Below are 205366 nucleotides of genomic sequence, written 5' to 3'. Positions count from 1 at the left end.
GGATAGATTTCTCTCACTAAAAGTCCAGGTGCCCTCAGTGGCTAGGAGTGATTTGGCTTATATGACAGCTATGGCCATTTCTTGGACTGGGATAGCCTGACCACTGCTATCCACACGCTGGTAACCTTCAGATTGGCTTACTGCAATCCATTCTATGTAGGGCTGCCTTTGAAGTTGACCCAGAAGCTAGAACTAATGCACCCAAATCCCATTCCTCCATCATCTGTTTTCACTGCATATTTTCAAATGCCTCTGAAAGGGACTCTTATATCGCTTTCTTTTAAGTTCAGCTATCTGGTCAACCCTCATCCACATCCTCATTTGAGTTTAATTCTGGGCATCATCAAACTTTTATTGGCCTGCTTTGAAAATCCTGCATAGCTGATAATTACCCCCTAGCCACCATTTTGTGTTGTGCACCTGCCTCTGCTCATGCTGGAAAAGAGGCTATCAGAAATGGCAATTACAACCCTCTAACTTTGTAATGTTAAGGGAGGTTTTTCTTTGTTTTGTTTTGTTTTTTTGCAAGTTGAAAAGAGCCTCTCACTTTTGTTTTTAAGGCCTCCAGGAATTGATGTGACCCATGGCTTTTCCCAATTTAGTTGTGGTGTGACCGGCTAGTTAAGCTGCATATGAAAAGGTCACTTATTCTCCTCAAGAGAGGAGATGTCAGCTTGAGTGATGGAGAGCCTTTGCATTGGGAGCCATAATATTCACTTCATACAACTGCTAACCCCATGTGGAAATGCAGGAAATGAATGGTGTAAAAATAAATACATTCTTCTGTCTCTAAGATGGGTAAAAACAACAACCCATCATTAGTGTGTCATTGGTACCAAGGAACAAACCTAGAATGAATATAACAGGATGCTTTGCTGACAGCAGAAATTAATCTTCTGGTGTTTCTTTAGTTATATTGTGGATTGTTAATCAGGTGTACTTCTGTTTTCCCCAACCAATGGTCCATATAGATGGCTAGGGATATAAGAGGAGAGGCAGCTGCCACGGTACATTCAGCTTGCCTGCCCTTCTTAAGCAAATAGTGGCAATGGTCCCCTATGATCACTTGCAAATATCACAGATATCCTGAGGAAATATTCCTGCAATCACTTTCTCTGATATTAATATAAACCTTTAATTTGCTGTTTGCCCATCTCTGCTCACATGAGTAAGGTGAAAATTTAGGTTTCACCATTGGTTTAACCTTGAAGAGTAATGTAACCTAAACTATATTCTATGATAATTATCCATCTGTTGGTCTTTAAAATTACTTTGGGATAATAACCGCCAGAGGAAACGCAGTTGCATAACACACACATATTCCCAGTCAAACCCAGGAGAGAAGTTGTAATGCTGGGGCTATTCCTGTTCCCACAGTGGCCCTCCTGTCTCCACTTGAATAATGTGGTTACAGGCTCAGGTTGTATCCCTCTCACAATATAGTTCAATTACGACATGCAGCCATTTGGAAGTAAGCAGCATACTTTTTATCATACAGTCTCTGAAGCTTGAAGCATTAGCCATGTCAACATCTGTAACCCTTAGCGTGTACCAAGGGTGATGGTTGATGGAAATGACAACAGAATGCTGAACTCAGCTTTCAGAAAAGAAGAAGAGCCTGCTGGATCAGGCCAAAGGCCCATCTTGTCCAGCATCAGGCACCCATTAGTTATTATCCTTTGGAGCCATGTGGTCAGAACTACTTTAAAATACCTGGCATCCCAAGGGGGAAAGTAGGAATTGAGAACTAGCCAAGTTAGCTGTTCTTTGACATAGGTCATCTATCAAATATCTAACATGGCAAATGGCTAACTTTGTGGGGGGAAATAGCCCCTTGAGGCACCAAAATAATCAGCTGAATCCAGGAAGAGATCTGGAATACACATTTAATCAAGAAGCCAATTTGGCTGAAGCCAGTGTCTCCTCTTGCCCTCCCAGGCATGCATGTCTTCAGGTTGTTTATAGGAGCAAACAGCAGGGAGCCCACAGATACATTCACAACTGCCTAAAAGGTTTCACTTATACTCTCCAGTTCAAAGGGTTAATCTTGTTCCTTAGAATAAAGAATTTTGCAACAAGCCCTGATATTTACCACATCAAACACAATTGGAGCCGGCATTGTTTGAAGAACATTAGACAATAGACAAATTAAAGTGACAAGGGAAATTTACTTTTACTGGGCCAATGTTTGCAATCTAGTATTCTGCCCAATTTATATCCTAAAGAAAAAGGGACTGTTGAGAGTCACTGTCTGGCTTAATTTTGTGGGCTGCTATCCAAGCCATAGCAACCCTCTTCACCCCCGCTTCTTCTTTTTAAGGTAGCATTATTGTGTGTGCATAGGTATATAGCTATCTCCACATGGTACACACAGAGACTTTAAAAGTAAGCTTTAAGCAGCTTTTTTAAAAAAATCAAAAAGAAAACATTCGGTTTATTTAAAAAAGGGTTTATTGCAAAATAATATGCAAAATAAGCCTCAGCTTCACTTGCCTTATAACAATCACTTCAAAACAGGACATGTTGATCAGCTACCAAAGAGCACCAAATTGATAGCTGCTGAATTTGTGATTTTAGGTGGCAAAGGACACCAAAGCACACCATTTCGTCTAGAAATAGAGATTAAAAAGTTCCTTGGTTATCCACTGCAATGACTTTGTGAAAAGTATACTTAAAATGCATAGAAGGTAAAGCATAATATTGTCCACAAAGCTACCCTTGTGGTGGTTGGGGAAAGTAGGTGTATTCTAACTGGGGGGTGGGGTGGGTAATATGGCTTATTTTCAAGTGAGGTGGTAAAACTGGATCTTTGCCATACCACTTCAGACCCTGGGTAAGAGCTCCTCTGACTGAACACTTCTCCATACAGAAACACAGCTTGCATACAGAAAACTAGTATTTTGAACAAAGTCTGCATGTGAACCTTTTTCTATGAGATAGTTTTCTGTATGAAATTAATGTTTTTGGTATGAAGAGATATTCTGCAATGTGAGCCTCAGCACCACATGCAGTGTGAAGTCTTTAGCCCAGACATGTATTCCCCCCACCTCCAGCTCAGGGAGAACTAGGGACTCCAAATTCCTCACATCAAAAAGTGCATATGTTTCACATTCTAAAAATATATATATATTTACATTCGATGCACACGCAGCATTACAAAGAAGCTGCTTCTTTACACTTTCCTGTGAATTCCATTAGATACATTCAAGAATAAACATAGTGTATGTTGTAAGGATTCAGACAACCCATATTTCTCCATCAAGTGTTATTTTGGTGGAATTTGCATGCAACTGGGTTGCCTGAAGGGGTGAGATACATACATCGTATACATGCAATAACTTGCACACGCAAAAACCTACCTTGTTGAAAACACAATGGCCATTAAGTCCCTATTGCTTTAGATCCCACATAACTTAATTCCGTCATGATCTCGTCACATGGTGGGTGTGAAAATCACTGTGCAACAGTTCACACGTTCAGATTTCCATACACACAAGCAGCTGTGCTACTGCAACCACATGAGAAAATATTAATGGGAACCAAGCTGCACACAAGAGAACCATCAGGCATTTCAATAATAATGGCAAATGATTTTCCCTGACTTTGTAAACCGGACCTGGGAAAATTTGTTCTACAAATTTAGCTTTGACAATATTGAAATCTGAACTTCATACCTTTGCATTTGGTACATCTAAAAAGGAAGGCTTTTCAACCAGAAACAGACAATAAAGTGACTACAAGTGCACTTACAGCTAACTATGAAGCTTTAGAAGTAAACTGGAAAACCTTGGAAGTATGCAATCTAAGCTTAAGGAGCATACAGGTAACTTGCATCTTACGCTTATTTAACTTACGCGATCGCAGCTTTGTTTGGGGAGGGAGGGAGATAAATAAATAAATAAATAAATGGAGAGCAGCAGAAACCCACTCTCCATTTGTATATTCCCCTCACCCCACCTACACAAAGCTGTGATCCCCAGCTTTCGGAAGGCAGCGTGAGGGCTCTCGGGCTTTAGCTCCCACTGGGCTTTGGGAAGTGGGGGAAGGGCTCTAGGTCCCTGCCAGAGCCCTTGCGCCACTTTCCTCCTTGGGGGGCCTGGTTCTGGGGGTTCCTAGTTTTATTATTTTTTGCGTATGTGCGTGGATTCCTGGAAGGTATGGGATATGTGGCTATCTTATTCCAACAGCCTGTCCCCCTTACAGACCAGAGAAAAGTTAAAACACTCAAAAATCCCAGTTTCCAGCCTGGACCATAGATCCTTATAATATTGGGATGCCTTATAGGGCAGAATATTGCTCTAAATTGTGTGAGAGTAGGAAAATAGGTACCTGAAGCAGAAGTGGCGTGGAGTATATTATTGTGGGGGATGGGGAGCGGCACAAATACGTTAAATGAGTACCAGTTTTGTTCCAAATATTGGTCAAATTGAAGATGTGTCCAGAATAAAGGGGGGGGGGAGAGACTTGGGTAAGCATGGTCCAAATATATAAAGCTTTTCTGGATACTCCAAGTAAAAAAATACTGTATGCCTGAAATGTGATCATTTAACAGTTCGCTGGAAGGCTGTCATAGGTAGTAGTTAGACAACTGCTGGTTTGCGTCCTTTGTTTCGCCTCCGAGTGTTATTGGAGGAAGAGCTGTCTTGTCTGGAGCAGTAATGTTTGGTGACTACTTCCTTGCACTGTTCACATTTCACGGTGCAACACCAGATGAACTTGCAGTTGCAGTTGGTGACTGTTTCTGTCTGCCTAGCCTCCGTTTTCAACCCACACTCTGAACAGAGCCTTTTACAGCTCCGCTTCTCCCACTGGGACAGGTTTGTACCGCCTTGCAGGCATTCTCGTCCTTCGGTGCCGCGGAGGCCCAAGGTCATGTTTTTGACGCAGTAGTCAGAAGAGTCCTCCAAGTAGACAAGTTCACCGGATAGCAGGGTGCTGAAGGTCTCGAGTGTGATTCCACGACTGTCTGCACTGTTTGCCGCTCTCATTCTCTTCTTGTCTGTCTCCAGCTTCTGAGCCTGGCGGTATTTGATCTTCAGGTAATTTCCTGTCTCTCGAAAATCTGAAAGCTGGAGCCAACAGGTTTGGATGCTGCAGCTCCCTGAGACCCCGTGACATTTGCAAACCTTCTTCATGGTTGCTTTTACAGCCTTGGGTGAGAGACAAGAGAACAATTAAGAACACCAAGTCTGGAATGAGCCTGAGAAATGTGCCCTCTGTGTCCACCCCCCAGTTCCACACTGATGTAAATTGCAAGGGGCAGAGAGAGGATGTGTGCCATAACATTCAGTGAGACACAGAGAAGAGAAACACCAGGCAAGGCAGTTGTAATAGTGGCCATCTTCATTTGCCCTTAGTAGGAGAAGCCAACAGGTGCCCTTCGGATGTTGCTGGACTCTAGCTCCCATCATTCCTGGCTGTGGCTGATGGGGAGTAAAAAAGCATCTGGAGGACACCTTATTGCAAGCAAAAGAGGACCCAGTGCAGGTTTTTTCCCCGGGGGTACTCAAGGGTAAAGGTAAAGGGACCCCTGACCATTAGGTCCAGTTGCGGACGACTCTGGGGTTGCGGCGCTCATCTCGCTTTATTGGCCGAGGGAGCTGGCGTACAGCTTCCGGGTAATGTGGCCAGCATGACTAAGCTGCTTCTGGCAAACCAGAGCAGCGCACAGAAACGCCGTTTACCTTCCTGCCGGAGCAGTACCTATTTATCTACTTGCACTCTGACGTGCTTTTGAACTGCTAGGTTGGCAGGAGCAGGGACCAAACAACGGGAGCTCACCCCGTGGCGGGGATTCGAACCACCAGCCTTCTGATCGGCAAGCTCTAAGCTCCACAGCGCCACACGCAGTATCAAAACATCTTTTTTGTTATTAAAAAGTGTAGCACTTACTTTAAGAACTTCATAGTGAGTACCAGTACCTATTTTTCTAGAAAAAAAAGCACTGCTCACACTTTAAAAAATTGTGTAGGAGAGGGAATTTAGGCAGGTATAAAGTGCATGATAAACAGCAACTGTCTTCCTTCCCATCAGGGCTTAATTTACCCAGAATGCCCCTAGACCCCAATATAGTAGTAATTCTGGGGAAATTATGTTAATAGCACCTGCAGCCTGAGCAAAATGTGCTTCCATTTATAGCCCTGGGTTTAGCACCATGCCATTAAAAGCTTTTTAATATTTATTTCTTAATAAAGGAAGCTGGTGACCGGTGATAACCATGTTGGGCTCACCATGATGCATGCCAACACCGGTCCTTGGTGATCGATATTTGGAATAATGCTATCAGAAGCTTCCCTGCATCTTAAAAGTTATCAACTCTCATTCAGTATTTATTTTCCAGAACCTAAATTTCCTAATTATGTGGAGTTGTTTTAGATGGAAGCAGCATGCCATCCAATCCAATGCATGTTTCTCAAAAATCATTCCTCTGTGTTCAGTGGGGCTTGCTCCCCAGTAGACATAGAATTGCAGCTTGAATTTTCAGTCCAGAAGATACTCAAGACTGGCATGTTTCTATCAGGAATGTATAGGATGCTAGTCCTTTGCCTAAGAGGTTAATCTTCATTGCACCCAAAAATGTGCTTAACAGAACAAACTGTTTAAAGTCATGTTATATATAAACAGATTAAACCAGAAATTTACTTCTTTCAAATTTCAGTTGCATCACACTAATCAAACAGAACTGATCACCCTTGTGTAAAAACATTCCCTTGTTTTGAAACAGAGTGAGGAGGAGTCATGATGAGACTTGTTCAAGCCACTAGGTTGAACCACGACCAGAGAGCCTAGAACAGAAAACTGATCCACCTAACAGAGAACAGGCAACAATTTTGCTCAGCTGATTACGGGTCTGGTAGCCATATGAATAGAAGCAAAGTGTATATTTTTGTTTTTTGTGTCTGAGAACACAACACTAGGTGGGGTTGCTTGTCTCCTGAAGGAGCAGTTTCAGGGTGCTTCTGTATCCAGCTCTGTCGCTGGAGGCTCAGGTAGCCTCTGTGGCTACAAGTGCCTTTTACCAACTGCAGCTGGTTCGACAGCTATGGCCATTCTTGGACCAGGAAAGCCTTGCCACAATAGTTCATGCATTGGTTACTTCAATGCACTCTACTGCATTACTGCAATGCACTCTATGTGGGGCTCCCCTTGTGCTTAATCTGGAATCCGCTGTTAGTGCAGAATGAGAGTACCCCTAAACATTTTTTTAGGGAAAAGAAACCCACTGCTCTTGGTATATAAAACTCTTAACAACTTGGAACTAGTTTACCTATGAGATCACTTTACCATACCTATGCCATACCTCGACCGCTTCAGCCAAATTGGTACTACTACAGGCGCCACATAATACCCGTTCCACATTTGTAAGAACTTGACTGCTCGGTGTGGCAGCACCTACAGTGTGGAACTCCCTGCCTATTGAGACCTGTACTCTTTTCGGTGCTTACTAAAAAACATTCCTATTTAGACAAACAAATCGAGATGCTTAGAAAACGAGGTGATTTTAATCTGTTTTAGCATTTTAACTTTGGTATATTTTAAAGTAGGGTTGTACATTTTTCCTGATTTTACTCTCTCTAGTTTTTGTCAACTGCTCTAAGGGTGTGTGTTTTTTTTACAATCAAGCGGTCTATAAATTTTATAAAATAAATAAATACATTTTAACTGCTATTTGCTTGTTTTGTTGCAACCAAATAAAAATGAATACAATTGTAAGGGTTTTTTTGTTTTGTTTTTAAAGTAACCCACTGAAGTGGTAGTTTCTCCATCCTGCTTAAAACAATTAGGTATGCCCCATCTCTATTTCAGAGAATAAGAAGCAGGTAAAATTAATCAGGAATTCACCCTGAGGGCCTGATAAGGTGACTCTGCCCACATTCAATGTTGAGCAACCCTTATTTCCAGTCAGTCCATGAAATCAGTGAGTCAGTCAGCTTATTCAGAAAAGGACAGCCTGAAGGGGCGACTCTCAGGTCACTCTTCTCTTTGGCCATTTACACATTCTAAAAGAAGTATTTTTCAAATGAAGACTACATATTTTCTCACTTACCAGTCTCCCTGCCTCATTATTGTGCAAATTCATTGAAGCTCTGGTATCATGCGCTGTCTCCAAAGCATCCACAAATTTTTTGGCGATTCTTTCACCAAATTCTACATTGTCACTGCAGCCTCCCCAAACCCATCCTTTTCCACCTGGGGGGACAAAAATAACATAATTTGCAAACTGTTCTGGTATGAATCTTCCAACAGAAATGGGTTTGAGCACATGGAGGTATCACAGAAGAAACAGGGAAAGGGGTAGTAGCCAGGTTTGGACCGGAATGAAAGTAGGGGCTAAGAAATATAATTTAATTATAATTTAGTTTGAATTGTATCTTTCATGCTAGTGGGAAGCCAGACTTAGCAACCCAAAACAGCTGGCACAAAGCGTGGAGATGGAGATTCTGCCACCTAGAAGTGTGAAAAGCAAAGCAATACGTAATGAACTCATACCAGAATTATGCCCACCAAGATGAGGTCTCACCTGCATGTCCCTTTCTTGAGTTATCGCAGCCACAGTTTTCAAATTCTCCCATGCTGCAGTTCCTGGTAAGAGTGTACATTACGCCAGCTGAGCTAATGGCATGAACAAAAGACGTCTCCCTGGTAGCTGAAAGAAGGACCAGTCAGCATCAGGAGAAAAGAAAAGAAAAGAAAAGAAAAGAAAAGAAAAGGTCAAAATTGTCCCCTACATTTCTTCTTTCCTGGTCTCTAGATCCCTTTTATAAATCCACTATAACATGAGCATTGATATATAATAATGTACTTGGAACTAAGCATTAGGTCAGGTTTTATTTTTCTGCACTAAACATGGTCTGTGTATCACTAGCATCAGAGCATTATGGAATATATATATAATCATTTAACACAGAAACAAAAAAGTCTATGATCACAACTTTTATATCCCAGCTATTGGGCTGGTAAACTATCTTGCTTTAGAGTCATATCATACAAAGTTGGCATGCCTGTTTGGTGAAAGTACAGAGAAGGCACTGTTCTAAAAGCTCTTGGGAAATAAAGCTGCTGCTGCTAATATTTATTTATTTTGCAGGTTTATATACCGCTTTATAGTTAAAAGCTACAGAAGCAGTGTGCAATACGATAAAATACCAAAGATACAGACTCAAACTAAAAACAATAAAACCATTCTTAAACAAAAATGTAGCCACCTAAATATGAAGATACAGTACTAGGCACTTCAGCTGGTAATTATTTTCAGAAAGCTGGAGCTGAAACACCATATACTCTATTTCTTATAAAAACTAAGGGTACCTCTGGAGCATTTGGTACTCGCAGCAGTTCACTTATTCTTGTATTACTGTTGAAGCTTCAATCCTATACCTTCTTATCTTGAATTCAATGGGATGTACTTCTGAGTAGACTGGCACAGAATTACACCCATCCATTTAATGTATTATTGAATTTCTATCCCTCCCACCCCCCTAAAGAAGTCCAGGACGGCAAACACATGGGCCTTAAAACAGTATTATAAAATGAAATAACAATAAATAATAAAATATCAGAAATTCTCTAAAAACACAGCAGTTTTTGTTTTGTTTGTTTAGCTCTTCTTATTCTGGAGATGGATTCCTTCCATTTGCATTTTGTAAGATAGTTTGATATATTTTTTTCAAACAAGATAAATAGGAAGAGAGATTGTAGCTTTAAAATAAATAGATATGTTCTTGGGTAAATCCAATGTTATTTTTTGAGGGGGAGAGGTCTCTCAGGGAAAAAGTACCCCCTGATCTGGAAGCACTTTCCCTGTTCTTCAGTGGTGATGGAAATGAGAGCCAGGTTGGTGGACTGTGAGGCAAGAGCTGAAGAAACTTTGCTTCCAGTTTCCACTCAGCCACGAATCTCACTAGGTGACCTTTGGCCAGTTGCTCACTTTCAGCCTTACCTACCTCACAAGGTTGTTGTTGTTGTGAAAGGTAAAAGGAGTGCAAAAGAACTTTGTGTCCCAGCCTTAGCTCCTTAGAAGAAGGGTGGGACGAGACGCAATAAATGATAACTTATTCATTTAAAAAAAAAACCTCTGAATGTGTTCCAAAAGCATTTTCGTTTGTTCATTTCTTCACACATTCCAGGATCAAAGCCTGACATTGCCAAGAAGCCCACATTTCCTCATTAGAAGTTGCCCACCACAGAACCCAGACAGACCTGTCTGTAGGAAAGGACATGCAGAAATCCACTTACCACTTCTCAGCTTATTGTGAGTGGAGAGTTGCAGGGTGCTCTCAGGACAATTCCAACGCTCCCAGGCAAACTGGTACTTACATTCTTCAATTCCACGTAGGGCACCAGCAGCCACACTGGACGAATATGTCAAATATGCCTTTAACAGATCAAAAAAGGGGTGACGTGAGGTGTTTATTTTTTCTCTCTCAACCCCCCCCAAACATCCTTGAAACAGTCAGTTTCTATCCAGTTCCCCTCCATTCTGCACCAGGAATTGTAGCTTTGTATCAGCAGATGTGGGTACTTCATTCAAGCAGACTAGGTTGAAAGCTATTTAAACTCACAATACTGAAAAGGGGTGGGTGGAAATTACAATACCTGGGTTCCTGACATCAAAAAGTTGTTCACGGACCTGAAGGAGGGAAAGAGAAAAACAACAATAAAACACCTCATTGAACAGAATTTTAAGGCCATCCTTTTTGAAGTGGGTGGCAACCACGGAGTAGCAGTGAGGCTTGAACTCCTACCATGCTGATATCCTGAAGATTTCTCCGTAAATTCCAATAACAGTAAGGATGGCAAAGGTGCCCCTCTTCATGGTGACTCTGTATTCCACTAGCAGATCCAAAAGCTTTCCCCCCCAGACAACATAGGCTTTTTCTAGATAGGAGCGGGGAGGAGGACACACAGCTAAGATCCTTTTTTTCTATGCCAAATGAGAGATAATCCAGAATAAAGAAAGTTACAGCAACCAAAATCCTAAGTTATTTATAAGCTGAGCTCCTGAAGGGCGTCTATTTGCTGCCCAATGATAAAAGAGCTTCTGATCCAATGGTTGAAAAGATAGCAAAGGAACCGCCTGATGGTGCACTTCAAAAGGCCAGGAGGCAGTTGCCATCTGAATCTCTGTAGTGATTCTGAAGAAGGGCAAACTTGCCTAACAATAGAGAACTTTTAATTCAATTAAGGGGGCTTTTGACTTTAGCTGAAGTGCACTTGCTTTCTCTTTTAAAACAAACAAACACCTCCCCTTCCTTAGCCAAGGTCTCTCACCACCATCTCTTCTGCCATTCCCCCAAAATCAGGATCTATTATTTTATTTTTATTTTTTCTCTCTCTGGGGGAAAAATTGCTACAATGCTTGATGATTCCAATGAAGTCCCAATAGCCATTGCAGGAGCCATCCCACAGTTAATGTGCTGTGGATTTGGCCATAGACTTGAGGTTTCAGCTAGGATTTTTTTTAAAAAAACCCAAAAAACAAGCAGCAGCAGATTCTAAGGCTTAGAACATTCAAAAGTATCAGTACCAGCTTTGGCCAGGCACTTTGGCAATCCTGCTTTTACCCAATTAGTTTCTCCTCAGCATGCAGTAGCTTAAGGCAACAGGTTCCTTCCAGAAAATAAAAGCTGGTGATTGTACTTTTTTGCACAAAAGCCCATCCATTCTTTATAACTTGACTTTGGACAAGCAGAATAGAGACCCTGGCAATTTCAGGGAATCTTCCTTTGCATACAAACATCTAAAGCAGAAGTGACTAGGAATTGTCAATGGACTTTTCTCTAGCATATGCAAAAGGAAAGTATTTATTAAGCTCATCATGCAATAGATTAGCTTTCCAGCTGCCACAGAACACTGCCTTCTGGGCCTATGGAAAGCTGTGAGTGGGAGCATCATTTGGCATTGGGGGGGAAATTCATTTTAGAGTGGAAGCCTATGCATGTTTGCTCAGAAGCAAGTGTTACTTTGTTCAGTGGATCTAACTCCTGAAAGACTATTTAGTGAAAAGCTTAGCGACAATCTGCTTTTCTGAGGATTTTGCAGGATAAATCCCGTTTTTGGCTCCCTATGCCAGTATAACTATGATAAAGTTCACCTCTGTTCTTAAGTTTCCATCAGACATGATTTGTATGAGACGCAATGCCCATCCTATAGTTAGGGCAATATTCATTTGATTTCGAAAAACAATTAATATTTCACTCACCTGTTTATTTTCTTAATCACTCTGTGAGGCAAATGACTTTAATTCCCACTTTATGGATGAAAAATGATACCAGTAATTATTTTTCCAAGATCACTAACTGAGCTAATGACAGCTGGGATATGAACCCAGGACTAGTACCACTTGGCTGAACTCCTAAAACAATTTACTCTGGAATAACATAACCAAACTCCATTAAATAACTCCAGAAAAAGTGGTTTAAGTATCTGCAATTAAACTTGTTCTCAAGGAATTTCTCTGCAAAAAAAAAAAAAAGTACAACTTTTGTGAAACAGAAGACACCACTTCTTATAATATGAAACCAGCCATGAAGTTCACTGGGTGACCTTGGGCCAGTCAGTATCTCTCAGTTTAACCTACCTCACAGGATTGTTGTGAGGTAAAATGGGAAGGAGGGGAACTATGTATACCACCTTGACCTTCTTGGAGGAAAGGTGGGATATAAATATGAAAACATACATATACACATACACAGAGTGTAAAATTCCTTGCCTATGAAACAAGGCATCACTGAAACATTTCACCAGATGTTTTGGTAGCCAGTTCCATATTGCAGCATAAGCCACATGGCCAGGGCAGGCCCAGGGCTCCTTCCCTCTGAAAGACAATTTCCCCTTGACTCCAAGTTTATTAGCAAGCAATAGAAGGAACTTATCATCACCCAAGATCATGTGAAAGGGAAACCTGGAGCCAGTCTGGCAAAGCTGCAAACAAACATTTGCAACCAGAGGATTAAAACAGTGGGCTAGTGAGAATGTAATGAATGCAAAATACCTCTTAATGAGCCCAGAGCTTTCACAGAGTGAATGTATTCCTGCAGGGAAGACAAAACTCTGGCTGGAGTCACTCTCTTAATCATTAACATCCTGGGAAGATAGCTCTCCTTCCAGAGAGCCCGGGAAAGGGCCTGTTTATAATAAAGAGCTTGATGGGAACATGGCTGGCAAACCTGAAGAGGGTTTTCGCATAAAAGTCATTATTTAGCACCTTCCCAAAAAAATAAAATCGTTTTAAAAGTCTGAAATCCTTATCCATCTAATCTTTATACTCTGTTTGTGTTCGTCCATTGCATTTTGCCAAAAACAATTACCTAATCACTAAGTACTTGAATAGTAAATTGTGTCAGAATTTCATAGCTGCAGGCACATTCTGATAATATATCTTTATGAAGACTTAAGACTTCTAAATTAGGTGTCTAGGAAGTTTCTGTAGATAAATCCAGACCCATTGGATCATCTATCTTAGTACTCAGTCTCAGTCTACATCAAGGGTTGAGAACTTATGACCCTCAATATGTTGCTGGACTCCATTTCCCATCAGGCACATCCACTGAGGCCATTGTGGTACCCAGCATCAGAAGGGCCACATGTTCAACTGAATATTCCTGCATTGCAGGGGGTTGGACTAGATGATCCTTAGGGTCCCTTCCAACTCTACAATTCTAGGATTCTCCAGTGCTGTGTAAGAATCTGAACCCAGGAATTCAAGGAAGCTCAGCATGTTCGGGTCTCATCAGTACCTGGATGGTTGACCACCAGGAAACACCATGTATGCTGCCTAGATTTCCATTGCAGAAGAAAGGCGATATATAAACAGTAATAAACTGAGAAGACTAGCAATAATGCCGACATTCTTCATAGCCTGAAGCAAGGTAAGTTTTGCAGAGTGTCAGATTTCATTGGAAACCCATCAGTCCTGGTTGCATTTCATAGACAGTTCAACATCAGTCAGACACTTTCAGTGGAATGTAGCTGACTCCTCTGATAAAAATGTTAACTGTTTTTGGTAAATTAATCTAGTTGCAATCTGGGCTTTTCACAGCCCTGCGGTGATGAAGTGATTAGCAGCAATTGGAAGCTCTTGGAGGGAAAGGATAGTTTGTTTTTGGTAGTGAAGAGGGAGCCCACCTCTCATTCTCACAATGTTGTTGGGCAATGCAATGAGTTGCTTTTCCTACCATGGAGGGAAATAGTGGAGGCTTCAACTGTTGAATTTCTTCCTGTGGTGCAGCACTGAAAAAGCAGAAGTTCTCTGCCAGGGAAAAGGTGGCAAGAGGATTATGAAATTGTCTTCTTAACAGGGCAAACCTAACCCTATTTCTACTGATCTACTGAAAAGCAGCCTACTGACTAGGACAGGGGTAGAGAACCTGAGGCCCTCCTGATGTAGCTGAACTACAGCTCCCATAATCCCATAATCCCTGACTATTGGCCATGCTGGATAGGGTTGATTGAAAGTGGAGTCCAACAACATCTGGAGGACCACAGGTTCCTCATCCTTTGACTAGGATGATAATGGTATTGTTCTAAGTCAAATGAAACCTCCACATTTGGCGGGCCACATGTTCCTCACTCCCGCTTTAGAGTCCCCAACAATACAATAAAAATCAATAAAAGTCAATAAAAAGTGGTGAAAGTATAACAGCAGTCAGGAGTTGGGACATAATAAGTTTTACAGGGTAGTCCCCTGTACTGTATTGCCTAAATGCAAAAATATAACAGAGATCTTTCTCCTTACCTGCACCTTGGATTTGATGTTATAAGGAATTGTTATATGCAGTATACTGTTTAGTTGTGTTCATGTTGTACTGTATATGCTATTTTGGAATATTAATTGTTTCCTATAATCAAACGATTTTAAAAACTATATAAAAAAAGAAAAAAATGATGAAACTACATGCAGCCATGAGAAACCTCATTCTATCCAAGTTTACTCATAAAATCAAAATAATTCCAATAGGAGCTACTCTCAGATAAGTGTGTCCAAGGTGGCAGTCTCACTGTGTCAGGGATATACGGTTGGGATAGTTGGCAGAAACTGAATATAATGATAGTTACAACTATTCCGCTATGGCACAAATGTGTGAAAAGTGGAGAGGAACATTTGAAAATTATATATAGAGGGAGGGAACGCCTCCCAAAAATCCAACTTTTGCTCCCTTGCCCAGGCATCAGATCGTACATTGCAAAGCTCCGCAATAACAACAACACCTGGGTAATTAGAAAGACTCTCCCCTTCCGTGAAGACATATAACAAGGCCTTTTTTTTATTGTGTTCATCTGCATTGCTCTCCATGGGAGGCCAGAATACATCCCCTATGTGTGATGCCATATACTTTATTTGTACTGTATACAGAAACTCACAACCGGGTGGGGGAAGTTTCTTGGATGACTCATTTCCCTGCACTGTTTTGTTTTCAACTTAACCACTTGTAGTCACATATAATTGGAGATGGCTATCTGAAGACATTCAAGAGCAATGTGCTATCTTCCCATTTAAAGGCACTAAATATGTGTTCCCATATCCACTTACCTGAGAGGAGTCCCTGCTGAACTCAGTGGGGCTTCCTTCTTGGTAGATATTATAGAATTGCACTGTAATCAACCCTACATTCAGTACTATCATTTTAACATTATCCATTGTTTGTTTTTTTGTGTTTCTCTCTCTCTCTCTCTCTATATATATATATAGTTTGTTCACAAAATATAGTGGTGAGGTGTAATTAATTTTATTAATGATGTGTAATTATATGGACCCTGAAGACCACCAGCTTGAAACACATGTTGGAAACCTAATTTTACATAAATAGTGAGCATTATACCTGCTCTCCTCCCCGCCCCCCTTCCTGTAGACTTTTGCCACAGTGAACATTTCCTTCTCAATTAGTATGATGCTTCTTTGGACTGAGAGACTCCCGCTGGATGTTTATAGATGAAACTGCTTTGTTGAATAGGGCATTTAAACACAACTTGCTAGTAGACAATCTCATGAATGGAATCCCTCCACACCCAAGCCTCAGAGGATGCAAGACAGGGGCAAGGTGGTCCTCCAGATATTCTTAGATTCTATCACACTTGCCAGCATGACCAATTACTGGGGATGATAGGAACTGTAGTTCAATATTGAAGGAGGGCCACAGGCCCTCACCCCGATCTAGAAGTAAGGTGTGCAGATATGTGGCATGAAATATTTCACCCATCTCCTATCAGAATATATATCTAGTTCAAAACATTATGTCAAAACAGAGTTCAAAACAATCATTGGAACTTTCAAATATCTTTCCAAAGGCTGGACTTCTGATCTGAGAAATTTGCATCCACTCCCAATGTATTTTCCTGTGATTAATTTATTGGCACCAGGACATCCAGATTCCAGGTGTTTACAGATGCTGTGGATTTAGAATGACTGCTGACTCCTATGTTACTGCTCTCTTGCAGTCCAAATAGCAGACCTGGTACTAGTAGGGTTGTTGCAGATGGCACATACAGCAACTGCAGCTCAAGGCTATAATACCAGTTGAGGTACTTGAGATATCTTTATCTCTCCTATCCCAGTTTATAATACTACAGTGTTAAATCAATTGGAAGGGAAGTTACTTCTTAGATGCAGAGTTTGGGAGAGCTGGCAAGGCTAATAGGGCAGGTGGAAGTCTTGCTGTCTCCTTTCTAACAAGTATCCTTCAAATCTCCCATACATCATATGCAAAAAATGGAAACTGAATGTGTCTTTCTCCACAATTATACCTGCTGTACAATGAAATGCCTTTAGTTCTGTGACCATGAGTAACACATGACTTATCTTTGTTTGTCCCAGCAGTCTCAGGTCCCCAAAGAAGCTTTCTATAGAAATGTTATCAGCAGGAATTTGCAGCTTTGGGCTGAACCTTTGGGGATGGACTGAAGCTTTATGATAAGACGTATCTAGTGTGCAAATTGAATTATGTTAAACATTCATCATAGTAGGGCGTCTGATAGGTGGCAGTCTATAGCCTAGGGTCAGATAGCCATCAACCTAGGTAATGTTAGCAGGACACTACTAACATTAAACCCAAGAATGTTATTGTTTTAGACAATGTGAAGGACACCCCCTTTATTACAAAAAAATTTAAAAAAATCTGACCAACTGACTGGCAGATATCCCCTTTATGCTTTTCCAAAATGGACATCCTCTCTTTTCTTGAGAAGGTTGCAATAAGCAGATAAGTGGCCTAACTGATAAAATCTGGGCACATTCCTCTGCAATGCTGCTACCCCAGTGACTTCTGTGTGAAATTCCTTGTAAAAATCATATGCACCATATTTACCAAATTCCTTCAGCAGCAGTGATGGCTAACCAGAAGCCCAGCTGCTAATCAGCCCCATCACTCACTTCTTTTTTTAAAGATCCCCCTAAACCCCACCAATTTTGTTAGTGACAGACGCAAAAAAGTAGGCACAGTCCAAGACCCTGATGATGTAAATTGCCCCCCTCCTCCCTCATCAATCAATCTGATGAGTGAGGAGAAGGCGATTTGTATTACAATTACCATAGTGGAGATGGACTCAGCCTAGAGATTTAAACCTCTCCGTGGAGTTCAGCCCTCTGAAGGCAAGGGAACAGATTGCCCCTCCCATGTCATCAGATGGATTATTTGATAAGTAGGGAAGGGGCAATACTGATCTGCACAGGTCATCTGAGGAAGAGTGGTTGTGTGCCTAAGACTGAAATTTATATTCTCCTAACTTGAGAACAGCCTTAATTTATAGATGATTTTCAGGAAAGGGTGCAGAAGGGTGTTGATAACCATCCTAGTGGTGTAGTAATAAAACTACTAGAGCATTTGCAAAAATCTTAAGCAGGTATGGTTTCAAATTGGATGGGGAACCATATGTTGAGCTTCCTGCATTGGAGCGGGTTGGACCATGGGCATAGGCAGGATTTTTGTTAGGGGGGCAGGACTTTTGGGGGGCAAAACTGATGTGATTGGTCAGTTAGTTAAGTATGTCTATTGTTTTACTTGATCCGGGGAGGGGCAGCTGCCCCCCTGCCCCCCTGACTACGCCCACAGGTTGGACCAGATGACCCTCAGGATCCTTCCAACGCTACAATTCTATGATTCTAATATTATCTCCTTGAAATTAATCAATAAGGTTTATAGTTTAATTTTTTTAAAAAAACTTGACCTTCTAAAAAGTATTCCCCTCCCCAAAGGAGAAATTCAAAAGTGAAGTGTGACATTACTCTTACTTCCTGCCATCAACTTACCTTCATCTTTTATAATACGCAGAAAGCCCTGGTTAGAGAACCAAATGAAAAAAGCCGTCCCAGTTATTTTGTATGCCTTCATGACATGACTCTGTTTGACCATCACTACATCTTGGAAGTGGAAGTAACCTATGAATCAGTATAATAACAGGTAGAATCCATTACGTACTCCCATTTCTTGTAGCAGAGCAGAGGTGGAACACATTTTCCTTGCCTCCACACGATTGCATCCTGAATTTGCATCCCACCCCCGCTGCCCCTGCCTAGATGTGTGGAGGTCCTTCCATAGTCTAGTCAAGAGCTACCTGTTCTCCCAAGCTTTTGGAAGAATTCTCTAGCCTCTCTTTTGATTAACCCTATTTTGCACTGCTTATACTGCATGATCTGATTTTAAACTGTTCTTGGTTTCAATTCATATTTTTCTTATTACTGGAAACTGCTTTTGGGGACTCCTAGTGAAAAGCAGTCTAAAAGTCTTATACTTAAACTAAAATAAACAAATGTTTGAACCCACCCTCTTGGCACTGGAGTAAAACTAAACACAAAGCAGCACGATCCTGTGATTGTCTGTTCCGAAGCAAGTCCCCTTGTGTTTCATAACTCCTGTGTAAAAGTGCACGTGACTGCAGCAGTATAAGAACACACATATTCTAGAGTGGTTTTCCACTTTCACAGAGCACCACACTTAATTTTTGTGCATAGAAGCCTTGTTTGTGACAGTTTATGGGGTGGGGGGAGGGATGCTACTGTTGCTATGAGCTTGTGTGAGTATTGGAAGTTGGGTGGGCTTTTCAGCATGGCAGTAGCTTTATATTTAATAATGCTTGCTTTAAAAAGTGAACGTAATGACAATGGCACGCTCAATACTTCGCCAAAAATGTACAGTGGTACCTCGGGTTACATACGCTTCAGATTACATATGCTTCAGGTTACAGACTCCGCTAACCCAGAAATAGTGCTTCAGGTTAAGAACTTTGCTTCAGGATGAGAACGGAAATCGTGCTCTGTCGGTGTGGCGGCAGCAGGAGGCCCCATTAGCTAAAGTGGTGCTTCAGGTTAAGAACAGTTTCAGGTTAAGTACGGACCTCCGGAACGAATTAAGTACTTAACCCGAGGTACCACTGTACTGCCTAAATCCAGTCCTAGGACTCAGCTATACAGCTGCAAATAAGTGTGTTTTAAGTGCAATATACAATGTGACACTAGATAGTGATTGTGAGCCTTATGGAAAACTCAATTCATTTTTTAAAATGCTGTTTAAAAAAAAATTTCAGTTTTTATATGTGTGTAGATTCCACCCTAGATGAAGTGTATCTTTGGAACATAGGAAGCTAAGTTAGACCACTTATTTATCTAGCTCAGTAGTGTCTATACAACTGGGCATTTATTTACTAAATTTCCATAAAGCCCTTCATCTAAGGATCACAGAGTGGTTTACAACATAAACACACACACACAAAAATCAGGTAGCAGCCTGATCCAAGGTGGCTTGAAATAGCAGCACTGCCACTATGCAAATATATGGTAAAAGGTTTAACTTAAAAAACTCTGCAAACTCGTGTTTAGGTTAAAAGTTGGTACTGTATCTGAAAAAGTTAAAGATACCCGGTCTACACTGCCTGGCAGTGGCTTCCTAAAGTTTTAAACTTGGATCTTTCCCAGCCATGCTTCTAGATGCCAGAGATTAATCCTGGGGCATTCTGCAAGCAAAGCAGTTGCTCTTGAGCTATGTGCAGATGAATCATTGCTGTTGCATTTTAAACAGAATGTGTAAGAACCCTGGAATTCCACATCCACATGGCACAAGTTAGGCCAAGGAATGTATGTGGCTTATTTTAACTGTTTTACAGATAATAATACAGTATTTGCTTTTTAAGTGGCTTGTGCTTTCTAGATTCTATGCATGCATGCTCTCTCTTTCTCTCTCTCTCTCCTTAGTAAATAAAGGTCACAATCTGCCATCCAGAAGTTCTTGGCCACCAGGCCTTATTCTCCACCCCGTAGAAGAATCCAATCTCCACTCCAGGTTTGGAAACAGTATATATTTTCTCTTCCATTCCTAAAACGTGGTTTGGAAAACACCTTGGACGATTATGATGATGGCTAACTACCCTCTTGTGGAGCAATTTAGTACTGCAAGCTCTACCCCTCCCTCTTGTGGCTAAAGCTGTTAAAATGTTGGCACTGAATTCTGTAAGTTTTAATGATGTGTCCTGTGAAGAAATACAGTACGTCCTTTTGTCTGTTCTCAATCTCTCACCGTTCAGTTTCATTGAATGGCCTTTGATTCTAGGGTTTCTAAGTAGAGGTTTGTCAAAAAAGGTATCAGAAAATAAGTTTTTCATGTACCATGTAACAAAGAATAATAAAATATGAATTAAGCTTCTATTATTATTTATCGGAAGGCAAAGCCATCTGGTTCATATTTAAGTAGGAATCTGACCATGTGGGACACACCAAAGTTTCACTTTGGTAAAAAAAAGAAAAGGCAATGGATGTCATAATGCAGTGACTATACTTTCTGATAAATGATTATATAAACAAACCTTAATTCGTTTTATCTTTTGTGATCCATTCCCACAAGAGATATTTCCCTGTAAATGTGATATTTAACTGTGGCCCAATAGTTACATCTTATTTCTGAGAGCATTCACAGATAGGCTTTTCTGGATGTGGAACTCTTTTGTGCCAGCGTATTTCAATACTTGATAAGGATAACACATAAAAGTGGTTTATTGTGAGGTTCTACAGAGGATACTATATGAAAATAATATTTTCTATTGACAGACAGCGAAAGTGTACATCTTTGACAAATTGTCATATGTACATTGGACACAGGATTGCAGTCCCTTTGGGGAATTATAAAAATCAGATTTGATTGATCTCAGAGCATTTGCTTGAAAAAATCTCTGCTGCACCAATAAAGGGGAAAAAGTGCTTTGAAAATGGAGAAGAAAAGCTGAGCCAAGTCAATGAATAGCAAAGTTAAAAAACTTAGAACTTAAAACCCCACAGCAGGATATATTGGCCATATCTTCTGGTCCAACTTCAGGGTGTGTTTTTGCTTTTCTTTTCTTGTTCAATGGCTGCCAAGAAAACAAGAGAAATCTCGTTTGCCAACATTAGACACTTGTAAAGCACCTTGTGTTTTTTTTAAGCACTTATCAAAGAATAACCTCTTATTCATCACCAATTTGTCAAAACAAATGTAATTCAAGCCCTTTCTGTCCGCAGACTGCTGTCATTAATAACTGTACAATCTCTACTGAATCAAATATTACTGGATGGTGGGTGGCTGGGAATCTCGGTGAGTTTTGCAGAATAGAAGCCTATGCATTTAGAGAATGATGGTTGATGTTAGCCTATTTGAAATGTGGCGAGCCCTCCAGCTTGCTGTATTAACTGGGCTGCTGGCCTTGAGCCCCAAGTCCCTGCTCTGATGGTCTTACTTATAGGTGGGCAATGCAGTGAGGATTTATGTTACGCTGGGCTATGCTAGTGGTAGTTTCCAAGCATTGCAAAAATCTGGCGTGTCAGACCTCTTGTTATTTGCCTCTGTTATAAATAACCAGGGCCAAATATTCTCCATTGTGAAGTACATAAATATGCATCATATATAATATCAAGTGTGTATGTCGACCACAGCCAGGATGGCTAACCATCAGGGCTGATGGGAGCTGTAGTCCAACAATGTCTAGAAAGCACCATGTTGTCACAGGTTTCCCTACCCTGCTGTAAAGGGTAGATCCAGTGCAGGTCTGTCCTTAAGAATTATAGCAACTTCCCCCAAAATAGTATTGGGCACAAGGGTCTATGCCTGTATCCAGTGATTTCCCCCCCCCTAAAAAAAAAGTATGTTTAGGGGCACTCTCATTTTCCTACTCATATTGAAATACTGCCCCTCAATCAGGCCAAAGTTAGATTCACAAAATGTTTAAGGGTATGCGTACCCCCAGAAAAAAAGCACTGGCTGTCTCACAAACTGAATGGCTAGAGAGACATTCTTACCAACAGATGAGCCAGCAATCTATATCAAATATCCTTTTTAAAAAGCCTCATATACTAAGGAGAGATTACGGTAGATCAGCTTTCTCCTAAATGTCATGCAAGCAGCAAGGCCTGGGGTTTAATCCTTTTGCTGACTACTGCTACAGAACAAAATTAAAACTCTGATTTTTACACTAGTGAAACAGGGATAATATATAACCTGATTAATTCTACATTTGTTAAATTCTCAAAGAGCAGCAGCAACAACAACAAACAGTCTTGCACCACCTAAAAAACTGATTGCGGCATAAATGTCGGCAGGAGTTTACTTCAAGTACTATACAGTAGATGTAGATACAATCCGGAAGAGGGCAGCACTAAGCAACCTTGGAGTGTAATTGTCTCATATAGTAATAAGATGTACTTTTTATTAAATGGTGTACTGTTTATTAAATACAAAAATAAAAGAGTTTTGTATCACTTGAAAAACTGGCAGATTTATTGTAGTGGAATACTGGTGTAAGTTTTATCGACACAATAAAGCTGTCAGGCTATATAATTTCACAGCATCCTTTGTGTGGGCATGCTGTAATTGTACAACATGTCTGCCTCTATGGTGATTTATTAAAGGAAACTTTAGATTTGAAATCTATATAATTATCATGCTTCTGGACATACCGGTAAAATAACTTGCACAAAGTCCATGTTATATTATCTCCTTTAGCAAACAGTGCACACAGTTTAAAAGCCACAATAACTAATTTAATTGGCCAATATAAATAATAGCTAAGTGCATGCAGATAACAAATCCAAATTAATAATTACTTAAAAGTGTTATTCCTGAGGAACTAGGCCTATTGGCTCTCTGAGTATTTATTTATTATGCACATTGAGCAAATTATTAATTGTACATCCAGGCTGAATTAGATTTACTTACTTTCCTTGGTGGGCAGTGGATTTTTTTCTCTGGTTTCAGTTTTTTTCAGTTTGGTTTTGTCAAATGTTTCGATTTCTGCAAAATCTGGTTTGTCAGACATGATGGATCCTGACAAAGAAAGGAGAAACACACCCTCAGCTTCGTTAGTGAAGTGCACATTACAAACCACACATAACACATTTAAAAAAAAAATCTGGATCAGTTTTTCTTTGTTAAATCCAGCATGCATCACAGGTTTTGCATCACAAGATGCCAGAAATTATTTATGCATTTAAGCACCAACAGAAAACAATAAATAAGGGCAGAAAGCTATTGTATTTCATCTTGGAGCAAACAAATAAAAAAATGAAAATGAAAAAGCACAGTGCTAATGCACAGCAATCAGATTTCTGACATCCTTAATTATTTTCTATAATATCCTTTAGCAATCAACAACAATTTTACAAACCTATTCAAGGGATATCATTTGTAATGAGATCAGAACACCCCAGTTCCTTTCTAACAGAATACGACGACAAAGCAAACGTCTGAATTAGCTACTGTGAACAATTGTGCTCAACAATAGAATGACAGATGTGGATGGCTTTGTTCCCTCTCACCCTCTTCACTGCTCACCGCACTTCATGCAGAATGATTTTGATTAAATAAACATTCTGCCATTAAACACTTCACCTATTTCAGCTTCCTTTGTGCTGGTTGCCGGTGGTTTTCTCTTACAGAAACAGAGGACACACACAACACACCCCGAGGGTGAGGGTGTTTCAGCCAGGGATTAATCCAGCCCAAAGATTACCAACACAATATGCTCTTTCATACTGACTGTGAAAAGTGATATGATTTTATTGCTGTTTTGGATTAGGATGGCAGAAAAGATACTAAAGCCACATGCCATTACCTGCCCTGCTTCTCTCTCCTCAGCTGCTTTTTGACCGTCTGAGCCAGCATGGGCTTGGAAAGGTCATACTAAAATCCCTCCTCCTCCCCATCTCAGCCCAACTGAATTAATATTGATAAGCTTGCTGCTAGTGTAGCTCTGCAAACGACAACTGATTAATTCACAGAGCAGGCTGGGTATAGCCAGGAGTGGGGACAGGATTGGCGGGGGGTGGGGGGTGGGATATCACCCTGCATAACAAAAAAGCATAAAGCTGTGTTTTATCTTCACTTTCGCCATGTATTGAACCTGCATCTTAATAACTAATTATATGGGGGTGGGGAGAATCAGGCATCTCCATCTTGCTCATTAGTGAAAGTGAATGGCTCCACAGTAAGAACTGTCCAACAAAGGGGCTATAGATATATAGATATACGGTGGTACCTCGGGTTAAGTACTTAATTCGTTCTGGAGGTCCATTCTTAACCTGAAACTGTTCTTAACCTGAAGACCACTTTAGCTAATGGGGGCCTCCTGGTGCCGCGTAGCCCGATTTCTGTTCTCATCCTGAAGCAAAGTTCTTAACCTGAGGTACTATTTCTGGGTTAGCAGAGTCTGTAGCCTGAGGCGTATGTAACCTGAAGCGTATATATGGGTATAAAGGGGGCAGACCCGCCCTAGCAGTTGAGGAGTACTGGAGAGCAGACACAGATTAGTAAATGGGGGAAACCCTTCTTTACATAGGGTGACAACCAGGTAAGTCATACTCAGGGATGATGCACTCAAATCAATGGATCTGCTCTACATCTCAATCCACAATGTGGCAGTGGGCTAAAATGCAGTACCCCCCACCCCCACAACTTGAAATTAGAGGCAGGGGCCTTTCAATTCTTCTTGAGGCTGTGGGTGGGAGCAGCGGCGGAGGAAACCGCTTGGGCGTCTGGGGTGGTGCACCCAGGGAAGGGGAAGCTGCCCATAGGGGTGGGGTGCACCGCAGGGCCTCCAGAGTCTGCATGCCTCCTCCTCCCACTTAACCACCCTACAGCTGTGGGGGGGAGGCAGCGGACGGACCTTTTGGGCAGCATGGAGCCTGCACACGCCCAAGCCACTGAGGTGTGGCTCGGGCACGCTGCAGGCCCCGCGGTGAGTGCCGACCGGCATTTTGTCACCCCCCTCAGTGGTGACACCGAGGGTGGACCGCACCCACCACACCCCCTTCCTCCGCCCCTGGGTGGGAGGTCAAGATGGTCGGAATGTGATGAAATAAGCAAGAAAGAAGAACACTTACAGCTCGCTTTTATTACAACAACAACAACACCCACCTGGGGTGTGTCAATGATTGCAGGAGGGGGTTTTCATATTCCCTGACCCTAGAGCTGGATCCTTGTGCCACCGGCACTACCTGTTACAGTAGGCATTGGAGAGCTAGTGTAGCGTACTGGTTAGAGTCTTAGACTTTGGAGTCTGGAGTCAAATCTTCACTCAGACAATGAAGCTTACTAGGCAATCCTGGACCAATGGAAGAGTCTCAGACTAACCTTCCTTATAGAATTGTTGTGAGAATAAAATGCAAGGGGGGCATATCTACTACCTTGAGCCCACTGGAGAAAATGTGAGGTACATATGAAATAAATAGCCCATGTTGGGGTCCTGTTTCCTATGTACAGAAGATTCCTGCTCCCTTATGGAGACCTTGTCTCCATTCCTGGAGCTGGTTCCTGCATACATTTCCTAAGCAAGTATTTAATGGACATTTGTTGTTGAGAGACCATGGAGTGTGCCTCTGGGGCTGAAGTCAAACTGCTGCTGGGTATGTTTAGCCTGGTAAAGAGGAGACTGAGAGGAGATATGATAGCAATCTTCAACCATCTCAAGGGCTGTCACATGAAGAAAGCTTGTTTTCTCCTGCTCTGGAGGCTAGGACCTGAACCAATTGATTCAAGTTAAAAGAAAGAAGATTCCAACTAAACACCAGGAAGAATTTTCTGACAGTAGTTGTTCTACAGTGGAACGCACTTTCTTGGGAGGTGGTGGGCTCTGCTTCACTGGAGGTTTTTAAGCAGAGTTTGGATGGCCATCTGCCATGGATGCTTTAGTTGAGATTCCTGCATTGCAGGGGGTTGGACAAGATGACCCTTGGGGGGTATCTTCCAACTCTACAATTCTATGAATGGACACTGTTCTCTTGGAACAATATGCTTTCTGTGCGATGTACCTTATGCATTTGTACGATCACACCACAATGTACTCCCTCCTCACCTTTCAGTGTTGACCTTATAAAAGCTAGACCTGAACTAGGTGGATCTGAAAATGGGGAACTTGATTTAAATAAGTGGTTTAAACATGATTTCCCCCTGGTTATTTAACTCAATGATGTAAGATGCTTTTATTTAAGATAGCCCGCCCTGGTCAAAGGGCAGCCACCAACACTTTCCCCTCTTGCTTTCTGTTTATAATATGGAAATGAGGAAGCTGGCCTTAGTCAAAGGAGGGCTGGGTCACAGGAACCAAAATTCTCGTGACTAGCAATCATCCACAAACCCACTCTCCCTTTGGCCTTCTGCTATAGGTTGTAGGAGTACATAAGTAATAGGAACCTCTGAGGCACAATATTCGTTTTAAAGCTCTGCATTTTCAGATCCATGTATTTCCTTGCCTAGCTGTTACAACTACTAGGGAATAAGAGGGAACCATTAACATCACAGCATCTGCTAGCAAAAAGGTGTTACTGCAATGCATTGCCATGCTGTAGTGTTTCTATTATGTGTGGCGTGGAAGGACCAAGTATGGCAAGTTACTGCAGTAGGAAAGTTAATAGTTGCTTGTAACAATTTTACAAGTGAACAGTCTTGTACAGAAATCCAGTAAATCCTGGCTTGCTGTTGTTAGCATCTGAAAGGAACATATGACTGTATCTGCATTCTGATGGCCCACCTGTGAGACCAAATATTCTTGTTTTTGACTGCAGTTATTAGGTTTAAATTTAACCAAATAAATGTATTTCATTTATAGCATGAAAGACAAAGGCTTGGTTCACATGTAATGCCATACTAGAGTTTGATATTTAACGTGGTCTCAGGCTCTCTCCTTCCTTCTCTTGTTCACTCCAGTTTTCTTCCTTTCACGACAAAGCACGTCAGAAAATAAACTATCATTTGCACTTGCCCTCCAAATCAGACAGATGAAGCAGGTGGGTGAGTGAAGAGAGTGTTATTACAAAATGAGCCAGAAGGCCCAGCAATGCAGGTGTGTATCATTACTATAAAAAGCACAGATGCAAATAAAGTTAATTCAAAGGATTAAAAGGTGCAGACAAAATGGGTGTGACCCATTCCCAGTAAGTTATGAACTGGCAACAGCAAAATGAAAAGCAGAACAGTATAAACACCTAAAGACAGTTGCCTTATCTGTTCAGCTAGCTGCTCCCTGTCTTGAATGAGTCCAAGTCTGATAGTGTAAAAGATGTATTACAACTCTGCAGCTTCACACAGTCCCCCCCCATTCTCAGGGCTGGATTAAGACTGTTAGAGGTCCTAAACACTGACAAGATTATGGTGCCCACTAGATGTAATTCAAAATAAAAGCAATTCTAAACCATAAAATCAAAATGTACTTGCATGTATGTCATGTGTGACACACGACAGGATGATTTCCTCACATTATTTCAATCTGTGTTAGCAGGATGCCCCCTTACTTAGGTGGGAACAAAGAGAAGACAGAAAAATGGTGGGAAATGTGTAGTGTAGTATAGGGAAGTCTGACAAAGTTCTGATTTTTCCCATGATTACTATATTGATGCCTCAGTGTTTTGTTTTGTTTTTGAATAACACATGTTGAATTCTTTCAAAAATTTCTTTTTTGCGGGGTGTGCATGTACTGACCCTGACACTTTGGTGAAACTGCTTTGTTGGCATACAAAACTTTTAAATTCGCTAAAGAATGGCTAGGAAGATTGAAATGGTATCTCATTGGTTCTGGATATTCCCATCATTTCTGTCTGATCTGTGTTCATTAATTTCCTTGCGTAGATAGTCTGGTTTGTCCTTAATAAAATGCAGAAGGCAGTCAGATATCCCATTAGAAAATGTACAGATGAATGAGCTTCCAATGTTGTTTGGTCCTGTGACAGTGTCATTTCAGTAGATATGGAGGCAAAGTCGTCACTGGGATTTGTAATCCACTTAAAATCCATACACAAATGAATTACTAAACCATTAATAATCACTTACATATAATGAACAGGAGGGAGATACATGGATTTTTCCTCTGTATGACATGAAGAGTTACCAATAAAGTTTGTGATGATGGAAACTGTAGGTTTTCTGTTGACACATTAGGGAAATAGAAAAGCGTGTTGCAAAGTTATACAAGTTAACGTAGGTAGTATTTGAACTAAGTAGATATATTTCATCTTAAGGAACTGAGATTTGTTTGGATGCAATCAACATTTTTCCTTTTCCTAACACAGCCTAAACACTCACAGAGAGCTAAAATTTCCAGAAGCTTTGATAGTGTTTCTGTGAGCAAAATTGTACCCTGTGTGCAGGCCTATGAACACTATGTTGATTTCCACTCTTAGAGCCACATTACTTTTCATTTGCATGAGAAACTGGAAACTTCTCACTAGCATATACCGTATTTCCATGATTGGCTTCTCACAAGCTCCTGCTATCTTTTAAGCTGTTTGGTTCATGTGCTCAAATTAAGTTTTAACAAATGGGAACAGGCAGTTTCACATCCTCCTCTTCTTTTGAGGTCTGCATAGAAGGCACATGGTTTGGCCAGAGTCACACTGTAGTAGCTTGGGTGACTCAAGTCATGTAAATGCTTAAAAATACTTTATGTAATAAATCAATAGGCTTGATATAGCATTTTACAAATACTTGATATATTAATGTGTCTGTGGGTTTGATGCTGCACACTTTGATGCTACTGGTAAATTTTGCTTTAATAGGAGGAACTGAAGTGCCCCCAACCCCAATGCTTAGCAGACGGCAAGAAAAGTATTATTGAGTGTTAAGGCTTATTTGCTGTGGTGGCAGTTGACAACTAATGCTTATGCAAGTTTACAAAAACACTTTAAACAAGCTGACTTTGGATACAAGATTAGGGAGCAGGAAAACCTCTCTTTTTGGCCACAAGACCTGCAGTCAGATCTGACACTCTAGCATTGACTCTATAGTTCCTAAGAAACAAAGTAAAGTTTAATGAAGTGGTACGTAATTTTTCTGCTCCTCCTCTATTGTCTCCCAAGACAGACAGATGCCAACCAATTTTTCTGCTAGTTACACTGAGATATGAATCTAGTTTACATTGTCAGCTGGCATCTAGTACCTGCAGCCAACGCATTGGGGATCTAGGCAAAAGGCTCCTTATCTAGAGATACCCGAAGTCGCTGCTGAGTTAAAATGAAGTATGTCCTTGAGCACCAGCTTTTATGATCACATGGTTAGGCTTTATACAATCAATATCAATCATGTGATTGTGCTGATAATCATGAGGAAATGCTTTGACTGAAACAAAGAGGAAAACTGTTTACAAATACAAGGGGAAGGTTTTGAAGGGCATCAAATGAAGAAACTGGTCAACAGGCAGCTAAGGAGAGGTCTCAGAAATAGGGCATACAGTATTTCAGCACTCAGCCAAGTGCCTCTTCACCTTCATAGGGGACTTTGCTACTTTATTTTCAGTAGCAAAAAGAAAAAAGAACAAAGGGGAAAAAACCACTACAGCAATTTTCCTAATCAGTATACCAGTCAGTAGTCCTACACAATATTGTGTACAGCTCTCCTTTTTAGGTTTCTTTGTTATTGTGATGTTTAAAAATATTTTAAATAAAAATAGTGAGAAGATCGGCAGTATGATAGATAATGGATGCAAAAGCAGGAAAAGACATATGGAACTACATAGATCAGGTAAAAGCCTTCTAATGGGGTTTTTAGCCGAACAGACACTCTGGTAGATCAAAGCACCTGAGCCAATAAGCTGATACAAGTGATTTTATAATCACATTAGTGCTGCCTTGGAATAACAATCCCACTTGATAGGAGGGGAAAGCATTTTATATTCACAACTATTGTGTGTGGGGGGGTGTATTCCTGAAGACTGAAACCCTTAGAGGAAATGTGTAACTTCAAAAAACAATAAAATTGGGACTAGTCCATCAAGAGTCTATATTAACTCACATAGAAAACAAAAAGGTCTCTGTACCTCCTGGATACAAAATGAATTCCTGTCATGCCTGCATTTATTGTTAGCTTGCTTCGCAAGATTTCAGCATGGAGACAAGGAAAACAGAACAAGAACATCTTCCAAGAAAGGATCTTATTCCTTCTTGTGTCTTTTGTTCTCTTTTGTTGCCAGCAAAAATATCTCATCTTGAGAACAGAAACAGGTTCCCAGACAAGAAGACAATGAATCGTGGGCGTGTAGAAGGGGCAGTGTGTGGGTCATGTTGCTCCACGTTGCTGACCTTTGTCCTCCAGTTCCTGTTCTTGCCACTACCAATCTGGATTTGCTTGAGTTAAAACTGTAGACCCTTTGTCTTGAGGCGGAAGCTCTAGTGCAGATGGCTGCTTGTCTCTGGCAGTCATCCTTAAGTCAAATCAAAGTCCACTCCACCCTCAGCCCATCCAGTTTGGTAGAACTGAGGTGTGCCAGGGTTTTCTTTTTTTCCCTTACAGTAAACAAAGGAAGGATGTGGTCAGCACCACTGTATTTTTCTTACTTTAGTAACCCCAATGGCTGAGAAACCCGTTTGTGATTTAAAGGAATCAAAGCAATCAGAAATTTAAAACAAAAGAAAACTAGGATGTGCTACATTCAAAGTAAAAGGGCACTATGGAACCTGTTTCAAACACCTAGTGAGAAATAGGTCTTTAACAGCAATGTACAGACCTTGCATATCAAGGTTGCAAGTTATGTGCCTTCGCTACTTGGCTCTTTCTAATGTTTACCCAGCTCTTCAACAGAGAAAGCTCCCACAGCAAGAAAAACCACAACCAACAATACATTCATAGAATCAGAGAACTGTAGAGTTGGAAGGGACCCTGAGGGTCATCTTGTCCAACCCCCTGCAACGCAGGAATCTTTTGCCCAGTGTGGGGCTTGAACCCATGACCTGCAATTAAGTGTCTCATGCTCTACCAGATGAACTATCTCCGGCATTCTTCTTCTACAGTTAGACTTCCTTTACCAAACTGTGCCATGTAAGAGAAGTCTCCTATACCTTATACAGATGACAAAGTTGGACCACTTTGAACGTTAACATGTGTACTATGTGGCTGCAGCAAATGAACTGAGTTTACCTTACAGGGACGTGTGCTGCATGTCACGTGTAGCCCTTTGTAGTTTGTTGGCATCCCATCTGCCTCAGGAGACAATGGAAGAGTAAGCCTTCAGGAGTAAAGTCAAACCATTGTAGAGTTATAGCACCTGCTGCAGCTGTAGAGACTAAGGCAGGAGAAACATGTTTTATTGCAGGTGTGGCTGATGAAAGTGTCTGGTTTTGCTGCTACAGGTGCATCATGCCGTTGCTTCTCTCTGCACTCCTCCCACCGGTCATTCCTCCTCTGATCACTGCTATGGATGAACAACCTGTCTGTCTCCAGGCATTGCAGACATATGCAAGGGATTCCCATATGGCGGGGTTAATGCTGCCAGCTTTCATGTCACAATTGCAGATGTTTGTGGCCCTTACAGACCTGAATAACCCAGCAGAACTCTGACATTATCAGTGAACCTCCCAACAGTTATCATAATGTTACAAGACTTGTATGACCTGAGTGGAAGTAAGACAGGAGCTCAGGCTCTCATAAAAGAGGCCACCGATGACATGAGACAATCCTGTAGTTTTATGTTTTGTATCTTTCTTTTTTTCTTGGTATGTTAAATTGTAAACAGTATTGAGTGCCTTGGCAGAAGGGACCTGTATATAAATGCAGCAAGCAGATTCATAATGAAGTTGTGTTGGCTTCCTAGAAGTGTTTGATCATTGAAATGCTCTTAACAGTTGCCTATAGCAACAAGATAGCCCTTCCTATAAACACACACAAGAATCTGAAATCACAACATATGGTTCAGTGCAGACATGCAGTTTAGGAGCAATTACATAAAATTAATGAAACATTAACTTCCAACATGCCAAAACTGCTACTTGAAAGTAAACTCCATGGATGTCAATGGTATTTACTTTTAAGTGGCTTTAGGATAGTGGTGTAAATTACCTGCCATTTTCTTCTTCCTCCTTTCTTTCTCAGATCTACTACTGTTTTCCATCAGTGATGTGGGGTGGAAATTTTTTGGGTACTATAATTTTATTTACACACACACTCACACACACCAATTTCTAAAAATTGTTTCATTAAATAAATTAGTAACATAATGAATGGATACCAAATCAATCAAATTTTGATTCATTAGTTTCCAGAAAACCTTAGTCACTGCTCTCTGTTTCCTCTCTAGGATTACTGGATCAAAATTTGAAAAATAAGGATAATGCTAAGCTTTCAAGAGTTAGAAAGTCCTCAGCTAAGGTTACAGACTCAGGGTGATACGACCAAAGAAAAGATTCAACTTACTGTTGCAAAGAAAACTCACAGATTAAAAAACAAAAACCATGGTGTGGTAAAATACATTAGAGTTAGAATTCTTGGTTTTAATACTTTTATCAGATAAGGGTTTGCTCATCATCCCCCCAAACTTTTCTCCTTATAACGGCTGTTTTAAAGGCAAAACAGCCACCTTTTTTTAGAGATGTATGGGGACCTGGGATAAAGGAGGTGCAGATGGGATCTATACTTTATTACTCATATGTTATTATGGGTAAGAAAGCATAGATCCCATCTGCAGTGTGGTTTGCTAAGGTGTGAACATGAGGAGAGAGTGCTGGTGTCCTGACAAAAATGTGCACCTTTTTGCTCTCCTTGTAATTCCTGGGAGACCCAAAATCTTTTCCAGCTGAGAGAAGGTAAAGGAGTGTGCTAAAGACAATGATTGTACCTTGGCCAGCATGAGATTCCTGTCCACCTAAACTACTTCACAAGCAAATCTGTGACTTCTTGCCAGATAGAAAGATCCCATGGAGGCTCAGGAATAAATATGCCCTTCCAGTTTAGCTCAGCAGATCTATGGGTTTTGCTCATTTCCACCTAAAAATCTGAGGGCTACCCACAGCCTGATACTTCTGGAAAATGTGACAGCACTACCCTCACAGGGGTAGCCACTTGGTAGATGTTAGTTACTGTAGAGTGTAATTCATCACCTGACAGCTCCTGGGTCTCCTTTTTGCTTTCCTCCAATTGCCGGTGAATAGCAACCACTCCACAGGCTGCAGTAGAGTGAAACAAGGGCAGTCAGGCCACTCCATTGTCTCTGACAGCTGAGAGACCTTCTCTTCCTGAACTGTTTCCATCCCAGCAGGCTGCTTTTACAAGTTTTGTAACTTTAAAAATGGGTGTGTGCTTGTTTTCCTCTTCCCTCCCCATCCCTTTCCCCTCTTGTGCCATGTCTTTCATACAGCAGAGCTGAAGACAGGGGCCATTTTGCTTTTTGAACTGATGTGTAAGCCACACTGGGAGCCATTTACCTGAAAACAGTAGAGCACAAACGGCTTTAAATACATGGATTTAGTTCATACTTGCAATCACAGTGGCCAGAAGTTGGATTTTATGATATCTCCTATTTCCCTTCTTCTTCTTTTTGTGTGTGTGGAATCTAAGCCCTGTTGACAGCTGTGAATATCTAACTAGGGAAGTGCAGGCTTCTGCATTTAATTACTGCAGAGAATAAGGGCACGATCCAGTAGGACTTCTGTTAATTCAACAGGTGACACTTTCCCCCTCGCGGAAAGCTACAGTGGTTGGATTTCCGCCTTCCAGGCCGAAAGGAAACATTTGACAGGGGGTCGGGTGAGGGAAAGCCAACCACAGGGCTTATACGCCCCTCTCTCACCTCCCTCCCTCTCCGCGGCTTCCATCTACCCCCCTCTGCCTCTGCCTGCGAGCTCCTTTATGAGCGCCTCCCTCGTTATATTACGTCACTTCCTGCCGATGGGTTGTGGGGTGGGGGGGAGCAGTGGTAGGAAATAAGCGGAGGGGCGATGCCCGCGCGCCGCTCCCTGTCAATCAGGCGCGCGTCACTTCCTTTCCTGGTCTGCCGCTTTCTGCTCATTACAGTTGAAGAGTCCGTCAGTGGAGAAGCTTCAGCTACGGGGACTGAGGCTGCCTCTGCCGCGCGCCAGATCTTCTGTATTTGTGTGGCCTCGAGGGGCGGGGCCGGGACCGGGACGGCAGCTTCACGCTCGTTACCCTCGGCTGCCGCCGCCGCCGCCGGAGAGCCAGCTCTGTGGAGCCGAGCCAGGCCCAGCCAAGCCGGGCCCTCGAACGGAAAGAGTCGGAGGAACCTGCTGCTGCTGAAACTGAGGGCCGAGGGGAGAGTCACCCGGCAACGGTGAGGGAGCCGCCATCGCGCATGCGCGTCAGGGCAGTGGCTGGCGGTGGTGAAGGGGGGGGGAGACGGGAAGATTTTTTTGGGGGGGATGGGAACTGCATTTGTTGCTGGGGGGGGGAGGACTGCAGGCGAAGAAGGAGGTCTCGTTTGGATTGGAAGGGGTGGGGTGGGGGGGGACCTCGATGCTGGAAAAAGGCGATGGGTTTGGGAGGGCAAATTTGCAGGTAGGTTGTCTTGTGGGTCTGAACGTGACCGGCCTTGGCGAGGGCAGGAAATGGTTCGGGGTCAGAAGAGCAGGAGTTGGGGGTTATGCACCTCCTTTTTTGGATGGGGTGAGGCGATCGTCCTTGAGGGTTAGACTGTTGAGGAAGCGGGAGTTATGATTCTTCACACACACCTCCCGCAATGAAATCGTGATAACTTGGTCAAAGCGTAACTGCATGTACGGATGGCGGTGCATCTCTTTAAAAAAGGGCGATTGGCTATTTGGTTACAGTGGACTCGGGTAACGGTGTGTCTCTGCACACCCAATGGGTACAGAAAGCAATTTGGAGACGTCAGTAACGTGAATAAATTAGCCACCAGCTTTTGGAATGTGATGTTCCTAATCCTAAGCATCGTTTGAATGTGTTCTCCGAGATCTCCAACCCCAGAAATAGGACAGAGGCTACTTCTCTCCTGGAAGTAAAATGCTAGGATTCAAAGGATCAAAGCTTCCATTTCGTCAAGCCCCCATGTGCTGCTTATCAGGCTGTGTAGATGAAGCTGTGTGATTCAGATCAGGTGTCATAAACAGAGAGCAGGTGCAGCACAGAAAGGTTCACTAGAACAAAATAGCCCTGTGTGATTCAGTGGAAGAAATGTGCTACAAGTTGAAGGTGTCCCAGCCCCTGAGTCACTTGTCAATCTGACCTTCTGGAAAACTTCCCAATGCACAAATCCAAAGATAACTTAGTTAAGCTCTCATGGAACCTCAAACTTCACAAGGGCATATCTGGAGTGTCCTAATGAGACCAATAAGGGTATATTAGTTTTTCCACCTTTACTTACCTTTTTATCTGCAAAGAACTATTGGGTATGTTCTAGAGTGCATTGACAGGTTGAATGAAAGGATAGTGAGACTCAGCAGGCTGGCTAGCACAGTGCTTAAACTTTATCCCCTAGGATGCAGCCCGATGCAGAATTATTTCTTTGGCAGACAAATTGTTGTTACCTTAGGTTGGGAAGCTTAAAAGTACTTTAATCCCTTCTGTGGGCAAAATATGTCCATCTGATATATCGGGTGTAAATATTCCACCTGTTTGTGCTTTTCTCTACCACCAAGGAAAGCATATTTGGAGTTTTCAGTTTATCCTTCATACCCAGTTAAAATAGACTGCAAATGCGTAAAGTTTGGATACCCATAGCAAGCTTGGTTCAGAGAGATGGATGGGTGGTCAGTAGTGGGAACGGATGCAGTGCAATGCCTTGATAGGCCCTTAGTCCACCTTTGAGTAGAGAAGTGCTAGGTAACTTGGCTGAAGCAGTTGCCACCACCTTCATTTCCACAAAATGCATCTGAACCCTGATGTAGTGTACTTTAGGGATAGGGTGGTTGTATTCAATTTTTTTAGATGGGACACATTTTAAATTTAAATTGTTCTAACCCAGCCTGGGACCTGCTGCTGAAGGATGGGTAATACATTTAATAAAGCTAACAATAATTAAACCCAAACACGCATGTGGGAACCCATTTCTTAATTTATTTAACCGTATATTTGTATAGTGCTGCTGCTGCTGCTGCTGCTGTGACTCACCTTAGAGAAGCTATGACCTGGTAGTGGGTCCCGACCCACCAGTTGAAGATCAGTAAGGTAGGGCATTTGGGGGTAGTGTAGAAGATGGTGGTGGCAGCAGCTTCAGACACCTCACCCAACTTTTCTTTTATTAGTTCTAGACCTAAAAATAGATTAAGAAAAAAAAGGCTGCTGACATCAACTGTAGTAGATTCTCTGGAACCCTTGCATTTGGTCTGACTTTGTCATGTAGTTACATCAAGCATGTTCCCAGATGCATATTTAAAGATGTATGAGTGAATGAATCCGCACTTGAAATGTTTCCTACATGAACCACCAGCATAAAACCATAAACCTGCAGCAGTTGTGTCTGCTATAATTATGTACCCAAAATTCTACCCAGAGTGCTTAGATGCACAGGAAATTGATTCTGAGATTGACATTTTTATTTTTTGCATTTATACCCCGCCTTTCATGCAGGGAGCTCAAGGTGTCTTACAAGGTTCTCCTCATTTAAGCTAAACTCTAACCATCACATCACAGTATTTTATTAAAAGTTAATGAGAAAATACTTGTTTCTGGGTGGGGTGAATAATAATTTTTGTTTATAAAAAGTGGTGTTTCAATATTGTCTCATTAAAAATAATCTAGGATTGAATCCAGTAACTTTCTCTCTCTCTCCTTTACCCACATGCTTCTGTACCCCGACCCACAAATATGCTCTAGTGAGATGGGGGAGCTCCCAGGGTGGGCTTACAGGTGGTGGTGGGGCACATGGGAAAGTTCAGTTGCATGAACAAAATTTATTTCCTTTGTGCAGTGACTTTGTTGATTATAGCCCCTTATTTAAAAATGAAATCAGAATTTAATACAAGCATACTTCTTTCAAGTAATATAGAAGCTACTGGGAACAATAACAGCATGAAATTGTAATTTGAGGTGCAAGAAAGGCAGTAAAGGCCAAAAGATTTAATATTTTCTCTACATTACCCATGGCTTGCTGTTACATGGATGCTTGTGTTAATGGCCTCTAATTTGAAGCATGTGCTTCAGACTGGGCATGTCTTCAGCAAAACATTATTGAAAAGCAGAAAAGTTTCCATCTTGTTTATTTCATATGCACTTTGATTTAAACCTGCATAATGGTGAGAATTCATCTCAGTACCGTATTTTTCAAAACCCTGAATAAATTCAACAGTAATGATAAACCTTAATAAGCTAGTAAGCTTTATCATACATAGTGCAATACAGTATTATTTGATACATATATGTTTGATATCCAGTTATCTATGGTAAAGGTAAAGAACCCCTGAATGCTTAAGTCCAGTCACAGGCAATTATGGAGTGTGGCGGTCATCTCGCTTGAGACTGACTTCGTCCACAGTCAGCTTTCCAGGTCATATGGCCAGCATGAAAAAAACCGCTTCTGGCACAATGGAACACCGTGACGGAAGCCGGAGTGCATAGGAAACACTATTTACCTTCCAGCCGCAGCAGTATTTATCTACTTGCACTGGTGTGCTTTCAAACTGCTAGGTTGGCAGAAGCTGGAACAGAGCAACAGGAGCTCACCCTGTTATGCGGATTTGAATTGCTGACCTTCCGATCGGCAAGCCCAAAAAGCTCAGTGGTTTAGACCACAGCACCAACCACATTGTCTGTACTTAATATTGAAATATACTTTGAAGTCCTGTGGTATCTAAAGTACAGTCATACCTTGGGTTACAAATGCTTCGGGTTGCGCACCACGCCGAATCCGGAAGTACTGGAACGGGTTACTTCTGGGTTTTGGCGCATGTGCAGAAGCGTCGAATCGCAACCCACGTGTGCACAGACGTGCCGCTGTGGGTTGCGAACGCTGTGGGTTGCGAACGTGCTTCCCGCACGGATCACGTTCGCAACCCGAGCATCCACTGTAATATATTTTATGACCATCATACACTGGTAGAACAATGATGACCCTCTGCATCACTTCCAGTTTACAATTCTATGATTCTATAATGATGGCCTAAAGACTTAATAATTCTATAAATATAAATGTTAGACTTTCATAATATTATTTTACACATTAGTGACATTCCAGTGTACTTAATGTGCTGTTTTCTCAAACCATCTTAAACCAGAGATGATGCAAGTCTGGTTAGGAATTTCAGCTTTGTAATAACGTCTATTTTCCCTTTGAATTACCGGTACTTAATTTTTTGCTTGTTCTAGTAGTTCATTGCAATTGTGCTAGGCTGCCCAGGTGGAAGAGTAGATAAGCCCTGTTGTACCTTGAATAGTTGTGTGGAAGAGGGAATTTCAACCGGCATAGTTTGCATATGAGCTACACTGACTGAACTTTCCTCTTCTACACAACTGTTCAACGTGCAGTCCTCTTTTCCACCGGGTTATCCACACTATTCTTCAACTGTCCATCAATATTGGCTCTTTATTTTCTTTCTTTTAAACCAACAAATGAAATCCAAGACATTCATCTGCTTCCTTTTCTGATCTTAAGTAATGTAGCATGAATGTATTCTTTGTCATCTTCACTTTTAGAAGGGATCGTTTTCAGTTATGATCTCCTCTAGTCTGGTTTTTGTGACATTGTTGCATTTGGGTTGCTTGAAATTTCATTTGGCCTCTCATTTCTTTGGAGACTCTACCATTATTAATTTTTTACATGCATGTTGGTTTTATAACGGCTTGGTCCTGTTCCTCTTTCCTCCTAACTTTCTGTTTTTGGTTAGTTCACTCTTTCGTTTGAGCTCCCAAGACTGCAAATCCTTATCATATAGTGATAAGTACTAGTATTTAGGAGGAGGAAATGTCTGTCTGTGTATCCTGGAGAATTCCTAATTTATCTATATGTTCATTGATAAGAAATCACAGTGGATATGTATTACATAGCACACTACTAAAGTGATATGATGGTAATACATATGATGTGACTTTAAAGCTTCGTATTTATTGCTACAGCTCTGCAGTAATTTGATGAAGTGATTCTGAGGTATTATGACACACATCTGAATACTTTCAGCATCACCCTTTGGGTAGAGAATAAGAGAAATGCACAGTTCATAATGAGAAAATGCAGCCAATTTGGGGGTTGCTTTTCCCTGCCACTCTTGTACAGTGACGTCTGTAATGATCTTGAAGCTGGATAGGAAGTTTCTAATGTTTTTGTTGCCTTTTGGAAACAGAAGGGAAGCAGCAATCATGGGCATCTGGTGCAAGAAGAGATATATTTATGAGTGGTGGAGCCTAATAATAATTTAACTTGTAGCTCCACTAGAGATTGGGTCTGACAAATAACCTTAGCTACTGTCATTCACGAACAATTCTACATAGGGAATATAGGAAGCAGCCTTATACTTAGACCATTGCTCCATCTAGCCTCAGTATGGTTGGTGTACACCAGGGGTAGTCAACCTTTTTGTACCTACCACCCACTAATGCATCTTTCTTGATGGTAAAATTTCTTTACTGCCCACCAGTGCTTGATGGAAGGGGGATTCAACTTGTCCTGTAGAACCCCCAACCGCCCACCTAGAATCCTGAAATGCCCACTAGTGGGCGGTAGGGACCAGGTTGACAACCCCTGGTGTACACTGTAACTGGCTCTCTAGGGTTCTCTTCCACTTCTATAGGGAAGCGTACCTTCTAAGTTACAAGGTAGAAAATCTTGTTCTATTTTTATGGGAAGTACGAAAAACTAAAGCTTTTAACAATTTTTTCTCATTCAATTTTTTTTACATATATACCAGGACTCTGAACGGTTTCTCTCCTTTCCAGCTGAATTTCTGTGCTCCCTAGAAATAAGTTTTACTTTGTAGGATTCAACTAAGTTGCTGTGCGTGGGGAACTAGGTTTGCTCTCACAGTAAGACCTCAGCCCCCACCCCGTGCGTGTCCCCTGCATTCCCTAAATCTGCTTTGGAGGATTGGAGGAACCCCTAGAACAGGTTTAGGGGCTGTTTTTTTTTTAAAAAAAAATTAATATTTATTCAAATTTTAAAGATTACAAAGAGAAAAAATAAAAAATAAAAATAAAAAAGACAGAAAAAATACAAACAATTGAAAAAAACAACAGATCAAACCTTTACATCACTTGCTTTCATTCACTTACTTCCTTGACCTCCTCACACCTCCCTTTTTTGTATTCTAATTCAGTTAGATATTTCAGCAAATCCTTTCCAGCTTTGTTTTTATCTTAATAATTTATCTTAATATGTTGTGATTTTGCATTCTCTTCTTTCACCAATTCATTTTTACTTAATCCTTTATATCTTTTCTGCTAAAACCACATAATTCTATTCCAACATCTTTCTAACATTCCTTAATTTTACAATATTTCTGAAGATAAACTTTAAATTTTTTCCAATCTTCTGCCACTGACTCTTCTCCTTGGTCTCGGATTCTGCCAGTCATCGCAGCCAGTTCCATATAGTCCATCACCTTCGTCTGCCATTCTTCCCGGGTGGGTAGATCTTGTGTTTTCCAATAGTTTGCGATAAGTATTCTTGCTGCTGTTGTGGCGTACATAAAGAAAGTTCTATCCTCCTTTAGCACCAATTGGCCTACCATGCCCAAGAGAAAGGCCTCTGGTTTCTTCTGGAAGGTATATTTAAATACCTTTTTCATTTCATCATAGATCATCTCCCAAAAGGTCTTAATCTTTGGGCACGTCCACCAAAGGTGAAAGAATGTACCTTCAATCTCTTTACATTTCCAACATTTATTATCGGGCAGATGATAAATTTTTGCAAGCTTGACTGGTGTCATGTACCACCTGTAAATCATTTTCATTATATTCTCTCTTAAGGCATTACATGCCGTAAACTTCATGCCTGTGGTCCATAACTGTTCCCAGTCAGCCATCATAATGTTATGTCCAACATCTTGTGCCCATTTAATCATAACAGATTTAACCGTTTCATCCTGTGTATTCCATTTCAACAGCAAGTTATACATTCTTGACAAATTCTTAGTTTTAGGATCTAACAATTCTGTTCCAATTTTGATTTTTCCACCTGAAAACCAATTTTCTTATCCAGATTAAAAACCTCCCTTATTTGATAATAATGAAGCCAGTCTCGTACTTTGTTCAGGTTTAGGGGCTGTTCCGGGTGGGGGAGGTCTCATTGTGAATGAATCTAGTTCCATACTCATGTATGCCTCTTTGTGATATATTTGGTGGCATTCTGCGTACTAGTTCAGTGAACCCTGGGCAAAACAGAATCATAGTTCCCAACTGTAGTACATGTTGTTGAGCTATTTGTAATAAAGTTGATGAACTTTGGGATTATCCCTATTCTTTGATATGTTGTTAAATAAGCTTGTTTGAAAGCAAAATTAACTCATTTATTGCTTGCTTGTTCATTAGCTAGTGCATAAGTCTTTGGTCTTGTCAGAAATCAAGATCCCAAAATGTACATTCTGTGAAATAAAACCATCTGGAATACTTCAATGTTAAAATGTTCAGCAATTAATTACGAATTCAAGTAGAATTACAAACTCGTTTGCCCAATTTAGGTTACGCTGTGCTCCTATTTATTTATTTATTTATTTGTTGTATTTCACTTAAAAGCCCTTATTTTTTTCCATCAAGCACTCCTTACTTATTTTGCAAAATAAAAGGTAAAAAGGTAAAGGTACCCCTGCCCGTACGGGCCAGTCTTGACAGACTCTGGGGTTGTGCGCCCATCTCACTTAAGAGGCCAGGGGCCAGCGCTGTCCGGAGACACTTCCGGGTCACGTGGCCAGCGTGACATCGCTGCTCTGGCGAGCCAGAGCCGTACACGGAAACGCCGTTTACCTTCCCGCTGGTAAGCGGTCCCTATTTATCTACTTGCACCTGGAGGTGCTTTCGAACTGCTAGGTTGGCAGGCGCTGGGACCGAGCAGCAGGAGCGCACCCCGCCGCAGGGATTCGAACCGCCGACCTTTCGATCGGCAAGTCCTAGGCGCTGAGGCTTTAACCCACAGCGCCACCTGCGTCCCATTTTGCAAAATACTGTTCTGTTAATGCTGCTTTTTGGTATAATGTAAGTTTGAGTGGGAAATAAGGCTTTTAATAGATTTCTTTTTTAACAGTTTACTCGACTTTAGCAGTTTCTTCAGTAATCTGTTGATTACTCCTTTCAATGAATGTGTGTGACTAGAATTCTGAACAAGTGCTTTTACATTTTTCTGGAAGTGCAACAGGCTTACAAAGAATGACAAAGCATTGCAACCTTACCTTTCTGTTACAAAGTGCTTCTACAGAAGTGATGCAGGCATAGGCTGATGCTGCAAGGTTCCATATATGGGCCATGTTGCCTGTAGGGGGAGCTCTTTAATATAAGAAATATCTTGGCTATTATTTTGAAAACATGATTAAACATTGAGGAATTACTAATGTATGTATATTTAGAAATAAGGCTTTGGAAGGAATGAGAGTTGAAATACTTTGGTTATGATCTTATAATCTATTCCTTTTGACATACTCTTTAGCCTTTCAAATATAAATACTACACAGTCCACATTTTTAAAACTGTATTGGACTCTGGATAATTAATAAAATGACGATATAAGTAAGGCAGATTAAATATTGAAGCTGTAGATTATTGTTTCTAGGTTTTCACTGTCTTTTCCCAGTTTTGTATAGCATCTTCCTCGTGCAGGTAGATCTTCTAAATGTAAGTAGGAAACATGTTTGCTGGCTACAATGATTATCAGTTTGCTTAATTGCTGGCTTCTTTGAATCTTGTACTGGCATTTTCATTGACACGTATCTGAACTGACTTCCAGTAGTTTGGCTGCTCTTAAATGCACTTGCTAAAGAGCACATCTCATTGAACACAGTGTGATCTCTTCCAAGTAAACTTGCACAGAAGAGTGCTGTAAAGTTTCCTACTTAGAATAAGTATACAGATTTTTTGAATACACCCCCCCCACTCCGAATCATGATGGAATATGCATTCATGACATGTGATGGCGAAGTTTTATGTGATGAATTGTGATTATGGAGCTAATGAGAATGAGCGACTTGAATTAACTTAAAATTTGCTTTTTCTGTAGTGGCAGAACAATGAAAGATCCCTCTAAAAACTAGCACTCTTTAATAATTGTTAAATGTTAAACTGTTCTGTTTTCAGGATATAATGTTGCATAAGTTTACTGACTTTATTTTGAAACATTATGCACGTTTTATTAAATTCGTGACTCCTGCAACTGTGTTTGTGCATACAATTAACTGTCACACAAAATTACCAATCACCTATTAGCTGTTATGATTGAGGTACAATGTAGTAACTGGGCCTTTTTTTGTTAATATGATAATGTTAGGTTTTGTTTCTAGATGGAATTATTTGCTCTTAATTTGCCCCTAATGACCCAAATATCGTGTTTGGGGAAAGATAAATTTTAAAAGTAGATTAATGATTCTTCTAAGTTGCGTCAGAAGGTTTGTATCCTGAAAGGTAGAATATAAATAACTGAAATAACTTTTGTTTGTCCCTGATTCCATTCAAGCTATGATGGGCTGTATCCAAAGCTGCAGTTCAACTTGTGTAATAAACTTAAGTTTGTGCAATGTAACTTTCTCTTCTTAGCCTGTGCCCACCAGCTCCCTTTGTGTGCTCTCAATATAGACTCCAAAGGATTGGGCGCTCTGCAGTGCAGATTTTGGTGGCATATGGGGAAAGCCGAGGAAATGGAAGTTCTGTTGTGTGAGTGGAAGTCTGCTTGTACTACGTTGAATGGATTACAAAAAATATGGATTTCTGTTTTTCCTACTATGTGCTTGCAGGAGCCCTAAATTCCATGTTTGTTTTGGTGACTGTGTGCCAGAACTTTCCTGCAACAGTGATCAGGAGCAGAGCAATATTTTTCATGCAGTGGGAAAAAGAATATCCACATTACTTAGTTGGTAGATAGCTCAATATATTCCTTGTGAAGGCTCCGTGGTTATGCCATGTCCCTTTTCCTATGAATGTTTTGAAGCCCAAGCCATCCCAATTAAGGAAGGAGGGAGGGAACCCTGAAAAGGAACATAGAAAGCTTCCTTATACCAGGTCAGCCCATATAGTTCACTATTGACTACACCAGGGGTTGGGAAGCCACTCCCCACTTGGCCTGCCAGGCAATTTTGGTCAAGCTATGCCCACTTGACCTACACATGGCAATTTAAGTAGGACCTTACAAATTCCTGTGCCTTACAATTTGTGACACTGTAGTACTAATTATTGCCCACTTACCCTGCACCTGACTTCATATATAACACCAGGTATAGGACAGATAAAATTAGTTGATTGTCAGGGCTTCTAAGCAAAGTGCAGGACTCTCTGCAAGCACTTATGATAAGGTGATTGTTGTGGTTTGGGGAGAGCCCTGTACAACTGTCAATCAGCTAAGATCAACTGTAACTGCCAAGAGCGTTGGAGGAAGCACTTTGAATCCAAACCACTTTCTCTGCAGAGGGGGAAATGTTCTGTTTATATGAGCATTCTGCCCTCTGCAGAAGCATCAAATGAGCTCTTTGTATCCACCAGTTAACTGATCAGAAGTTACAGCAAGCTTTTCTAAAGGTGCATTCCCAGTCCCAGTCAGATGATTGGCACTGAAAGCATGTCTTCAAAGAAAGTTGCTTTAATTGCTGATCAGCTGATTAATTATAATGGCCTCTTTTGAACTTCGACAGGTGTCAATTACTAGCCATAATTACGACATGTAATTGGTGGTGGTTCTTGCTCACCTGTCAAGGTTGGACCATGGGGGTATGTGTGGCAAAATTAAGGATCTGATCTGCTTTTAAAACCCAGTTTTGGTTTTGGTGTAAACTCATGGTTTACACTGTAAGTCACTGTAAGTGGCTTTCCAGTGCTTCAGGCAGGGGTCTTCTCCTGCCCTACCTGAAGATGCTGAGGCTTGAATTTTCTGCACACAAAGCAGATGCTCTACCACTGGACTATGGCATTTCCCTCGTTGTGTCTTGACATGTTCACTTAATGGCCAGCTACCCACCAGACCAATATGTTAGTTTGGTAAATAGTAGAAGGTTTGAGGTAGGTGACAGAAGTAGGGTTAGAGGAGGAATAGCATAGCTGATTAATGTGCGATTGTCAGCTTTTGGGTGAACTGATTTTCCAATACTTGGTTTTGCCCCTCTGAACTATTGATTCTAGCAGATGGTACTTTGTTAAGCTGCACTCACAACATACACACTCATTCTACTTGAAGGTCTGATAGCTGTGACAGGAAGCATTTTCTACATGTGTGTACCCCCCAACTGTTTTGAAGATTTCAGTGTAGCTATTTGGTTTGAGATAATTTAGCTAGTGCCACTTGAAAATGAGCCAGTTGCTATTTGCATAGCCCAGCCCTTTTACTCCTAAGAGGCCACATGAAGAACAGTCTGTTGCACTATTCAAAAATCTTACAAAAGTTTTAGCATCTCTAAAACTGCATGTATACCCCTCTGAGGGCCAATAACATGTCTGATAAAAATACTGATGAAATTGTTAGTTTATAGAGATCCTTTGTCTTGCATTATACCAAAACTGATTGTTAACAGTTTTGAATTATATATCGAATCTGATTGGTAATGTGGATATAACACGTTAGATAGGGGTGTGTCCATGGAGAGGAGTTCAGTGACTGGAAATGAGGTGGGAATGCGAGAAACAATTTTTGCAGATTTCTCCAGATGCAGTACCCCTGAAAATCTCCTCTGGCGAGTTAGAAGTCCCTTTGGAACAGCATGGCAGGTGGTCTGCAAGTGAGAGGGAGATTAGGTGAAAATTGCCTTCTGCCTGTAAGAACATCCAGTTTGTGGAGCAGAAACCTCTGATCGATCTGCCTTGCTTTTGCAAATGGGAGGATCCTTGTGTTTGCAGAACCACAGGTCTCGATCCAACACATCATAAGGTCTGTATTATATTTTTTACTGTACATAATTATTTAGAGCATAGTTATAGAACTATGTGAAAATGTTCTTTGAGGGATGGGGTTTGAGTTGGAATTCATATCACAGCAATAGTATTTTTTTTATACTCCTGTTTGATTTACCAAAATGCTGATGGAGATTAATTCCCCCTGATAATGGGGGTAATTTATGGTACAATCCTATACATGACTACTCAGAAGTGAGTCTCATTGAGTTCAGTATGGTATAGGATTGCAGCCTATTTACCTTGTTCTATATAAGTCAGTGGGACACGGGTGGCACTGTGGGTTAATCACACGGGTGGCACTGTGGGCTGATCAGAAGGTCGGTGGTTCGAATCCCCGTGACGGGGTGAGCTCCCGTTGCTCGGTCCCTGCTCCTGCCAGCCTAGCAATTCAAAAGCATGTCAAAGTGCAAGTAGATAAATAGGTACCGCTCCGATGGGAAGGTAAACGGCGTTTCCATGCGTTGCTCTGGTTTGGCAGAAGCGGCTTAGTCATGCTGGCCACATGACCTGGAAGCTGTAAGCCGGCTCCCTCGGCCAATAAAACGAGATGAGCGCTGCAACCCAAGAGTCAGTCACGACTGGACCTAATGGTCAGGGGTCCTTTTACCCTTTACCTTTATATAAGTCAGTAGGGATAATTAACAAATATTAGAACAAGTTAAGTGAGTTCCATCATGGACAGCTGGAGCAGGTGGGAACTGTCTCCTCACAAGTACTAGAGATCTTGCTGTCTGTATCAAAGAACATGTTCTCCATTCCACGACTGTTTCCGAGATTACAGCTAATTTATTTTTTCCCTTACGTAACCTTAGCAGGAACCATTGTGGTATAATGAGCACAGTTTTGCTCTTTGATATGTTTTCAACCCTGAGTGGCCTTGGCAAATCATTATCTCTTAAGTAACCTCAGTCCACCTCAGGGTGGGTAGTCATTGCCCTGATCTCCTAGCAGGTCCTTCCATTACAAGAGGGATATATAGTTCCACTTTGGATTAATTTTTGGCGTATACTAGACTCAAAGAAGAAACTCAGTAAGTGGCTTTTTAAAAAGGATTTTGTATATATGATAACTGTACATTGTTTAATGTAAGACATATAAAAGTCTAGTAATTCTAGGAACCTTGATAACCTAAGAAGTGGTTTCATGCTTGTAAATGTTACTATCAGATTAAAGATAGTTGTTAGTAACAAACATTGTACTTAAAACTTTGTAACTACATTATCTGTAGGCTATTAAGTAGGTCTCATGACCAGTGTCATTTAATTGTAAATCCCCATGAAAAAGGTGACGTTAAAATAGCTTTCCATTTGACTCATTTCTAGTCAGATCATAGGAATATTGGTCTGTCCTGCTCAGTGTTGCTTACACCAACTGGCAAAGGTTCACCATGGTTTAAAACGGGACATTCCCAGCCTTAACTGGAAATGCCAGGGATTGATCTTGGCACCTTCTACATGCAATGAAGATGCTCTTTCACTGAACTATGGCCCTTCCCCATTTGTCTTGATGACGCACAGCTCAGCTACATTGAAATTGTATTTCTGCAGCACTCTCTACATAGGGCTGCTTTTGAAGAAACTCTCTAAGCCTCAGGTGGTCCAGCTAGGTTGCTTATGGGAATACATATGTATGAGTATATGGTGTCTTCTTTAGAATATTTCGAAGCACAATTTGAGGTTCTGGTTATTATCTATGAAGCCCTAAATGGCATGGTGTTTATGGATGTATGTATATTGATGTCTGTGGTTTTTGTGTGGCCCAGTTGTGGAGTGAACTTGCATGGGAGGTTGTGTGGCTTCTTCTTTTGACTTTGCACCATCTTGCCAATACTGTTTTATTTGAGCAAGATTAATATTAACAGGTTTTTATGCTGACTCCAATTTTTAAAAATAATTTAAAAAATATTCATGGATGCATTTCTGATTTTATCTTGTGGTGCAATTTGACTTGTTTTTTCTGAAAATCTTAGCTGCTTTTAATGTAGATTAAGTTGGAGTTTAAAATAACATAAGGGTTTAACATGTAGGGTTTTAAATAATTATAGCATTTAAAATGTATATTTTGTTTTACAATAGTTGCATACTTCCTATAGTTGAAATTTAAACAAAATTTAAGACATCATTTTTAAAGATTATTTTTAACCATCTTCATGAGGACAGTTTCCATATCTTAGATGGGTTATTTATGGATTTGATATCCCAATTTGTTAACTAAATGTATTAAGAACAAACTACAGTTGCATGAACTTGAAATACTAGAACTGGAGTTAGTTCTAAAACAGACTTTCAGTTTCCTCCTTGCATGCTCAAAGGACAGGAGAGTATGTGAGCCTCAGACTTGTGCAAGCTTGTCCATCGCTAAACCATGGTTTAGTACTGCATTTGAAACAGGTCATTGTCTGCATGAGTACAAGAACTTATGCATTTGTTACAATGCCACAGCAGTAGCATGTCTACATTATTTACCTTGGAGTGAAATTGGGGTGGACTGAATGGAAATTTTGTGAGAATTGTGCTTGCAGATCAGTCTGTCTGGAGGTTTGATCAGACTACAGTATTAAATCACCTAATTTCTGATAGTCAAAAACATAATATGATCGAGTATTCACATTTTTTTAAACTTTGTTCTGAGGCATTTAAAAATAAAATATTGAAGCAACCTGTATGCTCTCTAGGAGGGTGTCTTGGGGCCATTGGATGCAGCTGAATTGTTACTCTGTCAGCGGTGAGGAAGGCCTGTTGTGTGATCCCTGTTTGGTGGAAAGCACTTGTGCTCTGTCGGGGGTGGGGAGACTGGACCTGTCAGACACAGACTGTGGATCCACAGAACCTCCGCCTCCCTTGTTCCTCTGATACACCCTAAAAATATCCGAATCCTGAAGGTGGTGTAGTTAAGTCTTTCAATTGTTTATGTATGAAATTGTTATAATTGTTTTTGTTGGTATTTTTATTTTTAAATTGCTTCAAATTATATCTCAGGAGGTGATTCATGATGGAATGAAATAATTAAATTTGTGGTCAATGGGAGGGGAGAAAGAAATTACGGAATGAGACACCTTCTCTCCACCTTTTGCCGTTGTTGCATTGAGTGACGCAGGCCATGGGAAATGGCGGTAGCTCTGCCATGGACTCTTCTTCTCCCCCTGCCCCAGCCTCTATACATTGCTCTTTAAATAATCACAAAATTTAGAGTACTTAAATGCTTCTTTTTGTTTTCCAGATTAACAGCTGAGGTACTGATCGAGTTCTGCTCTTCTTCAATGAGGAACTACAGGCTGATCTTCTGCCATAACCTCAAGCAACCATAAATGACAAAAGAATGCTTGGTCAGTAAGGGTAGCTGGCGTAGAAAATATTTTGTAAACGTAGGTGTGTAAGTGCTCTGAGGTAGGTTTTCTCAACTTTCTTTTTCTTTTAAGAAATTATTAGAACCATAGTTTAAAGTTTGGTTTATTTTGGCCAAGCCAAATTTTCCGCAATCTCTTCAGCTGCTCTTGTTTAGGAGTAATATGCATTTCTAATGCCTGGTATAAACTAGTCTGGTAGTAACCAATGGATACAGTATAGTACAATTGGCACATAATTAAGTTGACAAAAAGTTGATCCATTGAAGTGACACTTTTTTTAATAAAAAAAATGTCAGTTTCTATTGTATTTGAGCATTTTGGGGCTTTTAGCAGGCTCACTACATGTGATTAAATCTGCTTATTATTTGCAATAATTCTAGCAGCTATTGTTGCCAGTTTTATATACAGTGGTGCCCCGCAAGACGAACGCCTCGCAAGACGGAAAACCCGCTAAACGAAAGGGTTTTCCGTTTTGGAGGCGCTTTGCAAAACGAATTTCCCTATGGGCTTGCTTCGCAAGACGAAAATGTCTTGCGAGTTCCTGCGGGTTTCCCCCCCCTTTTTCTAAGCAGCTAAGCCGCTTATCAGCTGATCCGCTAAGCTGATAAGCCGCTAAAAGCAGCTAATCCGCTAAGCTGTCAATGGGCTTGCTTCGCAAGACGAAAAAACCGCTATACGAAGAGACTCACGGAACGGATTAATTTCGTCTTGCGAGGCACCACTGTATCTTTGTTTTGCAGGAACTAAAATCATTGTGTGGTTATTCTGTTTCAGTTTTATCACATTCTGGGCTTAGAGTAAAAAAATTTTTTAAGGAAGATAGTTTGTGTGGGATTCATAGCTGGGGTTCTAGTTTCTGATTAAAGTTTATTCATTAACTGATGTATTTTTATGTGTGAATCGGTATGTAATGTTGGAGTTCAATGCAAGGCAACTGTATTTTACAGAAAGACAGCTTTGATATTGGGCTGCATAAAGATATGAGGAAGAGCTCCTCCCCTTCTTTGAGTAACTGCAACTCTGTTCTCACTAACAAAATATTTGGAATTCCACTCGATGAACTCCAGCAGGAAGGACAGCCAGGCAGTGAAGTTCCATTCATAGTCCGCCATGTTGTGGACTATATTGAGGAACATGGTATGTATCATCATGCTGTGCCTTAACTACAGACTTAAAGTCTGGAACTATCAATATTTTTCATTTGTAAACTTGCTTTGAGTTTATGGACTTAGATTTCCATCATTATACTTTATGAAAGTGAACGGTATCATACCCTGTCCTGCAGCCCTGTTTGATCCATTTAAAAACACATTTTCACTGACATCAAAGTGCATCTTGAGGTGGTGGCTGGTGCCATCTCTTTTTATCAGTTTTTGTTTGGAGGGACTCTAGGAACCTATGAAGCTTCCTCATATTGGATTGGTCCATCTAGCCCAGGGGATCCCAATTGGTGTTTCTCAGATCCCAGGGAGTCCAGGTAACCCACCCAAAAGTAGGGGGGGCATTGCTTGGCTTTTGAAAAACAGGGAGTCTGCAGTACTTAGCTAATTTGGAATTGCTGATCTAGCCCAATATTGCCTGCACTGACAGGTAGTGGTTGTCCAGGGTTTCAGATAGGGAAGATTTCCTAGCCCTTCCTAGAGCTGCCAGGGATTGAACCAAGTATCTTTTGTATGTGAAGTATGTACTGCACTGAGCTACAGCCCTTCCCCCCATTCATAGGTCACACAAGAAATGAGGTAATAATAAAGCACTGCAAATATTATTATAGACGCTAATCTAGTTTTCCCAAGTGGTATCTGAAAACTGGCCAATCCATAGGAAGCTGCTCACATCTGTAAATAAGACTTGAAGTACAGTCAGCAGAGTGAAGACAGACATTGGTCTTCCCACTTTGTTTCTCTAAACCATCCTGTTACATATTTCCTGTCAGTTCTATGCAGATGCTTATCTACCTGGGAGAGATGACCCACTTGACTAATTATCTGTCATTCCCTCCAAAGGGAGGGATAGAGTCTTTAACAGCTGAGCTGCTCTTGCAGCTTGTGTCCCTCCTACCATCAGGGTCTAGACTGGGTCCCCCATACTACCAGGAAGCAGACCATCCCCCTTACTTGTGAGTAGACCAGAATGACTATGTTGTAGTGAATACGCTGGGATTAGTCAGTTTTAGAGCCAAAGTGCTCTGATTTATTTTGTATTCTGCTTTGACGTTCTTCCTGCCTTTTATTTCTAATAATGTTTGCCACCTTCAGGATTCTAGAATCCCTATGTGTCTAAACACTTGGAATTTATGCTACTGAAAGTTTAGGATCAGAGTCCTAAGAGACAAGCATGTTTTTCCATCTGTGGGAGAGACTTTGGGAGAATGAGCTGCCTTTACACTCTGAGGGAACTGCCTGTGAAATACAAGGTGCATTGGTTTCAGAGTTCCTGGGCCTTAGGAAGATGAGGGTGTCTGACGGGGAAATGAGCAAGCTGCTTTCATCTCCAGAGTAAGATAACACAGCTCAAAGTTAGCTCTGCTTGCCCCATCAGGTTGTGAACAGGTCAGATCAAGGAGTGCAGGGTGCACTGGCTCAGAGCCTCTGTAAAAGTAATTGCTTTGGCGCAGCCCGGATCCCCTCCCATCTGGGCTGCAAGAATGAATGGTTGAGTGGTGATATCAACTACCAGATAGTAAGACCCAACTGGCAGCACCACAGTTGTGCAGCTGTTGAGCTAGGAAAGGGCTTGAAAGGCTCTCCTGAGCATTCCCCTTTCTCTGCACCGTATGTGGAACTTCATGATATTATGGAAGTGATTAATAAATTAATATGGGGGTTATAGCTATATCAGATATCATACATCAATAGTGTAACTGACTGGGGAGCATTACAGTAAGTTTTATTTTTAAAAATATTTTCTCTCTTTCACACAGGATCACACTTAATGCTGTAAGATATGCACCTTTTGAAATAAGCAGTTGTACTGAATTTTGTATTTTCATTCTAACTTAAGGAGGTCTAGAGCAAGAAGGACTTTTTCAAGTCAATGGAAATGCAGAAACAGTGGAGTGGCTTCGGCAAAGATACGACAATGGAGAAGATGTGGATCTGGTTAAAGAAGCGGATGTACCTTCAGCTATTAGTCTTCTTAGATTTTTTCTTCAAGCACTTCCAGAACCAGTTATTCCTAGCACTCTACATATGCATTTGATACAACTTTCTCAAGGTATTGGAATTCTTTTAAGGACTGAATAGCTTCAAGAAATAATCATATCAAAACTTTAGGGTGGCTGTGGGTTTCTTCTGTATGAAACCCCACATTTATATGAAGATAATTGGGAAATTTGATCTGGTTTGGATGAACGTAGAAGCTACATGTGGTCAGGGAGCAGAACCAGATTACCAGCATGCATTTGTTCCGCCTCTGGCTTACCAGTTAATCAGTGTGCAAACAGAATATTTGCTATAGCATGACGTATAATCCATCATCCATAACTCTGAGTCATGTAGTTGATTTCTGGGCTTTATGTAGGTTAACAGCCATGTAGTTCGGTTCTGTGTGTGTTGATTTTAAATTCACTCAGTACACAAAAATGTCATGGCAGGCCTGGAGGCAAGATGGAGATGTTCAGCGAGTATGATTGGTACATCCCTCTCCCTTGGTGCATAGCTTCTGTGTTCATTCAAACTGGATCGTTGACATTTACAAAAATCCACCAAATTTATTAGATAAAATTAAAGAAATGTTTAAGACATTAAGAAAAAGACTAGATATCCAGGTTTGTCATTCTAGATTCTATTTTGCCCAGGACCTAGAGTGGTTATTGGAACACTCCATCAGAACTACAGTTCAGCAAACGCAGTTCATTCATAATGCTAACCTAAACTATGACTTACCACAAATGCACAAATGAACTATCTGGGCTCCCAGAGAGATGTTTGTGACTGCTTTGCTGCTCCTCTGGTCCTGCTGTTACGATCTAAGCCATGGTTTGTCTTAGTGTTATCCCTGAACCCATGTTTGTGGTTTATTCTCCCCCAGCCCTGATAAATCACAAGCAGTAAGCCATAGAGCAAACCTTGACTACAGTTTGTGGCTTATCTGGATTGAGCTTGGTTTTGGACGTAGTGCTAAGCAAAACCATGGCTTGGCATACAGCATGAAGTGGTCTTGAGAAGCAGAAAATCCTCGTTGATCTGTTCAAGAACCTGCTCATTTGCACTATGCCATAGGTTTGTCTTACTGTGAACTGCGTCAAAGAATAATGCTGGAATTTCACAAGGAATAGGTGGCTAGCAGTGCAGGAATGCCTAGGGGCTTACTAAAATATCACATCGATTGGGAAAGGAAAAAGTACAAAACGAGGGGAAATGTGCTCTTAATATGAAACTTGTAAGTGCTGAATACTGCTCAAGTTTTGAACCTTTTAAAAAAACAAAAACCTGAGCATTTCCAATGAATCAAGTGGAACTTTTTATCACATTGGTTACACATTTGTACTATTGAAGTTAAATTTGTCTTGTTAAACGTTGAAAGTCATATTAGCATTTATTAACAATACTTCTGTCACATTTTACAGATTTTAATGAAGATGAATTTGGAAGAAAGTTGAGGTTTCTCTTGCAGCAGCTTCCGCCTCTTAATTACAGTTTGTTAAAGTTTCTGTGTAGATTTTTAGCTAATGTAGCAACGCATCATGAAGAGATTTGGTCTGCAAGTTCTCTAGCTGCAGTTTTTGGTCCTGATATCTTTCAGTAAGTTAGATAATGTGAACATGTTGGCTACTTTGAATGTGACTTTGCAGTAAACATGCATTTTTGTTCTAACTTTAGCTGCTATCACTCTTCAGTAAGCTTGTTTTCCTTGAATGCAGTATTTTTTTTATTCCTTGCTGCTGTAACAACATAAAATACCATTGAAAATGATTAAACAAGTTGAATGTTTCCAATATCTTCCTGAATTCTAGTATTTAAAATAAAAAAAATGTTTATCCTAATTTAACAGCTGTTTGCTTGATTTTTAGTCCATTTAATATTTATAGTATTAATCCTGCCTGCATGTGTTGTGAAGTGGATAATTATATAAAGCTATAAGAAGCTGATTTTTCTCCTGTACGATCAAATCAAATCAAATTCCCAAAAACTTAATTTTATTTGTGGTTGCCATCCCAAGATTATGATGTTTGCTTCCACTTATTGGACCTACCACCATTTGTGCTTCTATGCGTAGTTCCTCATGTTGCATTGGATGCTCAACATATTTACTCAGTGTGCCACAGCAACTGTGATGCCACCCTCTGGTAAGCATGACATGTGGCCAGCCTTCCAACTTTGAAGCTGAAGAGTTGGGCAGGTATTATTTAAGCACTGCCAAGTTGGGAGGAAGGTAGGGATTGTGCAGCAGCTGTGTGTCAAAGGTATTAAAGGCTCTGTCAAACAGGAGCTGTTAAACCATCAGACAGTGTTGCCAAAAAGCTTCCCTGCCCGGCATTTTCTTTGAGGAGGGCTAACATGGTGGTGGATGTGGGTGTCTTTAGGCAGGATGTACAGTTTCAGTATGTGCACAGACAGTTCCTTTATGTCTTTGAGGATCTCCACCCCAAAGCCCTTTGTAGGAACATATTAATAACCTTTGAGGAATTAGTTTCAGAAATCATAAATTTAGTTTTGGCCTTTCTTGTCAGCATTTACACAGATGTGGAGGATCTGAAGGAGCAAGAACTTGTTAGCAGAATAATGGCGGGACTGTTAGAGAATTATGATGAACTCTTTGAAAATGAAGAGGAAGATTTTTCATCTAATGATTTAAGTTCAGTAACCGAGCAGGTAAGAATTGTGTACAGCTTCATTTTAATAAAAGACTTTGCTATTAAAAAAGCCTAGAGAAACTTCATAATAGATTATAGGTAAGAGTCTACTTACAGTACACTGATTTGGTTTACCAGTTAGCAGTTTATATGAGGTTGCAGCTAAAACCTTCCCCTCCCCCAGATCCTCTGACATTTGTAGAGAACTTGGAAGAAATTGTTGGTTGGCTGCTGCTTGGTAAAGAGTCCTATTTCTAATCTTTTCCAGACTGTGACACAAATTAAAGTTCTGGGGAGGGGATATGTGTTCTGCTAGGTATTGTATTCACTAGAGTCGCTTGACCCTGTGAAGCAAATTTTTGGTGCTCTTCAGATATTGTTGGACTCCCATCAGCTCCCGCTAGCATAGCTAATGGTTAGGTATGCCAAGGACAGTAGTACAAAATCTGGAGGGCACCATGTTGACTACCTCTGTGTATTGTTAAGGAATTGTAATCATGTTTATTATGGCTTAGACTTGAGAAAACAAAATTATTTCTTTGGGAAAGTTAAAATATTAGTGCAGTGATCTAGATTCTGAAGACGGGGTATTCAGAGCTAAAACTATGCTTGTGCTTTGATGTTAGGGCCTCTTCTTAGAACTTCTACAGCATGTTCATCAATGTAAACTCCACCTATCTGCAGTTTTTTCTTGCCCTTTATTATTGCCCATGCACCCTGGAGGATGGAGTTGAACAAACAAAATTATTTGGTGGTTCAGTCTAACTAAGGACTAGAGTTATTTTGTAATAAATGAGGAATTGAATTTGTCTCCTACAGTGATGTGGCAACAAGTAAATCTTAGGTGAGTTTTTATATAGGGTAGCTTTAGCCAGCTAAGCAAAGCACTGCTCGGTTGTCTGCACAAGTGTAGTTTTGGCTCTGAAACCACTTTTCATTAAATCATTGGCATTGCCAGTTAAAAATGGGGTAGGTAGAAAGACTACTGCCTGAGAACATGGCTATCCAATGAGTTACATGTCCCAGTGGGCTTAATCCCATAATGAGGAGTTAGTGCTTTTTCTCTAGCAGTAAGGTAAAGGTAAAGGTACCCCTGCCCGTATGGGCCAGTCTTGACAGACTCTGGGGTTGTGCGCCCATCTCACTTAAGAGGCCAGGGGCCAGCGCTGTCCGGAGACACTTCCGGGTCACGTGGCCAGCGTGACATCGCTGCTCTGGCGAGCCAGAGCCACACACGGAAACGCCGTTTACCTTCCCGCTGGTAAGCGGTCCCTATTTATCTACTTGCACCCGGAGGTGCTTTCGAACTGCTAGGTTGGCAGGCGCTGGGACCGAGCAGCGGGAGCGCACCCCGCCGCAGGGATTCGAACCGCCGACCTTTCGATCGGCAAGTCCTAGGAGCTGAGGCTTTAACCCACAGCGCCACCTGCGTCCCTTTCTCTAGCAGTACAATAGTTTAAAATTGAATATCTTAGCTGATTGAAACTACCTCATATCTGGGCTTTGACAGTAGGTGATATGGCTATAGTGGAAAATGTTTGTTTAGAAAATATATCTAGTGGCTGGCCTTGTTTTTCTATGTTGGTGCTGAGATCTGAATCACAAAATGCCTGCTAAAAAAAGCTTAAGCAACTTTATTTTTAGAGCACACTTCTCACACTTTTGGAATTTAATAATCTGTCTTTCTAAGAAATCATGGTCTCACTTGGTGTGTGTTTTTAAAGATAAATGATCTGTTGGATGAAGAAGATATAAAGCTTGAACAGTCTGAAGAGCTGCCAGAAGAAGAAGAAAACATGGAGGACCCAGAATACAGGCAGGAGATGGAGCCCCAAGAAATGATGGAGAGCATCTTGGAGTCATGTAGCGTTTCAGCATCAACAAGGTATGAAGGTTCCTAGTATGGACACCATCCCGAGATTATGTGCTGCTTCCTGACTACTTCAATATAGCTGCTTATGTTTCACGTTTTGTTGTGCTTTTGATTCAATCAGTACCGAAGAATTCATCAATCCCAGTTCATTTAGCCATTCTATATTATATTGATTTAAGTTAGGAGTAGACATGTGCCTAGACCTCCCTCCTGTCTGTATTATGTTCTATATATTTTTAAAAACTATTTGAGTGGAAATGGACATTATATATTCTGGAAGAAAAAGAATATTATAATGTACATGGATTTTACTGACTGAGTGAACACAAGTACAAGATGTAGAAACTCCATCTGAATGAAAATAGAATTTTGTGAAGTTTCAGTTTGCATGTAGTGGGGCTTCATGGTAAAAGAGAAGTTTTTTTGTTTTATTTTAAGGAAATAAAATACTGGAAGTAATGCATAAATTTAAGATGAGGTCAAAATAATGCCAAACCTACTGGATTTCATCATATGACTGTTATGTAGTATCCCACACAACTAATCCTCTCTAGCTTTATACCATTTCCATAATACTTGCTTCCCCCCCCCCCCCACATCTTCCTTCTGTATTGTTACAACCCATATTCTTGTTTCATATCTAGTCCTTGCTTCTTTTCCAATATTGGAGCCATTGTATGGGCCTTGTGTCCTTACAAAATCAAGCAGTTGTTGCAGTGGCAAGTGTGTATTGAGTGTCTAGCCTGCTAAACGGGGCAGGAGGTGGGGCCTGCTTCCTCCAGAGAGTAACTATGTCACAAACCTTTTTCAGAAAATTTTCTGAACACAAGGTTTTTACAACTGTGTAATGACTAAAAAAAAAAATCAAAATTAAAATGGACAAATTCAGGTTTAAAAATCACTTCAAACTGTTTTTCAATAGAGGCTTGTGGGCCAAGTTTGGCTTGCACATACATATATTTAAGCCAGGAAAGCTATGGTAACAGCAGGAGTGTTGTCTCGAACCAAGTCAGGGAATCTGAGCAAGGAGAAGAGGGAGCATACAAAACTGGGACCTAGTCCTGATGCCAGTTGTAGTCTGGTCATTACTTTTTGTAGTGCATTGCTGTAGCAGTTTTTTTAGTGATGATGTCAGTAAGGTATGATAAAAAACTGCAAAACTGCAGAACTATCCACTTTCTATAATAATTATGCTGTAACTGATTTCAGAATAAGCATTCCATTGTGAAGTTGAAGGTGGAGGCTTTTTGTGGTCTTTATTTTGACATTTGTATTGCTGCTTTTGGCTGTGGCTCATGGTCTCCCTTTCTCTGAAAGCTTAGTTTTCCAGCCTCAATAATTTTGCGTAATGTAAAAATTATGATTGAATTAGATAATCACTTTCTCGTTGATACTGTTAAATGCTTTAACAAAAGGAGAATCTGAATTCTCGTGTTCCGGAAGAATTCTGTTTACCTTAATATTATATAAATCCTGCAAGGACAGCATTTCCTGTACCTAAATAATTCTGAACAGGTGCTCATCCTCCTCTAATACAGCTGGAGTATTTGTTGTGATAAACATGTTCATAGCCCACTGCTGCTTACTTTTAAGAACTTTTCTCCTGTTAACTGCTTAAGCTAGCTCTCTTGCAATTTGAGCATATTGTTAGTTCTCCCATTATTCTTTGCAGCTATATCATCAAGGATTCTTTAATAAACATGGTGGAGAAAAGCTGAAATTATGATAACTCCACTCAGGGTTTTTCTTTTTATCTATTGGTTCATATATATATCCTATATCATATTATTTCCTCTGAATATTCTCTGGTTTCTTTTCAATGTGTCGATCATACTGAGGAAGTGGGTGCTAATCTGGTCAGAAGTCCTTATGATCCACCATCTTGCACCAAGAAGTAATAGAAGGAAAAGCATACTAGAGCTAAAATGTTGATTGGGCAGCTTATTGTCAGTAGTGACCTCATGTTGCAGTCTATTTCTATGTAGACTGCAGGGCTTAGTGCAGCACTCCAATAGTGCCATCTTACAGGCAGCTATTGAGATCAAGCAAGCAGAATGGATAGTCAACAGAGATTGCCATACTGTATAGTTTTTCAAATGAAGTGTTTTTACATGAAATGCTCATTTGGAATAGCAAAAATAATCAGAATGGCTTACAAAGTTCTACTGCACAGGTAAATCAACTTAAAATGATAGTTTGATAAGACTGAATTAACTTTTTAGAAGCTAAACATAAATATTTTTGAAGGCATACACTGCACTATAAAACAATTTGCATGTAATAATAAGCTATATAAAGTAAGCTTGTGAATATTTTCTTAATTGCTTATTTTTGTTACTAAAATGACAGTGCTTAAGAAAATCCAAAGTGCTTTGCCATTAAAATGTTTATGCTGGTATCTTGCTGCGTCATTCTTCATCAGCAGTCAACCCAAATGATGCTGCTGTTTGAAATACAAATGTTTGGAGGGGCACTGATAGGATACATAATACATTTATGTGCTGCGTAGCATCTTATCAAATCCTGCTACTGATTAGAGGGACTTTGAACTAGTAATAGGATTCCTTAGTCTTTGAAATAGTGCTGTTTCAATACACTTGTTTTTCTGAGAATCTTCACTGCGTTGCATAAGTAGAGGTGTTGGGTGAGAGAAAAGAAAATGTAATAGGAAGAGGAAAATTGTAGAATATTTTGGTTCTGGTGTTGATTAGTCTAGCAGCATGCCTATTGTGATTTGATGTTTCAGAACCCAAATTTGAATTCCTACTAATAAGGATTGTTCTTCATTATAATTCCCTTTTTGTTTTCTCTGTGCTTCTTGGAATTTTTGGCTTAAACAAAAGTTGTAATATATATAGCATTTGAAATATGCTATATAGTAATCTACTTAATAAATGGCATACTGTTTAATGTTGGCTGGAGCATATTTTTAATTGTTTTTCATTTATAATTTCTTACTTTTAATTTCCCTCACATTTTGCCATCAGGAATTACTGTCCTGTAGCTCATCAGTTACTAATACCATTGGTGGTAACTAAGCATACAGTGTAATCAGCTGAGAGAAAAAAATGGCATTAAACTAAAGCATTTTGTGGTTAAGGGTTTGTTCATATTAAATGTACAAAAAAATGAAATGTTATATTAGCTACTCTAAATGCACCAGTTCTGAAATAAACAGCTGGTTAGCAAAAACAGAATAGGTTAGCTTAGTAACAAGATAAGTAGTATAGAGTAGTATTGTGATGTGAAACAAAAACACTGAGTTTGATGGCTTTAGTCACAATAACAATAACTTGTAAAACTCCAGGAAATAGAATGCAAATAATTTACTTTAAAAATAGTTTTAAAGCAAATATCAAGCTCAGAATCAACTATTTTCTCCCTCCCCTTGACCCACCCCCACCCCAAATATGGAGAAATTGTAAGTATCTTACCATGTGTAAGAAGTACTTTATACATAACACACTCATACGTTATAAATTGGGAAGAAGGAGCAGCCACTGATATTTCCAGCCACTTTGTTGGGAATGGAGTAGAAAATGATCCATATTATTTGTTCCAATATAAATACTGCAAAGAGCTGATTAGGTAGTTGCTGTTAAGTTACTGACTTGATAATGCTTTCATATAGTAATCCCTGGGTGAGCCCCATTGTGCACTGTCATATGCTTAGGGCTGACCACAGCTTTCCCCAAAAGAACTGTATACTTTCCTGCTAAGACTTTAAGCCTCCCTTTGCCACCCATCTCAAACTCTTGAAGGTAATCGCCAATTCTTTTTGTCCTATCAGCATTCTAAAGACTCCAGCTTGGAGAGATTGGAAGAGAACATTCAGAATTGCTGCCTTTTACAAGCCCTTGTGAAAATCTGGTTTCTAGTGGCTTAGAGAGAGAGCAGTACACTGAGGTTTCAGCCTTCTGCCCTTTTATTAAAAGTTTAAATATTTATTTAACTTTCACCTTTTCTAGTTGAAAACAAAAAATGTTGTGAAAGTGTGGGTTTTAGTGCATAATATACGTAAAGGGACCCCTGATTGTTAGGTCCAGTCGCAGACGACTTTGGGGTCTCGCTTTACAGGCCGAGGGAGCCAGCGTTTGTCTGCAGACAGTTTCCGGGTCATGTGGCCAGCATGACAAAGCCACTTCTGGCGAACCAGAGCAGTGCACGGAAATGCTGTTTACCTTCCCGCCGGAATTTGATGTGCGTTTGAACTGCTAGGTTGGCAGGAGCAGGGACCGAACAATGGGAGCTCACCCCGTCGCGGGGATTCTAACTGCCGACCTTCCGATCGGCAAGCCCTAGGCTCAGTGGTTTAACCCACAGCGCCACCTGCGTCCATCTAGTGCATAATATACATACTTTTAATTTACCTGTCTAATAAATTTTTATTACAAAAGTGAAGGACTTTTGCCATCTTAACTATTCCGGTATGTGTCAGCATTTCAGATTTGGGTTTTCAAGTTCAGTGAAGCTTTCTGCCCACAAAGTTTGGAAAAGCTATATATGTGTGTACCCCCCCCCCCTTTATATATCCTATATTCAGGATTCAGGATAAAACCAGATTTTTTACATTCTGGATCCATCCTTTATAGATCCCATAATGTCCCAAAGAGTTGCATTTTTAAGAGTATTAATATCTTTGTTAACAGCATATTTTCCACCTTCCTTTTCATTTAAGTTATAATGCTTATTAAGTTGCAGCTATTCCACAAACTAAGGCAGCAGTTTTTTGTATACCTACATGAAAGTAAGCTCTATTCAATTCAGTGGGACTGACTTCTGCATAAGAAAACATTCATAGGATTTATAGTTAGGAGGTGCAGGGAGAGATGGAACCTAAGCTATAAACATTTATGTATTACACTCCTGAATTTTACTAATTATCTTATTTATTAAAGACACAACAGCTAAGACATGCTCTTCAAGTCCTCTGGTAACATACCCCCTCCACCAATTGTTGAGGGCTGTATCTAGCAAAATTGTCCCATGTCCAAGCTCCCTCTGGACTTAAATCGTAAATATGGCAAAATGCCATTTTTTAAGATTCTGCCTCCTGTTACTGCTAGGTAGCACAACCTAACAAGTGTGACCTGCGACAAAATATTGCACCATAGAGTGCCCTTCACCCATGCCATGCCCCCCACTTCCGACAGCAATCAATTACCATTCCATTCTCACTAGATTTTCATTCTTGTTGGGCTGTTTTTGATACCCCCCTCTTAAGTTCTTTTTTTAAGATCTTTTATTTTTCTGCACGTCTTTGGGGTTGCTCTGAGCCTACCTCCCTCTCATGTGGATGATACTGTTGTGGTTACATAAGAACGCACCCTCAGAAAAGAATTCATTCTTTGTATAGTGAATGAAGACAATAAGTGTGGATAACACACCGACTCTTCTTTTTTTAAAAAAATTAATTTTAAAAGAAAGGTTATACAAAATTCTGCAAAATAGTGTTATCAAACAATATCTGATGATAATATGTGTAGTCCACATACAATTACTGATCACTGTGACACAAAACCAGCCTTAAAATAAAACCAAAGTAAAACCACAGGTAGGTGAATGTGTGGAAGGTAGTGACTTGAACTATTTATTATAGTATGGACACAATGGTTAAATATGAGACAGGGTTACAAAACATGGGCCCTATTATTCCAAGGGAATTAAAGTGACTCAACATTGGAATGCTTTTTTTACAGTATTTGTTTGTAAGCTGGGGGTAGGGTGCTCGGTCACTGAACCTTCTGACCAGTAGTAGCTCATCTCTTTTGAAAGACGAGATGATGCCTTATTGCAGGCACCCCCAAACTCTGCCCTCCAGCTGTTTTGGGACTACAACTCCCATTGTCCCTAGCTAACAGGATCAGTGGTCAGGGATGATGGGAATTGTAGTCCCAAAACTCCCCCCCCCAGCTCTTCATACTTCTCAGTGGCACATGGCCAGTATTAAGATAGTTGTGAGACCAATGATCTGAATGTGACCTGGCTGGGATTGCTGCCATATGGACAGTCTTAATGACTCTGATCTGGTATTCTGCTACCATTTAATTAGTTGCATCAATTCACCTCACCATATATTAGGCCACATTTTTAGGGCCTGTTTTAGGGGATTGAGTTGCATGTTTGTTGTGGAACTCCCAAGTCACCAAAGGCTGAGACTGCCTCTATATCTCTCCCCCCCCCCCCATGTAGGCATGAGGTATAAAAGATTGTGGTGGTGATGATGATGATGATGATGATGTATATTTCTACCATGCAGTAAATGGATTGGGCCCTTCATGCCATTTTATATTCCCATCACAATCTAAGATTTTGCCAAGAAAACTCTCACTGAGTCCCGTCAGGGGAAAAGGCATGGTATAAATACCCCAGGAATAATTATGTTCTGATTCCTATCTTAGTCTAGGAGGTCTACTTAAAAATCAAGAACAAAACTCTACATTCTTAATTAAGCCTCTTAATTTTTACGAGAAAACCCCTTAAAGACCATCAAATCATAGATCAGCTCTCTGTCTATAGATTTGTTCTGTGAGGTTTTGATAGCACTGTTGTCAACCTATGTTAAACCCATGAAGATCCATGAGGATCTGTATCTTCAGTAAATGTTTTTGTGGTGCTGGCAAGCTCTGGACCTGTAGACCCTGTGTAAAATCAGACAAATTCAGAAGGGATGCATTCTAATTCTGACCTTTACCCAAACCCTATGGCAAAGTGTGCACTTTCTTTCTGGCTGGGAGAGGGAGGCAGACAAGCAGCCAGAGGGGGTGGTGACCTTAGTGCACTCCAAATGTGACCATAGGCCCAAAAAGGTTGGTGACACCTGATTTATATTTTTTAAAGATAGAATATGTACAATTCTGAAAAATGCCATTAGGTTTAATCCAGAACTCTTTCATTTCAGTGCTCATCTCTCTCCCTTAAGCATCTTGCCAGCCTCTGCAGAGTAAGTATAAATTCCCAAAAGGAATCGAAAATACTCTTAATTGGACTGTGTTCTGTTATGGAAGTGTTGCACTGTTTGTGCATTAGTTTATTCAGTATAAAGAGACACCTATAGCTAAGAACTGAATGGCTACTTAAAGTCCGTATATTAAATCCCCCCTCCATATTTCTTGATTCTCCAGATAACCCTACTTATTCACTACCTTTTCTAACATTCCATAACCTTTTAGTTATTCCCCCCTCCACCCTCCTTTTTTATTACTCTATTGCACCTTTTTCTTTTAAGCCTCTATATGCCACAATACTTCATGTGCTTATTTCTCAGCCTAGGTTTCCAGCTTCAGCTGTGCCATCATGCGTCTCCTCCTTACTTCACTTCTGAGCACTCTTGCCTCTGTTTTCTCTTATTTTGCCAGTGTTGACTCTCTATGTACCATTTCGAAACATTTCTTCCTACCTAATTGACCATTCAGTTCCACACTAACTGCACTGTTATGTTGCTGATACCTTTACTCTGAGCCCTCAAGAGATTTCACGACATAACACCACCTGAGCCCAACGACCAAGGTGGTTTGTGGCAACAGGCATATTTTGAGTGAACTTGAGTCCATGTTGCTAATTTTACAAGTAGCATTATTGGGTTAGATGTAGCTGACAGTTTTAGAATAAAAAACATATAAGTAGGCAGATGTCCATATTAAAATTGACACCCACCTCTCATCTGCGTTAGGAAACCTAACCAGTGTTAATCAGGAAAGTCCTAAAACAATAGAACCTTAAGCTGGAGTGTATGCATTATAGAAAGCCCAGCTGGCCAGAAATCTAGAAACCAACCTATTGGATATCTAATGCATAAGAGACTTAGTTATGTGAGTTATACTACCTTTTTAATGTCTAGTAGAGTAGGTTTTCATATGACTTAAAATACCCAAATGACACCACAATGTGGTGGTAAATATCCTCTTGACAATCTAATGAATAATCTGTTGAGAATATATTTTGGATTTACTATTTGATAGCTGTGTTTGTTACTTGCCCGAGCTCTTTAGATGAGTAGTCTTGCAAAAAGTTAATACAATGCAGTTGTAAGTAAATGGATTATAGTGAATTAAAAGATGTGACTGTGTGCGTGCGTGCACGCACATGAGTGCTGCACACTCCTTTTTCAAGTCTGCTTTATTTTTTTGTGCTCTGCCTGCTTGGTACAGAATTGGGAAATGAGAATATACTATGTGGATAAATTAGATTGCTACTAAAACATAACTTCTTTTTTAAAAGCATCTTGGAAAGAACAATTAGAGCAGCTGTGGAACAACATCTATTTGATCTGCAGAGCAGCATAGATCAAGATCTCAAGAATTTACACCACCACCAAATGGTGTGCCAAGAAGCAAATATTAAGGGGGATGAAGGATCTAACAACCAGTAAGCTGACATTTTACTACTGGATTATATTTTACTGTTTATGTTACTATTTTTTTATTATTTTTTTTAATATTCTTTTTATTAAATTTCATTTATCACACACACACAAAGGAAAAACAGAACCATTTTTTTATAGCAACATCATGTTATATAAACTGGCGGTAAGTGAGTAAATAAAAATACAACTGTTACGTGGCAGAGCAATATTTTGGCCTTTTGTGTAACTAAGCTCTGTGTTATAAGTATTGCCACTGCTCATCCGAACAACTTAGTAGTTGAATTTCCTTGATTACTGTGTGAAGGCAGCCCTGGAAGCCTATTTCATTATCTGCTGTCTGTGCGTGTACTTGACAGGAGCAATACAGGTTTCCCCCAAGAGCGATACCTGTAACCGGTGCTTTTTTGTGGGGGGATGCAGGGGTACACATACCCCTTAATATTTTGTTAATGTTTGTACTTTTGCCCATTTACTGTATTTATTTTTCTCAATTTGAACTATAAAATGGTGATTTTCTTGAGTCAAAATGAGAGTAGGCATAAACATTTTTAAAGGAAAAAAGCACTACCTGTAACTAATAGTAAATTAAGAATTGTGCCAGAGGAGACAATTTAGATATATCAATGATCCTTTAAATAACCCCTTCCCCCCCCCCAAAAGTAGTTTGACTTGTGAACGTCTTCTAACCTAATTGTACCCCAGGATTTTCCCAGCATTATTATTTTTTCACTTCTAATAATTGCAGCATTTTTTAAAATATATATATATTTGTTTTGATATTAGGGATGATACTGAAAAGAATATTACTAAAGATGGTGAGAATCTTGGTGACTGCTCTGAAGCTGTGGATTGCACTAATTTAGACAATGAAGTTATGCAGCCTGTGTCTGAAGAAAAGGAAAATTATCAGGTAATGTAGCACAGAAGTATTCTGTGGAATTTGCTTCTTAGTAAATGTGCATAGAACTATACTGCACATGTTTTTTAGCAACATTGGAAAAAGTAGGTGTCCTGAACCTATATTTTGTTCAACTCCATCCCAATAAGCTATTTTATTTGTTTTTGTTTGTAATTTGCAGTTTTGATATCCCATCTACTAACCAAACTTCTTGCAGCGGCAGTACAGTAGAAGTACTCGATTTTATTTCCCTAGGTTCTCTAGTTTATTTCTTGGAAATTTTACTTAAAGTTTCATGCTTTGCCAAGTGCAAGGGGGTTCTTTTTCAGGGTTTTCAGAGGTAAACACGGGTTGTGAGGAAGTCTAAGATTTATGGCAATTTATTCATAAGAGTTAATGGCAAAACAAGCAAGCAGATAACACCCCCATTCATCTGCTTAGAGCTCCAAAGATACAGCAGCGGAAAGACCCCAAGCTAGCCAAGGGGTCATGCAGTACCCATGCTGGCTTTCAGGCTTGCGCCAAAGCTCACTTCTTGGGTCAGACTTCAGGGTTTTTATCCTATCTGTCCTGAGTCACGTGGCATGAGGTGCGATTGTTTAACTTTCCAGACCTAGCACCATGGGTCTTATGGTCTGGGTATGTGCCATCAGACAAACCAACAGCTAAGCCATGAAATTAACTCTGAGGTCCTTTTGATGTACCACAGCTGTATTATCTCTAATCAGGGGATGTTCCCCACATTAGCACTTCAGTCTGGGAAAGAAGACAAGTCAGCATGATTCAGCAATAACGTTACCTGCTACCAGCCTAGAGGCTAAGAGAAACAGAGAGTGCCTGTTCTCTGGTAGCCTCTATGATGACATGAAGGACTAATTGTGCCAGGCCAACCATGTCTCCTCAAAATACCACGGATCTTCCGGTGTATGTCCACTACACTTCATGAACTTCAAAAAATGGAAGCTTGGCATGAAACAAGCTTCTCAGCCCCTTCCATTTGCTCATTTGTAGTGTATATTCACAAATATTTTTCACCTTTTCACTTGTTGCAGAAAATGGTGGAAACTGAGGCAAGTGAAAAGCAATAGGAAGTGGAAGCTTTGTTCTGTAGTGTTGTTTCGCTGTGGTTGGCAAAATGATTACACTCTTGTACCAAATAGTTGCAAATGTACTGTATTTTGAAATATTTGAAAGTTAATTTTCCACATCAAGGTTATACAGTATTTGGACAATCATAATTATTGTGACAGGAACAAATGTAGCCTTCCCTTGGGATCTCACAACCCCACTCCCTCTCTTTCAACATGACCATGAAGAGGAGAAGCTTTGGCTTCTGTTTTTTTATTTAACCACAGCTTGTTGTGTCATCCAAATTCAGCAAATTTGTAAATTATAACAATGGTTTGTTTGAAACAATAAAGCCCAAATATGGCTCTGCATAACAGAATGTTTCTCTCCAGATTCTTTAAGCTCTCTCTCTCGATCCCCCATATATTTTTAAATTGAGCTCATCATATTGCACAGTTAGCACCTTCACAAGGAATACTCACAAACTGAATCAATGTAGGATCTTGGCACTGGGCATAAGTTCCACATAGATAGTCCAGAACCCACAAAAATAGGGGGAAACAAATTATATCGAGTTGTTGTTTTTGTGTCATCAATGTATGTGAAACCTCACAAAGGAGAAGATAGGTTCTTGCCAAAAGGGGCTTGAAGTTTAGATACTGACACAAGAGACATAGCAGAGGAAAAGGAGAGAAATAGAATCAAGAGTCAAAAGAGGAAGATCATTTAGATGTAAACAGCCTGAAGCCTGCTCAGTCCCTTTGGAGGGATTTGAGGGGTGCAGTTGGGAGACGGCATTAGCAATCTGGACAGCTGCTTGGCGCTGAATTTGGTAGGATGTATGAAATCCTTAATCACTTTTCAAAATGTCAACAGGGACTGAACAAGCTGTGATAAGTTTAGTTTAGGCTACTGGCAGTTCTAGCTACACCTCTGAAAAAGAAATACTTCATGATTCTCAGCAGTTTCCAACTTGTTATATGTAGTTGGGATTAGGGAGCTTAGAAAATGCATTATAGCAGAAATAAGTGTTGTCAGTAAAATTCACATCTATAAATCTGATATTGTTACTAATGAGTAAAAGTATGTGTTCCTCTGTTGTTGCTTTACATAGTATGAGTGCTTGCTGCCAGCAGCAAGCATCTCATTTTATCTTTGTCGCTGCTTTATTTAGTAACAAGGATTAATTGTACCTTTTAGTGTGTCCAACTGATGAGTCATTTTACATAAGCTGAGGACAAGTCCTCATCATGTTTGTCATTATTGTTTTGTTCAGATCTCTGGGCCTCAAATCTGCAATTAATATGTGTCAGTAGCCCCTTATGAAAAAATCTGTTTTCTAGATATAAGAAGAGGGCTAAAAATGAACAGTCTATTTGTGTTATATTAATGTTTTCTAATAAATTGTGGTTTGGCCACATTTGTACAAAGTTAAGGAACTGAATGTATATTCAGGTCGACCACACATAAAACCTTAAGTTTGGTTTATTTTATTTTTTTTAAATAAGATGTGGGTGTTTCAGTCTGAAGTATCATGCTGAAGTCTGTGTTTTTTCCTAAATAGGAAGCAGGCATATTATTGCGGCCATGTGATGGAACAGAAGACGCTAAAGAGTCTGTTGGAGATAAGTATGTATTTTAGTATAAATGAGAGCATGGGGGGGGAATGTAACAGTTTGCATTTCTAGCATCAGCTTTGTGAATGCTGAATAATTTTTGTTCAGATAAAATCTTTTAAAAATTGAGTTATCATCCAGAAGTGATTTGACTGGCATGAGTACTTCTATTTGTTGTTAGAACAATGGAGAAAAATTGGCAGTTATTTTATCCAAGTTTAGACTTTAAAGTCATTTGCTTTTAAAAACAGTGTTGATACTACCAGCACCCTTATTTTCTATTTTATGTGGACTGCTTAGGTGTCCAGGTTTTTGTGATTATTGTTTTATTAGAGTAGGGAAATGGGAAAGCCAGTCAAGTTAATAATAATTTAATTTAAGCCTATTATCTGGCCTAGCAACCTTTCACCTTTCTGTTAACTCAGTTCTTGTACTTGCAGTTATTAATGTATCAGAAGGTCTTGTGGCTCTGACCCCAAATGTCTCCTCTAGCCAATTTCCTGCTATACATTCTGGCTCAATTCAGATAAATCATGGTTAAGGAAGTTTAACTATGGTTTCGCATGATGTCTGAATTGACAAACCATGGTTTGCAATCAGTTGACAAACTAGAACTGAAAGCCATTTTTAGTGGGTTTCCAAACCATGGTTCTTGCTAATTATGATTTCACATGACCTCTGAATTGACGAACAATAGCTGTGGCTACTGCTATTGATCCACCTTCCAAGGCTACTACATCTAGAGATGAGAGTGTTGGGCAGATGAAAAATGAAAGCAGACAAGTATCTCTAATTGATCGTTTGCTTGATTGTTTGGAAGCTTAAACTGTTCACTGGGGTTCTGAATCATGATTGGCACAAACCATGGTTTAGTGTGATGTCTGAATTGAGCCTATATGTGTGGTATAAAAGACTAAATTGTCTTCACAGATGCTTTGAAGTAATAATCTGCTCAAACAATAATAAGACTCTGTTTATAGGCAAGATTGTACATCATTTGATGATGGCGACAAAATGACTTCACACGTGATTCTGGTAAGAAATTGCTTCTTTATTTTTTCTTGTAAAGCTAGGCCTTAATGTTAAACATGCTTGCTTACTTAAATGTGCACTCTCCCTAAGAGTCTCGTGTTTCCTTTGTGCCAGAGTGGTTGCTTATGGGGGGGAGGGAGAGAGTGTTTGCTTATGTGTGTGGAGTTCATTGGCATAATGTTTAGTTATATTCACATTCATAGATCTTCTAGACAGAAAAACACTGTGAAATTAATTCAGTGGGTTTTTTATTTTGGGTTTGTTTGTTTTTTGTTGGAGACTGAAACTTGTTAACTCCATTGTGGAGTGATTAGAATAACTGTGATGTTTATTTACAGGGTTTTATTAGCAAAGTTTGTGATCCAAGTGTCAAAAATGAGTTGGAAGAACTGAAAAACAGAAATAACAATGCTCCCGAAGCAACATTGTGTGTCCCTGTACCACATCTTGATTTGAAGAATGTGAATGGTGGTGACAGATGGGAAGGTAATTCTGAATCCTTTGATACTTTTGAAGAACAGAGTAATTCTGAAACTTTTCAGAAGCTTGCATTTGTTTTCCATTAACTTTTGGATGATTTCATAGCATTTTAAGAAATGAACTAGTAGCTGTTTGGAATAAGTGTGAAGAGAAAATAGATGGCAAGAATGATAGTTACATTTTGGAGGTTAAGGCCGCCACTCAGTTTATCCTAAACATAACCAAAAGCAAAGCAACCTAATGCTTATTCAAGCCCTTAAAAAAGTATTCATATGCTTTTAACATTCCTGTACAACATATGTGTGCTTCCAGTGAGTCACCTTTTTAGAGTATCTGTCTTGTATAGAACTCCGTATATAGCTGGCATGGCAAGTATACTGTAACCCTCTGGCGAATCCACTACTAAATCTTTAAGCTACAAGGTAGGCGGGGATCATCCTAGAAATTATGCAGTGAATCCTTCATGCCTCTCCAGGTCAAGGATTGGAGCAAAGACTGAAGGTTGTCTGTGCCAAGCTCACAGGGTCAAATCAGCAATCACCCCACCACCTTCCCACCATCATTTATTGCCATGGAGCCTAAGAACTTAAGAAAAGTCCTGCTGGATCAGAGCAGAAGCCCTTCTAGTTCAGCATCCTGTAATCACAGTAGCCATCCAGGTGCCTATGTGCAGCCCACAAGCAGGACCTGAGCACAACCCTGAGCTCTCCTGAACACAGCAGCAGAAATGGGAGCAGTTTCCCAGGTCACTGTGCATATGAGGTGCCTAGAACACCTGAGCCCAAGCAGCAACCAGAGCGGCCATACTCCTTGCCCTCCTATACTGTGGGAAATGAGTGGAAGCTTCCTTGAATGCTGTGCTCCTGAGGTGCCTTGAGTGCCTTGGCCAAGCAGTATTCACACCTCTCTTCTTTCCTTTCCTACAAGAAAGGAGCATGTAGGCCATATAATGGTCAAACCAGCAGGGACTTCGTAGCCACAGTTTTTAACTTTGGTACAAAGTGCAGCCCTAAATGATATACAGTGGCATGTAGTGTTAGTGCTTACTTATGAAGCAAGTACTGCCCTGTTGTATAACAAATTTGAATACGCGTAATTCAACTAACCTCAATATTAATATCAATTTGAGGTATAGATATTAATTGTTTTGTGTATAATTTAAAAATCAACCTGGTGTTCTTATGTGGTATCAGGCATTTAGGGCTATTCTTTTTACACTAATGAGCAAATAAAAATTGTTGGGAGTTTCTTATAGAACAGGAAAGGTGAATACCTGGACACCAGGAACACAGACATGAAACTTTCAGTCTTCGGTTATTTTTTTTGTATTATAAAAAGTATGAATGCTTTGCATCAGATGTAACACCAAGCCATAATTTGGCACTATGAGAATGACCCTGGAAGGAGTCTGGCTTTTGCACTCCCTTTTCTACCTTCTCCAAATACATTTAGAGTAATTAAGGACTTCATTGTTTTCAGCAAACCATATGAAAAACTATGATTTGCACTTGTCCAATAAATTGGTGTTTGATCCTAATTTGCAGAACAAACACAAATGGTTGTTTGCTAGTCTGGATGTAAGGGGAAACTTTATGCTGAAAGCCAGGAATATTGGAAGGAAGGCACACATACCAAACTATGTAGCTGAGCCAGTGTGTGGATGTGTACCAATATTAATCCCAACATGGAATTGCTTCCTACATAGGTGATAGCTTCCATCCCTATTTTTTTCCTGAATCTAAGCATAAGAAGTATACTTTGCGCCCAAATATTTGCTTTAAAAGCAACAACAGTCCTTTGTTATGGTAGGAATGTCAGCTTCTCAGGTTGCTTTTAGAAGAAAACATGTGGCAAATAGGACTTCTTATTCTGTTTGCTGCTGTACTCTGTAACTTCTTTGTGCTCTTGGAAGGTCTTGCATGGTCCTTTGGACCCTGGACTCAATCTGGTCATTCTCTGTTCTCTTGAAATCAATTAGAATTCTAGTATGCTAAACTTTTTATGTTAGACTAGTTGGATTTCCTGTGTAAGCCTGTGGGATCCTGGTCTACTTCATTGCTTTGCAGAGTGAGGCCTGTTTACAATGTTGTGATTAAAAAAATCTGCTTCAACCAGTATTAACATTTATCATTCTAATTAAACAAATGCATGTGTTGAGTGCACAAATAATTTAATTATTCTCCTGCATTTTGAATTGCTCTTACTGTCTTTAAAAATATGAGCAAAAACTGTCTTGTGTGGAAATCCTCTTCCGTTAAAAACGTGTTTTGCTAAAACATGGGAAAGCATGTGGCTTTTTGTTTGTCAGCTCTGATCCAACCCTTCTGGAAAGGCTTTTAATTAATAAAGGGCCTAATCTTGGGTGGTGCTGGGCACCTTCAACTGTCCCACATCATTGGGAATGGGGTGCTCACACCTGGCCCGCTCAGTTGGAAGACTTTCCTTGTGCTGTACTTCCTACATGTTATGTATGGTTTGTTCTAACTGTGCGATGTGTTCACTTCAGTATTTTTTGCCATTTTTTCATTTATTAGCACCATGCCCTATCACTTTTCCCCTCATTGATTTCAAAACAATGCATCTGCAGACAGAAGGGGAGGGTAAGTATGGCTCGCCATACATTCAGTTATCTACAGTTTTTCATGGTTATGGTTGCTTTCAAATTACCCCTTTACCTGCTGCCTTCTGAAGAGCCATAACTTACTTACAGAGGCACATGCCTTGCATGCATCAGGTTCCAGGTTCAGTTAAAGCATTCCAACCAGCAGGGCTGGGAAATACCTCTGCTTGAGACCTTGGAGAGCTGCTACCAGTCAGAGTGATTATTAATCTGCTGGATGGACAACCAATGGTCTGACTCTGCATAGGGCAGCTTAATATGCTCACAGCAGGAGGACATGCTTGGTTTGTGTTTTTTAAACCCGGCATCTTTTATGTCAAGACGGTGATTCCTTAAAGGCATTTTTGTACTCGGTGGGAAGCAGGTACAAGTGGGTCAATCAGCATTTTGTTGTGTTACCATTCCATATTCTTTGAACTTAGCATTCAAGTAGAAGAATTGCACTGGAAATTATGGTGACTATACTTATCCTGATAGCAGCTAAGCAGACAGCTAAAAAGCCCTTAAGAGAGTAGATACAAATTTTTAAAGGGACATTAGCAAGGATTTTATTTCCTGGGATCCCTTACTTAATCTTTCAGTTCCTTTAAAGCAGAATTTTTTTTATGAAACATATCAACAAATCATTTTCCCCCTCAAATTTGGAATTTTATTCTGTTCTTTTTTTCATGTTTGAAAACAATTTATGCTCCTTCAGCATCGCTCTAAGACTAGTGAACTAATCCTATATATCAACACATGAAGGAAGTCAGAACTTTTTATATACTGAAGCATAGTTGATTTTGTTTTGTTTTCTAACAGTACAGTCCTATACATGTCTACTTAGAGGTAAGCCCTGTTGAGTTTAATGGGACTTTCTCTTAGTCAAGCATATATAGGATTGCAACCTAAGAGTTGTAAAAGATTGCATTCATTATCTTTATGTAGATGGATCCATGCACTTAATGTTGCACTTGAACTATTTCAGTGTGCCTTTTATTGCTTTTACAGAAAATATCTGCTGTCAGTGGATTAAACATCCCACTGGCTTTGTTGTGCTATCTAAAATGCACACTGTATATAATTTGTTGTGCAGAATTGTACAACTTTTTAAAGTAATGCATGCTGACTATTTAGAAAAATGCGTAAGTTGTATACACTCATGAATATTGTTGTATATGTATTTTGGGTGTATTGGGCTATTTCTTTTTTGTTTGCTTTATGACATGTAGCTTTCCAGTGCATTTCACTATTCATTTTGTGTATAAGCATACTATTTAATGCACACTTGGTTTTCTTGTGACCCTATAATACCTAAGTGCCATTTGCTTTTTATTTCATTGTCTTTTGTAGAGCCGTTTCCTGCTTTTAAATCTTGGCAGGAAGAGAGTGAATCTGGAGAAGCTCAGCTTTCTCCACAAGCTGGAAGAATGAATCATCCTCTGGAAGAAGACAGTCATCCCATATTGTCACATCGGAGTTTGGATTTTGGACAAAGCCAGCGTTTTCTGCATGATCCAGAAAAAGCAGATTCTTCATCTAAAGCACTTTCTTTTGTTAGGTAGGTAGTTAATGCTCACAACTAAGCTACACAAGATCAAATTCTGATGTTTGGAGTCAGTTCTCTTTAGAAAAGAGGTGTTTTGGTGTAAAAGCTGAGATAGAATTGTAGCGTTAGAAGGGACCTCAAGTGTCATCTAGTCCATCTTCCGGCATTGCAGACTTGGGAGACTTCTGTACCTTGTATGTAGAAATCTCAAACCTGATTTTAATTTGGATCCATTGAATATGCTCATTGCTCATTGAAATCTAGTCAGGACTAATTTAAGCCCTACTGGATCCAGTGGGTCTAGTCAAAGTTGTAACTACAAGGAAAGGTTAGAGCATTTTGGTCTTTTTCATTGAGAAGTAAGGTGGGACACAGTAGAGGTGTATAAGATAACATGGGGTGGTCTTCACCTAATCTGTCATTGCAAAGCCTGTACAAGGGATTTTGCTTGTGCAGTGGAGTTTCCCCCCTCCCACCTCTGGAATTGGCCTGGGGGGTGTCAGGAGAACTCCTGGAACAGCACATTGAGGAAAGGAGAGGGGCTGATCGATCATTCCATCAGGCAGGCAGCAGTTCACCATAGAGCAACATTGAATTCCACCCGAAGTGTACAGAAAGTGGATATTGAAGATGTTTTTCATCTTCTCTCATAATACTAATATGCAGGTCCATCCTGTACCTCTTTATACGGTGCATAAACTATGAATTTTGCTGCCAACTTGGATGGCTTTAAAAGGGATTAGACAAATTTATAAATAATAAGGCTATCAGTGGCTACTAACTATGATGGCTTTATTCCCCCCCGGGAAGGCATCATGCCTCTGAGTACTTGCAGCTGAGAATCGCAAGTGGGGAGAGTGCTGCTGCAGGCAGGTCCTCCTTTTCAGCTTCCCATAGGCATTTGGTTGGCCACTGTGAGAACAGGATGCTGGACTTGATGGGCTTTGGCCTGATCCAGCAGAGCTGGTCTTCTGTTCATAACTAAGTCTGGATCCAATCCATTTATGCTTAAACTACGTGGTCATTGTTGTGATGCTATCTAGTCTGACTTTTAGTGTGTATGGATTTCCCACCTGTTTCCAGTTAACGTAAAGCAAATTTAACACTGTGGTTGGAGAGAGAGGCATTCTAGAGTATACTGAACCCGCCCATAATAGGCAAAATGTTATATCTTTTTAATGATGGAGACTTGCCTTGCCCTGAGTTCTGATTCATGTTAGTTATTGAGCATTGTTATACAAGAATACTTTTCTGGTTATGAAAATTATACATAAACCAACCATTGTCACTACAAAGTTTTTTTCAATTTTTTCTGAAGTGGAAGAACAATGAGTGGAAAGCATACTCAGTCAAGGCTTTAAGCCTCATGTGGGCCTGAACCATCTTCTTGCCACAAGCTTTCTTTGTTCTACAATGCTACAACTGACTTCAGTACTCCTAAACATGTTTATAGCTGCAAAAAGTGTTAAGGGTTGTGGCTAGCACTGCTGTTGCATGAATGGAACAGACTTACACTCACACATTGGGATTTGCCCTTTTCCTCCCCGTTGTCATCTTCAAAACCATCTCCAGACAGGGGGACCCCTGCAGCAAATTTTGGTGATGAATTCGGGTGGCGGAGAGAAATTTAGATACAGTCCATAGTGTTGAACTTACAGAGCACTGGTTGTTTCCTAACATGTCAGCTTTTCCTTTTCCTTTTCCTTTTCCTTTTCCTTTTCCTTTTCCTTTTCCTTTTCCTTTTCCTTTTCCTTTTCCTTTTCCTTTTCCTTTCTTTTCTTTTCCAGTGTTAGCTAAACTGTTTGTCATTCTCAAGATCTCATTTCCCTGTGTACTTGTATATTTCACTACCATTCTTCACTGCTTCTTAAACACATTTGTTGGAGCCAGGCAGACCTTAGACCTATAACACTATAACCTATAATCTGTAGAGCCTTCACCTTGGTGTTTACAGCAATAAGGTCCCTTGACCTTAAAATGGAAATTGGTTGGTTTTGTCTCAGAGCAGTAGAGCTCTGGGAAAATCTATGGAGAAATGGTGATGTCCATTTGTTTTTCTTTTTTAAATGCATAGTTACTCATTTTGCTAAGCAGGTGCTAGGGAATTCAGGCTTCGGAGATCTTGCATGATGATACACTTGTTCTATATCTTTTTCTCTACCGCCTTTTACTTTTGACCCCATGCCAATATGTCTTCTGAGACTATGTTTAACAATGTACTTTGCATAAGCATGGACCACCTGACATCTGTCTCCCATTTTCTACACAACCTTTGACTCAAACCGTGTCAGGTCCCCCTCCCCCCGTATTAACAAAATACTTGGAACTTATGTCTCATATGGTACCATGGTGCATGGAGCGGTATTTGTGTTGTTCAGTAAGAAATAACTTCTTGAATCTGCCTGGATCACAGCATGTCGTCAGTTGTCCAAATTTGTGACTTCTTTTCCAAAACATCAATTTAAAATAGTACTACTTTCACTTCCCTGGACTTAACTGCCCCTGGCTGCAGAAAATCTTGTTTCATCCTATGTTGTAGGCACCAGATGAGTCTTTGGTACATTTAGAGTTGTTACCATCTTGATCCTGAGATCATCACAAATCATGGTATGATTAGCAGTGACATTTTTCTTCAAGTGCCTATTCATTAGATTCATAGGTATCCTATTGCTGGTTATTTGATGATTATTTCTGTACTGCTTAATATATTTAAAATATCTCTAAACGGTTTACAGACAACTGAAGCAACAACAGACAACTTAAACAAATTGTTAGAAAAATAGTTACGTATAAAAACATTACATTAACACAGTTACTAATGCATATAAATCAGTATCAGTTCATTTTCCTTCTGACACACCCTCCCTCTCACCCTCTGGGTTTTCACCCAGGGTCCAAACAAACACTCAGCTCACCCACAAAAGTTTCATAGCGAGAAGAGTTCCTAGAAACAGCAGTCGTGACTGTAGTCTCTCACTCTAGCCTTGCTTTTTATGGGTAATCCCAAGGTGAATGGTACTTCAGCAGGCTGCCACCAGCTGTGTCCCATTCAGCTGCACTCTCCGCACCCAGTTCTAGGTACCACAGGTTTGCTGAGTTTCCCAAGGGGTCTGAAGGATCGGTAGAGGGGCACCTCTACTCGCAGCTCTTTCTTTATTCTCTGTTTCAACCTGTGGCTTATCCATTTTGTTTCAGTGTGGCTTTTCTGGCAGCCATAATACCATCTTTGAAGCTAATGATCTGTTCTGATGTTCCATTTCTACAGGTGCATTGGGACAAAATAGTCTTAAGATAGTCATAAGCCTTGGCTTCTCCTTCCTCCTAAAACTGAACTTTGTAACATTCATAATGCTTCGGCATACCTCATAATGAGTAAATAGATACCAGGTGGGCAGACTTGTGCAATAAAGAATTAGTAGCTAAGGTGCATTAGAGAATTTTTTCTTAAGTCTGGAAGGGGAAAAGCTGTACCAAAGGTACAAACACACGTTTTAGGGAGAAAAACTTCAATTTTCAGGTTACCCAGTGACAAAAATTTGTATATTTATATGCATATCTTCATGGTTCTGAGACGAGTGATACTTACTTCTTTCTTTTTTGCTCGCTTCCTATTTTTATGAGCTTCCAATGTTTTCACTTTTCAAGTGCACCATTTGAATTTGAGACTGTAAAGAGAGATTAACTTTTTCTGGCAGAATATTGATCAGAATATTAAGAGGGCAAAATAGGAATAGTGAATTGTTGACAACACTGAGGTGAAATTTGTGCTACTCAAGGGGTTCCAACACACACAAGGAGGGTGTGTGGCAAAGGGAGGAAAGCCCCATTGCTCTAGTGGAAGTCCTTGTGCAGGTTTCTGCTGCGGGATGCATTAGTTGAATCCAGCCCTTAGTGTTTGCTTTTAGCTAGCATAAGCTCCAAATCTTAGTGTCTTTTTGTTGTCTGGCTGTAGAGAGAATATCTAATACACCCTTTAAAATGGGGTAGCTGTTGCAGGTCACATCACTACAAGGAGGGAAGAAATAGAATACATTACGAAAAAGGCATGGAAAAGTGATGAAACTTTGTCAGGAGTATTCTGCCAGTTTGATTTCCAGTTCTTCATCTGATGCTTTGAAACCAAGAATCCTAAAATCATGCATAGAATTCAGCACTTGTAGGAGTTGTTGGCTCTGAATCTGAATTGTTAGCTTTTATTCAACTGAGCTAAGTAACAATGCTATTGTGAATATAATAGTTGAAATGAGCTTTTAAGATCATGTTCCATTCATCCCTGCATTCTAAACAATTTGATAATGGTGTCAGAGAGAATACATCATTTTCTGTTACTGCTTTTACCAGATACCTTTTAAGTTGTGGTGTGAAAGAGCTGTACTTTTCCCATAGAGGAGGGTTTGCAACGGTTCGATAGTTTTTTAGATGTTATGGTTTACAGCTTTTGGAAGATATCAATCACCTTGAGACAAGAAGAAGGGGTGGCCCTTATGAGTGACTCAAGCACTTGACTGACAGCTTTTTCACCTGCCATGTTCTTATCTGAGCAAAATGCAGCTTTAGTGAGGATTAGTGACAATGTTGTGTGAGAGAAGTTAACAGGTGAGACTATTTTTGTTCTGGCCTTTGTGATAGAAATATAAATGTACACCTGCTTGCTGTTTTCCAGTGTTGTGCATTTTACAATATATGTATTTGGTATCTAAAACCTTGCCCTTTAAATCCAGAACCCGAAGAGCATCATTTAATAGTTCTAAGGATGACAGAAGGGAAGACAAGACTCCTTATCAGCTAGTCAAAAAGCTGCAGAAAAAAATAAGGCAGTTTGAGGAGCAGTTTGAAAAAGACAAAAATTTCAAGGTAAGCTGCTGTTACACATTGGTAGCTAGCTAGCATTCCCAAAATTTAAAGTTTTGTCACATGGCTCTATGTATTCCTGTACAGTGGTACCTTGGGTTACATACGCTTCAGGTTACAGACCCAGAAATAGTACCTCGGGTTAAGCACTTTGCTTCAGGATGAGAACAGAAATCATGCTCCAGCAGCGCGGCAGCAGCAGGAGGCCCCATTAGCTAAAGTGGTGCTTCAGGTTAAGAACGGACCTCCAGAATGAATTAAGTACTTAACCTGAGGTACCACTGTATTGTAGTCAATGAAAAGGTTTCAATTGTATCCCAAAAAATCTATTGGGGGTTGGGCAGAACTAGATGGTTTGATCCAGCATGGTAATTCTTAGGTTCTTAATTCTCTGACCAAAGAAGTTGCATGCTGGGGTGTATGAAAAACACAAGCCCAGATTTTGCTGCTATTACTTACTTTGTCCAGTGAGGGGCATGGAGAGCTCTTCCAATGAAGAAGTCAACCCTGTTAAATTCAGTGTGTGTTTGATTTCTGAGAATCCTAATGCTATACGTGTCTCTTTTCAGCCGTCGTATTCTGATATTGCAGCAAATCCAAAGGTTTTAAAGTGGATGACAGAGCTTACCAAATTGAAAAAGCAAATAAAAGGTAAGAATTTTGTGTTTTATCTTCTTGGGCTTTCACACCTTTCATTGGACCTTACTGGAGAGAAGGGTGACTCATTTTTCACTCATTATACAGTGGTACCTCGGGTTACATACGCTTCAGGTTACACACTCCGCTAACCCAGAAATAGTGCTTCAGATTAAGAACTTTGCTTCAGGATAAGAACAGAAATTGTGCTCCGGCGGTGCGGCAGCAGCAGGAGGCCCCATTTGCTAAAGTGGTGCTTCAGGTTAAGAACAGTTTCAGGTTAAGAACAGACCTCCAGAACGAATTAAGTACTTAACCTGAGGTACCACTGTATATGAATGAATAAGTTTCTTGTTTCTGTGTTGCCTCAAGTAATTGAACAGTAATAATTGCAAAGTGACTTTGACTTTGGTATTCTTTCTTAAATACAGATGCAAAGCACAAAAGCTCAGATGGAGAATTCATACCTCAGACACGGCCACGAAGTAACACTCTTCCAAAAAGCTTCGGCTCATCTTTGGATCATGAAGATGAAGAAAATGAAGATGACCACCGGGTTGCACAGAAAGAAAGGAAGCCTACCAAGGAGGCCACAGTTGAACTCATTTTTAAAAGGCTGAAGGAAAAACGAATTGAAAGCTGCCTTCCAGAAGATATAAAGGTATATATGCCTGTTTTGTACTGGTATTGTTGCACTTGAAGAGATGAAAATCATACAGTTCAGCTTATTTTACAGCACTTGCAAATTTCCTAAGGCAGTCGACTTGCAACTTATGCACATTTAAGTTGTGCGATCGTAGCTTAACATGCTTGTCCCAAAAGGGGGGGGGCAGGGGGGATGGCGGCAATCCCACCCACCATAGCACACACTCTGGGAGAGTATTTGGAGGTGCATGGAGAGGCTGTAGTGGCCTTGGGAGAGCACATACGGCTTTTGGAGAGATTACGGAGGTGGTCAGAGTCTTCAGTGGCCTTGGGAGAGTTTTTTAAAGGGTTGTTTTGACTACAGTGGTGCCCCGCAAGACGAACGCCTCGCAAGACGGAAAACCCGCTAGACGAAAGGGTTTTCCGTTTTGGAGGCACTTCGCAAAACAAATTTCCCTATGGGCTTGCTTCGCAAGACGAAAATGTCTTGCGAGTTCTTGCGGGGTTTTTCCCCCTTTCCCCCCCCCTTTCCTAAGGCGCTAAGCCGCTTATCAGCTGATCTGCTGATAAGCCGCTTAACAGCTAATCGCTAAAAGCCGCTAATAGCGCTAATCCGCTAAGCTGTCAATGGGCTTGCTTCGCAAGACGAAAAAACCGCTATACGAAGAGCCTCACGGAACGGATTAATTTCATCTTGCGAGGCACCACTGTATTAATGATTTTGGCTTTGCATGCAAAACCCAAGGCCACGTAACCCCCACACAAGATGAGAGTCAACTGTATAACATGCATCACTAGATTACAGTAATCATTCACTGTATTTTAATTTTATAAGCAGACACTTGCACAAACTATTTCAAAGTCTCAAATGCACATATGGAGTAAGAGTTGTCATTTGGTATTAGGGTACAGTTTCCTGACAGTAGGAGAAGCCTCATGCAGCAGGTGCCATTATCTGAGTTTTGAACTCTTTGGAGCTTTTGGGCTGTATATGTATAAAATATATTCAGTATAGCTGTCTTATCTTTTATAATTTTAGCTTCAGAAGGAAGCTTACACTAAAGAGCAGATTTAGAGTAAGACACTTGTCTCTCTTGTTACAGAAAATGACGAAGGATGATCTGGTAGAAGAAAAAACGTCTCTCCAAAAAAGTCTCTTGTACTATGAAAGTCAGCATGGACGACCGGTAATATTCATTATTTCATTCTCTGCAATTATTTAATACACAGTTAATGTGGTTATGAAATATCACTGAACACCTGCCTCAAATAAATCTCATATTTTATGATTACCAAATGATTCTTAAAAAAGCATATAGATTGAATGTGTGCCATGTAGAGGCTCAAAGGATGAGCTGCAAAATAAGACTCAAAGGGCAGCTCTTTAAACACTGTTAACACTGAGGAGGGAAGAAATATTCTGAGCTGATGTTCTATTGTATTTTTGTTTTCAGTTCACTGCTTTGGTATTTTTTCTGCTGTGTATACATAAATAACAGATAAATAACCCTTCTTCTGGTGCTGTAGGGAGGTTAGTCAGGCCTCTGTACATTCCTGTATAAAACATTGCAAAGTACACACTTTCTACAGAATTCGCATTCAGTAGCAAGATGCAAAATTACCAGTATTGGAAAGCTTTATTTTTCTGTAATTACTTATTGTCCACACCTAAATTGTGAACTTGCACAGTTTTGGTATTCTCCAGCTATTTGAAGTGTCACCAGATAATGCTCATGTTTACTTGTTATGATAAACTATGGGGGAAGCACTATGAGGACGAAACTCCATTAGCCTGAGTGAAGTGTTGGGTTCCCATGTGCCTGGGAGGAAAGCTTTTGCTGAGTTAAATTTTGCTGCCAAATAACCACTGCTTAGCATCGTGTATGAACCACAAACCCTGATTTAAACAATACTGTTAAACAAGCCAGCTCTATAACCAACCCATGGATCAAAGTTGGCTTGTTTAACAACTCATAATTGGCCACATTTGTTCATAATGATAAGCTAGACTTCCTGGCTTATTGTGGTTTGTGTGTATGAGCACTGGGCTTATGGACCTCACAGCTCCAAATTAAAATCACAGATTTAAAAACTGACTAGGCCAGGGAGTGGACTGCACTTGTTTTATGTGTGAACACAGTCATTGTTTTAAAACAGGATCATATCTAATGACAGGCCCAAATGGTTTAAAGTAAAACAAAAGTTGGCAGAAGCCCTACTCGCACCATGTGGGAAGAGGAAAGTGCCGCAAGCCCGGTATTTTGCTCAGGCTGCTGGAAACATGTCCACATAGTGCTAAATCATGGCTTAGCATTGCATATCAACTGGACCACTTCAGGACAACTAATGAGCAAGGAGACTCTGACATCATGTGATCCTTAATGGTGAAGATACCCTGTTTTGTTTTGAGTGTTAGATAACCCATTTCTGCTTTCACTCAGGTCTCCAAAGAAGAAAGGCATATTGTTAAACCTCTCTATGACAGATACAGGCTTGTGAAACAAATGTTAACTCGAGCGAGCATTACTCCCATCCTTGTAAGTAGTTAATCAGTGTTTCATACATTTTCCAACTGATTGGTGTGTACTTGCCTCAACAATGAGTGTTCATCTTGCTAGATGTCTCCCTTCTGGACTAGGCCTTATGCTCAAAACAGGTGTTCCCAAGCTAGGTAGTGAAACACTAGATAGTGAATTTTTTAAATCCTTAATCTTGTTTTCATATGGTCTCCTAGTTTTGGATTTGCAAATTATTAATGCCTTTAAATTTTTTAGAGCTTTTCATTTTCATTAATGCCTTTAAATTTTTCATTAATGCCTTGGAATTTTTTAGAGCTTTTCATTTCATTTTTAAATGTTTTGAATATGCATTCAGTTTATTTTTAAAAATGTTTTTATTACTTTGGTGGTTACTACCCATGGCTACTTTGGAAGGGTAGGATAACAATAACAATAATCGGGTAATGAAACTAGTTCCAACTCTCAGCAGTTTTTAAGATGTTATTTAGTTTCTCAGCTGTAGCAAATGTTAAATGTGTCTATTTGTCTACATTCATCAAATCAATATTTGTCTGAAATGACTACCATTTTTTAACATGGTGATCTTTCTTTAGACACACTGTAAAGCTTCCTGTGCAGTAGTTGAGAATTGGGCATTGGTTTGCATGTAAGATTTACTGTTCTCACTTTATGCTGGGAACAAATGCCTGAAGATAAATGTTGACTAGGGTTGAATGTGCTGTTTAGCCAACATAGTCCAAAATATAAAATGATGCTGTACTCAACCAAAACGTAAGTTGAACAAAATAACAGATTTCTTGTATATTGCGTAACATATTGTGACGTATATTTTAGGGCTCACCATCAACCAAAAGACGAGGTCAGATGTTACAACCTATCATTGAAGGAGAAACAGCCCACTTCTTTGAAGAAATCAAGGTATTTTATCTATCCAAAGACAACAGAGGTCCCATAAGGGCCTATAGTGTACACTTAACTGCAGCATTTCACATTAATACACACATCTCTCAACAATTTTATTATTTTTCAGGAAGAGGAGGAAGATGGTGATGTGTCATCAGAGTTAACTGATCTCTTAAAAACTAACACCCAAACGCAGTCTATTACTACTAGTCCAGTTGAAAACTCAGAATCTGATGTTGAAGAAAGTCAAGAGAAATTGACTCGAGAGCTTCGTCTGTCGAGTACACGTGCAGCTTCCATGTACGTAAATGTGACCATGTGAGCACCACACAATTGTAGCTTTGTAATCAAAACAGCTGATTGTTATTTTTTTAAAACACTTGTGGATCATGATGGGGTGTGAGGTGGAACAGTGAAGGGTTTTCATTTGCAATGTCCTCCTGTAACAGGTCAGCCAAATCATTTTACTTAGTTGTTTAAATCAAAGGATTCCATGGGCCAGATTTGGCCCAGCTCTGATCCCAGTTTGACCTGAGAGGCTGTTCTCCCAAAACCACATCAGGCGTGGGGCAAGCAGAGGTGCAGCTGGATCAGCTGTGTGACCGAGTTCCCCATGGGAAACATCATCACACAGCCAATCCATTCCCCTATGGTGAACTTGATTGCATAGCTGATGACTGCAGAAAGCAGCTATGTTATACTCAGTGCTGCAGCCGGCTGTCAGGCACCTGGAAAATGTTGCACAAGGGGCATTGATATTATTGCTTTGTTGATGGGTGGAATATCCATGATGGTTTTGATTACTCTATGCATTTTTTTATAATTTTATAGGCCTGAATTATTGGAGCAACTTTGGAAAGCCAGAGCTGAAAAAAAGAAATTGCGCAAAACTCTACGGGAATTTGAAGAAGGGTTTTATCAGCAGAATGGAAGGTTAGTTGAATATACAGTGATTGTAGGCCCAGAAGTTTACTCATACTGAAGATGAGACAAATATGCAATTGTGTTTGTTGGTGAAGGCATTAGTTATGTTAGTAATGTACAGTGTTGAAAATGACAACGTAACACTGACTCCGTTCACATGACTCTTACTAAGCCAGGATACACTTGCTTTATGCAATTGCATGCAGCCCTTTGCCTTCTCTCTTTGTACAAGTGGGAAAACAAGGAATCCACAGTTAACTATAGCCCTACATTAGCTATAGTGTAAACTGGAACTCTGGTTTAAGACTTTCAAACAAACCAGGATTCATAAACCAACTTTAAACCATAGATTTATAGCCTGGCTTGTTTGGAAGCCATAGCTTCTAGGTTTGGAAACACATAGCTTCTATGTTTACTTGTAACAGGAAACATTGGTTAACAGTGGGTCCCTTGATTAGATTTTGCAAATGTGGCCTCTAATGTTCATCTATTTTAGTAGGATCATCAGTCACACTATTTGGTTTCAATGAATCTTTGTACAAATATAGCCAATTAAAATAAATTACAAAATTTAGTACATGTTTCCCATGGGATTCTAGCCATTTTTACCTCAGTTCAGCAAGAAATAAGTTCTGTGAAAGAAGCTGGAGGTGGCTTCAAATTCATTACACACAATGCTTGCCAATCAAATAAGTCATTACATTCCATAAAGATACTGAGAAATGTAGCATAATAGAACTTCAATATTACTGTCAACTGCATCTCTCAACTTTGCTATAACGACAGTGCAGCCTTGTCATTATGTACTGGATTCAACTAAATACCTATACTAGTAGGAGACAGCACAATATATTTTTCTCCCCTTTCTCCCCCCCCCCCCGCCAATCTCTGGGGAGATTGAAAGAAACCCCAGAACCGCATGCAAACAGAGGAGACAGTTCGATTAGGCAAGCAGAAATGTTTGTGCTTACAATGCAATTTCATTAGCACTAGTTTGAATTCCACCCTGTGACATTTTTGCACTGATTTGGGTGGAATGTGAACATGTAGGCTTGGCTACTCTTACCCATTTAAATGGGTTTTTAACCTTAAAAAAAAACAACAACCCACAAAGTTAACTTTTTATAGACAATTTGTAAAACCTTATGAGAACAACAGATAAAATGAAGTACTCACTCTTATGAGTAGAGTGCTACAGATGTATTTCCTTTTCTTGTTACTACTTTAAATTGTTAACACATGCTATTATTTGATAGAAATGTAACCTCCATGTTCAGAAGCAATATATCTCTGATTACTAGGTTCCTTCCATGAATTGATGTTTGTACTTACTTCAGAAAATACAAGCTTTTGCCTAAAAATGCTTAGAATGAAGCACAGGGTCAAGGATGACAGATGCATCACCTCCAGTTCACCAGTATAACATGAAACACCTCTAGCCTGCATGCATCCCCAATCTATTTCAAACCAACAAAATTGGTCAGAATTGTTAAATGTTGCATTGGCTTTATTTTTCCAGAAATGTTCAGAAAGAAGATCGTGCTCCCATGCTTGATGAGTACAGAGAGTACAAGAAAGTTAAAGCCAAACTGCGGCTTCTTGAAGTCCTTATCAGCAAACAAGATTCTTCAAAATAAATTAAGTTTCTTCATAATAGTGAAAGGTTGTTTTCTTATGATGTCCATAGTACTGTTAGGTGTTCACTTTTGTCTTGCGCTGTTGAAAGAATGCAGTTTTTGTACATTTTATGGTGCCACATTTGAAAGGCAAGTAGGTCCTATCTAGAAAGCTAACAAAAAACTTTAAAAGTAAGACTGCTCTGTCCAACTTTAGAAAACATTTTCCTTGTTTCTTTTAATTAAAAATGCATCTTCCTCCCAAAAGACTGTAGAACTAGAACCATTCAGAAACTCTGGACCTTCTAACTTCGTTTCATCTGCATTTGTTAGTGTTGTACTGAACTCTCTCTGTTGCCTTTTTATGCTGGGGAACAATGGCAGCAAATTTAAGAACACAACTGTGTTTTTCAACACCAAACTGAACTGAAATGCCTTTCAGAGGACCGCTGCGGAATAACTCTGTTTGATTTTAAATGACATTTTTCATACGATAGAATGGTTTATGGTCTGTAGATACTTGCAACTTAAAGCTCCTTGGTCTTCAGTTTCAGATTACAATGGACAAACCAGAAAGTGACCTTGCTTGTTGTATTTTTAAAACTTGGAAAAACCTGAACATTTATATCACATATTGCCTACAAGACTTGCATTACTGTTAATTTATCAATTTATCAGCTGATGGTGATTTAGTGTGTGATCTCAAATGGATATTGCATCATACCTTTGTATGGGAGAGTGTCTGTGCTCAGCTCTGTTGTATCTGAAATAAGCATATCTTACCAAGGGCTAAAATAAAATCATTAGTGTGATGGATTCAAGGTAGACACACAGTTTGAGAAAAGCCTCTCTGCTATGTCACTGTTGTAAAAATGGAAGGAAAAGTGATTTGTTTGTGGCAATAAGCAGATATCATATGGTTATTGCATGATGAAGCTTCAGAATTGAAACATTTTTGTGATGTTTATTTTGCCTAGTATAGATGACAGTAGCCTTTAATGGTTCTTCTCAATCCCTTCCCCGCCCCACTTAAATCTGCAGTCTGAAAGGCTCTATCCAAGCCTACTGTGGACATACAGTCTGCACATAGAGAGATTATCAAAGGTCAGAGACACCGTTTTACCACCTGTCTTTATGGCATGTGTGCAGACACTGTACCTCAGGCCCTTAAAAATGGTTTGATGAATTGAGTGCCAGGGTGTGCACACTGAACGGGGAGGAACAGGGCAGTGTCATGGGATTTCTTTGCATGTGGGTGCTGCATCTGTGGCACAACTGGACTGAGCCCTAAATGTTGAAATTGGCACATTTTTGATATCTTTTGTACTGTGGCCATGTTTTTGTACGTGCCTATTTGCTGCATGTGTTATGAACAGCTAATGTCAACACAGATATTGATTCTCATTGCTTTTTGAAAGACCAAAAAATGAATGTCTGTGAAATAAGTGGCTAGCATGTAATTCATCAGGTCAGTGTGTTAACATGGAATAGATAGAAAGTAGATTTTCAATACTCCATACTTGCCTGTTTGCTATGTCTCTCTCTTTTTACTGTGATTATAGGCATGTAATTTTGGAACCCAAGAGCACTGAAATGAGATTATATTCAAATGCTTTGCCTTTTTATACAACTAGAAGGGTTTTTTTAGTAGTGAATTACAAGTTTGGAAATTAATCTGGAGATCATCTGTGGCTTTTATTCAGCTCCATTGTGCAATGTACACTTCACTTTGTTTTCTATCAATCTTGCAGACACAGGTGCACCCAAACATTGAAACTTATGTGTACTGTACAGTGTTGTACATGAATGTTTTATATACCACATGCAAAATGTCAATATGCACTATTTAAATGTTTTAAATAATATATTCCTCCTTTATAATGCTTAAATCTATATGATTCCAATATTTTTATAAAGTGAGTGATCAGACTGGTTCCACTTCAGAATTAACAGCTGCTTTTGTGTGTTATGCAGTGTTTGGCTGTTTGTTCAGTATCGTAGCTAGCATGGCATCAGTTATGCTAAGAGTGTGTGTTGTGCCATCTTATTGAGCAATAAATGGTAGTGTTAGGCATTTTGTGATATAACATAGTTTTACTTTCGTATAAGTAAAAACTATATGTGGATATATAGATATATAAATATATATATAAATAAACCAGATATAAATGATTGCTATGTCTGGCATTTCATTGTATAGATTTTTATAATAAAAGGATCTTTTATTGTCATACTCCATTGTGTGTTTGTGGTGTGTATGTGTGTGTGTGTGGAACATGTGTTGTTTCTCCTAATTGACTCTAGGGCGTTTAAACAAGGTTTTAACAATTGTTTGTTTTAATCCTGTGTGCTGTTGCCTATAATTCTACTGTTTGGCTTTAACATGTAGTCCTGGCTTAGAGTCTCAGAACTGGTGGTAGTTGCAGTTTCACCAGAAACAAGCATGTACTTGTGTTTTTTATCTTGTTACATTGTAAGCTGCTTTAAAGGCCTTCAGGTTGAAAGGTGACCCATAAATAAATAAATATATTCATTGTGCACACTCTTCTAATTTTTACAGTGCTGCCGACTGGAAGCAGTTTATTATATTCTAGAACGTTCAGCAGGGTTATTCTTATGTTCTACAGACCTGATTTTTTCCACATCTGAATTTGTTAACCTAATTTCTTTGTGGATATATAGAGCGTTCCAAGGTCCACCCTGTTTTGGCGAGCTGTGCCGTTTTTCTTCTCTGTCTCAAGGGTATGGGGCAGTATCTGGGGGTACTCCTGCCAACAGGTCCTTCCTTCCCACCTGATATTTTGGTCTTGTTTTTCCCATTAACCTTCATGTTAGACTGTTCCTTAACAAGTTATTGTTATTACTATCATGCACCTTTTGCTATATGTTCTAATACTTGACAGAGATCCATTCTCTGCTGTTCAAGAAAATAGCATTGAAGTGCAGTTTTGTGTTTCTGAGCTGCAAGGCAGGCAACACATCCTCCTTGGAGCCCTCTGTTGATCCACAAAGAAATATCGCTTGCAGTAAAAACAACTGATCCATCTAAAATGATGGTGCAGTTGCAAGAGCTTTGGGAAACATAGGATTAAAAACAAGATGCTGATTGGGTGTAGAATTTAGCAGTACCTTTTAAGGGAGGGTCTCAGCCATGTATGCATACTAGCCTTCCAGGGTTCCTTTATTGTTAACCATGGTTTTCAGCTGCTCACACTTTTAAAAATGGGACCTGGCTGTTGCCAGAAGAAAGTCCTTTTCCATGAACAAATGTAAGCTTGGGAGATGGCTGCAGGAAGTAAGTTTCTAATGCAATATGGCCTTGATGCTAATGCACTAAAAAAACCTCTACTCCCCCCCCCCCAGCTCTGAGCATCCTCGTCTATAGAATTAATTGCAAGGAGTAAATGTTTGTAAATTTCCTTAATTCATACGTCACAGGAAATAAGCGGTATTGACACAGGCTTTTTTTAGTGCAAAACGCACTGTTTCATACTTAACACCTCCCTGCTACCGTTACAAGTACCTGAGAGCATCCTCTTTGCACTACCAGCAATGGCACAGAGAAGGGTATTCTCAGTGACTGTATTACGGCTGTGTGCCTTCTTTCCCTGGGGATAAAATTTCAAGCTTGAATGATATCTTGAGGCATTATTTTTCAGGTGACATTTGGTTACTGAGGTAAATAGGATATTCTAAATGATGAAAATTGCCTTACATTATTTATTCACTTTTAAATTACTTGAGCTTTCAGAACAATGTAAGCAAACGCAAAACAAAATAAATATCACCATTATCTTTAGCAGCTGACTTCTCCAGTCTTACCCTGGTCCAGAAAACACTAGCTGGGAGTGTAAATCAGATCACTTCACCATTGGGGACACACACACACACACACACACACACACACACACACACACACACACAGTACTCCATTACTTTCAGTGGGAAGTAGACACAAACCTGGAGCTGCACTGACGTGGGGGTGATGAACTTTGCAATGAATGTGTCCTGTTGAAAGCAACATTTTTATTTGAAGGTACATTCAGATGTGTATCTATGGCAGGCTTAACCTTTTTTTGTGCTGAAGGCCAGCCACCATAGTCAACCCTCTGGGGGGCAACATATAAACATGGGTGTGGTGGGAACAGCAATTCTAAATACTGCCTTCCAAAAGACTTTTCCATTAGCAATTCTACACTTTTAAAAATTGTTTATTACATTCAGAAGTAAAACCAATTAAAGGATGAATTTGGGTAGTGGGATCTTGGGGATTCCAAGTATGCGACAAGTGGCTGAATTGCCTTTTCTGGATTGGGATATATCATTTTTTTCAAAATGGCTTTGGAATATAGAATATTTAGTTTCCTATAATATTTGACAGCCTTAATGTGTTGTCTACATTTTTCTTTAGTATTCATGGAGGGATGCCTGCTCCCAGCAGTTCCAAAATGAGATTTATTCTTTGCCCCTCCAATGCTGCTCTAAAGAATGAAGGAAAACACTTTTGCCTTATCTTTTAAAACATTTCTATTCTTAGGTGTTTTCCCACAGCTGCAACCTGATTGCCTGGGTTTAAGTACAGTGCCCCCAAACAGCCACATAATAAAACAGTAGGTGGAGGTGTTCAGTGCATATGTTCATGGCTATGTAACATGCCTACAGTTCTCACTTCCTGTTAAGCTACTGTTGGCAAAATAAGTTATGCGAAAAGCAGCTCTTCAGTCTTACATTTAGTAGGAGGAGGCAAGCAATCATAGCTCCTTGGCAACCCCATCTTTAGACTTTGGTTGGTTGGAACTTTCCTTTTTTTAACTTTATGAAGTAGCTTTTTCTCAGAATCTATGTGGTGTTCAGCCAAGCAACTGGCACACCACTTGAATGGAGGGGGTAATGAATAAGCTGGGCAAGAATTCCTTTAAACATCTACATTCTAGAGTCTAGAACGTTTTCCCAGTGCTGCAGCTATACTGAGACAAGTTGGGCAACCTTGTTTCTGAAAGGCATAGGAAGTTGCATCTAAGGTTTCAGTCAGACTGGGTCCCAATTGTAAAATCTGCTCTCTTCTCTTACCTTTCCCTACTATAGCTTTCATGGTGAGACTGTGGTTTTAGGAGCAGCGTTCATAAGCATGTCAAGCTTATAGGTCACTTCTTTCAGTTGTTTCTCCATTTCTGCTGTATATCTGGAAAGTCTAGAACAAGGAAAAAATCAAAATCCAACAAAACGTACAAACAGAAAACTCATCTGCAGGGCTTTAGAATCATTTTTAGCCTGCCACGCCTCCTCATTTGGCTCAACTAGCCATTTTTGGGAAGCCACACCCACCTGCTCTATACCTGAGATCCTACATGATGTTAGGTGGAGGGTGGGGCTTCATAATAACAATTGGAAGCTTAATGTGGGCTCTTGGTGGTTCCTTTGCTGGAGCAAGGTGCTCTCCAATCCACCCATGAGCTGATGGGCAGTAGGAGTGTGCCTTGCGGGGGAATAGGTTTCTGTCCAATGGAAGCCACTTCTCCTTCCCAGTGCTACTCTTTGACACCGTCCCTGCAGCCCATTTCCACTTCCCAAATCAGAAGTTGAAAGGAGTAACATGGGATGGCCTGAAAAGGGCTGTTTGGGTGCACTTGTTCCTTCCTGGGAACAAAGTATGTGCAGCTAAAGAAAGCAGCTACTTTTGGAAGTAGCTACCTTTGGGAAAGATCAACTTCCCATGGACCTCTGAAAGGAGAAGCACTGTTTGAAGCAGCTGCCCTCCTTCTCTTTTAAATGGGGTGGTGGTGGCTATGTGAAACAGTGCTTTTGAGAAGCGTTGAGGCAGCCCTGCTTGGGCAGGGATCAGCTGCATTATGGAGTTCCAACTGGGTAGTTCAGATGATCCCATCAGGAGCATGCTTTTTAAAATGAATAAATAAGTTGTTTGGGGTGGAAAACTGTCCAAATGAGGATCACACTGTCTCTTCATACATTAGTTTTCAACTGGTGTATCATGACCCCATTACTGGATTACTATCTGATGTAGGAACATCAGAAGATTCTGCTGGCTAAGGCCAATGGCCTATCCAGCTCAGCATCCTGTTCTCACAGTGGCCAAGCAATTGCCTGTGGGAAACCCACAAGCAGGATTCGAGCACAAGAGCACTCTCCCCTCCTGAACTCAGCTGGGTCACAAGAGCAGCATTTCCTAGGGGGGGGGGGCTTAACAAGTGGGTCTCCAATACATTTGGCCTGAACATGAATCCCAGTCTGAAAGGGTTGAAGACAACAGTGACTATGACACTAAGCAGCGTACCTTTGAAATTCAGTGTAAGAAACTGCATTCTGAAGTCCTGCGGATGAGCTACCATAAGATTTCCGTTTCCTGGAAACATCCTGTAGAAACACAATATTGTTTACACAAAGAAAAACAGCCATCATTAAGTCACTTTCCCATGTTCACGTGTTGCATTGCTCACATGCTCAAGTTGCATTATACAAAGTGCAGAAGTATAAATGAAGAAAGGACTAGGCATTTTCTGTCCTTAAAACACATTCCTATTACTGATCCATACAAACACACACTACCTGAAGAAAAGAATGTGTGCAGGGTCAGATGAATGCTAGATTCTACCAGAGAACAGCCAAAAAGAGAGGGAACGTGTCTGTAGTCTTGTGTGCAGAATTCAGCATCAAGTTTTTAGAGCAGAAGAATCTTACCTTGTCCAAACTACCAACTCTGGAGAGGCTCTTATTTACATCTGTCCTGGAGCTTCTAATTGTCATGCAATAAAACACAGTACACAATTACAGTCCATATTATGGCCACTTCCTGATACAGCAAGGGTGGGGAACCACTTTGGTCCAGTAGGCTGGATCAAGCAGTGGCCAACACACTATAGGCCAATCATCCAATATCTTATGATGTTGGGTGATCGGATCCCTGTAAAAGGCAGCAGTGCTCGCATACAGCATTAAATGCAAGTCCCACAGGAAAGGAGCAATTAGGAACACACACCTTAGTGTGCTCTCCCGACAGTCCCTTGGCATTCATGGCTTTATCAGTCCCACACCTCACGTCATATGACTTCAGGGGAGTAAGAGGTGGGCAACACCAGCTCAAAACAGCCTTTGTGGGCCAGAGGTTCCTCGCTGCTGTGAAACAGCTTTGAGTGAAAGTGATGTCAGCAAACTACAAAATGGAACCTGGTGTAAAATGTAGATATTTTTTTGTGTGAAAAGAATTAAGTCCCCACTTCTTCCCAAAAAGCCTGAATGCAGTTAATCAGTCAGTTGATGCTAAAGGATGACTGAACAAAGCTCCATAAATTTAGGGTCCTAAAAAGTTATCCCCACTGCTCACCCACATCTCCTCCCACATCACAATTATATCTAGTTAAAGAAGATGCATGACATGATTATTATTGCCGTTCAGCATTTCCCTGCCCCTCGCATACAGCAGCCAAGGAAGTGGTAAGATGTGGTAGAAAGAAAACACTATTTTCAATAACACATATTCAACCAAGAGATAAGAACAGACATAGGATGGCAATGGCTATACATTTCAGGAAACATCTAGATTGATTGACATTAAATTTACATGCGACAGAACTGGGAGTAGATTCCCCACCCCCTTATTTCAAAACTTTAACATGCAGTCTAGCAGCACTGTAATCAGTTTTGCCATTTGACTGCAACAGAACATGGATTCTACCATATGCTGCAACAGCAACGGAATTCTCTTGTGAGCCTTCTTTCTATCTAAATAGTATATATATACTGTATTTACTCGAATGTAATGCACACCTTTTTTGGCCTAATTACGTCATGAAAATTAGGGTGAACATTAGATTTGATAGTGTATTAGATTTGATTGCAAGCTTGAAAAACACAGCTGACATAGCAAATACTTTTTTGGTTTCAAGGTTTTGAAAACTGAGGTGCACATGTGATTTCTACCTGCTTACTCCATACAAGTCTTCTGTCTGTGATGTCTGCCTCTTCAGTTTGAGTTTGACTAGAGCTTTATTGTAACTCTAAGTATAATATAAAGAAAGGACTGTTAGGTGGATATCCCAAAACCATAGTTTGGCAATATATTCATTATATCTCACTGAAATGTCACAAAATAGTGAATAAGCTTCTGAGTTGTCAGAAACTTTTTCAAATGGATGTTAAGCAAAACTGAGTGGGGAAAGAGTGAAAGCTGAAAATGATGCTGGAGCCTCAAAGTTTGCAGTATGTATGAGTCTTAAGAGGGAATGCTGATGTGTTAGGCAGATGGGCAGAGGAAACCAATGAGAAGGGGCAACATAGACCCATCAAATCCTGAGTCCCAACTGGTGAGGGTAGAAACGATGGGACTGGTTGGAGGGCTGACATATTTCCCCAAACCCATCCTGGGCACATAGCAGGGGAACAGAAAGGATTTGGGTTCAGAGGATGCAAAGATTTCCTGGATCCACAGATATATACCTTCCTACTGTTGGAGGAGGAATAGTTGAAATCCTGCTCTGCCCAGATACCGTCAAAGCTATAAAATCCTATAGCCACTGGGATGCCATTCCAGGGACAGAGAATTGTACCCTTAAACTGGATGCAACTCTGGTGAATGCAAAACAATTTCAGTATGCACCATCTTTGGCTACTGTGCCAAACAAGCAAGCTGCCTCTTCCCGTCTATTTTTATACTATGAAAGGTAACACTTACTCAGATCTGTCTCCAGCACAACTTAGGACACACAAATTTCTTGTGAGGAAGAAAACAGAAGCAAAAAAAAGTGGTACTCTTTATAAGTGATTAAGGAGATTAATTTTATGCGGCATACTGGGTAAAAAGACACAACTGAAACATCAGGGGGAAAACCTTGGAAACCATTCTTGGTGATGGATGGTGCTGTGAAGGACCCTGAATGAGAGGCAGGGAAGGGAAGATCTGCCAGGGTGAGACAGTAGGAGAAAAAACGAAAGCTCCCTGGTGAGAGCTGGGAAAGTCTACCACTTTCTATGTGAGGGTTAAGAGCTACCTTTGAGAGAGGACTCTGCATTTTCTTTTATCTTTCTTTTATTGTTATTGTTTTTATTTAATTAGTTTCTTTTCTTTTATTGTATTATGGAAAACCTTTAATAAAATTGTATGGGGGGTGGAATAAAAAGTTGGCTACCATTCTTGTAACTGTCCTCACAGATTTTAGTTGTATGTATTTATCAAAAACCATTGTCTCAATACATTCAGTGCTAAACAGAGGCTGGGCTGTGAAAAACAGCTTTAATAAACCTGGGTGGGAGTTCTATGTACTGGAAATGTCCATGGTATCTTTTTATAAACGAGCCTCCTTAATATTTTCCCCATGATCATATCTGAACAATAAGCAATCCTTGGCTTTTAAAAATGAGGGAATGCTTTTATTTCAAGATGTTAGAAATTATGACACCTGTCACTTGAACATCCTATCACAGGATGCTCGGTTGCTTAAAATAAAGCAGCCTTTCTTCAAAATCCCAATAATAAGGATAAGAAAAAAAGTCAACGGAAGCTAAATTAGGTACTATGTTACACCGGTGAATTTGGGATTAATCAGGCTTTGAACAAGCATGAGGCAGAAAGTGTTTGTAGTTTCTGAATATGCAGTGATTGCAAATATACACCTGGCAAATGAATAATAAATAACAGCGACTTGGGGGGCTGATAAAAACCCCTGCTCTTAAATAAGAAAATCTCACATGAGATTCTCAATGAAACTAGATTTACATATTCATCAGCCACACCAAACACATGTTTCTCCCTATCACCAGGCTCTGCACAACCAAATGGGGCATTGCTAGTAACCTGCTTGAAAATATCATATGGTCAAAAAGAAGACATGGGTAATATAAAGAGATGCAACGAGTTTTCACAAGTCACTAAAGGTGTACCACATAATCCCAATGTAGAGATGGTTGAGCCCCTAAATACGAAGATAAGGTTGGAATCATGTGGTGACTTTCTTATTTTTCCCAGCCTCACAAATGCAGCCAACCAGAAATGACTCCTTGATTAGGAGATGCAACCCAAACAATGAGGTGACAAAACCCCATTCATTGTCTATGGAACCACGGACCCATTGAAGCCAAGTGAATTGCATCTCAGTTAACTGGAACTGTAGGAAGTAGTACCGGGTTGATCCTTTAAAGGACTTTATGAATAAAGCAAGTAGTCAGCAACTACTCATTATAGATTCTATTATCTATGATTAATATAGTCACATGATTAAGCTGACATATGAACAAGCTTTTGATCACACACACAACCACTTAGCTCTTCCCTTTGTGTGAACAGAAAATAAGCCAGGAAATTTTCCATTAACTATAATTTCCCATTTTGTCCTCATGATAGCTTTGGAACAAGCCAGGATATTAAACCACTCCAAACCATTATATGAGTCTTAATATACTTGTTCGTCCTGAAACCATTAACCATTAATTTCCCAGTCAGGATGAGATGGAAAGATTTCCTGTCTTGTTTACTTGCTCTAACAAAAGGAGCAACAAAGTGGCTGCAGGTACAAAATGAAACTTCTTCACATCTCATCGTATTAAGCCAATATATGATTAACAAGCAGCCATTATTTTGTTGCTGACAATGGTAATATGAACAAACACCTATAGGTGCTTACCTGTTTAATAAGATCACTGATCTCAAATTCTCTGCTTGGGATGACTGAAAAATCAGCTTTCACTTCAGAGTATGTGTCATTAATGATTGCCAAGAACATGTTCTGTGCAAAAGAGAAAGAATTTTGAGTCACAAAATCAGAGGCTGAACTTACAGGAAGCGGTCTCAATGGTTATTTAATCGGATCCATTATAGTCAAAAGCAATGATGCCAGATTAGTCAATACAACAGAGCAGCGATTAGAGTCAACAATATTTGCAAGGTGCAGTGAGAAAAATTAGTACATTAATAATAGAAGACAACTCACCAACCTTGCAAGATAGTGGCTAATAGTAGTTTTTATTAATTTTACAACTCCTTCTAAAGTTCCAATATTAATATGATAACTACACCCACTATTTTTTTCTCCGTTTGTCCAAGAGGATCACATCAATTGCTGGTTAGCGCCCTTGATGAGGATTTTACTTCAAAATTTTGTGTCATGTTTAGTACCTTAGTAATGAGGTACAAATCAAACTTGATTGCAATTTTCCTCATGATGTTTGGATGACTACTACAAGATACACTGTCCATGCCACCTGAAATGAGGGGCAAGGATGTTTTACTGGTGAAAAGATTCCATTCTGTATTCTACTGTGCTTAAAGGTAAAGGTACCCCTGACCGTTAGGTCCAGTTGCAAACGACTCTGGGTTTGCGGCGTTGATCTCGCTTTACAGGCTGAGGGATCCAGCGTTTGTCCGCAGACAGCTTCCGGGTTATGTGGCCAGCATGACTAAGCTGCTTCTGGAGAACCAGAGCAGCACATGGAAAAGCTGTTTACCTTCCTGCCGGAGTGGTACCTATTTATCTACTTGCACTTTGATGTGCTTTTGAACTGCTAGGTGGGCAGGAGCTGGGACCGAACAACGGGAGCTCACTCGGTCGCGGGGATTCAAACTGCTGACCTTCTGATCGGCAAGCCCTGGGCTCTGTGGTTTAGACCACAGCGCAACCCGCATCCCCTATTCCACTGTACTTAACCATCTCCAATTAAATAAGTATGTCACACTGCTGCTCATCATGATGACAGACTAAGTGCTTGAACCTGCCCCTCAGCATAGGCTGTGAATTGGCTTACAAGTAAAGTTGTGTGCTATCTGTGTGCAAAAAGACCCCCAGGTATGCACAGGAATAGGAAAGTGGGTAGGTCAGATTTCAAAAGATAATGGGGAAATGATGCAGCATGGATGTAAGCAAAGGCTTACAATGGAAATACAACTGGGCTTACTTCATAAGACTGCAGCCTTAACAAAAGCACCCCATGTTTACAAACCTCTATTTGGGAAAAATAAGGTTGGGATGACACTGATTTAGTTTTCTCATCTTCTAACATCCCAGTGGCAAATATGAAAATGTGCACCTACATTTTATAATCATGCCTACTTTTACATAAGCAACTTGGCTCTGCTATTCAGTATTCAAGGTTTATCACAGTAAATTGGCAGGGCAACATAATCAAAACAAAGTATAAAAAAAGAAAACTCATGCCCCACCTCGAGTTCTCTAACTTTACCCGCTAAACCTGAGGGAATAGACAAATAAGAATGGTAAGCCTTTCTAAAATTAGCTCCTTGCTCCACAACATTTGCAGTCTACCATCTCTCAATCACCCTCTTGTTGCATCCCTGCTTCCTTGCCACATCTCCTTTTTCCCTGACTCATTAACAAACCATTACTAAGCTTAGCACTACAAGGACTGCTGAAGTAAGTGTCAGCCCTGAGTGCTTAAACAGCAGAATAATTTAAAGTCATGCCTCAGTGCTTTACAAATGTATCTCTCAAAAGAAATTCCAGCAGAAGGTAGACCATATTGCACTTCTGTAAGTGAGTAGTCTCAGGCCAATTCTATAGGATATAAACTATCTGACTTTTAAAAGGCATATGAAGGCAGCCCTGTATAGGGAAGCTTTCAATGTCTGATGTTTTACTGTGTCTAATGTTTTAATTTGTTGGAAGCTGCCCAGAGTGGCTGGGGCAACCCAGTCAGATGGGAAGCATATCAATAATAATAATAATAATAATAATAATAATAATAATAATAATAATAGTTGTTGTTGTTGTTGTTGTTGTTGTTGTTGTTGTTGTTGTTGTTGTTACATACTTCTAGGGCCCAAAGGGAGCTGAACACCACCGGGAGGGCCACACAATTCCCAACCCAGCTGTACACAGATACCTGGAAGTGGGTCTCACTGAACTCAGTGGGACTTACTTCCAAATAAGACATGCATAGGATTATACTGTTGTTGCTTTTGTTGTTGGCTTTCTGGTGCTCATGGTTTGCATTAAAATATGACAACTTTGGTGAAATATATATAACAATAGTCTTTCAGCTTAATACGCAAAGATATAAACACGACTTTTGCTTTCACTCTTCCCTTTGCACAAGCCATGATTAACTGGAAAGTCTCTAATTAACCATAATTGCCAGTTTTATCTAAGCCATGAAACTATGGTTACCAGCTTGAGAACAAACCACAGTATTAAAACAACTTCAAATTGTGGCTTGGAATATGGTTAATTGAAGCTTTCCTGGTTTATTTGTTTGCACTGCAAATTGAAAAGAACAGTACTTGACTATGCTAAAAAAAGGCACACTGATATCTCAGCATATTAAGCCAATATATGATCATTTAAACACTGTCCCATAAAACTATGAACATGTGTACTATGTTTTATTACTCTGACACCAGCCCAAATACAGAGATTTAATTTCTTTCTTTCTTTCTTTCTTTCTTTCTTTCTTTCTTTCTTTCTTTCTTTCTTTCTTTCTTTGCTTGTATATGTATTTGTATTTAATTGGAATTATCTAAAACACTACTTACCAGCAGTACGAAGAACACAAAGAACACAAATGTGATGAAGTAAATTGGCCCAAGAATTCGATTTGCATGCTCTATTTCGGCAAAGTTAAAATCTCCAAGCACGATGCGAAATTGGGTAAAACTTGAGAGGGAGAAAAAATATAGAAACGGTCAGTATACAATATTCTTCTACAATTTATATTGAGTTAAATCTTATGATACAGCTTATACTCAGTTTTAAAATATCAACCACTGGCTTCCATAGATTATCTGTTCTGAGCTTTCAAACCTATTTCTATAGTGACTAGCTAATTTTATTATTATTAAGATTTTACCTTGCATATTATTATTAAGATTTTACCTCAGCATAGCTCCCAAAGAGTGTATAGTGGCAAAACAATTTAGACATAAAAGTTTAGAACAGCCTTGCTCGAACTGATGCCCTCCAGATGATTTGGACGAGAGCTCCCATCATCCCTGACCATTGGCTATGCTGGCTGGGGTCAAAGCATCTAGTCCAAAACACCTGGAGGGCACCAGGTTGAGAAAGGCTGGCTTAGGTAACAATCCACTTCGTGCCCTGCATGCAGAAATGTTCATTCACAGTCATCATGTCTCCCTGTACCTGGATGAGAACTGAAGCGGGAAGGGTTTGGTGATATACTGTTGTTTCAGGTGCGAGCTCCTTTAAAATGGCTGTGAGTAAATGGGTCGCTTTGCCCACCCAGTAAAGATTTGCTGTGCCACCATTGCCCATTCCAGCTGTATACTTTTACCAGGCAGCTCAGATATCCCACAACATGCCATTATTAAACATCTCAGGCACTCTTAGCACTTCACTTAAGAAAATACTGCTACAACTAATCACAGAACTATATGAAGACAATCTGGAAGACTCCATACATGCAATTCTGAAAAGTGGAAAATTCGTCCACTTGAGACCCGAAGACCAGGTAACCCAACTGTGCGTATGCAAAGAAGATGATAAAGAACATGATGGCAAATCCGATGATATCTTTAGCACAGCGGGATAGAGTGGAAGACAGCTGGGTCATGGTCTTGTTAAAGCTTATGTATTTAAATATCTGGAAGAAAACAGAACAGGATACATTGTGGTGGGACAAAGACCAAGCCAACAGAAGGGGCTCAAAGTTACCTGCTTAAATTTGGCAGGAAACCAATACTAAACTGGATGAATATTCAGGTGAGCCTGAAATGAAATAACTAGAGAAATGAAGTTCTTTATAAAAGACATATTATTTTGATTTTTTTATAAAAAATTATATTCCATTCTTCTAGTGCTTATAGATCACTTCCAGTGCTCACACAGTTCCCTTTTCCAGAGGAAGGATTTCTGCTGGAGATTCTATATAACTCTTTATATAAATTAAAATAATCAGTATTGGACGTACTGAATGGTGGACCTTTAAGCCCAATTTCAAACATTACATTGGTCCCTAGTGTGAGATCCCATGCTACTCTGGTAACTTAACTGAAACTGCAAAAGAAGAGCAAGCGATGGGGACATTCTCTTACGGCACTTCCAGTTTAAGTTTAAAAGGGAAAATAAATGTGGGAAATGCACAAGCTCTTTATTTAACTGGAACATGACATTCTCTCCATGGAAATTCCCTTCTGAACATTACACTAGAACAGGGTGTTCTAATCTTTTTGGACCAACGGACATATTTGGAATTTGGAGTAACTGCTAGGGCAAGTGTGACTGTATGACCAGCTTTCACCAATGGAAGATTAGTGAAAAGTTAACCCATTTTCTTAAAGCAATGCAAGGCATTTCATGGTCCCATTAGCAGTCCATAATACTACACAACAGCTTTCCCCACTCCTATACTTTAAGTAGGCTGCAATTTTAGAAGGAAGGTGATAAAGAACATGACAGTGGATGTTACTAAAGTGGCATTTTTGAGGGTCTCCCTGACAGATAATGTACTATAGTTCCCTAAAGGATAAGCCTTGGCAGAGATTATGAATGTGGAGGAAAGAGGAAAATATCTATAAACACCTATGCAAACATTCTTCAGATAGCTCTTTAAAATCTCTAAGAGAAAATTTTCTGTGAGAAGTATGAAAATAAAACATTGTTTATATATTTAGCAATGTGAGCAGCAGTACCTTTATCCATGCAAAAAATACATTCACTGAAATCATATTATTGTAACGGGTCTGCCAGAATGAAAGGAAATTAAAGTCTGGATAAGCTTCTGAATTGGAGAGCAGACTTTCCATCAACCTGGACACTTCGATAGTTCGGTAAACATTGAAGAAAATAGCAAAAACAGACAACTGGAGGGGAAAAAGCAAACGTTTGTGAGGTTACAATTTATATTTTTCTGATATATTATTCATATCTTAATGAAGTTGATTGATAAAGGGCTACGAGAGGTCAACCATATCTGCCTATAAGCCAAATATGCATTAAAATGTATGTAGGGAATTAATAATAATAATAATAATAATAATAATAATAATTATCATTTATACCCCACCCATCTGGCTGGGCCTCTCCAGTCACTGTGGGCAGCTTCCAACAAAGGAGTAAAAATACATTAAAACATCAATCATTAAAAACTTCCCTAAACAGGGCTGTCTTCTAAATGTCAGATAATTGTTTATTTCTTTGATGGGAAGGCGTTCCACAGAGCGGGCGCCACTACCGAGAAGGCCCTCTGGGTATCTGAGTATCTATATAAGGAGCATTTTATTTTATGAAACACCATAACTCATGCTCTTCTTCACCATGAGGGTAACATTAATATTTTTCTTCAGGCATGGAATACTCACATCGTAGTTGTCACGTGAAATGGAATGTTTTAGGGTACATGAAGAACTCATTTAAGTTTTATTACTAGCTTAGAATGGTTTCCCCTAAAAGGATTCTGTGTGGGGCGAGTTTCCCTCAGATTTCCGTATGAGTCCCAGAATTTCATTTATTTACATACAAAATGAGGATTAAGAATTGCTGTTATAATTATTACAGTTTGCAAGCAAATGTATTTACATGTTTGTGTAGCAACCTCAGAGACTTAAAACAGCCCTTCTCCCTGTGCTGACAGGATGATGACATAATGATTTGCCTTTTTCCAGATACTGCTGAAAAAGTCTCCACCTTCTGAACTAGATTTTCGCATCCCTTCTCTGTCTCTCTTTCTATCTCTGCATCTGTCTCTTTCTTAAAGCTCTGCTGTCACCTGGAATGCCCCAAAATACCGACAGGCCATTAAAATGATAAAGTGGAAACCTTTTCGGTGGAAAAAAGATAGGGACTCTGTTTCTTTAGCTATTGTTATAGAGCTGCCATTCTTTATCCATCTGATGTCGCCTTTTGGGGACCGCAAAATTCTTGCCATGACACAACAGGCTTTTTGAGGATGGGAAGTTTGCACCCCTCTCCCCACATGAACCAACCCAGACACTGCAATCATCATCTGAGACATTTCTTCCATGTGGTGACTCTCCCCTTGTGGAATGCTCTCCCCAGGAAGGCTTGCCTGGCCCTTTCGTTATGTATCTTTAGGTGCCAAGAAAAAACATTTCTCTTCAAGAGACTGTGGAAGAAGATTGGAAGAAATTTAAGATGTATCTTAAGAACTATTATAAAATTGAGGAATGCTAAAATGCCGAGGGAAAAGAAGACGTAGAATTGCAGCGGAAAATTGTGTTTAATTTTTAGGGTGGAATTGAAAAAGAGAACCAATTTTCATTTAAATTGGTTAAGAAGGGTTGCTGAATAATGGTTTAAAATCAAGGATGCAAAAAGGGGAAGGTATGGGGAAGTCCGGGAAAAGAGGGTTATGGAAATAAGGTTAGGAAAAATGGGTTTTTTTTGTATTTGTTTTTATGTTGCTTTTGTTTATGTTAAAATTTTGGAAATTAATAAAAATTTTATTAAAAAAAAAGAAAAAACATTTCTCTTCTCCTAACCTTTAGCTAATTATACAATTTATGGCCTTTTAAACTGTGTGGAGGGGTACTATATTTGTTTGTTACTATGTTATATATTTTTGCATTTTTATATTGTAATCCTCCCTGTAATCTTCAGTTGAAGGGTGGTATAGAAATTTAATAAATAAAAAATATTTGGATGGGTGGGGATCAGGGAACTCTCTTTTTACTGTACCCCAATTACTAGGGAGTAGTAGACAGCAGAAAACAAGAAATAATCCTATCCCTGCTAAAGCCCCAAAAGAAGTATCAGACAAGCTTGTTCCTAATTTAGGTATCAATTTCCCTCCCAAAAGAAAGGTGATAACTGTCCTATAATTCCTGCTTTTTCATCCTAAATGGGTGAAAGCAGACTGCAAAGAGACAATTGAAAGCTTTCCCTTCAATTTTCAATTACCTGCAGTTTAGCATTATGCCTGAACTATGGTTGAACTTAGCTATGGTTTTTGAAAGGAGCCACCTTAATAAACAAAAGTTTGAAGTTAGTTTCTTTCAGTAAACCAGTGCTTTTTTTCTATAAAAATTGTTTAGGGGTACTCTTATTTTCCTACTCATACTGAAATACTGCCCCTCGATGAGGCAAAACTTAGATTCACAAAATGTTTAGGGGTATGTGTACCCCTGCATACCCCCAGAAAGAAGTACTGCATTAAATCATAGGTAAATTTCAGTTTTTGACATAACACTAAACCTTAGCTAGTGAATAATGGAATCAAAATCTGGAGGAAAAGGGAACACATGAGCTCTGAGGCTCTTGGCACATTCTTCTAATGAAAAGCCAAAGTTTAACATTTTATCTGACTGATCTAGTGGCACCCAATGAAACCAAGACTGAGCAGGGATTGCTATCCATGCCAATGGATTCAACATAAATACAGCACCACTATGAATATAATAAATTTAATGTAGCCGGGTTCTTATGTAACTGTGGAAAAATAAAACACTAAGAACTTTTTCAAGCACTTTACTTTAAGGAAAGCAGGGAAACAAAATTATTCTGATTACCAGTATGCTTACTGTAAATCATATACAAGCTAAGTTGTGGATGGCCAGGAAACACTGAATGTACACATTGATCGTGAGCCTTGCATTTTGACTGCTTTGGCCTGGTTTTCAGAAAAGAATTGCCATGTGTAAAACACAGTTAACTGCTATGTTTCTCAAGGGGCAGAAACATACTAAATGTGAAGCTGCGAATGTTCCTTGCCCAAGGAACATCTACCCCTCTTCCCAGTATTCCCAGCTCTCTCTAGTGGCATAATGGAAAGCATCCTGTCCCCACACCGCAATATGGTTTCTGTCATAATTCTTTTTTGTAATTTCTGAGACTTACCAGGAGCAGTAACACATCCAGCCAGTTCCAGGCATCTCTAAAATAGTCCTTTTTCTGTTTCTTTAATTTTAAAACTTCTTGGATGGTGAAAGTGAAGATGAAAAGACAAAAAATGACTTCACAAGAGGCCAGGAAATAATCGTAATAGCTGACGTATCTGAGAAGCTTTACAGAGTGGAACTGCCAGGAGGGGATTGCACCACCTGTTGCAGGAAATTCCACAATGAGCCTGTGAAATGAAAGTAAAGGAGGATGCTATCCGGTAACACATAAGACTGATTCCAAACTGCAAAGCTCACCTGGGGTAATTTCAAAGGCCCCTGAACTATTATTACCTCTTGATCAGTTGTAGCTAACCTCTGGCTTGGGGGGCTGATGTAGTCCCCTAAGCAAGTTTTTCTGGCCCCCAAGACCCCAGAGATTTTGGTAGTGGTGGCAAAGGAATAAAAAAATATAAACAGGCATGAACTGCAGTGGGCCAAGAGATTTAAACCCCTCGGCCCAGTCCAGTGCCCTGTTGAAGATGCATATCACACCCTTCCACTTCATTTGATGAGCAGGGAAGGTACAATAACTCCATTTCTCAGTAGATCAGTGAGGGCTCTGTACCTATGTGAGCGTGCACACATGCATTCTGTGCTTGTGTGAGTATAGGATGCACATACCCACTTTTGGTCACAATCACCACTAGCATGCACCTAGAGAACTGTCTAAGGATGTAAGTAGCTACTGAACCAAGAAAAGCCAGCCACTTCTGCTCTAGATATAATGAGGGTTTTGTTTCTTGACAAGTTTTAACATGTTTCGGTTTTGTGGATCCAAAAAAAAGCTGATGTTCTATAGCATTCAGTCAAGATTTCAAACTCTGGCATCAGTGGAACTTTTAGGAAATGAAATGCAGTGGCGGCACCCTAGATTTAATGCCTGAAAAGGCAAAGCAAAAGTCAAGGGCTAGAAGAGTTTGTATGCTAAACCAGTAGCAACTGGAAGGAGTGGAAAGAAGAAGGATTTGATTTGCGTAGTAGATGTACCACAATTTTAAGTAGCCTGCACAGGGTGAGATTCGTCCATTCAGCAACAGAGTAGAACATGCCATTATTACTTTATCAACAGGACTGGTAATGCGATTACTTTATCTTGAAAACTGAATTTTAAGAACAGCAAACAGAAGAGCTCACCTGACCACACAGAAGAGGTTTACATTGGCATTATACATTGAAAAGTCAATGAAGATAACCCTTGTTCCTCTGGTGATCCAGTTATGTTTCTTGAGGAAAGCAAGTTTTGCTGCACTTTCTGCCTTTGACTTGGGCAAGGTGAACATAAATCCTCCACTACTGTATAGCCCAATAAGGCCCCAATGCCATGGGGAGAGTGATTTAGAAGTGGAATAATGCCACCTGTAGGAAAGAAGGGAATTGAGGCACTTCAGTTTACAGAAAGCACCCCCCCCCCCATTTACTCCCCAAGGATTTATTCAATCACTCTTAGCTTTCCAGTGCCTTTTTAACAGAAATAGTTAATTGAACACTGCACACCTGCTATTCACGGTGGAAACAAAAATCTCATTCATACCAGTTTTCTCCCACCCCCATCTAGATCATCTAGATCAGGGCAAGGGGGGTGAAGGGTTAAAGTTCCCCTTCTCACCAGGCTCCCAATCCAGATGGTCCCATCCCCTATCCCATCCTGCTATTTACTTTTAAAAATTCAATCACATGAATGCAAAATTCCATGGATGACATCTTGTCTACTTTGGTATACAGCCTTAATTTTTTTTTGTGGGCTGTGTATATAGTACAAAGCACATTCTCAAAGAATTCTGGACACTGTAGTTTGTTAAGAGTTGCTAGAAATTGTAACTCTGTGAGGGGTAAGCTGCAGAATTCCTTGAAGGAAACAATGTGCTTGAATGTGGTTTAAAAGTAAAGGCATAACTCCAGTTGTACATACAGGCAGTGCACCAAGATGGTATGGTCAAGAAGCGTGGAAGGGCTGTGTTGGGAAATGTAAGCTGTGTAGAGGCTTGCCATTTCCCATAACAGCCTGTTGGGCTAACTGCACATATGCCTATGAATGTGTGGCAGGGGATGCAGAGCAATAATATTGTGTTGAACCCTATAGTCATCCCACAGTGCACAGGGACTATACCGTGTTGTTAAATATATAAATACCTCACATATCAATTTATATGCCCAAAATGGGTGGCAACCTAAGATAATACCAAAACAATTTTACAAATAATATCAACAAAGGTGCTTTAGCAAACATTTTAAAAACATAAAACAAATATCTATTATCTAGAATCATAGAATAGAATCATAGAGTTGGAAGAGACCACAAGGGCCATCGAGTCCAACCCCCTGCCAAGCAAGAAACACCATCAGAGCACTCCTGACATATGGTTGTCAAGCCTCTGCTTAAAGACCTCCAAAGAAGGAGACTCCACCACACTCCTTGGCAGCAAATTTCACTGTCGAACAGCTCTTACTGTCAGGAAGTTCTTCCTAATGTTTAGGTGGAATCTTTTTTCTTGTAGTTTGGAACCATTGCTCCGTGTCTGCTTCTCTGGAGCAGCAGAAAACAACCTTTTCTCCCTCCTCTATGTGACATCCTTTTATATATTTGAACATGGCTATCATATCACCCCTTAACCTCCTCTTCTCCAGGCTAAACATGCCCAGCTCCCTTAGCCGTTCCTCATAAGGCATTGTTTCCAGGCCTTTGACCATTTTGGTTGCCCTCCTCTGGACACGTTCCAGTTTGTCAGTGTCCTTCTTGAACTGTGGTGCCCAGAACTGGACACAGTACTCCAGGTGAGGTCTGACCAGAGCAGAATACAGTGGCACTATTACTTCCCTTGATCTAGATGCTATACTCCTATTGATGCAGCCCAGAATTGCATTGGCTTTTTTAGCTGCCGCGTCACACTGTTGGCTCATGTCAAGTTTGTGGTCAACCAAGACTCCTAGATCCTTTTCACATGTACTGCTCTCAAGCCAGGTGTCACCCATCTTGTATTTGTGCCTCTCATTTTTTTTGCCCAAGTGCAATACTTTACATTTCTCCCTGTTAAAATTCATCTTGTTTGTTTTGGCCCAGTTCTCTAATCTGTCAAGGTCGTTTTGAAGTGTGATCCTGTCCTCTGGGGTGTTAGCCACCCCTCCCAATTTGGTGTCATCTGCAAATTTGATCAGGATGCCCTTAAGTCCATCATCCAAGTCGTTGATAAAGATGTTGAATAAGACCGGGCCCAAGACAGAACCCTGTGGCACCCCACTAGTCACTCTTCTCCAGGATGAAGAGGAACCATTGATGAACACCCTTTGGGTTCGGTCAGTCAGCCAGTTACAAATCCACCGAGTGGTAGCATAGTCAAGTCCACATTTTACCAGCTTCTTTACAAGAATATCATGGGGCACCTTGTCAAATGCCTTGCTGAAATCAAGGTAGGCTACATCTACTGCGTTCCCTTCATCTACCAGGCTTGTAATTCTGTCAAAAAATGAGATCAGGTTAGTCTGACATGACTTATTTTTCAGAAATCCATGCTGACTATTGGTGATCACAGTATTCCTTTCTAGGTGCTCACAGACTGTTTGCTTAATGATCTGCTCCAGAATCTTTCAGTGATGCCTATTATGTCATATTTAGTTTGCTGTACCAAGAGCTCAAGCTCATCTTGTTTATTTCTCATGCTTTGCGCATTAGTGTACAGACATTGAAGTCCATTAATCATTCCCCCGTGTCTCTTATTTAAGGATTTTTTCCTCCCACCACTAGGTCTGCGTGCTGTTTGCTCCATTTGGTCTATGACATTTGGATGATCATCTTCATCAATTGATAGACTCCTACCTTCAGGAGCACTGTCTCCCTCCCCCACATTAGTCAGTTTAAAGCCCTCCTGATGAGGTTTCTGAGATTTTTGGCAAAAATATTCCTCCCAACCGTTGTGAGGTGCAGCCCATCGCTTGCCAGAAGTCAAGAAACTGCAGTCCGTGATCTAAGAATCCAAACCGTTCCTGTTTACACCATTTGCGAAGCCAGCTGTTCACTTCCACTGTTTTTCTCTCTCTCCCTGGGCCACGTCGTTCAACTGGGAGGACAGATGAGATGACAATTTGTGCATTTAATTGCTTCAATTTCCTGCCCAGAGCCTCATAGTCTCTTTTGATCTTCTGGAGGCTATTGCTTGCAGTGTCATTGGTTCCCACATGAACCAAGAGGAAGGGATATTTGTCAGTGGGTTTTATGATTCCTTGCAGTCGTTCAGTTACATCTTGGATCTTAGCCCCGGGGAGACAGCACACTTCCCGAGACATCTTGTCAGGCCCACAGATCACTGCTTCTGTTCCCCTCCGTAGGGAATCCCCTATCACCACTACACGCCTCCTCTTAGGTTTGGTCGGGGTTCTTCCGTGATCTGTCCGTTCCAAGGTCGCCTGCACATTCCCTGAGGACTGACTTTGCTGCTCGTCTTCATATACCTGATCGACTGTAATGAGGGAGAGATCCTCAAATGGAGTCTGCTCTTCGTCATCCATGCTAGGGGAGAGGACCTCAAAGCGATTCTGTATTTCTAAACAATCAGAGCGAACCCTGGGCTTCCTACTTCTTTGAGTCACGTTTCTCCATATATCTGGCTCCTGTGTTGGTGAAGTAGCCTCCTTCTCAGGGGAGTCCCCTGTCTCCTCCTTGGTGGAGACGGTGTGCTCTGTTGCTTCCAAGAAGAGCTCCAGCTCTCTAATCCTTTGGAGCGTAGCTACACGTTCCTCCAGTTGCTGGACTTTGTCTTTTAAGAGGGCAATCAGCATGCAATTGCTGCAGGTAAAGCTGCCTGCAACCTTTGGCAAGGTGGCAAACATTGTGCAGGAACCACAGGCGACTGCAGCTGTTCCCTCACTCTCCATCTTGAGAACGTGTCGTTGGGGGTGGCTACAGCGGTCCTCCATCATAAGAAGCGTGCAGACAGGACAAATAACTACCCCCAAAAAAAGCCTAGGTCTCCCCCAACAAACGATTGGGGAGATGGATCAAACTAAGAGATGGATTAAACTGTGCGCGCCGCTAGGCGTGCGCCGCTGCCCTGCAAGCTCTGATAAGCTCCTCCCACAGCTAATCACCTGCCTCAACAGAAACCCTGCCCCCTCTGACCTTTGCACAGGGAGAGCAGCTAATCAGCCACAAGAAACACACACACAAGAAAACCTTTTTTGCTCCTTCTTCAGCTGCTGCCCTGCAAGCTCTGAGAAGCTCCTCCCACAGCTAATCACCTGCCTCAACAGAAACCCTGCCCCCTCTGACCTTTGCACAGGGAGAGCAGCTAATCAGCCACAAGAAACACACACACAAGAAAACCTTTTTTGCGCCTTCTTCAGCTGCTACCCTGGGGTAATTTAAAATAAATATTCAGACACTGGGGCGACATTCAACAAAGTTTTACTCAAAGTAGACCCACTGAAATTAATGAACATTACTAAGTTAGGTCCATTAATTTCAATGCATCTACTCTGAGTAAAACTAAACAATGTTTACCAGTATTGGAATAAACCAGTCTATGAAAACATGGTTCAAAGTTTGTTTCAGATCTTAAGTTGGTTCCAGCCCTGGTAACCATACTTTCCTGACTTTGATGTAACTGAAAAGCATGATTAATAAACCCAAGGAGTCTTCAGTCCTGGTACACTGAGAAGCAAGGGACTCACATAGACCTAATTTTCTTGTGAGTGCAGCTGGCAGATTGTTTCCATACATTCCCCTTTTTTCAATCTTAATATGCAATTAATCGCTATTCTGTTGGTTACTATCCACACTAATAGGTGGAAGTTGATGGAATGTATCTGTAATTTTGTTTTCTCCTTCCTCTCAGTCACTCCTCCCTCACCATCTACGGCTCGTTTCCATTCTAGACATACATGCAGTTATTTCTGTATCTGTGCACACGCATACCTTCCTCTTAAAAAAACAAAACAAAACCGCAAGAAGAACATACAAAGAAGCATAACTATTATGTTTCACCATGGGCAAAATGGTGGGTTGTAGGTGGGGGAATGACACTAGCGCACACACCAAAAAATCAATCTGATGTGGCTGTACTCAGTTAGGTGTCATGCATTCTCTTGCTTTCTTTTTCCTAGCCCGGAAGCTTTAACACTAATATGGTACCACTGAAACAATTATATTTAAGGGATCTAGGCAGGAACCATGAAATTCTAGGTCACTGAGGCTAATGTTTGTTCCTGGACAACTTGTAGAAAGTTTAACACAACAATGTCCTTTTTTAAAAGCAAGTTGGGCCCAGTTTGGTCTCATCAATTTGCAATAGCCATGGCCATTCTTTGTGCTGGTTGGCAGGGTTTCCATAAGAGCCACACATGCATGCAGCAATTGGTGGAAACATTCACAGTCACATCATTGTGGCCACCAGAAGCAAAAAGGCTAGATTGTACTTGAATGAGTAGCAAACAGAAGTAGGGGACCGCATATGACAAACTACGTGCCAAAAATATGTGCTAATGTGTTCCATACCAGTAGTGACTGTAGGTGCATACTGGCTCCTTTTTACTTCAGTTTCCACAGTAAGGGGAAATGGACTGGCATTTTTATTATGATGTTGTGTGAACCATGCAAAAACAATGAACAACACCAACTCCACAATAAATTCCAATCTAGAAGCACTGAAGGAGGGAAGGGGTAGCACAGGCACAAGGCTCGTGCAAATATTGTCTAAACTAAGGCAGTGTTTGATTCACCCTTATACGGGACAAGCTGATGTAGGTGCAAATCAGCAGGGTGCCACTACTTGAGCCCCTTGACACATATTGTTTCATTTATTTACAGTACAAATGCATTAATAACAAAATTTCTCAGTGCTCCCTAAGGAAGCCAAATCCCACTATTAAACTTATTTTGCTAAAGTATGTGTACAGTATGTTCAGATACAGTCAGAAGGATCAAGGAAAAAAAAATGTCACGATACTTACTCAGAGGCATTCTTAAAGCCAAATGATTGTCTATCCTCATGTAAATACTGATATTTACCATAACATTCTTTCATAAATGCCCGGAAAGAGGGATAGATAGAACATGTGTTGTTACGGACTTTTAGTTGTCGAATTCGAGGTACTCCTAACAGTAAATTCTCATAGTAGATAAGTGTGGTGTTTCTTTCATTGGGTGTGGAATCGCTGTTGTACGAAGTGCCCCAATCAAGGCCATCCAGAAGTGGTCCTTCTATAAACTACATTGCATGAAATAAGCAGAAAATAAACTTTTACCAGAAGAAATTCATCATCTGAAACTCGTTTACTTGGAATCAAATATTATTTGAAAACCCATTGTTACACCTGGGAATCTAGGAGGCACAATGGCCTTATAAAATGTTTGTTTATCTATTTTGTTTGTTTTTTACATCTTATTTGGACTACTATAAAAAACAACCAATTGATTTCATTTGGCAGATTAAGAGGTTTAGGAGCACTTCACCTATCCTGGTCAATCACAGTTAATAGTTTACTGTGAATGTGCCAATCTGAGCTGCTTTGCTCCTCCTCAGCTTACCAGCTTACCAAGATCCTCAGCTTACTATTATGTATGAAACCAGGTGTCGAGCTTTGTTTTGTTCAACCAAACTGTTAGGCAAAATGAGGCAATCATCACAGAAAGCAAATACTGCTGGCGGCAGCACCTGCTGCCCCAACCATTTCTCCTGAGCCTTCTGGTTATTCTTCCCTGTTGGAAATCAAGAGCTGAGTGTTCCACACAGCTTCTGTACATGTAAAGGGCTTGGGGAGGGGAGTCTTTGTCCTTTGCAAAATGCCTTGGACAGCCCTTTATGTAAGCAAATAACAAATCTTGCCTACAGATCATGGTTTGTTGGAAGTGAAACAACTCATGATTCTATGTAAGGCGCAAACAAGGCCATAGTTCTGTTCGTGCATAAAGGGACCCCTGACCATTAGGTCTAGTTGTGACCGCCTCTGGGGTGCGGTGCTCATCTCACTATATTGGCCGAGGGAGCCGGCATACAGCTTCTGGGTCATGTGGCCAGCATGACTAAGCCGCTTCTGGCGAACCAGAGCAGTGCACGGAAACGCAGTTTACCTTCCCACTGGAGCGGTACCTATTTATCTACTTGCACTTTGACGTGCTTTCGAACTGCTAGGTTGGCAGTAGTAGGATCGAGCAATGGGAGCTCACCCTGTCACAGGGATTCGAACTGCCGACCTTCTGATCGGCAAGTCCTAGGCTCTGTGGTTTAACCCACAGCGCCACCCGCGTTCCCTTCTGTTCATGCATAGATTTATGTAAAACCAGAGGCCCTGCATTTGCACAGCAGCTGTTGGGTTGTGTTCAGCATCTTTTTGTTATCTACAGTAAACTCTAAACTATAACAAACTGTGAAACAATAACATATTACTGATTACTTAAATTGCATCTTTCTTCACAGAAATTAATGACACCAGATTCATCTCAGCACCAGACATAAGCATTACAGACCTCAGGTGAAGGCTGGCGCATTCATTATACACCTTTACATGCCAAGAAAAAGCGTTCCTCTTTAACCAGGCCTTTGGCTAATTGACATCTAATGCCCTTTAAATGTGTTGTGGAAGGGGGGATTATTGGGTTGTCTTTATTATTATTATTATTATTATTATGTATTTTTTATTGTAATTTTATGTTGTAAACTGCCTTGAAGGTACAGGGCAGCATATAAATTTAATAAATAATAATAATAATAAATGAGCATGTGGCAGCTATCCAAAAAGCAGGTGTAAGGTTTGAACACCTCTTCCCATGTAGTCACCCCATTTGCATACAACATATCACAAGGTTTTATATTACAGTGATATCTCTGGTTACAAACGCTTCAGGTTACGAGCTCCGCTAACCCGGAAGTAGCTGCTCCTGGTTGTGAACTTTGCCCCAGGATGTGAACGGAAATCATTAGCGAAAGCACGCCTCAGGATAAGAACGGTTTCAGCTTAAGAGCGCACCTCTGGAACGAATTAAGTTCGTAACCAGAGGTACCACTGTACAGGGCTGTTGTAAGGATTACTAACATAGTATACATTTGTGTACACTAAGTGCTTGGAACACTTAGGAAAAGTACTACATAAATATAAAGTAATCCAAAATTGATTATCACTGCGCCAAGGTAAAATATGGTGTTAATCCCAGATAGCAACAAATTGTGATGACAGCAAGATAAAAAGTAGAGTAAGTAAGTCATTTAAGTTCTACTACCTGGCAGGACTTAATGCCCAAAAAATTAAAAAGTCAAGTCCCCAGCTTTACCACTACATATCTCTTGATGTATTTTCCCCAAACTCTTTCCCAGGCAGGTTTCTGAGGGTACCCAAACCTACCCTTAACTTTTTAGTGTGAAACAGTCTAGTGGTGATAGGACAGTAGCAGATTACAGAAACCATGTGTCTACACTAACATAGTTCTGTGCCAAAAATCAGGTTTATTATTATTATTATTCACAAGTTATGTTTTTCTCATTTAAAAAACAACAACCTTTACCTGCCAAAAGTCAGCAATGCTGCTCATAGACTTGAAGTCTGTATGATCTGTATCTGACAGAGGGGTTTCTAGAAAGAGATCTGCCATAACTTTGTTCAGATAATACATATCTGTGCTCACCATTCCAAATGTCACTAAAAAGAAAGAAATCAGGATAAAATCCTAAGCAACAAAGAGAAATGGGAAGACACTCAAATTAGCAAACATCAAACACCTAATGTTTATTAGCAGGACCCCAAAACAAAAATACTGGAGTCTTAGTAATAGTAATAGTAATAGAAAGATCAAATAGGCAGTTATCACCTTAGTTACTGTATTTTTCTGTGTATAAGACGCCCCCATGTATAAGACTATTTTGGGGGACTAAATTTAAAGAAAATGGGGGGGAGTGGCCCAAACTTGTTGAGCATTTTAAAGGGGGAGTTACACGCAGTTGCTGGGGGTTGGCAAAGTGGGTAGCTACTCCCCCCACGCCACTGTGGGCGGAAACGCTCCCTAGAGCACAGACCCGCCAACCAGCTGGCTGCGCAGTTCCCCCAGCTGCTGTGGAACGCTCCCTAGAGCGCGTGCCTCCACAGCAGCATGGGGGAGAGTTGTGTGTCCACCAACCAGATGGCTGGCAGGTGCACAGCTTCCCTTCCACGCTGCTGCAGGAAATGCTCTCCTCCCACAGCGGCATGAAGAAGAGTTGCACCCCACCCAACCAGCTGGCTGGCAGTGCACAGCTCCCCCCCCCCCATGCCACTATCCGTGTATAGGCCGACCTCAGTTTTTTTACATAATTTTTGAGTTTAAAAAACCTCATCTAATACACGGAAAAATACAGTATATGGAAAATATGCAGCTCTTGCAATGCAGTGTTCTACAGAGAATCATGAATTGTAGAGTTGAAAGGGACCCCAAGGGTCATCTAGTCCAACCCCCTACAATGCGGGAATCTCAACTAGATCATACATGATAGATGGTTATCCTAGCTCTGCTTAAAAAACTCCAGGGAAGGAGAGTCCACCGCCTTCCAAGGGAGTCTGTTCCACAGTTGAACAGCTCTTACTATCAGGAAGTTATTCCTGGTGTTTAGTTGGAATCTTCTCTTGTAACTTCAATCCCTTGGTTCGGGTCCTAGTCTCTGGAGCAGGAGAAAACAAGCTTGCTCCATCCTCCATGTGACACCCTTTAGATACTTGAAGATAGATATCTCCTCTAAGTCTCCTCTTTACCAGGCTAAACATACCCAATTCCCTTAACTGTTCTCACAAGACTTAGTTTCCAGACCCCTGATCATCTTGGTGACCCTCCTCTGCATATACTCCAGCTTGTCAATATCCTTCTTAGATTGTGGTGCCCAGAACTGGACACAGTACAGTGGTACCTCTAGTTATGAACTTAACTTGTTCTGGAGGTCCGTTCTTAACTTGAAACTGTTCTTAACTAGAGGCGTCCTTTCACTAATGGGGCCTCTTGCTGCTGCTGTGCTGCCGGCACATGATTTCCATTCTCATCCTGGGGCAAAGTTCTCAACTCAAGGTAACTCTTCCTTGGAATTTGTTAGCGGAATTTGTAACCTGAAGCGTTTCTAACCTGAGGCGTTTGTAACTTGAGGTACCACTGTACTCCAGGTATGGTCTGACAAAGGCAGAATAGAGCAGGACTATTTTTTTCCTTGATAGGGACACTATACTTCTGCTGATGCAGCCTAGAATAGCACTAGCAATTTTCTGTTGCTGTATCACACTATCGACTCATGTTAAGCTTCTGGTCTACTAGATCTCTATACAGTGGTACCTCGGGTTAATAACCTAATTCGTTCTGGAGGTCTGTTCTTAACCTGAAACAGTTCTTAACCTGAAGCACCACTTTAGCTAATGGGGCTTCCTGCTGCTGCTGTGCTGCCGGAGCATGATTTCTGTTCTTATCCTGAAGCAAAGTTCTTAACCCGAGGTAATATTTCTGGGTTAGCGGAGTCTGTAACCTGAAGCATATGTAATCTGAAGCGTCTGTAACCCGAGGTACCACTGTATCCTTTTCACATGTACTACTGGGAAGCCAAGTGTCCCCCATCTTCTATTTGTGCAGCTGGCTATTCCTGCCTAAGTGTACAGGTGGAACCTTACATTTGTCTCTAGTGAACTTCATTTTGTTAGTTTTGGCCCTGTTCTCCAATCTTTTAAGCTCATATTGAATCCTGGTTCTGTCCTCAGCAGGATTGGCTACCCCTCCCAGTTTGGTATCATCTGCAAATTTGATTAGCATCCCCTCAACAGGAGGGTTATTTTGCATGTTTATGAATTAGGCTATGGGCAACCATCCAGGGGTCAAATGTCAGTGTTAGGTTGGACCAAAAACAATTAGGGGCAGAGCAACAGATGTGATGTTGTACAATAGGCTAAATTCCAGCTACACAATAGAGGTTTCTACACCACCACCACTCACATCCACAGCTCCATCATCATCCTAGGCAAAGAAGAGGCATTATCACACTTAAAAGACACAGTTCAAGAACAGTTCAAGTAGGTTGTGAAACTCATCCAGTGAGGACTGTAGTCTGGACAGAGTTCCCAGGGCTGGGTAGAGAAGCTTTGAGGAGCCCCTTCAGCTCCCGGGCCTAAGGTTCCCCACCCCACCCTACATTTATACCATTTTCAAGTTGCATAGGCTTGCAAACTAAGTAATTCATTATTTGCACCTCATGAAATGTTTTCGGGGGGGAGGGGGAGAGCAGCATTTGCATGTCAACAATCCCCTTTTCCCCATGGACTTACATATACATAGATCTGTAAGGAAAATTATGTAAATCAGTAGCTCTTGAAAGGTAGTTCTCATTTCAAGTTCTCTGCTATGAGTCAGTCGAGGTTTAATACTCCCTATAAAATATGAAGTTTTCAGAAAGAACACAAAGAAAATGTCAAAAACTAATTAAAAGTTTGCGGTATGAATGATCAAACCTAACCAAACAAAAGCACGCTTCTACGTTGCAAGAAAAATAAATATTCAATTATCTGTAGACTGTGGTAAAAGACAGATGTAAACTTAAATGTGTCAACTAGTTTCTGATAGCGCTGAATTCAAGTAAGGCTATCTATGTGCCATACATTTAAAATACACCCCCCCACCCCGAATCCTAGAAACTGTAGTTTACCTTGCGCAGAGCTGCAGTGCCTAGCACTCTTAACAAACTACAGTTCCCAGAATTATTTGAGGAGAATCATGTACTTTAAAATGCATGGCAAGCCTAGCTGCAGTTTCCTAGGAGAAAGCCTCACTGAGTTAAACAGGAGCGCCTGCATGCCCTGCTTCTGAATTGCAGTAGCATCTGCCTGGCTACTCCTGCTAGGAACCAAATGCCATTTGGTGCAATCCAACTAGTCTCTACGTACTTGTTTCCTTAAGCTCCTCATACAAAATGTATGAATTTGATTGTGTGGGGATGGAGGGCATGCGGACACCTTGTCAAGCCACGTTGCCAGCAATGGGACTGGGGGGAAATAGTTTGGGGTGGGGGGTTGGCGTCGTCGAAGTGGTATCTACGTTTGAACAGCAGCAGCATTTCTGGTTTATTTTTATTTTTACTCCAGGTCCTCAGGCCTAGCTTGGGAGGCGTCTCCTCCTCCCTCTTCCAAGCCTTCCATCATAAGAAGAATAAGTACTGTATTATCATTCGGCAGGGAATAGGAAGTAGTGGGAATGGCACTGTCGCCCTGAAGCTAAAGACTGGGCGGGCTGTGGCCCTGACTAGAGGCAATGTAGGGAGACACCAGCCAAGGCGCTGAGCCAGCGACCAGAGGCCTAGTTCGGCCCTCTCCCCGACAGTTGCGCTTTCCGCCCCAGCAGCCATTACTACTCACCGAAACTGCTTCGCCGCTCTAGGACGGACGAGTCCTGGGTGGACACAGCCATGGCGACTCTAGGGAGGGAGAAGAGGAGCCGCTTCCCTGCGCGGGGCGCTTGCCTCGCCCTCGCCCCCGCCCCGCGCCGGGTTCGAAGTAACGAACGGGCCGCCGCCGGCTGCCCTGGCGGGGTAGAGGCTGCTTCGCCCCACGGGACGCGCCTTCGGTTTACCCCGCCAAGGTGCCCCGTCGGGCAGGCCGGCTCCCACAACAAGTTCCGCCCCACAAAGATGGATTACAGCTGGGGACGCATACATACTAATGCTACCCCCTTAACCCATCACTCCCGTGGGGAAATAAGCCTGCCACCCTGTATGGTTTACCTGAGAGTAAGAGTAAGCCCATGGAAAAATATGACGCATATTTCTGAGCGGGATTGCTCTGTGACTGGATTGCTCCCCCCTCCCCATTTAATCCACACGACAACCCTGTGAGGTAGGTTAGTGACTGGCTCAAGGTCACCCAGTGAGCTTCATACCCAAGTGGGGATTTCAACACTGGTTTTTCCCGGTCCGTATTGGCTCTCAAATATCACATTCGGTATAAACTTCATTTTGCAGTTAGGATAGCTCGCCAAGTGCACAGGTGGCGAAGGCTCCTTCTACCTTTTTGCATATCAGGTGCTCGGAAGTCAGCCTCATGTTGCTGAATGGGACTCCTTCGAGGAAGAAGGCATAAATTAAGGTTACAGCCTTGGGAATTGTGTGGATTTACAAAGTGGAGCTGGTCACATCTAAAACCAGCAGCTCCACCTGCCAAAATCCCCCCTTCTCAATATAAAATTACAGAAGCCCAAGCCTGTTTTAATAATACTGTATAAAAAGAGGCCTGCTGGATATTCTTATGGGTTGAAAACCCTGTCATTGTCCAGCATCCTGTTCTCATAGTGGCCAACAATATCTCTGTGAGAAGGTCACAAAGTAAGACATGAACGCAACAACACATTCCACACTTGTGATTCCCAGTAACTATTATTTGAAGGCATACTATGTTTAATCAGCCTGTCTGGAAAGTTCTGAATTTGGAAGAGCTTCATTCTGCCAGTAATATTGGAAGGTTAATTGCTGTGGATGTTTCAAATCATACCATTGAACTCTAAAATATTATAGTATTATCTTTATAAAGTATAATAATATGCATCATCTGCTTTCTTGCTGATTCCTGTCTTCTCTCTGTAATTTTGGGTTTTTAAATATTCAGAAACCACTTCTTACTGAAGACAGAAATAACTTTAATAGAGCAAGTTCATAAGTAAGATCAGGTGGGAAAGGATTAGGTGTTTGAAAATATCTCCAGATGGAATGTCCCAAGCATCCCTGTGAGCAGTCATAAATCAGAAATAAATATCTGAGTCACAGCATCCTACTACAATTGCCATTTTCCATCAGGGTTTTGCATACCCATGAAGTCTGAAACTAGTTTCCAACCTCATGTCAGATATTTCTTCATGCACCTGGATTCCTGAGTTTAGTTGGCCCGATCTGCAATGACAGATTTTTAAAATGTGGAAATCTGCCCTATAGAAACCCAAGGCATATTTCTCTTGCCTATATGAATTTGTGTGGAACAAAGTCACTGGACAGCATATCCATTTTGTCACTCCACTTTTTCCAGCACATTGCTTGTGTGCTTCAAAGATGCTCTAGTTAGACACACAAACACAATGACTATGAGGCACCCTGATACTAAACAGGTGCACACAGAACCTGCATGAACTTTTTCACTATTTTTGAATTGTCATACATTATTTATTGGATGTATAATCCCACTTTACACTTTTAAAACTAAAAACACACAGTATAATGTAAATTGTTAGATGGTTGGGCTTTTAATGTGTAACACCGATCTTTATTGTCGCTAGTTTTAATGTATAGCTTTTTATGCTTTTCGCCAGGCTTATTTTGCTTTAAGCATTGGTTGCAAAAGAATTTTAGAATTGTACTTTGTGTTTTCATGGATTATATAGTGTTATGATTATGTTGTATGCCATGCAATATACAATATATGATAAATTATTATCTATATTCTATATTGAGTCTTCCTGTGCTCATGCTTATGCAGCCAAAACCACACCCAACATACGGAATACTGAGAAATACGGCAGGTACAGACTAACCCCCAAGGTATAAATACCGGTAAGTACAAAAAAATTGGCAGAAAAAACCTGTGTGGATTCCTTACCTCCATCCCACCAGGAACAAACCAACTCATCCCATTAATTCAGTGGCATAGAATGTTGAGAGACTCTTGATGAGAACAGAGAAATACTGTATATAAAAACTGCAGAAAGAAGCATCTCATTTCCTGCATGTCACTTCTTGGTTCACACAAGATGGTTTTCATTGCCTCCAGGCCCAGAAGAGACCTGTCTGTGGACATCAATGGAGCAACTAAAGAATTCAGTGCAGCTGCTGTCTTCCACCCCTACAGAAAAAGGAGTGAGGAGACCAAAATGGAGCAAAAAGAACCCCAACACTGCCTATGGGTATGCTCCATGGGCAGATTGCTGACCAATGGAGGTAGGGCAGAGATGGAATGGAGCTGCGAGAACCATGTTGCTAGGGCCCAATTATGAAATGGTTGCCTTTGAGAAAAGGCCTAAAAGTCTCAGCCTGTGTATCTCACAAAAAATTCCTATTGTTCATGTTAATGGTTAAATATTAGAGATATTCCACTCCAAGGAACCTATGACTCAGCACACGGAAGGGGGATTTAAGAGCAGCTCAGCCTAGGGAGTACCCAGAATGATGCTACTTCAAGTGTTTCTTACAAACCATGTCACACAATCCATAAAATAATAAAGGTTCTGAAAGCTCATGGTATTTGTAGCATTATGAGTTTGTGGGTACCAAATTCCCCCAAATTCCTGGGTCCAGTATGTTAAAATATAAGCCAGAACAAAAGGAAGCTGATGAGCCATTAGGAATGCCAAAGAGAGGATGCTCTGTGCCAAATGGCAAATGGGAGTTAGTTAGAAGACAAAGCCAGAGTCTGAAGTAGAGTCTTTAGAGTTGGCTTGGACGTGAGCTGGAGGGAAAAGGTTACAGTCTGGTAAAGGTAGCAAGCTGGAGAGAGGATAAGTGCAGGATGTTTGATGTCTGTTTGAATCCAAATCTGCACCTATGGGAGAAGCAAGACCCTCTTCAAGTGCTGTGAACCCCTCCACCATAGGCTCAGGTTGTTTTTGTGTAAATAAACCATATGTCATAAAGAGACCACAGTCTCTGCTGGGCCTCATTTCCAAAAGGATGAGCATCTGGAACCCCACAGCTTGGAGACTGAAGGTGTCATGCAACAGTACATTCAAGGTCTTGCAAGTTATTAATTATTATAGCCTGAATGCAAGGGTTTTAAATCACCTACACTTTGCTTTCACAATTTGCAGGAAGCTGACTTTACTTCAGTCTGTCAAAACTCATTAATTACAGAGAATCCAGCACTTTAGTTAACTATTTTAGCATTTTTAAGGGAAGCTAGTGGGGTTCTCAAAAAGCACCTTGGGGAGTTGAAAACTCTTCCATCGTCTACTTTCCTTATGTCTGAAGTTCTGCTATCCAGCGGACTAATTCTTAAAATCCATGAGCACCCAGAGAGGAGACCATGGCAACTTTGCTCTTCCCCAGGGAGAATATGAGCCCAGGTTTGGACATGCTAAGCCAAACTATGACTTAGCCCAGCATGGCACTGCAGCAAAACCAGGCCAGTGAAACCAGCCAACATACCCCAAAATGTAGCATCAAAATATTGGTTCATAAGAGCAAATGGAATGTGCAATGCTGAATTTTTTAATGTTTTTAATATATTATTATATCATTATTTTATCTTAAATATTACTTTATCTTAAATATTGTTTTATTTTTATGTTCTTTCTATTTTATTTTAAATTGCACTGTTTCACATTTTGATATTTGCCAGCCTGGGCGCTTTTGGAAATGCAGAATACAAATTAAATAAATATTCAACATTCTGTACTGTTTATGGCCTGACAGTAGTTGTGCAGTTCCTTCAGATTTATTTTTATACTCTCTTCTTTGTCTGGCTTTAACCCAAATACTAATGACAATTTTCTTTAGTCAAGTACTGTTTATGACAATTTTGTTGAGAATTTCTGTAACAGAGAATACCCAAAGCTCACATAATAATAAAACAACAACAACTCACAAAACTTATAAGGATAAAGCACATGACAAGTCTTATATTTAAAATTTTATTTGCATCAGACATAAAACTTTCATTAAAAGCACTCAAGTTATGTTTAATAGCCAGGCAGCAGAAAATTATAATACTATGGGGCATGGTATTAACAAAGCAGTACAAATAAAAATATTGTGACTGAATCTAGATGCATTCAAACCATCTACACTTTCATGATCATCCACTGGCCTTGTTTCTTGGCCTTTAAAATTAAAAATACAAACATTTGGATCTCCTTCTTGCTACAGTCACACACATTTATAAAAATCAGACTTAGTATAATCACAACAGCAGAACTAAGAGCAGGAGTTAAATAATAAATAAAAATATATTAGGTATGTTTGCTTATCAGCGCAATAACCCCCTTAATTGCATGTGCTGTTCATAAACGTCTGTTGCAGGAGTGAAAGTTTCTTCCCCGTTGCCAGTTAAAGTTCATCGCTCTCATAGAGTCCAGACTGTGCTGCCATACGCTGAAACTCTCCTTCATCCGGGAAGAAAGCTTGTTTCACATCTAGACCTTTACCATTGAGTGCCAAGTATTTGCTAAAAGTTGGTCGAACCTTCAGTGGTTTGGGGTTTGGAAGTGGCTTGTATGTGTGAGCTGAAATAGATTTTAGAAAGCAAAGAGAAATAATTCAGATTAGTTTGTTTAGAAAGTGGGAGAGAGAAAAGTGGGATACAGTCCAATCAAGTAAGTCGCCCTAGTTCAGCTTGCTACATCAAAAGGGATGATCATCTGTGCTACATGCAAGACACATAAAGGGAGTTTAGGCAATCATGCCAATTAGACATGTTCATATACTCGGTGCATCAATACCTTCCATCTTTCACATCTTCAGTCCAACTGTATGCAAAGTTAGGCCTAACTACCGTAAAACATGCTCATTTCAATTGGCCTGAGTTCACCTAACTGTGCAGGCCTATTTGGGGGGGGGGGGAATAGCATCAACATTAACATATGTAGAAGAAGAAAAAATGAAGAAGTACTTACTAGCCACGTCCAATCTGGCATGGCATGTTGCCACTCCTGCCTCGTTGACAGCAGATACTGTGTACCAACCAGCATCTTTCTTATTTACATTGTGGATCAGCAAGCAAACCTTCCCAGAGGTATCATGAAACATACTAGGAAAAGAGAAAAATGACAAAAAAATTGACGATTACAGTCCCCTCTCCTACCTTAAGACTAATATACTTCATGAAAATCATTCTTGTTAAGCATTGCCAGGTATTTCTAAGACACAGGCCTATATTCAACTGCATATATAAATTTGCTGATATTTATGTTTTGCCTTTCTTCCATCATGGAACTCAAAGCAGCATGAATGTGTTTTCCAAGTGGTCATCCACCCAGATCCTGGGCAGGCCTACTTAGCTTCAGACCATACCCAGGGGGCGCTATAGATACTGTCCAGCAGTGCCCCTGAGCTGAATGTAGTATCAGGCCATGTAAGCAAGTCCTCATCTTGCAGATCCCCTCCCACTTTTCAAGTCCTAACAGTTTCTAATATTTTGCAAATTCCCATTATGCAGTCACTTTGGAGGGCCCCTTCTCCACATTCAACATCTAGTCCACATCTAGCTCAAGATTGCTTAAAGCAAAAATGCTCTCCCACACTGCAGACTATAATACAGTCTTCTGAAACTTTTTTTTTGTAGAAGAGTGATGAAGCTGAAAATCACAGCAATTCCCTTTCCCCCAATGCTTGGAGCCAAAAACACCACACATCAGTTTATAAACCATTAAACTAGACCCACCAACAGTATTTGATTCAACTTGACTCCTGAACAGCTGAGAGGCCCATCATGATACAGATACCCACCTGATTCTGTCTGTATTGAATTGTACCATTTCATTATTTCTCTTCCAGTATATTTGTGGTGGGGGGATAGCAGACACTTGGCATTCAAGTCTGGCCGAATCCCCCTCATAAACTCTTGTGCTTTGAGGTTTAAAGATGAATGTTGGGGCTTTCCGATGTTCTCGAGCTAGATAGAAGTTTGGATTAAAAAATAAAAAAAGACAAAAGATGACATCTTACAGCCACGACAGACTAGAAGTGAAGGCAAATAAAAACAAAGCCATTTTTAATATCCCAAATGTATTTATAATCCAGCATATTTCAATCTATCAGGTCCTTCATCTGGTCATTTCAAAAATACAGAAGCTAACAGAAAAGTAGAAAGAAAGTGGATACAACAGAATTAAGGACTTAGGAGTCTGCATTTTGAAATCCCTTGCTGAAGGACTTGACATTTAATATTTTTTAAATTTAGGATATTCAACAGTTTCTTCTACCCCTTTGCTTCCAGCTTTCCCTCCTCAATTGCTTGGGGTTTCCCTCTTTTGCTGCAAATGAAAGATATATCCTGGACAGTGCAATCTTTGACACACATGCTTGCATCAGTGGTTCCATTCTGAACTCACTTCGTATCCAGAAGCCCTGCTTATGAACCTAGTCTTCCTATTTATTTCAGTATTGATGGCTGTGCATTCATTTGGTGTTGTACCCAAAAGAGTAGGAGCAGAAGAACAGCTCTCAAACTCATATATTGAGACTAAGTAGTGTATTCCCACTTTCAGTGGCATTAGAAACCCCATCACTGTAGATAACATTTAGAAATTTCATTTTTAGAAAGTCATGCACACAAGGTATGACTTTATGTCACAATAATTTAAAATTCTGAAAATTTCTTTAGATACAGCCCTTATCAAAGAGCACAAAAAGAAAGGATATTCGTAACAGAATGCACCAGCTGAAGTAAAGACACAAAAAATTGTTTCCAAATAGACAAAGCTCTCTCATACCAATAACATCTAGCTTTACTGTAAAGGAAGCTTCTCCAGCACGATTGAAAGCCACACACTCCCATGTTCCAGCATCATAGACCCTGACGACTTCAAAAATGAATGAGTGGAAGCCTTTCTCAGATACGATCATTTTATGGAAGTCATCTGGGTGAACTAATCTTCCATTTAGGTACCATGCCACATCTGGAGTTGGGAGGCCGCTGACCTACAAGGGGAAAGACAATAGATACTAAGGGGGTAGTGTCAGATAAAGGTATTGTGGTACTGTAATTCATGCCAAATGGCAAGTCTGCATGGGAACATCAATGAGTGTTCATTTGATACTCTATATATGCAGAATCACTGCACACATTGTGACTGACTTGTGTAGTACGTGTTATTCTGGGTTGCAGTTTTGTAACATATACAGTCGTACCTTGGTTGTCAAACGCCCTAGAAATTGGACGTTTCGGCTCCCGAATGCCACAAACCCAGAAGTGATTGTTCTGGTTTGCAAACATTCTTTTGGAACCTGAACATCCGATGGGGCTTCTGCAGCTTCTGATCGGTTGCAGGAGCTTCCTGCAGCCAATCAGAAGCTGCAATTTGGTTTTCAAACGTTTTGGAAGTTGAACGGACTTCCGGAACGGATTCCGTTTTACTTCCAAGGTACGACTGTAAAGCAGAAACAGAGCTACGTTCATACCACATAGTCTACAAAAGAGTCTAGTATTGTCATATATAAATGTCATAGTTTAACAAAATAACACAAACAAGACGAGGAGTGATTTCTATTCACAAAATGGGTCTGTGCCATAAAAATACATACAACACATAGTGGTGTGACACTGACTGTGTGAAAGAAATTGTATGACACAAAACTAGGTCACAAGGGATAACTGGGGCAATGCTCAGTGGCCTGCAAAACTTCAGACTTTTCTGCCCATTATCAGATTTTGTCAACATGCAAGCACAAAAAAGGCAGTGCAGGGGGGAGGTCACAAGAACACTAGCAAAATTGTGCCTAGACTCTCATTTCTGTGAAGATTACCAGGCACAGCACAAACCAAACTACAGTATGCACTCGGTTTGCAGAAAATACACTGCTCCACATTTTTGCAGTGTTAATATGTTTCTTTAAAAATGCCTTGCCTTGTGGCAGTGGCTGATCAGGCAGCCCAGGAAGGTTTCCAATCATACCCTAAATTCCTCTTACTGGAATTTCATAATTGACTTTCAGAATATGTTAGTAGAAGATGCAGTGGGAGCCAGCAACTTAGATGGCTTTTACAGAGAGATTTGGTGAATTCATGGAGGATGTAGGTTTAATCCTGTTTCCATGATCAGAGGCAATATACCTCCAAAGCTTCAGAGGTTTGGGGAAAACAAAAACAGAAGGATACTACCTCTGTGCCCCACCTGTGAGCTTCTAAGGAACCATGGGACTGACCATAGCTGGAAACAGAACACTGAACAAAATGGACCATGCTCTGGTCCAACAAGGCAATTCTTAAATCCAGTGGTTTTTTTTCCTTCTAAAAAAACGTTTAGGGGTACTCTCATTTTGACTCAAGAAAATCACCTTTTTATAGTTCAAATTGGGAAAAATAAATACAGTAAATGGACAAAAGTACAAGGATTCATTAAATGTTTAGGGGTATGCATACCCCTGCGTCCCCCCCCCCCAGAAAAAAGCACTGCTTAAATCTATTAGGAGGGACAGCTGTGTTGAAAGTGGCTTGAAATCTTACATTACCTTGAAATCAATCCTGCAAAATCTTCCTTCTTCAACTGTTATGTCTTCAGGCACTTGTACAAAACGTGGTTGAAAAAATTTCTCCTGGATTGACCCTTGCTCATTCCTCTCCCCTCTTGAAGATGGCCTGCTCCTAAAAGGGCACATCAACAAGGCAATAAAGTATTCCTATAATAATCTTTCTCCCCCTACACACCCACAGTAAGTATGTGCTAATAGTTCAATTGCACGATAGCCTGGTGAGAATAGTTTCCAAAGAGGCAAAATTATATTTCTAGATTTGCAGTTTCATTATGGCAATAAACTATCTAGGACTGTTGAAGAGAATAACTCATGCATATTTCATAGGATGACTCCCATCTTTGGCCTCATGGTATTTAATGTGGTATCTTGTGCCTTACACAGTTTCCCCTTACAGGAGGACTGAACTACATTGTTTATAATACATGTCTTCCCGAACTTAGAATCAATCATATGCGCTGAAGTGTATGATTTAAAAACTCTGTCCCCATTGGGCATTCAACTTCATATGATTATGAGCAGGCTTCCCACTTCAGACCTTCCACATGTGGCAAGCAGCTGGACCAGATGATGTGGATACCTGACTTGCTTTCATACCTTTAAGGGACTCCAAACAACTCTCTTGCCCAAGGCTCTCAAACCATGGGGAAAGGTAGCCAATGTGGTGCTCTTCAGATGTTGCTCAACTACAGCTCCCATCATCCCTTTTTATTGGCCATGCTAGCTGGGTCTGATGGGAGCTGTAGTCCAAGAACATCCAAAGGGCACTATGCTGGCTACTCTTGCTCTAGGGCCACTATCGGTAACAGTTCACACAACCAGTGTATGCAGTTTGGATCAGATCTCATGCCATTAGCATACACCTTGCAGGTTAATGTGCACATAATATGTACCTTGCTTGTGCTGAAGGAACGTGCAGTCGTGTGCTTTCCAAGTTCTGCTGCTGAAAAAATCAGAAGAGGTAATGATCACTGCTTTAATCATAAACACATATGATGGACTCTCAATTGAACATCCTACAGCTTAAATCTTTCTGGAGAAACAAACTGCTCATTTTAAACCACAAGCACTTCCTAATGCAGACTATAAAAGAAATTGATCCCCTAAAGTCATCATAATCAGCAGTCACAAATGTGAGCCAGAGTCATGCGCAAGAGGAATGACACAATTCTTTCCATTGGTCCAAACTATTTTGGCAAACATGTCACCTTTGTTGTGGGGTGGGGTGGGGGGACTATTATCCCACTGGAGTATCTGAAATGAGAGCTAGGGACACAGTGTCCTTCAGCTGACCAGGAATAGAGTCAAGTATTGGCAAGAGCACACTGTTGTGCACACTCATAAAAGGGTACCAATGGCAATCAGCACATCTTAAGCTGGAAAATATTTTCCCTGTTAGGTCACAGCACTAGAACCAAATCACACAGGCTTTATGAGAGCAACTGGGATTTTATTTTATTTTTCCCTCACTAACACAACTCATCTTAGCATTTTAAAGAACAGATGTAATTGAATTCAATACAAGGTATAATTCAGGCACAGTGGTATTCCTGCCATTTTAGCAATGAGGACAGTTAATTATAGGAAGTGCAGCACTAACAGTTCTAGGTATTTGTATATCCAACACAGTACGATATTAACACTGTGTCAAGTTCTTCACATCTGATAGTTGCATTTTGGAACACTTGTTTAGCAGTCAAGAGAACCTTTGCACCAGAGTAAGCTCATGAACTATCTAACATGGGTATTTTTATTTTGCTACACCAATGAGCTATCGGCTAGCATTTTTAGAAGATAATATCTGACAATATTTTACATTGTGAAGAAGTAGGACTTTTAGCTATTTCGTACTGATGTTTATAAAATGGTCCTTTTCACTTTGAACTCTCTTGTGCATAGGAAAGTCAAAAGCTCACAGGCAGGTTAAAAGCAAATGGGGATGTTTTGCTCAGAGAATTTTGTACAATGGGATACTGTAGGTTAAAGGTTCCCCTAGCAACCTAGCAATTAAAGAAGAAATAGACACTTAACTAAAACTCTCCTCCTTGTGTTTAAAAGTTTTTCTTTGAGATATCTTTTATATAAGTTATGTTCAAAATAGGGTACCTGTCATAAACGTAATGACTTGCCATTGCAAATTTGTCTTCAGAGCCCAGTGTTAAGAGACTTTATAGAAGTTTTTGAGAGATATATAAGTATTTTCAAACAATTATAACTGAGGTTCAATAACACTATGACTAGTGTGGTGGTAACATAGACTCTCCTACAGCCTTTCAACACCATTAAACTCCAAGAAGGGGGGTAATCAGTCAGAAAGTTGGGAAGACAGAGAGATAAAAACCTGAAGAGTTGAACAGCTGCAAGGAGATAGAAGAGGGCTGAAAAGACTTTTAAGGGAGTTGGAATAATCAAAAGTGTTAGGGAGCAGGTGGATACTGCAGCAGAAAGGAGTGGAAGAAAAAAATCAAAAAGTGACCCTGAAATGGAAATTGGAGATGCAAATTGATAAGTATTGTCTTGGTAAGGAAAACATCTAATATAGATATAGCTGGATGCATTTCTCTATTTTATCTTATCTTAGCTACTTAAATGTAAAATTTGGTTACCTCCCCCCAACCCCTTCCCATTGTTTTAAACTGTTACCCTACCAAAACCTTAAGTAAAAGCCTTGTCTCTCACTCCTCTCCCCATTTAATTGCCATACCACTCTGTCCAGTACTGGGAGTAAGCTGGGCCAGTTAAAATCCTAATCAACCATCAATAAATCATAAATCCAGTAGCTGAAGAGGCCACTGACAGCAGTAGCTAGGACAAAGCATACTAGAAAATAAATTCTCGACCTGGAATTTAACTGTGTCCACAGATATGGTTCCCCCAATCATTTCCCCCATTTTTTCTACTTTTTCTATACATCAGTGGAGCAAATACTGGTAATGTGGGGCCAGGTTCAGCCTTTGTCTCAGGCCCCATCTGCATCACACCACTTTACAGAGTCATGGCTTCCGCTGAAGAACCCTGGGAAGTGTAGTTTTTTAAGGGTCCTGAGAGCTATTAAAGGAGACCTCTATTTCTCCTCACAGAGCTTCAATTCCCCAAGTTCCCTGAGAAGAGGCACTGACTGTTAAATTAATTTGAAGACTGTAGCTCAGTGAGGGGAATAGGGGTCACCCAGCAACGCTCTTAACAAACCACTCTTCCCAGGATTCTTTTGGGAACGACAAAATTATTTAAAGTGGCACAATATTGCTTTAAATGGGTAGTGTATATGGGGCCTCAGTCAGATCCCATTGTTCCAACAGCAGAGAGGAAGTGCATTTCCCGGCTCAATTGTTCCACTGAAAAAGAGAAGCAACTGCACTTAGGATGCTCAGTGATACAGTGCAGGCCATTCTGCTCACCATCATCCTTCTGCATGCTGTGTTCTGCATCACATCTACAACTTCCTTGGCTCTGTGTGCTTTCTTCCCATCACTCCACTTCTTCCTGTGTCCTGTTGGCTATGGAAAGCCACTGTGGCCACATCTGAGCAGCAATACACTATGAGCATCTGCCACAGTGAACTGGATCAAAATTTTGCTGTACTATTGGGATTTATTTTATAATTATATTTGAGTCACAATAATTTGGTGTGGGAGAGAAATCACCTCAAGGTGAAAGACAAAGAGGTCTGACAGCTTTGTTGGATCTTCCAGGTGACCATTTAGCATTTTCTATGCAGTAAGGAATCACTATCCGGTGCAAATTCTAGAAGCAAGGTAGATGTGCTAGCCATTATACAAGCCAACTATACGTGTCAGCTGAAGTAATCATCTCATGGTGCGGGTCATGACAGCATGGGAACCCACAGATGGCTACAAGTACTCCTCCTTTCCTACATTTAACCTTTATGTCTTTATTATTATGAATATGTATTTATTATGCATATTGCAGTGACCCATGACGGGCCATTTGTGAAGTGGTCTTATCCTTATGTTACCATGGTAACATGGGAAACTATGGAGGGAGGACACAAGTGTTACCTAATCCATGTCTTGTCTTGGGCAGCGTAATGTATCTTTATTCCTCAAATGAAGAATCCTAATATCCATCCCTTGAATGTTGTTCAGAAAAAAATTCTGCTAGGTCGTATGGATGACAGCAGGAACAAATATTACTATTATCAGTTACCAACCCCCAGTCTTATTTTATTTTTGGAAATCCCAATTTATGTTCTGGACTGTGAATATATATATATATATATATATATATATATATATATATATATTAAAAAAACCTTACTTGTGCATCCTGTACGTTTTCTTCACTCTGTGGTTCAAACACAGATGCAGCATTTTCTGGTCCAAGTAACCTGCGAGCCATTCTCTCCTCGTAGCTTAAACGCTAAACACAGAGCAAAAGAAAAGGTTAGTTAGAAAAGGCTGTTTAATGCTGTTTGAACTTCTAATTCCTATTCAGCATAACAGAGCTAACTACATGAAGAGATAACTGCAAGACAAGCCCATGAATGCCATAAAGTATTCCAATACTTGATTTACTCAGGGGATCTCTTCACTGCAGTCAGGAGAACCAAGGAAGGGACACATTAACAAGAATAAAACTAGCTCTGGATTCCATTCCACATGCATGTCTCTCAGGGCTTAGGCCTAGGGAGGACTTATTACAAAACAGGTATGTGGGTGGCGCTGTGGTCTAAACCAGTGAGCCTCTTGGGCTTGCTGATCGGAAGGTTGGCAGTTCGAATCCCTGCGATGGGGTGAGCTCCCGTTGCTCTTTCCCAGCTCCTGCCAACCTAGCAGTTTGTAAGCACACAAGTGCAAGTAGATAAATAGGTACAGCTGCGGTGGGAAGGTAAACGGCGTTTCCGTGCGCTCTGGCTTCCATCATGGTGTCCCTTTGCGCCAGAAGCAGTTTAGTCATGCTGGCCACATGACCTGGAAAGCTATCTATGGACAAATACCGGCTCCCTCGGCCTGAAGAGAGATGAGTGCCGCACCCCAATTTACTCTGACTGGACTTTACCTTTATTACTAAACATACAGCTGATCCAGGCAGATATCCACACACACACTGCTTGAGAGTACTTGCAAATTACTAATGGTTGTTACACAATTCAAGCTACCTGAGGAATGAATAAACTATAAAATACATGATCTGGGAAGTTAAATAGAAGCTTTAACTCATTTGAGATAGATTCAGCCTGGGCCAATACATAAAGCAAGAGCAATAATAAGTTAGTGTACTACAAGTGTTCTGGGCAAGCTCAATGGGTGCGAAGGTTCAGATCTCAAATCCATTGTCTTTTGGGACAAGATGCATGAAGTGCAACACCACTTCTTTTAAATAGGTTTAAGCAGGATAAAATCATGGGGTTACTGTGGCAAGTAACAGCCTTGTGTGGAGTTCCTTCTTCTCCTCTTTCAATGTCTAATTCAATGTACCCAGTGTCAATCCAGTTCAATCTACTCAAAATCATAATGTGCTTGCTACCCTCACCTTCTCCTAGATGACTGCTATGGAAAAACATTTATTAATGACATGTACAGGGTAAGCTGATGTTGACATCAGGGGAAAACTCAACACTGAAGTGACATATTCAGCGGGACCCTAGTAGTTAACTGTCTGCTACAACATAGTCTGACATACATGGTTGAGATCCTGGTGGTTAAACTAATCTCTCTCACATCCTTGCCATAGGATTTTAGCTTTGACTTTGATCAGGTTATGGCTTTGGCATCAACTGTAAATTACAGGATTACATCCACGAATGGCACTTGATCAAAAATTAAGCACTGGTGACTCAAGGGCCAATTTATCTCTAAGAAGCCACTCTGTTGCCAGAGCTCAATAGCTCTGGAGGACAGCACTTCAGTGAAATCATTCCCAATTCTGAAATGATTGCCTTTGATATTAAAAGTACTCCTAAATTAATCTAGAGAATGTCTTTCTCAATTGACACAGTTTGAATGGCAGTTTCAACATACATTACAGGTGTTATAGGTGTCACATAATCTCGAGTCTGAATTTGTAAGAAATCAATCTTTTAGTGTGGCATCACCTACACTTGGAACTTCCTGCCTACGGACATCAGGCAGGCGTCTTCAACATGCTCTTTTAGCACTTGTGTGTTGTAATCCGTTTTTAGTTTATTGCTGATTTTTAAAATGCTTTTAATATATAAAATTCATGAAATAAATATTTGATCACACATCAAATAAGTTTTAGAGATGGGCTATAGCTAATTAAATTGGTTTAATGCAGCGGAGACAACATGGTGCCCTCATATTTTAGTAAAACATGAGCCATACTGGCTTGGACTGATAGGAGTTAAGAGAGAGGGCTCCACATTGGCTATGCCTGGCTTAAGATGCACAAACTGCACGGTAACTAAGCTCAGAGCCATCCAGCTCAGTCACTTAACTTGCAAGCTCCCCTCTGCCAGATAATATACATCTCTTACTTGGTTCCCGTTATGGAGAAGGCTGTCTTTACATCGTAGTTTCCTTTCCAAGTCTTGAATGAGGGCGTCTTTCGTTCCTTGTATCTCTCTGTCAGATGTCTTCTGCACTGGTTTGGTGCTGCTGGTTTGCTTCTTGTACATAGGCTTCGAATAACTGCTAATTTAAGGGGAAAGGTGAAATTGGTAGCTATTTAGAGCTGGATACAAGACATACTACTGAAGGCAGCTCCATTAGAAGTTTGTCTTGCTACTCAGTTGTTGTGCCAGAAGACAACATCAACACCATATGTAGACACACTGGTAGCCATAGTCACATGTTACTCATGCACAGGATATTACTGCAACTACTTTCAAGTAAGGCTGTGCTTCTAGCCACACTTCTGATGTGGTGTCTCCTTCCTCAAACAACCACATGCTGCTCATGGTTGTCTAAGATGAAAGCCAAACACACATGTTCCTGCTCACGTGTAGCAGGTATGTGTGATCCAAGCAAGTGGCACTTTAGACCCAGTTCTAAAGTAATCACAGTAACATGCTACATGAAAGTAAGATGTGAATAAGGCTTATGCAGTTTACTGGGTGGCAATGGCACCTGCCACATATTTGACCCCATATTATAATTAATGTTTGGAAGAAGGCACAAGCTATTGGTCCGCCCCTTATTTTCTGGGCATTCTCCAAGCTACTTAATACTAATAGGTACATATACTGAATGTTGCCTCAATAGGTACATACATTGAGTACAGTGGTACCTTGGGTTACAAATGCTTCGGGTTACAAACACTTCAGGTTATGAACTCTACTAACCCGGAAGTTGTACCTCGGGCACCAGCAGCGCAGCAGCAGTGGGAGGCCCCATTAGCTAAATTAGTACCTCAGGTTAAGAACAGATCTCCGGAACAAATTAAGTTCGTAACCTGAGGTACCACTGTACTGCCAGTAGCTTACTTGTGTCATTTCATTTTCTGCAACCTAGGACTATTTTTTATAGAAAAGAGAGCTAAATCATGTGCCAACAAGACATCCGGTATGGCCAAAATTGAACTTTTGATTTATTTTTAAGACTGAGACATAAGGAATCTGTCTCTGAACAGATAATTGCAAGAGTATCTTTTTATTTTATGAAGGAAGACTCAGGATTAGCTCTCAATCTGTGAGCCCTGAATTTTTGGCATTTTTAGTTCAGAACTTCTTGGCAATTCACTCCTAATAATTTCATAGCAGGATTCACCAACACCAGGAATCCTGATTCTACTATATTTGCATGCTACTTCCCCAAACACTCCACGACTGGGTCTTCTGTCTGTTGTCTCACACTCAACTCCTGTACACATTTACTTGCAATTCCGTCATACTGATTGCAATAGAACTTGATTCCAGGTATGCATACTTAGGGTTGCAGTCCTAGTCTTGGAGGATTATCCACCTCTGAGAACGTAAATAATGGCAAAATGTTTAGCAATTTTACAATGGAAAGCATTAAAGGAATGCAAAGTATTTTATACGTATCATGTATTATGCTGGCTAATGCAGGAATGTGTAACCCTTACAGACAAATTCTTGCCTTTGTAGCACCTGCATTTCAGCCCTATTATGATTAGGAAACACTCCTGCCATTGACGCTCCTTTGTGCCCTTCAGATATTATGCAGAATATGAATGCCACAGCTTTTCAAAGCACAGCAAGAAAGGGTTGTTTGGAGAGACAAGGAAGGTGGAACATTGCGTTCTGTCTGGGCACTACCAAGAGTTGTCCTTTATTCTGGGAACAAAACACTTATCCTAATTGGTATGAAGCTCGTTTTTCAAGAAAGCTGACTGTCAATAAAACATTTCAAAGAATTTAAGGGTAGCGGGGGAGAGTTTTCATTCTTCAATTTCCCACAATATATTTTCTCCGTTATATATTTGTCTGCTCTAAATATACATTATCAAAACCATAATATACTGGAGAGCAGGAAATATCTCCACTGAGGGATAGATTGTATGCAGGGAATAATTCCACTTGTTTTGTGTAATTTGCTTGGCTTAATAATTCCTACTCTATGAGGAATTATCGCTAGGGCGGAAATTCAAGACATCCTCAGTGGGGAGTAAAAAACAAAGGTAAAGGTAAATGACCCCTAACAGTTAAGTCCAGTCGCGAACAACTCTGGGGTTGCGGTGCTCATCTCACTTTACTGGCCGAGGGAGCCGGGGTACAGCTTCCGGGTCATGTGGCCAGCATGACTAAGCTGCTTCTGGTGAAACCAAAACACAGTGAAAGACTAACTTTGGTTATGATTTAACAGTACAGTCCTAAGCATGTTTTACCCAGAAGTAACTCTTGAGTTCAACTGGACTTGGGTCTGCTTAGGATTGTAGCAAATTTGCTTGGTGGGGGTTGCCCTACTAAAGTCAATCAACACATAAATCAGCCCAGCAGTCCCCTCACCTATTTTCACAACAAGACAGAGCCACAATTCATGTTTAAAACCTGGGGAAATGTAAGGGATACGTATCTGGCTTAAGATAATTTATCCTGTCTTTAAAAAGGATCCCTTAACAGACATGGCTTTTGTCATATGCCAACCAGGAGGCCAGGGTGGGGAGACTGAGGTGAAGAGCACAGATATAATCATGCATTTGGGGCCTGGTTTAAGTATCCAACTAAAAAACAGAATGGGACATTCTGCAACTACTTTTATTTTTCAACCATGTTCTGCCTTCTCTTATACTAAGCTTTGGGAAGTCTCATGTCTCATGTCTCATACCTCATACCTCCCATCCCTTGGCATTTAGAAAAGCAAAAGCAGACTTTGCAAAATGAAGGGCACTTCTCAAGGTTGCCATTCCTGGTTTCCCCGCCTGTCTCCAGAGTCAACACTTAAACTGAGTACAGCACATGGGAGCACAGGATGAAACAGGCCAAGGGTTTTCAAGAGCCATACATACACATACTTCAAAGGGAAAGAACATACTTACTTTGACTCCACTGAGGAAGGACCTTGGCTATTATAATCAAAGTGGGAGGGCAACACGGAGCAAAGGAATGCCGCAGGGGACTGGTTATGCATGGATGAAATCCTCTGCCCAGATGAGGAGCTAGCAGGAGACTGTGCAGATGCAGGTGTTACGGGAAATGAAGCACTATATGAAGGTGAGGAGAGTGAGATTGGAGAGCTCAGCGATGAAGAGGAAGAAAACTTCTTCTCATTAGGATTACAAGGCTGGATTAGAATGGAAGACTGTTTGGTTTGCCTGCTTGGAAGCGTAGTAGAGGTTTCTGGTCCTGGAGGCTGTGGTTTCCCTTGATATGTATTTTGAGACTGGATAAAATGTTTTGGACGCTCATAGTTAAACATGCTTGGTTGATACATAGAGGACACGGATGGGAGGTTACTGACACTCATGGGGAAGATTTCACAATTGTCCTGTGCTTTAGAAGGTGAAAAAAGGGCTTTGGGTTGGTGGCTGGAAAGAATAAGCTGATAAATTTTGTGGCCTTTCTTGGCTAGGTTCCTGGGTGGAACAGAATCCCTGCCTCAGCAGAGTGTGGCTGTCTTGAAGATGGCAATTCCTTTAGGAAAACAATACAAATAAAAAATAAATGGCATGCCACAATGACTAGCAAAAGGTCATGTAAACTTATCAGACTGGAAGGTTCCAATGGTTGCCCAACCCTGACAAAACATAACGTCTTGTACCTAAAGTATCCTGGAGGTATACCTGTTTAACCTCTTTTCCCCCTGCTAATTCTTTATTAAAAGTTTTCCGCTTTACATGCTTTTGAAAGTTCAGCTCTCCAAAATACAATAGTGAATACACTTGCTTTAATATACAGTATTACTACATACTGTATTAATTTACATGTTGATTACAAACATCCTAAAACCTCTCACCCACTGAAATCAATGGAACTCAATGAGTTACTTTTCTTGGATTACCCCTATAGCTACCACTAAAAGATACTAGCCCATTAAATAAATGATCACAGTGCTCAGCATACAATGTAGGGATCAACTACTGGAGACCCCAAAAACAAAGCAAAACTTTGGTTCCATAAATGACCTATGATTATAGAATGTTAACACTAATTTTCCATGGAGGCTTCACAACTTGTGTGAAAGTAAAAGGTATGTACAATGAACAAGCACCAATCTTGTCTTTATTAAAAGGGGTGCTTCTAGCTGCTGTGTGTCAGAAGAAAGCATAAGCAGATCAGAAAAAAATTATTTTTTTCAAAGCTGAGAACACTAAAGCTGCTTTAATGCATCTCACATAAATTGACTTGAATTCAGTTTTTAAAAAGTTACAGAACATACTAGTATATTAGGGTTAACATAACATGGCTCCTCACTAACATACTGTTAGCCTTCTCAACAACCAAGATTTCTTTTTGCTGTAATTTTACAACTATAGATACAAGTTCTAACCAGAAAATGTGTGTTGATGTCCCATTGAAATTAATTGGGTGAGTGAGCTTGCCTTTTTCTGGCTTGTGCTAAACCTACAGAAATTTATATACACAACTAAATAAATTTAGCCACCCAGGGTGGCTGGGAAAACCCAGCCGGATGGGTAGGGTATAAATTAATAATAATAATAATAATAATAATAATAAAGCCAAGTAGTCATTCCAAGTAGTTCCTTGGAAGCTAATGGGTCATCTGGGAAATTAAAAGTTTAGACCTCACTTTCAGATTTAGAGTCCAGTTTCATCAACAATTTATAGAGAACTACCAAAATCAGTGAGCAGCAAATATGCAGAAACAACTTTAATTATGTAAGATTTATAGATTACAATTACCTAATTAACCACAACTTTTTGCAACCCACAAAAGATAAACCTTATACAGGAGATTATGTTCACCCAATTCATTTTCTGTCCGAACTAGCAGTCATAGCCACCCTCAGGCACATGCTCATATGGATGTTACAAGAAGCAAGCATTTACAGATTTAGTTAGCAACAATTCCTATTAACATGACTCTTCATGTGCAAACTGTAAGCTATAGATAAAGAGGAAGTTTTATTTTTTAAAACTGAGCAAAAATTCAGGAAGTTGCTTATGGGGAATACTTAAATCAATACAACCAACAATGAATGTGTTACTGTATAGCAAACCCCTTAGGTGCTTCCAGACAGGGATTTGTATTGAGTAGTTGGCAAATTTTTAGAAAACTTAATTAGATATACAGTATAGGTAAAGGTAAAGGTACCCCTGCCCGTACGGGCCAGTCTTGACAGACTCTGGGGTTGTGCGCCCATCTCACTTAAGAGGCCAGGGGCCAGCGCTGTCCGGAGACACTTCCGGGTCACGTGGCCAGCGTGACAATCGCTGCTCTGGCCAGAGCCAGAGCCAGAGCCAGAGCCAGAGCCGCACACGGAAACGCCGTTTACCTTCCCGCTGGTAAGCGGTCCCTATTTATCTACTTGCACCCGGAGGTGCTTTCGAACTGCTAGGTTGGCAGGCGCTGGGACCGAGCAGCGGGAGCGCACCCCGCCGCAGGGATTCGAACCGCCAACCTTTCGATCGGCAAGCCCTAGGCGCTGAGGCTTTAACCCACAGCGCCACCTGCGTCCCGATGATATACAGTATAGATATATTTTAAACCCAGAAAGGGTAAATCCTGATGAGGTTGGGGGAAGCATACAAGCTGCCATTCTTATATCAACCATGTTGTGTGGAAACCGCAAAAAATGCATACATCAAGAGCACCCATCCCACAAGCACCTGTCTGCAAGCTCCCCAAATCTCATGCATGCCACTGGGTTTTTTTAAAAGTGAAAAGACCTCTAGGAGGAAGGTTGAATAGGAGTAGGGGGGGGGGAGAGCTACTTAACCCTTTCTCCATCAGCTATTTTTCCAACTCAAAAACTACCAGCACAGCAGCTGCTTCCCCCTGCAGAGTCCCAGATCAGCTGTTTTGCTATATATATTTGTGTGTGTGTGTAAATACAGTACATTGTCTTCCTTTCACAGGAGAACTTAAAGAAGGTTCCATGAGGTCATACATTCCCCAGTGAGATCAAATTATTAAGGGGAGGGGGTGCGCTGTATAAAGCCTTTTCCTTTCTATATTTAAAAGAAGATGCAACCCTAAGTAAATAATTATGAAAAAGAAAGCAACAAGTCTCCTACTTCTTCCTCTTTGCACATTTCAGGAATGCAAGACAAAATCACCTTCAAGTCGGCATGGCGAAGAAGGCTGAACACTTTAATACTACACCACCACCCTAAAACACCTACTCTTCCTCCCCACCCCTGCTATAAAGCTTGCAAGGTGTCCCCCAGACCCCAAAACAAACCGAGCCAGTGAGATCCTAATATAATTGACTTTGCTATTTACACATATCCTACTGAGCACAAATACAAAACGTTCCCTTTCCAACTCATCTTAAAAGAGAAGGTTCCACTGCACCTCGCATCCATTACTAACAGCGAGATCCTAAACGAGTTTTTACTCAAAACTCTCGCTGGGCTCTGTGGGTCTTAACTCTCTACAAGATCCACTTTTTGGAGCCTAACGCAATACTTGCATGCTAAGCACTCGGTATCCTCTAAAGCGACGCACTTACCGCTCCAGCGGTTTAAAAGCAAGGCGGGAGGGGAGGAACAAAAGAGTCTTACCTGTTGTCAAAAGATGGTATCACCTGAGGTGTTTTTAACCAGTGCTGGTGTGGGAAGCCAGCCATTCACTAACACAGACTACAATCATAGTAGCTCTCTGCTTAGTATTAATAAGGCCAGTGACTTTTATCTGCTGCCAACTAATGACATCCGATGTGCCCGCTTGTCCACCTACCCAGGCTAAGGTGTCAGAATAAAAGTCCCCCGCCCTACCACGGTCATCTCTCGTTAGGACATAGGCTGCCCAGCGATTCTGTTAGGCAAGCCGATATATCGTGCATATTTATTCTTGTAAACCCCAAGGGATTCAATCAGGCTTACTCCCGAGTAGCCGTGCAAAAGACCGCCTGCCACTTTAAAACCGTTGCACAAGTCTCTTGGTCGGGGGCGCCTGTCATGGACGTAGCCAAGATTTATTGGGGGTGGGGAGGCCTTGCGTTTGGGGGGGGGCAGAACCAAATTATCTGCGATGCAATTGGTCAGTTAGTTTAGTTGGTAATTTTTATTTATTTACTTGATGGGGGGCAGCTGCCCCCCTCCCCGCCCATGGCGCCTGCGCGGGCAACGATACTGGGAGGGGAGAAAGAAAATCAAGGAAAAACGTCCTACTGGGAGCAAGCGTAACTTTTAACATGTTCGTATATAGCACGTGGATTTGGGGGAGGACAGACTAAAATAAAGTAAGTTTGGTGAGAAAGGCTCCCTTAAAACAGAAAGAAAAAAGTACACATTTGCAAGAGAAGTGCTCCCAACTGCTAACACAACTTTCCATTCATCGATTCAGGCTGCCGTACCGGCCATCTCACTGAAGGCCCTCCCTACCCCGGGAAAAAGACGCCCACCGATCTTCACCGGGACTTCAATTCAAAGTAAATTGCAGCTCACAGCCTACCGAGCCCGGAATAGCCTCGAACTAATCCCACCGCCCCAAGGGCATCCTCGGGAGCGTTACCATTCCTGCGCACCCGGATGCTCTGCGGTTGCCAACTGCGCCTAAATTTTGCACATGATCCTCTGGCTCCAACTTCAGCGGGCCTCTTCCAAGAGAACAGCGGTGCTGAACCGGGTGAACTTTCCGAACCAAAGCCCGGCTCTGGAAGAAAAGCTAAAATTATGATCTAACTGGGCAAAGCGGGTTGGCTCAAGGCAGCTAAGAGAAGGTACGACCTGAAGCTGCTCCACCTGTCTGTGGAAGGATAGGCGCGAAGGTGAAGAAGAGTTTAACGAGGCAGAATAAACTAGTGCGCTGGATTAGCCCTTCTCGCAAATTGAGCAGCCCCTTCGAAATAAAACACCCCCCCATTCCAGCCGTCGAAGGGACTTTGATTCTGAAGCGGAGACAAGGGGAGATTGTGTCGCACCCGATCAGATTTCCAACCTAGCCCTGCTGGCGCTCCTTTTGTTCAAGCACCCCTCTGACCTTCCTCCCGCACAGGGAGTCTCGGCAGACGGTTCCAACCGACGAGGTGTCTGGATGCTTAGCTTATGGTGGAGAGACGTGAAAGAAAGCCTCGCTTTCCCACCCAATTCACACAACCACCTTGTTTAACCGCCGAAAAAACGAAAACGGCCAGAGGCTTGTGATTCCCCCCCCCTTTTTCTCTGGGCATCTAGTCTCGGATTTCCTTCACAATACACAGGCGGCGATGCTTCTTCCCTTCCTCCTTGGAGAAGTTCCTGCCTAGGTTTCAGCGCAGAGATTTGCATGGAAATCTTGAACTCCTTTAAAGGGGTTCGACTGCAGCATTACAATCCAGCCTTGCACAGAATGCCCCCATTTGACATTTTCAGAATGCCCCTGTTAAAGGCCAACGTATTTTTTAGTGGCATGTGCATTAGTGGCACCGCTCTGTTGGGAAGGTAAACTGCGTTTCTGTGCGCTGCTCTGGTTCGCCAGAAGCAGCTTAGTCATGCTGACCATGACCCCGAAGCTGTACGTCGGCTGCCTCGGCCAGTAAAGCGAGATGAGCGCCGCAACCCCAGAGTTGTCCACATCTGGACCTAACGGTCAGGGGTCCCTTTACCTTTAAACTGGGTCCAAATGCAACCCGGTCACAAATATCACTTTCCATGCATTATCCAATACATTCTCCACTGTAGTAAAGCATGTTCACTTCCTGTCCAAAAGTTCTATCTTGGGCTGCATACCTAAGCATGCTTACATGAAAGTAAAGCCAACTGAAAATCACTGGGCTTTGCTTCTAAATAAACATGTTAGGTTTAGGCCAATTAATCTGCAGTTTCACATTGCATGCTTTGAGCTGCTTGCTTTGAGCTACAGAAGAATAATAACTTCTGTGCTACAACTGGAGGAGGTGAGAAGTTCCATCCAGGAACAAACAGGAATGAGAAATTGTCTGTAACTGAGGTCAGCCAAAAGCTAAAGGTTTATTCCCCCAATTTCCACTACAAATAACAGTTCCAATGTTACACCCTAAATTCACTAAATTTGCAGTTCAAAAGAATATGCTAATGTAGTATTGCTTTGATCTATATTGGTAGCAAAGGAAAAAATTTAAATGCGTAAACCAAAAGTACCGACTTCCTTTTTGTATTGTTTATCTTTTTCAGAGAAAACTACCATATTAAGGTTCTGATTAGAAATGTAAAATTAAGCTCACATACCAGTACTTTGGACACTCATTCTATCAAGCAAACATTAATTGGGTACCGATAAGCATAAAATTCCACCTAAAGAAAATAGTGATTATGAAAAGGAAACTGGCTATGTAACTGAAATCAAGCCTTTTCAGTCAAAAGTCAGAATTAGCAGGCATAGAAGGAAACTGTAGTATAACCATCAGCTTCATAAATCCTGTATGCTCTAATGTGTAAATAAAGATTAATACAGAAATACAAGACTCCAGTATCCAACTCTTCTAAAAACAACCCTGTAAAAAGTCATCCTGAACTTGCCATCACAATGTTGAAACTAGAAAATAAAGCCTGGCCCAAAACATATTTATGCCAGAGACAGAAAACAACCACTACTACAATGATCATATGATGGCCACCTCATGAGAGATCTGGTTGTACTTTCAGGTATCATAAGGAATTAGGACATTCTACAACTCTGGATTTCTGAAATTCTAAAGAGTCTCATAGTTCCTTAAAGGCTTATTACAACATTAGCTATGGCACACAATAAATCTGTTAAGGAGCCAGAAGACCCTACACATGTCTACTCAGAAGTCAGTCATATTAAGTTCAATGGGACTTTCTCCCAGGTAAGTATATAGGACTGGAGACTTATTCAGCTATTTCCCTTGGAATTTCCCTAATTCAATCATTTCCCTTGGAATTAGGCTTGTGAAGAATTCCAATGACATCCCACGTATGGATTAATGCATAATGCATTTTGCCAGTCCGAAGCACACAAATTTACAGGCTTAAATATTTCACAACGTTATACTAGACCTAGATATACCTTCTTCTTTATGATCTGGACAATTTATTATTGGCTGCCTACCAACCTTACTGTACGCTTGTGAAACATGGACCACTTATAAATGCCATCTCCAACTCCTTGAAAGATTCCATGAACAGTATCTCCAAAAAAAATTACACATCACTTGGGAAGACAAACAAACTAATAACAGTGTACTGGAAGAAGCAAAGATTACCAGTGTTGAAGCAATGATTCTTCAACATCAGCTTTGTTGGACTGGTCATGTTGTGTGGATGCCTGATTACCGTCTGCCAAAGCAACTATATTCCGAACTGAAAAATGGAAAGCGTAATGCTGGTGGTCAACAGAAGAGGTTTAAAGACTGTCTCAAGCCAAATCTAAAAAAAGGTAGTATAAACACCAACAATTGGGAAACAGTGGCCTGAGAGCGCTCCAATTAGAGAACAGCCTTTACCAAAGGTGTCATGGGCTTTGAAGACACTCAAACTCAGGATGCAAGGGAGAAATGTGCTAAGAGGAAGGCATGCTTGGCAAATCTACACCGTGATCAACTCCCGCCCGGAACCAATGTCCCCACTATGGAAGGACGTGTGGATCCAGAATTGGCCTCCACAGTCACTTACGGACTCATTGTTAAAACCGTGTTTATGGAAGACAATCTTACTCAGCTGCTACGAGTGATCGCCAAAGAAGAGAAGAAGAAGAAGGTGAAGGTGGAATTCAAAGTGATGGCGTATACCCACAAAGTTCTAAACATCTTAGGATCTAAACAACTGAATAATGCTTCTCCCTGCATCAGCCTGCCCATTATTTTAGTTCTGGAGTGGAGGCCCTTCTCATTGTTCTACCAATCAGCTGAAGTGCATTATGTGGTGACATGGGATAGGGCATTCTTTGTGGTGGCATCCTAGCAAGAGAATATCGTCTTCCTAGAGTCATGACTGGCATTGGGATTTTGGTGCCAGGTGAAAACACATGTTTGCCAGGGGGTTTGCGGGATTATTAGGAAATATGTTGCTACTGCAAGTGAAGAGCATGAGTTGTGGTTCTTTGGGCAAGTGAAGAGTCCAGGTTGTGGTTACGTATTTTATACTGCTTTTATAAGTTTCATTGAATTAAGTCTTATCATAGTGCTGTCTTCCTGTTTTATTATATTGTAAGCCACCCTAAGATGATACGATGTTAGATAGAAAAACCAAATTGGTTTTAAGAACCAAATCAAAAATTTGGTGTCAAAAAATTAAAAGAAACAGTTTTTTTTATTTCTAATTTATAGATAGCCATGCTGTTGAAATTAATTTTATAGAGGTGTAAATCATTCCACTGGGAGCTCTTGACTCATTTGTAGTGGTGCATTCAGAACAGGTAATTGTTTTTAAAATGTTGATTACCAAATTTAAAAATAGGATATTCCACTCAACTGAACTACTCATTGCTTTTTATCACAGGAAACGGACATTCTTGAGGCAAATATATTATCTCAATGAAGTGTTAGTTCTCAAGTGAACTTGACATGGGTTCAGGTATTTATTTTAGTTTTATGCATAGACAATAATTTTCTATGGTTTTTCTTTTTCTTTCTTTTTGCTACAGTGCTCATCTTTTAACCTCAGAGAGCAAAATTAGTTTTAATTTGAGTCATATTTTGGAAAATCTGTGGCCAGATGAAAATGTTTGCAGCTGTGCTTACCATTATTGTGCTGTACCCTACCACTGAATTAAAGGGTCTGTATTCAACAATGGGACATGGGTGGCGCTGTGGGTTAAACCACAGAGCCTAGGACTTGCCGATCAGAAGGTCGCTGGTTCAAATCCCCGCAACGGGGTGAGCTCCCGTTGCTCGGTTCCTGCTCCTGCCAACCTAGCGGTTCAAAAGCATGTCAAAGTGCAAGTAGATAAATAGGTACCGTTCTGGCGGGAAGGTAAACGACATTTCCGTGTGCTGCTCTGGTTTGCCAGAAGCGGCTTAGTCATGCTGGCCATGTGACCCAGAAGCTGTACGCCGGCTCCCTTGGCCAATAAAGCGAGATGAGCGCCGCAAGCCCAGAGTCGGCCATGACTGAACCTAAGATCAGGGGTCCCTTTACCCTTTACTTTATTCAACAACCTGCCTGACTTTTGTGGATAACTCATCCAAATTAAAATGTCAATGAGCATATAAAGCTAGCTGCCTCTGCATGGCTAGACTAGAAGGTCAATTTGTCTGCAGGCAAACCAGAAACTGTGCTTCCAAAATCCATATCCAAAATTCATATCCTATAGATCTGGGGTAATTTTTTGGAGGGGGAGGGTATTGTTTGCAGTGATTTATAGTGGAAGCAGTTCCTACAGTTGAGTAGAAGAGTCATTAGAATCTTTGCTTTGACTTACCCATGATATGAGTTATCTGAAGTTTCTTCATAAATGTCACTAAAATCCTTGCTCTCGTCACCATAGTTTCGCCACCAGGAACTTGCAGGTTCCTCTGGACTTGATGAGCCAGAAGACTTTTGTAGTGTAACACTGGAAGGTTTGTTGTCTACATCACTTCCCATTCCTACACATTGGCTGTTTGGTGTAGAGAGGACGTTCATTGTGGCTGGTGTAGCTGACAGTGAGGGAGCCACTTCAAATCCTTCAATCTCCTCTGTTCCTGAAAAGCACAATTTAGATATAAAACCAAAAGCACTGACTCACACCATTGTATTATTGTCTAGTTTGGGGTGGGAAAGTGATTTCTAAAGAGCCATATTGTAACTCTCTCTCTAATCTCTTTACTCATCAGGGAAATTCCACCGTATCTTCTTGATGAAAAGGATTTGCATATTTTGAGTGAAACTAAAACAACTAAAACTATTTATAAACTGACAGTTCTTATCTGAAAAGAGAGAAACTAAGGATGGGAATCCTTGTGGAATCCATTACAGAATCCAGAACCAATAATAAGAGCAGGCTTTTGAAGAAATAAAAAAAGTGAACGTTAGGGACTGTAAAGAAACACAAAAGCGTCTTGTACTGTCTTTGAATTGCACCAAACAAATCTCCATTGATATGCCTTGATTTAGATTTACTTAATTAAAGCAAAGTATACATATTATTCTTTGGAAAACTCAGAACAACTTGCATGGAAGTCCAAGGCTATCAGTACTGAGCAATGCAAGGCTTGCTTAGCTTTTATGTTAACTGCTTAACACGCCCTCCGTTAATTCTCTAAGCCAGGGGTCAGCAAACTTTTTCAGCACGGGGCCAGTCCACTGTCCCTCAGACCTTGTGGGGGGCCAGACTATATTTTCAAGGGGGGGAAAAGAACAAATTCCTATACCCCACATATAATCCAGAGATGCATTTTAAATAAAAGCACACATTTTACTCATGTAAAAACACGCTGAGTCCCAGACCGTCCGTGGGCTGGACTTAGAAGGCAATTGGGCTGGTTCCGGCCCCCAGGCCTTAGTTTGCCTACCCATGCTCCAGGCACTCGGTTTTCAGAAAGTGTTTTTAGACCAGGCAAGTTGTGTGTCTAAAGCTTCACTAGATATATTTAAAAACAATCATTTTTAGCTTTCAGGTTGTGTATATATAGCCTGATCATTTTGCTGTGCTGCACAGCTGGCAACAAGCTATTCTAGGCTTAAATAACGCTGTTTTGCATGAGTGGGAAATAGAAGTCATCCTTCCAGAGAAGAAACAGCATCCTACCCTCCCACCAAAACTGAGAGGGAGAAGAATCTGCAATTACCTTGGGAAACAAAAAGGTGTGCACTGGAGGCTACTGCACCAAACTCATTTTCTGCAATGCATTTAAATATTCCAGAATCTTCAGGAAATGCTTCTGTAATCACTAAGGTGCAAACTTCCTCTGGAAGGAGGAAATAGCTGAATGAGACACTTAAAAATGAATTTTTAAACATTGCCATATTACCATTTCTCCCATACTACCAGTGGGAATTGACCTAATTTTCCATAGAACTGAGATTTTATTGCTGGAAAGAAAGTGCTTCTCGGGTAAAAAGGCAGGTAAAAAGTTCATGGTTTATTCTGGCAGTTAAGGCATTGTTATTCTTATAAATTTGAAGCAGATTCTGTTGTCACTTTGTTCACAATATTAAGTAAGACTACTTTCCTAAGGCAGTTCGCAAAAAATAATTCATGATTTTAAACAAATTCAATTATGACAAAATAAAATGAATAGCCAAGGTCTAATAAAATGGCAACTGCAGAGCCTTTAAAACAGCAAGAATACGTGTGTTTAATCTAAATGTAAGCCTCTGCAAACGTTAACCCCATTCAACCTTTGAGAATGGACTCAGGAGGCCACCGTACAAATGCAGGCTGGTGAATGTAGAACGTGGTTTGCCTTCATGAAAACGGCTGTGAAGGGATGACACAAATTATTAGTTTCTGTGTACAAATACCATTGCAATTCAAGGTATACTTACATGGGAGTAAACTAATTCAAGTAATTTAATTAAGTAATTAAGTAATTTAATGTTAATGGGTAATTAAATGGTACTGACTTCAAAGCATTGAGCTAGACACCAACACACCTCTTTACTAGTACAGCTGGGCCACAGGCATATAAGAAGTCGAGTATTATGTGCACTTTGTTGCTTGCTATTGTGTCACTTTTACACAGAAGGCCGCAGAATTTCTTACTGATGATACAGCATACAGCTTGCTGAGCAATATCTCTCAGATGCAGCAAGAAATATCTGCACACCAAAGCAGATTCTGTGCATGTTGTAACTGATGCAGGGACACTTCTGTATTGCTGCGCTCAGCTAAGCCTCATTGTACTGACTGGATGCACATTCTCATCTGGGGTCACTAGTTGTTGGATGTGCCTGGTTTTCAGCAACTAGTTCCCTCCTAGTCCTTTAGAGTTACTTACCAGGGGTCAGGGATGAACAAGCCTCTGAAACACACACAGAGAGAGACAGACAGAGAGAGCGAACATCAGAATAGACAATGGCTTAATTGTTATGCTCAGGACAAAGTTCCTAGCAGTAAGAGCTGTTCAACAAGCTGAATATACACTAGTAAATACACTAGTAAATACTGTTGCAAGATACATAGCCTAATAAATATACTATGCTGATAGTCCTACTGATGAAAAACACATCTGTCAGTGGAGCCTCTTGAAGATGTATGTGGAATGTCATTTAATATGAGGGACATACGAGATGAGGCTTGATTCTGGTACTGATGCAGTTTGAAATGCCATGCAGGCTTAGCATTTCATAATAGCCTTCTTATCAGTTTATAATCTGTGCTTCTTGTCATCCAATACAACCCATTTGTTTCTCATTTTAATGACTGTCCCACTTCCTTTCCCCAGGGCTGCACAGTCCCACCTGTTTTTACCTCCAGCAGGTGGGCTGGAGGAGGGATGCATTGTTGGAAAAGAGTTGAAACTGAGAGACCGTGCTTGAAGTCTGGGAAAAGCACAGAGTAGAGGTCAGATTGCTGCTCTTATTCAGTACTGATCTCCAGTGCCTCAGCTTATAAAAGGTAAAGGTAAAGGTACCCCTGCCCGTACGGGCCAGTCTTGCCAGACTCTGGGGTTGTGCGCCCATCTCACTCAAGAGGCCGGGGGCCAGCGCTGTCTGGAGACACTTCCGGGTCACGTGGCCAGCGTGACAAAGCTGCATCTGGCGAGCCAGCGCAGCACACAGAAACGCCGTTTACCTTCCCACCAGTAAGTGGTCCCTATTTATCTACTTGCACCCGGGGGTGCTTTCGAACTGCTAGGTTGGCAGGCGCTGGGACCGAGCAGCAGGAGCGCACCCCGCCGCAGGGATTCGAACCGCCGACCTTTCGATCGGCAAGCCCTAGGCGCTGAGGCTTTTACCCACAGCGCCACCCGCGTCCCCTGTCTCAGCTTATACTGCATATCAAATACGGTTTGGGACAAAGCCACTTAAGCAAACACTTAAACAATAGTCAATACTATTAGGTTTTGACTTTGGGTTTCAATCAAATTATACCAAGAGTGCAATCTGTACTGCATTTCAATCAATGGAAAGACTATTGATCTTAATAGTTTAGTGAAGCCTACTGAAAATGAAGATCTGAAAGACAAAAGCTGTGAACCTTAAGATACAACTAAGCACTTATTTCCTTGCCAGCATTACTAGACCTGTTGGCCTTCCATGAGGCTGTAGAGGAAAATTAGTTTTCTGTCAGCCCTAGGCTAGCATTAGGCCCCAAAACAACAGGAATACACAATAATTTAATTGTTGTTTTATGTATGTATCTGTGGTAGACGGAGACATTTGCATATAATTTTGCTTGAGCAATTTTCTTCATTCTTTCTGTCTTAATTAACTAGAAATCAAGAATGTGTGGGCACATTAATTCATTTGCAGCACAAAAATGTAGTTTCTCTCAGTCTGGAATTAGACATGCTTGTCCTCCACATGCTTTTAATCTAGATTAAGGTTACCAGACGTCCCCGTTTCCCGGTGACAGTCCCTGGATTTACAAATCAGTCCCCATACAAAATCCATTGACATTGAAAAGTGTCCCTGGATTCATTGAAAACAATCTAGATTGATTTCAGATCTTGTTGTCCAAAGAGGGTACATGATATGTGTTTGAAAACCTTCCCCTTGAAATGGAGATTGCGATCTTGCTATACGCTACCTACAACGTTGGGCACCTTTGGACACACACACCTACTGTCAAGACTCAAGACCACCTGCATCTATTTTGATCTTGTTTCAAATGGACACACTATGAGGTAATGCAGAATAAATCTGCAGTGAGCTTTTATTTTCAGAAATAAACTGGTTTCTCAAGAAGTGCTTTTCAAGGGCAAAAAAAATCTAGATTGTGTGTGGACTATGTAGAAAAAAACAAATACTTAGTCTCCATTGGTTCTAGAATAAAATGTCACATGTACACAGCCTAAGGTCATGGGCCACACTTTTGAAAGATACATTACCAAAAGGCCAATATAAAAGCCTTTTAGGGGCTAACTAGATATTATGCAGACATCTGGCTGCTGCCAATCTACATGTCTCTTCCCAATATCATCGAAACTCTCCTTAGCAAAAGAAAACACATGAAAAGGCATTGGCTCAGCCTGCCTCTATCCCTGTTCCCATTCATTGGCTGGTACTTGCAGAGAATGGGGAAATGCTGAACAGGACCATAGCTGTCAAGTGTCCCTTATTTGAAGGGACAGTCCCTTATTCCAGCGCCATGTCCCGCTGCTGTCCCTTATTGATGGATGTCCCTTAAATGTCCCTTAAATGATGTCCCTTAAATTTCAAAGGAAGCAGCTCCTCTCCCTCCCTCCCTGCCAGCCAGGAAGGAGGGAGGCTCCAACTGTGTTGCTTGGCTGTGTTGCTCACCCAATAAGAAGTCAAAGAACGACTGGGGGGTGGAGCTTGCATGCCTTGTGTGTGGCTAGTTAATGCAAGCTGAGGGGTTTTTTGAATGCTGGACGCCATTTTGTTGCACGTGCTGCTGCAAACTTTGCAGTGCAAAGCCAGGCCGAGGAGCCATCTTAAGTTGAGGCTGCATAGGCCTTGTGGTGCATGTGATTCAGATTCTATTCAATTGAACCTCTGGTTAGAAAGTTGGTTGGACAGTGTTCTCGAAGCTACCAGCATGAGTTTGACCAGACTGCAGGAGGACAGGAACAGGTGAGGCTGCAGGTCTCTTATTTTCAAGGCTGCTGGTCCCTTATTTTCAAATCTGTAAGTTGACAGCTATGAACAGGACAGTCATGTATTTATTTTACTAGACGTTACCATGGACACAAACAGGAGAGATGCAGTTCAGCAGCAGTCACACAACCCCATAAACACCTGGTTATAATGCAGTCATACTTATATTAATCGAATAGCGTATTTTCCTTGAAACATCAATGAGATCTGAGTAAACGTGTAGTATCAGACTACATGTTTCGTGGTAGAAGCCTGTAATATTTAATTGCATTTTGCTCAGCAAGTAGATATTTCATTGTTAGGTTTACCGTGCTATTCAACTATTGGCTGCTTAAGTCTCATTGACTTCAATAGGATTTGCCGAACACTGTGCACAAACTTGAGACATTTTTGCAGACTACAGCTTGTTTACATTTGTTAAATTCCATGGATAGAAATAATCTTTTTTCTTTTATGAATTGAAATTGGAAATTTGGGTAGTAGATACAGAAGTTTTTTAAAAAATCAGAAAACCTACTTTTTCTCAATATTCGAAAGTCTGCAGAATCGATTATTTGATTGTTCTCTCTGTACCAGTGAACTTGAAGGGTGGGTGATGCCCGTATTCGACATTCAAACACCACTAGCTGGCCGTTGGTAGTGCTAATGTTTTGAAGACCCTGAAGGAGTTAAAAAGTACTGTAAATATGCATGACATAAGACTTCCCCACACTTACTTTGCTTAGAGAGAAACTGGGGATCAACAGTTTGGAATTGGATTTTTATTTTCTTGTACACTGCTTATAAAAGGTAAAGGGAACTATGACCATTAGGTCCAGTCGTGATAGACTCTGGGGTTGCGGCGCTCATCTCACTTTATTGGCCAAGGGAGCCGGCGTACAGTTTCCGGGTCATGTGGCCAGCATGACTAAGCAGCTTCTGGTGAACCAGAGCAGCGCACGGAAATGCCTACTTGCACTTTGACGTGCTTTCGAACTGCTAGGTTGGCAGGAGCTGAGACCGAGCAACGGGAGCTCACCCCGTGGCGGTACACTGCTTATAGATTTTTGTAATTCAACGGTATAGAGATTGTCAAAATAAAGAAGAAATGAACAGTATTATTTAAAAGAATTTGTATATTACTTAATTGTAAATAAAACCTCTAGCAGTTGCAGATTTTCACTTTTGAAATATGGAGAATATTTCAAACAGATATCACTGAACAAGAGGGGACATCTGGAGGTAGATTCCAAGGGGAAGCAGATTAACACAAAAGCCCTGCAAAGGATGTCTAGCCCAGCATTCCATTTCCTATACTGTATAGCAGTCAAACCCTGGGACAGAGATTTAGCAACCTGCCTCCTGTGAGCAAAAATGCCTTCCACGCCTGCCACAGCACCTTTGGCTTCAAGCTGCTGCTGTCTAGATTATGGTACTTACCTTTATAAATACAGGGGCAGCTTCATATGTGGATCCAGTCTGGTTTTTTGATGGGTTTTGCATCTGTATGTTAAAAAAAAGGAGAGATATTGCTGTCACTGTATTTAATATCTAGAGAAGCTGCATATCGTTCACTACTGACAAAAGGAAAAAATAACTTCTAAGAACTTTATCTGGAGTTTGCACACTAGGTTATCTATGGTACAGTTCTCTTCTGATAATCCTAATTTATGCTCTCCATACCAAAAAATAAAAAATATAAAAAATCCCTTATTAGAAAGAAGCAAAAAGGAAGTTGTATGGAAGAAAATGAACGAGTTACGGTTTTAAGGCAGTGATGCCTTGGCCCTCCAGCTGTTTTGGGACTACAACTCTCATCATCCCTAGCTAACAGAACCAGTGGTCAGGGATGATGGGAATTGTAGTCCCAAAACAGCTGGAGGGGTAAGTTTGGCCATCACTGTTTTAAGGCATCTCCACTTGAAGTTTTAGATGTGTGTCCTAGATATGTCAGTGTAATGCTATTAATTCCAACAAGTCACATGGCTCATCTGCTTGTCGCATCATAAGAGGTCAGCAGCCTGGGATTCTCACAGGGTCATGGTAATGAGGAGTTGTGGCAGCATACAACCCTGCATAGCATGGGGTTCTTCTCCCTCCCTACCTGTGCTGTTCCCAGGTTTAGGACTTGACCTAATGTAGACTCAAATCATACAGTACAGCCCCTGGGGATAGCAAAATCTCTTCCAAAAGCCTTGCATTAGCCAGTTGTATAGAATGACCATTCTACAAAGCGGTTGTAACAATATTTATAGAACATAGAACGTAGATAGATATTTGATGGGCATAGAACTAGAGTACTGAAATTTATGAAATCGACACCTGGCTTTGGGCAAGTCACACTTTTGCATTTGTAAAAGTGTAAGGAAAGGCTAACAATTTACACAACCACTGAGGAAACAGATATTGCTACAGTACACTTTGTGCATTAAATATGCTATGCAAATAATATTTGTAAGTTACTGTTTGATCTGTAGCATACCTCTCTTCCATTTTTTTATGTTATAATCCTCCAAACCACCTATGCTATAATCTTCAAGCCATCTAATGGGTGCTAATCTGGAGAAAATACTTCGAATGTTGTAGACCTGGCACCAGTTGATATGCTATTATTGCACTCATCTGGAGGCCACTTTAGACTGTAGCATTTTGTTCACAATGTGAAACATAGGTATTTAATGGCTTAACACCTGCACCTTACATTTTTTAAAAAAATGCCACTGCAAAATATTGTTTGGCCACTTGCCATCATTTATTGAAATCAACTAACTTGCACTGTGAACTGCTGAACAGGAATAGTTAATTATGTGGTAACCATCATATTATGACTGTTAACATGTAAACCAGACCTAGTCCTTGGTACACAGCTTCTAGATATGCTTCCTTGACTTGGTACCCTCCAAATGTTTTGGACTACAACTACCATCAGCCCCAGCCAGTAAAACATCTGATGGACACCAGTTGGGGAGATCTGCCTTTTTCCTTTGGAAAGTATTTCAGCTGCAATATAGAAATTTGGGGTTCTGGAATAAGCAGGAACTCTTGCCTTTGACAGATGAAGAACCAAATCATCAGAATACTTTACATTTTTACAACTGATTTCTTCCTATCGACTATTGAAATAAGGAAGGAAACATTGGCAAATTATGCTGATTGCTGTAGATTTGGACGCATGGATGCGCCTGTGTCAATAAATATATTTTGTTTAGCTTTTTGCTAAATGAGTTTATTCAATGGTCATTAATGGCTAGAAGAACCTTCAGTTGCTTTTGATGGCTGGTGGATACTAACTTGTGAACAACACAGACATGGATGGGAGTTGGAAAGAACAAGCTTCAAACTGTAGGCATGCTATGTTTGTTTTTGGGAGACTCCATGCTCCTTTCAGGATTTGTGGTACCTGCGTGCTTGTCTGCATTCACAACTTGTACATTTGTAAAGAGATATTTATGTCTCTAAAACTTCTTTACAAGGAAGCCAATTCCATAGGGGCTGCCTGAAACTGCCTACTAGTCAATATAGTGTACAAAAAATTCTACCACTGATAATATATTTGCTTTTTTACTTTAGCAGAATCTTATAAAAAGAAACCTATGTAATCTCTCCCCACACTTTCCCCCCAACAACTTGAAAGGCATTTAAATCCCTGGATGTTTTGAATTCTCCATCTCTATACTAAGTAGCTGCTTTGATCCAACTGTCCTTTCTTAAATGTCTTTGGAAGAATATGACAAATGGCTAAGCTCCAGGGTAGCCACATGACTGCTTCTAATCCTCTCATTGATAGATGCCAAAAAAAACCACCAACCCCAGCCAGACATGTTTTAAATGGGGGGGGGGGGGGAGAGAAATAAACCAATGCAGACAAACTGGAATTTCAATGCAGGATTCAACGTTTTGCCAAAATTAATGCAAAGGGAACAGGAAGTGTTTAACCTACTCTTTGAGGGTCAGTGGATAACGGCTGAATTAAAGTGGAATAACTGCAACATGCTTTGCTGCTGCTGCTAAACTCTCCACTGGCTGGTGATCCAATGGTCAGTGACAGGCTGGAGGTTTTCCGCTCAGTCCTAAGTATTGAGGGCAGGGGAGAAACAATAATAAGCACAGCTTTACTGGGAGACGGACATACGTTTTTATTGGGTGATTATGCATACAATGGAGAACTTCTTCACTTACTGTGACATTCCTCTGGCCCAGCCAGTATGCTGACATTCACAGAGAAGAGCTTGGTCAGGATTTCCTTGTAAACCTAGAGGAAACAACATCAATCAGGCTTGTATGTTAAACATAATTCACTTTATCTTCCCTCGCCCTGAGGGGAACCAATGAGCAAGTTTAATAGATTGGGATGGTGAAAACTGAATGTCAGGCAGACAGCATGCCATGGAAAGGACGGCACTATTACAATTCTAGCAGTATCACCACTGGATGAAAATATAAGTGAAAATACAATGCTGCAGCCCCTTCAACTTTTTGAAAGGTCCTCTAGAGATTAAGCTTTTTTAAGCATATGTTATTCTTATAAGCACAGGCAACCTCCAAGAATTCTGGACCAAGACAGATATCTAGACTTAACCATGGCTAGTAATATTTGTGCAGCTGGCAGGAAACATTTGGCCCCCATCCCTGCCAAAGTGTCTTGCAGGGACAGGAAAAGCTGCCCCTGATTGTACTGCAAATCCTGCAGCAAACATGCATTGTAGGAAGAGCCCTAAATTTAGGCTTGGCAGCTCTCGATCCAGTTCTCTGCCTGTGGTCACATCCACACCAAACATTTAAAGCGCTCTTATACCACTTGAAACAGTCACAGCTTCCCCCAAAGAATCCCAATAACTAAAGTTTGTTAAGGGCACTGGAGACTGCAGCTCTGTAAGGGGCTTCAAAGCAATTGTTTTAAATGTGTGAGTTTTTAAATTTGATTTTAAATTGTACTGTTTTAACATGTTGCTGTTTGCTGCTGAGGGCTCCTTTGGGAAGAAGGGTGGTGTTATGTAGTGAAGTTTCACCCTGGGCCAGCAGGGGGATACTGTAGATAGTTTTCACTCAGGTCTGTAGATAGTTTTCACTCAGGTCCACGTCAGTTATTTTAGGTGGGAAACTCTGGGTTGTTGTTGCTACAATGTTGACAGCCGGCTGCCTATAAAAGCAGGCCGGCTGAGCTGTTTGCTGTTCAGCTCTGTCTAGCTTGCAAGTAAAGAGCTGCTCTGGAGAAATCGCTGTGTCGTCTGCTATGTTCGCCCACAACTTAACAGGTGGGATACAAATATAATATATAAATAAAGCAGCAACTCTCAGCACCCTTAAACTACAGTTCCCAAGAGTCTTTGTGGGGAAGCCACAACTGTTAAGTGTGCTTTAAATGTTTTGGTGTAGAAGTGACCTCACTTTCTCCTGCTCCGTGTAGTTGTTAGCTCTTTAAATAGGTAAGTTCAATGTGGCACAGTATTGCCGGGAGTTTGCACTACTCCCTGATTGCAGTGATGCCACTCTTGGCCATGTAAAGATTTGTCATTACAGATATCACTGGGGGTGTGTGTGTATGTGTAGGTATTATTATTATTATTATTATTATTATTATTCCCAACCCACCTGCCTGGGTTGCCCCAGGACCTGGTAGACCAAAGCTTGAATACTCCACTCAGCCATGAAGCTCACTGGATGACACTGAGCCAGTCACTATCTCTCAGTCTAACCTACCTCACAGGGTTGTTGTGGAGAGTAAATGATGAGGGACAGAACTGTGTACACCACCTTGAGCTCTTTAGAAGAAAGGTGGGATATAAAAATAACAAACAAATAACTAGAAATTATAATTATTATAGTAATCAATTCTTTATAAAAATAATAATACCTAAACTACTAGGTATGGAACAGAAATGAAATGAATAGTCTCAGTATCTTTAAGAAAGTACAGTAAATAATTTCGAAAGTAGAAACTGCCCTAGCTGAGCAAAACTAAAGAAAAGAAGACGTTAAAAGTAAAAACTGGAGATTAACAATAACAATAGGAAGATAACCAAAGTAATCAAGAAAGAAATGCAAGAGAGAAAAGATGGGTTTAATAATAATAATAAAGAAACATGCTACATAGGAAGGCATGTCAGGATTACATTATTACCATGTAATATGGGATATTACACGATAATGTTTAAATGGAAATGTTTATAGCTCAATTTTCAAAGTCTACTTTGGGGCTACTTTTTCCTTAAGATGTTTTTAGTCATTTCTTTGAACTTCTCAAATAGCATTTACTACTTCAGGAAGTGGATTTTACCTCCTGGAAATAAGGGTCCCTAGCACGGCAGCCTGAATAAAAGAAAATGGTGGTGAAGATCTTAAAATGACAATAACCTTAGAAATTACAAGACCCATTGAAACCAGAAATGAAGAGCTGGATCTTGACTTTATTTTAGAATGTTCCAACATTCCAAAGACATGCTTTCTTTTTTCACTCTTTTGCTGCGTGCAAATTCCAGTAAAATGCTCCACAGTGAAATCCTTGGATAGAGGGCAGTTTATGAATAATTTAATAAGATATCAAAATTGGGTGTTGCTTCCAGTGTTGGTCCTATTTAGAACAGACCCAGTGAAATAGATAGACAGATGTAACTTAGGGACATTAATTTCATTGGGTCTGCTCTGAGTAGGACTTACAGTGGTACCTCAGTTTAAGAACAGCCCTATTTACGAACTATTCAGTTTACGAACTCCGCAAAACCGAAAGTAGTGTCCCGGTTTGTGAACTTTACCTTGGTCTAAGAACGGAATCCGAATGGTGGAAGGGCACCGGCGGCGGGAGACCTCATTAGGGAAAGTGCACCTCGGTTTAAGGACTTCCGGAACATATTAAGTTCGTAAACCAAGGTACCACTGTACTTGGATACATCAATTGGTGTAAAAGCTCATCAGGCTCTCTACAATTCAGATCTATTCCAGTTTAAGAAGAATCTGAGCTGTGGGAACACTCTCAGATAACCCAAATGAGAGATCTCAATGAACCAATTTCCTTGCCACCCTAAAGAACTCAATTCCACAGACACTTTAGCACACTTGTAATATAACTAACCTTGTACTGGGCATTTCAGTCTCCATTGGGTACTGTACACATATGGGAACAAAGTTATAACAGGGTGTAGCTTACCAGCAAACTTTGGTGGTTAATTTTAACAATCAGATTTGTCAAAAATGTGATGATGCAAGGTTGAATCACCCTGCTACCAATTGACCCAAGAAGCTAAGATCACATTTGAATAATTTCACATTATTCAAGAACAGCTTCATCAATGTAACAGTACGACATATTCATAATAACTGGTAAGGAGAAACAAAACTGGTGCTTCAACTCCACATATCTGTACATCAAGAGTTTCTAATTTGCTTTGGCAAAAACCTCTGCATTGTCCTGACTGTGTCCTTGGAAGAAGAAATAGCATAGACTGTACCTAAGGGAGTCATTTTAGCAACCTCAGTGTTCCACGTAAATGGCAACCTTTACTTGGTGTAACTTTAGATCTTAGTGAAGATGACGGAATTAGACTCAGCCAGATGAAGAGAGGAGGACCTTTGCAACCCAACACCAAGATTATAATAAGGTACATACCAATCATGCTGTTGACACAAACAATAATGACGACTACCTGAATAGCTGAGATGTTTGCACAATTATGCTGTCTCCAGGACAGGGACAGATGTAATACAGAGAGGGTTAGGAAAATATTATGAAGGCTTCATGAAGCACTTTGCCAGAGATCTGAAAAGTAGACAGCCTATTAAATCTGTTGTAGCAACTAACATTTCTTCTGGTAGATTTTGAAATAAACTCTATTGGGTGAAGGGTGGGGGTGGGAAAAGGAATATCTGAAACCCCCTGGTAAAGAGGTAAGACAGGATTCATTCTAATGCATGGGTGTGTCTTGTGCTGTTAAATAAACATGGTCCATCTGTAAAGTCTTCCACTAACTATGGATATGATGAATTATGCAAACCACATTCAAAAATCTCATTGAATTGCCATTTTAACAGGATTGTCTGCATGCTGAGCATCTATGGTGTACAGTGCTTTAAAATTCTATTTGGGTTCTTGCATTTTGTTTTATGCACATTACCTTTACATCCCTTTCCAGGTTTGAATGGACACAGGAGTTGAATGAATAAGGATGCTTTTGGAGAAGCAATATGATAGAAGTGCTGCCTGTGGTTCAATTTTAGATGCCTCAAGGCTGAGTTAGGGAATTACAAGTAGTTCAACAGTAACATGGCTATTCCTTAATTCACCCAAAGAGACAAGTCACTTTTCTAAAATCTCCTTGTTTAATTACCAACAGTGAGAGAATCTACAAGGAATTTTGATTTTTAATACTTCACATATTAGTTGGAAAGATTAGTGACACACGTTTAGAAACAAAGGGATATTTAAAAAGACCCACTTTCAAAAGATCCATGGGCTATTTAGTAACATAAATGTTACTATCTCATGAATTTGATATATCATGAGTGTAAAACTGAGAAGGAACAAAGGCATTCATTAACAGATGGGTGGTTCACCTAAAACTAATAAAATCAAATGGGAGTTTTGCTATAGAATTTTACACAACATGAACTTAGTCCTCTGATAGTATGTCTTTCACTTTGCATGTTTGTTTAAATCGCAAAATGCAAGGTAGTTGCCTCCAGTGCATTGAGAAAACACAAAATTGAAGTCTGGCTGGTGTTGTCATGCTATTTTTCATATTTTACGTAATGGTGGTATATTAGTTCTGGTCACTGATGATGCAGAATAAATATGAACTAAAAGCTGCATTTTTTAACTGAATTATCTATTTTAATTATACATTTTACTGTCATTTTATTTGTGGTTGGCCTTACTATACTGAGTTTGGATTCCAACAAGGCTGCTAAGGTAAGAGAGTTTTGTCTTTCCCCAATCAAATGTAGCCCTGAAGAAGTTCTGAATCAGCAGTAGAGGTCAGCTAAGAGGCATCCTATGGCAATCAATTCTGTAAGAGGATTTTCTTACAGAATTTGCTCATCCGGTATTTTTTTTACAGATGAACAGGAATATATAGAGCAAGGAAGTAAAAGCTTAATGTGATCATCTGAGCCAACATGACAGGTGACAGGAAGGAAGAGAATTAACTTTCTCAAATGAATTTCTAAAACGTGCTAAATGCTAGTCACAAAAGTCTCCTGTATACAGCACAGAGATGTAGAAAGCCCAGTAAGCATTTAATGCATGAGGTTTGTAGGTCCCAACTTTTACAAAGCCTTTTATAAATGTATTTGGTAGCATTTAAGAACAGATCCAAGGGACGCAGGTGGCGCTGTGGGTTAAAGCCTCAGCGCCTAGGACTTGCCGATCGAAAGGTCGGCGGTTCGAATCCCTGCGGCGGGGTGCGCTCCCGCTGCTCAGTCCCAGCGCCTGCCAACCTAGCAGTTCGAAAGCACCTCCGGGTGCAAGTAGATAAATAGGGACCGCTTACCAGCGGGAAGGTAAACGGCGTTTCCGTGTGCGGCTCTGGCTCGCCAGAGCAGCGATGTCACGCTGGCCACGTGACCCGGAAGTGTCTCCGGACAGCGCTGGCCCCTTGCCTCTTAAGTGAGATGGGCGCACAACCCCAGAGTCTGTCAAGACTGGCCCGTACGGGCAGGGGTACCTTTACCTTTACCTTAAGAACAGATCCAGCTTTTTAAAAAGGCTCCTGAATATTTTGCCTTTGAAGAAGACATAGCATACAATAGAGATGCCTGCTGAAAACATGTCATTACTTGTACTGCTAATCCCATGAGAAGGCTCGTGATATTTGAGAGCTAAGCACTGGCAATTTTGATAGATCAGTCGGTAGAGCATGAGATTTTTAACCTCAGGGTCATGGGTTTGAGCCCCACATTGGGCAAAAGATTCCTGCATTGCAGGGGTTGGACTAGATGACCCTAGTGGCCCCTTCCAACACTATGTTTCTAGGTAGGAAAACTACACATCATAGACTTAGAGTGCTATAAGTCAAAATCTGTCACTAGAAACACCGCAGAATGTTTGTTCCCATTCAGAGGAAATTAACCGCTGTTGGAAGACATCCAGTGACAAGGGGGTGGGGCGGAAAAATAACCATATACCAAAATGGAATTAATACAAAAACAATAGTATGTAACTCAGGGAGGATAGTTCTCCTCTCCGCCCTCAGATCTTAGTTGTTTGGTAAAGAATTACCATATGTTTCCTAAGAAGCTATTCTTGCAGAGCCTCCTAGTGGCAAAGATTTACCTTTTGGCAGATCTGTTAAAGCCATTCAACAATAGAAAAAGTCCAAGGGAATTTTTTCATGGTGGCCCTTTACTGTTTCCTGGATCATCATCATTTGCCTGCTGGTGGTGTCAGACATGATGTTGCCAGTCATATTTCCACCAGTACTAGCACCTGTGAAGAACTTTATGTGAAAAGCGCCTGTAGCTGCTTTCTCTTCTCCAGATTCTTGAATTGTATTCTGATGCATCCAGAGGCCCAGTAAGAAGTTGGAGCTCAGAGGTAGGTACATGACTGTACTAACTCAAAACTAACTTGGTTGGGCTCTCCACATTTTTTTTAAAAAAGGGGTGCAAGATAAAATCTCTCTTGGATTTGAGATTTTTAAACGTGGAGAGGATTAAGGGAACAAAATGGAAAATAGATGGCCTTACTTGGCACCCAGGAGAAAGGCAAGTAGACTTTCAGTTTGTTTTCAGTTCAGCTAGTTGTACGTTAACAAAACAATCCAGATTAGGAAAATAGGGACAAATTTGTAAGGTATCTTCCTTATCACTGCATATTCTCAGCTAGATCTCACATACCTGGAATTAAGGACTGGAGATAACTGGCCCCAGAGGGTATGATAGATACTTATCTGTGCCTTTCCCCTGCATGGCTTCTATGGTTTTCAGGACATCTTTTTCTTCCTTTTTTTAGTCAATTAACCACTAATGCAAGGCAATAATAGACTCTTGGATCCATGGGGCTTTTTTTGTTTGTTCTGAGACTATGGAGTTCTTCATTTGATCTCTACTCCCCCAGCTATTTTTATTTGCTCATCTGCCAGCAACCTCTTTGAAAGTAACTGCCCCATGCTTGTTCCCTGAGCAGCTTCTCTAAAAATTAATGAAAGTCGGTGGGTTCCCCAAGGATGCAAGAAAATCCCTGGAACATGTTCTTTTGTGGGTGACTATGTAGGGGGTATATGCCCACATTAAGTTATGACAGGGAGAAGAGAATGCCAAGAAATTTGTGCTAACAGGTCAGAGGGGTATTTAAAAGTCAACATCCAGTCAGAACAGCTCAGTTGCAAGCCAAATAGAGGATGATAGAAAAATTAACTTTTTATTTAGTACAATTTGACTTGTGCTTGCTTATCGCCAAGTGCTAGCTCTAAATTCACCTTAGAAGTGTGTGTGTGTGTGTGTGTGGAGAATCCCACTCCCTATTCAAACAGCACACCCTGGGTGCGCCCATCCATATAAAGGCCAACATGTAACTCAAGGAGACATTGCTAAGATTGTGGACATTGGTTATGAGCATGATTCAGTACTTTTGCTATCCTGGGATGAGGTAGTCTTTTGCTGTCCCACAAGCAGCCCTGAATTACTATTTGACACAAACATTGTGGCTCCTGCTGTTCTACAATTCTGTAGTCTGAAATGACACAACACTGTGTGAATGCAGTTAATGTGCATGCTTTTAAAAAGTTTGATTAGCAGCTGGCCTGAAGCAGGAGGTGGGAGGAGAGAAAACAGAAATGGGACTGGGTGAGGAGGGAGAGTTCAACCGTTCTCCTTCCATGGTCCTGATGACAGCTATTTGCATCAGAAGGCAAGCTTCCATGGGACCAAATCATATATAATAATAGCAAAACTCATTCTCCAAGCATCAGACCTGGTATAACCATGCTCAAGAGGGAGGTATCAGCAGGCCTAAGGGAAACAAAGGAGGAGTTTGGATTTGATATCCCGCCTTTCACTCCCCTTCAGGAGTCTCAAAGTGGCTAACAATCTTCTTTCCCTTCCTCCCCCACAACAAACTGTGAGGTGAGTGGGGCTGAGAGACTTCAAAGAAGTGTGACTGGCCCAAGGTCACCCAGCAGCTGCATGTGGAGGAGCGGAGACGCGAACCCGGTTCCCCAGATTACGTGACTACCGCTCTTAACCACTACACCACGCTGGCTCCCAGAACAGCCCAAAGAAAACTGTATGCATTAAGAGGCCATAATGAATGTCTGCTGGGCAGTGGTGTTGGGGAAATGCAGTACAGTACTCTGGGGAAAAAAGCATGTGGCTTCCTGACATCTTGAACAGGAGTGCTGTTCAGTGAAATGTTTTAGTGCAGGTCCCACCTGAATGTTCTAGTTTCTGTTCTACAGATCCGGCAGCTGCTACTCCTAGCACTTGTGGATAACCCTGTCAAGTAACAAACTTTGTCAATTTGTGCAAGAGGAAATATAATATTCTCAGCAGGACACAGGTACATTCTTGGGGGTGTCCCTCAGTGGTGGAAGACATGATTTGCATGCAAGAATTCCCAGGTTTGGCCCCTACCTTCGCCAGGAAGGACTGGGAAAAACTCCCTGTCTGAAACACTGGAGAGCTGCTGCTAGTCAGTGTGGGCATACAGAGCTAGATGGGCCAATGGTCTAATTTGGAATACCGGCATCTTCCTATGATCCAACCTGAGCCACAAATCAAAACATTTTTGTTCCAATAACAAAATTGTTTTTGGTGAGGGACTGAAGGTCTAGTAATCTTATCACCTGACCTAGTAGCTGCTGCTCTGAGCCATTTGTTCTCCAGTACAAAAGCCTTATTGCAACCCACTGGTAGGCTCTACCTCCCTACTTGGTAATCACCAATCCCTGTCATATACAATTTGGTAAACCAATTCATACAATGGCTGTACAAATCAAACTTCAGCCCTTATATTGCAAAAGCTTCAGCTACATTTTTTCCCCACCGTTAGATTAGCTCACCAAGAGCAAGGATTTACAAGAGTTACAACACAAGCCATGTAGGGCTTTCTAATGGAATGTCAGCTTTAACAGCACCCGGAAGCAGGTAGGAAGGCCAGAGTCTCTTCTTTTTGCAGAAATTGAGTAATATGGATATGGTCCTAACAGCAAACACTTGCTAAACTGGAGCAAGCCGCACCTGCTGTGGCTTCTAAGAAGTCTTCAAGAGTGGCACTGCACACAACACATTGCAGTAATAATATCCACCTTTTCACAGATCTGTGAAAATGGCTGAATGTGAAGCAAACACTTGTAATCATTCTACAAAGTGCAACAGGGAGCACTTTTGGCCACTGACGCATACAGAGATGTTTTTCAGCATCTTGTAACAGACTGTTTTTTAAGGTTGTAATCACAGAGTCCTTTGTTAATACAGTGCTCCTATTGCAGATTGTATGAGAGCACAGGTCATTGTTTCCTACCTTAGCTGACTGGCTTGGAAGGGCTAGCACACTTTTGAACAGGAAATTGTCTACAAATAATGTTTTGCTGTGCACTTGGTGAAATTCACTGCCATAATGTGCTCTCATGACAAATGGTTTATCTCACTTCTCATTAAATAAGTCCAAAACCTAATTTCTCAGACACTTAGACAACTTATTCAGCTGTCCTCAAATGGGAAAACATTGCAACTTGAGAAAACAAGGATTTATAACAGGTCAACTTAAAGCCACTAAAATGGAAGAATAATGCCAAACCCATGCACTTTCAAGCAGAGACAATCTAATAATTCAAAGAGAATATAAAATACACCAAACACTGCAAATTTAGAGGATGCAGTGCTGAATTTAGATGTATTCTTCACAAGCACATACAGTATTTCAAAAAAAGCTAATAAAATCGGAATTGATCAATCATCCCATGGGGCTCAAAGAATGAAGGATAAGCACCAGTAAGAACCATGATAAATAGATTGGAGTATATAATGGACAGTGTGCTGCAGCATATGGAGGGCTACATTGAACCGATGTTTACCCCGTGGATGCAAGTTTTCTGTGGGCATCATTACTCATGAAGGTGAGTGTGATCTATGTATTTGTTCTTCATACTGATTCCTGAAAGTAAAAGTCCAGAACCGATATGGCATTTGCAAGAGAACAACAATGAATCATGACTATCCTGTTGTTGAATAGGTTGGGCTTGTACATCAGCTGCTGTCTTCCTCCCACTACCTTCCCCCCAAACAACAACAACAACAACACACCTCTGAATTTTTATACACTGTCTTTCTGGCCACTAAATCCACAGTAAAATATACTATCTTTTATAAAAGCAAATTGCATGTTTACACTTTGCCTTTTGCAGAGCTGCTTCTTTGCAAGTTCTTTCCTAGAGGAGTGCAACAGTGCCTCAAAATATACCACAAACATAATTAGGTGTTTTGATAGCAAGTAGATGCGGATTTTTTGGATTAACGGAATAGCAGAGGTCTGTGTTCCTGCCAGACAATCTATCCATTAGCGCTAGGAAGCCCAGGCCATGGATCCGGCCTGTCTGAGGGATGTATAGCAGAATCCACTCTTGGAAACCTGATCTGATTAACTTCTAATTTTAACTATGTGTGTAGCATTTAATATAGAAGCAGCTGATGGTGCATAAATCTACTGGCCTGTCAAGCAGCTGAAATGCAGGGCTAAAGCAGAGGTCTTTCTTCCAGCTGAAAGCAAAAGCCTGGAAGCTGTGCTTTGGTTTTTTAACGTGCTGCCATTGCACCTGAAAAACAAACAAAGAGCAACGCAACCTCCTTATTACAAAACACAAAAGGTGTATAACACCCCAAAGCACTGTCAGGGCTTAGCATTGTAATCACAAAGTTGTGATCAGATTTTTTTTTTTTTGCCCGATGTTAAATGACATGCTGTTTTTACATACCTGTTTGTGTTTGTATAAGCAGTAAAAACAAATACAAAAAAATTCTGGTCATACAATCTTCCAGAAAAGACTACTGTTCAAACCTGAGTGTCCCTGCTGAGACTCATCAATCTCCTTGGAAAATGTTGCATGCAAATCGCACCGCAAAAGTTTTCAAATGGTGGCCTTCCATGAGCGGAGGCTAAGCCGTTGGTAGACCCTTGAGCTACTGGGTGTCACACTAATCACTTAGGGATAAATTGAGGAAGTGATCTCAGGGTATGCTCAGATTTCTGTCTTTTTGTCAGCTGACTCAAGATTACTAGGTAGAACAGCAGGGCCTGAACTGTCACTGCCAGAAAGTGATTGTTGAGCTAATTCATATACTAACCTCTGGGTAACAAGGTTTGTAAACAAATTGCATGACATCAGCATATGCATGTGTAACACCAGTAGCTAAGGAAATTTCAAGGCAGTCTCTATTTTAAGAGGAACAGAAATGACTTAAATGTAGATAAGTATGTCACACCATTCTTCATTTATTTGCTTCCTCCAGGAAATAGAGAAAGCATATTGAGTCATTTAATTGAGCCTGAATTCCTGCTTTAAAAAAACCTGTTTATCTGAACATGAAATTGAACATTGTTTTCACAGCACTACTGTGCACAACTACCAGTGACACCTCAATACATTAGCATTTAATATTAAACATATCTAATTCTTGGACAAGAATGTGTCTAGGAACCTATAATACAACAAGAAGACAGTTAAAGCTAAGTTTAGAATTGACTAGCACACAAAGCAAAAGTTGGAAACAGTTCAGAGAGCTTTACAGTGTTATCCTTAACTCAGAAGTTAAGTCCCTCCTTGGCTAAGTGTCTAGGATTGCAGCCTTAATTTATGTTATTCTTCCAGAGCACTAGCCCACCCAAGTAGAAAGCCTGGGAGTCAACACAAAATTTAAAGGTCAGTTCCATCCATTGCTTTTTTTCTAGAAAAATAGGTGCTGGTACCCACCATGAAATTGTTGAAGGAAGTGCCACACTTTTTAAAAACAGTAAAAAGAGGTGCCAATACTCTGTACACTTGAGTACCCCCCTTAAAAAAATAGCACTGGTTACATCAGCAATTTAAATACTGGTGTTAATATGGTTCCCTCAACTGAAGACCATGGCAGAAGAAGGGTAAGAAAGAATTCAACCTCTGGATGAGGCCTTTCCAGTGTCACGAGGCTTTTTGCAACCTGGAATACCTCTGCTGTCTGAAAATAAAGTTGTCTTTGTCACTGCCGATCACCAGTCACCCTAAGCAGAACTTCCCAAGAGCCTAACTCACCCAAAGACTCAGTTCATGAGACAGCTTCCAAAAAAACCCACATAACCCAACTACACACACATTTGTACAGTAAACGTACACATGCAGGAAGCCTCACCCTGCTTCCTTTCCATGCCAGCTGTGGGTGATGTGTCCATACACTACCAAAAATAGGGTGCTGCCCAAACCATGCAGACATGTTTTTTTTACAACAGCCAGGCCACAGTGACAACTTATTCATTAGGTCTAAATCTTCAGAAATGGAGTCCTATTACAAAGTCCTGTTACAGACTGAAGGACCCCGATGATGCCATTGTGCACGACCTCAAATGCATTCTGAGGAAATGAGATATGACTGTCGTTAAGCGGCAGCTGCTGATGACAAAAGTACTGGGAGGTGTGTGCAGTCACTTCATAGACTGCTAGATATGTACCTGCATTCAAAACATGCCTCAGTCAAAGTCTTGGGCTCAGAGGCTTTGGAAAAGCCATTGTTCCTCTGCCTTTGTTTTCTGACATATGTTCCATTACAGCAGCCTCTTCCTTAATAATGGAATTGTTGCAAGACAGCCATCAATCACAATCAAGAAGTCACACTTCTAAGGAAGTGAGGTTGACTCATATACCAGCTGACTAGGAAGCAAGTCCCTGTAACTCAATGGAGCTTACTCTCATGGTTATTATGTATAGGCTGACTCTGTAAGACTCACCATGTTCTCATTGTAAAACCAACAAAGTTATAATTATAGCTCTTTATAAGCATAAATACCTAAAAGAAATTATAGCGGTAGTAAATATAATGTGTATATATACGTGTACACACACACACATTATATTTGCTATTGCTATAATTTATATATGATAAAATATATAAACAAATATATAATTATAAACTTTCTTGAAGCTGTATAACTAGAAACACATTGCAAAGCCACTTTTTTAAAGCAAATAAAATAGCAACCAGTTTGCACACTGAAGCATTTAAACTTACCAAAAAAAATTCGTTTCTTCAATGCTTCTCCAAAAAAACCAACCCTCTAGGGCAGCTGGATTACTCCAAGATACACACACAAATATATACACTCAGGCTCAACGCAGCTGTAAGCTAAAGGCTCATCAAAGAATTAAAGTGAAAGCAAACCTACCAGATTAACCCTTACAATGCTGGAATTAAACTACAAATAAAAAAATATTCATCAGCAATCAGTATTAACATGTAAGAATGTATGTATGTATGTATAAATAAGATTTATAACCCACACTTCACCATGAGGTCGATCCCAGGGTAGATTACAACAAACAGAAAAAATACAGTTTTAGAACATATAAAAATCACTGCAATTAAAAAACCCCATAAACCATTCCAAAATGGGACAGAGAGATATCACACTTATTTGATCTGCACGAGAGCAGAAGAATCAACATTTTCACTTGAACTAATCAGAGCAACAAATTGCAGTCTTAGTATCTTCTGTGCTTCTTTCCACAGCAATAAATGTAACCTGAGGTACCACTGTAGTACAACTGAGTGCATGTGCAGAATGGAAGGTGAGAGGGGGACGGCTCTTTAACAAATAGTTCCAAAAGGATTTGCTGTGAAAATAATAAATTGGCGGGAGGGGGCGCCAAATTTCATCCTCACTCTGGGCACCGTATTACCAAAGTCCACCCCTGCCGATACTTGACTGCGGTTGGGTGTAGACATTGCTTTTTAAAGAGCTTTATGTCCCATTTTAACATGGTGGTAATGTTCAGCTAGTGCTCAGATCAAAGATGTGTGCAGAGCAAAGCTTAGGTCCCAAGCACAGAACAGCTAAAATCTCCCAGAATTCTTTATCCCTGGTATTGACCTGCAGGACAGGAATGGTAAGCATGTAACCCTCAATATATTGCTGGACTCCAATTCCAACTAGCCCCAACCAGCATGGCCAGTGGTCAGGAATCATGGGAGCTGTAGTCCAACAACATCTGGAGGGCCACAGGTTCTTCACGCCTGCTGTAGAGTATAATAATAATAATAATAATAATAATAATAATAATTAGAACTGAAGGGTTGGAAGGCACCACAAGGGTCACTTAGCTCAATGGTAAAGACAGTTAACACATTTGTGGACAGGTAACGGAGTACCTTACCTGCATTTGTTTTTGTTAAACAGTTCATATTTCTATCCAGAGTTGGGATGCAATAAAAGTAAAAATAACTTGCTCTGAAAAAAGATGTGCAATATAATATCCCTGGGATAGCTCAGTCAGTAGAGCATGAGACTCTTAATCTCAGGATCATGGGTTCGAGCCTCATGTTGGGCAAAAAGATCCTGCATTGAGGGGTTGGACTAGATGGCCCTCGTGGTCCCTTCCAACGCTATAATTCGATGATGATGATGATGATGATGATGAGGGTGATGGTTTTTATTATTTATGCTACGCAATGCCAAAATAGGCTTCTAGTATAAAAAAAACCTGTTACATTTTCGATAGATTCAGTAAAAAGTAAAAGTTACTGACACTACTTTCAGTGGTGTTAAGTAGAGTGCATAGAACCTCCTCTGAACATTACTGATGTTGTGGGTTTTACACACCCACACATACTCCTCTACACTAAGGAATTCAGCATCACTCCTTGTCATCTTTGTCTAGAAAGACTGACGCAAAGGAATAAAGAAAAGTAGCTTTGAACTAGCGTAGATTGATACCCTTTTCCTTCTGCCCTTAGCAACTGCAGTCCAGCCCCTTTTAGACATAGAATTAATATATTCCAAGACAGATGGCATGGCTTCCATCCAGGCCCAAGTCACAGCATCACTCTTTTTAAAAAGAAAGCATTTCCCCCACCATATCCCTTGCCAGCATTCTGAGAACAGTGTGAAAACTTCCCAGAGACTTTTCAAGCTTATAGCCACTCTCTCATCCTGCCAGGTTCCTGTGACACACATAATCTTTAATCCATATGTGGATACACTGTCCCTGTGCTCCCCCCCAAAAAAAAATGTTTAGGGGCACATTCATTTTCCTACTCATAATTGAAATACTGTCCCTCAATGAGGCCAAACTTAGATTCACAAAATGTTTAGGGGTATGCATCCCCCTGCACCCCCCCAGAAAAAAAGTACTGCACTGTCCCTACCAAACTGTACCCTCTCACTTTCGTGACTGGTTGTTTTCCTGTCTTGCATTCAGTGGGCTACCCTAATCTACGACAGCCCGTCACTCCACTCATCTGCCCTATTCAAACACCACCAGTTTATGACTTCCTAAATTACCACGGCGGGCTAAATTACATGCTTCCCAGCCAGTGTGCAAATCATCAGTAACTTTACACCAACATTTGTCACTACTGGGTATGACCCGCATATGTCAAGTGTGAGCTGCAGCTGCTTGTTTGGGGGTGCCGTCGCCTCTTGAATAATTTCTTATGCCTGAAGAGCTTAGAAGAATGTGTGCTTCCCTTCGAAGACCCATCCTCTTTCCTGGGCAGTAATTGAAGTCAACAGGATTCACTCAGATCCTGTGGCAGGGTAGTCTGATACAAGGAATTTCAACTATTATTCACCTCTTGGCATCATAATTACACAGTGAACTTTTGACATGGGCTTGAATGCAAGGATGGCAAGGGGGTGGCGGGGGGGGGGACAACTATTCAAACAATTTCAAACTTTTCACAGGGTAGGAAAAAGAAGCAAAGCAGCTGGCCTAGAGTCTGGATACTTGAGGTTCTCCCCCATCCCCTCCTCTTCTTGATTGCCTTGGCTTCTCTTCATGAGAAGATTACCTATCAACAACATCTTTTGGAAATATAACCCATTTAAAGAATGTTAACCAATTGCAAGGGGTTGATAAATATTAAATGTTAAAATATTAAAAATGTAAAATGTATAAAAATGTATATCTTCCTTCTGGAGGGTCTCTGTATGTATTGCCACTAGGCAGGGGGATAGCATGGATACGTGTGTAAATACCTGCACAATGAACTCATCTACCAGCTTCAATTGAAGTCGGAATGTCATGGGTCTTCACTAAGAGTCTGCCGCAGCCCTGCTCAGCTTCTCTATGGGCACAGCAATCCTCTACTCACATTCCTTTGGGTCTGGAGTTACGCTGTCACTACACTTGTGGGATGGTCACCGTATCCACTGTGTGCTCAGCCCAGGTGGGAAAATGAAAAACAGAAAATACAGAAAATGTTATGTCCCCAGCATCCCTGGAGACACTGTTGCAGCCCACCAATCAGTGGTTGGACCAGCAATGAAGCCCACATGCCACATGGACATGGAAGCAGCCAATCCATGAAGACTGAGGTGGAGTCCCATGTGGCTCTAATATGCAAGAAATGCACAGAAACAAGTAAAGGCAGTGGCCAATGCTAAAGCTCCATTCTAATAATGTACAAACACATCTGATCATGGAATCATTGGTTCAGATCCACACTAGGACATTTCCCCTCCTATTATCATCATATATTTTTTACTGAAATGGGTTGCCTACTGGTACGGTTGGAGGGACACAATTTAATACCTGCATGCTCCCGGGATCACTGGCCCAAAGTCCTCCAATGAGAGGACTTCTAGTGCTGCCAACAGCAGATCCCACGATAGTGGATGCCAGCCGTGCAGTTAATTAAGGATAATCTGGGAGTAATTATCCTTACAACTTTCACTTACGGATCGTTGGATAACTATCTCTTGTTCCGATGGAAAGCGGAGGCTACAGAGTGCATAGCACTGTACATATTGGAAACTCCCCAATGCGGTCGCCATGAGCGGAGGTACTTCTGTTTCTTTTAAGAAGAATCTGAATTTGGACTTAAGAAACAGACATGTTCTGGATGAAGGAGAAAGATAACCTGCTAAATGAATCAGCCACTGGAGAGGACTCTCATCGTAATTGGAATGCTACGTAAGGGAAGAGGAGCCTTTTTCTCTTTTCACATTATATTTACATTATATTTACTGTGCTATGAGTCGGCAAGTCTTCACTGAATGAATTACAATTATATATGGGATTCATATATGGGATATACAATTATATATGGGATTCAACAAGAACTTATAAGTTTCTTTATGGAATGCTTTAAAGAATAAAAAGGTAAAGGACCCCTGACAGAAGTCCAATCACGAATGACTCTGGGGTTGCGGCGCTCATCTCGCTTTACTGGCCGAGGGAGCTGACGTTTGTCCGCAGACAGTTTTTCCAGCATCTGACATCCACCCCACAGTGTATGGGGTTGATAAACTGGTGCTGGTATGCTTTATTTCTCATGTTGCTTCTTCAGGAAATCCTCCCAGCTCACTGAATGATCCAACAGCCATGCTTTCTAGCAGCCTCTCAAATAATTTGCTGCTTTATATACATTCCCAGGTGATGCTAAAGTTCAAGGATTCTCATCTATCTAATGTATTTCCTGTTGTCATTTAAACTAATGTCACCCCAAGATGTGTATGAGTGCTTACTGCTAATCTGAGGAGTCTTGGGACATGTTTGGATACTTGCCAGTCCACAGAAATGCTGCCTGGTTATTCAGCTATAATATCCATCAACATGGTGCACTTAAATGTTTTCCTTCAGTTCTCAGTCCCATAACCATCTTTGCAAAATACACTGGACAATAGCAACACTTTCTTTCCAATATTTACAACATGAGAAATATCCTTCCTCTGCTTGCTTGCATGCTCTCAATCCATTTCAATTTACACTAGTGAGAGTTAGTTTTTGGGCAGATTTGCTTTGACAAATTTTACCTCTCATGCTTTGGTGTTTCCAGTTTGATGCATAATGTTTACTGGTCCTTGAGGCTGCTTCTGGACATCCAAGGCTTGCCCCTGAGACTGTGAAACAAACTTGTCCCCTTACCTTCCAGGTTCCAGAAGAGGTAAGAGAGGGACAGAGTAAGCTGTGGACCAAGACTAACAGCTAGGGATGGGGGAACAATTTGATCCAATCAGCATTTAAAGGTAAAACTTACCTTTCCAAAGCACTAGGTGAACCAAAACACAGTCATCCTTTGAAACCTGAAATTCAATGAATTTTACAGTGCAGTTCTCCGGCCAAATAATGCATACAAAATGCATGTCCTGGGGTAGGATGTGCATAAAAATATATTTATTAGTGAAAATAACATACACAATGCATAATAATAGAGGGGGGGAATTGTTCTGTTAGGTTGAAGTGTAACATGTATCTCAGTAAACATGTACCACACCAAAATGCTGGTGAATTTTCATGAGGACTTAAAAAACATAAATCACAAACTGATTTGGAAATGTAGAGAACTGAACTTAAGACTGAGATAAATTATGGCAACCCTATTGTTTACTAATCCAAGCCAGTAAGCCTAAAGCTGCTGAACAGGTTGTATGATATTTCTGACCTGTCCAGGCACCTTTTGATACCTGAACACAATGACCTTGGGCATGATCTTGCCAGATGTATGCATGCTCATGTTATATACATTTTTAAATTTATCCATTGGAACCAATGAGCCACATTGCTTTCTCAGGATTGTCTCTGATTACTTATGTGAAGACCATATGTGAAGTTTTTAAAAAGAAAATCGTAGAATTGCCCCCACTTGTGGTGCCTCCTGTCACTTTGTGTGAAAATCATTACTGGGTGGGGGGCGGGAATACCTTGTCATTATTTGCACCTGGTTTGGATTATTCCACAAGACTTCCCTTTAGATCTCCGGTTGTTGTATATTATAACATGCTCCCATTTACTTAGTGCACTGAAATCCCTTGCATTTTTAATCCTTGGTGACATGATGAAAGCTGCTGGATGCATAAAGATTTTGGAAATCTCCCTGTATTCTTTCCAAACAAGTTCACTGATGGAATCCTTAAATTTTAGGAGCCTCAATCAAGATGGGTGGAAGGCCACTGGAAAGGTTAAAGGTTTGTGCACTGGTCTCATGCTTCCAAATTTGCTCTACCTGCTGCTCTGCTGATTGTATGGAGTCATTAATTACCATACAGCTAACTAGCAAGATCTATATTTTATTCCCCTCACTGAAACAAATGGAAGTTTATTGAAATACAAATGTTGGGAATTAATGCAACTGAAGATAGCATTCACTGATATACCTCAGCATTGAGCCTGTTTCCCCCTCTGTGATTCGTATCTTAATTCAATCAAATATATGCCCCTATTATATGCCCCATCAATGAGCATGAATTTCAAGGCTTAATTCACAGAATGAAAAGTGACACCACCCAAAGTCAAAAGGACTAACCCCCCTAGCTTGAAACAATGGGCAAAATCCAGCACTCCAGAGTGTGTCTTTATTAACAACTGATATTTTCCCCAGCCATTGGCAGCTTTCTGCTTATCATCCAGGGATGTCCCTGATTTAGAGGAGCCATCCCAGTTTCTGATTTGATCCTGGAATGTCCCACTTTTCTTTAGGATGTCCCTATTTTAATTGGAGAAATGTTGGAGCATATGGAGTTACCTGACCCCCCGAGCCATCTGAAGGCAATTTTGTATAGGGAAGGTGTGTGTGTGTGTGTGTGTGTGTGTGTGTGTGTGTGTGTGTGTTAAATAAAATAAAAGGTTGTCCATCTTCTGACCCACTCTCCACACACACTGGCTCCTCAGTAGGCCTAGTTTATTTAAGTACATAAGAAGAGCCTGCAGGCCAACCAGATGCCTGTGAGAAACTGGCAAACAGGACCTTCTCAAGAGCCCTCTCCCGTCCCATGGTTTCCAGTGACTGGAAGCATGCTGCCTCCAACAGTGAAGGTAGGAGATAGCCATCATGGCCTGTAGCCCCTGATAGGACTACCTTGCATGAATTTGTCTAATCCTCTGCTTTGTTTCGACCTCTCTTTCTGTCAGTATCCCTCTGACCTTAAGTGTTGTTTCCTTATGGTTCTTCCTTCTCCTGCGGTGCAATTTCACTCCCCTCACTTACCTTTGCTCTACTGAGGCCCTCAGATAGCTGCCTCCACCTCTGCTGCCTCCATCCACCCTCAGCAAGAGAGGTTTGCATCCCAGTCACATAAACATGACAGGGGTTTCCCATGCACTTTCACTGGGGCAGAAAAGTAAACAGGATATTCCCAGTGTGCACTTTGTTGTTGTTGCTGTTTTGTAATGGCCTCATGAACATGGGGGTTCCTCCCAGACACGTGAGGTTCCTCAGCGTGTACTTCAGCTCTATTTTATGCCTCTGTTAGCCCTGTGTCAATTTTACCTCTATTTTTGAGGCAAAATTGAGAAACTGAGGAAGAAATGTAAAAGCTTGATGAAAGCATGGAAGTCTTCATCAGATTACATTTACTTCACAGGCTCCAAACAGCTTCTGACTCAATCGAGATCAAATAAATTTAGCTTCTTGACAGGCAGAGTTTCCGTTTTTAGGCCTTGCAAAACCGCTCCTGAATGTGTGGGATCCAATCCAACAGCTGCGCTCTCTCTCTCTCTCTCTCTCTCTCTCTCTCTCTCTGCTTATGTCTGTGAAAACACATTTGTGTTCCCTCAGTCAAATGTTTCAAGGTTTCTTAGTAGAAATAATCAAGAGATAATTTATTCTCTCTCTCTCTGCTTTTAAACCCACTGTTTATGAATGCTCACTCCATTAATAAAATATGACTGCAGTCAAATGCACAGCTATTTGAGAATAAATTCTGTCAAAGTCATTGATGCTTCTGAGCAAGCATGTATAGGCTTTGGGATGTACATCAATTTGCTGTGGTGATTATGAAAAATGCCTATCATTATTACCTGGAGAGAAGCGTGAGAAAGGCTAGAGCTTCCATACTTCTGCATCAGTTGTGGGGACTCTGGTGCCCTCCAAGGCTTTTTTTTTCAACCGAAACTCAGTTCTGGCACCTCTCATGTGGGCGCCATTGCCATTATAAGAGAACAAGGGAGGCGTTCATGGCGAGTTCTGGTACCTCTTTTTCTAGAATAACACTGGTGCCCTCCCAGTGTGATTGGAGTCCAATATTCATCAGCTCCAGATGGCAAGGCCCAATTGTCAAGGGTGATGAAAGCCATAGTCCAACAACCTCTGGAAGGCCACAGGTTCCCTCGCTGTCTTACAGATTAGTCTTGTATAATATTGTTGCATGCCACCCCAATCTCCAAACTGTGTGAGATTCCAGGAGTTCCAGGCACTTACTCAGGGTGTGGTTTCCTTGGAATGAGGGATAGCGAAGATTTTAGTGTCTTTGTGATATATGGTTCATTTACACATATATACAACCCGAGCCTATGATGGAGGGGCTCACAGCATTAACATCGCAGAAAGCGCACCAATATTTTCACTGTAGTTTATTATGAAACACATTAATTGGTGGATCTCTTATTACAACAAAGTACTATACAAATCTGGACATTTTTTTCTTATGTTTAAGCAGCAGGTGGCAGCAAACTTCCACCCATGAATTCAATCAACACGGTTCAACTCTACTTCGATCTACTTCAATCTGATTCTGCTTCATCCCTATACCTTTATTGCATGTTGTTTATTCCCTGAACTTCCACACTGCCAGGGGGTGGGGGCCTTTAGAGACCTTGAAGTTTCCCTTGGCCAGCAGGCCTCAGAGTTTATGTTTCAACACACTGTATTGACCCAGGCACCAAAAAAATAATATCTATCCTTTGAAAATAGAAGAAAGGTAGTCAGCTACTGACAAAGAGGTTCTGCAACTTCCAGTACGTATCAGAGAAAAGTATGATTTCTGTTAACTTACATGGCGGTTCTATGCATGTCCATGCAGAAGGAAGCCCTGTTGAGTTCAGTGGGGCTTACTCACATGTAAATGTGACTAGGATGGCAGCCTTGATGATATCATTTTTGTGATAACAATTTATTAAATTTCCCAAAAGTAACAACAAAAACACCACCAACAATTTTTTAAACCATGATTTTGGTTGACTTCCCTCCCCTCCCCTTCTTGGCTTCAATGCTTAATATTCGTTCATGCACGTACTGAAACCTTATACTCTTAATATTTCAATTTTAAACTTATTTCATCTTATTACAAGTGAGTTTTGAAAGTCATAATAATGTAGAAATCTATACACAAAGCTTTAAAGCTATGCATTCAACATTTATCCCTTTTTTAAAAATTCAAAGTCCTCTTTCTTTCTTTCTTTCTTTCTTTCTTTCTTTTTTTGGGTTTCAAGTTAACTAGTTTGTCCTGTGTAATTCAATAGTTTATTTTGCCAGTCTTCTTTATCTTCTTTATTGGCAGAGGCTTCTTCCTTCTGTAGGGCCTGGCTGGTCTTGGCCTGGTGTCCACACCTAAGTACAGGAACAAAGTCTTCCGTTCAATAAGTCCAACAAAACCTGTACATCTCAATATTATAACTTCATTTTTTTTTAACAACAGTCATTTTCCACAGTCCTTTCCAATCTTTGTATATCCTCTCCCAGGCCTTTTTAATGATTTTACATTGCCACCACACACAATAACCTTTTATTGCCCTCCCTTCCTGTTTCTTCTTTTTCACAATCAAGGCCTCCCAAATCAGCCTTAATGATATCATAACAGAATTGCCAACTTGTCACAGCTATTAAATTTCCATCTACCAAGTTGGTAGGCTTGGTTTTCCTGCAGACATTATTCCTCCTTGTGTTGCTTTATTCTTTTCAGTATTTAGATTTCCCTTTATTCCCTTTTCTCGTTATTTTCCTGGTGATGCTGATAATGAATAATATAATATAATATAATATAATATAATATAATATAATATAATATAATATCGTAGAATTGTGGAGTTGGAAGGGACCCCAAATCATAATGTCCAACCCCCTGCAATATGATAATAAACAAATCTGTAGGGCCATCAAAGCTGTGTACAAGATAAAAAAGAATAAAAAACAAAAGCTCAAGCTCTGAAAATAATAAAATCAATTCAGCAAACTCTAAAAACAATAAACTTTAAACAGTAAACTCTAAAAAAATCTTCAGACATAAAATTGATATTCCAGGAAAGCCTTGTTAAACAAAAATTTATTCAGTAGGTGCCTATACATCATGCTACATGGCTGTCTGATTTTGGCTGGTAATTGATTCCAGAGAGCTGCAGCTAAAGCACTAAAATCCCTAATACAGGCTAAGTGCATCACAGGAGCATATGGTACTGTCAGCAGCTCCCCACCTGAGGGCTGCTGTTGCCCAGCAGGGATATATTGGTCCCTTAGATATCCTGGTCCCAAGCTGTGTGGGATACTGGCAGACAGTGCGGCTCCCTCAGCAGAGGTGTTATATGGTGTCATTGGGGTGCCCCAGTCAACAATTTAGCTGCCGCTTCTAGGTTAAGCCCAAGGGAAACCCCACATAGAGTGTGTTGCAGTAATAAATTCTTGAGATTACCAGTGCCAAGATTACCGTGGCCAAACTATTTTGGTCCAAGAATGACTGCAGTTGTTTTACCAGCTGATGCTAGTAAAAGGCACTCCTAGCCACCGAGGCCACCTGTGCATCAGATGACAAAGACAGACCCAGGAGCAGCCCCAGACTATATACCTGTTACTTCAAAGAGAGTGCAAACCCATCTGGAGCAGGTAACTGACTTACCTCCCAGACATGGAGATTAAGCAGTACTGTACGCATTCACTGGCCATATAACCCATCTGCCACTATTTGCCAAAGGCCCATCCTGTGAATTCATCAAATCTGTTCTTGCTCCCATGCTGCAATATCTGTCCATTTGCAAAATTGCTTGCAGTAGTTGAATTGTTTTACTTTGCCCCAAGCAATTCCTAGAACACGAAGGCACCCCAAATACGAATGTTCCTACTGCACAAACACAAACAATTCTGCCACTAAAGGTGAACACAGAAAAGGTATATTGAGATCACAGAGATGACTCTGGGTGGAATTCAATGTACCACTAAGTGGGATATATGTCCAGGGAAGAAGGTCAGCTTGTGCAATTAGATTTCCCCTCCTCCTTCCCCTGCATGCCCCCTAAATCTGTTCTGGGATTTCCCCCAATTCTCCAGAGCAGATTTAGGCAGCACAGAGGGCAGAGAGGGAGGAAAGTCCTGTTGCATGAGTGGAATAAATCTGTGCAAGCAACAGCTGAATCCTGCCCTCTGATGCCTATTGGTTTGTACATCAGCAATAGTTCTAACTGTTGTGTTCTTTAAGCCATCTCATGGGACAGAGTTGAGCTGAGCAGTTATCCAAGATTAAAGCAACCCTTGGTGTATAACTTTGTGTGGATTGCTCTGGCTTTGGAGATGCTAAGCAGAAGATGCTAAGCTATGCAGATGCCATCTGACCATTAATAGAGCACAGCAAAGTTTTTCTGCCTCTTGTAAAATGCATGATTTGCTTGGGGTTCCTGTTGTTTCCTCCCACCCCCACCCACTGACAGAAAAAAACAGGGAAAACTAATGTACATGCACTTTTTCAAGGGTAGAACTCTCACCAGGAGGTTCCATAAACGAATCCTTCTTTTTCATGGAGTAATGTTGTTTAGATTACCTGACTCCAGGAGTGCTCAGACAATTTGTGCACATAGTCAGTTAGCAGCAGCAAAGTTGGTGTCCTGCTTTCCTTCATGCCTTACCATTCCACCCCCGCCCCCGAGAATTACAATGAGTAGGGTTGCCAGCTTCTTTTTTAATAGGCCCTGTTTCTATGTGTTTAACGGCACTCGGGCATAAAGTGAATCCAAAGCCCTGAGGATTCACTGAGGGGTTTGCTCATTGGGCCCCTCAGTGATAAATCGGGAGGGGAGAGTGTCCCCATCCACCTTCTCCCTGCTGTTTCCCAGCCATGGTGAGGGTTTGCTCTGCCTGATTAGGATCCCGAGTGTTTGTTTTCTCAGATATAAGGCCCACTGAGTTTCCCAATGGCTTTTTTTAGCCATGGAGTCACAAACTGAATGGTCATAAAGCCCAGATCCCAGGCACCATGCCCTACACCTAAAACAACCCTGGCAGACCCTTGGATGGTGCAAGAGGTTTTGTTGTCTGAAGTGAAGGACAAGATGGTACCACCACTAGTCCAAGATACAGAAACTGACTGGACTGGAAGTAGAATCTCACTTCAGTGTTCATGATGTGAGAGTTTACAGGGTGCCGAGCAGGGGAATGGCTGTTGCTGCTCTCTCCTCCACAACTACTGCCTGAGACAGCCGCCTCACTCTGCCTAATGATAGGACTCCGTAGCCTGTCTAAATAGCAGGCCTATTTCACTGAAGTGCACTTATTCTCTATTCACAGCTTTTATATACTGCTTGATTATAATAAGAAAAAACCTCAAAACAGTTTACAAAAAGAATAAGACAATAAAAATCATAAGTAAAAAATCAAACAAAAAAACCAGTTAAAAGCAAATGTTCTCTTATTCCCTCTTTGCAATGCTTCTGCCCCTGTGCCTATGCCACAAAGAAGCATTGCTACACCTACTTACCTGTGAGTACACCCCACTGAACAAAATGGTCCTTGCTTCTCAGTAGACATAGAATTATGCCAGTGCCTTTCAGAATGTATTTATCTTTATAGCAGACATGGTGAGCCTTTGGCTTTCTAGATGTTGTTGGGTTCCAACTCCCATCAGCTTGTAGGACCAGTGCTCAGGGATGACAGAAGTTGTAGTCCAACATACTGTATGAAGTGCCACAAGCTCCTCATCCATGAAATAAAATGCAAGGGAACCGTTTCCCCCCTCCAAGATTGAGTGACAAAGGTGACTTTGACAATTGGGTCCCTCCACATAATTTACTTTACTAATAAGCTGGAAGTTGGTTTGGCTTGGACTGGGACCATAGTATGGGACGAGGATGGGTTTAATCCTTGCTCTCCTACACCCCGATCCAAATTATTTTCAATCAACCACAGTTAAACATGTGGTTCATTGCCTTTATAAACTAAGATCTGGCAATGCTTTGTTTCCAGGTTTGGACATAATGCTAAACTGGTTAGTTAAAATAGAAGTGAAAGCTTCTGATCTTGTGGCCATGCTATAGGAGGGGAGGGGCAGCACACAAGCCTAAGGTTCCTCTAGATAATTTCTGTAATGGTAGAATCATAGAATCATGGAGTTGGAAGGGAACCAAGGGTCATCTAGTCCAACGCCCTGCAATGCAGGAATCTTACCTAAAGCGTCCATGGCAAATGGCCATCATTATCAGATGTCTTCAGGTGAAGACATCTGAAGGTAGCCCTGTTTAGGGAAGTTTTTAATGTTTGATATTTTTTCATGCTTTCACTATTCTGCTGGAAGCTGCCCAGAGTTGCTGGGGAAACCCAGCCAGATGAGAGGGGTATAAATACAGTGGTACCTCGGTTCAAGAACAGTCCATTTTAAGAACGATTTGGTTTACAAACTCCGCAAAACTGGAAATAGTGTCTTGGTTTGAGAACTTTACCTTGGTCTAAGAAACGGAATCACAACGGTGGAAGGGCACCGGCAGCGGGAGGCCTCATTAGGGAAAGTGCACCTCGTTTTAAGAATGGTTTTAGTTTAAGAACGGACTTCCGGAACGGATTAAGTTTGTAAACCAAGGTACCACTGTAATAAAATGATGATGATGATGATGATGATGATGTCTGAATGCAGCTAATGATTAACAGCATATATGAGTAAACCATGGTGAATTTAAGAGCAAGATTTTGGTTTCATTCTTTTACCATGATTTTATAAGCAAATATATAATTTGCTTAGTATAATTCTACATTAAAACCATTTTATAGCATTTTTTTTAGAGTTTTGCACGTTAAAAAAGAAACACTTCTGGCTACATAATATCATTGCTAACTTTGTTTTCATATGTAATCATGAATTTGTTATATCTTGGTTTTAAAGTAATTGGATAAAACATGGCTTAACAAGATTTAATGTGGTTATACAGGGTGGCAGCTGCTTGAGCTTAAATGAAATTAGATTAAGGATAGACAATAATAACATTCCATGGTTCTGGGATTTTCTGTTGAGGAACTACATGCAACAAACCTAAGGGACAGGAATAGAACCTTGAAGACTAAATTTGAAATAATAATTATAAATAAAAAATCAGTAGAAGCAATCTTCTAAAAAATATTCTGTATTTTAATAGAAGCTCATCTGGAAAATAAGTTTAATCAACAATGGGAGAAAATCATCAGCAGGACAATAACAGTGGATACATAGACTCATATTCTTTTTTGTGAGTCTGGAGGCATTCCTTTATTAATCTTAAGGGGAAAGAGTTTCAAGTCACATATTGCTAGCTCCAGTTCCAGGAAACAAAAGCAAGTTCCAGCAAGGCAAGGGTCAGAACGAAAAAGAGGATAAGTGCAGTAAGCAAGGTCAGGCAAATCCCAAAGCCCAAAAGGCAAACAAGCAAATTTGGCAACACCTTGGATAGATCTCAGCTACACTTTAAAAACAACAACCATAGACTCCCCTCCCCTCGCCAACTCTGGCACTGAATGAAACCTTACCTCAACCTTTAAATCCTTGTAGCCGAGATGTTCCGCAATTTGTCTTCTCTTCACCACTAGCACACGCCTGTACTTTACTCCAGTTAAAGTCCAATTAGCAGGATATCCTCTACTTCCAGGAATGGATTGTGTGTGTGTGTGTGTGTGTGTGTGTGTGTGTGTGTGTTGCGACAGTCAGAGTGCTCCATGCACCCAGTGCCTTTGCCTGCCCTTGCATTCTATAGGGAAGTGAGTGCCAGACCACAGGGCACTCTGCAGGTGAGAGCCCGTTTCTCTCCCACCCAGAGAGGAATTCAAAGAAAGAGTTTCCCCCATCATTCTTTGCTTATCTCTGTCTGTCTCTCCCTGCAGTGTCAAGGGAGACCTCCATTCCTGGTGCAGGCGGAAACTGGAAGCCACATCTAAGGCACTTTTAATCAGCTTTTCATTGTTTTGGAGGTTCCTGCGATTTTGTCTGTTACACTGTTGGGGAGCCTTCCCCTTTTTCAACTGTTATTTTACCCCACAGTAGGTGTTGAGGTTACAATAACCCAAACCTGACTTTATTTAATTCAATATTATATATACAGTTTAGAACTGTCTAAAGATGATCCTCTGGATCCAGACCATAGAAGCTGGCATTGTCAAGGATGTCACAAGTACAGAAAAAGACCATGGTTGCATGCATAAGATTTCTTCTCTCATCCTACTAATGGATGGCTAGTGCTTTAAACAGGACATCTTGGGCAGTATGCTAATGATTTTTTTGGGTGGAGGGAAGAGGGAAAAGGATGTGTTCGGACCCAGTCAAGAACTAGCTGACCTGCTAGGAAAAAGTATTGAGGACATTTATTGTTTTAGCCTTCCAAATCTCATTAAATAAAGAGATCATGTATATTAGTAATGAGGAAGAGAATTGTGTTGACATAAGGCTGAAATTTATCTCTCAACACAGTTGATTGCTTCTTTGAAATGTTAACTGGAGGGGTTTTATGGAGGATCCCTGCAGCATGAGCCTATAACTTGTGTACATTTACCACTACACCTCCACACACACTGCATCAGCAAAATGTTGGACATTTTTCATCCTAAGACTGCTGCTGGTATTTTCCATTCTCATTGCCAAGCAAATAAATGCTTAAGAGGGGGCGCTCACAAGATGCAGAGCCAAGGTTCATTAACACACGTTAACTGAAATGCTTGCAAAGATGGAAAACTGTAAATAATCCCCTAATGGAGCATTTAGAATTCACTTTATCAACTTTCCCAAACGGAACATACCACTGGATTACTAGTGCTCCAGTTTGAGAAGCAGCTTGTTATTGTTAAGAGCTGGGTGGGTTTGAAACACGACAACTTCTGCTTAATATCTCTGCATTCTCACAATGTAGAAGCTACAGAATGAGCAAGTCTGGCACTCAAATGCAAGGATGTGGAACTTTGATCTCAAATAGAAAGAGGTATGTCTACGCATCATGGCAAGATTTGCAGAGCTCATTTTTTGACCTAAAGGGGAAAAGTTCTGGTTGGATTCCAGTTCAAATCTTAGACACACAACAAAGAATCACTGTATTTTTCTGTGTATAACATGCATCCATGTATAAGACGACCTCTATTTTTTTGGACCACAACAAAAAAATTGGGGGGGGGGATTGCCAAGAGTTGTTGAGCTTCTTTGATGGGGGTCACCAACGCAAATCATTCTACAATGCAAATCACACACATTGCTGCAGCCAACTATCATTAGAACACTCTACACAAAAAGCCCACCTGCACACTCGACACAACCACAGCCGATTGCACGCATGCCTAGCCGCTGCCATAAATAGCCGCCCAATTGCCACAGCCACAGCCAATCGTCAGCAGGCCTTGCCACAGCAACCAATCATGCGTCCAATCGCCACTGACAATCTCCTACTGGCTGCTGCCACCAATCGCCCATCCCTCCTCTGCTGTCTGTGTATAAGATGACCCGCAATTTTTGCCTATTATTTCTATAGGAAAATTATCATCTTATACTTGGAAAAATATGCTAAGCATGCGTGCACACACACACACACACACATACCAGTATAATGAATTGGAAAAAAAATGTTTAAAATAACTTTTATAAAAACAAACAAACCCAGAAGCCTTTTATTAGGAATTGTAGATACCGACATTCCAAAGGAACAGAAAAGACTTTTCTGTTGGTTTCTGCTCTCTTCACTGTGCAGCGAAAGGCTTGTCACAAGACAATGTTTACATTCCACAGACAGCATTGCTGTTGTGTTTCCCACGGGAAAGGGGAGGCTGGATGTGACGTACACTGGTTTCCTGTTTTTCACTGTTCTTTGCAGTTCAGTGTGATTCTCTCTGTGCTTCAGAGGAGAGAGGATGCATTTTTCTGCTTCGGCAGAGTAAAGATGTTTTTCTGTAATCTACCAGCTTTGAAATGTAAATAAAGCAACTTAGAGTATGTGCACGTATTCCTCATCATTCCGTTGTGCACTTGGACTGCTACAAATCAACATTATGGTTATGGGCCCAGAAGACGCAGTCATCGGAATGCCGGCAAAAGGATCGGAATGCAGAGGGACGGATCGGACGGTATCTGTTCTGCGCGTCAAGATGATTGATGAGGTATGTGCTACTGCTCCGGGCAGCCTGCCAGCATCTAATTAATGGCTTTATGGCTGGACTTTGAACTTTTATGTCCGTTTGCCGGGAACAGGCAGCGGCTATGGCTATGGCTGGGGAAATCGAAAGTAACTTTTGGGCTGAAGCAGCTGCAGATAAAAGTGACGCAGCATGATTTAAGCCAGCACAGGAGGCAGAAGCTGTTTTGAACTTGCCTTTGGAATGAGGCTTGAAGCAGCACAGACGCAGCTTGTATAAAGCAGCTTGTTTAAAGCAGCAGAAATGACGCAGAAGGCTAATGCCAGAGTCATGATGGCCCTTCAGGATGCTTGTGGGATTCCCAAGCTCAATAAGAAAAATTATACGGACTGGGTTATCTATGCAGAGGCTATTCTGCGGAAAGAGGGTCTGTTTGAGGTTATTACAGACACCCCCCCAGCTCCAATTACAGATGCATGGAAGGCTAAAGATTCCAAAGCAAGGGGAACTCTTACATTGATAGTATCCCCAGAAGAGCTCTGTCTATTGCATGATAAGACCTCAGCCAGAGAAATTTGGGACGCTTTGAGGGAGGCACACTTGAGGACAAAAGCTGGATCTACTATGTTTTATTTTAACAAGCTGCATAATAAGATGGCTAGCTGCAGAAGGCTGGCTGATGCAAATGGGGAATCTGATGCCAATCAGCCACATGCTCAGCTCAGAGTAGCTTGTGATACTGCCATGATTCAGGATGAAGCAGATTGCCAGGGTGATAGCTGCATGGGAAAGGGGGAGTCTTCACAGTCGTCATCCCAGAGTGCAGTGGAACCACCAGATGGCGCTAAAGCTTTGAAGGCAGTGAAATGCTACTCCTGTGGATGTCTAGGCCATATGAAGAGGGAATGCAAATATCCCAGGGCCAAGACAGAGCAGCGCAGCGGAAGCTCATCGCGTGGAAAAGGCCAGAGCAAAGGCAGAGGTCCGGTGTCCAGGACAACGCAGCACAAGGCAATGGTCTCACGCTTCACTCCAAAAGTTGCAGAGGTCCAGAAGACGTCTAGATCTTTCTTTGTTGTTGATTCAGCTGCAACCCACCACATGTGCAACGATAAGCGACTGTTTGTGTCTTTTACACCGCAGGAAGGTGCGATTCACCAGGCGGATGACCACACAATTCCCAGTAAAGGCTACGGAACTGTTGTTCTTCACAGTTTGGACTTATCGATACAGAATGTACTTTATGTTCCAGATGCCAAACATAATCTGCTCAGCGTTGGACAGCTGAATGAGCGGAACATTGACGTTTCCTTTAAGAACAAAAGGTGCATCATCACAAAGAAAAATGATTATGTATTGTATGCTGAATATGTTGATCGTTTATATGTTTTGTATTATGATGATGTTGTGCAGGATGACACTTGTTGCATTGCAGGTTCTAACGAAAGTTTGCATGCAGAATGTATTCATGATTTTCATCGAAAATTTGGTCATTTGAATTTTGAGGCAGTATCTAAAATGCCTGCCTTGGTTGAAGGTATGACTATTAAACCCTGCAGGTACCACATGAAGTGCAAGGCATGCGCAGCAAACAAGGTGAAAATGGCTGCGAAAGGTAAGGTGTCTAGTAGGCAAGCTACAGAACCATACCAAATTGTTCATGCTGATTTGGTTGGACCACTAGCGCCCTCTTTGGGTGGAAATAGGTACTTCATGGTTCTCATTGATGCATTTTCCAGGTATATTCATGTGTACAATCTCAAGCAGAAATCAGAGGCTTTTCCTAGGTTCAAGGAATTCTGTGCTTGGTTGGAAAATGTGCATGGTAAGAAGGTAAAAATTCTTTTCACAGATCGCGGAGGAGAATTCACTTCTCAGCAGTTTGAAGCTTTTCTGACTGAGAAAGGAATTCAACATGATTTGTCTAGTCCTCGCTCGCCATGGCAGAATGGGCTTGCGGAACGGGCAAATCAGACGTTGCTTCAAGGGTTAAAAACCTTGCTACATGATGCAAATCTTCCAGAGAGTTATTGGGCCGAAGCTCTCTCATGTTTCACTTACAGTTATAATCGCAGGTTATCTTCAGCGATTGGTTGTACCCCCTATGAGAAGATGTTTGGCAAAAAGCCATACATCAAACACATGAGAATTTTTGGTTCTGACATGTGGGTTCACTCACCACAAAACTCCAAGTTAGACAAGCGTGGTTTGCATGGTATCTTTCTAGGTTATGAGAAAGGTTCTTACAGAATAAGAATGACTGACTCAAAGACCATTAAGCTCACAAGAAGTGTTGAGTACAATGCCAAGTGGGGGGAGAATGTGGGAATTTTCCAATGTTATCCTGATGACAGTGATGAGACTGAGGATAGTCAAAAGCAACCACAGCAACCCACACCCACTGATGAAAGTTCTGATTCTGAGTCTGAAACTGAGTCAGGTGATTCAGAGGATTTCAAGAGTGCGAAAGCCTCTATGCGACCCTCTGAAAGCTCTGATCAAGAATTAGAGGAACCATTGTTCACAATAGGTCGCTTTTCTCCTAAGAAGGAAGAGGAGAGTGTTGAAGACTTAAGGCTAATTCGCAGGTCACAAAGAGCCACAAAAGGTAGACCTCCAAAGAGATTTGCTGATGAGTTTGCCAAGATAGCAGTAACAGCTGTTAAAAGCTCCAAGAAGGTATTTGAACCTTCAAGTTTCCAAGAAATCCAGGATTTGGATTCAAAGGAAGCTGAGCCATGGTTAAATGCCATGAAGGCTGAGCTTGATTCCTTGGAAAGGAACAAAACATGGGAACTTGTTCCAGTAGTTCCAGGAATGAAACTGCTTGGAAGCAAATGGGTCTTCAAAGCGAAGACTGATCAAAATGGCAAGATAGTCAGACACAAAGCCAGATTGGTAGCCAGAGGTTTTGCACAGGTACCAGGTGAAGACTATCACGAGACCTACTCACCCACAGTGAGGTATGAGAGCATTAGGCTTATGCTCAAGCTAGCTGCAGAGGAGAATCTACACATTAGTCACCACGATGTGAATACAGCTTTTCTGTACGGATCTCTAAATGAATCACTTTATATGCTTCCACCTGATGGCGTACAGGTAAAACAGGGATTTGTTTGTGCTCTGAAAAAGTCCCTTTATGGTCTCAAACAAAGTGCACGGTGTTGGCACACAAAACTCACTGAAGTATTGTTTTCTCTAGGTTTTAAGCAAGGGAAAGCTGATCCATGTGTATTTGTCAAAGAGGAGGGGCAAAAGAAACTGTATTGTTTGTTTTATGTTGATGATTTGTTATTCTTTTGGAAAGATGTCACAATGTACAATAACGCCCTAGCTCAACTGAAAGAACACTTTGACATGAAAGATCTTGGTGAGGTAAACAACTACCTATCTCTGGAAATAGAAAGAGTTCAAGATGGTAACATTCTAGTACACCAGTCACGGAAAATTGCTGATGTGTTAGGCAAACTAAACCTGATGGATGCTAACCCTGTAGACACACCGATGACAACAGGTTATCAGGTAGATGACACTGAAGAAGCATTTTCTGACACTACACTGTACAGAAGTGTGCTAGGCAAGCTAAACTTCATTGCCAGATGTTCAAGACCAGACATTGCTGTTAGCTGTAATTTGCTAAGCAGACAACAATCCTACTGTTAAGGATTGGAAAGCTCTGAAACGCATAGCGCGGTATTTGAAAGGCACTATGCATTACAGACTGAGATTTAACAATCAGAAGTCTGGTGGTCTTGAGATATTTGCAGATGCAAGTTTTGGAAGTGACACTACAGACAGGAAAAGCACGTCTGGAGTTTGCTACATGTACAATCAGGCTCTATTTGATTGGTCATGCAAGAAGCAAACAACAGTTAGCTTAAGTACTTGTGAAGCTGAACTGAATGCACTGTCTTATTCACTTAAGGATAGTGAATGGTTGTTACAATTGTGCAAAGACATGAAAATTCCTGTCAAATGTCCAATCCAGGTTTACCAGGACAACAAAGCATGTTTGGCTTTGCTGAATTCTGAAGGTTGTAAGCAAAGCACGAAGCACTTGCAATTGAAGGTGCAACATGCTAGGGAACGTATTCAGAAGGGACTCGTAACGGTGTCCTATATGCCAGGTAATGAAATTCCTGCTGATGTATTGTCCAAGATTGTATCAAGGGATCAACACTGTACCTATGTGCAGAAGTTGGGTTTGTACTGATATTGTACGAACACGCTGCCCAGTGGTGTTCACAGAAAGGGGGAGGATGTTGGTTTCTGCTCTCTTCACTGTGCAGCGAAAGGCTTGTCACAAGACAATGTTTACATTCCACAGACAGCATTGCTGTTGTGTTTCCCACGGGAAAGGGGAGGCTGGATGTGACGTACACTGGTTTCCTGTTTTTCACTGTTCTTTGCAGTTCAGTGTGATTCTCTCTGTGCTTCAGAGGAGAGAGGATGCATTTTTCTGCTTCGGCAGAGTAAAGATGTTTTTCTGTAATCTACCAGCTTTGAAATGTAAATAAAGCAACTTAGAGTATGTGCACGTATTCCTCATCATTCCGTTGTGCACTTGGACTGCTACAAATCAACATTTTCATGTATGTGACAACAGCAATGTGGATGCTACTAGCCCAGAGATGGAAAGAAGACAAAGCCCCTACCAGAGAGGAATGGCAAACCAAGCTGTTGGACTATGCTGAAATGACAAAACTGACCGGAAGGCTCAGGAACCAAGAAGACCAAAACTTCAACGAAGAACAGGAGGAGAGAAATGCCTTCTACTGAGCTCATTCACAGGGCCATCTTAAACATATGCAACGCCAGGGTGCAAAGATCCACCTGGCACCCCTAGGTTGCCCAGAGTTGTTGACCTTTTTTTAGGGGGAGACCCCACCAAAGATGTTGGCTTTTTTAAAGGAAATAGTTGTTTACCTTTAGAACTTTTAGAACGGTTGTGGGACACAAGGACTCACAGCGCCAACCAAAAGGGGTGCCAGCACAGGGTCGTACGAAGGGGGGGTGCAGGTTCCATGCCGGGGGGGACAAAATGTCGGGCAGCATGCACAGTCGCCGCGCTGTCCGCCCGCTGCCTCCCCCCTGCATGGCGGTTAACTGTTTCGGATGCATGTTGCATTCCTCCTTCTTGACATGGAATGCTCTCTATTGGAGTCTCCAGGTCCATAAGAAGGGAGAGCAGGGACCTTGAAGTTCCCAACAGCTGTTAATCAAGCAAGCAAGCACACAGGTCACCTTTGTCACAGGTGTGTCACGCCTATGTCCTGGCCAGCCCTGCACCCAATCTTGTTTCTGTACACTCTTGTTTGTTCTCGGTAACCAAAAACATATTATCAACATATACAAGGAAAAAAGTTGTTTTCCTTCATTTTCAAGGCATCGTACAAAACAAAGTGACACTAATAAAGAAAAGTTCCAGGGTGGCAACAGAACTATCCAGCAATATCAGGTTATAGAAAAACTGGTTACAGTGGTGCCTCACAAGACGAAAAGAATCCGTTCCGCGATTCTCTTCGTCTAGCGGTTTTTTTGTCTTGCGAAGCAAGCCCATTGACAGCTTAGCGGATTAGCGCTATTAGCGGCTTAGCGGCTTGTAGCGGCTTTTAGCGGCTTAGCGGCTTAGCGGATAAGCAGATAAGCGGCTTAGCGGCTTAGAAAAAGGGGGGGGAGGAAAAAAAAGTCAGAAAAACTCGCAAGACATTTTCGTCTTGCGAAGCAAGCCCATAGGAAATTTGTTTTGCGAAGCACCTCCAAAATGGAAAACCCTTTCGTCTAGCGGGTTTTTCGTCTTGCGAGGCATTCGTCTTGTGGGGCACCACTGTAATTGATTGGTTACTTGATTTGGTTAACTGATTTGGCAACTTCCATGCACATGACGTCTGATGTTAATTCCCCCCCCCCCCAAAGAGTTAAATGAGATTCAGGTGAGGGCCATATGCCTTGTCAATCCCAGCAGGTATATAACAGGAAGACCCGGCCTGCCCAGGCTGATGGCGGGTTTGATGCGCCCCTCTGTGACATTTTTCTGCCAGAAGTCCTACCTAAGTTACTATTTGCCTCCAAAGACGCCATTTGCTTTTCTTTATCAACAGAAAACGGTGCTTATCATGTTATTAAGTTATCATCTATTTATGACTTTACTTCCTATTTGTAATAAAAAGATAATAATATCAGCCTCTTTATATTACAGAGATAATGGGAGGAATTCAACATTGCGTTCTTCTACCTGTTGCATCAACACATGCATTTCAGCTTGCCAAACAGAATGATTTCCTCTCCCTGTGCACTGTTCTGGGGGTTCTCCTGAACCCTCTGAGCCAATTTGAGGGGACATGGGGCACGTGTGTGTGTGTGTGTGTGTGTGTGTGTGGAGTCCTTTTGGTGAAGCAGAAGTAATAAAATCATAGAATTGTAGAGTTGGAAGGAACCATGAGGGTCATCTAATCCAATCTTCTGCAGCGCAGGAATCTTTTGCCAGCGACTCTGAGATTAAGAATCTCATGCTGTATTGACAGAGCTTTCCCAGCTCTATATCATTGTGCAGGACCTCCACTGATGGGACTCATTAGGTGAATCCTGTCCAATGTATGCCACGGGTAGTTAATGTGGTGCCCCCCAGAAGTTGTTAACTCCCATTATCCCTGATCATTGGTCATGCTAGCTAGAGCTGATGTGAGTTGCTGTCCATGACATCTGGAGGACACCACCTTGGTTATTCTGATGTAGATGACACATACTTGCTTAGTTAGGAAAAGTGCTACCGTATATAGACACTAACAGCGTACACAATCAAGTGTGGGTAGTTTGACCAGAGTGCCGCTGAAATAAGCTTTCAATACATGGCAAAGCTTCCGTATTAGCAATAAATGATACCTAACAACGATGGACATGCCAATTTGGCATCAAGGAGCCCACCTCACACAGAATCACATGGGCTGTCAGTAACAGCCGGCAGTGGCTCTCTCAGAGCAGTCCTCCATGAACCAATGGTTTGGAGGTTTGCACATAGCTTTGGCTACAGCAGCAGCAGCTAAGCTGTGCCTCTCCAGATGCTGCTGGGCTGAAACTCCCAGCATTTCTGACTGTTGGGATTGCAAGCTGGGGCTGGTGGGAGCTGGTGTCTGACAACACCTGGAGGGCCACAGGTTACCTTCACTGGGCTTCACTGGGGTACACACTTGTATTTCAGTTTTTGTGAGGGGAATGACCACATTGTGACCAGATTGGTAGCTCAGTGTGAAAGAACAAGGGAGTAGGAAACAGGAGGCATAGGCTTGTGTTGTTGGCTCAGCGTAAGTCTTGCCCTTCTTACCTCTGCTTCAGGTGGGATGTCTAGCTTTATTATTATTTTTTAAGTACCACATGGTCATGCACTTACTTGTTCAATCATCACTGTATCACTTCAAAAAGGCTCTTTAAAAACCTTTGAATTTCTCAGCAACAGCGTTGAGATCTATCTTGTTAGCACTATTCACAGCTGGTAGAACTGTGGTAACCTTGTGGAACTGTTTTTAGTTTGTTCTTTGTTTGTTTACCAGAGACTGATTCTTGAGATGAATAGATATATTTGGGTTGAATTTGTTTGAAACATGTGCAGTCTGTTTTATTTCCTCTGTATGTAATGGTCCATATGTAGGTATGAGTTCTGCAAGGACAGCTGGCCTGAAAATACACTGACAGATGGCCTTTTAAATAACTTTCACATTCCAAAGGCAAAGTGCATAACCCAATTTAACTAGTGATCAGAATAATAAGAGGAGGAGGAGGATGCAAGGCACTGTGATAGCCTTGGTTGAACAACAATGTACATCCAAGTCTGAAACTGGCGGAGCTGAACCCTGCCCCACCAATGTTCCCTCTCCCAAATAGCCTTTGAAAGCTGCTCTTTTTTGTCACAGAGCTCCTCTGGGAGAAAACAGATTTAAAAGTCAGGTTTTGCAGGGGATGGGGGTAAGTAGGTAAAAGAAGGGTTTGGCTGCTTTCTACAAATCTGACAGTGACCCTATCCTAACATGGGGCTGCCAAAATATCATATAATTTGGTGCTGCATTTTATTCTGGTGGAAGTGAAATGTTTGATTGACTATTACTTTTCAGTTAGTTCAGCTATGTTACAGGGAAATGGCATCTTGTACAATTGTCTCATTCTAATCAAAGAGCTGTTGCATTCCCCCTGCTCTGAAAAACCAGTATAACCGCAAATGTCTTTCTTGCAAGAGGCTTCTATCTAGTGTGTGTGTATTTAAACCTCCTTTTTCAAAGTACCCTGAGCACAATTTGTACAATTTCATCTCAGAGGGAAAATAACGTTTTTCTTCCTTTTACTATTGCTACTAAAAAGGAACAAAATGACCCTGTTGCTAAACAGTAGATAAGATATGAGCCTATGGAATTGTGGAACGTGCAAATAATGGGAAAGAGTTACTTTGCAAATGACATTCTTTGTCACAGACACTAAATCAGTGGATTCCCTGGTTACTCCATAAAATGCCTCTGAACAAAGCCAACCAGCTTTTGAGAAAATAGACATTCAGTTTGGAGATTGCATGAGAGATCTGAAAAATTGAGTAGGCATGCTGGTTCTTCTGTTTAAAGAGGAAAGTTTCCAGCATATCTCTGCTACCTGGCGTTTTAATTGCCTGCGTGTATCAACCATCTGGTATTAAGAATGACTTTCTAACGTGAATAATTAAGCAAATATCATCTGAATGCTGAATAGCCCATACACCCACATTGCAATCAATGGTTGTATCAAAGTCCACACTGTCTAGCTGCCTTGACCAAGGCAAGTCAATTGATTATATGGCCTGCTGTTCACATGGAAGCAATGTAGTTAACATGATGGACCGTAAGAAACTGTGCAGCCTAGAAAGTGCATTCTGCTGTGAGAAATGCAACACAATCCCGTACATGTTTACTCTCTGAAGTAATTCCCACCCAGATAACTGGATTTACAGCAAATGTGCAAGGTCCTGTAGCTGGCCCTTACAGCTGAAAAACATCAGAGAATTATGAGGTCAATTTTTATTTGGCTAAGACTATGTTTTGAATATGTAGTGGGTTGTCTTAAATGGAAGAACATGTGATTTCTAAAACTTTCCAGCACAGCCAAAGTTATACCTAACTCAGCTCCAAAGAAATAGATATCCAGTCAGCTGTATAATTTGAAGTATCGGCATGTTTCAGTATTTCTGACACCTACAGTCTAGATCAACCAGTACTCGGATTATAGTGGAACAAGTAGGGGGCCCTTAGTGAAATGCAGAAAAACCATCCCTTTGTTTACCTCAGTTTTAACCAAATCATGGTGCTTAGTCCTTCCAGAATATTCTTTAAAAAAAACAAACCCATCATTCAAAGAAATCTGTTGCTGTTCTGCATATGTCAATTTAGTCAATGTTACAATTCCCTGGATATTTTAAAACCTTTCTGAAACTTGAGGTGCTGTCTTCCCTGCCCCAAGCTTTAGCAGCAGAGACTAAATTTAATAATGCTGTACTCCCAAGACTTCCTGTCTTTTAAATAATTTCATGGTAATATTTTTCAGCTTTATGGCAATGACTATCTAATTATTTCTGCAATAAAATTACAGGCTGTGCTCCAGTAAATCTAGATTATTGAACATAAAAAAGGCAGTGCCCAAATAGATGCTTAAAATCTGCCTGGCGTACATTGCATTTCTAGCAGTTAAAGTTCTGCTGTTGGGTACATCCAACTTTGTATGGAGTTGTTAAATACCATTGGTACAGGATTTTCTAAAGTTTTATCACTAAACTATCTATCACCCTGTGATGACTTAGTGATAGAACTTACAGTTTGACTACATAAGTCTCAAGTTCACTTTCTAGCTAAAGGATATCAGAGTGGCTTGGGCAGCCCAGTCAGATGGACAGGGTAACAATAAAAACAGTTGTTATTATTATTATAGAAGGTGGAGAAACAGTTCAGTCCAAGATTGTGGAGAGCTGCTGCCTTTGGAGTTAGCTGGGACACTTGACCAGTCTTCCCCAACCTGATGCCGTCCACATGTTTTTGAATGCAACTCCTGTCTGCCTCAGCTAGCACAAATGTGCTGTCAGAGGATGATGGGAGTTTTAGGCCAGGGCACCAGGTTGGGTGCTAGGCAGCTGGTATAGTGTAATTTTGTGTGCTCATGGGAAATATTTAAGGACATAGCCAGAAAGAGACAGATGAATTATGTATGAATTAGGTATCTGAAGAAGTGTGCATTCACATGAAAGCTTATACCAAGAACAAACTTATTTGGTCTCTAAGGTGCCACTGGACATATATATATATATATATTGACTGTGTCAGACCAACATGGCTACCTACCTAAATCTATGAATTAATGGTTTGATAAGAAGGGTTTAAAAATGTTTCACAGAAAACATAAAGCTGCAACACCAAGCAGAAAGCTGTAGGTTTGCTTGGGAACAACTGAAGACATGTTTCAAAGGTCTGTCTTTCAGAAAAAAGTGTAGCTTGGAACAAAGACACAATTTCATTAATAACCTCTTTTAAAGGAGAGAGGGGTGGAGGAAAAGTAATAAGAAGATTAAAAACAGACACACTAAGGGATTGCAGGTCTGTGGACGTGACACTGAATTTACTCAGTGGAGAGGTGCTGATGTTCATATCTGCTCAGCAGATCAAATCTCTGGTCTGAAAGCACACCCCACTAATTCCAGATATGTAGCAGGGTAGACTGGGGTTTCTGTGTAGCATTTTGTATAGACTTGGCTGCATTTCCTTTCTAACTGTTCCTCCATTACAGTACTATGATGGTACGTTCAGATTTGGGCACTTCCTGGTTTTTGAAGGGAAGGGGCTCACACAAGGTGGCATCAGTGAGCCTACCTCCTTCTTCCCACAGTCACTGTTGCCCATCCACTTGCCCTCTGTTTCTGGATGCAATCTGCAGAACCTTCCAGAGGGAGCGTGCAACAGGACTGGTGTTGGCTGTTCAGTCTCCTGACGCTTATCATTGCAGAAGGGCCAGGTGAACAGGCAGTGCCACAAGGAGGCTGGGAGGCTATGGGGCTCAGCAGTGGGCGTGGGCCTCAGCAGGTGGCTCAGCATGCCAGTCCTGCTTGCATCCTGCCCCTCCTCAAAGATGCCAAGGAGGTACATGAAGTAATTATCTCACTTTATCCTTTCAACAGCACCTCTAGGATAGGATAGGATAGGATAGGATAGGATAGGATAGGATAGGATACTGTCCCCACCACAAGCAGTTTGTATCTGGGATACTTACCCACTCCACCCTTACCTTCCCTTCACTCCACCGCACACCACATCACCTCAGAGTGCTTCTCCATCTTCTGTAGCCTTCAGAACATTGTGTATAAGATAAGCTGAATGTCGTTTTCTATTTCATTATTTGTTTTACAGGTTTCTGTTCATTCATGCTAAAATGGGGGCAGAGGGAAGCAAATGGAGACCTTATGACAATGGGACTTGTTGCTAGGTCTGTGGTTCTTCACATCCCATTGATTTCAGTGGGATTTAAGCAATCTGCTTTGCTGCCCTCCCACTCTGCCTGCACGGCCACAATGTGTCCTACTTAACCTCCTGGGAGAAAAGAAATAACTTGTAAATATAACTGAAGGCTTTTCTTTTCTTTTTCTTTTTGGAATACGTAGTAGGAGTGGAACAGGGAAGCTAGGAGCTGTAATGAAAGAAGCTGCTCCAGGGGCTCAAATGTTCAAGCCTTATTAAGAAGCAATCTGTCCACTGCTGCAGTTCTTCTTTTCTTCTTTTTTAAAGCAGCCTTTTCTTCAAAAATAATAATGTGAGTTCCTGGGCTCCCAAAGGAAAATAATATTTGATTCAGAACAGCCTTTATTATGAAATACCGAGGGAAAGCATTCCATTGACCAGTCACAGCTGTTTACATAAGAGCTCTGGTCTTTCACTGTATGGTACATTAAAATATATAATTAATACATGCTCATTTTTTATACTGCTTGAAAACACTTTGTTTGTTTGTTTGTTTTTGCACCAATGTTGGAGCGTCAAAGGCCAAACATTCGTACGGATTTCACACTTGTGCTGCCTTTATTAGTTTGTGAATTTTGCCTTTTCTATACCTTGTATTTCCGTTTGAGTTGTCGTTGTTCTTTTTGTAAAATCGTCTTGGAAATATATCTGAAGGCCAATATAAAAATAACAATTATTCATTATTATAATACTTAGAATAATCAAACAAATGATACTTCTGTTAAATTTGCTTTGCATCTTGCTAGGTAGGTAAAATGTTACCTGCAGGCACCAGTCCATTAACGCTCAACATTATCACAGGACTTCATTTGCCCCAGATTTTCCCACCATAAATATGTGCAATGGTAGTCTTCTGGAATCCTTTGGTGTGTAATGCTCTAAATTAAGTTAAGCATTTGCAGGATATCTGGGGTTTCCGAGCAGTTCAACTGTCAAACAGACTCCCTCAGAAGGTTGTGGACTCTCCTTCATTGCAGGTTTTTAAGCAGAGGTTGCAAGGCCATCTGTCATGGGTGCTTTAGCTGAGATTCCTGCATTGTAGGAGGTTGGACTAGATGACCCTCAGGTCCCTTCCAACTCTGCAACTCTATGATTCTGTGATTTGTTCAGGATATCAGCTCATATTTCACAGCCTGATTGAATTATCATTACAGTATTTGAAATACGAAATTGTGTAAGGTTTATGGGACCGAATATGTATATACATCTGTTCAGTATATGAGGATGTCTAGATACTCAGGACAGGTTCAAAATAATAATGAACTGAGTTCTTGCAGCCTGGGGGGGGGTTAGGTTATGTTTCTGGGAAAGCAGATCATTCTCACCCTGTATAATACATGTTTTGCAACATAGTGTCCTATCTCCTGTTTAAATAAAAAGTACAGAAAATCCCACTGGGTAAGTGGCACTATGTGCAAAGCCATTAGGCTGCATTAAAGGTACTCTTCTGACTAGATAAATTTAATAAAGTCTGAGAAGTGGACCTACAAATGTTTGTTGGAACAAATGTTAGTTTTTATGGAGTCTCAAGTAGTCCCGTTGTCACTTTTGCTACTACAGACTATCATCCCCACCTTGCCCACCCGCTCCTGGTATTCAAGACATTAAATCACTTCCTTCTTGCCTCACCCACCATCCCTAATTACATAAATGGCTGGTTTATATATCAGTTTCATAATCCATAATCCCTCATTTAATAATTTTTTGTCTTTATTTTTGAGTCATTCTGTTATGTTCACAGCTGGATTCCCTGTGAGGGAACTGAACCAAAAGATAAGGGGAAACCAGCACTCATAGATGGTGCTGTCAATATACTATGCAATGACTGACACATTGCAGTGAAAGTCAGGCATGTTGAGGCAGACTTCTGAGGAAAAATTGGATTTGTAGCTGTAAAGCCTACTGAGAGGAAAAATTAGTAGGCACAAGTTGTGTCAGCCTAAGTTTGGAATGGTACAGGGAAAGGAAACTGAGGTCACTCAACTGTGTGATATTCTGCATGTCTGATAACCCAAGGACAAACTATTGTGTCAAATCTTATTAAAAAATATTTTGGAGCATCAAATTAAATTTTCAAGAATACAGAACTGTTGTGTGTGTGCCTCTTACCTTTCAAGAAATTGAATTAGCAACTGCAGTATGAATGCCTTATATGTTACCACAACCCAAAAATCAAATTAACTGCTGCTGTCCAAAAAGCACAATACTAGTTCAGGAGGCTAAATAAATGCTCAGTTGGAAAAAAAATCTGATTTTCAGGTTATAAAAGCACAAAGACTGCTTTTTTGACCCTTAATTTCTGTGGTAAATTTCTCTCATTTCTGTGGTAAAACAAAGTTTATATCCCTTTTAAAAGTATCCCTTGAGTACCAGTACTGTACTTAGAACACATAAAGGGACATGGTGGCGCTGTGGCCTAAACCACTGAGTCTCTTGGGCATATGTGTATGTTACGAAACCTGTGCGCTAGTATTTAAGGTGGCACAAGATTCTTTGCAGTGTTTGTGGCAAAAAGGTGACACAAGTACCTTCTGAAAATGTTGGGAACGGAGGCAAAAAAGCCACAGGGAAGCGGCGAGGTACGGAGACAAAATTTAGGTAGTTTGGTAGTATGCTTAAAATTGAGGAAGGATGTCTAGCAATCCCAGAAATCCTACCTGCAGGGCTGGCTAGATGGTTAGAATTGAGTGGTTTTGGCACATGTATGAGGCACTAGCACTAATCTGGCATTATACTTACAAGGATGTAGAACACATGAGTGTGGACCCAAAGCAGAACCCCAGAAAAACACCATTCTACATACTGGTGGGATCGGAGTGTCTCCACAAATACAAAAGGCTCTGTCTGCACTGCAGATGGCTTCCCTTCAATTATGGATGGCAGGGGAGATAAGTAGCCCCAGATGTAGAATACTTATCCTCACTGCCTCGACTCATGTGTTCTACTTACATGTGAGTGTGAGGCCTGAGTAGGGTGTTATTGTTATGGAGTGGGATTCACGCAATGAGTCTCATCAGTGGAAACCCTGAGCAAAGATTTCTGCATGCTGAACAGGGCTTTCCCCCTCACCCCTGTCTGCCCTCCATGCTCCCCAAAAGTGGCTTAGGTGTGTGTGGGAGAACTCTCAGACCAGTGCATGGGGGAAGGAGAGAGGGGGTTGTTGAGTGTAGCAAACTGAAATGCATGTTGAATTCCTCCTCCATTATTGTTGTTGTTGTTGTTGTTGTTGTTGTTACCTACCTCTCTTTTAAATCAGAACCAGTGAAGGCAGTGAATGTCCTCTGTGAGTGCCTGGAGGCAGTTGGAGGATGGATGGCGGCTAACAGATTGAGGCTGAATCCTGACAAGACAGAAGTACTGTTTGGGGAGGACAGGGGGCGGGTGTGGGGGACTCCCTTAATGTTTGAAGACATTTCTGCCCCCACTCTGGTGTACACAGCCATGTAGAAATACAACTTGAAAGGCAGCGGAGTGAGGGACAACCTCACTGCATTTCAAGGTGTTAATGCCTCGGTGCCTTCACTGCACTCTTTTTGGAGCCTGCTAAAAACATTATTGTTTAGAGAAACCTACCCAGAGGCTTAGGGACGCAGGTGGCGCTGTGGTCTAAACCACTGAGCCTAGGGCTTGCCGATCGGAAGGTCGGCAGTTTGAATCCCCGCAACAGGGTGAGCTCCTGTTGTTCGGTCCCAGCTCCGGCCCACCTAGCAGTTCAAAAGCACGTCAAAGTGCAAGTAGATAAATAGGTACTGCTCCGGCGGGAAGGTAAATGGCATTTCCGTGCGCTGCTCTGGTTCACCAGAAGCGGCTTAGTCATACTGGCCACATGACCCAGAAGCTGTACGCCGGCTCCCTCGGCCAATAAAGCGAGATGAGTGCCGCAACCCCAGAGTCGTTCGCAACTGGACCTAAAATCAGGGGTCCCTTTACCTTTACCCAGAGGCTTAGAAAGTTGAGATAATTGTAATCTGTTTTGGTGCTTTAACTTCTGTATGTTTCAAAGTAGGGTTGTAAATTCTTCTTTATTTTATTGTTTTATCTTCTTGTAAACCTCCTTGAGATCTTTTAAAATCAAGCAGTGTATAAATTTTATGAAATAAATAAATGGATAAATAATAGCAGAAGGCATTGAGAAAGACAATGTGGGAGTGGCACAAGCTTGGTTGTTAAGAAGGCACTCTCGGTTTAACTCACATTGCTTCCAAAGGACCTGGTTATTGAGCACCCATCTGGATTTGTTCATAGGGAGGTTAAATGACATTGCAACAGGCAAATGTTACCCCACATTTTCCAGTGCATTTCCCCATATGTTTCTTAAGATGAAGACAGTCCCATTTTGCAGAGAAGTGGATTTGTTATGCAGCAGCACCATATCAGCTTCAATTGTGCGATCTGAATTTGCTAGTGTGTGATCGAATCCCACCTGAAAACAGTGCGAGTCTCATTTAGAATGTGTGATAGCAATGGAACAGGATCCTCTGTGCCCACAAGCACAAGCGAAACTTCCGAGTTTCTGCAAATCAGGAGTAAAACTCACAGTCAGCTGGAGAGGCAGGATTTGAAACTTGGAAATTTATTTGGACTTAATGTCATTTGAAATGTTTAACAATGAGCTTCCCAGAGCAGGAGCGTATAATGCATTTGCGCAACAGGCAGACTTTTTTTCACTCTGCTTTTACCTTCTGTCAATAACACAGCAGCAAGCTAACACACTGAAAATAAACACTTAGTAATGCTGCTATCATATGTGCTCATTACATAACTAACGACCACTGATAGTCATAAGCAATCCTATCCATTAAAGTTGTACTGAACAAAAGCAAGCAAAACTTGCAGGAGACAGATATTAAAAATCTTTCTAATATATCCAAAGGTGCTACAATGGATATACTTCATCTTTTCACTTCCAGGCTTTACCACCTCCCAAATTAAAAGGGCCCTGAAACCAGGGGCCCGTCCACACTTTGTCCTATGATTTCAAGTCACAGGTCTTTAAGGGGTTAAAATTCCATCTCTATGTTTTCTGCGGATTAACGTTTTCCCAGTTCAGCAGTAAACAGCAGATTTTCCCAGGGAAAGCAGTGGGACCAAAAAAACCAATCCTCTCAGACCTGTGACTTGAAATCACAGGATAAGTGGGAGTGTGAGTGGGTCTTAAAGAGACAGTCAGCTCTGTTTCCACATTTCTAGCACAGGGATAGGGAACCTGTTGCTATCTTAAAAGTGTCGGATGACAACCCTCATCATCCTTGACCACTGTCCATGTTGAGTGGAGCTGATGCAAGAAGTAAAGTCTATGGAGGGCCACAGTTTCCCCAACCCTGCTCTATCACTCATTTAGTAAATATTAAATAATGGGCAGCTATAATTATAACTATACACTCTTTGGTCTTTGGGCTGTGACCTTAAGCGCACTAACTTGTCAACTGATTTGTAAGTAAATATATTTAAGGCTGAATGCCAGCCAGTCTTGCTTCCTCCTGTGCCTTTCCCTCATTTCATGTTGAACCTCCAGGTGAGATATACGGCTTTCATTCCATCAGCTGATTTGAGTAAACATGCTTAGGACTGCAGTGGGAAGCTTACTTGGAGCCCTAAAGAGTAGTGCAGTTACTTCTTTGGAGCCTGGTCATAGTCCTGGTGTTTATGAATCTTTGAACATCCTTAGCAAGGCAATCTTTATGTTATTTTGATATAATTGATGTATTTCAGAGTGAATATTTATATGGCTCACAGTGGCATACAAAATTTAGCACTCGAAACCACAAGACTAATATAAAGTTGTACAACATTTGGTATACAAAAAAATAGATGTAAATACCAACAGTTCCCCACAGTTGAAACATGTTGTTAGAATCATAAATAGAAATGACATCTAAACAGTTCCAGTCAAATGTACATTACCACAGATACGATTACTGTACCATTATTTGTCAATAAAACCAGTCTGAAGTCACACAGAGGTTAGATGAGGCAGCTGCTTTTCATAGAAATATAGTTTGCACTCAGATATCAAGTGTTCATGTTATTAGATTCTTTTTTCACTCTGTATTAGTCTGAAATGTTCTGTATGGTTTCACTTTAACTGGATTTCTCTCTTCAGAGTTCCATTGGATTCATGATCTTTTAAGCAGTTCAAACCTGTCTTTGCCTTGTAAGCAGGATAGCTTCTTGTGGCTGGCTCCAATCTATCTGTCTTAAACTAATGGCTGTTTTGGAAACGTTTCTGTCACATTCATGTTTTCAAACAAAGGTGGAAAAGCATGTATTCCTTCTTAGAAAAGAATGTGGGCATTCAAAGATACAGCAATTCAGCTGCAGATGAAAAATACTGGTGCAGTTTTACACCCTGCTGGAGGGCAGCACAGGTAGGCTTTTTACATTAAAAAGGATGAAGTGTTGCAGGAAAATGAACTTCTCTTACAAGTTCCTGTATTTTATTATAGGATGAAACATAACATAAATTCTCCCAGTCTGCAATCCTAGGTATACTTATTTGAAAGCAAATGCCAGAGAAATCAGTTATATGCTATTGAGTTATATCAATAGGGCAACAGTTCTGTCAATAGGATTTCAAGTCATCATCCTTTCCCTGTATCCTGAATACTAGCTTGACATGCAGACATTTAGGATGTAAAATCCCCCCCCCATCCTTTATCTTCTTTAATTTTGCATGTCAGGCTGCTATTCAGGACATAGGAAGCAGCATAGTAAAAATACAGCAACCATGTCTATGAATGAAAGAACAGAATTACCTTAATTGAAAAGAAAAGGACCCTGATCATTCTTCACATCGTTTTCAACAATAGTGGTCAGACAAGAGACAGACATACATTGCAGTGGTGGAAGTGGTCAGAACACATATTCATTGCATTTAAGGATTGAGGATATGTATTCAAACATTTCTACCACAAAGGTAAAGGACCCCTGACAGCTAGGTCCAGTCGCGAAGGATTCGGGTTGTGGCGCTCATCTCGCTTTAATGGCCAAGAGAGCCGACGTTTGTCCATAGACAGTTCTCCAGGTCATGCGGCCAGCATGACTAAGCCGCTTCTGACAAAACTAGAGCAGTGCACGGAAACACCATTTATCTTCCCGCCGGAGTGGTACCTTTTTATCTGCTTGCACCTTGATGCGCTTTCAAACTGCTAGGTGGGCAGGGAATTTCTACCATATGCAAGCATTATTCAGGGGTTTTAATCCATCATGTGATGAGGGAGAGTGAGGACAAGCATAGAATAACAGAATTGTAGAGTTGGATGGGACCACAAGGGGCATCTAGTCCAACCCCCCTGCAATGTAGGAATCCTTTGCCCAAGGTGGTGCTCAAAGTGACAAAGCTATCCCAGCTATAGATCCTTGTGCTGGGCTTCCACTGATGGGACTCAGAGCGTTGGGGGGAAATCCATAGCAGATTTGGGAAAGGGAGTGTGTTGGGGGGTGGAGAGCAAGTTCCATTGCACTCACAGAAGTTGTCCTACATGCACAGTTATTGAGTTTGATACAATCCAGCACCTGTCAGAATGACATATTACCTAGTGCATCAGTGGACAGATGATGGGTTGTATTCAACATAGTAGTTGAATGTGCATAGTGAGCAGTATGGTTTCTGCTGTGCAATGGGATTCCCGTCCCCACCTCCCCCATGCACTCCCTAAATCTGTTCTAGGTTCCCTCCACCTTCCAGAGCAGATTTGAGAACAGAGTGCGGGGGCACAGTAAGGGAAAAGAAAGGGAAATGGCTTCA

General features: G+C 40.9%; 4 protein-coding genes and 3 long non-coding RNA genes across 39 annotated transcripts; 3 read left to right on the top strand and 4 right to left on the bottom strand.

The window, feature by feature from the left end:
* Positions 1-2447: 2447 nt before the first annotated feature.
* WNT8A (Wnt family member 8A) lies at positions 2448-18276 on the bottom strand. Of its 2 annotated transcripts, none has more exons than XM_079967637.1 (6): positions 18245-18276; positions 10597-10630; positions 10237-10375; positions 8522-8647; positions 8048-8190; positions 2448-5150 (listed from the first exon to the last, which is right to left on the bottom strand). In XM_079967637.1, the coding sequence occupies exons 2-6, from the start codon at positions 10609-10611 to the stop codon at positions 4581-4583; spliced, it is 993 nt and encodes a 330-aa protein (XP_079823763.1). In that variant the 5' UTR covers positions 10612-10630; positions 18245-18276; the 3' UTR covers positions 2448-4580. The 2 variants fall into 2 exon arrangements, with proteins under 2 accessions (XP_079823763.1, XP_079823762.1); XM_079967636.1 differs by lacking the exon at positions 18245-18276 and adding an exon at positions 10746-11380.
* Positions 18277-28962: 10686 nt separating this feature from the next.
* Positions 28963-34039, bottom strand: LOC307211206. The gene is made up of 4 exons (XR_013836345.1): positions 33994-34039; positions 33305-33628; positions 31189-31969; positions 28963-30718 (listed from the first exon to the last, which is right to left on the bottom strand). It is a non-coding gene; the product is annotated as an uncharacterized lncRNA (long non-coding RNA).
* Positions 34040-34127: 88 nt separating this feature from the next.
* FAM13B (family with sequence similarity 13 member B) lies at positions 34128-89433 on the top strand. Of its 6 annotated transcripts, none has more exons than XM_079967507.1 (25): positions 34129-34491; positions 36257-36344; positions 49401-49506; positions 50475-50664; positions 52528-52740; positions 54095-54269; positions 55199-55340; positions 57046-57206; positions 64096-64137; positions 65415-65561; positions 66343-66469; positions 69090-69154; positions 70122-70176; positions 70512-70659; positions 73188-73253; positions 74606-74813; positions 79523-79655; positions 80222-80303; positions 80720-80949; positions 82037-82120; positions 83375-83470; positions 84287-84370; positions 84483-84655; positions 85187-85288; positions 86799-89433. In XM_079967507.1, the coding sequence occupies exons 3-25, from the start codon at positions 49489-49491 to the stop codon at positions 86914-86916; spliced, it is 2859 nt and encodes a 952-aa protein (XP_079823633.1). In that variant the 5' UTR covers positions 34129-34491; positions 36257-36344; positions 49401-49488; the 3' UTR covers positions 86917-89433. The 6 variants fall into 6 exon arrangements, with proteins under 6 accessions (XP_079823634.1, XP_079823633.1, XP_079823636.1 ...); XM_079967510.1 differs by having other exon boundaries at positions 49401-49567; XM_079967506.1 differs by lacking the exon at positions 36257-36344.
* Positions 86766-119168, bottom strand: PKD2L2 (polycystin 2 like 2, transient receptor potential cation channel). Of its 3 annotated transcripts, none has more exons than XM_079967606.1 (15): positions 119036-119168; positions 117953-118054; positions 115194-115327; positions 112646-112902; positions 106841-107062; positions 105663-105891; positions 102500-102670; positions 101270-101451; positions 100388-100508; positions 97527-97628; positions 94831-94907; positions 93592-93646; positions 93188-93267; positions 91966-92086; positions 86766-86995 (listed from the first exon to the last, which is right to left on the bottom strand). In XM_079967606.1, exons 1-14 carry the CDS (start codon positions 119085-119087, stop codon positions 91984-91986), a joined length of 1887 nt encoding a protein of 628 aa, XP_079823732.1. In that variant the 5' UTR covers positions 119088-119168; the 3' UTR covers positions 86766-86995; positions 91966-91983. The 3 variants fall into 3 exon arrangements, with proteins under 3 accessions (XP_079823732.1, XP_079823731.1, XP_079823733.1); XM_079967605.1 differs by lacking the exon at positions 119036-119168 and adding an exon at positions 118568-118948; XM_079967607.1 differs by lacking the exon at positions 117953-118054 and having other exon boundaries at positions 119036-119138.
* A 204-nt stretch (positions 119169-119372) lies between these two features.
* Positions 119373-123053, top strand: LOC307211202. The gene is made up of 2 exons (XR_013836340.1): positions 119373-119512; positions 121430-123053. It is a non-coding gene; the product is annotated as an uncharacterized lncRNA (long non-coding RNA).
* Positions 123054-123270: 217 nt separating this feature from the next.
* On the bottom strand, positions 123271-176925 carry MYOT (myotilin). 23 transcript variants are annotated; one of them, XM_079967584.1, is made up of 18 exons: positions 176866-176925; positions 174107-174215; positions 156134-156206; positions 155895-156024; positions 153395-153457; positions 152493-152634; positions 149191-149214; positions 148039-148158; positions 146691-146952; positions 137263-137427; positions 134300-134456; positions 132121-132222; positions 128736-128785; positions 127822-127954; positions 126084-126291; positions 125098-125263; positions 124266-124399; positions 123271-123875 (listed from the first exon to the last, which is right to left on the bottom strand). In XM_079967584.1, exons 1-18 carry the CDS (start codon positions 176908-176910, stop codon positions 123700-123702), a joined length of 2259 nt encoding a protein of 752 aa, XP_079823710.1. In that variant the 5' UTR covers positions 176911-176925; the 3' UTR covers positions 123271-123699. The 23 variants fall into 23 exon arrangements, with proteins under 23 accessions (XP_079823710.1, XP_079823692.1, XP_079823708.1 ...); XM_079967566.1 differs by lacking the exon at positions 174107-174215 and adding an exon at positions 173883-174034 and having other exon boundaries at positions 176866-176915; XM_079967582.1 differs by lacking the exon at positions 174107-174215 and adding an exon at positions 173883-174034 and having other exon boundaries at positions 128736-128782; positions 176866-176915.
* LOC307211203 lies at positions 159595-166264 on the top strand. Of its 3 annotated transcripts, none has more exons than XR_013836341.1 (3): positions 159595-160856; positions 162363-162479; positions 164341-166264. It is a non-coding gene; the product is annotated as an uncharacterized lncRNA (long non-coding RNA). The 3 variants fall into 3 exon arrangements; XR_013836342.1 differs by lacking the exon at positions 162363-162479 and having other exon boundaries at positions 159595-161069; positions 164341-164441; positions 165200-166264; XR_013836343.1 differs by lacking the exon at positions 162363-162479 and having other exon boundaries at positions 159595-161069; positions 164341-164546; positions 164716-164772.
* Positions 176926-205366: the final 28441 nt, after the last annotated feature.

This window comes from Podarcis cretensis, assembly GCF_951804945.1.
Source record: "Podarcis cretensis genome assembly, chromosome: 2".
Taxonomy (NCBI): domain Eukaryota; kingdom Metazoa; phylum Chordata; class Lepidosauria; order Squamata; family Lacertidae; genus Podarcis; species Podarcis cretensis.
Note: the sequence above shows the minus strand (reverse complement) of the source record. Positions and strands in the feature narration are given on the sequence as shown.

Coding starts and splice junctions, on each gene's coding strand:
- WNT8A (XM_079967636.1), bottom strand. CDS start 10,816: ATGAAGAGGGGCACCTTTGCCATCCTTACTGTTATTGGAATTTACGGA. Junction 8,648..10,236: donor TCACAATAAGCTGAGAAGTG/GTAAGTGGATTT, acceptor TCCTTCTTTCAG/CTACCAGGGAGACGTCTTTT. Junction 8,191..8,521: donor CTCAAGAAAGGGACATGCAG/GTGAGACCTCAT, acceptor TTGTCCCCCCAG/GTGGAAAAGGATGGGTTTGG.
- PKD2L2 (XM_079967605.1), bottom strand. CDS start 118,628: ATGCCCTCCATCCCCACACAATCAAATTCATACATTTTGTATGAGGAG. Junction 118,055..118,567: donor TGAGGAGCTTAAGGAAACAA/GTACGTAGAGAC, acceptor CATATTTTATAG/GGAGTATTAAACCTCGACTG. Junction 115,328..117,952: donor CCTTACAGATCTATGTATAT/GTAAGTCCATGG, acceptor CTTTCTTTTTAG/TGACATTTGGAATGGTGAGC.
- FAM13B (XM_079967506.1), top strand. Junction 84,371..84,482: donor ACTTCTTTGAAGAAATCAAG/GTATTTTATCTA, acceptor ATTATTTTTCAG/GAAGAGGAGGAAGATGGTGA. Junction 85,289..86,798: donor TTTTATCAGCAGAATGGAAG/GTTAGTTGAATA, acceptor TTATTTTTCCAG/AAATGTTCAGAAAGAAGATC.
- MYOT (XM_079967566.1), bottom strand. CDS start 176,900: ATGGAAGCTCTAGCCTTTCTCACGCTTCTCTCCAG. Junction 132,223..134,299: donor TTCTCCATAACGGGAACCAA/GTAAGAGATGTA, acceptor CTCTGTGTTTAG/CGTTTAAGCTACGAGGAGAG. Junction 128,786..132,120: donor AAAACGTACAGGATGCACAA/GTAAGGTTTTTT, acceptor TGATTTTTTCAG/CAGCAGAACTTGGAAAGCAC.